This window comes from Talpa occidentalis, unplaced genomic scaffold, assembly GCF_014898055.3.
Source record: "Talpa occidentalis isolate TD23 unplaced genomic scaffold, MPIMG_talOcc4v2.1 talOcc4.7, whole genome shotgun sequence".
Lineage (NCBI taxonomy): Eukaryota > Metazoa > Chordata > Mammalia > Eulipotyphla > Talpidae > Talpa > Talpa occidentalis.
In genome coordinates, this window is record NW_023605083.1 from 88,168,531 (window position 1) to 88,397,795 (window position 229,265).

Below are 229,265 nucleotides of genomic sequence, written 5' to 3' on the forward strand. Positions count from 1 at the left end.
CACAGGCCAGCCTTCCCCCTTCTGCTTGGCATCTTTTTTTTTTTTAAAGATTATTTATTATTTATACAAGCACTGGGGTACAGTCCAGAGGTGCAGGAGGGTGAGTGGATTCACCAGAGACAGAGCAGGGAGCAGAACAGGCAGAAGGATCGAAATACACTGCTGAGGGGAGCAGCAGGTGAGACAGGAGAGGTCTGCCACACCATATGGGAATCTCCCTGGCCGGTCGGGAATCAAACCGGTTATGCAGAGGCTGCAGACAGCTTCTCAGTGCTGCGCTCAACCCACTGTGCCACCAGGGAGGCCCCTGCTTGACATCTTTATGAGACTCTTCCCAGCCCCCTCCTCCATCCCTACAGTTTCCATAGAGCTGATTCCAACTCCTAGATTCAGGGATGAGTCTGTGACTGTCCCTAGTACTGCTTTTAGACACTGTGTCCTGTGCAACATAGGATGCAGTACATCCAAGCTTACAAACCTCTGGCTACAGAGATAGACTGGTTTAGGCGGAGCATATGACTAGAAGTCAGCCAATCGGAGTCATTGACTTAGATTTTTTTGTTTGGAATATTGGGGGAAATAGTCTTATTTGATGGCTAAAGTGTTGGTGAAATTGACCATAGTAAGTCTGGTGCTCCTGGCAGTCATCTTGCCATCATAAGGTTAGAATTTTGCTGCCAGTGAAGCCACCACCAAGAGAAGCAAGAGGAAGAAAGACAGATTTCTGAAGACAGCTACCTAAAATCAGCCCATCCCTGATTTTTTCAGTGTGAGTCACTAAAACACTTTTTATTTATTTTTTAATTTTATTTATCTTTGCATATAAGAACTGGGTTTTTTTGTAAACTGGGGTTTAATTTTGTTTATTTTGCATTCAAGAACAGGCCAAAGATGTAGAGGGTGAGAGGATTCACCAGAGACAGAGTGGGGAGCAGAACAGGCAGATCGACTGAAATACACTGCTGAGGGGAGCAGCAGGCGAGACAGGAGAGGTCAGCTGCGCCATGTGGGTTAGCTCCCTGGCCGGGGATCAAACTCAGACTATAGCAGTGATAGAAATGAACTTAACCCTTAGGCCACCAGGGAGGCCCAGTAAACCCCTTTGTAGTTAGGCATCTGCCTTTTGAAAATGCAAGAGCTGTTGTGGGAATGAACTGACCGGATGTTGGGAAAGCAGTGTGTAGAGTAGTACATGGTTTCTGGTTTCTTTTTACTAGGGTAGGGATGGGGCAGGAACCTGCAGAGGGGATTAAAAAGGAACATCCAGGGCCTCCCTGCTGGCACAGCGGTTGAGCGCTGGGTTGCGAAGCTGACCGCAGCCTCTGCAGCGCTGGTTCGATCCCCGGCTGCTCCCTGGCCACCCGAGGAGGGTCCCACATGGCGTGCAGACCTCTCCTGCCGCCCGCTGCTCCCCTCAGCAGTGTGCTTCGGTCCTTCTGCCAGTTCTGTTCCCTGCTCTGGCTCTGGTGAATTCTCTCACCCTCCAGCGCTTCTGACTGTACCCAGTGCTTGTATAAACAAAACAAACAAATAAATAAATAAACATGCCTTTAAAAAAAAATGACTACATATTAAAAAAAATAAAATAAAATAAAAAAAATAAAAAGGAACATCCAGCAAAGGGGTTGGGGCCCAGCGAGGAAGGTTTTCCATGTGTCCCTGCTCTGGGCTCACCTAGAGCTCCACTGGCTGGCAACAGGGCCAAGCCCCAGCACTCAGTCTGCCTCAGACCTGCCTACAGTGCTGTGGCCCTCCCCAGGGGCCAGGTCCATGGCCTTCCTGGGGACACAGCCTCTAAGCCATGTAATTAGGGCCATCTGAGTGGAACCCTCCTCAGGCTCCCGGCCCTGTGCCAAGTTCTTTTCATGCAACAGCTCATTTAATCCTCGCAACATCACTGGGACAAGCACTACTATCAGCCACCTGAAGGGCCGCCCTCCGGAGTATGCAGACCTGTAGTCCAAAGGGCCCTGCGCTTGGTTTAAAGACTTGTTCTCACTGTCATGGAAATTCTTAATCATTTTATCTCTGAACTTGTGCTTTGTAAGTGAAGATGGAGCTCATGTATGAGCCCAGCTGCTGTGGGTGCTGGGCCGTCCATTCACCTCCAGGCTCTGTGTCGCCCCATGAGTAGAGAATTCTGGTGGCTGCCTGACACTTGGGGCTTAAACAGAGTCTAAGCCCCCAGGTGTGTTATGTCTACAATCGGGAGTGCGGGGTGCTCACACCCTCAGAAGCCGTGCTTTCCTTCTGAATCAGAACTTGCTTCACATGCAGAAAGAAGACAGCAGTGTTCCAAGGAACTGAAAGTATCGGGGAACCCTGTTGCCTCCTTTCTTGCACACCTGATTCCCCTGCATTAGCCAGCTAAAGGGATGCCATAAACGCCAGGGGAAAGCCGGGAAGCCAGAGTGTCCTTGCTTTTCAGGCCTTCCTCGCTCAAGGAGGAGTGTGGGTATGTGTGTGCACATCAAGAGTGAAATTAGCCTGGTGAGTTGATATTCTCAGTAGCCCCACTGTTCTGGCCAAAACCAGGTATATTTGCATGTACAAGCTGTGAACCAGGTATATTTGCATGTACAAGCTGTGAAATACTAATTGTGTGATTTTAGTAATTACACATCTGAATTAAATGCTCTCAGTTTTCCATTTAAGACTGGCATTGCACAAAGTAAAAATGAATGGCAAAATCTAATGGGCAATGCTAATAATTAAAAATTTGAATTTTCCTTAACTTAGAGAATTAGATAGCAAATAAAACTCCCCACCATACCCGGTGGAGAGAGACACTGCAGAAAAAAGGGTTAGCCCGTACTATTTCGTAAGTGGGGGGGAACCCACATTTTCTTATCTTTTTTTATGTTGAACCTGTTAAACATTTTAACAAGTTTCATTCAATTGCAAGAGAAAACACTCTATGAGCTTATCTATTCAGAATGAATCTAAGGTATTAACAAGACATGCACATTTTAGATTCATTCCTATAAACATGGCCCCCCTCGTTTCCATTTCGCACTGGATCCTACAAATGATGGAGCCAGCCTTGTTGTGGTTTCATAGGTGAAGTAAGGTCCGAGGAGGTGACTTGCCCAAGGGCATTCAGTTGGGCTTCAACCCCAAGCCGGTCTGACTCAAACCCAGTCTCGGAAGCACCCCATGGGCCTAGCTGCGTGGGAGGCCCTCCCAAAGCACAAGGGCAGTGGAGCTTAGGTTGGACTGAGAAGGGCGTTCTCTGTGGACTCCATCCCCCCGCCCCTACCTTATGACTGTCTATCACTTATTACTCCTTACCACTCATTACCCGGCCGGCCCCACCTTCTCTCTCAAGCTGAGCCATTCCAACAGCCTCCTCCGTGCCTCCTGCCAGACTCAGCTCTGGGTATCAAGATGCCCTAACCCACCTGGCGCTTTCATGACTTCATTACTTCCGCCCGCTGCTCAAGAAGCTTCCTTGGCTCCCTGTCACTGTCAGAATAAAGTCCACACCCGTCAACACAGAATTCAAAACCTTTCACCCGTTGGCCCCTACTCTCCCATTCAGGCAAATCAGTCTCCTCAACATGCCCCAGATTGGCCTTGAACATTCCAGCTTCACCCTTTTGTTCATGCTGCCCTCTGGCTTTGAATGCTCTTCCAGCTTCTCCCGAAAGTTTCTCCCCATGTTGGAAACTCATTTTGTGGCTGCTCCCACCCTGTGTATTCATGCTCTTTGCCATACTTTTGGTTGATGCTGAGCAAGACCCCAGGGAGGGCCCTGAGAGGCATCCTCCCTTCCAAAACATTCAAGGGCCAGCATGTACCAGGTGCTGCAGCCCAGGCCCCGGAAGGGTGGTCCTGGTTCTCCTGGAACTCATGGTGGAGAAGGAACAAGTCATTAATCCCAAGGACCCACACAGAAATCGGCTGCAGAGTGTTCAGTGGTACCTGCAGAGCATGGGGGCAGGAGGGCTTGTGGGGGTGTGTGGTCAGGGGAGGTCTCCTGGCAAAAGCCACGCCTCCGCTGGAGTCTGAAGGAACATGGGAGGGAGAAGCCAAGGCAAAGTGGATTTGGCTGTAAGGCCTGGGGGTGCCTGTCCAATTTCTTTGGGCCTCAGTTTCCCAGGTGGCCAGTGGTGGCAGTGGGTGTGGCTGAGGCAGCAGCTGTCCCTGGGGAAGACTGAGAAGCTGGGGGTGCCCGGCCAAGGCCCCACTTTGGTTTGTAAATAGATTTGACTTGAAATGCAAACGGAAAATCTTGCTTCCCCTTCCTGAGGGTCACTGGAGCCCAGCAGGCAGCTATCCCAGGCTCTGAGACCTGCTGCCTAGTCCCCCTAAAACTCCCACTTTGACAGCCCCCCTCTGGAGTTGGGGAGGCAAGTCTGGCTCCTAGCTGCTCAGAGGGGGAGACGCTTCTGCCGCCACCTTCTCTGACCCACAATTCTTTACTTTCAGTCTTTGGGGCTTGGGGACCTTGTGTAAGTCCTGAGTCCCCACCAGTTCTCTGAGGTCAGGGCCCCACATGGCCTGACCCCCTCTTGCCACCCGCATGGCCAGCCTCTCCCTGCATTCTAAGCCGCCCCCCATCTTCCTTCAGTTCTGCCCCTCGGGGCTGTCCAACTTCCTCAGCCCAACAGGCCTCTCCAGGTCCCACCCTCTTTCCTCACCACTTCCTGCCTTCCATAGTTGCCACACTAGGGCCACACTCGTTCCCTGCACATAGTGGGAAGTTTCTTCTCTCTTGTTCTATGCTCATGCCGTCCCTCTGCTTGGAGTACCTCTCCAGCTTCCAGTTCTAAATCTTACTAGTGCTTCAGGTCCACGAGCCACCCCCCACTCCACCCCTGAGTCCAATAGGGGTTCTGTAGCCTGGTGAACCCCCAAGTGCATAGCGCCTGGCTGTTGTCTGTCTGCTCTGCTCCCCTCACTGTAGACACCCTTGAGGGCAGCACCAAGCCCACTCACCTGGGTCGCAGGAGGTGTCAGAGAGGGAGTTCAAATAACTGAGTTCAGGCAGGAAAACTCTGGAGCCTCTTCCCAGGAAACGGGACTCATCAGCAGTGGGACAGAGCAGGGACCCAGGGCCCCTTGTCAGCCCAGGACTCCTGGGCCTACGCACCTTGGCCCGAGGGGCCTGAAGGCCTCGCCCCTGGCATCCACCTCTACAGGAATGCCCGCACGGGGTGGGGGTGGGGGCCTTGGGCCAGTCTGCTCACTCCTCAGCTCCTTGAGGCAACTTCCTGTCCTTGTCCCCTTATCTCCGCGGCCAGGCCGAGGAAAGGAAGTTGTCCTCTCCCTCCCAATGGTGGACAGAGACCCCCCCTGGACCTCAGGAAGGGGGGAGTACATCATGTGAAGCTATGCTTGCTCCTTCTAGGCCTGCCTCCTATCGCTGCTGCCACCAGATTCCTCCTCCTAAAGCAGCCACGTTGCTACTCTCTTGCTCAAGCGTCTGCTATGGCTCCCTACGTATCCTCAGCTAAGACCAACTCCTCTGCTTGCCTGCCTTATCTTGTGCCCAGGCCCCTTGGCACCTTATACTTTAGTCACATTGACCTATGCTCTCCATCTCCACTCCAAGGGTTCCTCCCTCCCATGCTGTTATTTGCACTGGGGAACATGTTCTCTCGGCTTTATATGCCTAAACCCTTCTCACTTTTCAAAGCCAGCTTCGCCATTGCTTTCTCCAAGAATTCTCCTTGACCTCTCAGGAGGCAGTGACTTGGGCTTCCTGAGAGACCCAGCGTTTGTATGCTCTGCTTGATTTGCCTGGATTCTCATCTGCATATCCCTCTGAGGAGCTGTGTCTGGACCTTTGCAAGGTCTCTCCAGGGTGGACCGATGCATGGAGAGTTCTAGGTTGTGCTCTTGCTTGGGAATCTCCTGGGGTGGAAACTGTTGATGGCAGTCATCATCGGCCCTCAGTCCTAGTATCTGGCCTGGCACTTACTGGATTATCAGTTATCAGTTAAACGAATAGGTTCTAGCCAATGCAGTAAGATAAGAAAACTAAATGAGGCACAGATACTGGACAGTGAGCCAGTGAAGGAGCATATTCACATGCCTGAGCTGTGCCATTAGCAGTGGGGTATATCAGGCTTAGCTCTCCCACCCAATAGACAGGTGTGAAAGGCCCAGGAAGGGCTAAAATTTGCCCAGGACCATGCAGCAGCTTGGGCCTCCTTCTAACTCTACACTACTTTCTGTGCCACCATGTCCGGCACAAGGTACAGTCTCGCAGCTAATGTAGCTGTGGCTGTCACCACCAGGACCAATGAGGCAAGAGGCAGGAAAGGGGCTGCTGTAGTGCCAGGTCACACCAAACCAGGCTGCCCGAAGGGCCTCAGCTGGTGGTGGTTGTAAGAAGATAAAGCTCAAAACCCCTATTTGCCTTGTAAACTATTACACTTGACCAGGCTTGCAAGCCTGAGGCACAATTTGAAAGGAATTTGAGACCTAGGACTTGTTCCCTGGAATGGGGAAGAGGCCTTTGGCTGGGAGTATCTGAGGACAAGACTTGTCAGTCAGTGCCTGAGACTGGAGGGCCATCCCTGACCTCCATGTGCAAAGGGCAGGACCTACTGGTTCAGCCTTGCCCAGAGGGTGCCCAGGGCCCAAGGCTGGACAAGAGTGCCTAGTCAAGTCCTCAAGCAAGGCCGGTCCAGCCAGATACCACCCTAGCCTTAGAAGTCCACGAAAGCCCCCTCCCCTCTCTGCACAGTGGAGTGGGACAAGTGGTGTCTGGAGTGCTCAGGATCCCTGGGAGGAACCTACAACCACTGCCTGCCTGGCAGCAACGTCAGGACAAAGAGGCAGGAGACTGGGGCCAGCCCTTGGCTCCTACTCTAGGTGCAGAGGAAAAACTCAGGTCTCTATTTGTGGGCCCCTCATTGCCTGTGGTCATGGTTTCCATGACACCCCAGCCTGTTCCTTACCCTCTCAGGGCACAGCTGTCCTGACTTTCCCTCTTCACTGCCCTTTTGGGCCTCTATGCAGTGGTGCCAGGTCCCCGCCCCGGTGTTCCCTGCATGGCGGCCAGCCCAACTCCCTGGGGATATCCTGTCATTGTGGCCCAGAGCCTAGGCACTGCATCTTGCCAGGCAAGCCCCAGTGCTCTGGGTCCCTTCCAGGTCCCCAGGTGGGGCCCGGGAGCCCAGAGAGGTTAGGGAAGTTGGCAACGGCACCCAGATCCCCAGCGTGGAGGAGCTGGGCACTGTGCCCAAGACACCTGACGCCTGGGCCGTGGCCAGCCTCTGGGTGGACACACAGGCGGGGCCCAGTGGGTGACCTTGGCGTGTCCTCTACTCCTCTGGGTTCTGTCCCTGAGGGCAGACCCAGCGCAGGCCCAGCAAACGGAGGGACTCTGTAGGGTCACTCCCAGAGCGATGGGTGTGCTGGCTGTATTTACTGGCCCCCGTGGGGGCTGGTGGGGGCGGTGCCCCCCCTCCCCCGCAGGGAGCTTCACTTGGGCAACCACACTCCATGAAAATGCCCACATTTGCAAGTTGGGTTTCCATTTGCCTTTAGTCCCCTGGAGTCACACCTCCGTCATTTGCATACCCAAATCAACCCGAGCCTTCCGGGGTCAGCCAGCTGCTCCTGGAGAGAGGACAGACACTAAATCTGCCTTTGGCACCTCATAGCACTCTCTCCTCTGAGGGTACAAAACTCAACCGAGTGCTTGCTTTTGCCAGGCACTGGGCTGAACACTCTTGTTAATCTTCACAAGCAGCTTCTATTTGCCCTTAACTGTGGATTTGAACAGTGTGGTGAGGGCTGCACAACTGGTACCTGGGAGACAGGGCTCTAAACCCAGGCTGCCGGGTCTCAGAATCCAGATTTTTAACCACTGTGCTATGCACAGGAAGAAGTGAGTACTGCCTGCCCAGGTCCTTAGGCAGTGCAGGGCTGGGCTCTGACCTGACTCTGACCCAACAGCCCTGTTCCTGACCACTGAGTTATATGGCCTGGTGAAAGCAGGGTGGATGGCCGGGACCTCTGGTGTCCTTGTCTCCAAACATGCCCACAGCACATAGCTGTCACCCTTGCTTAGGGAAAAACCTTACCTGAGAAATCCATGGGCATTAGTTTTCAATCTTAGCTCAGCTGTGTGACCTTGGACAAGTGACTTACCTCTCTGAGCCCCTTTCTCAGCTATAAAGTGAGAGACATAGTACCCTGCCCTCACGGGTGGTTCTGAGTGCTGAGATGGTGTGTGTGGGGGGCCCAGGGTAAGACTACTGGGCTGCAGATGCTCAGGGCCACGGTTTTCTTGCATCCACTCACAAGGACCCAGCCTGGTTCTGCCTTCTGCTCCCCAGGACACTCCCATTTTGATCAGACTGTCTGCGATCTGACCAGGAAGCTGGCCAAGGCCAATACCCACCCAGATCCTGGAGGCAAGAGGCCAACAGGCGGGAACAAAGAATTTTCCATGGCTCCACACTTAATGAGGAACTGACACTCTTTGGGGCCTCAATTAGTCTTTCACCCTCCTCTCCTTCCCCCAAATTTCCATCATTGGTGGTATTTACATTGGAATTCTTCCCAGGACTTCAGGAACCTAGCATGGGTAAGTAGAAAAACAATACAAGAGAGGAGATAGGTGTATTTTTTTTAAAGGTAGCACTTTTTGGTTTTAAAACATATTGCAAAGCAGCAAGTATCAAAACCAAAGGATTTTATGTTTAAATCAATTCATTTGGGCTCCTGTCAATTGCAAGCCATTGCTGACACAAAGACGAAGATATACCCCATCTTTCAAGGGGTTCATGACTTGGGGTGGTGTATACCCCAGTGGCAGGTACATAGGGCAAACACAGGGCATGTGGTGGTGAAGAGCACATTCCTGGTTGTGTGATCTTGGGCAGGTTACTAAATGTCCATGAGTCTCAGTTTCACCATTTGCTAAATGGAAATAACAATAGGCCCACTTCAGTGGACTCCTGGGAGTTTACTTAAGAAAATACAGGCATACCTCAGAGACATTGTGGATCCAGACCACAGCAGTAGAGAGTCACACAAACTTTTTGGTTTCCCAATGTACAAAAAAGTTATATGTACATTGTTGCCTATTATGTGTGCAAGAGAATTATGCCTAAATAAACAATATTCAGGCCTAAATTAAATGTGAGACAGAGACATCAAGTGAGCATATGCTGTTGGAAAAATGACCTTGATAGACTTGCTCAACATAGGGCTGCCAGCAACCTTCAACTTGTAAAACAGTGATATCTGTGGAGCTCAATGCCTGTACATGGCTGGCTACCCAGCAGAGGGACCCCCTCTTTGCCAATAGAAACCAGACTTTGCTCCAGGTAGCAAAGCACCCAGGCCCAGTGCAAGGGTCACAAATGATTTAAGCCAGCGATGCCCTTCCACCTTACCTGATAGTCGCTTTTGCAGTTCTCTGGTGACTGAAGATGGCCCTGGGATCCCCTTAAGGCCAAGGAGGTGTAAGGGAAAGTCTGCTGGGGGCTTCCAGAGTGAAATGCAGAGGACAGAGCCTTTGCTTTCCCTGCTTCCTGGCTATGAAGAGTTAGGATGTTTGGAAACCCAGCAACTGTTTTGTAGCCATGAGGCACCCAGTGCGAGGATGCAAACCCCACATGCTGAGGATAGCAGAGGGAGGGAAGTTGGCAAGGAGAGGCATTGCTGAGTTGTAGCAGAGTTTATACCTAGAGGTCTTGTTCTGAGTGATGATTTCAAAAGCTTTTATCCAAATAGTCTGGGGGAGCCTGTTGTCTGCTCCTTTCACCGGGATACATCCTGCAATTCAGGCCCTGCGCGCCATGCTTCACACATAGTCACCTCTCAATGTGCAGAGAGGTCCCAGCACACTCCACATTCATCTACCCTGCTGACAGAGAGGGAAAGCGGACGGAAGAGGTATTGACAGATGGCGTGGGTGGCCCCACTTGCCTGTCCCCTCAGTGGGTGAGGGCATTGGGACCGTGGATCTTTTGTTCCTCAGCATCTCTCGGGACCTCAGGATGTCAAGATGGCCTTTGGCGTGGGCTCCACCACAGAAGCTAAGACCTGCACAGGCCTGCGGGAAAGCCAGCGGCTGGATGGACTGACTGACCTACAGGTGATGGCAGCTGGCTCCCTGCTCCTTTTTTTCCTCTCACCTTTGGTTTTTGCCTTATGCTCCAGCTTTGGAATGGGGGAGGAAACAAAGCCTGGTGCTGTTTGAATCAGAAATGTTGGAGGTACCCATTACCCCAGCTGGATGGGACTGCAGGAGGGAGGCCAGCTGATGGACAGAGGGACAGAGGGACTGCCCAGGCCCCCAAACCTCCCACCCCCGCCCCAGGTTTCCCGGGCAGAACAAAGAAAGGAAGAGGGAGAAACACAGCTCACTTACAACCTCAGTGATTAATTACGGCCTTAATTTATGAACGAACGCTGTTTCCTACAGGACTCCGGGCGAAGGCCTAGCCCACAGGGCGCAGGCTCTGGGGTGGAGCCACTGGACGTCTTGAGCTGCATTTCACACGCAGCAGCTCCAGGGCAGCAGGAGAGTGGGACTTGCGGCAAAGGCTCGTGTCCAAAAAGATGGATCCCTTTGGGATCTAGGCTGCTAAGGCTTTTTGTTCAGCTTCCTGCGTTGTTTTTTTTTTCTTAAACAGGAGGTGGTAAGGCATCTAAGAGCAGACTCTGCTCTCCATTTTGCTATGTGGAAAATGGGAGTAACGCGGGGAATCCCCCCCACCCCCCAATGGGTGTGGTACAGCCCTGCCAGGTGGAGGCCTCCACTCTGAGCCCAGGGCTGGCCAGGAAGGGGGGCTGGGGAGTCTGCAGCTTCAGCGGCCTTGTCTGCACCACACAGAGAAAAGCATCGGAGCCCCGAGGAAGAAGAGGGGTCTTGGAGCCCCGTGACCTCTCTGCAGGGTGCCAAGAGACCCAGCACCCAGCAGCACATGTCCTGAGACAGGAATTGACTCCCCAGGGGCTGTGGGGAAGACCACATAGCTCTGTCTCTCACCCCGAAAACAGCAGCAGAGTGGAACCTGGGGTATCTGAACCAGGATGAGCCCTCTCCTCTGACTGCACCCCCCAGCCCCTTGCAGGGTGGGAGACAAAGCCAAGGACACTCCTAAGGTGAGACAGCAAGGCCAGGAGGCGAGGAAAGGAGCTGGGTCCTGGCGAACAGGGACTGTCAGCAGCAGGATGAAAGCGGGCAAAGGAAGACAATACACGTCTGTGTGATGACATTTTCTGCCATAAACACCAAGAGAACAGCTGCAAAATGTGGGAACCACGTGGAATGAGGAGGCGGCGGCAGTGGCCAGATCCCAGCTCACGTCGGCCAGCGTGGGGACCTGGCACCTGCTCCATGGTTCCGTGCTGGAGGGACAAGCAGCACCCCCAGATGCACTCAAGGTTGGTGGGTGCTGAGGAAAGTGGAGCCTCTCCCTTGCAAAAAAGAAAAAAAGAAATGCATCAGCCTGAGGGCACCCCTGCTGCCTATTAAACTAAGAAAAAGTAAGTGAGAGTAATGAGACCCAGCGCTGGTGGGCCTGGAGGAATCCCGGACTCTGGTGGCTCTTGGCCATACTCATTACAAAGTGGTCTTGTCTCTTGAGAAACAAGGTCTGTATCCTGATCTTTCTAACCTGAGAGAACACAGATTCTTCCCATTCTTCCCCCACTCCCTGGTTAGCTGCCCAGGAAAATGGAACAATTTTCCCACCCCAGCCCCAGGCCGTATGCGTGTCCTCCTTTGGCCTCCTGAGCTGGGTCCAACCTGGATCGCTTCCTCTGACCAGGCAGTGCTCAGTAAATTTGGGTCGTGGGGCTCTGAACATCAGCCCCAGGGCTGAAGTAACCCCTGACTGGAGGCCTAGTGTGGACACTGTGGATCCTGGTCGAGGAACCACATACCTGTGAGCTCCAGCTAGCCCGACACAGGGCCCCACCCTAGAGACAGAGGCGCCCTCCTTAAGGCAAGGAAGCCACCAAGTGCTGCCTCGTCAGTAAACTCGGCCAGGTTGTTCACAAACCCGGAGAAACCCCAGAGGCACACTTCCCAGCCCAGGACTTTCTAGCCCTGCCCTCTCCGGGCTTCTGCTGGCAGGATGGGAGTGTGGCTTTCCAGAACACGGCCAGGCTCAGATGGGCAGGTGGGTTGGGAGCTTCTGCCCGTGGCTGGAGAAGGTGCCCGCCCTGCCCACAGAAGGTTCTGGCTGCGGTCCTAGCCAGGGACAGGGTGCCCTTGCCTTGCCCCAACAGCACGTACCCTGCAGGCCTGTGACCCGCCACCATGCCCTTACTCTGTGACCTTCCTTTAGAATGCTCCTTCTCCCAGGGTCCCCCTCAACAGGGCATGCAGGGACAGTATGAGAGGAGGAGTTGTGGGGGAGTTGTGGGGTGGAAGCCCCACAGGGCGCTGGCACCTCGGCCAGCAGAGCTGCTGGAATCCACTGCAGGGATTCAAGTCTCAGGCCAGCTTCCCTTGGGCTGTGTGAACTTAGCAAATCCTGCCTGTCTAGGGGTCTTTCCTTCTTTTTTAGGTGTCTCTTGCTCCAAGGACACGAGAATACATGTTTTAGAGTGTCCAGTCCCTCAGCGAAGCCAAGGACAGAAGCACAGACACTGACCAGACGGACAAAGTGCCCCTCACCCTCTCATCCTTAACTGACTGCCCTTCCCCCTCCCCCCCCCACCGCCCCAGGCCTGGGGAGTGGACACATCTGGCCTGGAAGCCAGGAGACACCTCCCCCTCCAGTCTGCACTCCAGACTATACCTGCTGTGCAAATTCCAGCAGACCCCAGTCCTCTCTGGACCTCAGTTTCCCCTCTTGCATAGTGACTGGGGTGGGGATGTATAGGTGGACCCGAGTGGTCCCTAAGACTCTCTCCTTCCAGTTCTAGGTGTGCAGTGTTTTCACACTATTTTAGGCAGAACCTTTTGCTCAAAGGGAACCCTCCACAGAAGGTCAGCTGAGGTGCTGCAGCGGGTGGGAGTGGGGTGGGGCAGAGCCTCGCTTGCTCCCTGCATAGACAGAGCCCTGCCTGCTGCCCCTCTGAGCTTGGTCATGCAGTCAGGGCAGGGGGCTGTACAGGCTGCTCTCAAAGGCCCTCTGAGTCTCACTCCAGGGCCTCTGGCTTCCTTCTGGCTGCGCCTGGGTCTTCTCACGGCCTTTCCCCTCGCCCCCACGCCTCCAGCGGCCCTCACCCACCATGACTCTGTCTCCTCCTCCTGCTCTGGGCTGTTCACCTCAGTCCCCTCAGGCACTTAGCCAGTGAGGTAAAGACTTCTGAGGAGTGAGTGATAGAAGATGAGCAGGAAGCCGGAGCTCCCAGAGAAAGGAAAGGCGCATCCAGGAGGTCCTTTGGGTCCAGCAGAGTTTCAGCTGTGGTGGACAAGCCAGGGCTTTTTCAACTGCAAAGGACAGGAGCCCAACAGAAACGGGCTGAAGCACAAAGAGGAAATTATTGGTTCCTTTCACTGGGCATGTGCTGGCTTCAGAAATGCTGAATCAAGGTTTCTCCATTTATATCTTTATTTTATTTATTTATTTATTTATTTATTTATTTATTTATTTATACAAGCACTGGGTACAGTCAGAAACGCGGGAGGGTGAGAGAATTCACCAGAGCCAGAGCAGGGAACAGAATAGGCAGACTGACGAAATACACTGCTGAGGGGAGCAGCGGGCGGCAGGAGAGGTCTGCGCGCCATGCGGGACCCTCCTCCGGTGGCCGGGGAGCAGCCGGGGATCGAACCGGCACCGCAGAGGCCACGGGCAGCTGCGCAACCCAGCGCTCACCCGCTGCGCCACCCGGGAGGCCCTCCATTTATATCTTTAGAAGTTGGTCTGCCTCTCAGCTCTTTCCTCTGCAGTGGCTGTGTTTTCAAGAGGTTTCTCTCCTTGTGGTGGCAAAATGGCTGCCAGCAGCTCCACCTAACATCCCTCTTACGTGGCCACCTCAGAGGAAGGAGCTTCACTATTCTCTGCCAGCAATTGCATCAGAAGGCCAGGATTTAAATCTCATATTAGGCTCCCATGGGACATAGGTCCTGTGCTTACTTCTGAACCAATCCTTGTAATGTTCCATTTAGTGCATAGCGCTAATGGGAGACCAACTTAAGGGCTGAGGGCAGGTTCTCAATGACAGCCGAGGTGCTGGAGGGAGGGTGCTCTGCAGGCAGCAACATGGGAGGCCACCACCGCTGGTCAGGAGCGTGCAGGCCAGGGACCTTCTCCCCAGCTCTGGAGGAGCTGCTGTGACTATGCTGGAGAGGCAGGGAGGAGGCCACCGACAGAGCCTGAGCTGCTGCACACGTGCTCGGGAGGAGGCCTAAGGAGCAGGGTGAGGGCTGAGCCCAGAGTTGCCCAGCCCAGGGCGGCAGCCTCAGGGGATGGCTCTCCCCGGGGAGGCTAGGAGACTCTTGAGGGATATGCCTTTGGACCCGCCTTAGACACAGGAAGTAGTAGCCTCCCAAGAGCAAAGAGACCTCATCCCAAGCCTTGAGATGGGCCCAGGAAATGGCTTCCAAATGCACATGGTTACAACTCACAGGGAAAGCGTGACTAGAAAAACCACCTCTTGTCTCTCTTTCCACTTTTCCACCTCCATTCTCAAAGCGACTCATCATTCATTTAAGTAAAGGTGCCCCGCCATGGGCACGCAGTGAGGGAGCACAGGTAAAGCCTCAGAAGCGTTTTCCATCCCACTGAGTCTTTCCTACTCTAACACCTTCCACGTGTGAATGCCCCCAAGTGCAAATAACACCCCTGTGAGCTCGTCCACTCTGTGTGCCAGAGTCTGCCAGGCATGGACATCTGCATGGGGACCGTGAAGGGTTTTCCCTGAGGTGCACAAAACTTGCAGCTACACCCAGTTTCCACCCGGGAATTGGTGGCTACTTGCTCTGGGCATAAGTCATGGTCAGGGTCTGGAATAAGAAGGATGGAGCTTGTCTCCAAAGTTTCCTTGAAATGATCCTTCAAAGAGTAATTCCTGCTGGTTCCTGACCAGCCTGTCTGACTGGGACAGCAGGGAGCAGAGGAACTAGAGGCCCAGGTGCTACCCTTGGCCCTGGCCCTGGCTTGCTGGCTGACCTTGGGGACTCCTTGGGCTTCAGACCTCCTGGGGCCACCCGTGAGGCCCTCCAGATCTTGGAAGATTCCTGGCCACAAGGAGCGCCGGGGTCGAGTCACAGCCTCCCCGCTCTGGCTTTACTGCCACCTCCACGGGGCGGTTCCCATGACGGCGCCCCTGGTTCTCTGTTTACTTGGTTCTCTGTGTGTGATTTTTCCACAACCGGCCATTGAAAACACAATGCCAGCTTCCCCCCAAGGAGGTGCGCGGAGCCCACACCCGAAGCCAAACAGCGGATGTGACTCTCCAGCCGGATTCGAAGCCCGTCTGACTTGGGGGGTTGCAAGAAATCAGGGTAGAAGGGGGGTCCATCCCCAGACACATGTGCGAAACCCTGAGCAAGCCCCCACCCCTCTGAGATGAGTCCTGGGCTGTAAAATCGGTCACTTGCTGGCCTGGTGGCAGCTGTGAGGCTCCGAGAGCCCATGCCAGAGAAAGGATCTGTCTGGCCTCCCCCCAGAGAGGGAAGCCCCTGCCCCCCAAGCCCCATACACAGAGGGTCCGGGATTCCCGGCAACAAATGCTTCCTGCCTCCTCCGGCGGGGAGCCAAGGACAGCCTGGCCATGCTCGGGTCAAATCAATAGTGTGGCCTTTGCACTCGGCCTCCTGTCCTGCCAGCAACAGGCCTGCATTAGGACTCCCAAGCACAAATCCGAAGCGTAGTTGTGTTCTGTGCTCCTCAGTGTATACACCCTCATTGTATGAAATCTAAATCTGGAAATAATTAGAAAGTAAGTATCATCAGATATCTTGGGTACCTGCCGCTACATCTTCCTGAGTGAGATGTGAACTGATGCTGGGCGTGCAGTGCGCAAGGCATGTTCTAAACGCTTTGAGTGACTGCTCACTCTCCGCCCCCATCCCCCACCCCAGGGTTTCCTCCTTTGACCCTTTATCTGGGGACTCAGAGAGGAGAAGCGACGACTCGCTAAGTTCACACACTTGTTTGGGGTGGGCCCAGGAATTGAACTCTGACAGTCGGGGCCCTGAATTCCAGAGCCTGGCCTCACTCTTGACAGGAAGTGCTAACACCTATTGTTTTGAAGTGAAGGGGGGGAGAGGATTACTTCCCATGAGCGGGGAACTGTAGGTCAGGCTCTCTAAGCCCGTCACACTGTCACCCTTAGAGGGTTCTTGTCTTCAGGGATGTCCAGGTGGGTGAATAAGGAACCCTAAGCTCCAGGCCACCTTCCGTCTCCTGTCTCAGCCTCACCCCCAGGCTCTGGGCCCTGGCTCAGCTCATCCTACCCTGCAGGTCAGTAGTGGGTTCCTGTACCTCCAGCCCACCTGTCCATCTGGGTCCCCTTGTTTCAGTGCCTTTCCACCCCCTTCTCCAGCTTATTTTCCCTTTTGCTTTGTTTTCCTGTCCACTCTTCACTTGTGATAGTCCTTTGTCCTAGTCTGTCCTTCCTCACCCTCCCAGGCCCAAGCCACCTTGGCCTGAACTGCATCTGGTATCTAGTAAGCCTGACTTTTCCAAAATGTTGGGTGTGCCTTCTCTTTAAGGTTCTTAGGGGACCTGAGAGATACCCACCCAGGGAGTCTGTGCCACAGGCACTGCTAGATGTCTGCAAGCAAATGAATGGTGTTGGACCCTTACCTCACACCACATACAAAAATTAGCTCAAAATAAATTCAAGAACCAAAACTACAAAATTCTTAGATGAAAACATAGGAGTTAACCTTTATCACCTTGACTTTGATGATGTTTCTTAGAGATGACACTTGAACAAAACAAAATAACAAAAATAGATAAATTGGACCTCATCAAAATTCAAAACTTGTGCATAAAGGAACTATTCGAGCAAAAGGACAACTCCTAGAAGGGGAGAAAATACTTGCCAGGCTTATATCTCATAAGAGCCTAGTTTCCAAAGGCAGAGGCAAAATGGTGTATCTTATTTTCACTTAAAGATATTGTTTTGGAGAAAACAGTCTTTGATTGTTAAGATATAATAGTAGAGAATGCAAAATTACACAAAAGTTTAAGCTACTAGTGGAAACAGTAAGAAATTTGGAACTTAAAGCCAGCAGTATGGGAGGAAAGTGAGTCCAACTTCTTGCTCCTCTACCAATGAGGGGTTTAGGTAGGAGGGTTCCCTGGAGGGTGACTTTGTAGATGAAAGGACCCCAGAGGGCTGGCTTACTGGCCAGTGAGTCGCTACCAGAAGGAAACCTCCTGTTGGGGCAGAGACCGGTCTCTGGGCAGGGCACGTGGCTCCTAGCTGAGTGGTTGTGCAGAAATAGATGCTCCTTGGTTCACATGACTAAAAAGTCCAGGACAGCTGGTCTCCTAGGGGACTCCACATCAGGATCTTTATTCTTAGACAGGCTCTTGATGGGGCAAACAGCAACTCCAGGCTTATGTTCCCTTCTCCCCACGGCCCCAGTAGAGAGAACCTCGCCTTCTCCATAGTGGGGACAGGGTTTCACTGGACTGCCTGGGGTCATGTGCCCAACCTTGCACCAGAACGGAAGGGTCTGATTGGCTGGACCTGGACCACAGACCTCTCCTGTGAGGTGAGAGATGAGGGTGGGAAGTGGCCAAAGCAGAGGCTCGTGTCTCAAGCTCACTCAGCTGTGGGTAGGATTCACTCACAGGCCTGGATGCTTTGCTCAGTGTGCAGTGGGGCTTGAGGCCTGGCCAGGCATGTGGGGTTCAGCATGCAGGGAGGTGTGGTGACCCAGGCCCAGGGGGTGCCCAGGGTCAGAGCTCCATGAGAAACGGGCAGCTCCTGTTTGTTCCAAACTCCCAGTGCCTCTCAGGCAACCTGGAAAAACACAATTCCCCAAGCAGGAAACCTGCCTCATATTCCAGCCTGAGCCCAGAAAGCCAAACCCTGTGACAAATTTAAAAACAAAACTTGAAAATGCCAACTCTCACAATAGAATGGTAAAAAAAAAAAAAAAAAAAAGACCTTTATTTTCCTCTTTTGTTATATAAGTACTACACATTTATTGTAAAAAAAAAATTCAAAATACAGATAAGCAAAAAGAGATAAAGTTTCCCATAACTTGACTACTGGTGAAGACCAGTGTTAATATTTTACTGCAAATTTTGTCAGATTTTTCTCTATATTTCTTTCCTATACAAATGGGATTGTTGGCATCGTTTTTGACTTGTTATTTTCACATAGTAATATGTTACAAACATTTTTGCTGGTCAATGTACACATGCGATATTCTTTCAGACACCAGCATAGTATTTAATCACATTTAGTAAAGTCTCTAACGTGGAGGTTTTCGAGATCTCCTGTGCCGTAAAAGATATCTTAGCGGGCTGGCGAATTATTCTGTGGGTGAATTTCTAGACGGGGACAGAAAGGGTGAAGGAGTCTCTCCTTTAAGTTTCAGGAGAGCAGCTGGGAGCCCCAGGTTCACCCTCTGCAAGCACCATGATGCCTGGGAATCCAACCCACCCTTGGGCCATGTTACCCATCTCTTTAATCATTGCAAATCTGGTAGGTGAACATCTGAATCGTGTGTGTGTGTGTGTGTGTGTGTGTCCAATTTTTTTACCACATGTGCAGGTAAACATTTGTCATTTGTTTCTTGGTCATTTGCATTTTCTCTTTGGGGAATTGTCCTGGCTCTTGCCCATTTTTTCCATTGACAGATTGAGCTTCATGCTATTGATTTGGAAGGATGCCTTGGTGATTACGAAGCCCCTTTGTTGGGTATGATATAGTGTTTTTCCAGTTTGTCTGCCTACATGACTCTCTTTCTGCCAGTATCCCACTGTCTTGAAATTCTGTTGCTCATAATAAGTTTTGAGATCGAGAGTGTGATTTCTCCAATGCTGTTCTATTTCAAGATTGTTTTGGTTGTTCAGGATCCCTTGTAGTTGCATGTGAATTTTAGAAAGAGCTTGCCAGTTCTTCAAAGAAGTGAGTGGAAAGCTGATAGGGATTTCACTGCATCTGCAGGTCAGTTTGGAGAACATTGTCATCTTTACATCAGTAGGTTTTCTGATCCATAGATACAGGATACCTTTTCTATTTATTTAGACTTCCTTTCATTGCTTTCAACAAACCTCAGTGGTTTTCAGATTTTATAATCTTTTTGCTAACTTTACTCCTAAGTGCTTTATTATTATTATTTTTTTAAAGATTTACTTATTGGGCCTCCCCTGGTGGCGCAGTGGTTGAGTGCTGGGCTGCGAGGCTGCGAGGCTCTGCAGCGCCGGTTCGTTCCCCGGCTGCCAGCGAGGGTCCCACCAAAAAAAAAAAAATAAAAATAATTAAAAAAAAAAAGATTTACTTATTTATGCATACAAGAGCTGGGGTGTAGGCTAGAGGTGTGGAGGGGAGGAGGGGGTGAGAGATTCACCAGAGACAGAGTGGGAAGCAGAACAGGCAGATCTATTGAGATACACTGCTGAAGGGAGCAGCAGGTGAGATAGGAAAGGTCTGCCACTCCATGTGGGTAGCTCCCTGGCCAGCCGAGAATCCAACCAACACTGCAGAGGCTGCAGACAGCTTCTCAGTGCTGCGCTCAACCTCTTGCTCCCTAGTATCATTCTTTTGCATGTGGCTGTCTAGTTTTCCAAATAGAGAAGAAGAGATTTTCCTCTCTCTATTGAATGGTTTGGCTCCTTTGTTGTAAATTAGTCGTCCATGTATGTGAGAGTTTATTTCTGGGCTGTCACTTCTGTTTCCTTGATCTTTGTATCTTTTCCAATACCATGCTGCTTTGATTACTATAGCTTTTAATATAGTTTGATATATCTTTCAATCCCTTTATTGTTGATCTATTTGTAGTTCTAAATCTAAAATATTTCTTCTATAGACATCATATAATTAGACCTTGCTTTTTTATCCAGTCAACAAGTCCCTTTCAATTGCATTGTTTGAGCCATTAATATTTAATGTTTTATGGATCTAGTTGAATTTATGGCTCCCATTTTACTTTTTGTTTTTCATGTCTTTTCATTTATTTTCCTTTATTTCTCCTTCATTGCTATATTTTGCATTATGTAAATATTTTTAATGCAGCATTTAAAACTTTAAAATAATTTTTTGCATTATTTCCTTAGTTGTTGCTATAGGACTTACTGCATATATCTTACTTAGAATCAGTTTCAGCTTTACACTAACTTCAAAAACAATGAAATATGTAACCATTACTCCTATATAATCACATTTCCTTTCCCACCTATTTGTGTCATTACCATTATACATATCACTTCTATAAATGTTAAAAACCCAACAATATATTATTATAATTATAAATTTTCATAATTTTATAACCTTCAAGGAAGTTGAAGGAAGATGGGAGGCCAAGTATATATTTATAGTTTTTGGGGTTTTTTTTTTGCATAGAAGAACTGGGGTGTGGGGGTGGTGAGAGGAGACAGAGGAGGGAGTAGAACAGGTGGACCTACTGAAATACACTAAGGGGAGCAGCAGGTGAGACAGGAGAGGTCTGCTGCACCCTGTGTGTTAACTCCCTAGCTGGGGATCGAACTCAGCCTTACTGGTAGTAAGTGCTGAGACTTAACCTTTAGGCCACCAGAGAGGCCCTATTTATAGTTTTTGTTACATTGTCTTTTATTTTAATTTCTGGTTTTCCTTTTCTGTTCCTATGGATTTAAGTTACCATCTAGAATTCCTCACCCAATACAATTTTGTTCCCACCCACCTCCTTTTCCTGTCAATGGTAAAAATACATTACATTTCTTTATGTAACAGACCCAACAATACCTCATTACATATTGTTTTATAGAATCGTTTTATACAAAAATATTTATGTTTTCTTCTATAATTATATTGACCATGTTTCTTGTCTTTTCATGTGGGTTTAAACTACTGTCTGAAGCCACTTGCTTCCAGCTTAGAGAATTTCCTTTAGTTTTTCTTGTAAGGAAGTTTTGCTAGCAACAAACTCAGTTTTATCTGGGAATTGTTTCATCTTCATTTTTTGAAAGTTAACGTTATTGCCCATAGGATTCTCAGTTGACAGTTTTTTCTTTGAATGCTTTGAAAGAATCAGTTTTGTCTATCTTGGGCTAGTTGTTCTTTCCGGGCCTGATTGACTGTGTGGCTATAAAGAATGATTACTTGCCTACCCCTGCAGCTAGAGATGGAGTGAGTTTCCTTTAAAAAGAATATATGGGGACTCCCTGGTGGCACAGGGGTTAGCGTCAGCATTGTCAAGCTGTCAGGGAGCCACTGCAGCATGAGTTTGATCCCCGGCCAGGGAGGTGACCCACATGGCGCAGCAGACCTCTCCTGTCTCACCCAGTGCTCCCCTTACTGTATCGGTGTAGCCCCACCTGTTCTGCTCCCCACTCTGTCTCCTTTCACCACCCCCACACCTCTGGCCTACACCACACCTTCACCTTTATGAAAACCCAAGAGAGCAGCAGAGCAGGGTGTGAGGAAGAGGGAGTGAGGACAGTGGGTGTGGAGAGACTGACTGACTTGACATCCTGAGCCGCTGGAATCTAGCTTTGCCTGGAGCCAGATGCACCTCTTGAGCTTTTCAGTTTTGTAAGCCGATAAATTCTCTTTTCAAAATTTAGTTTGCATCACTTTTAAGAAAGCTTACAACTGGACTCTGGACCATCACAGGTGCTCTGTAACTCCTCCTGAAGAACGATTTGTGCCATAATCATTAAAGAGTAGTTGAACGACCAGCATCGCCACTCTTTGCTGTGGCACAGGTTGTAAACGGAAGTGGAGTTTACTGGCAGCATCAAGTTTCGGCATAAAAAAATAACTGTGGGGCAAGTTACATGTTTAGTTCTAGAAAATCTGTGCAACGTGTTCAAAATGCCCTGGTAGTCACATACTGGCTGGTTTACATTCATACTCTGTTAACGATGTGGTGCAGATAGGAGGGCAAAGGTGTGCCCTAAAAGTAGGGGCTTTTTTTTTTTTTAAAGTTCATTTATTTATGCATACAAGAGCTGGGGTGTGGGCTGGGAGGGTGAGAGGATCCACCAGAGACAGAGTGGGGAGCAGAACAGGCAGATGTACTAAATACACTGCTGAGGGGAGCAGCGGGTGAGACAGGAGAGGTCTGCTGCGCCATGTGGGTCACCTCCCTGGCTGGGGATTGAACTTGTGCTGCAGATAGCTTTGTCATGCTGAGACTTAACCCCCTGTGCCACCAGGGAGGCCCTGAAGCGGGGGCTTTAGCTGCGGTACTTGGCAGAGCTGCTTTCTCCCCTGCCAGCTCAACAATTCAATGTTTTCATATACAATATGAAAAATTAAATCTGTTAAACAGCCTTACTCTGACTCAGCCTCTTCCGATACTCCTGGGCTGTGCGGCGGTGGCCGGGATGTGTACAGGAGAAAGCCTCCTACGCATCAGGTGTCCATTCCTTACTGTTTTAACAACTTTTTCATAGGGTTATAAAATCCACTTAAAATTTATTAAAGTCTCATTCTTACCATTGTGCGGATGTTTGATTAAATGAGTCTTGATAATTCAAATTCAAATTGCATAAATTCATCGGCACTTTAAATAACGGGTAGCCAAATGTGATGAAGAAGTTTCTGTTTTGTTGTGCTTTGGTTTTGCCGTCCGGCAAAGCCTATGACTGGATAAAACCAGGTTTGGGCCTTTGTCGGCTTGGGAGTAGGATCAGTTTATTCATGTTTGAGAGACATTTATTTTATAGGGCCTTACTCACACTTAATAAACTGTCTCAAGCACATTAAGCAACATTCCAATTTTGAAAAAGTTCAAGAGTTTTGAAAACTTGTGCAAAAAAGAAAAGTTTGAAGTGGATTTATTTGTAACAGAAGACGTCCCAATGAAACCAGGGCAGTGCCTCTAAAGTTAGAGTCTGGAACCTCGCTGAGCACAAGCAAAACCTGCAAGAACCCCTAGAAAGGAGAATAAGTGGGGGATGGCTGCAGCTTGGTGCCATCTGTGGCTTAACTGTATTTCAGAATTTTAACTTACTTGCCTATATACTGTTCATATTAACGTGATCAGACAGAGCTGTGCTATTCTTTCTATTCGAGCCAAAATGTTGCATAATGCAGAGTCTGGGTCAGAAATGCTGTTCAGCTGTAAGAGAGATCATCCAGTATCACCCCAGCACACATGGTCTGGAGGTTGGTAGTTGTTGGGCTCACGTCACTCTCCTTTCAATAGACTGTTTTCCCCCATTGAGACAAGATCATGGGGGACACATGCACTGTACTCTCATCAGTCAGATGGAGAGTGGAGGGCCTGAGGTACAGCCCCTTCCCTAAAGCCTCCCAGCAGATCTCTGCTGAACTCTAGCCAGAACTGGGTTACACAGGTGTGCTGACTGCTGGGAAAGTGAGCACTCACCAAACAGAAGTGAGACAACTGAGCAGGATTTAAACCAATTATCACTTTCCTCATGAGCAAGTAGAAGGTCCCACCTTTCTTGAGACGAAAGATCTCTGGTCGCCACCTGCGAAACACTGAATTCTGGCAGGGAAGGAGAGGGCAGTTAGCTAAGTGACCGGGCCTGCCTTAGGCATTTAGGGCCATGTTGAGATTTGGCCTCAGTCTGAAAGCTGGGTTAATGAAGCCCCCATCCCCAGCTTACTGTGGCATGAATGGGCAAGTGCGGGCTGAAGTGATGGCTCTGGGGCTGGGCGTCAGAACTATACTGGTCCGGCTCTGCAACCACTTCCTGTGTGATTCTAAGCAGGCCTCTCACAGCTTCTCATTCTTATCAAAGGAGGCTCCGCTGGTTGAATTGTGCTTCTCTTTCACTCTAAAAAAGCTTGAGTTCAAATTGCTTTTGATGCCTGAGGCCTTCTATCATTTACTTGTGGGCTAATCTGGGCACGTAACCCTAGCACCTCTGCTCCTGCTTCCTAGCCTAGCGAAGCAGCCAGCTACACCAACTGGCAGGGCTCAAACAAACAGCAAAACACAGTCAGGTGCTCCAGACCCGTTTTTCAGAGTAGAGGCCCAGAGCGCTCAAGTGACATGAGGGTGAGGCAGGGGAGGGTGAAATTAATACCAAAAGGTCCTACAGGGAGGCGCCGGCTGACGGGCAGGGCGGTGGGGGGGGCTGGAGGGAGTGGTGGAGGTGGCGCATGAGTGGGCTGCTCAGGTCGTGGGAGTACCCAGTTCTGCTGACTTCATGCTGAGCCAGTTTTCTCTCTGGTCTCAAAGTTGGTGAGGGCTGAGACTGGGTTCAGGGCCCTGCCCAGGATTCCCAGGAGGCAGTTTAGGAGTTTCAGGAACACGTTAGCCATTGTCAGATTAGAACAAATGGGCCTCAAAAATTAGTTAAGTTCAGTTCCCACCAAAAAGCCTCTCTTTTCTAGTTCACAAGTGACAGTGTGTTCAGCACCAGGAGTGTGGCCGAGGAGGAGATAAAGTGACCAACCAGAGATATAGAGGAAGAAGGACGAGCCCCAAACACAGGCCCACGGTAGCCAGTTTAGTCAGAAGCTGGGTCCAGAGGCAGGGAAGGAGGAAACCAGCCCTGGAGGAGCAGCAGGCCCGGTGGTCAGATTCCTGGCCTCCTCCTTGCTAGGGCTGCAGGCAGAATCCAGTGAGCAACAGGAGGTGAAGGAAGGGTGGGGTGGGGGAGGGGAGTCTGTCAGGAGCTGACTGGGGACAGCAAGTGTGTGCCAACCTCCCAACAGCTGTGCAGAAGGCAGGCCCAGGAAGCAGGGGGTGAACACAGGGTTCAGACTGGGGGTGGGGGGCTCTCTACAGGGCTATAGTCAAGGCTGTGAGAGGTGCTAGAGAAACTTTCTGATCCCTTTCAACCCTGAGGGATTCTAGAAATTCCAGCAGCTTGGGTTTGGTAGAAACCTCAAACATAATCTTTGTAAGAGACAGAGGAAGGGGAAGGAAAAAAAAAAAGCCCACACATGATTTTACCTTTTTTTATATAGAATTTGTACAATATATTTCTCTTCATTTGCATATTTTACCCACAACTTAACATCTTTTTTTTACAGGCTGAACTCACTCAGCTGATATAATCAAAATTCTTTCTTTCAACCAATAAGAAAAATTCAAAATCGTAAACCCGTAAGAAAACAAATTAAAAACGATGATGAAAATAAGTCACTCCTCTCATTAGGAACAGTGTCTGTCTGTACAATATATATGATTTGGAACAGAATTTCTTTATAGATTAGGCACATGTTTCCACAACACCTTTATTCCTGCCAGTTTTATCTCATTGTTGTTTGAGCCCTGCAGTCCCGACTCCTAAGAATTCAAAGGGATGGATGTTGGTCTCGATGGAAATCTGTTCTTGCCCAGGAGTGGAGGGAGCCTCGGGCCTCCCCGGGGTCATGGGAGCTGGGCCTGACTCGGCAGTGCCGCCCAGTGGCTGGAAGCAGAGGTGGGATGCAGGGATGCCAGGCCAGCGGGGGCCCTGCCAGGAGAGAGCAGCAGTTGTGTGTGAAGGGAAAACTTAGGCTTGTTCTACGCAAACTGAAGTACAGAGAGACCAGAATAGCAAGGGCGGTCTATGGACAGAAGATATGAGGAGTCCGGCGTTTATTTACAGTTTTTCTTCCTGATGGGAGGATGGGGAGCAAAGCTGATAGCAATGGCAGCGAGGGGTTTGCCTGCCCTGCCCATCTGTCCTGCCTTACTCAGTCAGTCCAAGGTCTGGAGGGGTGTCGATAGCATGGTGAGGGTCAGCAGTGGGCTGGACCGTCCCGTCATGTCTCTTGCAAGCAGTCTATTGGTGAGTCTGAGCCCACTTGTTCTCTGTGGCTTCCCTCTTCATTGCAAGACCTACTTGGTTCTGGGTGGTACGGAGTATGGGGCCTTCTCTGGGGATGCAGGCAGAGCAAAAGATGGGAAAAGGGTTCCTACCAAGCCAGCAATGCCTGTCTTCTTGTGTCCCCACACCATGGCAGATGAGGCCAGGCCCAGGCTTTGTGGTTATCAGGGTGGGTGTTGGGCCTTTAAGTCACCAAGTTTCAGGACCATGTTTTTCTCCTTTGCACTCTTCCTTCCATGACAGCTCCACAGCCAGCCTTGAGGCTTGGCTGAGAATCTAACTCTGGGGCCACAGAAGGTTGCTACTCCTTGGTCTCCCTCTCATGCAGGAAGGTCCTCCTGGGACCTGCAGTCTCAGGCCCTTCCACTCTAGAAGCCTGCAGACCCTGCACAGGGGGTTTCCATGGCAACGCCAACCTGCTCAACTTGGCCCCGACTATGATGAGCCTTCTGTGTGGCAAGACTAGCCTGGGTCCAAACACCCGCCTTTAAGTGGCAGCTGCTTCAGGCTTTCCTCATGCCAACGCATCCCACTGAGGCTTGAACACAGCCTGTGTGCCAACCCAGCTCCACACTCCAAAGCGGGGCTTTGGAAAGGGAATTCTAATCAGCACTTCGGGGCAAGGCTACAACCATAAAAAGAAAAATGGAAAACAGCATTCATTAGAACTAATGTAGTTATTGCTTGACAAGTGACAGCCGAAAAACCACGCAGCGTCCCAGAGGTGGATGGGATAGATTACTGTGACCATGGAGCAGAAATAAAACCATCATGTGTTTTTTTCTGTTTGTTTTTGACTTCTAAAATAAGAGCTCCTCTGAGACCATGTCAAGACTTTAGGTAGAGGAGCTAAAGAGCATTCCTCCCATCCTGCTACTCTGACACAAACCAGTTGTCCCCCAGAATGACCGTTCCGCTGGTCACTCCCTAGAGGCCCTCTCAAGGGAGTCAGTGTGGTTCTATTCTAAAAACATGAGGTGGGAACTGAACTATGTTAAAACAACTAAAATAAAGTGGATGTGCTGGGAGCCACTGCGTGAGCAGACACACTAGGTGGCCTGCTGGCTGTTCCCAAGGGCACTTGTTCTCACCGTGGATTTCTCTGGGACGGTGCCCGGTCCTGTACTCAGTGCTTGGGGACCAGGTAATGGCCAGGAGAGGCTCTCACCACTTTTGGTTTGGATTATCCAGTCTCAAGAAGCAAAAGCAAAAGAGGAGTCCCGAGCCAGGTCACTGCTGCTGAAAGTCTTGCTGAGAAAGGGACTCTGGACACACTTTGTCTCCAACTGAGGGGCAAACGCAGGCTGTTCTGGAGCAACTGAGATAGAAATCTTTCAGCGAGGCTAATTCCAGGTCCCCCCAGGGCTGCAGCTTCTGTAGGTGCAGACCCCGGAGAAGACTGCTGTCTAGAAACAACCTCCTCAAGGGCCTTCTGTCTGCCCTTTTTGAAGATGTCCGCATTGCTTTGCTTATTCTCACATGTATGTGGAGGTGTCTGGCCTGTGACACGGGAAGCTCTTGGAGACGTGACTGCTTGGCATTCTAATCAAAGTGGAAGTGGGAGCTCAAGGAGAGCGGGCACTGATGCCACAGGAACTTCAGCTATCTGCTCTAAAATCCCTGTGGACAGATTAAGATTAGCTAGTTCCATGCACGCCACGCCAGGGGCTAACACTCAACATTCCAGAGGCGGGTTGCCTTGTTGGGGTAGTCGATGGCCAGGCTGATAGCAGCGATGTTCTGCAGAGCCTGTGGAGGGAGAGTCGTCATCATTGTCAAGAACCACATCCTTGCGCATTCATGAAGTGCCTACAGAACAAGACCCTGAGCTGAGCACTTCAGGGGGCAGGGAGGCGACAGCTCAAGCTAGGGGTGGTTTCCCTCACCTGGAGGGCCACAGTCTAGAGTGAGAGACAAAAAGCTACTGAGACCATACAAAAACTTCACACATCAGACAGAAATCATCACTGCCCCAAGACAGGGGCAGGTGCAGTGCTAGGCTCAGGCAAAGTTCCTTAGGGAAAGGGGGTAGCACAAAGGTGCAGAGGGAAAAAATAAACAGGCAGTGCTGGGCCTAGGGTGTTGGGCTGAGGCTGGTCTTCAGGAGTGGCGGGTGCCTGGGGAGAAAGACGTGGCAGGCCGGGAGAAACTCAGAGCACTGGTCCAGCAAATGAACAGGCCCTGGGGAGGGCCAGAATGAGGGTGAGGAGACTGGACACGGGACAGGAAAGAGGGAGAAGCCACAGGAATGTGCAATATCGAACTTTTGATGTCCAAATGCTCAAATTTCACTGGAACTAGGGGTGCTGGAGTGTTGGCAGGCATCTGCTGGGAGGGGAGGGCGTTTCTGCCCTGACTGCAGGTCTCAAGAGAGTTCATACAACTCTTTTGTAGTTGCTGTGGGGGTCCCAGCTTCTAAGCAGCCATTTAGATGCTCTTGCAGGGGGACCCTGTGCTCACTGAGAAAACTGGCCAGCAACAGAGCGCAGGCTCTGGCTGGGAGTCCAGTCAGATGTGCACTCAAGTGCGACGCTGGCCCCTGAGCCATGGGCTGTGAGGGTCGGGCCACATGCTCTGTGACAGTTGACTCCTGTGAGGCTAAGGTTCTCAACATGTTTTCTGGGGCCTGGGGTTCCCAAGACCCTTTCAGGGGCGCCACATGGTAAAAAACTACTTTTATGATAGAATATTGCCTTTTCCCCTTTCATACTCTCATGAGCGGACTTTCCCAGAGGTTAGTGCACAATAATAAAATAACTGAAGGCAGATGCAGATATGCAGGCCCCACTGTCTTCTTTCAGCCAGCCAGTAAAGTAAAGAGCGCTATAAAAACGAACCACCCTTCACAGTAATCATTTTGCTTTGAAAAATATAGTTGCTTTTGATAAAACATGTTATTCATGTTAACATGAAATTGGTTTGTTGTTTTAAAAAATTAATTGATAAATGTTTAAAATCCTTATTTTAACTTAATTTCCAAGTTTAAAATGTAACTTAATTTCTAATGGTATGTGTCGATCTCTAATCACCTATATATTACAAACATAAACAAAAGCTTTTCTGGATCCTTGATAACTTAAAGGTAAAAGGAACCTTGGGACTGAACAGCTGTCAGATGAGTTCTTCTATCAGGGAAGCAAATCACAGCCCCAAACATCTAAAATCTAACTCTATGGAAACTTTACGGATGAGCCAAACTGTAAACTTAAGGCTTTGGTTGTTTTGTTTTAAAGACACAAATTCTTGCTAGTGTCTTCTGACCCTAGAGTTCAATATGAATGACACAGATGAATGGGGTCGCCTGCTCTCCCCGACACCAGGGACAAGTGGCTGAATTGGAACAAAGCTCATGTAAACCCTGGATGGGCTCTGCACACGTGCCATCTGTGTAGAGGCTCTCTGTCCTGGCCACAGAGAGTGGGGCTGACCGCCCCGGGGAGCCAGTGCAGGCAGGGGGCATACCTGTGCTGCGCAGCGGAGAAGGTGGTCGTCAGTGGTTAAGGCCAGCAGGTAATCCTGCAGCAAGCCGAGCTCCTGTGGAGAGAGCAAGGGTGAAACTTTAAACGACCACCACCCAGGGGACACCCACCCACAGCCACAGAGATCTCAAGTAGGTAATCAGGCCTCCCTCTGCTGGGCAGCTCATGGTACCACCCCACTCAAGATGCACAGAAGGAGTACAGACAGGGAGGAGGCTGGTGCCCGGGGGACTCTGCCCTGACTTACTCACAGGGTGCCCGGGCAGAGGACCCCCTTCTCCGGGCAGTTTCCTCATGTATAAAATGAGAGCATAAGCTAAAGAACTTTGAAAGGCCTTTTCATCTCTCATATTCAATAAGTCTATTTTGCTGAAGGGAGGAAAAAAACGAATGCATCTGTTTTATTTTCCAAAACTGGGCCTCCCTGGTGGCGCCAATACTCACTGTTGTCAAAGGCTGATAGTTTTCTCCCACTTTGGCTTTAGGCCTGACAAAATAAGAAATCTCGGTGCCAACCAGGGAGCTTCCTGAGGCTGGGGAGAGGTGAGGACCTTGAACTCTAGGCCAAGCTTGCCTCCCTGTGCAGATTTGCCAAGACTCAATGACACCCCAGGGCTTGGGAGGGGCAACAGAAGGAGCACTCTGTGCTCTCAAGCCCCTGGGTGAGAAGCAGGGCCCTCACCTGGGCGCGATTCTCGGTGACGAAGAAGAGCTCGGTGAGGGCACGGTGCAAGGGGAGGAGGATGCCAGGCTGAGTCACATCTTCAAATAGGCTGTACTCCATGTGGGTAAAGAGCTGCCACAGCGGCTTTAACAGCGCAAGGTCACAGAGGTCACTGTGGGAGGAAGGGTAGAGATGTCAGGTGGCTTGCGCTCCTCTTCATCTCCCACACTTAGTAGTTACGAGAGGATCCCACTGACCCTCCCCCCAAAACAGTCAGAAATATTCATTAACAGCAAGTAAAGGAAGGGACAGAACCCAAATTTCAAAACCAGACTCCAGGAAACAAGAGATTCTGAAGCATATTCACAAAGATCACCTGCACATCCTTAACAATGGTGGCTGTAAGAGCCTCCAATGACAGTGGAAAATCTCAAGATAAATCTTATGTGGGGAAGAAGCAAGATATAAAACTGCGTACACAAAATACAATTTGAAAAATGTGCATGTGCAGTATTGTGTGACCATACTAAAAATGACAGTAAAGAAACATATCTAAAATGTTATCAATACTTATCCCTGTCAGTTTTCCAGATTGTCTACAGCACTCACTGCTTTAATAAATGGGGGAAAAAATTAAAAGACAACAACAACCATTATTAAAATTTAAGGCTTACACAACACAAGAAATAAGCTTCCGCTCAGGGCAGAAATCCTTCTAAAAAACAGAATTCTTTTCAAATAGATAGACCCCTACTGTGACTGTATTGACATCTTTTTTACTTGCAGAGAGATTATACTTTAGTTCCAGTTCAACATCTTTCAGAGAAGAAAAATTATGAGATATACAATATTCGGGGACTTACCACAATTTTATACATTTATAACCTTCAGTTTTGCTTTTTTTTTTTTTTTTTTTTTAAGATTTGTTTATTTATTTATACAAGCACTGGGTACAGTCAGAAGCGTGGGAGGGTGAGAGAATTCACCAGAGCCAGAGCGGGGAGCAGAGCAGGCAGAGGGACCGAAGTACACTGCTGAGGGGAGCAGCAGGCAGCAGGAGAGGTCTGCGCGCCATGCGGGACCCTCCTTCTGTGGCTGGGGAGCAGCTGGGGATCGAACCAGCTTCACAACCCAGCGCTCAACCGCTGCGCCACCGGGGAGGCCCAAGTTTTGCTTTTTGTCTTTAGTGCATGACTTTAAAAAATAATTCCATATATTTAAGTGCAACCTTGAAGCCCAGCACTTTCTCCCAAATAAGTCTTCATAAAAGTAAACCAATGGTAGGGTCTCCCCGGTGGCGCAGCGGTTGAGCACTGGGTTGCGAAGCTGCCCACAGCCTCTGCAGCGCCGGTTCGATCACCGGCCACCGGGTGAGGGTCCCACATGGTGCGCAGACCTCTCCTGCCACCCGCTGCTCCCCTCAGCAGTGTACTTCGTCAGTCTGCCTGTTCTGTTCCCTGCTCTGGCTCTGGTGAATTCTCTCACCCTCCTGCGCTTCTGACTGTACCCAGTGCTTGTATAAATAAATAAATAAATCAAAAAAAAAAAAAAAAAAGTAAACCAATGGGAAAATTTGGTTTGAGTTAAAGAAATGGCTTTACACTGGGTTTTCAGGAAAGCACTTAGTATGAAATAAAACGCAACTCTATGGCCTGTGCCATGGCAGAGTCTCCTGTGGCAGTTCTTGTGCCTGTCATTCTTTTTCTGTGGGCTCTTTCCCCTCTGCTCATCAGTCTGGACTCTGGCAAAGTCCCCTATTCTGGCACTTGTCTAGGCTACCCAGGAAGAACGAGTGTGAAACCGTCAGTGGCAAGCCACGCTCGGCGCTTCCTCCAGCCTCTGGGACCCTGGGGTGCAAGAGTGTTCCTCCTGGAAGGGAGGCTGGGGATGGACAACAAACTGCAGGCATGCGTTCACAATGCAGGCAGGAAGAGCCCTCAGTCTGATGACAGTAGAAATGACATGTTTCATACACACCATATGACCAGACAGTTCTCAATGGAAACTGTTTTCAAAAGAATAGAGCTAAGAGTGAGACACCATCCCAATAAACATTCTGGATACAAAAAAGAGAGAGAGAGAACTAATTTTGACCACTGTACATCATATCATGCACGAACATTCATTCCATTTGAATTGCAGATCTAAATATGAAAGGAAGTTTTTAGAAGATAACAAAGGCAATACCTTCATGACCCCAAGGTCAAGTAAGGCAAAAAATTCTTTTTTTTTTTTTAAAGATTTCTGTTTATTTATTTATTTATTTAAAGATTTTTTTTTTTTTTTTTTTTTTTTTATTTATACAAGCACTGGGAACAGTCAGAAGCACGGGAGGGTGAGAGAATTCACCAGAGCCAGAGCAGGGAGCAGAACAGGCAGACCGACAAAGTACACTGCTGAGGGGAGCAGCAGGCATGGCAGGAGAGGTCTGCACACCATGTGGGACCCTTGCCACAGCCGGGGATTGAACCGGCACTGCAGAGGCTGTGGGCAGCTTCGCAGCCCAGCGCTCAACCGCTGCGCCACCGGGGAGGCCCTCAAGGCAAAAAATTCTTAAGCAGAACACCAAAAGCACTATTAAGGAAATGACTGATGCATTGGAAGACATCAAAATGAGAAACTTTTTTCCGTCAAAGACACCACTGACAGTTAAAAAGCAAGCCACAGAGTAGGAGGAGATATTCACAATAACCAGCAAAGGTTTCATAATCAGAAGCAGCTTACCTATGTGTGCAGCATCGTACAATCCTCAGAAGTAGATGGATAGCTTTTAATCTCTGATGACCAGTCTGGCGACAGGCCACACCCACCAGCCATTCCCAAATTTTGGCCAGTGGGAGGTGTGGCACAACTCTTTCTTCTAACAACATCTGCTTCAAAATCTCGAATCCTGGCCCACCCCCACAAAACACAGATCAGTTACTCCTTTTTTGTAAAATGCCCTGACAAATTCTAAGTGAACAACCACCTTTAGATCTTAACAGATCAATGAATGGCTCTTCTATCTGGCCATTTGAGTTGATAACCAGCCAACTACAGCATATTCAAGAATGACACATGTGGGGTTTGTGGCAGTCTTAGAGAAAAGCACTTGCTTTGATATTAACAAAGATCAAGTGACAGAGTGGCAACTACAGCACAGAGTGTCCCTGTCATGCAAAGGGAAAGTTCAGAGCACACACCTGTCTGGAATTGCCCCAGGTGTCCAGCTGTCACAGTGAATCTGTAGCCCCACTCAGTGTTGCTCATGTCAGAAGTGAAGCGGTAATACAGTGTGTCTCCTGGGTCATACAAGAATCAGAAACAGGTCAGGTCACTGCAGCAACAGGGAATGGCAAATGTGTTTCTGATGAGATATAGTAAACCCGTTTTTAATTCTCCACCAATTTCCCTTATCAGTACTAAGTTTAAATACTAACGTTAAGAGTTTATAACCAAGTATTTATTTAGTACCTGGAAGCTCAAAATCTTTCCATTTCTGTTGAGACCCACTGAAATTGTGTCGGTCCTGCTGGAAGTCACTACTGCTGGACATGGCTAATTCGTCACAGCCTTCCTCTGTATTGCACTGAGGATCAAATTTGATTGAGAGGTAGATTGCACCAGGAATGTGAACTTTATCCTAGGATGGGGAAACAGAGAACATATTTGTGATTACTGGTCAGTGAACAGTTAATGAGGGCTGCTTCGTGCCGAACCCTGTGATTAAAGCTGGTGATATAAGAACAACACATTTAGCCCTGCTCTCCAGCGCCTCCCGGAGCTGGGGTGCAGAGCTCACTCCTGTGCTGCAAACATGGTAGGGGACATACATGTATACTGGGGCAAAATTTACTTGCAGGAGGGTGTGAGGGCAGAAAAGGTTGTTGTGAAGAATTAAGATGAGAGGAGCCTGGAAGTGAGGGAGAACAGTACCACCAGAGGCAAGGAAACAGCAGGGAGTACATGGGGGGTGTACTCCAGGTAACAGGGGCAGCACCGCAATCTGATGTGCTCAGGGAATGGCAGGAGCTGGAGGTGTCTGGAGTAAAGGATGCACTCTGAGTGCATGTATGCTTGGCAGGTGGGGACAGGGATGACATGTGACCCTGGGGAGGAAGGCAAGGAGACAGTGAATGCCTCTGTGCTAAAATGAGGCATTTAGACTTTGGACAGCAGGGGAAGCCCAGAAAGGGTGTGAGTAGGAGAAAGCCTCACTAGGTCTGTGCTGTGCAAGGGTCACTCTGACAGCTGGTGTAGAGCAAGTGGGGAGTTGGAAGGGAGGAGCCACAGAGAAGTGGAGGAGATCTGGGATCAGAGGAGAAGATAAGGTGATCCTCTTTGGGGAAGAACTTGATAGCTGACTAGATGTGTCTAGTGGGGCCAGGGGAGCAGAGACAGAGCCCAGAAACATGAGGACAGAGGAGGCTTAGAGGGAAGAAAGGGAGGAGGTTCATACTTAAGCAAAATAAAATTTCAGCTTGGTGACAACCAAGTTCTAGACCAGTTTCTCTGTCATCCACCACTGTTGCTACTGGGTACTGTCCGCTCAGAAGCTTATGATAATCCTGCCAGCTCGAACACTTTGGAACAGGCTAAAGAAATGCAGTGGCATTAAGTTAATGAGAATAGAGCCTCCCCAGTGGTGCAGCAGGTTGAGCGCAGCACTGTGGAGCTGTCCTCAGCCTCTGCAGCGCCGGCTTGATTCCTGGCCAGCCAGGGAGATTCCCACACAGCGTGGCAGACCTCTCCTGTCTCTCCTTCTGCTCCCCTCAGCAGTGTATTTCAGTCGTCTGTCTGTTCTGCTCCCCACTCTGTCTCTGGTGAATCCTCTCACCCTCCTGTGCCTCTAGCCTGTACCCTAGTTCTTGTATAAAAATAAATAAATCTTTAAAAAAAATTAATGAGAATAAAGCCATTATTCTGAGGCCACCCAACTCCTGACTCATCCAAATTCCTACTTTTCTCTGTCCAGGTATAGAATTAAGGATGGAAAAGATGAGGCTTTTCCATTCTGGGAAATTAAAGGGGCTAGAGTCTCAAAAGCATGGCTAGGTTGTTAGAAGATGGATAAAGAGGGTTAAACCCAGATTCACTGCCAGAAGATACCAAGGATGTACTCCAAAGAGTGTGCTACAGATAAAGTAAAACTCTCCTCCAGGGCCCGGGGCCCATTTTTTTCTATTAAAACAAGAAAGGTTAGGAGAAGACCTGGTGGCACAAATGGCTGGCTTGGGGAGGCAGACTGCAGCTTGCTAAGGAACATTTTCTTGGTCAGCGCTGGCTGTCCAGGCGGGAAAGAGCTGCTGTAGGAGTTGATACGCTTCCCACTACTCAGCAGCCCTTGCAGGTGCTGCCAGCGCCTCGCCTGGAGGCTGGGTGAATCTGTCTGACCCTGGATCGTACCTCAAAGTTGGTGTTGTTGTTATATGGGTGTTTTGACTCCCGTACTTGCACCTCCATTCCGGGTTCCTCCATGAACTGGCAGGCAGCCAAGGCCATGGTCCCCAGCATGTTCTCTCGGCAGCCTCGGAGCACCTTCTGCAGGATCTGGCAGACACAAGGCAGGGAAGGTCAGGGCTTGCCAGTGGCAGGTCATAGAGCTTCCCCACCAGGAAGAAGAGGTTATTTCAACCCAAGGCTCACCCAAAGGGGCTGGTATGTCCTGGATCCTGACCCCAACCCCAACCTTCCATGGAAGGCCACAGCTGTGAATCAGAATGCTGTAGTCCTTTCAGGTCAATACTATTTCAAGGGGATCTGAAGGAACCCAAAGAACCACCCCTTAATGGTCCTGGCCCCTGAAGAGTTCTGAGGCTAGCAGGGACATGGACATACATATAAACAGCTGTAAAGCAATGGGATCAATTCCAAGAATGAGGAGCAGAATTGAGGGCTTCTTGGAGGGAAGAATGGAGAAAGGACATATTCAAAAGAAGAACTAGCAAGGATAAAAGTGTTCCTCTTTGCCATTCCAAATGAGAAATATGGCTACAGCAAACTTGCTAGCATCTCTCAGGTTGTGAGGCTGGGAGTGGATGTAGGAGACTTAGAAACTAGTGGTGTTCTTAAATGGAGAAATTAAGGATTAGGGGATAAAGTCACTTTTTAATGAATCCTCATGTGGATGAGGGTATCTGAGGGCAGAATGTGTGTGGAGGCGGCAAGGGGATAGGAATGAAGGAGGCAGCAAATGTGACTCAAGATTTCTGCCCTTGGAAACTGGGAAAACGGTGACAGAACATTCTGGTTCAGCTGTAAATACTGTCCATGGCTTCTGAGCTCTAGACCAGGCCATTTTCTGCTGTGAACCCTGCAGTCCTAGGCATCAAGAGTTGGAAGAGATATTCTAGCACCACGAAGGCTTGCTCACCCAGCACTATTTTAAAAAAAACAACTATCAAACTGAAACTTAAAATTAGAGAATTGGACTTAGGAAAATGGTACAAATCTAAGTCTGGCACTCAGAAGCTAGACGCTCTGGACAAGGCTCTAGGCTTGACTTCTTCAGATAAAAATCTCTCAGGTCACAGTGTAAGACAAGTAGGTGTATGTGCTGGCAGTGTATGACTGGGGCAGGCATTCTAGAAATGACAGGCTATAAAAGAAGACACAAATCTCCTTGGAAGGCTTCCTATATTATAGAAATAGACTCTCAGCAAAGAATATGCATTGGAGCAAAGAAAGTTTGTTCAATAAATGGTGCTGGGAAAACTGGGTCACTACATGCAAAAGAATGAAGCTTGACCACTACCTCACACCATACACAAAAACCAACTCAAAATGGATTAAAGAACTAGACAGAAGACCTGAAACAATAAAATACATAGAAGGAAATATAGGTGAAACACTACATGATATGCACATCAAAGACATCTTTACAGACACATTACCCAAAGCAGTGATAGTGAAGACAAAGATAAACAGCTGGGACTACATCAAATTAAAGAGCTTCTGCACAGCAAAAGAGACAATAACAAAAACAAAGAGAAACCCCACTGACTGGCAGAACATTTTTTTATAATAAATTTTATTTTTATATTCCCCATACAATTGCAACCCCCTTATTTTGACCCCAATCCCTCCCCTCCCGCCCCCCACACCCCAAAAAGTGTCTCTGGTTCATAGTTTTTTGTTGATTTTGATTTTTACTTTCTTATAGTTATTCATTTTCCTGGTCCCTTATTTAAGTTTTCTAGATTCCTGCTATGAGTGAGACCATCCAGTATTTTTCTTTTTCTTTCTGGCTTATTTCGCTGAGCATGATCCCTTCCAGAGCCATCCATGCTGCTGCAAATTGCATTTGTTTATCTTTTTTGAATGCCGAGTAATATTCCATGGTGTATATGTACCACATCTTTTTTTTTTTTAAAGATTTTTTTTTAATAGAGGCATGTTTTTATTTATTTATTTGTTTGTTTGTTTTGTTTATACATGCACTGGGTACAGTCAGAAGCGCGGAAGGGTGAGAGAATTCACCAGAGCCAGAGCGGGGAGCAGAGCAGGCAGAAGGACCGAAGTACACTGCTGAGGGGAGCAGCGGGCGGCAGGAGAGGTCTGCGCGCCATGTGGGACCCTCCTCTGGTGGCCGGGGAGCAGCCGGGGATTGAACCGGCGCCGCAGAGGCCGCGGGCAGCTTCGCAACCCAGCGCTCTACCGCTGCGCCACCGGGGAGGCCTGTACCACATCTTCTTGATCCAGTCATCTATTTTTGGGCATTTGGGTTGTTTCCAAAGCTTAGCTATTGTAAATAGTGCTGCTATAAACATAGGGGTTCAGGTGCTCTTTGGATTTGATGTTTCTGTGTCCTTTGGGTAAATACCGAGGAGTGGCATTGCTGGCTCATATGGAAGCTCTATGTTTAGTAGGTCCAGAAATCTCCACACAGCTCTCCATAGCGGTTGGACCAGTTTGCACTCCCACCAACAGTGCAGAAGAGTTCCTTTTTCTCCACAACCTCGCCAACATTTGTTGTTGCTAGTTTTTTTAATATGTGCCATTCTCACTGGTGTAAGATGGTATCTCATGGTAGTTTTGATTTGCATTTCCCTGATTACAAGTGATGTTGAACATTTTTTCATATGCCTGTTGGCCATTTGCATTTCCTCTTCAGAGAAGTCTCTTTTTAGCTCTTCTGCCCATTTTTTGACTGGATTATTTTCTTTGTTTTTGTTGAGTTTCATCAGCTCTTTGTAGATTTTTGTCATCAATCCTTTATCATTAGTGTTGTGTGCAAAAATACACTAATGATAAAGGACTGATGACAAAAATCTACAAAGAGCTGATGAAACTCAACAAAAACAAAGAAAATAATCCAGTCAAAAAATGGGCAGAAGAGCTAAAAAGAGACTTCTCTGAAGAGGAAATGCAAATGGCCAACAGGCATATGAAAAAATGTTCAACATCACTTGTAATCAGGGAAATGCAAATCAAAACTACCATGAGATACCATCTTACACCAGTGAGAATGGCACATATTAAAAAAACTAGCAACAACAAATGTTGGCGAGGTTGTGGAGAAAAAGGAACTCTCCTGCAAACTGGTCCAACCACTATGGAGAGCTGTGTGGAGATTTCTTGACCTACTAAACATAGAGCTTCCATATGAGCCAGCAATTCCACTCCTAGGTATTTACCCAAAGGACACAGAAACATCAATTCCAAAGAGCACCTGCACCCATATGTTTATAGCAGCACTATTTACAATAGCTAAGCTGTGGAAACAACCCAAATGCCCAAAAATAGATACTGGATCAAGAAGATGTGGTACATATACACCATGGAATATTACTCAGCACTCAAAAAAGATAAACACATGCAATTTGCAGCAACATGGATGGCGCTGGAAGGGATCATGCTCAGCGAAATAAGCCAGAAAGAAAAAGAAAAATACCGGATGCTCTCACTCATAGCAGGAATCTAGAAAACTTAAATAAGGGACCAGGAAAAAGAATAACTATAAGAAAGTAAAAATCAAAATCAACAAACAACTATGAACCAGAGACACTCTATGGGGGGTGGGGTTCGGGGAAAGGAGGAATTGGGGTCAAAATAAGGGGGTTGCAATTGTATGGGGAATATAAAAATAAAATTTATATTTAAAAAAAAAAAAAGAAATAGACTCTCAGTCATAATTAACCAGGTCCCCTGGACTTTTGCATTTTGTGAGACCCCGAGAATACATAGGCTAGCAAGGAAAGTGTGTTGGGGCGGGGGGCAACAGGGGAGGGGTGGGTAAAAGAAAAAAATCGGATGGTTTCACTTACAGGAGGAATATAGGGGAACCAAATAAGGGATCAGGAAAAAACATAACAACAACAACAACAATCGTAATAATAATAAACAAAATTAGCGGGCAACCATAAATCAGAGACAATCTGCGAGGGAGAGGAAGGAAAAGGGATCCAAATGGGAGAGAAGAGCACAAGGAACTATGGTGGTGGCTCTCACGCGAACTGGTGATGGGAATTTTTATGGGGAATACATAATGATGTAAAAGATATAAATTAAAAAAATAAATAATAAAAATTTAAAAACTTGAAAGAAAGATTGTGGGGAGGGGGAGGAAAACTGCAAAGGCGGGCTTCAGGTGATCATTATTTCCAATACTCTCTGAACAAACAAGTGTGTACTCGGCTCAGCTCTAGACCAACAGTGACCCTGTCCTGCTTTTGTTTCATTCACACCTATCTGGGAATGTAATCACACAGGTAACCTCCCTCTAGGAGGCACTCACTGGAGAAAGGCCCCTCAATTACCTGGGAGGAGGTTGAGAGAGAGAGGAGCAAGAAGATGAGTGCTCAGCTTGGCCTGATAAATTACCTTTTCCCATTGGTGCTTTTCCTCCAGCTGCATGAACATATCCAAAATGTAGGTCATGTGGGCAGGGCCACTCAGCTCCAGGATGTCCTCACTCATCGGCACATGCGCAGGCCATTCTGAGAGCAAGGATGCAAGCACGTGGCGGGCATATAGGACAGCTGTGGCCTCATTCACACGAAAAAGGTAGTCCCGGACAGCTTTCTTGATCTTGCAGTTCAGCTCCTTGTGCAGGAGGGCAGCGCTCTTGCTCCGCCGCTGCTTGGCATAGCTCTGCTGCAGTTCACTCTCCGTGCTGGAGATCAGCTTCTGGGTCACAGGGTTTGATTCAGCAGTGGCCTGCTCGCAGTGTGTGGGCCGGGACTGCAAACCCAAAGACCACCGTTACAGAAGTCTGGCCTTCTTGCCATGGGGGAAAGAGGGGTCTGGGGCAGATGTTTCTTTCCCAAGGTGGAGGAGACATACCAGGCATGGTAAGATAATCATGTCTGTGTCCACAGCTTTGGCACTCTGCTCATCCAGTCTCAGGCTCCGACTGGGCTGCCACCTCTGAGCCAGGGTTCGTATCTTTTCATCTGTGGTGAGTTCGTCTCCATCAAACCTGAAAGAAAAAGCATAAAGTTGGGTGCATAAGTTATAGAAGGGCAAGAGCATAACCTGCAATGAAACTTGTCAGAAGTACAGATCAGAGTTATTTTCCTGCTATTTTGTATTATATTATGACCTTCCACTTTTTGCAAACTAGATTCACAGTGTGCATTTACTCATGTACACAGATCGGCACATATGCCCTTCTGGTAGAGAATGCAAACTGTCCCTTAGGACCCTGTGCGCCTTTACATCTTTTTTTTTTTAGTGAAAGATTTATTTATTTATGTATACAAGAAGTGGGGTACAGGCCAGAGGTGTGGGGGTGAGAGGATTCACCAGAGTGAGGAGCAGAACAGGCAGATCGACTGAAATACACTGCTGAGGGGAGCAGCAGGCGAGTCAGGAGAGGTCTGCTGTGCCATGTGAATAGCTTCCTGGCCAAGGATCAAACTCATGCTCCAGTGGCTGCAGATAGCTTCATAGGTTGCATATTAACCCCTTGCGGCATTAGGGAGGCCCCACCTTTATATCTTTCGGAAACAAAGATCTCTGAAATTTTAGCAAGGGACACAGTTCCTAGCTCCCACTAGAGTTAGATGTATCAATGCAACTAGGTGCTTGCCAACCTTCCAGCAACTGAATTAAGGGTGCACTTTCTCTCTGTCTTCCTTTCCTCTGGGCTGGAACACAGAGGAGGAGTTAGTGAACCAGTTCTGACTACACAGATGAGAACAATGTGTATACTTTGGGGGGACTGGGAAGGTGGTCACGTTATGCCCACCTATCCTGGATACCACCTACCTCTAGACTGTTTCATAAGGGAAAAACAAATCTTCCGTGACTTGTGATATATGTGAGTTTTTCAGTTATAGTATCTTAAGACTGTCCTAACTGATGCAACTCTGCTTAATTTCACAAAAGGCTTGAGGCAATATGTAAGAAATATATATGGGAAAAAAGAAATATGAAATCAAAAGAATAAATGAAAAATTCAATTGGAATTTGATATAAATTAGAACTGGGAATCAAAATGATGATATGGGGGATGGAAAAGAGATTAGACTGAAGACAGGTGAAATTCTATACACACCTAAAAACTGGCCCTAAGAACTAGTTCCAAACTTCCTGACCAAGAGGAAGGGAATATTTGTTATTGTTTTTTTTTTGGGGGGAAATATGTTTTACAGTTATCTTTTTTTAATTTATATATATTTTATATCATTGTTCATTTTTAAACAATGTTTGCTTTTTTCTCCCCTCCCCAGGTGTAGTCCCCATAGAATTTCCCTCACCAATGCACCCGTGCACCATCACCGCAGTCCCCTGTGACCTCCCTTCCGCTCTCCCCAATCTCTCTCCCTCTTCCTCCCCTCCAGGATGTCTCTGGTTTATAATTGTCTGCTTATTTTTTGTTTTGTTGTGTTTCGTATTGTTATTATTTTTTCCCCCCGCTGTCTTATTTGGTTTCCCCACTTATATTCTTCCTATAAGTGAAACCATCCGATATTATTCTTTTTTAGGAAGGGAACATTATTAATTTTATAATAATTCTTGAGGGGAAAAAAATGAAAATAATGTACCATAGTGAAAAAAAAAACAAAATAGCACTTCTGACCCGAAGCATGCTCTGTGCTGTTTGAGCACTAGGATGACATAAAAAAAAACTTGGTGTCTGTCTCAATTTCTGCATCCAATAGTGAGTTTACTCTCAGATGCAGATTGCAAATAAAGTTTTCCCGAAAGGAACATACAACACAACTGAAAGGGACCCATGCAGTGTAGCACCGTCAGCTTTCATATCCTTTATGAAGAACTGAAAACCAGTCCTGTGTTTTCTTCTAGGCCCTTCAGAAGTATTATCCAGATTCCATCGACAGAAGATAAATGTCATCCTCCCCAACTTACTCTCTCACCACACTGCAGCAGTACCTAAGCAACCCTTACCTCTTCTGAACCTCCAAGAAGAAAGAATCAGTTCTTTTCATCTGCAGTTCATATATGGCCCGGAGAATGTGCAAGGGGGCATTGAGGGCATCATGGGCCATCTGTAGGCCATGGAAGGAAGCAGAAAAAGAGACAGTTTAAAGTCTTTTAGCACATTGATAATCTAAGCTCAAAGGTGATAAAAAACCATAAAATTAATACCATTAATACTATTATATGCTCTAAAACCCACCTCATAAAATCTGCATTATTATGCATTCAAAGAAAAATATAAATCATAGTAACACTAAAAGAAATATTACGCCAACAAAACACAATGCTAACAGTCAGCAATTACCACCACCACTGTATTCACTATAGCCTCTCTACTGTGGATGTCTTGCACTCAAGTTTGACAACTAGCACATAATCTAAGTATTACACTTCTGCATTTTAAAAACAGTTCTTACTCTTCTGATATCCATTCATATTGTCTGCTCTCTCTTCATATAGCTAGACCCTTTAAAGTCTAAGCCCTCTTCCTTTTTCACATTATTCAAGGGAGAGTATATTACCCAGAGAAAGTAAGAGAGTTCACCTAAGAAACTATGGGGACTACCATTTGGGGTTTTATGAATGGGTCTGGAAATTACATGTCAAATTGACATGTATATTTGAATGTATTTTATGGGAGAAAGGAAATAAAGCTTTTGGGTCCATGGCCTCAGTACATTAAAAAAAAAAAATACTATCCATTCTTTTGGATCGATTCTGCACAACAGAGAGGGAATCTTCAAGAAATAAATTCTCAGGATATCAGATTGAAGCATTTTCATGTGGAGCTTGAAACACAGTCCAAGTCCAAGAGAAAGCATTCCTGACAGTGCTTTTCCAAATCTAAACCATAACCCAAGAACATACCAAGAAACAGATTCTGGTGGGCTCATCCAGACTTTCGAGAGGGTCTAGCTTTTTCTGTTCCAGTTCACTGGGACTGCTGACTGACCGTTCCACCTCCTCCTCTGGATCCCCTCGCTCATCTAGCTCCAGGTCTCTGTGCTCAGCCAAAGCGTTAACACCCTTTTTTGAGGAGTACAGCATAATGGACAAAATCTGCACAGGAACAAAGGCAGGGTAGGAATGTCAGCATTTGGTGGATGAGAATTTCCTAAGACAAGAGATCAAATGCTCTATAGGTTATCCTTAAACACTTTAGCATATTTTCCTTAAACATAACCAGTCCTCTTATGGAGACTAAGAGTGTTTCCTAATTCAAGCCTCTGTGGCTGAGAATGGCTGGCTTACTACCTCCCATACAGCAGGGCCTTTCCAGGACCTGAAGTTAGCACTTGGCACTCCACAGGGAACCACAGTACTTCACTAAGAGAAATCTAAGGCCTGGGGGAATAGTAATAAAATAAAAATTGACTAAAATCTTACCTAAAATAAATATAAATGAAGATAAATTTAGAATGTGATTTTAGCTCAGAGGAACTTTAAAGGGAAATATTTCAAAGGCATGCTTTATTACCATGATATAATAGCCAACTATGTGTTTCCATAAAATACTTCTCTTTCAATGTTTCTAAACAAACATCAAATTCTCTTTTCTTGGGTGGAAAAGAGGCAAGTATCCACAATCCCTATTTCCAACAGGGAAAGCAGATATAAGGCAGTCTGAACAAGTGCACAGAGGGCACAGCAGAGCCAGCAGCAATGAACTGCTGCTGCCACTTGCAGGCAGTAAATCTGCACCAGGCTGGGCCTCCCTGGTGGCTCAAGGGGTTAAGCACAGCACTGTGAAGCTATCCACAGCGTGAGTTCAATCCCCGGCCAGCCAGGGAGCTACCCACATGGTGCAGCAGACCTCTCCTGTCTCACCTGCTGCTCCCCTCAGCAGTGTATTTCAGTAGATCTGCCTGTTCTGCTCCCCATTCTGTCTCTGGTGAATCCTCTCACCCCCCGCACCTCTGGCCTATACCTTAGTTCTTGTCTGCATAAATAAATAAATCTTAAAAAAAAAATCTGCACCAGGCAGCAGCAGTGGGAGCCACCCACATTCCTTACCTCCAGGTCCCGGAGTAGCCACGTTTTGCTGAAGCCAGTCCCTTTGCTGCACTTTTTCACTAGCAGCTTTAGCAAATCAGTCTGAAGGAAGGTAGCATGGGTCTCTTCAAAACCATGAGCCTGCCAAATGAAAAAGAATGATTTGCAACAGCCTCAGATTGAACAGGAAAGAGTTATTCAGGGAGAAGCAGGCTTCTTCAGAGCTCATCCTCAACTGGCAGCCCACACTCAATCCCACAGTCTGCAGGAAGAATGAAACTTTAACCTCAGCCATAATTTAAGTCTGTTCAGTCCTTCTCTAATTCATTCACTCAACCAATATTTCTAAAGCCTCGTGCATCTATCTACTAAGCATTATGTTAAAAATCGGGATTTTATGTCCCTCCTCTTGCTCACTACCTCCCAGAAGTTTCCCAATGCTCCTCAAACAAAAATCAAGGTCTCTAAGCATGGCTGATGAAGTCTTCCAGGCTCCCTGTCTGCTACCCTGGTCTCATCTCTCACTGGAAGTACTAACCTGAAGCCCTAGTACTTCCTGAAACCCTAGTGGAAGGTGTATTCCACTCCCTAAACAACAGTTCCTGGCCCGGAGTCTACACTTCTCTCTGCATGGAATGTTCTGCCCAATTTACTGAAGGCTAATTCCTTATCTACCACCTCAAATTTTCATATCTACCACCTCTGAAAGGCTTTTTCAGAATCATGGTAGTCTTCCTTGAAGGCTCTCTGTTGTCTCAATTGCAATTTTTTTCTCTTGCAATTTAGACGCCAGTTCTGGAAGTGCAGGACCTCTTTCTAGTTCAACACCAGATACTCAGTTCCATCTGATATTTGATGCTTAACATGTATTTACTGAATATAGGATTCAAAGACTGAAGTGGTCTCTGCTCACAGAAACTTTCTTTTCTCTTGTTTATTTTAACACAAATGACTAAATTAATAGTAGACTGTAATAAATGCTATGAAACTAATCAAGAGCAGATATTTAGCCTCAATTTTGAAACTATAGACTTTCCTCGTTGGACCAGAGCTGAAATGCCATCTAGTCCAGTCTCCCTGGGTACTTGAGACCCTCCAGGACCTCCATGCCAGTGCCAACAAAGTCAAGGTACTTAAAAACTTTTCCAGTGAAATCCTTCTTTTGTGACTAGTTCATTGAGAAGATCATCCTAAAAGAGATCCCTTCCTCCCCATCAATGCATCACTTATGTTCCCCATAAGCCGAGTCTTCTCATTTCCATGCCAATTATTTGTCCAGTTCTTTAACTTGTCTGCTTCCTCCCACCTTAATTGCTCAAAGATCCCATAGAAGGTAAGCCCCCCTGATTCTCTCCTTCATCATGTCCTAGGATGAACCAGAAGAGCCATGGTTCAGAGAGAGGTGAGAAACTTTTCAGTCCATTTTCCTTCTCATCTTTCAAGGTTATATGCCCATTAGAGGCAATAGAACCTGGCTCCATCAAACAGTACTGAAAAAATACAGAGAACCAACGATTGGGAAAATTCTGTTTGTTTCTTCTTTAAAGCTATCCTTGCACAAGGTGCCAAGCATTTCTAAATATAATCAAAATTCTATGGTTAGCCATCAACATCAGATCGCATTTCCTCCTAATTCCTTGCAGATGTTAAATCACAGCCAATTTCATTAACAAATAGAAGAAGCTCACCATCACCTTTAGTGTCTTATATAATCCTTTGAGAGCCAGGGATAGGACCCAAGTTGCTTCCACTGCTTCAGGACAATGGCTGTCCATGTTGGTTTGTAGAAGGTGACTGGCAATAAAGGCAAAGTGCTGGGAATACTGGCTTAGTTGGGCCTGAGAGTCACTATATTCCTGTCCTCCTTTCTGGATCAGCTGGTAGTCCTTCACTGATGGGTGATGTCAGACAAGAGAAAGTCACAGAAAGTCTAGTTAATGGCTTCCAGCAGTTAAGTTTCTTTCCCAGTAATATGTCTTATTGAAGCAAGAACTTTAGGCCTCAAAATATATATCTCTCTGGCTTCAATCTTAGTCATTAGATATAAGGCCAACTTGCAAGTAAGCCCAATACTGATACTGGGCCATATATTCACCAAGCAACTGAGAGAGGCAATTCACTTCCATACTACTGTACAGGAGCAGGCTGTCACCAAAGGTATTAAAGGAAGTTCTTAAATACAGAACTCATGAGAGATTTCCACTTCAAAAATAGAATGAGTTAGAGAGACTGGATTTTCTTGCCTACCATAAACAGCCAGAACACTGAGAAGAAAAATCTCATGAAACAATGATTTACATCATTGGGCAATAGGTAGTGCAAGACTATGATCCCTAAGAGAAGGGGTACTAACTGGGTGAGCCCTCCCAATCGCCCTAGCTACTTGGAGGCAATTTCCAGCCACAGAGTAGGGAGCAGAAACCCAAGCGTTATCCAGCAGTCTCCATGGGTTGAGGAGACAGAGATGAGGGAAGTCAAGGTAGCAAGAATTAATGGGGCAGAATATCACAGAAGGAGGACACCTAGAAAGAGAGAGGGGTACAGGAGCCCTTTTTACCTAGACAAAAACCATGAATCAAAGATCCACAGAGCTCAGTAAAGGCCCACACAGAAGAAACATAAAAAAAATCATGGCAAGGAAATCATAATCAAACTGCTAAAAACAGATAAGAGAAAAATCTTATCAGCAGCTTAAAAAAAAAAAAAAAAGACATAGTATGAAGAGTAATGAAGAATAACAGCATACTTCATGGCAAAAACTATGCATGCCAGAAGAGAATGGATCAATATCTTTAAAGTATTCAAAGAAAAAACTTTCAGTTTTTAATCCTAATAAAATTAGCTCTCAAAGAGGAAGTCAAAATAAACACTTCTTTCATTTGGCAAAACCAACCACAACAGAGCTTGTGCAGCAGACCTGCACTACAAAAAATGTTATGGGAAGTTTTTCAGGCCAAGGAAAAATGATACCAGATGGAAATCTGAATGTATACAAAGAAATGAAGAGCATCAGAGATGTTTAATTTGTGGCCAAATAAAAAAGATACTGTTTCATCATTTTAAAATTTACTTTAAAATATCTGACTTTTCAAAGTAAAAATAAATATTATAAGGCTTAAATCATGTAGAAGATATGTGAAAATAACAGCAAAATGGATAGCAAAATGGTATGTTATTATTATTTGAAGGTAGTTCAAAATATATACCTGTGTATTAAGGTATATATTCAAATACTATAGGAACCACTGAAAAATTATTTGAAGGTTACCCTAGAATAACCACTAAAAATATATAGAGAGATACAGTTTAAAAGTCAATAGTGGAGATAAAATGGAACCATTTTAAAAGAGTTATCATCCAAAAGAAGAAAAGGGCAAAAGGGAAGAAAAAACAGACAAAACAAATGAAAAACAAGAAGACAGATTTAAACTCAATCATCTTAATAACTGCACTAAATGTAAATGGTATAAACATCTCAATTAAAAGGCAAGAATTGTCAGATCAAATTAAAAATTATGACTAAATTACATGCTATCAACAAGAAATGTACTTTAAGTGAAAAGACACAGGCAAATTAAAATAAAAAGATAGAAAAAGATATACCATACAAATGTTAGTAATTAAAAAAACTACTAGAGGCAACATAAATATCAAAGATTTCAGAACATGGAATTATCGGGGATAAAAAGGGATATTTCATAATGAAATGAAAAACAGACAAACACATTTAGAGTTGGAGACATCAACATTTCTCTCAGTAATTATTAGAACAAGTACACAGAAAATCAGCACAAGCAGGACAGAAGATATAAACAACATTATCAACTGACTTGACCTAAGTGACATCTATGCAACACGCCACCAAGCAACTTAGTAAATGCACATTGTTTTAGAATGTGTCATGGAATCTTCATGAAAACAGACCAAATCTTGGGCCATTAAACAAGGTGCGATAATTTTAATAGGGTGAAAAACACTCCAAGTATGCTCTCTGACCATCAGGAAATTAAACTTGAAGTCAATAACAGAAAGACATCTGGGATATCCCTCAAATATTTGGAAATTAAACAACAAACTTATAAATAATTCACAAAATTAAAAAAATTGTTAAGATGTCATTTCTCTCCAAACGGATCTAAGATTCAATGCAGTGCTACTCAAAAAAGCCCAGAAGGTTCTTTAAGAGAAACTGACAAGCTGATTCTAAAGTTTATACAGAAAAGCAAAGGAATTAGAATAGCCAAAACAATTTTGAAAAAGAATAATAAAGTCAGAGAACATTTTAAAATGAATGAATAACAGCACACTGTTATTCAGTATCATTTCAAGGCAGTATAAATCTACTATAGTCAAGACTGTGTGATGTTTGAGTAAGAATAGATACATAGATTAATGGGACAGAATAGAATCAATATATAGGCACATACATATACGGGTCAATTAATTTTTAACAAATGTGCCAAGATAATTCAAAGAGAAAGAATTGTCTGTTCACCAAATAGTCCAGAAATAACTAGATATTGGTAGGCCTACTCCCCCAGATGAACCCTGACCTTTACCTCACACCATAAGCAAAAATAGCATAGTGCAAGTGCTAAAACTGAATGAGAAAGCAGACTGCTTCAGGAGCCAAACTGGGGACCTAATGTTTACATACTCCAGATTGTTTGGGATTTGACAAATTAAATCCAAAGGGGATTTACAATATGCTTTCAGTGTTCTATTGATAAAACAAAATGGAAAGTGACATGAATGCCAGTACAACTATTCAAAGTTGTTTTATATACAATTTTAAATTACCCATTAGGAAACAAACTTACATCAAAACAGACCAAACTTTGGACCATTACAAATGACACCAACAAATAAAGTAATCAAATGTTCAGAACCTAAACAGTTGACCAACTAAAATATACAGACAAAATAACAACATGGCAAGTGCTTTCAAATTATCACAATTAATCCACATCATTTCAGAGACGAGGAAAAAGAAGTTCAGGAAGCTATAACTTGTTTTTATACATAACTGCAGTCAGGGGTAAGAACTGAGGCATCTTGGTTGAATTCAAGGTATGCAGAGATTAGGTAACATTTTCCCATTCTTAGAAAAAATAATTATGATTGGGACCTGTTTTCCTCTTCCGGGTTTTGACATCGACAATCACAGCCCTGTTTTTCTCAGTAAAGTGCTTCAAGATGATCACATTATGTGGTTCATTGGCATTATCCATATAAACACAGCGGGTTCCCACACAAAGGACCTAGAACATAACAGAGATACAGAAAAGGCAACTCAATAGCACATTAAAACAGGGAAGTGCATTTAGGTAGATATAAGTCCAGTCTCTTTTGCTTGGGCCTCTGACTTCAACAAACACTGAAAGTTAGGTTTCTATAATCTCTAATTCTGCAGTCTGGTAAAGGTCTAATGTAGAACTGGTTTAAGTGTTCACTGGATAAAATCATTTTTCATAGTCCTCTGTCCCATCAGTTGAGAGATGACAAAATAAGAAAACAGATCAAGATGAATGCCAAAGTGGAAAACAATTGTACTTTAAGTTTCTTTGTAGCTTAATATTTAGTAGTTACCTATTACTCAAAGTCACCTACTAAAATAATTTAAAGACAATAATTAATAAAATGAGGCAAATAGCTAACTTATTAAAAACACAAGTTTTTAATAATCTTGGAAATATAACAGAATAGTCAAAGCAAAATATAACTGAAGAAAAAAACTTTGAAAGATATATGCTATAGAGTTGTTGATGTATGTAATAAAGATTAGAAGAGGTGACCAGGCCTTCAGAGTAATGTACCTGGGGGAAGCCAACCAGCACAAGCAGGGTGAAGATGTTGGTATGCTTCAGCTGGAAAGGCAGCTGCTTGATGCAGTGGTCTGTGAAGGCGGCAATGACGTCACGCCACAGTGGGGCACTGTTAAGTGACCGCAGGATCTCTGCCATGGAGCACGCCCAGTCCAAGCCCACCCGGCTGGAAGGCAAGAGCTCCATTAGACAGCAATGCACAGGTTCCAAACTCAACTCATCAGAGCTTACTACACAAGTTAGCCCCTGAGTCAAGCTGAAGAGCCATTCATTAATTAGCTTTAAAACTACAGGAATGTTTTTCATATAATGGTGAGTGGAAGGAAAAAAAAAAGATCCCTTACTTACATACTCAGTCTATAACTATGATTAAGTCACACACGTGTGTGTGCACTCATATTCACACAAAAAAGCTTGGAAGGATGTATATTATAATATCAGACGCATTAAGATGGTATAAGCCAGAGCGATTTTTTTTCCTTTGTTTCTGTTTTCCAAATCAGTATTTGATTAAGTCATTTTTATAATGAAAATAGACATATTTTTCTTCAGTCTTGAGACTTACATCTATTATTCTCAGGAAAAAACAAACATATATATATATATATATATGTGTATATATATCACCACTGACCACATATTATACTATCAGCTCAGACTGCACAGCTGTATCAATATGGGCTTTAAGCACAGTTGTAATGTTGCCTGACAGCATTGCTAATAAAACATTGTATTCTCACAGCAATTCCCAGACGATGGCATTGAAGCACAATGAAATTAATTAGCCAGACCTCTGATTCAAAGAAATGTACACCAAGGTGAGTAAAGTGGGGTCACTACCTGTCTAGACACACAGCTCCCAGGCTGAAGAGCAGATGGGTGGTCTTCCAGCCATCTGGCACGACGGAATTGTCCCCGGCAGCAAACAGGTTGTGTTTGGCTGAAAGGACCTTGATCACTGCAGCATCTACCTCTGCCGGCAAAAGGCGGATGATTAACTGGCCGAGAAGACCCAGGGTGAGGTGGTATGTTTCGTTCAGGTGGCCTGCATTTGAGATGACAACCTGAAACATGAGTGGGAGGACGCGCTCCAGGTCTTTCAGGGGGACTGTGGGATCCTGCCAACAGAGGGAGAAAGATCTGTTCAATACAAACTCAGGGAATCACACCAGGTAAACACTGTCTCCTTTATGTATTATTTACAAGTGACTAGTAGTGCCAAAGGAGTTATGCAGTGGCTTCCACAAATGCCATATGTACAATCAGTTGTAAATTAACATTCTCAGGCATCACCTCAAAAATCTTGAAAACTTTACCCTGAAAAATAAACTCATTTTTTTCTCCCAAGCTTTGCACTGAAAAAGAATTCAAATAATTTCGAATTACACAAAAGTTAAAGTTCTACCTTCTTTTAGTGCTCAGGAGATAACAAGTGTTAACAGTCTGACAAGCAATCTTTCAATCCGTTATACATATTTACATATAAAACATGTAAAATAAATTAAAAGTAATTTTTTTCTTTGAATACTGCCCTGCAACTTGCTTTTCCCCATTTGTATAACAGCTGCTTCCTAAGTCAATAAAAACAGAACTCTCGGCAACCAATGGAAGGCTGCACACAATCGCATTTTATAGTTAAAACGTAATTCATGCCCAGTGGTTGGATACTTCCTTTGTTTTCAATTGTCATTATTATAAACACTACTTAGGTAAATAGTCTAATAATATACCTTTTTATTCTTGAACATTTAGAATTTTTGAATTGTTATCTCTGTGATTCTCACAGGTATTAAATCTATAATATGAAAACCAGAAGTTCTTGAAGATAAAAATTGTCAAAAAGGCATCCCACTGGAGGGGCAGCTTGGCGTGGGATGCCAAAGTCCAACAAGAATGAGGAAAATGTCCATACAGAGGCCTGGTCCCATATGGTGTGTGAGAATCTGAGCAGGTGAGAAGCATTTCCATGCAGCACCGTGGAAAGAGAGCATGGGTGGGGTGAGGAAGGCACCCACACAGGTAAATGGTCAGGTACGGGGAGTCAGAACTTGCTTTGAGTGGGCTGAGGTGAGGGCATCTGAAATAATGTTCATTATCACTTCTTACTTGGGTAATGCAAATCAAACCCACAAAGAGCTATCATCTCACCCTGTGAGACTGGCTTACATCAAAAAGACTGCTATCAACAAGTGTTGGTGAGGATATGAAGAAAAAGGAACTCTTTTACACTGCTGGAGGGTATGTAAACTGGTGCAACCATTTGGAAAGCAGTATGAAACCTACTCAAAAAACTAAAAATAGAACTACCATATGACCCACAATCTTTTGGGTAACTATCTGAAGAATATGAACTTGTCAACTTGAACACCTATAAGCTCCTCCACAATGTTCACTGTAGCATTATTTACAATAGCTAAGAAGTGGAAGTAAAATAAGTACCCACTGACAGATGACTGGATAAATATTCTGTTATAAGGAAAGATGAAATTTTGTGATTTGCAGCAAAAAGGAAGGCGCTCAAGAGAATTTCATGCAAAGCAAAATTACAAAGAAAGACAAATATTGGATGATATCACCTACATATGCAATATAAGGAAACAAAGCAAATGAACAGGTAAAACAAAATAAAACTAAACCAGTGTACATTGATAACAGAACTGAGGTTACCAAAGTTTGTGAAGCAGGTTGTGGGTGGGAGCAAGGACAGAAGGAATATAATAGATGGTAATAGATGTTTTGTTTTAGTTGTTTTACCTTTTTCTTTAAAAAAAAAATAGTAACAATTTGTAATTTATAATCTATTCCCAGGGATACACAGATGACTTATTAACAGTTGGTTTCAGTATATGACTTTCTAAAACCAATTTTTTCCCTGGGCATAATACCACCCTTTCTTTTGAAAAGAAAATGCCATTTTTCTCTTACCAATTTTAAGGGAGGTAACATGGCTGCTAGTAACCCCAAAATCCTCTTCTGGGAACACTCAGCAAATAGCTGCTCAGGGCTTGGAATGACTGCCTTTTCCTTAATGAGCTTCTGGGAAGACGCTTCAGAATTTTCAGCATCTGAGTTAAAACACCAAACATTTAGGTTTTGTCAGACCTATTCATGTAAAAAGAGGCAAGTAAACCACTGTCCCTGTGCCACTGAAGAATAAGCTGAGATTTTGAAAGGTGATGCTAATCACGTCCCCTTCTCAAGGAGGCCTACCCCACCACCTCTCCCATTCCCTTTGTTCTCCCCATTCTTGACCCTGCTCTTAATGTACACTGTTATCGATACTTACTGTTTATTGTCTCGCCTCTAGATTTTTTATTTGATTTTATTTTTTTAGTGATGTATCCCAAGCATCTGGATACATAGCAGGTTCCAGATCAAGTAAATCAATAAATAATGAATAGACTGCATGTGAATCAGGATGCTAATCCACAGGGAAGTCAGAAGAGAGTAGATTTTGATGACTTAGACTGATGTGAAGGGTCAGACTGTCTTCTGGAACTTAAATTACACACATTGCAGAGACGGACATTAGAATATTTTGAAAGATGGACCCACGAATATGGCAGAATGGCAGGAGTACACCCCTGCTCCAGCACAGAATGGGCACATAGGAAAGATTCTGTCTCCCTGGGTTGCTAGAAGGAGGCAGCTGAGGTTTGCTGCCAGTGTCTTCAGCCCACAGCACCCCTATCTATCTCATGCTATCCCCACCAGTCTTCCTAAAACACAGCTCCAAATTTGCCCTGACATCTTCACCCAGGCATCTGAGGCCCTCCATGGTAGCACGCCATAGTACCTCTTCAGTTTCACCTTCCAGTGCTGAACCCCTACAAAGAAGTTCCCTATAAAGGGACTTCTCTGCATTCATTTGGGGGTTTCCCACTCTGGGGCCTAAATGGTCTTCCCCACAGCCAATCCTTGTTGCTTTTTCCACCATGGATGTCCTTCTGCATAGCAGATCCTTGCACATTTCCCTATAGCCCTTCCTTAAAAATCGATTATACAATTTGTTCCACATAACCCCACAGGATACCAATTGCCATTAACATCCACTTATACCTTTCTTCAGAACAGAATCACATTTCATCCCAAATTGCAGTTTGAGGTATACCTCTGTCTTAAACTCTCCCAGTCAGTGAGCTCCATGAAAGCTGAACCATGTGTCTATCAAACTGACTTGGGACCTGTTTCATCCCCACCCATTTCACCCCCAGGATTTAGCACAGTGCTTGACACATAAAAAGCACTCAGTGAAGGAGTGGCTAAATAAGATAGAAAAGCAGCCAAAGTGAAGAAAGATGACTTTGAAGTGTTATCAGCATCATCTGATATAGACTGGAAAACTATGAACTCTTGGCTGCTAGCCAGTTTTAAATTATGATTGGTGAAGGAAACTCTATGGGGACTACACCCAAGGGGGTGGGGGGAAGCAAATACTGTTTAAAGATGAACAATGATGTAAAAAAATAAAAAAATTAATATAAAAAAATACAAAATACAAAAAAAGATAACTAAATTATGTGCAACAGCCCATTGGGGATAGGTATTTGTGCATTTTTAAGATGAAAGAGATCAAGGCAATGGGGTTTAAGAGTCTTCACCTGGAAGTCCTGTGGGTGTGCTAGCATTTGCAGAGGAGTCTGAAGTTTGAGTCTGGCATGAAGGATCCTTTGTGAGCGATACACCTTCATCTGTCTTATTTTTCTGTTTGTGATCTAAAGGTCTGACTTCCTTATGAACATCACTCTTTCCCTAAAAAGTAAAAGAATTAGGGTATTACATAACAAATTTACTTATTAGTATAATAGTTTTTTTAATCGTTAGCTAATCAGTCTTCACAGATTAAAATCCATACTCTTAAGATAATAATCACCACATCTCATCCTTGCAACATCTTCCACCTACCTTTGTCAGCACCTGCAGTCATATAAGCAATGGCTCCATTACCACCTCCAATACATTCTATCAGCTTTCAGAAGCAAAGTATAAAAAGTTCTCTTGGGAGAAAGAGAAATACCAGGGTATGGATTTCCTTCTAGCAAACCAACCTGACTTACACTTTTGAGAATTTCATTTTGGCAAGGAGAGGGCCTTTCTGAAGTGAGGGGTGCATTGCCTGAGCTGAGAGAGTTCGCTGATCTCAAAAGTCTGGCCCAGCCTGTCAGTGTGACAGCTCACAGCCTGTATTTCCTATGGAGTCACTCAGTGCACCCAAAAGTCACCTGCAGTCCCTCAGCCCCCAGAGTGCTTCCCTCCTATTGTTATTCAGGCTTATATCTAGGATATAGGCATGTAGGGAAGTTTTCTGTGCATGATGGAGGTACCCAGCCCCTAGACACCTGGGAAGGCCAGGACATTGGGAGTCAAAGGTGGAATGTTGTACAACACCAAACATCCAGGAGAAGATCCTGACATCTTCTAGAGGCAGCTAACTTCTCCTCCTCTCTCTAGATACTGTGATTTCAGCATCAATCTTACCCTCAAATTCCTTCAAAGAAAAAAGTGATTGTAAGACCATCCTAAAAGGAGACTGCGACTGGGAGGGCTATTTGCCTTGTTAAACATCTACCTTCTGAAAAGACCTCTGACACCAAACTCTCTGTAACTAATGTGGTATTTTGTAAAGACAATTAGTTCTGCCTAATCACTTTAGTCTTGACTTTGCCCCTGTTATCACAGGACTCCAAAGCTTTTAACCATATAACTTGCAGTTGTATCCTACAGCACCTAAGGGACACTGATTACTGGTCTGAGGCCATGCTACACACAATCGATGTGCACCGATGGTGTCTCTGGCTAAGGCTGGTTACTCAGTTGTTTGAAACAAACAAACAAAAAAAAAAGTATCTCTAATACCTGGAGGAAAGGAAGGAGGGAAAATCTCTTAAAAGGGTCTGGCATTGGCTAGAAATATGTAAGAGTCAAAAACAAGTGATTCGTATTTAGGTCCCAAGTAGGAGATGATCCATAATGCCACACAGTGAGGGCATTATGGTTCTATTGTGTGACCAGTGGTGGAAACTGCAACTTTGCTAGAGGACTATGAGACAGACCCAGAAGCAGGATACCCTGGGTGAGACCAGCTGCTGATGGGAAGGGAATCCAAAAGGTGGGCACATTTCAGGAATAAAAATAATGCCCTATGAGCTATGTGTAAACTACATGTCTCCTTGGTAAATAGTAAACATTGTGTATCACCTATATGTTGGCTGAATATAAAAGTAGCCACATATATTAAGTGTTCACCATGGGCCAAGAATTAATCTTGTCCAATCCTTATATATATCACAAGGAGGCAGGTTAACAGGAGAAATTAACAAGGATATGGAACTTATTGTGAACACTTTTAAGTACTTTCCATATATTAACTCAATGTGTGTAATGTGCGTAACTTCTCACAACAACCCTACGGAACAGGTATTATAATTATCACCCCTGTTTTACAGATGAAAAAATTAAAACAAAGACACTGCAGTAATGTGCCCAAGGTCTGACAGGGCAGGGATCTAAACCCAGGTAATCGGGTCAAGTTTGTGCTCTTAACCTCTCTGCTCTGATCTCTCATGTGAGTGGCTCTCTGAAGGTCAACTTGTGATTCTGCACGTAAAGAATTGTTATTTACATTGCAGAGCACAAAAGGGCCTGTGTCTGACAGCGTCTCAGCAGGCCGGATGGCTTTCTTCTCTGGTTGCTCCTCTGATGTTCGGGTGGACACAGTGACAGGTGCAGCCTGCTTTTCTGGGGCAGAGTCACCATCTGGCAATATACCAAGAAGAGCAAGAGCTTTCAGACCTACATGGGAAACATGAGAATGGTTAAAAGCTTTGTAACAAGGGTTATTTCCTCTAAATCTCATCAATCTGCCACTGTATGGAAATATGGCTGAGTTTTCCCCAAACCAAATGGAAGAGTACTCAATACCAATCTTCCTTGCTTTCTACATCTCCTGATCTCAGACAGTGCAAGTTTGGATAGTGCGGGCTACCTGTACTTTATCAACAACAGAAGACAAAAGACACAACAGGATTGTCTATATAGAAAACGACAAACATTAAAATTTTGCAGTAGCCCCACATAATTAGATTTCTGACCTCTGTCGCAAAGTGATAACAAAATAGCTCTGATGCACAGGTATTATCCACCTGCTACCAAGTATAAGTCTCAAACTGTCTCAAAAGTTTAACATCCAAATTATTTCCTTTGTAGCATCCCTTAGTAAAGTCAAAATCATCTAGATATTTTGGTAGCCAAACTAATAACTAATAACTGTATTCTCATCTAGAATACAGTTGTGTGGCAGAAGGAGATTTGTATATTAGCTTTTTTTTTTTAAAGATTTATTTATTTTTGCATACAAGAGCTGGGGTACAGGCCAGAGAAGCAGGGGGTGAGAGGATTCACCAGAGACAGAGTGGGTAACAGAACAGGCAGATTGACTGAAATACACTGCTGAGAGGAGCATCGGTTGAGTCAGGAGAGGTTTGCTGCACCACAAGGGTTGCTCCCTGGCCGGTGGGGGATCGAACTCCTGCTGCAGAGGCTGTGGCTTGCTTCACAGTGTGGTGCTTAACCCCTTGCGCCACCAGGGAGGCCCTGTATATTAGCTTTTAAAAAGGGTTGGATTCCTCCAGCAAAATTAAGTCTGGTAGATTCAAATACTAAATACTCTATCCACAGACATCAAGAGTTTTAAAGATTTTATTTGCAACTCCTTGCAAATATTTTAGAGAAAACTAAGTGCTATTTTAGTGCCAACTTTTTTTTTTTTTTTTTTTTTTTGATGTATTGTGAACTTAAAATGAAAGAGGCCTGTAAGCTGAGCACAGTACTCTGCTTCTGTGGGAGTTTTTCCTTCACAAGCAGCTGACCAATGGTTTGGTTTCTGTACCTGAGGGCAAATTACCTTTTCCCTGGTGAGCCTTCATCAGACAGTCCCCAGCAAGCTGCATACACTGGCTCCGAAGGGCGGCGGCACTGCTACGGGCCTGGGGATCCAGCTTCTCACCATCCACTTCCTCTGAGCTGGCCAGGTGGGCACTGTAGAGAGCCAGGGCAGCAAAGAGCAGCCAGGCATAGTTATGGATGTAGGGCTGGATGAGGATCTGCTGGTCACTGAGGTGAATGGTCACCATCGGATGGGCCGTCATGCTGTGAGTAGGCAAATGCCTGCAAAAAGCAAGGCATTTTTAAGGGCTACAAGCCTTAGCAAGGTTCCAAAAAGGAGCATCTGTATGCTCACGACTTAGCATTCATTACCTCTAAGGCCGTGGTAATTGAAAATTTACATAGGTATGGGCCATCTCGCCAGAAAATTAAACAAACCCTGTACATACCATTTCCGGACTTCCCAACCCCCAGAAGATGCTCTATGAAAACTGGGCTTAGTAAAATTTCTTATTGTGAAATTTTGCAGGATGTGTAACAGCATTTTGATAATGTGAGAAAATGCCTATAATTTTTAGAGATAAATATGAGGTATTTAAGTAGAAAATGATTTAAAATACTTTAACAAATGAAAAAAGAAAAGGAAAAAATTAAAACTTTCCTAATTATAGAATGTGACTAACAGGTATAGGGGAATTCACTGTACTAATTTCTTTACTTGTGGGAATGTTTAAAATTGTTTTAATAAAAACTTTTTTTAAAGTAAGAAGACCCCTTTGAAAGGAAAGGAATACACGGAGAAAAGGCTCTAGGAATTGAGGTCTGAGACATACTCAAAGGAATACTTCTTTGCTGCATAGCATCCATAGCAGAGATCAAAGTCCTCACACACATTGCAATTTATCCTCCGACCTATGATGAAACCCTTGCAGTGACCACAGGTAAACTCCATGTTCACCAGCTCATGGTCATTCTCGTGGCCCTCAGGCTTTACCCCACCTAGGGGAGAAAATAGCAGTGTGAGGTGGATTGGACAAAGGGCTCTTGATTAGTTTCCAAACCCAAACTTATGCCAGCACCAAGTCTATTCCCAATTAATTGCTCAGGACCATCATCTTCTAGAGACCAGGTCCTTCTACCCTGATAGCTCTGGGCATATGAAGATAATCTTAGCACACAACTTCCTAGCAATGGTACCATGGACTGATCTTCCTTTTCCAATGTGATCAAACAGATAACCAATTCCCATCATGACCACTATCTGCAGAAACAAGTCTGCATGCAAATTTGCAGGCTGTCTCCCACGACCTCCTCTGACAAATGTTAAGCACTCATTTGGGTATTGCTGTCATTGAGGAGTGACTAGGTTTTTGCTTACTTTCTCATGCTACAGATAAAAACTGACTTCATAACCCCAGAAAGAATGTTAGACACACAAAAGACTGAGTGCTCCTTCTCATGCTAAACCCAGGGGCTCTGAGGCCTGTCAGAGACCCTACTAACCTCTCTTCATGTCTGACCTATTTCTATTCCCACTCCCACTAAAATAGTGCAGGTACTGCTCCCTCTGTCACAACTGTGACTGATGTCCTGGAGGAAACTCTTATACAGGCAGAATCATTTTTCCTCAGTATCTGACCATGTTGATACCATGCTTGGAAAGCCTTCTCCTCTGTCTACAAGGTCAAATTCTTCTGGGTCCTGCCTCCCTCAGTCCATCACAGCAGGCAGACACTAGAGCATCTGTTCCTCACTCCTCTGTCCCTGGACTTGATATATTCCCTGGATGGTGATGTATTCTCTACTATTTCCTTTGTATTACTCACTTCTAACTTTCTCCAAAGACCAATTCATATCCCACCTCTTCCACAAGTCTTTTCTGCAACAGCAACTGGTAATGTTTCTTAATTTTTTCAGACTAATCTGTACCAGTCACCTAAGCGTGTAGATTCTCATACTGGAATACACATTTTGTGGGTACATCCAGTCTCCTGTTAGACTATAAATACTTCAGGGGGTTTTATCTTTTATGATTGCACCATGTACTCAGAGAACAATCAACTGTCACTACTGTGGATCTGTTTCACTTCAGCATCTACAAGTCAAGAGTATTCAAGTATTTCTGAAATTCGTTTTGTATGTATATGTGTATTTTACTACTTGTAAACACCATATTCAGAGGGAAAAACAATTTCCTGAAAATTCAACTGAATATACATTCATGATTCTGAGTGTTTATCAAGCACCTAGAGCCAGCACAACAGAAGATGGCATCATGTCATAAACAGAGCTCTGTTATTTAGTTGGGGCAATAAGGTTCATATTTGCTATCAGGTCAGAGAATACCACTGGGCATTTCCATTTAGTAAAATACGAATTTAAGAAGGGACAAAGCACAGAAAATAAAAAGGATTTTTAGGTATGGCATACTAGACCATGAAATTTACCTAGGAAGCAAGTTCTGCAGAGATCCATGTCACTGCACTGCAGGCACCGGTAGCGATGCCAAGGGGCAATCTCATCACATCCATCACAAGAGATGTCCACATTTAACTGGTTACAGTAGCGAGCAATAAACATGTGCATCTGTAAGGTGAGACAGACACAATTAACCAACAGACTTTCTTGTGTAGCTACTATTCATTAATTAGTCCATTCTTTAATAGGTACTTGAGATATTCTAGGCATTGTACTAGATACTAGGGTGAGAAGATGAAGAAGCTGAGTCAGGAATTCCTTCAAACAGTTGACACCATATAGTATGATGACATGGGCTTTAACTAGCAAATTCAGGAGGCTTAGAGAACACAGAAGAGGTGGTGTTTACAGACCCAGGAAACACTGCAGAAGGAGCATTGTTTCCTGGTACTTTGAAAGAAAAGCTTTCTGGGAAGATAGAAAAGGCATTATTTCATGAGAATAAGTTGTATTACTTCATGTAGTACATGAAGACTACAGTACAATTTGTCTTTATGTCTGGAAATAAGGGAATAAATCACTAAGTCACAAAGCAGTAGATGAGTACAAATGTGCCAAGTCACCCTACCACTAAAGAATGGTTCCCAGTAAGATATTAACATACAAGAAAGAAAAATCTGCAAAGGCCGAGTTGGTGTGCTCCATCCAAGTCCCATAAAGTGCTGTATGAGCAAAGTAATTGGCACATAGTCAGCATGAAATGTTAAGAAAATTAATGACTCTTAAGAAGCAGATGCCTGGCACAACGTGGTGACAGATAAATACTAATGTGGAGATGGGCATGGCCAGCTATCTGAGCCTTGCCTTTACACATTTGAGTCAGGTGACTGATTCCGTGTATATATGGCTGCCTCCATGCTCGCCAGGCAACCTTCTAACTGAAATCTGTTTTCCTACAGTGGGACACTTGCAACCAGAGCCTTCAGCAATTCTATTTCTCATTGCAGGTTAATAAATTAACATCTAATGATATACTTCAACCTCACGAGTTCTTTTTTGTGAGTCTAGTTCTATAAGAGGGAGCCACACTCTGAGTGAGGTCAAGTCAGGACTCAGGATCCCTTGGGTTAAGGACTAGACTCAGTGACAGCCCTCTTGGAAGAGAGAGCTAGCCCCAAACTCCTAACAAATCACTTCAGATTATGCTAGTTGAGAGGTCTTACTTTCCTCTGCTTCTCTGGATCTTCCTGGGCTATTTTTTCATACCAGTCCTCAAACATGCCATCCTGACACTCATCCATCCATTCTGAATTCTGCTTGGCATCAGCAAGCTCATCTTCTTCACTCCATTGGCTGAAAGGACATAAAGGGAGAAAAAAGTATGCCTCTACAAATAATCAAAGAAAGCAGTGGTTAGCAGACTGTGTTCATGGGGCATATTTAAACTGAGTGGAAGAGGTCACTTTTGTTTTTAAAATACCAAGATTTGCCAGATGCTTGATAGATACATGTCAATAAAAAGAGAACAGTCCATTGAAAATAGCAAACCATGCTGGGTGAAGAATACAGCTTGAAAGGTTGTACCACAGCATAATTCCACTTGACAACCACTGGTGGTGAACCTACTGTGTGCCAGCACCAGGGCCAAATAAAATGGTTTTTTTAGAAGTCAGAATTGGAAATGCTCAGTACACCCTAGTGGAATCAGTATGAGAAGGGAGTCAGGAAACCCTGTGGCTTTGACTCTTATTAGATGCTATTAAGACCTCGACACAGTGCTCTGCCCTGGTCCTCCATTTCTGCATTTCAAATAAAGGGTTTTAGGTAGATAATTTCCTGGGCTCCTTTAATATACAAAATGATAAATTCCCATTATTTCAAAGTACAGCTTGTTTTAGCAAGCAGAATTACAAACAGAAAAGGATTTGCTCACCAGCAAATACAAATCTTTACCAACCAACAAATACACATTCATTCATACACTCCAATAAACTGATTTTAGGCCTATTCATACTCAGTTCTGAGTTGGGTGCCATGAGCGCCTGGTAATGAAGGGTGAGGCCCCATCCCCAAGGATGCCTGCACGTGCAGGCAAAGCTTAAAACAGCAAGCAGAATCATAACTGCAGAACCAGCACACTGAAGCCCCCACCCCTTATCCCCTGCTGTGGCTCTGCTCTGCCCAGAGTCCTCTGCCAGCAGGGCAATGGCTATGGGTTAGTAAATAAGTAGACAACTTTAATTCTATCTCTTTCTCCAGAATATTTCTTCTGGAGTTGATTCACTTATTTCCTAATTGTCTTCTCTTAACTTGTACTTTTCTTTTCCCATTCTCTTTTCCTTTCTTTGCTACATCCATGGGTGGGTAATGGGCCAGTTGAATCGCACAGGAAGGAGACACTAAAAAAAAAAACCTGCATAGTTTTTTTTTTCTTATACCTTAAGTTCTTATAATGTATAAGAGGTTATTTTGGCCTAAAGGCCAAAATCACACATACATGTAACAAAAACAGAAAAAGATTCTCCAATTCAACAAACTACACTAGTATATCCAAAAATACAAAGGATCCTCATCCTTCAAGTTTACAAAATCACCATCACCACACACCAGACATGGTAGCAATTTCAATATAGAACTCATCTATTCTTTACAAGAATCTTTTGAGGTAGGTACCATTACTATCTCCAGCTCTAAAAATGAGGAAACAGAGACACAGAGGGATTAAATAACTTGCCTGAGGCATCTAGTTAGTATGTGGCAAAGTCAGGCTATTACACTGAGAGGCCAGCTCCAGAACCCATGCCCTGACCCCACAAGCTGTATCTCTGTATCTTTTTTTTTTTAAGATTTATTTTTTATTTAAGTATACAAGATCTGGGGTATAGGCCAGAATGGGGGGAGGTGGTGAGTATACCTCTGTATCTTTTAGTGGACTTTAGGAAGTACAGAAATCAGGATTGTATTCTTACCTGATCACACTGTCATAGACACTTATATTCTCCTGTGACATTTTCATGAGGAGTTCTGGTAACTGAATGTCAACAAAGAAGGTGAGATCACTGGGTTCCCAGCCCATGTCCAAAAGATGTAGCACAGCAGTCTGAACACAGGACAGAGCAGGCAGCAAGGACCTAAAGAGGCAGAAGTTATCAAACCTGCCCATCACCAAGGGAGACAACAAAAACAAGTGGAAAGCAAAAGGGAACTCTAGACTGCTGGTTTGGGCTCGCTGCTATCTCCTTTTAAATCTCATACTCCATGGGCCTCCCCGGTGCGCAGCGGTTGAGCGCTGGGTTGCGAAGCTGCCCGCGGCCTCTGCGGTGCCGGTTCGATCCCCGGCTGCTCCCCGGCCACCAGAGGAGGGCCCCACATGGCGCGCAGACCTCTCCTGCCGCCCGCTGCTCCCCTCAGCAGTGTGCTTCAGTCCTTCTGCCTGCTCTGCTCCCTGCTCTGGCTCTGGTGAATTCTCTCACCCTCCCGCGCTTCTGACTGTACCCAGTGCATGTATAAACAAACAAATAAAATAAATAAATAAATAAAACATGCCTCTATTAAAAAAAAAAAAAAATCTCATACTCCAGACAGACCCTCTTCAAGGGACAGCTTAAGCAAAATAATCCTAAAAGCATGAAGTAAGGTTTCCTGGAGCAAAAATCACCTCCTGGTAAACAGCTATATCCAATTAGTGAAGGTCATGCCATTTAAGACTTACAGGAAGACCTTTTGATTTAAGGTTTATGTCTAAACCACTTACTAAAGAAGCAAATGGGGAATAGTTTTATACTCAAGTTTTAAAACTGCACATAATAATTCAAAAACGGAAGTTCACAAATCTTAGATAAACTATTACCCAGCCCCTTTACAAAAATGTACATACCCTATAGAAAAAGGGCTGGGGAAAATTATATTAATAAGTTAACATTAGCAATTAGTTCTAAATGGTAGATGAGAGATTATTTTTATTTTATTCTTTGTACTTTTCTATACTTGTATTGTTAAGCATGTATTTCTTTTATAATGAGAATAAACAAATTTTTTTCTAGGAATCACAGTTATTCAGTACCTGTCATTTATGCTACTAAATCCTTTGATTGCTTTGACCAAAAACAGAACCAGTTGATAGTAAGTATCTCGAATTTCCTTGTGTAGCTCTGCACCACAGCCTTCCAAGTGTCCAAAATAACTAGAAACAGAAAATCACCAACTCAATGCCAGAACATCATTCACTTAACAATCACCATTCCTTACCTGATAAAGAAGCAAGCTGCATGAAGTGACAAAGGAACTTATGTAAATACAAATATAATAATGTCAGAAAGTAACAAACAAAATAGCAGTGAATCCATCTGCCTGGGTCAAGTGGGTTGTCTATCAAGAGTACAGAGATGACATTTATCTTTCTTTGTTAGTGTAAGAACAGCCCCTCTCACCACTATTTGAGTGCCAGACATTTTGTTAAGTTATTTTTCACAAATTACCTCTTTTAATCTTCTCACACAGGCATGTCCTCTCAACCCTCTAACCCCCTCCATTGAAGACTTTAATACCAAGGTCACTGTCTTTTCTACCTTTATCCTTGTTGCTTTGGAGATTTCAAGATCCATAGAAATGAGACCCCACCCAGTTCTTCTGTCCCTGAATGCCCTCTGCCATCTGTACCATTCATGATTTTCTTCTCTATCCCCTTAGCCATCTCAGTCTGATTGTCACATTGTAATGACCCCATGTTGAGTATGAATATTCCTTTCTTTCATTTATTGTAATTGTCACAGGCAGTACCACTGAAATCCTGACTTCAGAGCATCTTACTCTGACCATGACCTCTCACCCATCTCACCTCCTCTAGGACTCCCGCAACAGCCTTTTCCATCTCAATGAGTCCCAACTCTTGTCACTGCCTCGTGTTCACTGTCTAGTACTCCCACCGTGCTTTCTCTTTGCTCCATGCTCAGCTCAGGCTCCAGGGCCCATCACCATAATCATACCTTAGCAAGCACCAATTCCCTTGCCACCATCTTCCTCCATGAACTTGCTTGAGAAATCTTATATCTATATCAAAATAGCTGAGTATTGCTGGAGGAAATACCATACAACCAACTTGACTAGCATTACTTTAAATCCAAAATCATAATTCTCAAATAGGCATGCAAAATTGTCAGGCAAGTTACCAGACTGGCTTTCTCAATTTTCACCACTTCACCATTTTAAGCCTTCCTGCCTCTCCTGAAACTGCTCACTACCCCTTCCTAAACCTTCATTTTTAGTTAATAGCAATCCTCATGTTTTATTTTTAAGACGTAGAAATGACCACACAGAATCCTTATCTTTGCCCTATCTCATCTACCATCCAACTTGTATCTCTACTCACCTGTGTCTCCTCCTGCTACTATAGATAGTCTCCCTGATTGTGTTTTGGCTTTTTTAATCCATCATCATGATATCATACAAAGTAGTTTCACTGCCCTAAAAACCCGCTCTGTCACTCTATTTCATCACCCTGATTTTTTTCAAAGGCCCAACTCTCCTGCTGCTACAATTGTTCCCTCTCTTCCTACATCAAGTTTTCCTCATCATTGACTCTTGCTACTGGCAGACAAACACGCTCAGTAGCTCTTAAAAACCCTCAGGATCCCACATCCCATTCCAATTACTGCCCTATTTCTCTGCTCCCCGCAAGGCCAAATTTCTTGAAGTAATTATAGTCTTTCTCTACATTTTATTATCACCCACCTCCCCCACACATACCATTCTCTTCTCAATTCAGCTGAATCAAGCTTTTGACCCCATGTCTAGTATGACTATTCCTTTCTTTCATTTATCCGCTACACCTGATCTATCAATGCTGACAATTCTGCCTCCAAAATATATCCTGAATCTCATCCTTTTCTTTTCATCTCTAATGCTCTTTATTCTCTGGTCCCCACCATCTCTGCCTAGATTACTCCAACAGCCTCCTAACTGCTTTTCTTGTTTCTACTCTTTCACAGAGCAGTCAGTGATCATCTATAAATGTAAATCATATGCTGCCAAGTTCTATATGATACGGGTCCTGCCCTATTTTCTGACTTTACCTCTTCCTGCACCCCCTCTTACTCAGACACACTTCTTTGGGTTAATCCTCCATCCAAGGACCTTCGTGCTGTTCCTTCTACCTTCAGTACTCTTCCCTGTGATCTTAGCTCTTCTTTTACCTGTCATCTCCTCAGCCTTTCTTGACTGACCACCCAAAATAGGTCACTCTGTATGAAATCATCACATAGCAATATCACTGTCTGATATTTTTAATTTATTTTTTATTGTCTGTCCGCAAAAGAATAAAACTCCAACAGATCGCAGATCCTGTCTGCCTTGTCTGCTATGTACACAACACCTAGAATAATGTCTGACATTGTCAACATTTGAAAAATATTTATTGAGTGGCTGTTAGAACAACCGTGAGGTACTTACATTAACAACATTATTGTAAATGAACGTTAAATTTAGCTCACAGCATCCAGAAACCAAATGATAACTGTGTTATGTAGAATATAATTCTCATTGTCTGGTATAACAGAGTTGGTAAGTTCATCAGAAAGAATAAACCATATGTTCTTGGTACTTACTGAAAGAACAGAACCCATTTTTCCTTTGGATAAAAGAATGAATTAACCAGAAATGTAAATTTGTATCTCACAGGGAAATGAGGGAGGTATTGATTAGAGACCATTAGATTTCTTTCAACAATCTCTTTCTGTCTTCCTTGCAGATTTGTAATCTGTACTTACTTAGTAAACTCTTTCTGGCAGGTCAGAAGTTCCAGCAGGAAAAGTATATAAGACGGGTGGAAGCAGTGAGGCTGTCCAAGGGATTCTGAACAATACTGAATTATTCTCAGGGCTTCAAGGATGCTCTGGGCTTGGGCTTTCTTCAGGGAAAGGACCTTTATAACACTGGAGACACAACTCAAGTCAGGAACACCCAGAAAACTCTTGAGCTCTGAGACAAAAAAAAAAATATACCCTCCACCCAAGTTCTGATGCCATGTAATATAAAAATGATATATATTGTTGTGAGGTATTCAAAATATCATTCGGAAAGGACAGCAGTGCCTGTCCTGAAAGTAGTAACTTTCAGTCATTGATCAGCAGTATTACCAATCAGTCCACACCACATACTCAGAAGCCCACTAACCAATATTAAAAATTAATTAATTAAAAAGGAATTCTGGGCCTCCCTGGTGGCGCAAAGGGTTAAGTCTCAGCACTATGAAGCTATCACAGCCACTGCAGCACAAGTTCGATCCCCAGCCAGGGAGGTGACACACGCCTCCCCACCCCACTCCACCCCACACCTCTGGTCTATACCTCAGCTCTTGTATGCATAAATAAAATAAATCTAAAAAAAAAAAAGGTATTCTTATATCTTTACCTCCTTATAGAGACAAAATCTTAATTCTTAGGACAATACCTCCATATATGTAGGCCCATTGACAAATAATTTTGTCAGAAAACATCAAATACTAAATTTCTCCCAGGGTTAAAATAAGACAAATTATTAAGGGGTATCTACCAACGGAAATTTTTCTTTTTTTTTAAATCTTAAAAGTACATTATAGGGCCTCCCTCATGGCTCAAGGGGTTGAGCACCACACTATGAAGCAATCCACAGCCTCTGTAGCACAAGTTCGATCCCAGGCCGGCCAGAGAGAAACCCACATGGCAAGGCAGAACTCTCCTGTCTCGCCCACTGCTCCCCTCAGCAGTGTATTTCCATCAGTCTGCCTGTTCTGTTCACCACTCTGTCTCTGGTGAATCCTCTCACCACCCCCCCCACATCTCTGGCTTGTACCCCAGCTCTTACACGCATAAATAAATAAATCTTTGCTTTAAAAAAAAAGTACATTATAGTGACATAATTTACATAATATAATGTACAAATATTAAATTTAAATATTTTCTTTTAAATCACAGATTTTTTTTCTTTAGACATTCTCAAATAAGTCTTGATTATCCTTCATGTACTGTTGCTCATTTTTATATGAACTTCGTCTTTGAACAGACTGTCTACCTAAAGTCTGAAAAAAGGAAATACTAGGAAAGTAATGCCTGTTAGGCTCACCTCTCATGCAAGAGTGACTGATCTTTAATGAATTCCATCACATCCTTTAGCACTGGGTATTTCTCTTTTACTGTGGGCACTGGTCTGGCTTCCTCCATGGATCGGAAGGAGAGAAGCCTGAGTCGCCCTCGGCTGAAGGGAGGCCGCCGAGTGGGTGTAGAAGGTGACGAGGGCTCTTCAGTGGTGGCAGAGGACACTTCCGTGGCAGGAGGGCTAAGGCTGGGTGGCAGATTTTGCTGGACATCCAAGCCAGGACTCCTGTTTCCAGAGGGATCTGCTTCTGTGGGAGATCCTGAGGCTTGGAAATGCTCTTCCACCACAGAGCTTGTCCTCTGGCGTTTGTCAAGTGGCTGCAGGTGATCAGTTTCATCTGTAGTCAATGACTTCTCACAGCTTTCTTTTGAACTTATACTTTTTTTCGGCAAAAATTTTAGTAATAGAAGACTTTTCTGAATACATTCTTTTGCTAAATTGAAAAAGCAAGAAAGATAATGGGGAAAATGTCAAAATTACACTTTAATGCCTACTTTCAGAGAGGAAAATAATTTACTTACATTTACAACTTAGGACGAGAAATAGTTCTACTAATATAGTGATATACACATATACCACAGAATCAAATTTTATTTCAATCCATAAACCAAGATTTCTTCAGCATAGTCAGCACACTTTAAAAAAGGTTTAACTGCTAGCATGATCCCTTCCAGCTCCATCCATGCTGCTGCAAATTGCATGAGTTTATCTTTTTTGATTGCTGAGTAATATTCCATTGTGTATATGTACCACATCATCTTCTTGATCCAGTCATCTATTTTTGGGCATTTGCATTGTTTCCATAGCTTAGCTATTGTAAATAGTGCTCCTATAAACATAGGGGTGCAGATGCCCTTTTAAATTAATGATTCTGTGTCCTTTGGGTAAATACCTAGGAGTGGAATTGCTCAGTGATTTCACTGAAAGAAAAAGAAAAATCCCATATGGTCTCACTCATAGCAGGAATTTAGAAAACCAAAATAAGGGACCAGGAAAAAGACTAATTATAATCAAGTAAAAATCAAAATGGACAAGCAACTATAAACCAGAGACACACTAAGGGGTGGGGGTAGAGGAGGAGGGATTTGGGTCAAAATAAGGGGGGGTGGGAATTGTATGGGGAACATAAATAAGATGAAAATGCACACATTGTGCAAAAATGAAAAATGATGTAAAAAATATATAAAGCAAAATAAAATAAAAAAGGTTTAACTGGGGTGATTTTCAAACATACAGTCCTCACTCAGCTTCGAGTTATCAAACCAAGGCCATCTTGTTTCATCCCCAACCATCCCCTAGATTATCTACATGCAGATCCCAGGAAACATGTTATTTCATCAGTTAAAACTTCAGCATATTTCTCTAAAAAAAAAAAGTTTTAAAAATAATATAACCATGATAGCATTTAAAAATTAACAGTAATTTCCTTAATTTCGTTGAATATTCAATGAGCACACTTTAAAAACAAAGACAGCTCAAAAATCACCTGATGGCCTCCTAAGAGAATTAGAAAGATGTCCCATCCGGATGAAGTCAATGAACAATTATTCCTCTCTGGAATTTTTTCTCTTTGTGATAGATAGTTAAAAACTACATTTGTTGCCTTTGTTACATTTCATAGAGCAGTACAGTTTTAACTAAAATAATCTAGAAGACGTTTTCTATGAAATGACACAAAAGGCCCAGGAATGACAGCTGAAGTCGGCACACTCACCCAGGATCTCAGGGTTCGCCTCTGATGCTTCCGACACGTGTTTTTCTTCTGCCTCATTCCCCAGGCTCACCAGGGACTTCTGCTTCATCTCTAGCTGGGGGGAGGATTTGAACCACATATTATATTGTCCATACAGTGCAGCAAGAACAGCCATAGCAAACTACTTCCAAAGCACACAGCGCTGAGATCATGGAGACCATTACATTATAGTTATTGCCCAGCTAGTGAGGACACAGGACTGAGCTGCTTTTTTTTGTCTTAGGCACAATCCAGGCTTTGAAGCTGTGAAAAACTAGCTTTCTTTTCAACTGTGTGTTATTTGGGAGGAGTCTGTACCCATGAACTAATTGTTTAAAAGATTCTTGAATATTGATACTGGAGGGGTTCTTATCTAAAGGTGACACACAGATAAAGAAGCTGAACTCTAGAAAAATAAAGGGTTTTGGGGCCTCCCTGGTGGCACAGGAGTTAAAGACAGCGCTATCAAGCTGTTGCCAGCCACTGTAGCACGAGTTTGATTCCCCAGACAAACAGGGAGGAGACCCACATGGCGCAGCAGACCTCTCCTGTCTCATCTGCTGCTCCCCTCAGCAGTGTATTTCAGTAGATCTGCCTGTTCTGCTCCCCACTCTGTCTCTGTTGAATTCTCTCACCACCCCTACCCCCGCCCCTCACACCTCTGGCCTACACCACGGCTCTTGTATGCATAAATAAATAAATCTGAAAAAAAAAGAAAAAGAAAGGGTTTTGTTAGGGTCACACACCTATTTGCTCCACAAACTGGACCAGAATTTGATTTTTTTTCTACCCTGAGAGGGACACTGAGCCTGCCAGGCAAAGAATGGTGCCTTTGTCCAGGCAATGACAATATCTTACTGAGATATCTTGCCTTTTCACTTAACTGTCTGTGGCAGCTGACTTTATTAGATATACTTTTTCTTAAACTGCTGCAACTGCCTTGGTTTCTCAGTCAATACTTTTCTGATTCTCCTTCTACCATTCTGATACTGATGTCTATCAGTTTCTTTTGAGAGATCTTATCTATTTTGGTTCCCATCTATCTACCCAAGGTATACTGGGCACTAACTGTACTCTAATCATTGTGGATTCTGTCCATGACTATCAGTTCCTGGACAAATTCAGACATTTTAGAAACACCATTACCAGTGATTTGAAGTGATCCTCATCTCTGCCTTGACATTTCCAGGAACTATCAGCCATTTAGATTCTTTTACATGTACTAAAATCTCCCCAGCTAATTGTCTCAGATAACCCAGATGTCCTCACACTCAATATGTCCCAAACTGAACTTACTTCCTGCTCCCAGATCCAAAACCATTTTTCCCTGTCCTGGTCAGTGCTTGTATGACCCAGCAAGTCACCCAACCAAAAACATGACAGCAGGTCTGAGCTCCACCCTCCTAGTTACACTCAAATCAACCATAAAGTCTAAATGTTTTGTCTCCTAGGTAGCAAAAGCCACCCTCATCGAATGACCACAATTCATTTCCTGCTTTCAATCTCCTTTTCCTCTCAGTTAAAGATTCTTTTCTCAATTATTATATGATATTTAAGATGCATGTGAATACATAAAAATAATACTAATATGTAAGTATTCATCTTCATGTCTAAGAAACAAAAATAATTCTCCTGAATTTGGCATTTATCACTTCCACATTTGTGTAATTTCACTACATGTTTATGTATGTAACAAATATTTGGCTCATGTTTAAACTTTGTATGAGCATCATATACATCACTCATTCTTCTGTAACTTGCTTTTTTTCCCTGCTAATCACCTTTGTGAGAACCATCTTCCCCATACACACACTGTTTCATTCATTTTCATTGTAAAATAGAATGATACTTATACTACACTGCAATATCCATAGCAATATAACAATCTTTTTGTTCTTTCTCCTACTGATGGACATACAGTTCTTCTAGTGCACTGCTGTCACAAACAGTGCTGCAAAACCACTTTTTTTTTTTTTAAAGATTTATTTAATTATACAAGCACTGGGTATAGTCAGAAGTGCGGGAGGATGAGAGAATTCACCAGAGCCAGAGCAGGGAACAGAAGAGGCAGACTGACGAAATACACTGCTGAGGGGAGCAGCAGGCGCAGCAGGAGAGGTCTGCGCGCCATGTGGGACCCTCGCTGGTGGCTGGGGATTGAACCGGTGCTGCAGAGGTTGCAGGCAGCTTCACAGCCCAGTGCTCAACCACTGCGCCACCAGGGGAGGCCTGCAAAACTACTTTTCTAAAGTTAGACCTCTCCCCTGATTAAAACCATCAATGGCTGCACAGGATATAAAGCAATGCTTTTCCTCCCAGTCTAAGAGAGTCCACAGAGTGGTTTTTGGGGATACTGAAGGATACATGGGAGGCTGAATTGAACCCTTCCTACACTGAACATTCTCAACAATCACCAAATTATGATTTCAAAAGTTTTAAATTATTTCATACCTATTCATGTCCCTAAACTTTAGTTTAAAAAAATTCATAGTTACAATCTTGGAAAAAGGGTACTTACCTTAATTCCATGATATAATGGTGGAAAAACTCAAAATACGCAAAAATCACATGCAAAGGAAAATCTTACCATCCATATTCGAATTCCATCTGCCAAGGAATACACCTGTGCAAACTCCTCACTCAAGGCTGTCTTGCCCCCACTGTATACTGGGGAAAAGAAATATGAACAGATTACATACAGTTAACACAATTCGCTACTGCAACACTAAGTACTAAGTAGCTTCTACATCTCTTAAAAGCACACACAAAAAAAGTCCTTCCCTGACACTCATACATTGTGTGTGGTAAAAGAAGCCTGGGAAAAATACCAATAGCCACAAACACCTACAATGGATTCTATGTAATATGTCAAACTAATCTTTTTTTCAAACTAACAATTTTTGAAATCAATATACTATTAAAGAGAGTAAAATATTAAAAGTATTAAAAGTGAGTGAAAAATAATTACTGATATGGAAAAAAGTTCAAGGCATATAGTAAGTAAAAAAGGCAGGTTATGAAACAGTATAAACAAAATTACCTTATTTTTAACAGGAGTATATATATTAAAACCATGAAGGAGATATCTATCTATGTGTGATGGAGATATAAATTTACCTAGGTAAAAGGCTAGGTAGATACATAGAAAAACATAAATAGAGGTGTTCTCTAAGTGGTGAGACAGTAGTTGATAATTATTTTAAGGTTTTCTGTACTTTTCAAGTTTCTACATGTCTAAAACAATGAGTAATTTTTTTAAATTAGAAAAATAACAAAAAAGTTGATTTTTTGGTTTTGTTTTTTTTTTTTTTAAAGAAAGACCTATGAGGCCTGGCCTTTCTCTTCATCTAAAAAAAGACAAAGGATAATATACTAGAACAGTGTGAAGCTTTCTGCTGAACCAATAATAAATACCATAAATACTTCCTGACCAGCTAGAATGTGCCAGGCTCTATATACTACACAATAGGAATACAATGCTGAGAAAAACAGACAAGGCCTGTGCCCTCAAGCAGCTCATAGTCTTAAATTTACACATTGCTCCTTCAAACTAGCCTCATTGAAAAACATTTCTAACCCAAAAGGGTGACCAATTTTAGACAAAGATGAGCAGATTATTCAGACAAAGATCACTCTCAAAGTGGCTCAGTCTTGAAGAATCCATGAACAATCTATTTAAAGACAGGGACAGATAGAACTGAGACAAACTACACCTTCTTCAAAGCAACAATGGCTGGTGATCTAGATACAATGTGCATTCGAGGACATATTTCTAGTTTTAGTTTGTGTGTTTTTCTACTGCAAATTATGGATGATATCTGAACATAACTTGGAAAGGATATGGAGAAACTCTTCACTCCCAGGGAACCATCCATTTCTCAGCTTTTAAATCACATGACTTATCCCTCTATTGCAAGTCCCCACATGTAACAAAGGCTGCCTAATCCTCTTACTATAATTTGATTACAAAATATTTACTTTTTCCCCCAAAGCCATACATGTCACCTTGTCCCCATAACTATAAAAGATACACTATTGCATATGACAGTTTTTTTCATAAATCATTCTTTCCTAAAATAATGTTTTATTTATTTGAGCAGCTTCTTAACAGAGATATTAAGATTTGAAGGAATCAAGACGTTTTAGAAACCAGAAAATAAACTCCGCAATATGAGATCTAAAGGACTCAGCAATAAAGGCAGTAGTGATAATAACATCAATAACAACAGGAGTGACAGTCAATTATCAACTGTAATGAAAGGAAGCCATTTGCTCATGATCACCATGAAAAGAACACCTACCCTGCGAAGTGCCTGAGAAAACCCACCCCTCATCTTTATGTAGGGTTTGAAATGTTTTGGCCCTGAGATATTATCAATGGAGAGAAACTCTCCCTCCTGTGGGTTCTGTTGGGCTTCAGGCCTCACACAGAGTAAACACACAGAGATGGTTTCCCTGGGGGCCCTGAGGAAAGAAATGGTGAGGAGCAGGCTGTTGACAAAGAAAGCTGAGCAGGGATGATGCTATACAGAAGCTGCAAGTTTAGAGACAGGAGTTAATACCTACATTTTCCTCCTTGATTATCAGCACATCCAATTACCTAAACATCTGTGGTTTTCACTGGAATTTCTTAGAATGTTAGACTTTACAGATAAGGAAACTAAGATGTGGAAAAGTTGTCTGATTAACCTGAAGCTGCACAACATCGTGCTACTGACTTGGGACTATAACCCAAGGTAAGGTTTCTTCCAATAAACTTTTTGGCAGTTTTCCCTAAGAAATTTGGATAGAGACAAATTACCTGCTTATTAGTAAACTTAAGGCTACTTGCCATATACCACTATCTGCTAACTATAAATCAGTCATCAATCTTCTGACTGGCAAGATAGGACTAACAAGATGAAGCCTACAGTTGTAGAAATATGTTTATGTTTCAAAGTATCTTAAAATTTTCACTTAAGATAGACTTTCTTAAAACTTAGCAATTGGCCTTCAGATCAAAAATATTCCCTGTAATATAAGTTACCATATTTTTGCAGCTTCTCATATAAGTCTGGAGTGCGATACACCAGAGCAGCAAAGGTGGCGTTCACAGCTTGATCAATAGTGGAACCAGCAACTATATCTGTCTTTGGGGCCTGCTTTCTACATGCCTGTATGAATCCTTTGAAAAGTTCTGAATATGGCCCACTGACGTTCTGGGCAGGATCTGATTGTGCAAAATCAAGAAGAAAATGGCGGCAGGGATCATCAGGGATGTTCTTAACCTGGGAACAACAACAAACCAACATGTTTAACACATTCATTCAGAAAATAAAGTTTACTGAGCAGCTACTAGGCCAAAGCAGAAGTATAAAACACGGTGCATACTCTCAGGAAGTTTAAATCTATTTTGGGGAGACCAAACAGATACGTGGGTTAAAAAAAAAAGGTAAACACAATAAAACATTAAAAGTAGAACTACGATAAAGCAAAAGATTACCAAGTGCCAAATGCCTAGAAGGGACACCCAGAGCTGAGAATTCACAGGAGAGAGTTCCTGGCAGGTTAAAATAATTAAGAAAAGCCTCCTGGAGGATATGGGCTTGGGACTGGACCCTAAAGATTGGGCAGGCTTGGCCCTGAGGAACAAAACCATTTGTAGAAGTTAAGAGTCAGTGGGGAGACTGACCTGGCCTGAAGTCTCAGCTGGGGAGTGGTGGGAACTAGAGTCAGATAGGTAAGGTGAAAGGAGACTGTAGAGAGCCTTGACTGTCACACTGAGGAGTTTAAACTTCACCCTGTGGGCAACGGGGAGTCATTAATGGTGCTTGGCAGTGGAATGACAAGATAATGCAGTGATTAAAAAAAAAAAACAACTTGGTAGGTACCAATGCTTTACAACACATGTGAAAAATGAGGGCCTGGATAAAGATGGAGACAGAGGAAATGGAAAGAGATGAACATCACAAGGAAGACGCCATAGGCTTGCTGCTGACTTGATAGATAGGATGAGAACAACGGGAGGACAAAGGTAATGCCAGGAAGCAGTGACTCAATGCCTCAGAAAACAACAATGACAATAACAGGAGTGAGCAGTCAAGAGAGACATTCTGGTTTTACACTTGAGTTAAAGGGAGTCAGAACACTGAAATGGGGATACCTAATAGGAATATGGAGGTATACGATTAGAAACTGGGAGAAGAACCAGGACTGGAAACTGGTATTTAGGAATTATTCATACAGATGTGACAGCAGAAGAGAGAGAGGGTGAAGTCTTGGTGGGCTGGGAGAAAGGGAAGAGGACCTAAAGCCTGCCCTTTAGAGAAGGGGGAATAAGAGAGGTCAATAACAGAAGCAGATGGACCAGTTAGATGTAAGAGAGTGGACTACCATGGAATCAAAAGAAGAGAGGGTGAAGGAACCAAATTTAACAGAAGTAGAGGAGAACAGCAACTGAGGAAGAGTCCCTAGATATAGCAATTAACTACTAAGGGAAGAGGAGAGAGAGAGGGAAGAAGGGAGGAAAAGTAGTAAAGTAGAGATAGAGCGAAACAGAGATGAAAAAGAAATAGTGGGCAAACTTGTTTAGTTTTTTTAAATATTATAAGCCTAAATAATGTGCTACAGTTCCATGGAGAACAAAAAGTATAGCATAAGTCATTTACTTCTCAGGAATTGGAAGTAGACTCAATTCATGTGTTTGATAACTCCGTTAGGAGAGATTTACTGAGCACCTACTATATTGCACTGAAGAGTCATTCATTCAATATTTTTCAACATCTGTTACATGCCAGCCCCTATGGTATACCAAATGAACAAGGGAGAGTTTTTGCCCTCCAGTAGCTGAGAACTGAGTGGGCGTGATAAGATATAAACACAACTGTTTATAATTTCATATAAAAAATATGAGAAAACATTTTCCATTCCAAATGAAAAACAATAGAAGACTTAATACCTCTTTACTATCCTGGTGTGGGTGAGTGGGCCAGCTTGCTTCCATTTCCAACTCTGGACATATTTGATGCCTGAAGACAGGTTTCCATAAAGGGGAGTTTAGGACTAAAGCCATTTTTGCCTGCGGTACTGCCATGTTACTTCCTAACTCTGGAAAGAGAAGAAGGTTTATGTGAGCTCTATTTTTCCCTTAATACAGTGAGAGCCTTTGAAATGATGCCCACTCCCCCCATCCAAGGTTATAAAAAACCTTGGGCACTATGAAAACTTGGGAGGAATTCACCCACATCTACCAGAATGTAACTCTGATACATAAACACATACCACAGATGAACCCAAACCATACAGGAGTCCTGAAACACTGCCATTCTGCCGAAGAGCTTCAGTATCAGTTACCTCTGAAATAACTAATCTATAAGGTCCATATGAAAGTAGATTATAAACCATCTCTACGTTGTAAGAGGAGGTCACTTAGGAATGCTTACTTAGGTGAAAATTTTCAGTTTGTAAATTAATGACTATTAACAAATAGTTAGATACCTACCATATATGTGCTTATGAACAGACATAGAAAAAATGATTAGGTGGAAATAAATCAAAACATTAATAGTAGTTATATCTAGGTGTTAGGATTAAGGATGGTTTTTCTCCTGTATTTTTCCATCATGCAATTTTCTGATATTTTACTTTCATGATGAAAAAAAAAGAAATTATATAAGAAATAAACTAGAAAGTTTAATTATATAATTCTTGCTTCTTGGATGAATTTAACAACTAAGTTGAATAAATCATTTTAAGACAAAATCCAAGTTCACATACTCATAAACATTTGGCTAAATCATAAAAAAGATATAAAATCAATTTATTCTACATTTCTGTCTTCTTGTCAGAGTATACCAAAATTCACATGCAAAAAATGGTGAAAAAAAGCTGCTGAAAACCAGCTCCCTTCCCTATTTGTCCTTGGACAGAGGGAAGCCACAGTATCCTATGTGATGAATTCTAAAATCTGGCTCAAGACTTTATGAAAATGGTATCAAGCTGACATTTTATTCTGGTTTAGTTTAAAAGAAACTGAAAGGGAATTTTATCAGTACCTTAGTATTGTAAAGATAACTTACAGAAAGCTCTTAAATATGGCTGTAGGGATAGGAAGGGACAGGTATGAGGACTTACGATGGACAGATTTGAGCGCCATGCACTGGGCAGCAAGGCGTCCCATCAGCCGGGTAACAAGGAGTTGTAAGTCCAGTCCCCAAGACACGGCAACATCAGGCAGGCCAAAGGCAGTGACAGTGAATTTGTAGCCCCACTCGTTTTTACTGCTGTCAGAGTGGAAGAGAAACTGCAGCCGAGGACCAGTCTTAAAGGTCACTTTCTAGAGACAAACAAAAGTCATGCAGTCAAAAGAGACTTAAGGAGGCAGCATCTCAGTAAGTAAACATGTTCAAGACTCAAAAGATCTAAATTTAAACTTGGCTTATAGTCTCACTATCGGTCCAAAACTACTAAAAGTAGAGTAGGGTGACTAAAACAGAAAGTTGACATCAGCACCTTATGAAGAAGCAAAGTTGACAGAAAACTAATTAGTTTCCTAAACCTCGATGCCCATCTGCCCACTACCTACTCAGTGATCACATTTGTCCATTCCTTTGTTCCCCACCAAGACCACTGACAACAGAATGAAGGTTAACAGTCTGAAGCAACCCCAGAGATCCTGCAGACCTGGTTGTGCGGGGTACTCTTGGCTCTCACCACCATGGTCTCCGCCCTCCTGGACCCACCAGCCCTTCTTGCTAAGGATTGCAACTCCCCATTTACTCTGGATGATTGATCAGAGATAAACCAGAGATTGGCAAACTTTCCTACGAAGAATCAGACAGTAAATTATTAGACTTTTTGGGTCATGCAGTCTCTGTTGCAATTACTCAACTCTACCATTGCAGTGCCAAGGCAGCTACAGAGGATATATAAACACAAGTGATATAAAATTGGGCATAGTGGGGTCCCAAAAAACTTTATTTACAAAGCAGGAGTTGTAGCTTGCTGACCTGTGATAAAGACCCTTCTTTTACAAAAATATTGTATCAACGCTTCCCTTCAAAATCCATACTGCCACTGCACAATGCGGGCTGACAAAAGGAGAGAAGAACTCTTTCTGTAGGCATTTCATCTCTTCCTGGGAAGACCACTCACCTTGGGCCATTTATCAGTGCCAACTTTTGTGTCATAGCGTGTTTTTCCACCTCTAGAGTCAGTAAATTCCAGATAATCATACCTGTGAAAGCATAATCGCTATTACTTTCTTTCTCCCCATTTTGATTCATTATTAACTTGGGGTGGGGGTGGGGGAGACATGTGAGTATTACCTTTTTTCAGTTTCACACCTCTCATCAAATTCCACCTCAAAATAGGTTGCCCCTGGGCTAACAAAGATAAATGCTTCATGGCAATTATTTTCATAGTTGTGGGCAGATTCCTTGGTCCATGTATGCAACACCACAGGTTCTTCCTGTTGCCAAGTCTCGACATCCAGCTACACAAACAAATCAAGAGAGAAAGGTTTTCATCATTCTACATCTAGCCTCTTGCAGTATAATGTTTCCACCGTGTTCCACACAGCCAGACTGTATCAGCCCTCCACAAATCCTTTTAAATGCCAACCCTTCTAATCTGCCTTGCATCATATTTTTCTCTTCTAGACTTCAATATGGTTATGTATTTATATAGTTTTTATATAACTTCACATGCTATCAAGTGATAACATTCATCTATGTCCAGCTTCTTCTCTGTGTCTCCAAGCCAAATCAAGTCATACTGGCTATTTATCCTTGTTGGATAAAATAAAGGGTATTTTCTGGAGGCAATTTATTTGTGTAGATCTGTACCCAGGGACACATGTTATTAAGTAGGGTCACATCACTCCTGAGAGGGAATACTAAGCAGGTGCAAACGATGACACTGAGTTACCTTGCTCAGCCCTCCTTCTGGGTCACTGCAGAGCTTCTTCAACAGTTCTGTTAGGGAGCTGAACTCTCTCAAGAGAGTGCAGTGTGAAATGTCTAAAGTGCAAAAGTCCAGCAGAAAGATTACCTAAAGGAAGATGAACAAAGCACTTAGCACATACTTCAGATTGCCCAGGGTTATAGGTCACCAACCTCCTCCAGCCCTTTACAAGCGGCCACCGCTATTGCTTACCAGTTGACGAGCTGCCATAGAAAACACTGAATTACATAATTTTTCTACAATGGTTTTTCCACTATACTGTGACAAAAGGGATTCCAAAATCACTCTCATGCTTGCCAGAAACTGTCCCACATCTACCAAAACATAAAAAAAAAATTAATATTTTACAAGGTAGAAATATCACTTGCTTGGTCAACATTAAGGTCAAAGGTAGAGAAGGTTACAGAAGTGGTGGAGAAAATTCCACATCAAAAAGACCAAGAAAGGGCCTCCCCGGTGGTGCAGCGGATTGAGCGCAGCGCTGTGAGCTGTCTGCAGCCTCTGCAGAGTGGGTTCGATTCTTGGCCAGCCAGGGAGAAACCCACATGGTGCGGCAGACCTCTCCTGTCTTGCCCGCTGCTCCCCTCAGCAGTGTATTTTGTCAGTCTGTCTGTTCTGTTCCCCACTCTGTCTCTGGTGAATCCTCTCACCCTCTTGTACCTCTGGCCTATACCCCAGTTCTTGTATAAAAATAAATAAATCTTAAAAAAAAAGAAAGAAATTTATAAAAAGAAAAAGAAAAAAAAAACATGGCATGGAAATAAAAATTGGTTTAAAAAAAAAAAAAGACCAAGAAAAACACTAATTGGAAGAGACATTGGTATTCCTATGTCTCCTATGTTCACTGTGGCATATTTACAATAGCCAAGCTACAGAAACAATGACTGCCCAATGACAAATGAGTGGATAAGGAAGATGTGGCATATAGAGACAACAGAATACTACTCATTTGGAAAAAAGACGAAATCTTGCCATTTGCTACAACATGGATGGAAGCACAGGGGATACTGCTAAGCAAAATAAATCAGAAGAAAAAAGACAAATATTGGATGATTTTACTCATTAAGTGAAATGCAAAGAAATTAAATAAAGGAACAGACAAAACTAAACCAAAACAAACCCGAGAAATCTGACTGTAGAACTGAGACTACCAGAGCGGGAGCATGGGAGTGAAAAGCAAAGAGGAGAAGCGGCCTGACTCTGGGGAGGATTTCGCCTACTCTGGAGATAGGAGTGGTGTTGCAACATACACCTGCAGGTGTGAACCTATACCCCAAATCATAGACAGGATCATAAAATGTAACCTCATAAAGAAAAAAAAATTAATAGAATCAGTAAGAAAAAATGGCCACAATAAAAAATTATCTTGGGGGTGAAAAAGACCATGAGACCACTAAGTGTCAAACAAATGTTATCCTCTAGGGAGGAAAAGTAGTGCAAATCTCAGTACTTTCATCTCACTTTACTTTTAAAGTGAGTGGGTTTTTGTTTGGCCTTTGGTCCTTTCTGATGAGCTGCAGATATCACTTTTATAAGTGAAGTCACATGGCTGACCCACCCAGCCCCAGCTTTCCTTTCCCTTTGTTTACAGTGGCCCTTCATTAGGTGGGCCATCCAATGGTTCCAGAGTTAGGTGGCAGGGATCAATGGTAGAATAAATGTTACTGTCACAGCTGCTGAGACCAAGTTTAATGGAACTGAAATATCTCAGAACCTGTTAAGTTTCCTAGTTTTCTGGGGCTTATAGGACATCAATCAGCATTTTCAAGAAGCAGCAAAGGTCACGGCAATGCTCATATGCCTTTGACTTTAAAAGTTTAAGGCTTCTTTTATTAGGGTGACTTGAATCAAACAAGGATGACAGACTCTACTGAAGAGTGGGGCATCATCTAAGAGTGCTACATGACTGCAGAGGTACTGGCTGTGAGATGACCCAAGCCCACAATAAAAATACTTAGGGCCATTACCACATTTGGACAGGAAATTTTGGACAAAAAGACATGTTACAGAGTTCTATTTTAAGAAGGAGAAAACAACTTGAAAACAGATCTGATTTGTAAAAAAGAAAGCCATATCCATATTTAATGAATGAGGTACTGAAGAAAACAGAGTCAAAGCCTAAATACCTATCTGCTTTCATGCATTTTGAACTAAAACTTACATTTTTCGATAAGGTCAACTGCAAGATCTTTGGCTCCGCTGTCAGTGCTCTTCAGCTGCAGGTAGCACCAGGAGAGCAGGCTGCCTTGGACAGACCAGAACAGGGAGAAGAGCACAGAGCCAATCTCCCCTTTGGCCCCATTGAGCATCAACAGCTCACACTACAAGGCAGGAGATAAACAAAAAGTATTTACAAGACCATTCACAGAACACAGCAGGACATTCTCTAAGAGAGCAGCTAGCACTCACTGGCAAAAACACTAAGAAAATGGGGAATAGTCATGAAAGAGCTTTCAACCCACAGGTGACCAAAAAAATGGTGTTATGAAAACTCCTTCCCTCTAGTTTTTCAAAAGCTTTGCAGATCATGTTTACTCCATATGTCACCTTTCTCTGCCCCTCAAGAACCTTACCCCAGAGGTAAGGTATGGTTCTCTCACACATCTTTAAATCCCATTTCTCCCTGGTTCTTTCCTCTAAGTCTTAAAAAAATCTCTTTCTCCTTAAAAAAATGATTCTTCATTCCTCTAAGGCTCTCTATTATCTTTAATCTCTGGAGTTTCTTTGAAGAGTTAACTGACCTCTAGGGATAAACTCTTATACATAAGAACCACAATAAAGGTTCATATGGGGGGGGGGGGCCCTCCCTGGTGGCGCAGCAGTTGAGCGTGGGGCTGCGAGGCTGCCCGCAGCTTCTGCAGCGCCGGTTCAATCCCTGGCCACCGGCAAGAGTCCCACATGGTGCGTAGACCTTTCCTGCCGTGCCCGCTGCTCCCCTCAGCAGTGTACTTTGTCAGTCTGCCTGTTCTGCTCCCTGCTCTGGTGGATTCTCTCACCCTCCCGTGCTTCTGACTGTACCCAGTGCTTGTATAAATAAATAAATCTTTTTTTTTTAAAAAAGGCTCATATTGTAACTGCTACATAATTGCCCCCAAACCAAAAACAACTATCTCTCCAAAGTAAATGGATCAACTGTGCTATATTCAGAGGGAATATTATGCACCAGTGAAAACAGGACTACAATTACAGTATGTACATCAAAATGCATGAATCTCAAAAATGCTGTTGAGTGAAAAACATGTCATAGAAGACTATGCACCATGTGAATGCACTAAAGGTGAACAGCAAGCAAAAAAAAAAAAAAAAAAAAAAAAAAAAACAAACATGTTGTGTAGGGACACCTAGACAGAAAAACAAGAAAATGATGACTATAACCCTCAGAATGGTGGTTATCTCTGATGAGGTGGGAGGGTAAGCCATGAAAGGGTATAGGTGGGTAAGGGGACTTCAACAATATAGGTAATGTTCTAATTCTCTAAATGGATAGATGTTGCTTTAAGTTGTCCATTAATACATACTCTTGTGTGTGTGTGTAGGGGGGTATTACATTTTAAAAAGCTGCCCTCACATGCTGTGTTGGCCTTTCTCCCCTCTGTCATTCCACTGCTTCTGTTTCTACCACTCACTGACACCATTCCTCAAAGGCATCAGTCATTTGTAGAGGGAAAAGCCTTTCCACTTAAGCTTTATCTTACTGGCTCTACTGCCCAATGTCTTTCTTGAAACTCATTGCTCCCTAAGTTTCTGCCTCCTTTGAATTTCTTCCTGCTACTGTTTACTCTCTGGCTGTACTTTCTATGGAGATGATCCTCAAGATGCCCATAGGTGATGTGATGACATCTACAGTCATGCCTTCAACTATCACCTGTTCATTAATGATTGCAAAGTCTCCATTTCCAGCACTGACTCAGTTCCTCAGCATCTAACCAACTCCAATCTTACCAGAACCATAAACTCAACATGTTCAAATTCTATCCATTATCATTCTCCTGGTCAAACACCTGCTCCTCACCAACTCGGCACTTGCCATTTGCCTATGCTATTTTCTACCAAGAACATCTCCTTCCTCTTTGCTTGATTAATGCCCATTCATGGCCTCATATGGAGCTCCAGCACCATTTCCCCCAACTAGCCTTTCACAATTACACTCCCTATCTTCAACACATAAAGTTAGGCGCACTGTACCCCATAAGACCCTATGCTCTTATGGTCTTTACTGATTGTTATGACTTGCTGATTACATGTTTGCCTGCTCCTCCAGGCAGTGCTCTTTTACCACTGTATCCTATGTGCAGGCAGTGGATATCTGTGGTATTAATAGACTTATGAGAAAAACTTCAGACTAGGCACATTTCTGACCACCTTTAAAAATTACTTTAATGGCCTCTCTGGTGGCCTGGGGGTTAAGTCTCAGTGCTAGTCTTAGGCCACTGAGGCCTAAGTTTGATCCCTGGTCATGGAGCTAACCTACATATGGCACAGCAGATCACTCCTTTCTTGCCCACTGCTCCCCTTAGCAATGTATTTCAGTCAATCCACCTGTTCGGCTCCCCACTCTGTCTCTGGTGAATCCTCTCACCCTAGCCCCAAGTCCCAGTTCTGGCCTACACCCCAGTTCTTCTACACAAAAATTTAAAAAAAAAATAATTATTTTAAATCTGTCTCTTCCTCTTTAGCAAAACCATAAATGTTTTTTACTAAAGATAATTTAAGGAAATAGCTCAATGGCTGCAGTGATCCCTGGCCTGGGAGGTTCAATGAAATCTATAACTTCCTTTGTAACACAAGGAAGTGAGTGGAAAGAAAGGTCAAATATTTGTCTTCAAATGATAAAGAATATGAGAAATTCTCTTGGACTAAATTTTCTACGTATATCTCACATTATGTCTGACCTAATGCAAAAAGAACAAGACTAAATCAAATGGCCTGGGTTTTAGTCCTTGTTCCACATCTACCAACTCATACAGGAGGCATTGATTGTTAACACGTAGGAAAACCTGGTGAGGACACACTGAAGTTTTCTGTCCAATGACACTGATGATGTGACTGAAGGGGCTCTGAAAAAGACTTGAAGGGTCTGAGATAAAGGCAGAATTCAGAAGAGCTCCAGGAGAAAGAGATGTGGGAAGAGGCACAAATGAAAACAGAGATTAAAGTGAATCAGGGCTAAAGAGGCAGAGAGGAAGCATTGATGAGTAGCAGGTTGCAGTGAAATTTTTAAGGATGACTCAAGAGATGGGTAGAAGAGTCTGGCAGTAAGACAGAAGGCAGAAAGTAACAAAAGAGAAAATTAATGTGAGTACAGAAAATAGAGCACTGATAGAAAACAGTTAAAGCTTATAAAGTCAATATGTACCTTAGAGAATACAAGGGTCACAGTGAGATAGAAGCAACCATGGATTTGAAGCAGCACTAAGTCTAATGTAACTGTAAATAGTGCTAGCCTCAGTGCCACCTTGGCAAATAACAACCTAGCATACCTTAAGCTTTCTAAGGTCCCCATGAGTGATCAGGGATAACTGCTGACCTGCCACTGCAGTCAGCCGGAAGTGAGTGAAGTCATGGCACTAACAGCAACCTGAAAACAGTACAGCACTAACAAAACTCTAAGAGATTTTAAAGACACTAGATTAGCCAGGAGATACACGAGTTATCTTGAAGTACTTGACATTAAATAGCTCCTGGGTGAAGGGAGTGGTTTGAACTATCCTACCATCAGATCTCCACTAACTCCCTGGTTTCCATATTTAATAGAAAGAAGCAATTCTTGGTCCTGCAGGACAGAGATTATATCACTTCAGGATCTATGGGAATGCTTGATAAAATGTAGATTTTTACATTCTATTCCTAGAGATTCTACATCAGTAGCTTGGGGTAGGACCTAGAAATGCAAATTTCTGTCAAAAAAGCCTAGTGATTCTGATCCAGTTGATACGTGGGCCATGATGTGAGAAACAAAATTCTTCATGTTAAAACAGCAAAAATTGTATGGTTAGCACAGGAAAGGAGTCCATCTTCAGATTTGATTGGTCTATGAATTCGTTAAGTAAGTAACCTATAAAAATTAAAGTCATAAAAACTTTATACCAGAAATGCATGAGTATGTGCTAGGCCCACTGACTGTCACTAAAAGAGACCTGGTAAAAGTCCATTCCTCTTTTCAAAGGAAGGCTTAAAGAGCACTTTCACATATCTTCTGCTTGTTGATTACCTCGGGGCTAGTCCCCTCACTCATCTGCAGAAGCTGGCTAATTAGTAGCCATCCCAGACTGGGAAACCCTCATACTCGATTGTAATGGCCACAGAAACAAACTTATATACATACTGTACACGAGGGCTAACAGGGAGGGCAAAGTGGCTGCTGTATCATGTGCTCCTAAAGGCATGAGGCAAAGAAAACAGGAAGGCAGCCAGCAGTTACCTCTCGGGCAGCAACAGAGAGGAGAGTGCTCATGACCGCCAATACTTCACTGATGTTCATGTCAGCCAGGTCGCCTTTCTCAGGTAAAAGTAGAAGGCCGCCTGGATCTTTATCACTGAAAGGACACAAATCAGTCATGACACCTGTTTCAGAAAGCAGATTTTCATGCTTTCTATCTTAAAAGGTTCCAAAAAAGAACCTAGAAAGTTTTCAGTGTCAATGCTATGTGAGGAGTTTGGGTCAGGAAAAAGATCATAGTCCCCGCTCGGTCTGTGCTACCAGGTGTCCTCATGTCCTTCTGGAAGCACAGGCCCATTTGTCCTCCAATCCTTAGAAGAGATTCCAAGGAACAATTCTGATAAATAAATCACCCTGACCACCAATAGGAATTATATACCTGCTAACTTGACGATCCAGGTTTAAGATTTCCTGTAACTTCAAAAGTTCTTCACAAGATAGGCCCAGGCCATTGCATCATTCCTGATGCTCAACTCTGAACACATTTTATAGAGCTCTCTAAGTCTGGCATCCATATAAGAAACAGCAGCTCAGACTACTACTTTCCTCTCTCCGTCAAAAGTGCATTCCTTCAAAAATACAACCTACAGACCCATAAGCTTCTTTGGTAGTTAAAGCATGTGAATATCTCCATATAAATCCCCTCCCAGCACACCTCTTTTGCTACAGTACAAGTATGTGCCTCTGCAATTGGTTTTTAATGTAGTTTGTTTTTTAAGACTTGGATACAGGGTCTTCCGTCTATCTTCAAAGTCACTTAGAAACATATTCACAGAGATCATCAATGGGTTCAACCTTAAAGTGTCTCTTAATGACCTTAATAAATAATAAATAATGTTATTTATTATTCTACTACTTAGTCACTCCTGTGACTGGTGATAACTCATTCCAGAACTCTGGCTGAGCAGAAGGAAGTACTTGGTTACTCCAGAAGCATGTGAAAGGAAGGGATAGCTAAAGAAAACAACTGAGCAAAGATCTGAAATATCTGACAATTGCAAAGAATTATAAACTTACCTAAAATACGTGCACAGAGAGCGGAAAGTAAGCTGCAAAGACTGCTTGTGTTCTTGCTCAATGACATTCTTCTACAAAACAAGAATTGCATATTCAGAAATCCATTCATAATCCAGAAACCTAGCTACTACCCACTGTGCCCGAGCATGAGGATAGCCAGGGTCAGAGGGCCACCTCACAGTGCCTACCTAGTGCCTGGTCTAGTGCTTAGAGGGAGCCACCCCAGACATGCAAATGTGCAGGGACATAACTTCCCAAGGTGAATGCCTTTTATCTCTGGCCATGCCATCACAAGAGGAAAGGACAGAGACAAAATACATTTCATATATGCTTTTGCTTGTTTTTCAACAGGATCTAAACTTCCTCTTTGTAAGCCAGAATGACCCATGGTGAGAACTATAGGAATCACACTTTCTAATTGAGCAACTGTGCTACAATTTTAATTTCTTAAATAAATGTATTTAGCACCTACTATAATTTTCTCAAGTCAATAAATTGATTTTATTTTCTGAATTCAATAAATGTATGTAAGATCTTCTGTTATGCAAGACACTGAGAGGGATTTTCAGTGTATTTAAGACTCAGGGCCCTGCCTGTCACAGGAAAGGTAAGATATGGTCACAAATGACAACAGTACTATTTAACGCTCTGCATGAGAATGAAAATATTTAACCCTGTCAGAAGGGTTGGGCAAAGGGAAAGTGTCTCTCAGTGGCTCTGCTAACTGTCAGCAATGTCATTCTACTTTTCTGTGTGGAACACATACTAGCAAAAAAAAAAAAATTACTTGCTAAGCAGCCTGGCTGGTAAACAAGTAGGACAGAGCCCTGCCCAGACTTCAGTGTCAGGTCTGTTGCTGCTGTCAAATATTATAATGAACAACATACAAACTGATCCCTCAAGTTGATATGCAGATTTGGAGACAGCTGAAATCTAACCAAACAGCCTTCTTCTCTATTTCTTTGTCAAAATGAATTTCCACTAAAGCCTATCACAGAAGGAGGCAGTTTTTGCTGTGGGGTATCCCCGACTGGGCCTTTGGTAACAGGGACCACATTTTACGCTTCTTTGATTGCTGCCATTATGTATCTCACAGAGCTTTTACTGCATTTGCTCATTGTTTCATAGTATACCTCTAAAAAGTGTTGTATTTCATTTTTTTCATCAAACACTGGTAATTTTACTAGTTGCTTGTCTTCGAAGACAATAAAAAATAATCTATAGCCATATCACTTATAAGTAACTATTACTTGTTTTATTCTTTCTAATTGTTTTCTTAAGATTTATTTTCCTTGGGCCTCCCTGGTGGCGCAGCAGTTGAGCATTGGGCTGCGAAGCTGCCCACAGCCTCTGCAGTGCTGGTTTGGTCCCACATGGTGCGCAGACCTCTCCTGCCGCGCCCGCTGCTCCCCTCAGTAGTGTACTTCTTTGTCAGTCTGCCTGTTCTGCTCTGGCTCTGGTGAATTCTCTCACCCTCCCTTGCTTCTGACTGTACCCAGTGCTTGTATAAATAAATAAATAAATAAATCTTTTAAAAAAAAAGATTTATTTTCCTTAATCTACGGCACTGACGAGGCCCTCTAATATAATACCAAAAAAGCAGTGACAGTAACCATCCTTGTCTTAGTCCTCATTTTGAAAGGAATGCTTCTGAAAGTGACTCATCATCTAGCGTATTGTTTATTGTAGGTTTGGATATATGCTCTACATCAGACTGAGTTTGCTAATGGTTTTGTAGTTTTAATCACCATCAGAATTTATAAGCAGATTAAAATTTGTCCCTGCATTTATAGATACGATTTTTTTTTCTCTCTGATTTCATTTATGTGTCAATAACATTTTGGTCAATGACAGACTGCCCATACACATAGTCTAGGTGCAGAGTAGGCTATACCACCAAGGTCTGTGTGACCCAACTCTGTAACTTCACATGATTAAAATCACCTAAGGCCTCCCTGGTGGTGCAAGGGGTTAAGACACAACCTATGAAGCTATCCACAGCCACTGCAGCAAGAGTTCAATCCTCAGCCAAGGAGCTACACATGGCACAGCAGACCTCTCCTGACTTGCCCGCTGCTCCCCTCAGCAATGTATTTCAGTCAATTTGCCTGTTCTGTTCCCCACTCTGTCTCTGGTGAATCCTCGCCCCCACCCCACACACTTGGGCTGTACCCCAGTTCTTATATGCATAAATGAATAAACCCTTAAAAAAAAATCACCCAATGACACAACTCTCAGGACTCAGCCCCATCATTAAACAACACACATTGTTTTAAATGCACTGATTTTTTAACGTTAAACCATCTTGCATTCCTAAGAAAATCCAACCCCGTCAAAATTCTGTTTATTTTTTGTTAGACTGGTTAACTATTATTTTGTTAGAATTTTTCTATCAGTATCTATAGGTCTCTACCATAGGTTTACAATTTTTCTTTCTTGTACATGCTTATCTGATTTACTCCCTTAGTTTACTTATGTTTCTCTGTATTTTACCATCAATGTAACATGAAGCTCTCTAATTCTTTTATCTAGATGTTTTTGGAATGGCTTAGAGGAGTTTTGTTTTTGCATTACCATGACATATTTTTTCATGTGTTATGCTCCCTTTCATAAAGAAATACTCTTCAGAATTAAAATTCTGAATATTGGTATATGATATTCCATTTGGTAACATAATACTTATAAATGCTAAAGCATTCTTCACCCCCATTATTAAAGTCTGAGTAACAAGGAGAAGGGGGCTGAGAGGGTGAAAAGAACCATGTGAGAATGAAAACCTGGCTATATTTTCTTTATAAACTAGATACCTATGAATAAACTGTCAGATGAAATACTACTGGGCAGGGGTAAAGTATATTACAGATGAAACAAGGTTAGCTGAGTTTTAAGTGTGAGTGGGTACATTTGGGGGATGTGGTAATTCATTATACGATTTGAAATATTTTTGTATTTGTTTTAGATTTTCCATAATTAAAACATTTAAAATATTAAAAGGGGGCCTCCCCGGTGGTGCAGCGGTTGAGCGCTGGGTTGCGAAGCTGCCCGCGGCGTTTGCAGTGCCAGTTCGATCCCCGGCTGCTCCCTGGCCACCGGAGGAGGGTCCCACATGGCACGCAGTCCTCCCTGCCGCCCGCTGCTCCCCTCAGCAGTGTACTTTGGCCCTTCTGCCTGCTCTGCTCCCCACTTGGGCTCCCCTCAGCAGTGTACTTTGGCCCTTCTGCCTGCTCTGCTCCCCACTTTGGCTCTGGTGAGTTCTCTCACCCTCCCCGCGCTTCTGACTGTACCCAGTGCTTGTATAAATAAATAAATAAATACATAAATAAATAAATAAATAAATCTTTAAAAAATAAAATAAAATATTAAAAGGAACAACTGGTAATAGTCAAGTCATAAAGATAAAGGAAACTATACTGTCCCTCTGTGAAACAACAGGCTATAAAATGAAGGTTGGGGTGATTATCATTTCCCCCTTGAGTACAGTGGTACCTAAGGCAGTCCTTAGGTATATGTCCCATACAAACCTTTGACAATAATAAGTATTAGACACACATTTGGGAAATGGAAACTAACAAGATACTCAGAGAAAACAAAGACTAATAAATATCATCACTTCAGGGCCATTCCTAATGTAAATAATTACCATCATGGAGAAGAGATGGTTCCGCCGGATCTGTCGATCAGGAAAGAAGACGGCAGCCCCATTGAGAAGGGTGTTCCTGACTTCTTGTTTTAATATCTCCATAGGCACAAAGTCTCCATCCACTCTATCCACCACTGATAAAAATGGATAATGGGATCAGTTTTAATACATGCCTTTTATTCCCTTACTATATATATGTACTTTAACAAGTCTAAACTCACTACTTTCCATTTTGTAGTTAATGCTAGAGCGATGAAATATTTCTGCACAAGTAGTGCAAGTAAATTATTTTTTTGTTGGTTTAACATTTAACTAAAGAAGACTATATATACTTGATTTTATTTCATTATTTCTGTCCCCTTGAGACACACTTGAAATAGCCTTAAAGTTAATTTCAGGGGGAGAGAGGGCCTAATGGTCTAAGTTAAAGCACTATTGAGTGTTTTGATGGTAACATACATCTGAGGAGGTAGGAACCTTTTGTCTTAAATCGTATACAGTATTATAAACCAATGTTAACACACATACACACACACAAAAAACAAAAAACAATAATTAAAGTAACTTCAGATGGTCACGTGTTTTATCCCCATTGTGATTACAATCTCTATTAATATATCAGCCTTATCTCAGTGTCATAGCTGAATCATGTGATAACAATTATTCTCAATACAACACAACTGTATATCTGAAACCAGGAGGAAGCTGTTGTTAAGAATTCCTAAACTCAAACTAATGAATTCAAAAAGGAATCAAAGGAAACATTTTCCAAAGAAGCTATCTCTTTCTGTGCATGCATGATAATGGGACCCCATTCTCTACAGCAAAGGCCTTGCTGACCACATTAAGGAAGAAAATCCCAACCCCTACCATCACATAAGTGTGTGTAGAGCTCCTTGGCAGCCTCCACCCGTCCAGGGCTCTGGCTGGGAGTCTTTGCCCCTTCAGAGGCAGCTGGCACGTCTCCTGGCAGCACCGAGAAACAGCTCTGGAGGAGCTGCAGAAGCAGAGTTTGAGCACAGACACATTCTTCTCTCGAGCTATAGAAAGAGATGAGAGAACAAAAAGACAAGTGGCTTTTACCCTACAAAGCCAAACAGCTGTCTATAAAGGATTATCCTATAGACAGTGGGTTTGATAAAAAGAAAACCCACTGAAAGGTAGAATGGAAAGAACATCGTACTAGGTAGAATCTGAAAATACAGTCCCCACCTGACTCTGCCACCGTGAGCAGGAATGCATTTCTGTTTCTATATCTGTAAATTGAAGATACTGCTATAATACTTGGCCCACTTATCTTACAAGGTTGTTTAAGACAATCAAATGAGAAAATAGTGACGAAGCACTGTCCAAATATTTTCAAGAAATAAAAGGTGTTATTTTTAATAATAACCAAATCTCTCAAATCAAAACAATATAAACTAGTGGGCAGTTTAAAAACTTAGGAGAAAAAAATTGTCAGTTTAGAATAGTAAGACTTAGTTTCTTTAGTTTTGTTTATATGATTTTCACCTTTCAACAAATTCTGACCTACTTTTGCTTTAATTTATTGTAAAAATTCCAGAAGATCTGCAAATCAAGACCCGCGAAGTCCAGAAAAGATTTATATCTTAAGTGACTTTCCTTCTGCTGCACCTAAAAATTATAAAACCAGAAAAAAAAAAAATTGAAAAATGCATTTCGAGAAACTTGTAATGGCTCATTTACTTGTCGTTGTTAAAGAAGGTAGCTCCATGTGGGCAAAATTGCCATATAAATGATGGTTACTCTTAACTACTAAAAAGTCTGTGAACAACTATTTGTGATGTAAAACTTCCTAAACTATGTGCAAGTATATGTGCAAAGGTATACACATAACGCATACATCCAAAAAGAATTCTGACTTCAGCAATACCACACCTGCAACATAAGTGGGTCTTTACTTGCTGATGACGACTGTCCAGGCCTATAATGAAGTATGTTTTGACTCTTCCCTACAAGTGGGTTGAAACAGCAAATCAACTATAAAATCCCCTGCTACTCATAAGTATCTCCACTTATTTTCTCTTTCTACTGTAATGGGAAAGACTGAATAACAAAGACCAAACCATCTATAAATTGAGTCACCAGATTCCACACGTGCCCTGAAGCAGAATTAAGGTCACAAGTGGACACTGTTTTATACACACCCGAGAGGGCGCCACCACATTCAGCCATGTTCTTTATGATGATGGCTGCAAGAACCTTCCTTTCAGTGAATTATCACTGTGTTTTTAATTGTGACTGTAGAAATCAGTATTAAAACCACAAATCTTTTCAAATCCTGACATTATTTTGGTACATTAAGTAGACAGAATTACACCTCAGTAATAATTCTCCTATGACTTACAGAAGGTGTAAATTCTATAAACTTGTTTTGTCTCCCTAGTTTACTGCCAGCAACCACAGCTAGTGTTAACAGATCTTTAAGATCTAACTATAGGTCTATTCTAAAAAACCTCATTACAATGGCCATAAGCAACTTAGACTTTCACTAACTGATACATAAATGCCAACGTAATACTCCCCTTAGCCTTTCAATATCATCACAGCAGCATGAAGCCTCCACACTCACTCATACTACATAGTTTCACTGGGTGGTATTCATTTCCCTGAACACTGTCATTTATTATTTACTGGTCCCAAAGGAACAAAGTCTAACAAATAAGGAAAACACTACCAGATCATGGGCAAGCTGCTGGATAAACTGAAGAGTTTTGAGGAGGAGCGTGGCCCCACAGACACTCTTTTCCGTGTCCTTTCTGCATGGAGCACAGGCAATGCTCTGTTCTGCTTCTGCTCTTGCAGGTCGGAGGTACCCACTGATGCTCAAGCCTTGAACTCCCAAGCGCTCTGCCGATTCTTGACGGGTGCAGAGGAACTTCACCATCAAATACTATAAAGGAAAAGATGGGTTAAAAGAAAGGTACTCAAGCCCTGGATGTTGCTGAAAGGGAGATAAAAATCTTTCCGGTAAGGTCCCCCTATGACTTCAATAATTTATTAGGTACCATTTGGCCTAGGGACAAAAAATTTTAAGTCCAACAAACAAAAAAGACAATACAAATGCTGAATGAAAGCTAAAGAATTGGCATCACTTCCCCTTCAAGGCAAAAACAGGATAGGAAAGGATGAGTAAGAGAAGTACATCTGCTTTGAGGCACAGTCATTCTGAAACAGAAATCAGATGTATTATGAAGACAGTCAATGTCCTAAAGAATCACTCAAAGCCCCCACATGATAAATGCTGTACCCATGCACATGATATCATGTGCTAAGAGCCCAGGACACAGCTGTGTCTGCTCAAAGACAAAGTCATTTTCAAAGGCAACTTCCATGCAAACTACCTACTTATTATAGTGAAATCTCCTTTGTCAAGGACCTTTCAGAATCCATTATTCTACTGTATAAATATTTACTGAGTACCTATTGAGTATAAGCCCTAAAGATAGTTCTTATTTTCTTACTTAAATTTCTTACTAAGATTTTCAATAGAGGTCAAAAAAATTTAAGTGGCAAAATAATCACTGTTTCTTTCATAGCTATGGAAACACATTTCTTACACATTTGTGCCATTCTCTCATTCTGAGATGCCTGCTCCACACCATCTGGGCCTGGTTAAAGGTGATGGCTGACTCAGTGTTCAACTCTGGGCACTGTCCCAGCAACAGGAAGCTCTCCCTAGCAAACTCCAGGTGTAGTGAGCTATCCTACCTCTGGGCTCCAAGAGCCCTGGGGAGTCCCTTTCTCACAGCCACATCAGTATCTTATACATCTGCCTCTCCTCTAGACTATGAACTTCTTGAGGGTCACAATCATGTCTGATTCACCTCCAGGATTCCAGTACTTTCACACAGTAGCTCCAAAAACAGAGAGTAAAAGGAGGGCAAATGTCTGAAGGCCATGATTCACTGATGCTTACTTTGGCAACTCTGCACTGTTGCAACTTGACATCCGCTTCATCCCACTCTTCTTCCAGCTCAAACCAGCCAATAGGATCATTCTCTCCAAGGTCATCAGATGAGCAACCAATCCTGCAAACAGAAGGATAATCACAAAAATGTTCCTATTTCTAAACTCTAGGATGTAACAAATCAGGCACTATTTAAAAGGCATTTACCTTATATATCTATGACCTATTAATTAACAATCTAAGACTGGGTGTTGCACTTGGTACCTCTTTAAACAGATAAGGTATTTTGTGATGATTTCCTCCCCACTTTTCAGCCTCCTCATCTATAAAATAGGGACTATTATCAGTTCTACATATAATCTGGGAACTAAGGAGAAAGTTTGCTTCTCTGGATAACTCTCCTACTGAAGAATGAGACATGATGTCAAGGCATCTTAGAGGATCTACCCATGAATGAGGTACAATATAACAATGTAAGCTAGTAGGTGCTACTGGAAAGATCCAAAGGAGAGGCAGGTTGAAAGTCAAAGTTTTCTTTCCCTAGGTCTGGTTAATGTATGTATGACCAGTCTGAGGTTTGGGCCACTTGCAACAACTAACGGGTAAAAGCTGGGAAGCTTTTAGATCCCAGAGCTCCAAAAAAGGAAAATGTCAGCCTTCATAGGTCTCAGTATTCTTTCCTAAGCCTTAAGTCCTTCCAGGAAAGCATTCCAGACTAGAGACTGAAGAAGCAAAACTGTGTGCCACCTCCTCCCCTTTTTTTTAATAGATACATGAACACAAAGTACTCCCTTTTCAGGAATTAAATAACAAAGGAGAAAAAAGCAGACTTTCAAGTAACATTCCTAAAACATTACACTGCTTAGTCTGTAATATAGCTAATAAGCTAGCAATACATGAGTATTCTGTATGGATAAGCAAACAGAGGGAATTGTGGCAAGAAAAGGAAATGACAAAGGACCCAGAGAAGGTGGTGTAATAGAGAGAAAGTTCTCTTCTTAAACATAAATGTTTCTTAGCATAATTCATTCATGATATAGTTAACCCTAAACCCAAAGGGACAGAGGTATTCGCTCCTAGCCCTAAATCATGTCAATGAGTTTCATCAACATTGCACATTTAAGGACTTTTAAGTTCATTCTTTGGGAAACATCAAGGAAATCTTTCATACAGGGAGCTGGCAGGATGTCAGAGAGCAGAGAGAAGCAACCTTGTTTACTAAACCACATGGAGACGGGGTGGAGAAAAGAAAGCTGAGTATTAGTCCTCTTAAATATGCACAGTCACCAATCAGCTGGTCGTGAAATCTGCTGACTGACCAGAGTATGACCAGAGAGAAATTGGAAGAAAAAAAAAAAAAATGGCAAAGCAATAGATCCATGCACATGAATTTTCTGGTTCCCAAACTGAAGAGGGACTGATAATATGTAGGCCAACTAAATCAGAATTGCAGAGTAATTCAGGCAGGAACCAGGAGCTAAAATCACCAGGAGAGTAGTAGGCCTGCAATTAGGTTTAAAAAAGAAAAATCATCCTATACAAGATGTGAAGGGGCTGTTTAATAACTGGGTTAGGAAAAGAGATCTATTTTAATATATCCTACAAGCGGGATTTAGCTGCTTAAAAACAAGTATAATATCTACCTATTGTTAAAATAGAAAAACATCTATAAATAAGTATACAAGCATACCTCATTCTGCTGCTTGTCGCCTTTTTTTTTTTAACAAATTGAAATGCCAGCAAAAGATTGCAACTAGCTGAAGGGTCAGATGATGTTAGCATTTTCAGCAATAAAATATTTTTTAATCAAGCTATGCACATTGCTTTTTTAGACATAATGCTATTGCACATTTAAAATGTGCATTGGGAAACCAAAAAATTGTGTGACTGGCTTTATTGTGGTGGTCTGGATCTGAGTCCACGATATCTCCAAGGTGTGCCTGTATGTTTTATTTGTGATGGGAGGGAGATTTTCAGGAGTGAGGGAAAGTTCTTCTAATTCATTTAGAGGGTTGAAGTTAAGACCACTGAGTCAAAATCACCAGGGTAGATTTCAATTCAACATATTCCAATTACTAAAGTGCCTCAAGATTCTCCATCATTAAAAGTATTGAAGATGCTGTATGTACACATAATATGTATATACTTTTAAAAATGTGTAGGTTACAGCTTGATAAAAACTAGATTAAAAAAAAGAAGGGAATGAAAAGTGAAAAAAAAAAATTACTAAGAAAGAGTTGAATGACCATTCCTCAGGGATGCTCCAAAACATAGTCCAGCAGAGAGTGGGAATTATACTAGAATAGACAGAATTGACAGAATCAGAGTGGCCTGGCAAGCTTGTTCTAGAAAAATCTTAGGCCCTACCCAATAAATCAGAATTTGTGATTTATATTTAAAGTTTATATCCAACCACTATGAATCAATTTTTGTATTTTTCTTTTTTGTTGAATCAATATTTATATAGATTTATATTTAAAGTTTAGTATTATAGTGCTGAATGATAGTTAAAGGCTTCTACTAATAGCAGCTCCCCACTACCTGTCATATACAGTAGCATATACCTCAAGTCTAGTAAGAAGGCATGTGATACTGTCCAAGATCAGCAATGTCCTCTGCAGCTAAATCCTACACCTGAGGGCCTCCTTGGTGGTGCAAGGGGTTAAGCACCACACTATGAAGCAATCCGCTGCCTCTGCAGCAAGAGTTTGATCCCCGGCAGGCCAGGGAGCAACACACATGGTGCAGCAGACCTCTTCTGTCTCGCCCTCTGCTCCCCTCAGCAGTGTTCTTTGGTTAATCTGCCTGTTCTGTTCCCCATTCTGTCTCTGGTTAATCCTCTCACTCCCCACACCTCTGGCCTGTACCCTAGCTCTTGTATGCATAAATAAATAAATCTTAAAAAAAAAAAATCTTATACCTGACACCCTTCACCCACCCAGCTCTCATACAAATCAAAACTCCCAGGATTCACTAACACCTAAGTTTTCTTCCTGCTCCTACAGTCACTCACCATGTCCCATTGCTCCCAACTTCTAGCTGTCTCTTAAATCACTCCCCATCTTTCCACTGCTATTGCTACTCTAGTTGAGGACACGCCCACCTCAGGTGTTTCCTAGATGAGAGTGACAGGCTCCTCACATTTCATTCAGTCTCCAAGCTTGCTCTCCTCTAGTCCATGCTCACATAGCACGATCCAGATAATAACAATAATAATACATCTCCTCCTACTTAAAACTCCACAACAACATGCTCCACCCCATTCCTGCCCACTCCCCAAGCCCTGCACTGCTTTAAGGATAAAGTCTAAACCCTGAAACAGAAAAAAACAAAACAAAAAACCTGTAACAATTGGGCCCTTTTTCCCTAAGTTGACAAGTTGTTATTCAGCACCTACTATGTATGCCTAGGGCTAGGCTTTATGCTTGTGAAAGAGCAACGGACAAGGATATTAGAGCAACCCGTGCCAAGAGTTTGCATTCTAGTGGGGGAAGAAGCAAATAAACAACTGTAATTCCAAAATCACAGAAATATGAAAATTACAGCACTTAGAAAATTGAAATCAGTAGTAAAAGGGGAAAAGATTGCTGACACTCATCAGCAATGAGTCACGTTAGCAACGACAGTGAGCCACTGCATCTCGTACCACTCCACCTCACATGCAGCTCTAGAACACGAGACTGGTCAGTTCCTCCAACACGCCACACTTCACCTCTGACTTCGCACAGCTGCTGTTCTCTGCTCAGGAGACTCCATTCACTTTTTTCATGTAGCAAATGAACCCTAACTCATTCTTAGTTTTCATGCTTTCTCCAGGAAGCCTTCCTGATCATGTGCTCCAGAACCCCACCTCTCTAGCATTCATAACACCATGACATGACAAGGCTCACTATCTGTCTTCTAAGCTAAACAATAAGCTCCGCTGAACAGAAACTGCCAATTTGCTCATTATGGTATCTTCAGTGCCAAGCATCAGGCTTGATAGACAGTTAATATTTATTAATATCTTTGATGAAAGCATGAATAAGAACAGAGAGGTAATTTCCCAGTGACTAGGTAAGACTGAAGACTAGGTAAGACCTCTAGTTGCCCATAACTCAGGTGTGTATCCTTACCCAGAGTTTAAACCTGTGGGTACCTGATCACAGAAGGGACTGAGAAAGAGTTTACGAACAGATTAAGATATAAAGATGCTGCTAGAAAGCAAGAATGCTCATGGTCAGTGAGGATGGGTTAGTGGCACTTTTTCTATATAGAACATATTTTACCAATAAGACAATTTATACAATTTTGCTAACTACAAGGATCTTTACTCTGCTCCTTTACCTGCTTTTTACAAATTGCCTGAACTCCTGAAGCTTCCATTTGTCATATTTTTCAAACCTTTTGAAGTGTTCTTCTGCATGGAATTTATCAGAAGATGAGTTATAAGCAAACACCAACCCACACTGGGCACCAATGCCCCCACGTCGAACCTAGAAACAGAGAACTAGATAAAGTACATCAAAGGAACAGAAGTTCTGTGGTTATTTTGTGTCCAAACGATATTATTAAACTCAAATAGCTTAAAGCACAATCAAACCAACAAAATGATATTTCAAATACACTATGTCCTGGAAAAGTATGAAAGCTGTTTCCCAAGAAATGATTCCTAACCTTTCTCAACCATTATACCAGACCATTCACAGACTTAACAATGGATTCATCTTTGTGTCCCTGCCCTCTGCTTACACAGAGTAAATAATCAATAACTGTTCAGTGAAAAGCATGGGCCTCTGAAATACAATCTTATTTTTAAAAACAATAGCATCACTGCTTAAAGAAGGTAGCATGAGAATTACCATGATTCTGATCTGTGTAACTTGAAAAGCAGATTCAGTTCCTGTAGAAAAAATAGTACTTGCTCTGGTTTTTCCTGTCTCTGTAAGAAAACCTGTAAAAAGGATAAACTAAGGTTATGATGATGCCCTTATTTGTTATAACCCTAAAAACTAAGATAAACAAAAGCAAACCATATCCTTTGAGGGAGTTACTATTATATCTAGGACTTTTGTGAAAATTAGAAAAAGGTTTCCCTTCTAGACACGTGCAACCCTACTAGTAAGCCCTGTGGTAACAGATCACTCACTGGTCAGGTTTACTCTCTTCAGGGCACAATCTTTGTAACTATATAAGCTTCCCTGCTCTGGCATAATAATAAATAAGTAAAAACTTTATAAAACTTGTGACCCTAACTCACAGACAAAAAACTAGACATCAATCATGTTTCTGAGCCATTCTTAAACCATGACTGATAAAGGCAAGCAGGTTTGGAGACTAAGGGAGAGATTAGCTTCCAGAATATTCTATCAGAGACGATTGTGAAAGACTTGAAATAAACAAAAAAAGATTACTGGGTGTTCTGTTTAGCATACTCTCTTGCTTACTTCCACCGTGCTTTGTCTCTGAGTTATTTTACAATTCTGGAAGTTGTAGAATAATGATATTAATGCAAATGATTTTCATCCACAGAAACAAAAATTATGTTCTATAGAAATATGGTTGATTATTCCTTATGAAACTGACCAATTTTTCTATCTGTAAATTACTGTCAGCATTCTTAGTGGTCTGTGTATTTTATGAATTCTCATTTGAACTGTTTGTAACATCTTACTGATTCCCTCTCTAATTAATAAATAAAATGTTTGACATGTGTTCATCTTGTTTGTATGATAGTCATGATTCACCTTTTTTGTTGTCACTATTTACCCTCTAATAATTCACAAAAACGTCCACTGCTAGATCTGAGGCTACCTTTTATCTTTCAAACCTCTGCAAATAATATCATTCATACATTTGTTCAAGTTAGCACTAACTAATCATTCTATCTAGGACCTGAATTGCTCTCAATTATTCTGCCCTAGATAAAAAAAATAAAAGCAAGTTCATGCTCTTTATTTCATTACACTGAGCTCAAAAGAACAAAAAGGTGTGAAGTTGAATCTTTGTAAGGTAATATAAAAAAGTTGTCATCAATCATTGTGACCAAGAAAATCAAATCCAAAGGAACCTTCACTAATTCAGAGAGAAGCTATTATATGATCTAGTTTTCTCAAACAATTCTGAAGACAATTTTAAGAAACTGTATACCCAGAAATATACACAATTCCACTAACAGTAATATTAAAAACTGCACCAGTTATTCAACCTTTCCCCACAGGTCTGGATATAATTCTATCATAAAAGTGAAATACTGCCTAGAAATGAACCAATTAGCACTATTAATTTGTCTCCAAGTATCAAAAGCAATAATTGTCACTAAGGAAAACAGCAATGGTTCAGGAAGCACAGCCAGCTAAAGGACACCTGAAGAATGTAGATCCTGAATACTTCAAAAATCTGTGTAATTTCACCGAGCTGTCTAGTAACACTCTGTGGTACTTTTCATTCAGTAAAAACAGATCCACCACTCACCATCCCTAGTCCATGGTTCAACAAGGAGGTTTTCAGGTCCTGACTTATCTTCTTTTCCTTTCACGTCACAGGCCTGAAGAGTTAACTGAAGAGGTTTACCTAGTCAAAGAAAGAGAGAGGCTTAAGCAAGCATTACCAAAAATGAAAACTAGCATGCACATCAGGGAGAATGGAGTGCCTGTGACCACCCATGCTGCTGACCAAAAATTCACCTGTTTAAGAACTAAAAATAGAGAAGGAGTATTATACAGAAGTTCACACGGTCCTTTTCTGTTTTCCTGAAGAGACAAAATAAAGCTTACAAGAAGTCTCTAAAACAACCACTTTTCAGAAAAAAGCACATTGTAAGATAGGGATTAAAACCATATATTCAATAAACTGGAGGAGAATTCCTAAGATACAGCTTTTAGAAACAATAATGAATTTCACTGTAATTGCATTTAATTATATGCATATATGTGTATATAGTTAGCTGTTAGCTAAAGGGCCACATATATTTAAGTACATCATAGGATTTTGGCCTAATTTGTTTAAAATACTTCTGGGCAGGGCCTCCCTAGTGGAGCAGCGGTTGAGCGCTTGGCTGCGAAGCTGCCCGCAGCCTCTGCAGCGCTGGTTCAATCCCCGGCCACTGGCGAGGGTCCCACATGGCGTGCAGACCTCTCCTGCCATGCCCGCTGCTCCCCTCAGCAGTGTGTTTCGTCAGTCTGCTTGTTCTGCTCCCCGCTCTGGCTCTGGTGAATTCTCTCTCACCCTCCCGTGCTTCTAACTGTACCCAGTGCTTGTATAAATAAATAAATAAATCTTTAAAAAAAAAAAATACTTCTGGGCAAATTTTGAAAGTCTTAAAAGTTATAAAAATCAACTTCTGCTATGATACCTGAAACTTTTCTATTTTCTTTTATTTTAATAATATAATGACTACTCATTAATCTACAGCTCAGCCCAGAACTAGAACATTATCAATGAACATTTCCCCTAAGCATCCCTCCCCTATTCAGTGCTCCCTGTCAAGTTATTGCTAATCTGAATTTAAAATTTATCTGGAGACTACTTTCCAGGCACCACACAGTCCTCCCACTGAGTCATGTCTGCTATGAGCCCTCCATCCCTCCAAAAAATTACCTTTCCCAAATTAGGGAGGAAATTCAATTTGTAAGACATCGGTTGTCTGACTTAAAAAATTAACCAGGGCCTCCCTGGTAGCACAGCACTATCAAGCTACTGCCAGCCACTGCAACAGGAGTTCGAACCCTGGCCAGGGAGCTAACCCACATGGTGCAGCAGACTTCTCCTGTCTCGCCCATTGCTCCCCTCAGCAGTGTATTTCTTTTTTTTTTTTTTTTTTTTAATTCATCTTTTTTTTTTTTAATTTTTTTTTATAGAGGCATGTTTTTATTTATTTATTTGTTTGTTTGTTCGTTCGTTTTGTTTATACATGCACTGGGTACAGTCAGAAGCGCGGGAGGGTGAGAGAATTCACCAGAGCCAGAGCAGGGAGCAGAGCAGGCAGAAGGACTGAAGTACACTGCTGAGGGGAGCAGCGGGCGGCAGGAGAGGTCTGCGCGCCATGTGGGACCCTCCTCCGGTGGCCGGGGAGCAGCCGGGGATCGAACCGGCGCCGCAGAGGTCGCCGGCAGCTTTGCAACCCAGCGCTCAACCGCTGCGCCACCGGGGAGGCCCAGCAGTGTATTTCAATGGATCTGCCTGTTCTGCTCCCCACTGTCTCTGGTGAATCCTCTCACCCCCTGCGCCTATGGCCTACACCCCAGTTCTTGTATGATTAAATAAATTTTAAAAACTTAAAAAAAAATTAACCAGAAAATAAATTATTAAGTCATATTAAGGCAAGGTACAAATATAACAGAAATATAGTAATGCCTCTATTACTTGGTACTTGGTATAGAGAAACTTTAGCACTGGAGACTGGAATGGCAGATAAGTCATTCCTCGCATGCCAAGTAACTGCAAGGGCTCTATGTAGAGAAGGATGAGGAGGCCCAGGCTGAACCAGTAGAAGGAATGCTGTTGGGCCAGGAGGGGAAGTAGTGCAGACTGAATTATGTCCATAAATGGCCTTCTCTATAACTATCATGGGGATGTCAGGGAACTAGGTTTTGCACTGTGTCTGGGCTAGTTCCTTCTTTCCTACAGATGAGAACCCAACCTCCTTGGCTAACACAATGAGATACTCTGCAGTTCACCAAAGATGTCTATAGCCAAATGGCCATCAAAGCTAAATGATTAGGCCAGTAAATTCTGGAAGTATATTCGAGTAGACACTCAGGAAATAACTGATATCTACCCTCTCCTAGCAATACCAGTCAAAGAGGGTATGTTCACCCAGGAATTATGGTATAATTATAACAACCTAGTCCGCAAACTTCCCTAAAAGACAAGATGCCAGAAGATGCCATGCTGATGGTGGCTTTAGGGTTTGTCCACATAAGTCATTTACCATATTTCAGGAGCAGGTTCTGCCTGACTGATGCCATGGATGAGATGAGGGATGAGGCATCATAGTGTGTGTCCAGGTGGTCAGTGATGGTGCACAAAGAGCTCAGCACTTTGGCAACACTTCCTCTTGCCAGCGCAAAAGCCAAAAGAGTCAGCTCTACCTCTGGGGTAGAACAGCAACTATAAACAAAAGAGCAAAAAACTTTTCACTTAAGAACATGCAAACCCCATGTAATGATCACCATTAAGTAAAAGTAACCTGCCAAATACTTTATATATGTTTATCAGAAATACTTTTTGAAGCTCCTCAAGACAACCTAAGAAAATCTAATTCAACCCAGGGAACTGGAAAACTATATCCTCATTTCTGCAAACTTACTTTATAAGTATTAAATAATAGTATCAATTTTAACAAGCCAGATTTAATAGGTACAAATAATTAAGCTGTTGCAAAAAACCCCTACTACCAAGAAGCCTTGGGTAATGAGCTAGCCAGAAAATTAAGGATTTATTCTAAAACGGTCCAGATGACTCAAAGCCTAGTTTTTGTTTTTGTTTTTTCCTAATACTGTAACATCCTCAGGACTCACCTAGACAGATACTCTCTGAGTAGCCCCACACCAACTGATTTTTTATCAAGTTATCAATGTGCCCTTTCCTAGTTCTAGAGACAACCAGCCTTGTTAGAGCTGAGCACAGGACAAGCAGGTCCTGAGTAAGGCCACAGGCTGGGGATATAAGTAAACTGAAAGATTTTACACTTTGAACTTTGAGATTTCTGTTCTACCTGAATTAGAGGACTACTCCCCTCTTGCCCTCAATTGCCAAGGCCAAGAGATAGTGCTAGATAATGGGAGTTAAGATGGGCAAATTAGCATTCACTTCCTCTTCAGCCATTTTTAGAGGTGATCTTTAAAAGATTAAGACTTAAAAAAAAGAAGAGAAAGATTAAAGAAAAAAAAGAGTTAGCAAGCATATATACCCTCCATTCCCCTCAAAGAGGTTACCTCATCAACCTTGATTTTTACCTAGTAATCCTTATAAGGAAGCTATCCACTTCCTCCAGAACATTGGGAGACAGGAAAGTTGAGAAATCTGTAGATCCTGGTGAGAGGGAGAGTGGAGGCATGTGCTGCAGTGCCTTCCTAGAAGTGCAAAATGCAAAATCAGAACAAACCCAGGCAGACAAGAATAAATTACTAGAAGCATGTTTTGATTAATGCCTCATAAACAAACAGATAGTGCTCCTACAGAGACCCTGATACACAACATAGAACAGACTTTCCCAGGAGTCATGGGACTAAGTACTTCAATAGGATTTCCTTATTTTTGTTCCCCTTTCATTTAAGTTTTATTTCCCTCTGTAAAAACTCAACTCCTTAGAATCAAGTATTCATTTCAGTTAATGTGAGCAAAAGACATACATACTCTACAGAAAAACCCTTAAATTCTCAGAAAACTTGACCTCAGAGGCAGAGCTGTTTAAAAATTTATCTTATATGTAGAACCTTATGGTCTAGGGTTTCTAAAATTGTGTCATGAGTTTTATTTTCTCCTAAGCAAATCAGTACCTACCAACTTCTGCTGCCTGTGTTTCTTGGTCTTTCTACCTTAATATCAACTGTGATGTTTTTCTTTTTTTGTCACTCTTAAGTTTATCTTCAGAACTACCAACAGTCTTACCACCTCTAAACTAGCAGTCATCTAACAAACTCATGCAACAAAAATTACTGTGTCCTACTCTGTGCCAGTAACTGTGCTATATGAAAATACCATGAACAACTTAGAGGTATGCATGAGTACAACAAAATATAATTCAAAATTCTTGCAAGAGAAGTAAGTCCTGGTAACATAATGTACAGCACAATGACTGCAGTTATTGTTGCATTGTATATGTGAAAGTTGCCAGTTGAGTAGAATTTAAAAGTTCTCATCACAAGAAAAAAATACATAACTATGTATAAAGATGGGTGTTAACTAAATTTATTGTGATGATCATTTTGCAATATATACATTTATCAAATCACTATGTTGCACATCTAAACCTGATGTATGTCAATTATATCTTGATTTTTAAAAAACACACAAAAATCTATAGTTGATAGCCATTTTATAACAGTAATAAGAATCCCTGAACAATTTTATTTCTACATTTCAAAATAGGAACAAAACAGCAAGGCTAACATTGTGCCAGCTTCCATTCTGCTTTAATTTCTTTTCCCTTCTATACAATGAAATGCATCAGCTCATAGCTGATAGGATGACTAAAACATTATTAATGGCATCTAATACACATGTCATGGTTTAATGAATTTATTTCCACTGATACAATAGTATTTCTTACTATTCTTCTTTATTGATCTTTTGTTCCATAATGTTTAATTTTTAGAACAGTTATAGAACACTGATCTTTCGGGCCTCCCCGGTGGCGCAGTGGTTGAGCACTGGGCTGCGAAGCTGCCCGCAGCCTCTGTAGCTCTGGTTCAATCCCCGACCGCCAGCGCAGGTCCCACATGGTGCACAGACCTCTCCTGCTGCACCTGCTGCACCCCTCAGCAGTGTATTTCATCAGTCTGCCTGTTCTGCTCCCCGGTCTGGCTCTGGTGAATTCTCTCACCCTCCCACGCTTCTGACTGTACCCAGTGCTTGTATAAATAAATAAATCTTTAAAAAAAAAATTAATATAAATCCAAAAGGACACTCTTCCAAATAACTGACCTGTAATCTTCAAAAGTGTTACAATCATAAAAGTCAAGGAAAGACTAAGGTATTTTTCTATATTGAAAGAAACTAAAGAGACATTGTAATAAAACACAAAGTACGATACTGGACTGGACCTTTGCTATACAGGCCATTATTGGGACAACTTGCCAAACTTGAATGGGCCCTGAAGATTAAATGGTAGCAATATATAACATTGTTAATTTACTGATTTTTGATGGTTGTAGCAGCATGTACATGTTCAGAGGAAATATACTCAGGTATTCAGGGATGATGGGGTATTAGGTGGGCAAATTACTCTCAAATGACTAAGGAAGAAACCAAAGGTCTTTGTATTTTCTAGCAATGTTTCTCTAAGTTTGAAATGGTTTGAAAAAATTTTTTAAACAGGAGGGAAGAAAGGGGTATGGCAAAATATTACCTTTCTGATCCAGCACTCCCAGCAATGTTATTTGCTGAAAAGTTTTATTTGATAGCAATAACAAATCCTGAAAGACATCTAGAGGACAAAACACTAGTCATCTCTTCTTATCTGATATTTTGATAGCTTACACTAATAATTACTATACTTACATAAAATACTAACACTGAATAACTAGTGAAGTTAGTTCTGTTTGCCTTTATGTTACTAATGGGTCTTTTCAGGAGGTTTTCAAGGGTGCTCTACATTGAAATAGTTTAATACCTCTGAAAAGATTTTGCTCATGAGTGAAAAGAACCCTCAACCTTGAGTTCAAACACCTACATTCAAACTGCTCCCTCACAGCCTGGTTAAGTATCATCTCAGGGAAGGTCATAATATTCTTGTCTATAAAATGGGGACTTTATACACATAGAGTCCACCACATAAGTAAATAACATGTAGCATCTGAAAGTGCTTTATCTGCTATAAAGTGCTGTATAAATGTTCCCCAATAGATAGACAGGGAGCAGGAAGAGCATGTGGACCTCCTCATAAGACTAGTGCACATAGTAAGTAGGTGAAGAAGGGGGCTACTGAAAGAACTATGTGAGGAGGAGCAGGGAGATGGAAGAGGCCTTTCTTTTTTAAAGATTTATTTTTTTATTTATTTATACAAGCACTGGGTACAGTCAGAAGCACGGGAGGGTGAGAGAATTCACCAGAGCCAGAGCGGGGAGCAGAACAGGCAGACTGACGAAACACACTGCTGAGGGAAGCAGCGGGCGGCAGGAGAGGTCTGCGCGCCATGTGAAACCCTCCTCCAGTGGCCGGGGAGCAGCCGGGGATTGAACCAGCGCTGCAGAGGCTGCTGGCAGCTTCACAACCCAGCGCTCAACCGCTGCGCCACTGGGGAGGCCCAAGAGGCATTTCTTTAAAACCTATGGAGTCAAAACATCACTGAAAGAAAGAAGCAGCTTGAGGCTGACGACATAAATAGGAAACACAAGGGCACCTATGAATAAGCTGTTGTCCAGTCTCTACAACCAATGATCAAAGATTGCTCAGAAACACACACAAAAGCGTTAGAGTGAGTGCACTTTGCCAGGACTGGAAAGCAAAAAGAAATACTTACTGAGTGTTGTGCAGCACTGTCTGGACAAAGGCGGAATTTGTCTCCATGGATGCCGTCACCAGAGATGTCAGCAGAGACCAATACCATATTGCAGAAGCATCTGAGACTGAGACCCCAATCTTTTTAACTCTCTGAAAGCCAACAGCTCTCAAGCCATGAATTCTAGTGTCACATCCATCGCTAAGACAACGCTTTATGTTAATCTGGACATCTGTCAAGTGCGAACAACAAATTCAGTATTAGATTGATTTTTCAGTTCAGCAAATGTTAGGCTCCCAAAACTAAAAGCAAAATAACGATTCACATCTCAAAAATAAAATTCTGAAGATATACTTTGATGACAAAAGTAAATAATGGGGTGCAATGGAGCTAGTACATAAAAAACATGTCAGAAAAGCATTGACCAATCTAAGAAATCGTAATAATAATGTATAAAATTAAGAGAAGATTATATCTTTACATCACAAATTTTCTTAGGAATTTATGAGTCTTGAAAATAAACACATGGGCCTCCCCTGGTGGCGCAGCGGTTGAGCGCTGGGCTGCAAAGCTGCCCGCAGCCTCTGCAGCGCCGGTTCAATCCCCGGCTGCCAGCAAGGGTCCTGCCGCGCCCGCTGCTCCCCTCAGCAGTGTATTTCTTCAGTCTGCCTGTTCTGTTCCCTGCTCTAGCTTTGGTGAATTCTCTCACCCTCCCGCACTTCTGACTGTACCCAATGCTTGTATAAATAAATAAATAAATCTTTAAAAATAAATAAATAAACACAAAGCATTTTCTAAACCTGTTTAAATACATGGTAAAAGAAACGTGTAGAATTTTTCCTAGAGTTCTGAAATTTTGATTGAGTTATAAAACAGTAGTTGACTAATAGCAGTTGTGAGAATTTCATTTTAATAATCAAGTTTAAAAAGATGACATAGGGCCTCCCCGGTGGCGCAGCGGTTGAGCGCTGGGTTGCGAAGCTGCGCGCGGCCTCTGCGGCGCCGGTTCGATCCCCGGCTGCTCCCCGGCCACCAGAGGAGGGTCCCACATGGCGCGCAGACCTCTCCTGCCGCCCGCTGCTCCCCTCAGCAGTGTACTTCGGTCCTTCTGCCTGCTCTGCTCCCCGCTCTGGCTCTGGTGAATTCTCTCGCCCTCCCGCGCTTCTGACTATACCCAGTGCATGTATAAACAAAACAAACAAAGAAACCAGCAAACAAATAAATAAAGCATGCCTCTATAAAAAAAAAAAAATAAAAAATAAAAAATAAAAAAAAAAATAAAAAGATGACATAGGCATGACTCACTTTTAAGAAAAGTCAAAAATTCTTATCTGGATTAGAGAGGAGGAGGTAAGAAGTTAAAAAGGACACATTTTAGAGAAAAAGCCACCAAACTGTGAGACAGCAAGGGTCTACTCCAAAAGCTTAACTACTTCTTTGCCTAGGGGTGAGACACAAAGACTATCCAGACTACCCCATAGGCCTCATTTCCTTTGAGCAAAGTAAGAACACTTCTTTTGGAAAGCATTAGCAGAAATCAGACCAAACATGAAGCTCCCTGATGAAATAAGCCTGGAAAGAAATCACAGAATTGTGATTATTTCCAAAATGCTACATGTGAAAGCAAGGCTATAACAGCATAAAAAAGGAAACATGCTAACTGTCCAAGAATAAAGGTCTGGTAAAAATTAAGGCACATTCTTGTAACACCAAATAAAAGTGTGTATGAATATATGATATGACAACATGTTAAAAATTTCAAAATAGGGCCTCCCCTGGTGGCGCAGCAGTTGAGCGCTGGGCTGCGAAGCTGCCCGCTGCCTCTGCAGTGCTGGTTCAATTCCTGCCACCAGCGAGGGTCCCACATGGCACAACAGTCCTCTCCTGCCATGCCCGCTGCTCCCCTCAGCAGTGTATTTAATCTGTCTGCCTGTTCTGTTCCCCGCTCTGGCTCTGGTGGATTCTCTGACCACCCCCCCCCCCCGCCCCGTGCTTCTGACTCTACCCAGTGCTTGTATAAATAAATAAATAAATCTTTTTTTAAAAAAAAATTTCAAAATATCGTAATTTTTATAAAAAGGACAAAAAGAGTGTGCGTGTATGTGTAGATGTGATACACACAAATACATAAACATAAGAACTGGTCTGGTAGAAATCACACCAAGTTATTCACAGTTACAATCTCTGGAAAGTGGGCTTTTGAGTAATTTTTGTTTACCTACATTTTTCTAGTTTTAAAATAAGAAAGAATAAATATTTTTTATAAAAAATGAGTTTTGGGCCTCCCCGGTGGTGCAGCAGGTTGAGCACAGTGCTGTGAAGCTGTCCGCAGCCTCTGCAGTGTGGATTCGATTCCTGGCTGGCCAGGGAGATGCCCACATGGCACGGCAGACCTCTCCTGTCATGCTTGCTGTTCCCTCTTCAGCAGTGCTTTCAGTCTGTCTCCCTGTTCTGCTGTCTCTGGTGAATCCTCTCACCCTCCCGTGCCACTGGCCTGTACCCCAGCTATTGTATAAATAATAAATCTTTAAAAATAAATATATAAAAATGTCTATTTTAAAAAATAAATAAAAATGAGTTTCACTGCCTTTCTATAATTTTTAAATGAAATAATAACCACTTTCACACATATCATAAGAAGCAAATTAAATCTCAAAAGAAAAGCTAACAGCTTTTCCACTGCAGAAGTGTTCCTGCTAAAAAATTTTACTTCCTTCCTCCCCTGATTATCCCCTTATTTGGAGGGGCAAGATGTATCTTGGTTACTCACAGAGCTGACTGATGTTGGCATTTTCCAGCAGGGTCACGTAGCCGGTAACGTTACTGGGAATGTGCACATCCCGGACTTCCTGAAGATCGCCAGCTCTTCTGCCCACAGCTACTGTCACCTGCTGTGGCATGTAGCTCTGGTCAGTGGAATCCACTGCAATGGATAGGTGCCTAAGCACAACATCTGGCTTCATTTTTAAACTGGAAAAAGACACAGAGAACAGAAACTACAAATGTTTATATAGGATGAGAACTGGCAAGATGCAAAAGTCCCATCCCTATGATCTTATATTTGATATACTCAAAGACTGATTTTCCTACTGGCAGCTCACTTGAAATGCTGGCTATAAAATTTCAAAGTCTTATGGCCTTTCCAAGTCTCAAAGAAAATTTTTCAGTTTAATATTTTTCTTCTTGAGCCTCCCCAGTGGCGCAGGGGTTGAGCGCTGGGCTGCGAAGCTGCCTGCAGTCTCTGCAGCTCCGGTTCCATCCCCAGCCACCGGCGAGGGTCCCACATGGCGTGCAGACCTCTCCTGCCGAGCCCGCTGCTCCCCTCGGTCCTTCTGCCTGTTCTACTCCCTGCTCTGGCTCTGGTGAATTCTCTCACCCTCCCGTGCTTCTGACTGTACCCACTGCTCGTATAAATAAATAAATAAATCTTAAAAAAAAACTTTTTTTCTTCTTTCCTTATGAGCTATTAGCTATTAGTCCGACAGGCAGGAAGTATAAAATGAACATTCTAACAAGTGTCCTTTAACTTGCAAAAAGCAAATTCTAAACTACACTCAAAGAATTAAGTATATTCTCTCATCTATAAATCAGATGGCTAAAGTTTATGAATATCCTCTATGAGAAATCAAGACAATCATTTCTGTTTTTATCAACTGAAGTTAGTCCATTCTCTGAAGGGATGGGAGAAAACTAAGATAGCCACTTCAGAATATCTGGAAATACTTGTACACTCTATCAATTTCCCTCCAAGAATCCTGACCATTCCATTCCTTCATCTAAACTCACCTACTCAATTGTGTACAGATTTTTTTTAATGCAGAGGAGACCTTAAAAAGTAAAATCACAACTGGTTGCCCCTTGCAATACTAATTTTCCTAAAAAAAAAAAAAAAAAAAAAAAGAAAGAAAACAATGAAAAAGATCTGAAATCTATATCATACTATTAGTCAAATGCTTATCTTCTCCTTAAAATAACAAATAAAGAAGTTTTCCGGGCCTCCCCTGGTGGCACAGCAGTTGAGCGCTGGGCTGCAAAGCTGCCCGCAGCCTCTGCAGTGCCGGTTCCATCCCTGGCCACCGGCGAGGGTCCCACATGGCGCGCAGACCTCTCCTGCCGAACCCGCTGCTCCCCTCAGCAGTGTACCTCGGTCCTTCTGCCTGTTCTGTTCCCCACTCTGGCTCTGGTGAATTCTCTCACCCTCTCGCACTTCTGACTGTACCCAGTGCTTGTATAAATAAATCTTTAAAAAAATAAAAAAGAAGTTTAAAATTAAAAAAAAAAGTTTTCCAAGTCTATGATCATATGAACCCATGATTTTATATGATTTCTTCTACTAAAAGCACCTTCACAAGTAGTCATTTACAAGAAAAAAAACTAAGTTCAGCAGAAAATATTCCAAAATTAAATGGGATAAGAGAAGGAAAACAGGTAATTTTCTTAGATTTTCACTCAAAAATTGATATTATACCACCCACCGGATCCAGTGTGAGCGGGCATTGCCATCTGACTGCCAGTAAGATGATGTTTCTCCATTTGTCATCTTATCAATGTCCGCAGGATTGGAAGAGGTTTCTATATAAGCATAGCACTTTGCTACTGACTTGAGTTTATCCATCTCTGGGCTTCTAGTTAGATCCCCAGGGCCTTCTGCAGAGAAAAACAGATTTTATTATATGACATCTCTTTCACAAAGGAAAAAAAAAATCATTTAAAATATCTAAGAGAAGGGGCCTCCCTGCTGGCAGAGGCATTAAAGTCTCAGTACTATCAAGCTATCGCCAGCTAATGCGACATGAGTTTCATCCTAAACCAAGGAACTAACCCACATGGCACAGCAGACCTCTCATCTCACCCACTGCTCCCCTCAGCAGTGTATTTCAGTGGATCCACCTGTTCTGCTCCCCACTCTGTCTCTGGTGAATCCTCTCACCCCCTGTACCTCTGGCCTACACCCCAGTTCTTGTGTGCATAAATAAATAAAATCTTTTAAAAATCTTTACTGAAGGTCTTTAAAATCTCTTTTTATAGGCTCCAAATAAAGCAGATATTGGCCAAGAATTGCTTTATTAGTTCATTACAGTGCAATACTTAAATCACTGATATATTTACAACTATACTGAGAGAAGAAAATGATGTCTTATAGTTTGAATTTACATTTCTTTAATTATGAGTGAGATTTTCTAAGCTATTTGTAAGTCACTTGTGCTTTTGAGTATGACTTGGTTCTACCCTCATCCATTTCCTACTGGGTCACTAGTTTTATTAATTTGTATACCTTATATGCACTATATAATGTATATGTACAGACATATAAAAGGTAATATTTACTGATGGCTTACTGTGAATCAGGCACTTCTCTATATCCTTTCTATGTATTAACTCATTAAGAGATGAGGAAACCAAGGCATCAAGATTTAAGATAGAATCAGAGATAGCAAAAAAGCTCAGGGAGTCATAATTACAGTTGACCCCTGAACAACATGAGGGTTAGGGGCTCCAATGCCTCCTCCCAGTTGAAAATCCAGATATAACTTTGACTCCCCTAAAACCCGACTAGTCAATCCTTGATATCCTCAGAGGGCTAGTTTCAGGACCACCGCAGACACCAAAGTCCTCGAATGTTCAAGTCCCTCTAATCACCCCTCCTGAATAAATGCTCCGGCATCTGTGGATTCAACCAACCCACAGCCACATATGGTTGAATCCCTGAACACACAATGGGCAGAGAGGAAAAGATCCACATGTAAGCTAACCCTCAAAGTTCAAACCCATGTTGTTCAAGAGTCAACTGTCTTTTTGTTCCCTATACTGTCATGTCTTTTGATTCCGTTTGTATCTTTTACTGTACAGAGCTTTAAATTTTCATACAGTCTAATTTATTTTTTTAATTTTTTTTATTTTTAAACAATATTTGCTTCCCCCCACCCCCTCAGATTGAGTCCCCATAGAATTTCCTTCCCCAAGGTACCCGTGTACCATCATCACAGTCCCCTGTGCTCCTCCCTTCCTCCCTCTGATACCTCTCCCTCCTCCTCCCCTGCAGGATGTCTCTGATTTATAATTGTCTTGTAAAGTCTAATTTATGATAGTTTCTGGGTTTTCTTTTCCATGTCTGGATTTTTATAAAGCAGAACTATTTTCTTCTTGCACTCTTCTTTTTAACAATCCTCTTTTTATTTGAACTTTTTGATCCAGCTGAAATTTATTTTAATGAATGGAAAGGGTTAATGGGTCATTTTACTTTTTTCTCCAAATGACTAACCACTTGTTGGCTAATTCACGTTTCCATCCTGATTTGTAATGTTGACTTTATCTGGTACTACATTCCCACATGTACTTGGGTCTGTTATGTTCAAGGCACTTGTCTATTCACATTATCCTGTTTGTTGCCATCACTAAACAAGTGGTTTCCTTTATTTATTCAACAAATACTCATAGTATATGTACTATGTGACAGGCCCAGTTGCAGGTGCTAATGATAAGGAAGCAAACAAGACAGACAAAATGCAAGTAAGTGATAATACTACTAACTTCAGATAATGTTAAGCGCTGTTTGGATCATTAAGCATGCAAAAGTGATAGTGACCAGAAGGTGGGGAAGGGTAGAGGTTAGAGCATTAATTCAACAGGGAGTATTGAAGAAAGGCCTCCATGAAATGTCATCTTCAGGTAGGGAGGGACAGAAGGAGGGATAGATCCCATTCTTATGCTACAAGTTGGTCACTATCATATTTTCAGAAATAAAGGCAAAAAGAAGGGTTGACTCATAGTGTAATTACTATGTTTAGGGAAAATGATATTTTCAGGAACCACCTTCCTTACCCACCACAAATATACATACCTTTTTCTTTTTGTACCAGTTGATCCAGAGATTCCTTTAGCACTGAAGCCCTCATAGTGCTCATGGTACTGCAGTGGTCCAACATGGGGTAGGGGATGGCCAGTCCAGAGGCCCGATTGCGGTGCAAGAAGCGTAGAATCCCTGACGAGTGCACATCCAGGCCTTCCTTTGACTCTGCAAATATGTCTATGAAACCTAAGCAGACAAATACCCATTTTAGTAGTTGAGGAACCCACCACAATAGTTTCCATATCCCCTGCCTGGTGTTCTATCTGAATGGCTGAATTAAAAGCAACCATTAAAAATCTTCCTTGAGGGCCTTCCTTGGTGGCACAGGCAGTTGAACGCAGCGCTGTGAAACTGTCCACAGCCTCTGCAGCACTGGTTGGATCCCCGCCTGCCGGCAAGAATCCCACATGACGCGGCAGACCTCTCCTTTCTCGCCCGCTGGTCCCCTCAGCAGTGTGTTTCAGTCAGTCTGCCTATTCTGTTCCCCGCTCTGTCTCTGGTGAATCCTCTAACCTTCCCGCGCATCTGGCCTGTACCCGGGTTCTTGTATGCATGAATCAATAAATCTTTATAAAAAAAAAAAAATCACACACACACAAAAAAATCTTCCTTGATAGTTCCAGCTTTAATCATTTAAAAATCTAAACAAAATATTAGAGGAAACAAATCACTGGTAAGCTCAATTTAATATCTAGTTTTATTTTAGAGTAATAAAATTTTAGAAGACTTAGGATAATGATTACCTTTTTTCAATCCAATCTTTAAAAAATGTGAAAGCACTAAAATATTAACTAGAAGTTTTAAAAGAAGTCTTACATATAGAATATGGACAGGGAATAAAATTTATTGCATTAGAGAGTAGAGCATAACTGCTTTTACACTAAGCTACAAAACAATGATGCTAATATGATCACTACCCTTACCACAATTTCCAATGATACAATGACATTTTATAGTTTATAAGGCACTTCCAATTATCATTCTCATTCGGTCCTCACAATAAAGGGGGTTAGGGTGGAGACCAGGTAGGCACCAAAGGTACTTGTATCTACCCCTTTTTCCAACTAAGGAAAATGAGGTTTAATAAACCAAGACAACAAAAATGGGGGGCTGGGAACCCTCTCCTTCCACCACTCCAGTTCTCTCTCTCTAGCATGACTCCCCTGTCTGTCCAGCCCTCTGGCCACTGTTCAGGCTCTGGCTTCAACATCTCCCACTCATTACCTATTTAGATTAAATGGTCCCTTGGAGGCCTGTGGTCTGCCATTAACCTGAGAATCTTACAAAAACACAAAACAGACCACTGTCTACCCCCATTTAAAACTCCTTCATGGTTCCTCCTAAACTAGTAGGTGTCCACAACTTAGAGGCATGTGGGGTCCAGTGAAGAGAAGATATACATGAGTCATTCCTGGAGTGCAGATACATTTGTAGGTTTGATGGGATTTTTTTTCCTTTCTAATGAATCATAAAATATAGAACAAAAGTATACACATACTACAACTGTACCACTTGATGAACTTTCACAAACTGAATACAACCATGTAAGCAGCACCTAGAGGAAGACTCCAGATGTCCCAAGGGAAACTGTTGTTAAGTGTAATCCAAACAGACTAATTAGAACAGAATGAAACTCTGCATTAATTTTTAAGATAAACCATGAAGCTGAGGAGAAATTTTGTACGTGAAGCAAGTTATTTTGACTATACCACAACACAAACCTGGAGACACAGGTATGATTTCCAAAGACACAAAAGTCTATCACCCTTTGCCCTCTTTTAACAGTTTTTTTTCCCTATAGCAGACTCCCACAGTAATACCCAAACCTTGCATTTTGACACTGCTAATGCCACACTGATTTACTCAGAACCCATGTGAGAAAAGACTGATTCCTATAAAGGAATTTTTTTTTCATATGTTGAAACAAGCAACAAATTCTATTTCAGTAAAGGCGTTGTTGTCTCTCTTTTAAACACTAAACACCAAAAGGAACAAGTTTCAGACTGGGTTAGAAAGAAGGTCTAGGAAACTGTGAAATCCCACCACAGAGGCAGTCTCATTTCATGTTTATCATAAGACTATGACAAAAACCATTCTTTCAAGTTTGATGTTGATAGAAAATTTTGAGTAGAAAGGCCTAGATCATAACCCTGCCATGTAAGCTTCTTGGAATCTGAAGCCTGAGGTTTCTAAACCTCATCTCCCACTCTCTCTGCATCTGTTGGTGGAATCCCTGGTCTTTATACCTTTGCCCTCCGACCAAAAAGTCTCTTTGACGTGTCCAAAAAGAGACTTCTGTAACCATCCACATGCTGGTAATGCAAAAGTGAGAATAATAAGTAAATGTCCAGACATAAATTAAAAATTCAGGGGCCTCCCTGGAGGTGCAAGTGGTTAAGACGCAGCACTATGAAACTATCCAAAGCCACTGCAGCATGAGTTCGATCCCCAGCCTGGGAGGTGACCCACATGGCGCAGCAGACCTCTCCTGTCCTGCCTGCTGCTCCCCAGAGTATTTCAGTAGATCTGCCTGTTTTGCTCCCCACTCTCTCTGCTAAATCCTCTTACCCCTACCCCGCCCTACATCTCTGGTCTGCACCCCAGCTCTTGTATGCATAAATAAATAAATCTTAAAAAAAAAAAGACTCAAAGCATCATTTTAACTACCGTGAGAGTTGGAAAAAGTTAATATGTACAAGCTATATTGTTCTACTAAAGTCACACAATTAAAGACAATTTGAGAAAGAGTAGAATTAACTGTATGTTCTTGATTCAGATACAGAAACCATTCTTCCCTAGCTCAGTACATTCTCAGTAATAAGCCAGAGGTCAAAGGTAATCAGATTTATATTTATCTATCTATCAAATGCATTTTGCCTCCATTGCTGCCCTAGTGAGGCACTATATTAAGTATTTAGACACCAAGTGCACAGCAGCAAAAGTTCTTAAGAAAAATAAAATAAGATTGAAAGAATTTTTTTAAGATTTATTTTATTTATTTATGTATACAAGAGCTGGGGTGTAGGCCGGGGGGTGGGGCGGTTTGAGAGGAGTCACCAAAGACAGAGTGGGGAGCAGCCACAGGCAGACTGACTGAAATACGCTGCTGAGAGGTACAGTGGGTGAGACAGGAAAGGTAGGGCCCTGAAAGCATTTTTTTCCTTTTCAAACTCGGTTTTTTTCTTGCAGGAAAATAAAGGGTAATTTCATTATGATTCTGTCTTCTGTGTCCCCAAAAGAGACCATACAAAAACATCACCAAAGTTTTTCCACAATATTAAAGAACTGTTTCGTAAATACAAGCTATTTTACTTTTACTTAAATTTCAGACTGAGAGCTTTCCAAAAAACCCAAAAATACACTGACTTGCATGCATCAAAAAATGTGCTATTATGAGGACAGAGAAGAAATAAAAGGTCCCTGGCCTCATGGAGCTGACAGTATAAGAATAGACATTTAACAAACATTTAAATAAACACCTAATTACCATTATAACACTTTAAAAAAGAAATGCAACATGATAAGAAACATCCAATAGGGGCTTGGGAAGGCTTCTTGAGAGAGTGAAATAAAGACAGTCACTAGGGGGGCCTCTGAGCGCTGGGTTGCGAAGCTGCCGGCGGCCTATGCAGCGCCGGTTCGATCCCCTGCTGCTCCCCGGCCACCGGAGGAGGGTCCCACATGGTGAGCAGACCTCTCCTGCAGCCCGCTGCTCCCCTCAGCAGTGTACTTCGGTCCTTCTGCCTGCTCTGCTCCCCGCTCTGGTGAATTCTCTCACCCTCCCACGCTTCTGACTGTACCCAGTGTATGTATAAACAAAACAAACAAACAAATAAATAAATTAAAAAAAATGCCTCTATTAAAAAAAAAAATTAAAAAAAAAAAAAAAGACAGTCACTAGGGAAAGTAATCTCATGACTAAGGTTCACAAAAATGGTGAACCTTTTCAACCATCACTGTATTGGAAAACAAAAAAAAATGATTACACTGAACACTAAATTCAGATCATGTGCCTAATGAAGACTGTTGGAGAAGGCCATTAATTTCAAGGTGCCCATCAGCTTGCCTAATTACAACCTGTGGAACAGCAAAGCTTATTTTGGCTCTAAGAGCACTCTTAACACTCAGCATTCAGGTGACAGCCTTACCTGGAACAAGCGAACAAGCCTGCAGCTGTCTCATGATGTAGCTCAGCTCCCCCTGGAGATTAGCTCCACTGGAATTCTTGAGGGCTTCCAACATGTTCTCAGCATCAACTGTACCATCTCCCTCAGCATCAAATTGGGCAAAGGCCTATAAGATAATAGATGCAAGAACATCAGATCTATTCCAAATCTTGAAAATATTAGATAGACAGAAAATGTATATATTTCAATATTGAAAAATACATATTCTTACAATTCTCAAGAGAGCAATTTGTTGTTGCTCTGGGAAAAGTTTATATATATATGTGTGTGTGTGTGTGTGTGTATATATATATATATATATATATATACAATTTATATATATATATTTCAAAGAAGAAATAAATTCAGGACAGTAACTCACTGTGCTCTTCAGAATGTATGTATACAAGAATTACTACATGTATACACAATTTTATTATCTCTTTCAAGAACATAATGCCCTCTCCTGTCTTGCCTGCTGCTCCTCTTAGCAATGTATGTCAGTAAATCTGCCTGTTCTGCTCCCCACTCTGTCTCTGGTGAATCCTTTCACCCCCTCCCCTGCACCTCTGGCCTACACCCAAGTTCTTCTACAAAGACACAAAAGATGTAGCAATTCCACTCCTAGGTATCCACCAGAAGAATACGAAAACACCAATTCAGAGGGATATAAGCACTCCCATGTTCACTGCAGCACTACTTTACAATAGCCAAGTTAAGGAAACTACCTAAATGCACAAGGAAGATGAGGGATTAACATGTGGTATACATACACAATGGAATGCTAACAAAAGATTAAAAAAAGATTAAATCTTCCCATTCCAAAAACAAGGATGGAACTGCAGGGGATAGTGCTAAGTGAAATAAGTCAGAAGGAGAAAGACAAATATCACATGATTTCACCTATATGTGAAATACAGAGAAACAAAAGAAAGGGTAGTCAAAATCAAGCCAATAACAAACCTTAGAAATATGTGGGTAAAATTAAGGATACCCAAGGGCTAGGAAATCACCATCAATATGACTCCAGTTAATGTCCCAAAACTGAAAGGCATGAATTTTGAAATTGAAGAGGCTGTATACCCTCCCTACACAAGGATAAAAGCATATCACCATGAAATTTCATAATACTAAGAGGAATAATAATTTTCAACTTCCACAGAGAAGATAGTTTCCACATGAAAGTTCAAGAATCAGAATAGGACTGATTCAGCAGCTACAATGGAAACCATAAGGCAAGTGGAACAGTGCCTTCCACATTACGGGGAGACTCTAACCTAGAAGTCAAAAGCCAAAATATCACCAACTGCAAGAGAGTTTAACAGAGTCATTCTTATACATGTAAGGTTATCAAATAATGAACAACTTAATGCTCCCTTTTTTTTTTAAAGATTTATTTATTTTATGCATACAACAGCTGGAGTAAAGGCCAGAGGTGTGTGGGGGTGAGAGGATTCACCAGAGACAGAGCAGGGAACAGAACAGGCAGACTGACAAAATACACTGCTGAGGGAAGCAGCGGGCATGACAGGAGAGGTCTCCTGAACCATGTGGGACCCTCACAGGTCGGCCGGGATTGAACTGGTGCTGCAGAGGATGCAGACAGCTTCACAGCGAGGCGCTCAACTGCCTGCACCACCAGGGGAGGTCCAATGCTCCCTTATTAAAAAAGCTACTAAAGATGTGGCTACCAGAATGAATATGCCAAAAGAGAGAGAGATCCAGATCAAACCAAGAAAGAAAATAATACTTAGGACAATGAAGTTCCCAAGAAGATACCTGCAGAGCCAACCTATAGAATACCATGCACATACTGAAGCAATGAGAAAACTCTGGGAAACAGGGCCTCCCCGGTGGCGCAGCGGTTGAGCACTGGGTTACAAAGCTGCCCGCAGCCTCTGCAGCGCGGGTTAGATACCTGGCTGATGGGCGAGGGTCCCACATGGCGCGCAGACCTCTCCTGCCACCCACTGCTCCCCTCAGCAGTGCACTTCGGTCCTTCTGCCTGTTCTGCTCCCCAGTCTGGCTCTGGTGAATTCTCTCACCCTCCCAGCTTCTGACTGTAACCCGGTGCTTGCATAAATAAATAAATCTTAAAAAAAAGAAAAAAAAGGAAACTCTGGGAAACAGCTAAGAGAAGAAGAAAGCAATAGAACACACATGTTTGAACATAATGAATGTCTGTATTAGAAGAGATTTAACTGGCAGAGAATCTGGGGTTAAATTAAAGACAAAAAGACAAAAAAGTTAAGCAAAAAGTACCAATTCAATCATTAACTCCAGAGAATATAAAAAGGTGCTTAAGAAATATAATTATGGGGCCTCCCCGGTGGTGCAGCGGTTGAGCGCTGGGTTGCGAAGCTGCCCGCAGCCTCTGCAGTGCTGGTTCGATCCCCGGCTGCTCCCCGGCCACCGGAGGAGGGTCCCACATGGCGCGCAGACCTCTCCTGCCGCCCGCTGCTCCCCTCAGCAGTGTACTTCGGTCCTTCTGCCTGCTCTGCTCCCTGCTGTGGCTCTGGTGAATTCTTACCCTCCCACGCTTCTGACTGTACCCAGCGCTTGTATAAATAAATAAATAAATAAATCTTTAAAAAAAAAAAAAAAAAGAAATATAATTATGGCAATCATGAAATAATATATGGCTCAGCTATGTATATAATTTGCATAATCATAACAATGCAAGCATCAAGAGTAAGTTAAACCAAATCGAAATAAGTACAGAGAGATCAAGAGATGTGTAGGTCTGGGCAAGGATAGGAGGATGAAATAAAAGTCTCATCTACGGTGGGAATAAAATGAATAAAACTGGAAACTCATAAAGAAGCAATATAAAGATGTTATTTGTTGATATACAGGTAAGTACTAAAGAATCAGAGTTGAAAAGAAATTACTCTTGGGAAGTGAGACAGTAGGATAGAAGACCAGGTGACTATTGTTTCGTTAATATCTCGTGACTTACATAAAAATAAAAATGAAAAATATTAAAGTGTGTACACCGGAAGCATAGGATGGACTAGACAAGTAGTTCTAAATTTTTTTTTTAAGTAGTCGAATACTTCCTCCTTCTACATAAAATTTTCTACATACTGGATATATCAACCATAAAAGATTTCTGGAACAACTGAGTAAATTTGAATATCAACTGGTTATTTTTTTTTTTAACTAGGTTTTTTTTTAAAGATTTATTTATTTATTCATTCATTCATTCATTCATTCATTCATTCATTCATTCATTTATTTATTTATGCAAGCACTGGGTACAGTCAGAAGCGCGGGAGGGTGAGAGAATTCGCCAGAGCGGGGAGCAGAGCAGGCAGAAGGACCGAAGTACACTGCTGAGGGGAGCAGCGGGCGGCAGGAGAGGTCTACGCGCCATGTGGGACCCTCCTCCGGTGGCCTGGCCGGGAGCAGCCGGGGATGGAACCGGCACTGCAGAGGCTTTGGGCAGCTTCGCAACCCAGCGCTCAACCGCTGCGCCACCAGGGAGGCCCTCAACTGGTTATTAAACAAAAATGAATTGACAAGGAAAAATGAAGTTCATTCACTGAAAAAAGTAGGATACAAAGAGCATTTTTTTAAAGATTTATTTATTTATGCATACAAGAACTGAGGTACAGGCCAAAGGTGCTGGGGGGTGAGATGATTTACCAGAGACAGAGTGGGGAGCAGAACAGGCAGACTGACTGAAATACACTGCTGAGGGGAGCAGCGGGCAAGACAGGAGAGGTCTGCTGCACCATGTGGATATCTCCCTGGCTGGTTGGGGATTGAACTTGTGCTATAGAGGTTGCAAATAGCTTCACAGTGTTGTGCTTAACCCCTTGCGCCACCAGGGAGGTCCACTATACAAAGAATATTAAAGAATAATCCCATGTCAGTTCTGGGTAAAAGGCAAATATGACTTTCCACATTAGTACAAAAAAATGCATAAAAAAGACGTAAAAGAATATTAAGAGGCTAATAGTGTTAATATGATTATCTACCTATGTTGCTTTTGTAATAATAAAGAGGAAGTTTTAAATATTAAAAAAATTAAATAGTAATCCTAATGTAAAAGTGTCACCCTTGAGGTCCTACAGTGTAAATACTATACTATCAGATAATAGCTACTTAGCAACTTTTTCATAGTGCAACTTATTGAGAAAATAACATTTGTATCACTCAAGGTCTGAGAGGATTAGTACAAACGAAATCCATTCGTTTAAGGACGACATGGTTTGGGCAGCTCTGAGTTAATATTTAAGTCCTAGCTAAATTATAAGCACTGTACATGTTATCATTTATTCCTCCTGACAGTAACCATACTTACTATTAACTGCTCCATTTTATAGTTGTACAGAGAGGTCAGATAACTTGCCTAAGGATGCACAGCTAGTATCTAAATCCAAAGCTCCAAAGTTCATATTCTGGAGACCTCTTTTAGCTCCATCTCTCTATCTCTTACCTCCATTTGTAAAAGTTGCTCTCAGCACCTTCTGCCCATTTTAACTCAATACTAACCTTAAAACTAAGGCTTTCTCTAATAGCAAGGTAGCAGTCAAGTCTTACTTCCTCCCAAATTTCCGCACTGCAGGTGCCATCTGCATCTCGAGTGTTTCCACACAACTCTGCAGCTTCTGCTGACAAAAATTCTATGTATGCAAGGCTATAATAAAGTCAATGACATTTTGCTATTTTTTTAAAGATTCATTTTTTTTTAATGCATACAAGAACTGGGGTACATGTCAGAGGTGTGGGGGGGGGTGAGAGGATTCACCAGAGACAGAGTGGGGAACAAAACAGGCAGATTGATCGAAGTACACTGCTGAGAGGAGCAGCAGGCGAGACTGGAGAGGTCTGCTGCGCCATGTGGGTAGCTCCCTGGCTGGGGATTGAACTTGTGCTGCAGTGGCTGGGGATAGCTTCATAGGTTGCGTCATAACCCCTTGCGCCACCAGAGAGGCCCCATTTTTGCTATTTTTAAACACTGTTAATCTATCAATAGTTAATGAATGAATACAATAATTTTCAAACAAAGACCTTTTTTGGAGAAGTGTTGCTGACAGTTTTCCCAAGTAAATATGTAACTTCCTAACACTCAGAAGTTTTCCTTGAAAAAAAAGGCTTTAAAATCTAACAATCAACATCGTTTTTTTTTTTCTCAAGACTTCACAGAACCCAATTTACTTGTTCATGGAATCTTTGGATCCTCACTTATTCGGTGTGCAAATATATGTTAAGCAGTCATGACACACCTAACCCTTTGCTTGGCTTGTGGATATTAAGATGAACAGGGCAGATCCCTTGCCTCAATAACCTAAGAGCCTAAAAGATCTGTAAACAACCAGATCTGATGGGTGTAATAATTGTGATAGTTAGAACAGAAGTAACAATATAGTAACTATGATGGCTAATATTTTGAGCATTTACCCTGTACCAGGCAGAGTTCTAAGCCCTTCACCTGAATCAACTCATAAACTTACAACAACCCTAAAGGTAGATAGTACACTTTTTATGGTGAGTGACAGAGTTTAAGCATTTTGTTCAAGCATCATTAGTGCTGGTAAATGAAGGAGCTTGGGTTTGAATTTTGGTATTATTTGGGACCCTACACTATCAAGCACCCTGCCATGAGATAACAGACACTTCTAGAAGCCAGTAGCCCAGGGGGAGGAGGGGTGTTTAGGAAAAACCGCCCTGAGAAAACCACCCTTGAACTGAGCTTTAATGACTAACTAGGAGCTCACAAGTATATGAAGAAGGGGAGGTCATCCTGGGTAGAAGAGACAGAGCATGGCAGAGTGTGAGAACTATAACCTGCTTGGTGTGGTGGAAGGGAGGCAGGGTGGGAAATGAAGAGATAGACAGAGGTCAGAATAGAGACTGCCAGGCCAAGAAGGCTGAGACGCTCAGATCTTACTATATGGGTGCCAAGGGCCACTGGAAAATATTAGAGGTGGAGAGGGCTCATCACCCCACTGGAATGGACCTACATGTCTTAAAGTACACACCCATGTACTTCTTGAACCCCTTCTTCTCCAGCATCTCTGTGACATACATTGGTGATAGCAAGCCCATGTATTCTGGCCAGTTCTGACAGCAATATCTTTCCTCTTGATGATGAACGGAAACCTGCTCCCCTGAAGTTACTGCCTGTGAGGCATTCAGAAGCCATTTGCACCCTCTGGTGCAGATCACTGGAAACAGCGATCAGGTCTTCTGAGTTTCCCCAAACTCTCCATTCCTTCCATCAGTTCTCTGTCTGGTATAGTTTCAGCCTCATTCCCATCCAGCTTGTCCCTCTGGGTCCCCTCTAGTTTGACAATAAACTTCAGAGCAGGCTTCTCAAGTTTTATTGGGTGATCCACTCTAAGAAATATATTATGTATCCTAAACGTAATTCAAATAAAGTGAAATAATGTAATGCATTCTGTTATCATTGTGCTCTGATTTTTTTTTTTTTTTTTTTTTTTTTTTTTGTGGGACCCTCGCCCGCAGCCGGGGAACAAACTGGCGCTGCAGAGGCTGCGGGCACCAGGGGAGGCCCCTCTGATATTTTCTATTCCATTTTATTGTTTCATTATTTAATACCTACTTTAAAAAGTTTGAACTCACTGCCTTGGAATGTGGTGGCCAAAATTCAACTCAAGACTCTACATCTAGTCTAAAAATGCAAAGTAAAGCAAGTCTACCTTCGCCTCTCTAAAAACAGAGCAACACCCCTTATTTCCATAAAGCCAACACCTACCTCTCTGCAGATGAGTGTACTCTCCCTCTTCTTCTCCTGACTCATATCTGGGTACAGCCTTTTCTGCTGCATGCTCTGCCTTCCACATGGTAACTATTCTGGCAGCATCCTAGTACAGGCACTGCACTAGATGGTGTGAGAGATTAAAAGTCCAATAATCAAACTGAAGGAGGAAATCAGGATTAGAGGGTGGTGCCGGACTCATTGCTTATTCTGTGAGACCTGGCACAATATTCCTGGCCTCTCTAAGTCTCCAATTCTCTTCCCAGCCAACCTTTCTTCATAACTTGTTGTGAGGATCCAAAGGTTTCATGAACAAGACTATACCTGGTAAAATTTAATATTTAAAAAAAAAAAAAAAAAAAAGACTATACCTGGTAAACTACAAAGAACTTAAAACCGTTATTACAATCTAGTTACAAGCTGATATTGACCCACCCTGTAGACAAGACACAGAAAAGCCCACTGAGTGACTGAAGATTTCCAGCCATTTGCGCTGGCCCGAGGACAGCTTAAGGTAAGACTCAGGCCATTCCTGCTCAAGTTCCTTAACCAGGAACTGGCATGCAATCTGTGGTCCATATATGAGAATGTGCCAAATTTATCACAGATCTATGGGAGCCCAGACTTGTGGGAGCACACTAGCAGAATACAATACAGCAGGCCTGCTATATGAAGGCTGCACACCATGGTTCAACTTGGAAGAAACATGTTCCAGAAATCAAAGATCTGGATCTGGTTCTGCTGCTTGTTAGCTGGGTGGGTCATCTGTCCATTTAAGGCCTTAGTTTACTCATGTGTAAAACTCACATTCCATGAGTAAGATAAGTACTAAAAGGGTTGTCAGGCAGAAGTAGGCATAAACAATCCAAGCGCAAGAGCTAGAACAACAGAGAAAAAGAATACCACTAAAAGCAACATTTGCTGAGCATGAAATGCATGCCTGGCACTGTTCTAGTGCCTTAAATTTACTGAATCCTCATATGCACTATATAAGGCAGATGTCAATACTATTCTCATGTTAAAGATAAGGTAAATGAGACACTATGTGGCCACATAAGTCAACCAAGGGCACACAGCCTTAGGATGGTAGAACCAGGATATGCCCCAAAGCAAGCTGGCTCCAGGGCTCAATTCTCAAGTTCAATAAAGAGCAGTGGAATGGATAGATAGATAAAGCAGCAAATATGCTGGTATGACTAACATGCTGATATCGCTAACTATCCATCTGTCCAGTATGTTTCAGAAGGAACTACTTTATGAGGGAAGGGAAGAAGGCAGGTTGCATGCCATGGTTACTAAGGTCTCAACCAACTCAGGTGCCACAAGAGTACATTCCCAAACTTGCCATGTTCTTTCTCACCTCAACATATTTGGACACATGGTGCCTTTCAACTAGAATATCCTTCCTCTGCCAGGCAAATTCTTGATTCTTGTCGTCTCTCAAGTTTTGGTTTGGTGAAGCCTTTCCCAAACTCTCTGCTCAATTAAATGCCCTATGTGGTCTTGGAACATAGGGAGGGCTTAGGATAGAGAAAAAGGTTGAAGTGGGGAGAAAAGGAGCACATGCATGGTGCTGCTAGTTAAAGAACATTGGGAATAAGAGTAGAGAGGTACAAAGACTAAATGTTAGACTAACATTAGATTTTGAAAGCAGCAGGGAGCCACTGAAGTTTTCTAAAGCAAGACAGTACCATGATGACATGGCATTTTGGAAATCAGGGAAAGGCAAAACAGAGCTATGACCTTTCCTCCCATAGCTGTCCTGGATCAGGACTTTCTCCAAAGGAAGCCAGTAATATCTTTATTTCCTTATAACAGGGTGGTCCCCAGGAAAAGGGGAGGTTCCAGGTTCCCTGGCCCACCCAAAGGAGGGTGGGGATGAGCAGGGAGAAGAAGCTGGAGACTCCAGAAGAAAGGAAGCAGGATGGAGAGCAAGAAGCAGATCTGGAGGAGGCACATGGAGCAGAGAAACATGTGAAGAAACTGTGCTTGCTTCTTGGTCCTGGACTGGCTAAAACAGATGTGGGTGAGAGACCCGTGGGGAGATTAAGAATGGCAGCTTTTATCTTGATTTTGATTCTGTCCTTTCCTACCAGACTTGTCTGGCTGTTTAAATCTTTAAAAAAAAAATTATAAAGGGGTAGCCTCCCCGGCGGTGCAGCAGGTTGAGCACAGCACTGTGAATCTCTCTGAAGCCTCTGCAGTGTGGATTCGATTCCCGGCCAGCCAGGGAGATTCCTACATGGCGCGGCAGACCTCTCCTGTTGCACCCACTGCTCCCCTCAGCAGTGCTTTCGATTCATCTGTCTGTTCTGCTCCCCACTCTGTCTCTGGTGAATCCTCTCACCCTCCCGTGTCTCTGGCCTGTACCCCAGCTATTGTATAAATAAAAAATAAATTTAAATATATATATATATAAGGAGGCCTCCCTGGTGGCACAAGGGGTTAAGACGCAACCTATGAAGCTATCTGCAGCCACTGCAGCACAAGTTCAATCCCCAGCTGGACAGGAGCAACCCACATGGTGCAGCAGACCTCTCCTGTCTCGCCCACTGCTCCCCTCAGCAGTGTACTTCAGTCAATCTGCCTGTTCTGTTCCCCACTCTGTCTCTGATGAATCCTCTCACCCCCCACACCTCTGGCCTATACCCCAGTTCTTGTATGCATAAATAAATAAATCTTTTTAAAAATTATAATAAAGTTCCTTTCCATTAAAGGTCTGATGTGTTTTGTCTTGATACAGTGGATGGCAGAACCTATTTAGAGCAGGCAGGTTTGGGGCTCTGGGGTGCCACTCTCCCTGCCCTGTAACATTCTCAATAGCAAAGCACACATGTCAAAACATCCTCCAGTTCACCCAGGACCTTTCTCTTCCTCATTGCCTCATTACCATCAAGGGCCATCACACACTTCAAATTTCTGGTGTGTAACAGCAGTGCAGGCAGGTGGTTGGGGGTGGGGGGTAGGGGGGAGGGCCCTCACAGCTGTAGAACAAGACCAGACAGTTTGCTCTAAGGGCCCAATGACCTGCACAAAACAGGAAACAAGGGCCACTATGGAGAAGTCATCTGAATCATGCCACAAAGCAGGCTTGGTCCTGACCAAGTGACAATGCCAAGGCAGGGAACACTGAAGAATTGAGAGAAATGAGGTCCCCACTCAGGACAAAGCAGACATGCCACTGGCTAAGGCACAAGGCTCGTGCAGGGAGAGATGAGATTAGACAGGAGAGAGATCAGACAATGGGCTCCAACCCATTCAAAGAAACATTCATTTTGATCTCTCAGGCACTGGGGAGACCCTGTGGGATGCAACTGAGGTTAAACAATGTTTGTGGCCTGCTTTATCTTTGTGGTACATACCCACATTTCTCACATTCTGTCTTGAAAAGGAAGAGAATTTTATCTGCACAGTTCTAATTGCATAGATCTTGGGTTCAAAGCCATTCCAAATTATTAATATTTTTGACATGGGGCCTCCCTGGTGGCACAGGTGGTTGAGTGCCACACTATGAAGCTGTCTGCAGGCTCTGCAGCGTGGGTTCAATCCCAGCCGGCCAGGAGAAACCCAATGGTGCAGCAGACCTCTCCTGTCTCGCTCGCTGCTCCCCTCAGGGGTGTATTTCAGTCAGTCTGTCTATTCTGTTCCCCACTCTGTCTCTGGTGAATCCTCTCACCCTCCCGCACATCTGGCCTGTACCCCGGTTCTTGTATAAATAAATAAATAAATCTTAAAAAAATATATTTTTGACATGATAATGCCAAGATGGTATTTTTCTCCAAATTTCTTCTAAACTCAACGGTGACTAAGAGTCTTTTTAAGTTTTCACTAGAACTATATTTAACTGTTTCCACCAACGTCAAGAAATATCTTATTAAAGGTTATAGATTGAACATAAAATACAAGGTTGGAGAATGAGGGCTGTACATTATTCAATATGTTAAATCAATCTTAGGACACTACAAGGGGAAACAATTGCTAAGCACTGGCGAGGAGCCAGGACTGTATTAAGACAATGAATAAGTGAACAAAGATGGCCCTTTCCTCAGAGCTTGCAACTCAATGAATTTTACAAAGCAGGTTCCAAAATTAACATGGCAAATTACTAAACCAAAACCTATCATAGGAAATTCTCACCTTAAAGTCTTCTGTTATAATCCTGTGTTCAACCCTCTTTCTGCCCTGAGTCTACATGCTTTTCTAAAAGCACACCATCTTAAGAGCACAAATAGCTAATCTCTAATCTGATTTCAAACAAGAATTTAATTTTAACTCTAGTCCTCTTCTACACAGGATTTGATTAAATATTGCTCTCTGTGATCAAACCAAAGTCCTTCTCCCTGGACCACACCTATTATGAAAAAAGGTGTGTTTGTACTATAAAACAATAATGTTTCAGACTTTGGTCCATGATACAACTCCAAGACTTTTAAGATATCACCACAAGTAATGTCACAGGTATATGAGGTAAGGTAGCTAAGTGGACATGAATGGCAATGCAAATCAGGAGCTTAAAGAACAAATGTGAAACTTGGACACTCTTAGCACTAAATAATAAGTAATGTACACTAATGATAGTAACCTACTCTACCATGCTTATTCTCAAAAAAAATGAATGGAAAAATAACTCATCATTTTAGATGCTACTATAAAGACATTTTATTATTATTGCACAAAATTCTTAAACCTGTATTAAAATATCACAACACATTTTCACAAGTGTATATGCAGACCTGAGACACAAAGATAGACTTACTCAGGTCCCAAGATAGTCTTATTTTTATTACTAATTTAATTACCCTTTATTGCCTATAGGCAGGACAACCACTGTAAGATTATCCCAATCCAGTTTTTAAACCTTGGCTAAGCCTTCACTTGTACCAACCCAAGTCCCAACTTCCCCAGCCCCAAATCTAATAAACATAAATAGGTTTATTTATTTATTTATTTATTTATTTTGTTTATTTATACAAGCACTGGATACAGTCAGAAGTACAGGAGGGTGAGCGAATTCACCAAAGCCAGAGCGGGGAACAGAACAGGCAGAGTGATGAAGTACACTGCTGAGGGGAGCAGCGGGCAGCAGGAGAGGTCTACGCGCCATGTGGGACCCTCGCCCAGCGGCCAGGGATCGAACCAGCGCTGCAGAGGCTGCGGGCAGCTTTGCAACCCAGTGCTCAACCACTGCGCCACCAGGGAGGTCCTAAATGTAAATAGGTTTAAAGGAGACTGCATGGTCCTTTTCTCCAAGTGGGATACAAAGGGAAAAATTAAAGAATTACATATTCTTGAGACTAAAGAACAATCACCAGCTCCTTACAGGAAAAAGGGTGCAGAATCTGGAGTCAGAGACCCACATTTGAGTGTTAGTATCAAAACTTAATTTCCAATCTAGCTTGAGTCCTGAATCCTGCAGAGTCCACAGCTTCCTCTTCTGTTTGTGACTGTCACATACCAGCCACACATGGCTGGCCTAAGTAGTCAGACACCATATTTTTGAACACCTTATAGAGAGTGAGGTAAGATTATTTTATAGGATGTGAAAGACTTTCAAGCACACCATGTGAGTGCTGTGTGTGGATACTTAATAAGTTGTGACAGTTCTAGATGTTCTAGGGATTTTTATAAAAATAAAATAAGAACTGACATTTTATAAATCACCAGTTCTTACTGTAGTGCATATGACTCTCTAACATTTATTTTGCTACATATGTGATTACTGATTTTGTGTTTTATAATAGGCAGGTACCACTATTCACAGCTTTATCGTCCCATATATTTTTTCAGTTATAGAGGTTGAATAGCCTCTGGATTTAACTCTGCTAGATAGTCCACGGGCCACCCCTAAGGGATTTAAGTTCCTACTGAGCACAACTGTACATTCTCAGTCATTGGAAAGAAAAAAAAAAATCCATATCGAAGTAACAGGACAGAATTGGCTATTTTCTCATAAAACCCAATGTGCAAACAGATGATGACTCCATAGCTCATGAAGTCTTCTCTAAGCTTCAGACTCATATACCCAGCCGTCTGAGAGATAGCTCCACTTAGTTGTCTCATGGACACCTTAAACCCAACATGGCCAAAATCAACTCATCTCCTCTCTCCAGAACTTCCCTTCCCAAAGATGTTTCCTTTCTCAATAAACGGCACTGTCATCTCTCCAATTGCTCAAGTCAGTAATGTCAAAATCATCCTTGACTCCTTTCTCCTTCTAATCCTCTACCCACATCTAAACCTCAAGAACTGCTTACTCTACTTCCTAAAAAGCTCTCAAAATTATCCACTTTGTGCCATTTAGTTGCTACCACCCTAGCCCGAGCCACCCAATAGCTTAGCTGGACTTTCACAATAGCCTACTAAATGACCTGCTTGGGTTCACTCTGGCCCTTCTCCGACTGGTTCTTCACAAAGCAGCAACAACCCTCATGGCACACTGCATACAAGTCCACTTTTTCAAAACTCCTGTTTAATAGAGGCTGTAAAGGACTCCTATGATCCGGACCCTGACTACTTCTCTAACCTTGTTCTCCTCCTGCATTCTATGATTTACTAAACTATAAGACCATAAATATAAAAATTAAATATGGGGCCTCCCTGGTGGCACGAGGGGCTATCCGCAGCCACTATGAAGCTATCTGCAGCCACTGCAGCAGGAGTTCAATCCCCAGCCAGGGCGCTACCCACATGGCCCAGCAGACCACTCCTGTGTCGCCCGCTGCTCCCCTCAGCAGTGTATTTCAGTCAGTCTGCCTTTCTGTTCCCTGCTCTGTCTCTGGTGAATCCTCTCACCCTCCCACACATCTGGTCTATACCCCAGTTCTTGTATGCATGAATAAATAAATCTTTTTAAAAAATTCTAAAAAATAAATAAATAAAAATTATATAATTACAAGTATTCATAGGAAAGTATTTGCCTCTCCAATTTTAGGTTCTAGGGCCTCCCTGGTGGTGCATGGGGTTAAGACACAACCTATGAAGCTGTCCATAGCCTCTGCAGCACATGTTCAATCCCCTGGCCAGCCAGGGAGCTACCCACATGACGCAGCAGACCTCTCCCGACTCACCCACTGCTCCCCTCAGCAGTGTACTTCGGTCAATCTGCCTGTTCTGCTCCTCATTGTCTCTGGTGACTCCTCTCATCCTCCACACCTCTGGCCTGTACTCCAGCTCTTGTATGCATAAATAAATAAATCTTTTTTTAAAATGTAGGTTCTATAGGGATTTAAACAAAATATGTTCTTCAAAGATTTTTTTTTATGTGTATTTTGGAAAAGCTAGTTTTTGCCTCATGAAAATGGCATTGAGAATGTAAGCTTTTGCAGTAAGCCATAGAATACAAACCATTAAAAAAAATATAAAACGTACAAACCACATGTCAGCTATATGAGTCAAAATTTGCTAAATGCAACATAATATCTGCCCTCCTCTTCCTCAGTAATTAAATCCTGATTTTTGGCAGAATATATGGGCTTGGAATCAAAATCTTCCCCAGCCTCCTTTGCAGCTAAGTGTGACCATATGACTAGGTTTGGGCTAATGAGATGTGAACCACACCCTAAAGTGAAAGGGTGTGGCCCTCTCCTTCCCTTTTTCCTTTTCTGATGGTTGGAATGTGAAAAATGACAGCTGAGCGAGTCACTTGGGTTAAGTGGAAGGGACCTGTGGAGGAGGATACCACAAGGATAGCACAAAATAGATGGAGAAAGGTCCTTGAAAATTGTAACTGCCTGGACTGACTACCTAGACTTTCACTCAAGAGGCTTGTTTGTTTAAGCCACTGATGCACTGAAGTTTCCATTCCTTGAAGAAGCTTTTCTAACCCTAATAACATCATACCATTCTTCCAGGCTCTCTATTCTCTGGACTTATGCATGCAAGTCTCTCAGCCTGAAACACTGCTGCTACCTTCTGCTCCTTGTCTGCTTTCATCCTTCAAATCAGAACTAAAATGTTACTTTCTCAGATGGGTCTTCCCTTTTACTTGCTCTTTCCCTTCATACTCCCCTTACTTGTAATTACTGACCTAATGGTCTCTTCCAGTGCTACATTTTCTTTAAGACCAAGTAATAGCTTCTTGACCCTTTGGCTAAGATCAAGTATAGTATCTTTAAGTCCAAGTATCTGTTTTGTCCAAGGTCAACCAAGTTCTTGGCACTCAGTACTTGCCCAACAAATATTTGCTCACTGAACACATAAACAGTGTCATACTTCTTGAGTGATTTCTGGAACACACCTGGAGAACGTCTTGGCCTTACCTTATATTACAGGACCTGTGACTCTGGATTTAACTCTGTTACACAGACACTCTCACAATGTAAACACTTTCTCCCCATTCTCTTTTGGACAATTCTGAAATATACCAACCCCTTCAACAGATCTGCACAGCTCTTTCTGGCATGGCTTCGTTTTCTTATAACACTCCTAGATTTGGAGGGGAAAGTATTATATGCACTCTTGGGATTTTTCTTTAAATGGAAATCCTTCACTAACTAATATTACCGACATTTGCAGGGGCTGGGATTCCTTACAGGTATTTTTAGAGGAAGATAAAAGGAACATACCAACCACATTATCTGAAGAATTACATTCTTAGAATATTTTAAAAGCCTCTGGGTGAAAAGTATACATCACTTGTTACTGGTATCACAAGTACCTGTTAGTTTACTGCTTTATGTAGCAAGAATCTACATGACTTACTCATTTTCACAAATAAAGTACCTTTCAAACATGTGAAATTAAAGAAGTGAAGTCCCAAGAAGGATTGGCACATAAAAAACAAACAAACAACAAAAATTAAGATATCTCAGAGATAGTCTCAATTTTGCCAATGATTCCCTGGCCGACCCTGGATCAGCCCTCCTCTTCACTCTGCAATGAAGTGTTTAGTATAGTTAATTCCTAAGGCCTCTTCCAATGAAAGTATTTTGTTGCCACATAATTTTTTTTTGTTAATGATTTAGAAAATCTGCCCCAAACTACATAATTACAAGTATTCACAGGCAACCTGGTATTTGCCTATCAGTTTTAAGTTTTACAGGGGTTTAAATGAATCCAAAATGTGGTTCTTCAAAGATTTTTAAAATGTTTGTTGGAAAAGTTAGCTTTTGAACGTTAAATTTCCCAGTATGTTATTCTCTTGCCACATCTTTTCTCATGCCACATTCAGGCACCTACACTAGATTCAGAAGGTGCTCTGCAAAAATCCACTGGCCAATAAAACAGAAAGGTTTTCACTGCCACTCCCTTGATTCCTCCACCTCCTTTCCCTTAAACCGTTCTGGAAAATCCAGCGTCAGGCAACGGCGCGAAAGTCTGTACCACAACCTGCCAGTTCTTCAGAGCAAGGACGGCCTGGTCTAGTCTTTCCACGCCGCTAATAAAGGTTACCAAGATTCGCAGCCATCTCCAGGAGTGAGCAGGCTGGAAACGCCCGGTTGGGACCCAGAACCTACACGCTTCCATTCTCCGAACCTGCGGACCCCATCAGTTCCCGCCGGGCCTCCCCCAACCACCGCCCACCTCCTCACGCCCTTGGGGGCTAGCGCTCTAACCCAGCCCCGCAATCGCCCATCGACCCTGACCTCCTCGAACTGCTCGCCGGAGCAGCCAGCGCCACGAGCCTCCAGCAGCTCCCGGAACTGCTCCAGGGTGACGGACTCTTCGCCGCGGCCCAGTTGCTCCTCCAGCCAGCGCAACAGCGCTCCGTGGTGCCTGGACACCAGGGACTCGCAGGTCGGCCCGGGTCGCAGCGCAGCCGCCGCCTCTCGCAGTCGGGCCGGCTCCAGCAGCGCCGCGGGAGGCGGCAGCGCCGGGGCCACTGGGCCCGCGCCGAGGGTCGTCCCCGAGTCGGCAGCCCAGTCCTGGTGCGGGCTCCAGCCCTCACCCCCGGCGGCTGCCGCTTCGTCTTCGCTGCTGTAACTCGTAGCGTTCCCCATAGGGTCTCGGTCTCGGGCGCTCGGCTTTCTGCCGCCGCCGCCGCCTCCCCGCCTCGACCTGTCAACCTCCGACGGCACCCGGCGGGCGGGGACGGGGAGGGGACGGCGGCGGCGGCGGCTTCCGGCTTCCTCGCCGTCAAGGAGAATGGCTGTCGCAAAGGTGCCGTTAAGTAAACTCTGTCAACTCACGACAGCCAGCTAAGGACAGCCGCTCAACAGTGGAGCCCAGATGCCTAAGCGGGGAGCGTTTGTCATACGTCTACGTCATCCCGCAGCCTCCTTTGCCACCATCTTTGTTGGGGGCACGCAACACGCACACTGAGGAGGCTTTTCGCGGCTTCCCTTTCACGGCCTCCTTTCAGATGCAAAAGCTATGCTGAAAGTATGAGGAAGGGTAGGCGTTATGGAGTTAATTTTGCGCCAAAGACTTTTTTTCCTTTTCGGAGCTCTGTTTTCCTGAGTGACAGGCGGAAGAGGGGGAGAGCGGAGCGTCGCGTCGGTGGCGTCACGGACGGCGGCTCCGCCATCTTAGTTGTGGATGGAGAGGCGGCAACTTCGGGAGCGGCCGTCTAGATGCTGAGGCTCGGCGGCCTTGGGCTCTGGCTGGGCCTGGCCGTAGCGGCGGCGGCGGTGTTAACAGCGCGGCTGTTGGGCTGGTGGAGTCCCCGTGCTGGTATTCGCCTTTTCATACCCGAGGAGCTGGCCCGCTACCGCGGCGGCCCGAGGGACCCGGGCCTCTATTTGGCGTTGCTCGGCCGCGTCTACGATGTGTCCTCTGGCCGGAGGCACTACGAGCCTGGGGCCCACTATAGCGGCTTCGCAGGTATTAGCAAAGGGGCGCACGCCTTTTCCTGCTCTGACGCCGGCCCCCAGCCGCCTCCGCGTCATTCATACATTTATTTATGTACTCCCCCACCCCCATTTCATCAGTCCTGCGTGGGAGCTGGGTTCAACCACCATCCTTGTCAAGCACCACCCTTGTCTGTCTGACACCAGCGGGACGGTGACCTACTCTTATCGGTCTCTACCCTCCCTATACGTTTCCCTTTGGTTCCCCACCATTCCGTGTGACTTAGGTTCGAGAAACACTTTTCCAGCTTCTTGTTACCCACTACCCACTGTTAAGAAGCTTTCCAGTACCACCGTGTGGCTCTCAAAGCAGAAAGAGTAATGCGATGCTGTTCCAGGAACAGCATCTACCTTCTTATTCCAATCAGCTCTTTTTTTTTAAAGAAAAAAAAAAAATGAGATTAGGGCACCAGGAAGGTATCTGATCACTTCTGAATTTCATAAGTACTTGGAACAAATCTATGCAGCATGTTAGGCCTCAGATAACATTTGCCAGTGTTTGTTCTGCTGTTCCAATTTCCATCTGAAGGGAATGAAGGTTGTGATTTGCTTAAAGTCTTCACACTTAAATACTGACAGGACTTAGACCTGAGAGGACCAACAAAAACAGTCTATAACGTTTAGAGATGTTGTCTTAATTCACAGGAGAATGACTATCTCCTAGATTTAAAAAAGAAAAAAAAAGCCAAGTAAGAGTGAGACTATGACTAAGGCTACTATTAAATATCCATTTTCCACTTGTCATTTTGTTAGGGAAATTGGGAAGTTGCCTCTGGCACTTAAATTCAAGTCACTTCCCTGTCTCAAGGAAGAACTTCATAAATAGAAACTTCAACAGAGAAAGAATTAAGTTCTGCAGTGTTGTCAGACACCTCACATAGTCCATCAGGGGAAAGGACTTACCCAGGGCTCTACAGTGAATTATCAATAGAAGTAGAACTAGACCTGGAATCAAAGGTTTGTGTTTGTTGGTTTTTTTAACCCACCAGGTGAACACACTTTTGGTGCACTGTCCTGCCATACTCTGATACAGCTGTCATCACTATATTCACTTGTGAATATAGTGTTCTTTGATGCACAAATTTTAAAAATTTTTAGTTAAGTTTAAGTGTATTTTTTTTTTTGGTTGCTTGTGTTTTTGGTGTCATATCTAAGAAATCATTGTCTAATCCAAGGTCACAAAGATTTGCACCTGTATTTCCTTATAAGAGTTCTGTCGTTTACCTCATACTTTCAGGTAGTTGATCTATTTTGAATAATTTTGCATGTGGCTCTTCAGTTATCAGAGCGCTATTTGTGGAAAAGACTCTTCTTTCCCTTATTGAATTGTCTTGGCACCCTTATTGAAAATTGACTGTAGGGCCTCCCTGGTGGTGCAGGGGTTAAAGTCTCAGAGCTATCAAGCTATCACCAGCCACTGCAACAAGAGTTCAATTCCCCTGGGGGGAGCTAACCCACATGGTGCAGCAGACCTCTCCTGTCTTGCCAGCTGCTCTCTCAGCAGTGTATTTAAGTAAATCCACCTGCCTGCTCCCTGTCTCTAGTGAATCCTCTCACCCCCAACACCTCTGGCCTACAGCCCAGTTATTATATGTATAAATAAATAAATCTTTTTTAAAAAGAAAATTAATTGACTGTAAATGTATGGGTTTCATTCAATCAATATTATTGAGAATTTACTAAAGATCAGACACTGTACCAGTGTCTGAAGAATCAACATTAAAGAGTTTGTTGTGTTTTCTTCCCTGGTAAAGCTCACAGATTAGTAAAAAGACAGACATTAAATAATTACACATTTAAAAAAAGAAAGAAAATAATATTATATAAATAATCATTTTTGTGCGAGTTTTAAAAGGAAAGTGCACTGCTATTCTAGGCCCTCATCTAGTTAGGGAGGAGGAAAGTGTAAGGGCGCAGCATAGTGGGAAGGTGAAGTTGGTGGTAGCTGGCAAAGGGCCCTGCAGGGCGTGTTAAGGAATTTGGACAGTAGTTACTATAGAGAAAAAAGAAACCACTGAGAATTTTTAAGCTAGGGAATGTCCTTATCAACTTGTGTTTAAAAATTCAGTTTGGGACCTCCCCTGGTGGCTCAGGTGGCTGAGCGCAGCGTTGTGAAGCTGTCCGCAGCCTCTGCAGTGCGGGTTCAATCCCAGCTAGCCAGCAAGAATCCCACATGGTGCAGCAGACCTCTCTTGTCTCACCAGCTGCTCCCCTCAGCAGTGTATTTTGTCAGTCTGCCTGTTCTGTTCCCCACTCTGTCTCTGGTGAATCCTCTCACTCTCCCACGCATCTGGCCTGTACCCTGGTTCTTGTATGTATAAATAAATAAATCTTTGAAAAAAAAATTCAGTCTGACTATTGTACAGAAAATCAACTAGTGTGGAGAGAATGGATGTAGGGAGACTTACTAGGGTCTACTTTAGTAATGAAAGATGAAAGATGATGACAGCCTGGCTTTCTAAGTGATAGAGAAAGGTAGACTGACATAAGAACTATTACTAAGAAACAAATTATAGCCCTAGGGAACTCTTTTTTTTTTTTAAAGATTATGCATACAAGAACTGGGGTACAGGCCAGAGGTGAGGGGGTGAGAGAATTCACCAGAGACAGTGGGGAACAGAACAGGCAGATTGACTAAAATACCCTGCTGAGGGGAGCAGCGGGCAAGTCAGGAGAGGTTTGCTGCCCATGTAGTTCACCCCCTGGCTACCTTTGGCCGGGGGGATCGTACTCCTACTGCAGTAGCTGTGGATTGCTTCACAGTGCTGTGCCTTAACCCCTTGCACCGTCAGGGAAGCCCTGGGAGACTCTTTGGATGTGAGGGATAAAAGTGTTGTCAAGAACTGCATTTCTGGATGGAACAACTGTTGATACTTAAAGAGAAGGGAGGGCCTCCCCTGGTGGCGCAGCGATTGAGCGCTGGGCTGCGAAGCTGCCCACAGCCTCTGCAGCGCAGGTTCGATCCCCGGCCACGGGCGAGGGTCCCACACGGCGCGCAGACCTCTCCTGCCGCCCGCTGCTCCACTCAGCAGTGTACTTTGTCGGTCTGCCTGTTCTGCTCCCCGCTCTGGCTCTGGTGAATTCACTCACCCTCTCGCACTTCTGACTGTACCCAGTGCTTATATAAATAAATAAATCTTTAAAAAAAAATAAAGAGAAGGGAATGCTGGAATAGATGCAGGTTTCCTGGGGCTGTGGGTGCTGCAGACCATTAGTTCAGGAGGGCATTTTAAACTTGGATGTCTGATATATCTAGGTGATGTTGAGTAGACAATTGGATATACAGGTCTGGAGCTCAAGAGAAGTCTCAGTTAAAGATAGAGATTTGGCAGTCTTTACCATGGTTGATACTGGAAATCATGGGAGTAGATGAAATTGTCAAATGAAGAGTGTGAACAGAGCAGAGGTGGCCAAGAATTGATCCCTGAGGCTGGTAGAAAATGAGCTAGACAGGTAGGAGACAAACCAGGACGGTGTCATCATGGGAGCTAAAGAAGGTGGCTCATTGTGTTAAATTCATTATTTACATAAAAGAATGTGATAAATGCTAAAGGTGTGTTTCCAGGATCCAGAAGTGTCTAGCACAGAAAGGATTATCTTTGCTTGGGAGTGGGGAGTAGGGTTTTCAGATGTTTCTCAGAAAACAGATCTTTGTGTTGGTACAGTGTGGATGATTTACAACTTAATCAATTCTAAATGTCTTTCCTGCAGGCCGGGATGCATCCAGAGCATTCGTGACTGGGGACTACTCTGAAGGAGGCCTTGTGGATGATGTTTCTGGCTTGTCATTTTCTGAGATGCTGACCCTTCAAAACTGGATTTCATTCTATGAAAAGAATTATGAATTTGTTGGTAGGTATTCCATAGGTTATTTCTACAGAGTTCATTTCAGTGTCTTGAATTTTCTTTTAAGGGGCTAGAATTCTTTGGGGGTTTGGACTCAAGGTTAATATCTGAAAAATAGCGAAGGATAGGGCCTCCCCGGTGGCGCAGCGGCTGAGCGCTGGGTTGCGAAGCTGCCCGCAGCCTCTGCAGCGCCGGTTTGATTCCCGGCTGCTCCCCGGCCACCAGAGGCGCGCAGACCTCTCCTGCCGCCCGCTGCTCCCCTCAGCGGTGTGCTTCAGTCCTTCTGCCTGCTCTGCTCACCGCTCTAGCGCTGGTGAATTCTCTCACCCTCCCGCGCTTCTGACTGTGCCCAGTGCTTGTATAAATAAATAAATAAATACATACATACATACATACATAAATACATACATAAATACATAAATAAATAAAAATCTTAAAAAAAAAAGCCAAGGATTTTTCACCTTAAACTCTGGTTATTTAGAGTGGCAGTGAGTCCCGGGAGGAAATGGCTGGGGCACTTGTTTCCCCTCACTCCTAACCTTGGGAGAGGAGTGCCTGGCCATTTATTTTGGCCTATGTTACCCCCAAAGCCAAGGGTTGCCTGTACTATCCTTGAATAACCAGCTTCAAGAAAGCAGCTTCCCGGGCCTCCCTGGTGGAGCAGCGGTTGAGCGCTGGGTTGTGAAGCTGCCCGCGGCCTCTTCGGCACCGGTTCAATCCCCGGCTGCTCCCCGGCCACTGGAGGAGGGTCCCACATGGCGTGCAGACCTCTCCTGCCGCCCGCTGCTCCCCTCAGCAGTGTACTTCGGTCCTTCTGCCTGCTCTGCTCCCCGCTCTGGCTCTGGTGAATTCTCTCACCCTCCTGCGCTTCTGACTGTACCCAGTGCATGTATAAACAAACAAACAAAAACTAACTAAATAAATAAAAACATGCCTCTATTAAAAAAATATATATTAAAAAAAAAAAGCAGCTTCCCTTTCTCACTGAGTTATAGGCATCTGGCTTCAGCACACACAGTTAGGAAGGCTTGAAGCATAAGTTTGTGCACAGTTTTGACAAATACCCTTTTATTTCACCTTTGAGGAGATAAACATTAGCCTGTGTCCAGCCTGAGAATTGTCTCCCAGGTGTAAGTAATGCTAATCAAACATTTATTGAAGCCAGTGGTATAGGGCACTGTACTTGCTATTTACTAGTTAGACACAAGGAAACTAACTTTTTATTTTTTTTAAAGATTATGCATACAAGAACTGGGGTATAGGCCAGAGGTGTGGGGTGTGAGAGGATTCACCAGAGACAGAGCTGGGAACAGAGCAGGCAGACTGATTGTAATATACTGCTGAGGGGAGTAGCGGGAGAGACAGGAAAAGTCTGCTGCGCCATGTGGGTAGCTCCCTGGCTGGGGATCGAAATTGTGCTGCAGTGGCTATGGACAGCTTCATAGGTTGAGTCTTAACCCCTTGGCCACCAGGGAGACCAGGAACTAACTTTTTAAATGGGAAGACACTGAATGGTATCCTAAGAAATGTTAGACATTAAACACTAGATTGCTTCACACACACTGCACACTGGGATGATTTGGGCTCTTTTTTTCCCCCTCTAGCTACATCTAACCTCTCACTAGAGCTCCATTTCGATACAACTAACTTCCTAAGGAATATCGGTGTCACTTCACCATTGACACAGGCCTAAATCGGAAGACTTTTCTCTGTCCCTAATGCCTATAAATGACTGTCCTGTCATTACCTTCGGCTACCCAGTCTTTTTACCCAGTCCACTTCAGGTCATTTCTGAGACCACAACCATGTCTGCCATTGAAGCAATTGGCAGCTGTCCATCTGCCCTGCAGAGGACCTGGTTCTCCCTTTTCACCATGAGCTTGATACTAAAGTTGAAACATCACCAGGTTAATAAGAAAACACAACACAGAAGAATAAGAAAGGAGTCCTGTGAATGTGCAAAGGATATCAGACCAAACATGTCATACTGGTATTTGGGGAGCAAACAGATGTGTTTGATGAGATGAGTAAACTAGTCTTGTTTGAACAGTGTAAATATGTCAGGACATATTTGAATATCTACTATAGAGAAACAATGGTTCTGGTTCTCTTGGGAACCAGGGATAAGTTTAATGCATTTCCTGTGTTCGGTTAGCATGTTCTGGGTGGGAGGAGGGAGGCTGTGTTGGGCTCTTTCAGGACACCAGAATAGGTGTCCTGACACCTCAAGACACATCAGAGGATGAAGGTCTATATATGGATGCACACTGAAGTGGCGACAACCAGGAAGCCATCTTGGCAGCCACGTGGGCAGGCTGCCAATTCCGAGGGAAAATGAGATGTTGTCTGTTATGCTCTGGATATAGCATTTGCTTGGCCCCCCCAGCCAGTGGTGGCCACTATTCTAATTACACAGCTTCTAGAATTATATTCCTGTTGCCTCTACTACCATCGTCCTCTTTTTTGGGGTGATACATCTAAAACACAAAGACAGGCTTGTCACCATGCAAGACAGAGACCTGTATAGGTAGACTGTATGGGATTAGGATCCAGACCCTTCATTTAGTTTTGACAAGCATTTAAAACAAAAGTGACATAATTAGAATTAGAACAGTCAGGATAGGGAGTTGGCACTGAGAGGATATACTGAATCTTGGACCCACTGAACATAAGTACCACCTGGAATCTAAGTTCTCCGACCCTGACTTGGACCGACATAGCTGGGGCACTGCGACCCCTTCCCCCTATTCTAGCAAACCTAGAAGTGCTTTCTGCTGTCTCTCTTGCTCTGTGACAGGTGCTGCCTATGAAGGCTACTCGCTCCTCATGTCTTGGAGACAAAAGTCCCTGCACCTAAGTACTGAGCCCTCTGGCTCAGGCCTATAAGCTCACAGACCACTTGCTGGCTGCTGCCATAACTTAGAACTTCTGATGAATTTTAAATAAAGCCAATTTCTACTCACTCTGTCTGCTAAAGGACTATACCAGAAGAGAATAGTGGAGGGAGAACATGAAGGACATGAACTTGGAGTGAAACCCACTTACTAGCTTAATAGATTAGTTATTTTATCTCCCAGTCTCTCGCCTATGAATATAGAAATTAGAACACTAATTTCTCTCTCGTAGGATTGTTAGGAGGATTAGGAAAATATAGGAAAGGTGCTAGCATAGTGCCTGACACTGAGTAAATGCCCAATAAATTATTTATAGTTGTATAAAACAAAATAATTCAATGATAGGAAGAATATTACTAAGTATTCATGCATCAGGCATTTATTGAATATCCACTGTGTGCCTCCCAAGCACATTGGAGCATCAATAAATGCATCACACATGGTTACACTCTCAGGGAACTAATATCTAGAAAGAAGAAAGATTTTGTAATTTCTGTGCTAGAAAACTCTACAATTAGGGATGCTTCTATTTAGTGTCTTTTTTTTTTAAAGATTTATTTATTTATTTACACAAGAACCTGGGCACAGGCCAGATTTGCAGGAGGGTAAGAGGATTCACCAGAGACAGAGAGGGGAACAGAACAGGCAGATCGACCGAAGTACACTGCTGAGGGGCATGACAGGAGAGGTCTGCTGCACCATGTGGGACCCTCGATGGCCGGCCGGGACTGAACCAGCACTCAGAGGCTGCGGACAGTCTCACAGCGTGGCGCTCAACCACCTGCGACACCGGGGGAGGCCCTTCTATTCAGTGTCTTGTGAGATGTTGTGAGACTTCAAATTCCCTCCAATTTGAGTTATTAATAAATAAGCACCCAGTAGGCTCCTGGAGTGTCTTGAAGTCGGAACTTCAGGAACTTAATCCTTACTCCAGCTGCCTAAGAAGGGAAACATCTGGTCATGCCTCCCTCTCACTGTTACTCTGACATCAGCTTTCCTGTCACCACAGGGAAGGTGATAGGAAGGTTCTATGGAGAGGATGGACTACCTACCACAGAACTGGCCCAGGTAGAAGCCATGATCACCCAAGGCTTGGAAGCAAATAAGCAGGAACTGAAAGAAAAGAAGAAGTTTCCGCCATGCAATGTTGAGTGGAGCTCAGCCAGGGGCAGCCGGTTCTGGTGTTCCCAAAAGAGGTAAACAGCCTTTCCTTCTGCGCCTCTCCACCTCTCTCCCAAATCCAATTTCTAGGTCATTCCAGCTCTCTTATTCAATGAAGCCATAAACTGACTTTTAACTCAAGGGAACTTTTTCAAAATACATTCTCTGGGACAGTGATTTTCAACCATGGCTGTATGTTAGACCCTTCTGGGGAATCTTAACAATTACTGATGGTGGAACATCACTCTAGACAATTAGATGAGAACCTGCATATGTTTTTGTTTTGTTTTACAGTCATAACACTTTATTTTTACTTTGTGCATACAAAAATGCAAATCCAGAGAGCAGTAAGCAGTAGTGGCAGGTGCATTGCCCAGCCCAGCAGCAAACCTTGTCTAGCAAGATTTTAGTTTTTTAAACTTTTAGTGAATACATACATTATATAAAGCAACAACAATAAAAATATACCAAGTGGTTAGAAACTTAGCTATTTCTACCCCAAAAATAATGATTACTGTTATCAAGATTTCAGATGGGACAAAAAAAATAGAATTTAAAAGACCAATAACATGTTTCATGAAGAAGTAAAAACTACCATAAAATGCCTTTTTTTTCTGTCACATTGATTAAATTTCTGAAAAGCCACACATACAGACAAAATAAAAACTCTGTAACTGGACAGTTAACACTTAACAGTTGAGTTGTTAACCCAGGTAACTGCAGACTAGTTTAAAGACTCTTTTAGATATTTACCCCCCCACCCCCCAGGGTCCTCATCTTATTTTTTAATTTTTATTTTATATAGTTTTACATCATTTTTCATCTTTGTACAGTGTATGCATTTTCATCTTGGTTATAGTCCCCGTGTCCCATGTCTTTTAGATACTTTGAAGGCTTTTTATTTTTACTTTGAAGGCATTTTATGCATTTCTCAGCATAACGTTTCAGCCATCCTGCCCTTTTTGCTTTAACACACGCCAGAACAGAAATGCTTGCATCATTGAGTCTGTTTTAGTTCTGAAAAAGAAAGCAATGTTCAAAAATATTTAATAGAACTATAAAAACTACAGAAGGGAGTCTTCATAGCAAAGTGTCTTTGTTCTGCACAGTTTCTTTGTATACTCCTCAGGATTGGTTTATCTGCCCTTTGAATACAACAGGACCTGTCAGACTAAGTTGAATGAAAAATAGAAAAGGTCTGTCTACTATAAACCAGGAAAGTAAGACCTTGCCATTAAGATTGCAGATATTGCTGCTGAAGCTTTGGTTCCATCTTTGCTGACATCAATTTTTTTTTTGGTAAAATTAAATTTATTTTCTTACATCATTGTTTGGTTTCTCCCCTCAGGTGTAGTCCCCGTAGTTCTTCTGCCACCACAGCACCCATGCACTATCATTCTAGAGCAGATGGTAGAGAATGCTAACTCAGTTTTTGCTTTTTGCACCATGTGAGGAACATGAAGGTTTTCTGATCTTGTTATTTTTGCAAAATTAACCTTCGATGGATCAATCCTCTTGGCATACCAAGAACTTTTAGTGACGCCTTCAAGTGTAGGCTATAGCTGTGACCTTGGGCAAGAGGGCCTGCCCCCACTTGGATACCAGGGTGCCCAGCTGGCTGTCTGTGGTCTTGGTGCTGATGTGAGGGGTGATGGGCGGCAGTGGCAGGAGCTCTCAGTCTGCAGGTGATTAGCATGCCAATGCTTTCTCAGAGGTAGGGCAAATTGATGAAGTTGTATTAAACATCAGTGGGGGTGTTTATGGATCCTAAAGAACCAGAGACAGCTTCAGTGGTTCCTTGGTGACTTCTAGAAGTGGCATGACTGGTTGCTAATGAGCACTGTAGCTTCAGAGGGAAGAGGCAATTCAGTTTGAGAGTGTTCATTTCTAAAACACAGCTTATTTATAGGGATAAAGATAAGAGACAGTTCTTCCTTTCTTCCCTGGTAAAGAATTCTATTTCTTCAGTCAAAACATATCTTTTTCTTTCCTTTTTTTTTTTTTAAACAGAGAAATAGCCATACAAAGGTTTAATAATAACATGTGTACCTTCTGTGTCCATGGGAGAGACCCAGCTTGTCTGAGTCACTCCCTTTCTTTTTCTTTCTTTTTTTTTTTCTCAAATTCCCTAAAGACACTGCTAAAGAAATCCTGGCCTGGGAATGGGAAGACTTAACTACTAGTTCTTGTTCTTTTTGGCCTGTTCATTCTGTTTCCTGTTCATCAGCACAAATCATTCCTGCCCACGGGAGATGGGGATGGAGAGAGGAACTTGCAGCGAATTCCTGAGTGCTGTGTTAAAACTCTGTAAATTCTGTGCAATCTCAAGATGAACAGGCTAGAGGGAGAAATAGTTTCCTGTAAGAGTGAAGTAAGGAGAACCAGGTTAGAATAGAAGCCACAGGGATTATTCCAGGTTGCTTTAGGAAAGTTGGAGAGAATATATTGTTTCTGCTTCAGTCATCGCTCAGCCTGAACTCATAAGTGACTTGAGTCTCTCAAATCTCTTTTAGCTCTGCTGAGGGAAAAACTGAAGGCAGACACTGGACAAACCTGCTCACTCCCCTTACCTCCCACTCTCAAGGGACTCAAAGTAAAAGTCCAGCTCTCACTTAGGGGGGGCCGGGAGGTCTGCTGTCCCTAGCTAAGTTGAGGAGGGCCACCTCCCTAAATGCTAAGCTGCGGAGACCACCCTCTTCTAAGGCTAGAGGCCATCCCTTGTTGCTCTGCTGGAACTGATTCCTCTTATGGACAAGAGTAGACAACACAAACCAATAGCTTTCCCTAGGCCAAGCCACCGTATCCATCACTCACTTCTTCCACCTGACTCCGAGGGCACAGAAAGGAAAATCTTTTCTCTCCTGGCCATAAGTTTTCAAGAGACAGATTTTCCAATGTCATCATGCCTCCAGAAACCTGAGGCATGAGAACCTGGCCTGCCTACTTCCGGACAAAGATGGACATTGTAAGCACATAGCCTGCATGCAGGTGATTGCAGAGGGCATCGTCCTCCATGGAGGGTCCATTTAGATGCTTGACTTTGCTGCCTTGAAGAATCTTTCTCCCTTTTCCTCACCTCGTGTCTGTGTAATCCCACACCCGTGTCTGTATAATCCCTTCTTGTTCTCATGACTGGGTTGCTTAGGCTCTGCCTTTCACAAACTCTCCCACCCCAAGTGGGTTTGGCCCTGTCCTTATGCTTCAGCCTAATTTCTTGTTTCCTACTCCCATGTGTGCATCTTCTATTAGACTGGGAGAAATAAGCCCTGAAGGCAGGGACTGGGTGTGAAGCAACTAACACTGAGGGTGGGATGGCTGGCTGGAAGGAAGGAGGCAGGCGTTCCAGGGCCCTGTCAGCCTAGTTGTTGAGTGAGCTGCAAATGAGGTAGTTCTCACTGAGTTGCAGACTTTCTCTAGTCTGCTGGTATGTGAACCTCTACGGTGCTCACACAGTCTCTATGTGGGCATCAAGAATCTCATTTTCCTTTTGCAAGGCTTGTGAATCCATGGGAAATTGCATTCAGTCCACTAAGAGGTAGGTCCCTCAGCCCAGGATAGAAGGTTGCTTCAGATTATGATGGGCCAGAACTTGATCCTCTGACTCTGCAGCCTGGCAATTTCAAGGACTCGGTCTGGCCAAGGCTGTGACTACAACCTATGCCAAGGGCCTCCCAGGGGAGGCCGGCCCATCAGGCCCTGGGTTGTTGCCTCAGCTGCCTATCCCCAGTAAGTGCCTCATATCCTAAGATCTAGAGCCTGCACTAGGATGTAGTAGGGAAGGGAGAAGAGAATCAGATACAGACATTGCATTTAAGTTCACAGTAAGGGAAAGCCTGCCACCGCCATGCAGGGAAATGACGCTGCCCCTTAGAAGGGACAGGGCTGGGGCAGGGCAGCCCACTGAAAGGACACTGGACTCTGCCCCAAAGCGGGAGCTGGAGTGTTAGGAGAGAACATGAAGGTTCAGGGACTGAACATTGCGGACCACCACCTTGGAAGAATGCCAAGATAGCAAGTGGAATGACCCCTACTTCTCACAAAGTCTGACTCACTGCTCCCTCATTCCCCCTTCCCACAGAGACTTAGGAGTTTGTGCTTTTAAGAAGTTCTCTTTCCTTCTCTCCACAGTGGAGGTGTGAGCAGAGACTGGATTGGCGTCCCCAGGAAGCTGTATAAGCCAGGTACCAAGGAGTCCCACTGCGTGTGTGTGAAAACCACTGGTCCCCCTAGTGACAAGAAACCTGACAACCCTACACACAGGAACCGTGGAGACTTGGACCACCCCAACCTGGAGGAATATGTAGGCTGCCCACCCCAAGCCATCACATGTTTCCTCCCACTGTAAGCTGGTGCCCTGCTTGGAGAACCCTGCCTGGAACCCTGACAGGCCCTCGACTCATGCCCTAGGATGGCTCCTGACCTGAAACAAGAGAACATGGAAGGACATTGGCCACACCCTGCAAGCGTGACTCGTGTCTCCTTATTGTGGGCTCCCCGTTCTAATGACTACGGCCAGGACTTGGCAACCTGACAGTTTTTGCCACTTCCTCCTCCATTCACTCTGGCCAGTTTTTGCCATGTTCCCCCCTAGATCCATTTGCCAGCCTCCTTCCAAGCCCTCAGATATTAATGGCACAAATATGTCCAACTGAAAATTAGCTAAACCAAAGGGCTTCCTTCCCATGGACTCCCAGGCTGTCCAGATCAACTGAGGGCTGGGCCCTGCCTCTAATTAATTCCCAAGCCTGTCAGAACATCAGGGGCACTGTCAGCAAGGAACTACAGCATTTCCTTACAACCCAGAAACAAGCAGACCTGCAGAAAGCCATATAAATAAAGTGTTAACAGTGTTCAGGCTCCCCATGGCTAAATTTGTGACCCCTGACTTTTAGTACCTTTCTTAGAAGTAACAGCCCCACCCTAAGGCAAACTTGAATTTACAGCAAAAGCAACATTGAGTTGATTGAGCTTGGCCAATACAATGAGAGGTGACAATAAGCAAGATAGGTGAATTCTGGAAACGGGAAAGGCTTTTTGCCCATATGGATGCAGCAAATCCAAATGCCTCTGAATAAGCAACAGTTTAAAGCCAAAGATGCTGTTTCTTTCTTTTTTTTATATATTCATTTTTTTATTTACATACAGAAGAGCTGGGGTGCCGGTCAGGCGGATCTGCTGAAGTACACCGCTGAGGGGAGCAGCAGGAGAGACAGGAGAGGTCTGCTGAGCCATGTGGGTAGTTCCCTGGCCGGGGATCAAACTCAGGCCACAGTGGTGACAGCACTGAGACTTAACCCCTAAGCTGCCAGGGAGGCCCAATGCTGTTTCTTGTTGAAACACCTAGAATCAGGTGTGATGTGTTTTCAAAGGAGAAGTCTAAATTTTCAGCAAAAACTGTTTCACAGCTCTAACAAGGCAAACTGGCTGGCTCAGCATCAAAGTTTGTGCAAGGCAGCAAATGCCAGCACAACCAGTGGCAGGGCTGTGGGTTGTATGCCCAGGGTCATCGGTATCTACAGTTGACAAATGTCATACCCTTTACTCCCTCGGATTCTTAAATAAATGGAGGCAGGGAGACTGCACAGAGAAGGAGGTGTAGACTGGCGTAGTTGCAGGTTCATGGGCTCCTCATCTGAGCTGTTGTCTTTGTAACCTCCCGACCCCTCCACTCTTACCCTAAACTCTCATCCTGCTTCCTTTGATTTTTTTCCTCTCTCTTTTACCATTAACCACACAAAGTAGCCGCTCAGATCCACTGACTGGAAATGAAGGCTGCCCCTCTCACTGGCACTCGTGGCTCTGACCTGTGGCCACAGCTGTTCCTAAAACCTGGACTCTGCTCTGGACTCCTCTTGCCTCCCGGGAGCTTTCTTACCTGCCTTTGCTTGTACTTTCAGCTTCTTCCTGCCTGCTGGCTCTTTCCCCTAAGTACACATTAAACAGTTCGCACTTTCCCACATCACAACTAAAACCCTCTCCTCCGTGCCACAATCTTCTGGAGCACCGTATCTACTTCCTGTGACAGTTAAAAACTTTTTGAAAAAAGCTGCATGTACAGTCTTTCCTTCTCGCTCCCCATTCGCTGCACAACACGGTTGCCTGGCTTCTGCCCTTCTCAGCTAGCAGAAGGATAAATTCCATGTTGGCAAATCCCGTGGTCACATCCATTCTTAGTTACCTGGACTTCGTCACATTTGCGGCCTCCATGAAACCTTCCCTTGACTTTCTGATTTCCCACTTCGCCCTCTGGACATTCCTTCTCAGCCTCCTCCTTCTATGACCTGCTCCCCATTGGCTCTCACTCTACTTCAGCTGCCACTTACACGGCCAAACCTGTAATCCGGTCCAGGTGGCCTTCCTGAGCTCTGTTAAGCCACCTCAAATGCCACATTTCTGGCATTCAATTTTTATCTTCTTCCTCCTTGTTCTTTTCCCCAGTGGCAATTCCACCGCCACCATCTGTATTCTCGCACCTCAAGAAAGAATCCTGCAACTACCACAACTCCTTCCTCTTCATGCCCCCTCCTGCCAACCAGTCCCCAAGTCCTGGCAATGCTACCTGCTCACTTACCTCTCTTTCCAGCTGTTCTCTGGCGGAGGCTTGTCATTTCTCACCAGAGTCCTACAGGCATCAAGCGGCATGGCCTCCTTTAGCTGATCCGTCCCGCTGCCGCACCTCATTTTTCTTGATGATTCGGCATTCTCCATCTAAACCTCCTCAGCGGCTCCCCCTATCTATGAGGATCAAGGGCTATTCTTCAGTCTTTTGGCTATTCTTCAGTCTTTCTTTGGTTCATCTCCCCTTAGCCTCTATATATTTCTCACCAACTCTCCCAACGTGACATCTCTTCCTCTGCTCTTTGTGTTAGGGGAAAGGATGTCAACCCGTTTCATATTGGGGTTGCTCTATAACATTTGTAATTATCTTTTCAAACCTCAGCTCAGTCAGCACCTCTTGGGAGGCTTCTTTAACCAGTGATCCACCATTCTCATTTAGATGCATTTCCTTGAGGTTCCCACGGCACATTCACTTCTAAAATAATCATGTATCCGTGTTTGTTCTGTAACCAACACTTTCCTATCCGCTTCTTACACTGAACTGCAAACTCCTTGACTCGGCTTTGTACCCCCATAGCCATAGGACCAACGTGTGGTAGTTTCAGAGTTTGCCCTAATTTTGGAGATGAGGCCCAAAGAACTTACTAAGCTTACCAAGCAATAAGCTGAGCCCACAACTTAAGGTTTCTATCCTCATTCAGTGCCATTTCCACTCCCCCATGGTTCAAGGAGAAGGAGCAAACCTTAAGTTGAAATCTGGGTTCTGAGTTCCACATAGCACTGAGGCATGTGTCCCTGCTTAATAGAAGCAACCCTCACCTCCTGGCTAACAGGGCATTTGTGCTACAGTTCTGGTCTTTCTTCCTCATTCAACAAATAGTTACAAAGCACCTCCATGCCCCCTGGGGCAGGGGGTGGGAGAGTAAAGTAAGGCTTCTGACCTCAAGGAGGCGTAGTATGGCAAAGGAGGCCCTGATTAGAGTATCCGGAGGCCATTCTTGGTCTACGAATGCAGGGAAAGTCTAAGAGTCAGATTTAGGGATCTTTAGACCCTTCCAAAACTAAGGCACAGGAAGAAAGTGAGCACACTTCAGGCATCCCACCCACCTGAGCTGAGGCGAGACTCCTGAAGTCAAGCTACAGGGCACGTTCCAGCAGGCCGCTCAGTTCCTGGCTCAGTGAGAATTCATTTCCTTTTTGATACTCACTACTTGTTTTAGAGTAACTGTCTTCCTCATGTCCGGACAGTGGGTGAATCTTCAAAGGATTCAGCAGTGGTTACACTGTCATTTAATGGTCCAAAGGGCTCAGTCATGAGAAGACAGTGGTTACTGGAGAAGTGCTTCTCCTTCCTCTAGTAGAGGTGGCCCTGGGAAAAAAACATGGAGGAAGCCATAGAAAGTTCAGCTTGAATAGTGAAGAAAAGTAATGTGTTGGGCAAGTAGGTTGGGTGGGAAATTTTATCTGTTCTCATTAACCTTCATGCCTTTCTTGAGAGGGGCCCATTTTGTGGTCCAAAAAGGGGGCAAGAACAGCCACCACCTCAGCTTCTAATAGTGACCATGGCCATCACAGAAAGAGCTGAACTTTCTACGCCTGTTCTCTCTGCTATACTAATGAGCAGTGTTAAAGCAGAGGCTGGTTAGCTGTCCTCTGACAAGAGGAAGGAAATGGTAACATCTGCCTTTTTTTTTTTTTTAATAAACCTTATTTTTCTATTGCTAATTTTGGCAACTGAAACATCTGCGTTTTGAGATTCCAGTTTTCTATTAACACAGAGCTAAATGTCGAGTCCAGGGTCTACCATGACTGTGTAACAATGGGAATCATCATAGACCATCACCCCCATCCCTTGCTTGCTTAGCTCTAGGACAAGCTAGCAAGAACCCACAGACAGCTGGGGTGTCCAGAATTCTGCATTGCCCCTCAGTTGACAGTGACAACCCCAGGCTGACGCCCCACCCGAGAGCACTTCCTATTGCTGGGGCCCCTAGACATTGGTCCTGTCAGCACTCATGGGAGGGGCCTCTTCATGGCACACTGATGTGTACTTGTTTGAGGGGAAGAATATATACTGATCGTCTTCCTCAAGGTAACCCTGTAAGCTAGGGAGGACCATGGTCACTTCCACTCTATAGATACAGAAACTAAGGCACAGGAATTATGAAACTTGCCCAATACTGTCAGCTTTATCAGTGACCATAGAACTAAAATTCAGTGCTCTCCCCTGGTTGGGCAAAAATATGTGGAAGTTACTGTGTGCCTGATTTCTGTTTGCACTCACATATTATGACCAGTGTTCACCTCAAAGTTGGCAACTAGGACTACCTGGAATCATGTAGAAGCACTTAATAGTGCCTGTCCACTATGTGAGGAAAGCTACAAGAGGAGGAGATAAATCACATTAGCTGGTCTGAACTTGGGGTAAACAAAATTGGAAGACAAGTAAATAAAAGACTATATTAGTTTAAGAAAGTGTGAGGGCCCAAAAACATTAATCCAACAGGACACCTATACCCCTATGTTTTTTGCAGCTTTGTTTACAATAGCTGAGCTATGGAAACAACCCAAATGCCCAAAAATAGATGACGGGATCAAGAAGATATGGTACAGGTACACAATGGAATATTACTCAGCAATCAAAAAAGACAAACTCATGCCACTTGCAGCAACGTGGATAGAGCTGGAAGGGATCATGCTCAGTGAAATAAGCCAGAAAGAAAAAGAAAAATACCGGATGGTCTCACTTACAGGAGGAATGTAGAGGATCCAAATAAGGGATCAGGGGGAAAAAAGTAATTATAATAAAGTAAAAATCAAAATCACACGCAACTATGAACCAGAGATATTCTGCAGGTGGGGAGAAGGGAGTAGGATCAAAACAAGGGTGGGAAGAGCACAAGGGACTATGGCGACAGTTCACAGGTGAATGGGTGGTGGGAATTTCATGGGGACTATATCCAAGGTGAAAATGCATACACTGTACAAAAATGAAAAATGGCGTAAAAAATATATTTAAAAAAAAAGAAAGTGTGAGGTCCGTGGAAGCTAGCAGTTTTGTACAGGGGCTTTAGGAATCACTAGATTTTAATCTGCAAGGCCCTAGACCTTCCTTAGCATTCTCTGAAACCCAGTGCCAGTCCTCCCTTTAGATTCTGACCAGCAGAAAACTCACCAGGGGTGGATCCTCTGGGATTACATGTAGTTAGAGAGGGAATTTCCAGGCTGAGTGCTTCAGTGGTCAGGTGGGTGACAGTACAGCTGGACCACACAGCTGATCACGCCATGAGCTGAAGCCTGGGCCAAAAGCACAGTAAATCCAGGCAGCTGGTCATTATGCCTAAAATAGCTGCTTTTTGATTGCTACCAGCAATGTGTTTCTGAAGAGTGTTAGACATTCAAACATTCCTAGATGGTGGCTGTTAAAGAAATTTATTCACATGTCAGGAGTTTCTAAAATTTGTTTTTAATGCTTATTGGTAGTTCTGCATTAAAAGTAACTACAAATGTCTTATTAAAGTTTCCACTTTAAATGCACAATTTCACCTTTTTATTATAAGGAATTGTTACACAAAATGCAAATATCAATATTTGAAAAATACATTCCATTACACGGATTCCAAAGAAACGATGCTGATAAGCGCCATGGTCCTATTCAATGCCAGCACCCCACACTCAGCACCACCCCGAATGGCTTGGAAGCCAAAGTCATCAACCCAAACGTGTGCCTGCGGTCTCTACCCAGCTACTGCCATTCCCCCTCTTAGGTCATGGTAACAGCCAACTCCACACATCTGCCAAAAAAGGACAAGTCACTCAGTCGCGCAGTCTGCCAACTCAAGACTCCCGAGCTTCAGAAGACCAGTGTTGCCAATTGTAACAGGTTAATATATTATTATGCCACACAAAAAAGGAACTGTACAGTGATCTTCCAGAGAAAGTCTTTAAGGCATCTATGATAACTTCTGGGAATTTAATTGTTAGTTTACATCTTGTCAAAGAACCAGCTCTTCACTAAATTCCTTCCACAAAATAAGAATGTAGCTTCCATATCCCTTTAGAAAGTTGTTTTCCTTGTTTCCCATCCTGCAGGGTGGAGGGCAGCTCTGGTGCTTCAGATGACAAGGGGCTGGGCAGGCCAGCTCCCTACTCAGTTCTTCCAGGGCTTGTGCCCAAGGGGAGCACCCCCAGGTCCTGAAAGAAAGCTTGGCTCAGGAGTTCCTTCACAGTCTCAAACCGGAGGCTCCAGTGGGTCTGTCAGGGGAGCATTACATTTACTTGCTCACGCTACCATCCCCTGGGGAGTTAGTTTGCCTCTCGGGTCTAAGCATTCTACAGTTTAACAGTGCTTCTTCCCCCAATGAAAAGAAAAACCTAGATAGAGATCAAGGCTCTCTCCCACTCCAAGACTTTCCACCCACTCATGCCTACAGACAAGACGAGCACAATACCCTTGGATACCACAGGTGTGGGACGTGAGTCGGGAAGACTGAACCCACAGCACGCTGAGCTACATGCAGGGACCCATTCAGGGAGAAGAGTGAGGAGTCTGAATGGGGAGATCAGAAATGACTCAGGGCTCTGAGGTAGAGGACTAATGGTCACATGGACCATACTCCTGGAGAGAAAATGGCAGATGAGCTGAGCGATCGAATCCAGTCTCAACTAGTTGCTAATTTGGGGTTGACAGTGCACAGGCAACAAACTCCAAATGGTACACAAGTTCCAGGACATCATTCAGTGGAGACACCACCAAAAAGATAACTGAAAATAACAAAGTCCTAAGCGTAGGCACTTAAGTTTGTGGGAAATTCCTGTTTTAGAGGATCATAGTGATTTAGTTTTAGGTCTTCAATTTATATATAGCACATGGTTTGTAACTTCATCTTAAAAAAAAAGTGTTTAGAATACACTGAAGAGTAATAAATGTGGTGATGAGCAAGAGGCAGTTAAAAAGCTAATTCAGCATTAACAATGTTGACTGATGCAGCAAATGATATTTCAGTAAAGTTTATTCTTCCTGGTCTACTCATTCACAATTGGCAACTTTTTGAATGAATAAAATTAAAATTTTAATACTAATATTTGCGCTATGGATTAAAATGTAACAATAACAGCGAGGCAGTGCCACAGTCAATCTCACCAGCTTGGAGCGAGGACAAAGGGGACTGAGAGCCAGGGCAGTGGACAGGGAAACCCTGCCAGGGCAGCCGCCACTCTGAAATGTGCCGTGTGCAGCCCCGTGAGCATCAGCACGGGCAGCCAGGCTTCCTAAGACTCCGGAAAGGTGCTTTTTCTAGATTTACAAGAATAGACCGTGAAGTCAATGCAGAACTCAAAGTGTTCCCCCATTCCACGCTGATCAGTACCATAGCTCTCCCTGACTCTGGGAAGAAATAAAAGCTTGACTTGATGTACTTCAGACATGATTTTAAGTGCAATTAGAGGCAAGACTATTAGTGAAATTGGAATGGCAGGGCAGGGGCAGGGCAATCAGCCTCATCACTGATTGAATTCCCGTCCTCCGCTCTCTACCATGAATGTTAAAAGAGCAAGTATTCAAGTACCAACCAATCAATTCACAGCAGAAGCATCATTATCTTACTCTCCAACGAAAGAATTGAGCCGCCGCAACCTAAGCCCTACTTCCCTGTGGCCCTGTTCAGACAGGGCATGGAAAGTGACCACATGCCTCACATGGTCATATGTTTGCCAAGACTAGGTATTTTCCATAAAAATTCTAGATGAAATTTTTCACAGACTTTAGGTACAGGGGAACTCTTCTAATTAATGTTTTCTTTTAGACATTGTACCCAAGCTCATATTAACATAGAAAGCATATATATCTTATAAATCACAGAAATATTTAAAAAAAAAGAACTCTGGTTTATCAGCTCATTTTACACACATATTTAGGCAATATAATATATAAATCTACAGCAACATAGAGGACATACCACTATCCAAAAACAAACAACAAAACAGGCTGTTGCAAAAAAAGTATTTAGTCCCCTTTACATATACAGTCATACTTTATTAATGCAAAAACTGTAGTGGTTATTAAATGTCTGAGAAAATCATATGTATGATTGAGATTATTCTTCTCTGAGGGTAACACTACAACACTACTATTCATCTCAGAGGGGTTTTTTTGTTTGTTTGTTTTTTAAGTAGTGGTAGAAGTTTCTCTTTAAATGTGCATTTTAAAAACTGGCCAAACCTTCAAAAGAAAAGTTTAACACCTCAGGGTTAATATATGTACTAGCAGCGACTAAGGCCCAACAAGCTCTGGGGGCCTTATTCAGCACACAAGCCAGAGCCTTCCAAAATGGGGTCACACATACTTGGCGAGGGCCTTCGGCAGTTGGCTCTTGTGGGGCAGGGCAAGCTACGCAGAACTGGGGCCTGGGACCAACAGCACTCACAGTATTAACTAGAGAAGGTTTCAGCAAGGAGCGTTCACGTCAAGATGGAGCCTGCCAGTTTGATGTCGGAGATCCTCCTCCTCATTACCTGGCCTGTGTGACTTTCTTGCCCCAAATGACACTTTGCAGGAGTTTTTTTTTTTTTAAGACTAATTGTGAGCTGAGGTCCAGTCAAAGCTGATCATTAGAGTCACTGATGTATGAATGTGTGAGGGATTTTTAAATTGGAATAACCAATAATGCAGCTCTATAAAAAGTGCAGCACAATAAAAGTGCATTTCCTCCACCACTCTCTAGTGGCAGAGTGACAGAGGACGCCACAGACAGGACAAAGCAAGATGAGAGAATGAGACGGCTGCTCGAAGGTGTCAACTGCCAAACCGCACTCCTGACACCTGAGCAGCATAAATACTGGTAAAGCTTTCAGTTGTTAAGGCCACGATTTTCAGCTCTCATCTTTGAACCCTGTTTAGAAAGATTCCACCTTTTTTAAAGGGGTAGCTCACTAGAAATACAGCTTAGTTTTTCAAAAAAACAAACAAAAAAAAAAAAAACCACACCAAGAAAACAAAACTCCCAAAACCAAACTTCAGGGCAAGAGGATCCTATTCTCTCTATGAAAACGCTGTGTAGAGAAGCCCACAGCCACTTACCCTAGAGCAAAGGCAGCTCTCATCAAGCAGCCAGATGCCGGCTTCCTACCACTAGGCTCTGCCCAGTAAGTCAGCCCAGATGGAAGACTTCATGAATGTTCTGAGATGGACACTAAGCTACTGGAAGGGAAAATGGTTTCTGAAGTGTCCTTGTTATGTTACTAGCAGAATGGGCTCTAATTCTTATCACATTTACCACTTAGGCTAAATGGCCTGGTCCAATGCATGAGACAGCTAGTGAACTCGATCGCAGTCTGACACACCGACAATCATACAGAATCATTTGCAATGGGATCTATCACACCATGGTCCTTAATTCCAGTCGTTTGCTGCAGGAAGACGACTGCCAGCTCCTGCTCTGGGTGGGGTCAGGCTGGTGAGCAGAGCAGCTGCTGGGAGGTGACCTGGGAAGTGGCCTGGACCCTCCTGGGGGCTCACTAAGAGACCCCGCCCAGAGTCAGTACATCAAAGCAAATGTTGCAAACTCGCACAGGCTTGTTCAGATCAAACTTTATAATAGGAATCTCCTTGGTCGAGCATTTATGGCAAAGAAGACGTCCGCAGTGACGACTGTGGAGGCAAAGAAAGGAAATGTGAGAAGGGAACTGAAGAGCGGACGGCTTCCCAGCACGAGGACGCCCCTGCTGCTCTCAGCAGACAAGGCAGGCCCACCACTGGTGCCTGGGGTCAGCCTTCTGCCAGGCAAGTTATAGCAACTCTTGCACAATGTCAGTTCATGGACACAAAAGCCTAGCCAAAAATTCAGTTCACGTGCTGCTGGAGAAGGCTCTTTCTTTAAAGATAAAGAGCAGCTCAGCAACGCCGAAAGAACTGTCTCATTTTAATGGGAACAGCTCTGTTCTCCATGGACTTAGGTTAGAAGCACACTTCCTAGGAGGGCAGCAACTCAGCCAGCTTCCCCCCACCCTCCGTCAGTATCTCTCAGTACAACCATGGGATGTGCACAGTCCTGTCAGCGCATCACTACATTTGGTCAAGTTTTGCCAGAAGAAGAGAGTCCTGGCAAGTTCATGGCTTGTCACTGAAAAGGGAAAAAGCCCTGCCGTTAACAGAAGTCCCCTGACGCCTCTGGTAAGCGATGATGGGCTGGGCTTACCAATGATGTTTTCGAGTCGTGACTCCAAACTTGGCAGTGCACTCATAGCAGTTGGAGCCGTCACACCATGGAGGCTCCTTGGACAGCATGTCTGTAATGCAGGAGAGAGGAAACTAGTTCCTGTTAGAGAGTGACTGTGCCAGGCAAGACTCAGAGCTCAAAGGGAATAGAGAAACAGACAGGAAATAGAGCAACACAGCAGAGAGATATGAGGGGCGAAAGAACAATATTCTCTAACTGGGACGTGGAAAGATTTGGAGAACGCGCATTTGCCAGGAGACCGGGAGAGAAGAAAACGGAGTTCAGGTAGTGACGTGGCACAGCGTCTGGAGGGAAATATAAGCCGTTAGGATGGCTGGAGCAAAAGGCATGGGGAAGAGAGCAGAGACCAACAGCTATTTCTAGGAGCCAAATGGTAACAGGATCAAGGAAGGGACCAAGACAAGGAAAAGTGAGGAGGCAGAATCTGTAAGATTTGGTGAGCAAATAAAAGTAGGGCTGTAAGCGGAAAGCAGGGAAGGTGACTCCCAGGTTTCTGGAGGGCGTGACGGAGTCTATGGTGGGGCCTCCAGCAGAGACAGAAGACGAGGCGTTCAGTTTTGAGTCTGCAGAAGCTGTGGGGCATTTATGTTGGACGTTATCGGTGTAGTAACAGCAGCAACCACTAGCATTTATTCACTGAGTGCTGACGACATGCCAGGCACTGTTCTAAGTGTTCTGCACATGGCAGACTGAGCTCCCCAGAAAGGAGCAGCCCATGGATCACTCACTCCTGGCTAGCTTCTGCCTGCCAGCACTGTGATGGGCTCCTATTCTGAGCTCTTAAAAGTGCACAGCAAAGAGTAAACTAGATGTGATGCAAACACTGTGCTCTAGTGCTGGCTCTTCATGAAACCAGCTTTGTGACCTTGAGCAAGATCCCACAGCTTCTAAATATTCATTTTCTGATCTCATTTCTCTGCCCATACCTTCAGGCAAATAACCCTGTTTAGTCTATGCTGTAGGTGATGGCAGCACAATGCAGGCACCCAAGGCATTCTGACTCTTTCTGTAACCTCAACTGGGAGGAGTAGAGCCTTGCAAATACGAAGAGTGAAGGTCTCACCACAAGAGGAACACAGACAAGGAAGAGTCAGTGGGGGCTGAGGCGGAAGGCCACTGTGAAGGCTGCAGAGAATCTGAGTCAGCTGAAGGAAGAAATGTATGCAGATAAGCAGTCAGAGACCCTGGAAGAACGACCTACCTGTTGGCTGGTGACAGATTTCTAGCAGGAGCCCGGGGGAGAGAAATTTACAGGGGCACCAAAATGCAGCACTCTCAAAAGAGACTGCCAACATCCACCCTCCCCGCACCCCTTGGTCTCAAAGGCCCCTTATCACATTCACAGAAAAAGACCTAGATGATGCCTGGAAAACTCCCGGTTCTGATCTTGGAGCAAGACATCATGAGATTTAAAGATCACCAACACACCCAGATAATCAGTGCTTGCAACGAAAGAGCAGAAAATAGGTCACTCACCTAAGAGTCTAAACAGAAGTTGCTTGGTGGCAACCTGGTAGTTGAAAATGTTGACTCCTTGGTTATTATTCACCCCAAGGCGGGCCCCAGATCGGACAATGGCACGGCACAAGTTGGCATTCCCTTTCATGTATGCTAAGAGCAGCACTGGAAAAGAAAACCACAGGTAGGGCTATTTCACACCTGGCTCCAATATGGCACTGCCAAAGGGCTGGCAGAGGATAGCTGAGAGCAGGGCAGGTCCCTGGCTGGGCATTCGCTAGGGAAGTCCCCATTGACACACAGATCCTGCAGCTCTGATGAGACCTCCAGAGGATGTGCAGTGCCTTCCAGTCAAGGACCCTGGCTTCAGGCCAGGGGGCTGCAGAGTAGCTCCAGTTCCACAGAAGTATTCTTTTTTTTTTTTTTTTTTAAAGATTTATTTATTTATGCACACAAAAACTGGGTTATAGGCCAGAGTGTGTGGGGGTAAGAGGATTCACCAGAGACAAAAGTGGGGAACAGAACAGGCAGACTGACTGAAATACACTGCTGAGGGGAGCAGCGGGTGAGTCAGGAGAAGTCTGCTGCGCCAGGTGGGTCACCTCCCTGGCCGGGGATCGAACTTATGCTGCAGTGGCTGTGGGTAGTTCCATATTGCTATGTCCTAACCCCTTGCGCTACCAGGGAGGCCCCTCCACAGAAATACTCTTTACAAGAGAAGTGAAAAGGGATTAGATGCTAAAGGGGAAATACGCCACTGTTAGCTGCCTTCCTCTGACATTAAACCATTGAGCTTACCCCAAAGGACAAAGCTCTTTTCACACAATGTAACTAAATCTAAAGACCTATGAGTTGTGTACAGACTAAGGAAAAAAATCAGCATGGGGAGCATGCGTTCACCCCTTGGGGCCTCTCTCCTATGAAGGCACAGGCCTGGTGGGAAACCAGGCTTCAGCCAGGCCATTCTGCTGCCACTGTCCAGCAACCCAGGTTAACAGCGGCTCCCATTTGCTTATCTTCACCTTTAATTCTTTCATTCAATTCTCTGAATGACCCAGTAGATTGAGGGTTATTATTTCCATTACCAAATGAGGCAACAGGCATACAGAGGTTACAAAATTTAGGTAGGGTCACCCCACTAGATGGCAGAGCTAGTATTTGAAACTCAGTCTTTGTAACATGAAGCACCTGCTTGCCTAGCACCTGCTCCCAGGATTGGTGCTCAATGGCATACACTCTGGGTCCAGCAGCTCCCTCACTCCCAGCGGCTGACTGCTCTGAAGCTCAAGCTCATCACTGCCAGATTAAAAACATGTTCATGTGTTATGGCCAAGAACCAGTAACAGCATATGTGGTCCCACATTAAGGTTCAGGAAGCCCCCTGGGACTGCATTTCTACCAAAGGTCCAGGAGGCACAATCTAGCGTGGGATAAACAGGTGGGAATGTAACAGCAGCAACATGCAAAGTGTGCCCCGGGCTAGAAGAAAGAGATTTGGGTTTCATCTTGTTGAGTGTGTGTTTCCTTTTTAAACGACTGGCACACATACAGTTTACCTTACAAGGCTGTTGTAAGTATTCAACAAGTAAATGAATGCAAATGTGTATCATTAAAAAAAACCTATGAAAATTACCAAATGTATTAGTGATTGTGGATAGGAAGAATAACGCCACAAGAAAGGCTGATTTAGTAACATCTCAATAAGACATCAGCTCTTCTACCTGTATATCATTTGCCATTTTTTCAAATCATGTCAAGCATCTGTGAGATGGTTATATTTTCTCTCTCTTAAGATTTGGGAGTTGGACAGGGACCTGGCTAACCAGACAAGAGACTGATGAGGGCAATAAAAACAACTGAGCAGGTGTGTCTGGACCTGGGGATGGCCCTGGAGCACTAGACACATTTCAAATGTGGTTGTGCATAAGTCAGACACTTCAAATTCTAGCTCAGGCATCTATGACACATGCTCAGTGAGCCCCATCAACATGCACTGGGCTAACTACCTTAAATAATGACGTGTATCTGGGCTCTGGTTTTTCCAGGAAGCAAGGAGCACATTAAGACAAGAGAGACAATTTATTACAGACCTGTGTTTCCTTCTGCATCTGGTTTATCCAGAGGATACTCAGGCATGCACTCTAGGAAGAGCTCGAAGATGGCTGCTGCATTCTCTTTGCCATATTGTCCCAAAATGTGTAGTGGCGACTGACCTCTGAGAAAATAAACCAGGAAAGTTAGTTATGTATTTGCCACACTCATCATACATAAAAGAAATGAACATTTCTATGAGCAGTATAATCTAAAGGACACATATTAAGCCATAAAAGTCTTTCTAAAAAGTATTTTTCAAAAAGAAAAATGCCAGGGCACCAAAGACTGGTCTAGTGTCCTAGTGGCCAGTCTGCAATATGCATCTGGGGCTGATGTAAGGCACCAGTGACCACCAGCTCTGAGGGGCAGCCCTGGCCTCTGTCCTGGGCCAGACACTCACCTCAGATTAAAGGCTTCAGCATCCACAGTGCACTCTGTCAGGAGGACCCGGATGTTGTTGAGCCGCCCATGCATGACAGCAAGATGCAGAGCTGGGGAGTAAATCCTCTAATTGTATAAACCCAAAAGCACACACAGATTGTCCCACCCCTCCTTACCCTCTCAAATCTCCCTCTAAATGAGATTCAGTCAAAGCAGCCACTGACCACTCAGTCTCCACTCCCTTCCCCTACCAATAATCAATCATAAGTGGAACCTTATGTGCCTTTGCTGTCTACTCCTGCAGTTATCTGAAGATGAGATTTAATGATTTCTTAAGAAGCCACTTCAGGTTTCTAGGATTATCATTCAGAGCAGGAGGTTGTCCAGGGCTCAGTTCAGAGCATTTCCTGTCAGCTTGCTCCTATAGAAAAGCCAACCTCCTGAAGGGAAGCAGACCCCAGGGTACTACGAGCCTCACTTCTAGAATGGAGGAGTTGCTAATGGCACTCAGCACTGGAAACAGAGGAATGACTGAGGATTACCATTATTTCCATTCTCATCCACAGCAGCAAAGTCCACTCCATTCTCCAAGAGGACTGAGCAGATGGTGGGAAGGTCCTGCTGGGCAGCGAGATGAAGGGCAGTCTGACGATGCTTGGTTAATTCATTCACTTTGGCTCCTGCAAGAAGCTGTCAGGTGTTGATTACATGAGTAGCCTCTCTACCATGTACATCAAGGTCCCACTTAGGGGGCCAAGCCTGCCTGTCCTCTGGCAAAGCTGGAGGCATAAGAGTCTCACACACATTCCTAAAGAGGCATAAACCAGCAAAACCTATCCCAAAGGCATCCTGGCAATTACCGAAATGTCAAAAAACCATTCCTTGGAACACTGAATTCTCTTTAGCACATTAAGTCCTCACTTAGCAGTGTTGATGGGTTCTTGGAAACTGCAACTTCAAGTAAAAAGAAATATATTCAAAGCAGGTCCTCAAGTTACGTCTTTCAATATTGGCTGGGATTGTTTTTCTCATCAACATTATAGTGAAATGTTATTCAAGGGCACAGTGCACAGGCCTCACTGTACTAGATAAGGATGTCCACTTGTAACAGTAAAACCTGACTGCAAGAAGACTGTGAAAATTATCATACATAAAAAACAGAAGAGTTATTAAGATGAAAAAACAGCATGGCTGGATAAGAGGATTCACCAGAATGGGGAGCAGAACAGGTGGATCTACTGAGATACACTGCTGAGGGGAGCAGCTGGCGAGACCAGAGAGGTCTGCTGTGCCGTGTGGGTCAGCTCCCTGGCTGGGGATCAAACTCATGTTGTGCTGCAGTGGCTGCAGGTAGCTTCATAGTGCTGCCTCTTAACCCCTTGCGCCACCAGGGAAGCCTCTCTATTAGCTTTATACTCTTGTGTTTTTAAGTTTTTCTACAATAAGCATGTATAATTTTTACATTCTAGTTTTAAAATAAAGAAAATAACCAAGAATTATAGAATCAAAGGCAAGAAAGGACTTTCAAATAACATCCTGTCTCTTTAGTATTTGAGATTCATTCATCATCCACTTTCTGCAAAGTTCCAGAGACAGTTGCTAGTTGCTGTTAATAGAAAATAATTTATAGCCAGAACCCAATTTCTCTCTTCCATGGCCTGAGGCTACCCTGATTTCTCTATGTGTCCCAGGAAAAACCAGGCTCTGGTGTGCTCCTCTGCCTCTGACCCTGACTTCCAAGTCCCAGCCTCCTCAAGCCTCCAGGACTTCCGGGCACCCAGTCAAATCACTCATCGTTCCAGACAAGGCAGACTGCAGAGGGGTAACGATACTGTGTGAAGGACCATAGCTAACCCCACAGTGGGTTAATTGGGGGAAGGGGGAGAGGTTTGGGTAAAAGACATTGTTTTCAATGCAAACAGCTTTCAACATTAAGCTGCCCCAATTCACAGAGGAAAGACCACATGGCCACTGCTTGGAAGATGAGCTGTTTCCAGGAACCTGTGACCTGTTAGGTCACACTTAAGTAAGGCAGGGGACATGACCTTGGTGAAGAAGCCATGATCTTGAAACTTCTCTAGGTCTCAATTAGAGTGGGAGGCACACTGATGACTATGTGGCTCGATTCCCCAAAATTTCAAGGCCTACCTTGTCTCCCCTCATCCAGTGTGTGCCTGGTTTCCATCAGATCCACCTCCAAATTATTCCTCAGTTCCATCCCTCAGTGCCACTGCCTCCCCTCGGCCTCTTCACTGTGACCCTGTCCTCACTTAAGCCCCATGCTCCCAGGTAAATCTTCTTTTATATCCAACACATATCAAATCATAGATTTTTTTCCAAAAAGTACTTTTCAAAAAGCAAACATCCTGGGGCACCACAGGCTGGTCAGGTGCTCCAAGGGCCAGTTCAGTAGAGTGCACTGGGGGCTGATTGCAGACACCAGCAGCTGTCAGCTCTTAGGGTCAACCAGGTGACATGGAACCCTGGTCTTGGCTGTGGCCATGCACCCAGCTCGAGCACATACAATAGTTTCTCCACTGCTGAAAGTATAAGGTTGCTCACAGCTGTGGGTCTGAAATGCCATATTGTACAACCCGGTCTCTATCTGCCTCTCCAACTGCATCTTCTACTCTCTACTCAAATTTCAACCAAACTTTTCTACTTTTCACATACACTTTCCAGTCTCCACATCTTTGCTCAAATTTCTCCTCTGGCATTATGTTAGACTGGAAAAGGCAGGCCCCTGGCTACATTGCTGATTAGATAATCATCTTAGAGGGGAAAATTCTGGATTTAAATTTTTTCCTTTGTAAAATGTAAATAATGCCCTATACTCCTCTGGTTTTGAGAATTAAGGGAGAAAGCTCACTGGAAAGCACCAGTTGAAGGCCTGTCACAGAGCACACAGACCCTGAAGTAGATTGCTCTGCCCCTGCTGTTCCCACCCTGCCTCTGCTATCCAAACCCTGCTTTCCCTCAAGGCCTCACTCCAGTCTCTGCCTGCCCAAGCAGCCTGCAGGGGACTTAGGACATGCTGCTCACTGACACCCCTGTTTACCCAAGTGTATTGGCTTAGCTCCCCTTTCATAACACCTGGCAAAACCCCAGTGATGATAGATTACAGACAGCTCTGCAGCAAGCTCTGCCCACATGTTACACACAGCATGTTTCAGTGACACTTACCAAATTGCGGACAATAATCTCTGAACCTGCTTGGACAGAAAGGTGCAAAGGGGTCAGCTTGGAAGCATCCTGGACTCTGGAATTCACATTAGCCTGGACGCTGATCAGGAACAAGACGCTTTCAATATCAGAGTTCTGAACGGCCACGTGAAGAAAATTCCGGCCCTTGTTGTCCACCTAAGGCAGTAAAGCAGGAGCCAAAATATTAGTGGGCTCCCTTGCGAGTGCATCCTGAGCTCCTGCCAGCTGGGCTGACCACTGGAGAGGTCACAGTGTTGTCCTTCCCTTGGTTCCAGGATGTTTCCCCCCAGTACTAATACTAAATGCTTCCTGCATGCCCCTCCCTCCTCAATCTATAGACATAGTTTGTGCACTTGACCACACATGTGGTCTCATTCATGTGGTCAGGGGAAGTGAGCCACTATTCTGATAGAAACTGGCCTGGCATCCTCCAAGAGCTGGGCTTGGAAAGTCAAGAAAGACAATCTGAGGAACAGGGAAACACAGGCACCATGATATTAGCATGCTTGGAAAAAGGCAAAGATGGAAAGTCACTTTGGGAGTCTCCTGCTTTGGGTAAAGTAAGCGTCCTAACACCACCACCACCACACCACCTGAATGCTGAGCAGTCAAAAAAGTCTTCAGTAAGTTTCCTCTTTCGCTGAGTGAGAGGAAAATAATACACAACAGGGAGGTAGGCAGCCAACTGCATGTCAAACTTTGCTCCACTGATGTAAAGCAGGCAAAAGCTCACTCAAATCAAACCACGGAGGAGAGTGTAATTCTAAGAGCTGTCATGTACACTGTGCTCAGCGAGGGGTGAGGGAGACACCAACATGGCACAGACACACCGCACTCCCTCACACATAAACATCCGGAGTGTCACTGTCTCTGCGAAAGATTCTGATCAACAGTAGCAATCTGAAAAACACAAAGACTAAAGCAGTACCAGTTTTGGACTAGATGGAGAGGGAAGTGAGGTGACTATCTTCAATCGTGAACATTTTACACCATCTGGACAAGGGTTAAGATTAACACCTACACTCAGTCCAAAAAATGATAAAGGAAAGTCAAACTCTGAAATACCAAGTTAGGATTTCATTTTGCTCAGGTCCCAAGTTTCCATTTTTGCCTTCATAAATCTTGGGCACTATGCTAATAGCTGAGATTCAAGTGTCTGCAGGACTAATTAAACTAACTCACCCCAGTTGCTACAGATCAACAATTCACCATTCAGTGGCTGGTGAAGAACCACAAAGAACAAGGAGAATGAATGGAAGAAAGCTGCTAAACTGAATGGTAACAATTCCTCTAAAACAAAGTTGCCCCAACATTATACCATAAGCTTTTGAAGTGCAACTTAAATCTTTTTTTGTTGGTTTTTTTTTAAAAAGATTTATTTATTTATTTATACAAGAACTGGGGTACAGACCAGATGTGCAGGAGGGTGAGAGGATTCACCAGACAGAGCAGGGAATAGAACAGGCAGACTGATGAAATACACTGCTGAGGGGAGCAGTGGGCATGACAGGAGAGGGCTGCTGCGCCATGTGGGTCCCTCGCCAGCTGGCCGGGATCAAACCCATGCTGCAGAGGCTGTGGACAGCTTCAGAGCGCTGCGCTCAACCGCCTGCGCCACCAGGGGAGGCCCACAATTTAAATCTTTGAAGACATTTATTACTAGTCAGTTAAACAACCAAGCAAAAGCAAACAATGAGCTCCACTGTACATGCTACACAGTTCCTATTTCCAGGCCTGGCCACTCCCACTTCCTTCTTCATGTGGCACCACCAATGGTTGACAAGAAGGCCAGTCAAATCTCATCTGGCACTGACAGATATCTGAATGGCCACATTTTAATATAAGGGTAGTATGATATTTCAAAATGAATGTCTTTATATAAAAGAGGCCTATTTAGTTGGTGACATTTGTTTAGTCTCTTAATAGGTTCTGTCGTGCTCAGGGCACCATGTAAATTGTTAGGTGTTGGTCACTCACCTGCTCAGCAGCCCCAGATTCTCGTTTTAGAATGGCCTCGGCTGCCTTGTTGTTCTTGTAAGTCATAGCGCAGGCAAAAGGGGTCAGCCCTTGTCTGTCTCGTACATTCAAGTGGATGTCAGGGTGAGAAATCAGCAACTGAATGATGACACTGTGTTGGTTGCTGATAGCCACGTGGACAGGTGTTCTTCCTTCTGCATCCTGTGGGGACAAGGTGCAGGTTTCAATGTCCAAGTGAAATAAAGTTCAGGAAAATTATAAAGAGGGATAATTTTTAAATCACATTTGGTTCTGAGAATCAATACTACCACAGTGTTTGAAAGTGGCTTGTAAAGAGGCCAAACACAGAAATGACAGAAAACCACCCCTCACTATACAACACTCCAGTAATCCTGCAAACACACATTTGGTTTAGAAGATTGGCAATAACCTCACCTCCACATTATACCATTCCTTATCTGGCTACAGGGCAGCATATGTATATATAAATCTTCACAGGCTAGAATGTTGAAAAACAGCAAGGAACAAAAACCCAGGAGTGCTCAACTGAGCTAATGGAACATTTTCCCAAACAGTACTCAGCTTAGGACTAGAACAAGCCGTAAGTGGAAATCTGTAACTAACAGAAATAGAAGGCAAAAAGAACAAAACAAATTTTCCTCATGCTGTAGAAAGGACAAATGCACAAAGAAAAAAATGTCTTAACCTGAAATCATTAAAATTTCTAGGCAGGCTGTATGACTCAGAGAAAGTCAATCTGTCTGTACTGCAGCCCCATTCATGGTAAAAGTGAAGTCTGGGACCGGAAAATTTACAAGGGTTGTTCAATTAGAGATTTCCCTAATTCTTGGATTATCATCTAGCTCCCCAGGAAAGAGACACTTTGCACACCTGTGAGTTTACATTGGCACCAAACTCCAGAAGACACTGTACCGTCTCTTCTAGGCCCCAGGAGGCTGCCAAATGCAAGGGAGTCTGCCCATCTCTGGCCTCTTCCTCTCCTTCTCCATTAGTACCTGGCTGTCTGGGACTATTCACATCGCAGCCACTGAAAAGATGAAAGCAACACAAAGGCAGATTTAACAGTTATGCGACTACCTAGTCTACTGGCATGCTGACAAATGTACAGCAGCAGCTTCACCCAACCCAATAAAAAGTTGCTGCCACTTCCAGGGATAACTGACCTTGGTCTCTCCTCTAATATGGCTGATTAGTCCCCCCACCCCCACCTCGCCATGGTTCCCAACAGATTTTTCTACATTTATCCCAGCCCCACCTCGCCATGGCTCCCAACAAATTTTTCTACATTTATTCTTGAAGGCAACTTAGGGTGACAGGGAATGTTCATGCATTGAAAGTTTCAGAACCACTGCTCTAAAAGTTTCCTGAATAGCCTTGCCTCTCATACACCCTGCACTCTGGGAGCCTATGGAGCCTTTCAGAAGTCAAGCATCTTGGTGGGACTCTACAGAAGCCATCTGGTCTCCACCCCAGCCTCCTGGCTTCACAGTATGAACTGGCCTAATAGGACTTACAGGAGCCCAAATGGCTCCCAAAGCAAGAAAATGGCTTAGTTTTCAGTTTCTCTGAACTAGCACACTAGTCCCCCTCCCCACAAGTGAGTCTGGCCCTTGGCTGTCTTGACTTGACAGAACAGTGATCCTCTGATAATCTGAATAATGAAAGTTATAGGTATGTCAAGGCTGTAGGTAGGTTAAAATTTAGAGCTAGTTTGCAGTAAGTTGAATAAGACTTGAAGAGCTAGGGCCTCCCTGGTGGTGCAAGGTTAAGCACCGCACAATGAAGCTATCCATAGCCTCTGCAGCACGAGTTCGATCCCCGGCCGGCCAGAGAGCAACCCACATGGCGAAGCAGACCTCTCCTGTCTCGCCCACTGCTCCCCTCAGTAGTGTATTTCAGTCTGTCTGCCTGTTCTGTTTCCCACTCTGTCTCTGGTGAATCCTCACCACCCCATCTCTGGCCTGTACCCCAGCTCTTGTATGCATAAATAAATAAATCTTTTTTAAAAAAGTTAAAAAAAAAAGGATTTGAAGAGATACATAGCTTCTTCTTACCTGCGAATAAGAAAGCAGGCGGTGGACTCATTGTTTTCATCAACGGCCCTGTGCAGGAGTGTCTGGAGGCATCCACTAGGTCCGGGACCCCAGCAAGTAGCATCACAACCATGTCTGACCTGAGAGAAAACACAGATTGACACAGAGTACTCACAAATACTGCTAGTGAAGACAAAAATTTTCATTACCATCTCTGAGCTTTATGTACAATTTTTAGATCTATTTTTTCAGGCAAGATGCAACTGATAATTAACTAGTGCCATTTAGCTTTACAAACACTGATTAAAACCTGCTTGGTACGGTCTTCTAAAAGGTCCTATAGGATGGATTTGAGAAATCTAAGTCAGATATGTTCCGTCACTGCCCTCTAAAGCTGTGTTGGAGAAGGCACAGAAAACACGCACATGTACATGCATACGCATGGACTAAGAAGATCTCAATAAATTATACCTGTTATAAACAGGAAATCTCAATAACAACTGAATAAAGTTCCCAGTGCAAAATGCCATAACATGACATTACAGGACATCCAGAAAGCTAATTATCTCCACTTTTGGGTCTGTCTTCTGAACAAAAGACACAAACCTAAGATTTGGGAATTTATCAGTAGAGTAATAATGAGGGCAGTCCACATTAAATTAATCCACCTCATGATAAGCTACCTAAGGAAATGCTCTCTTGCTTCTTGGTAATTTTCTGCCATCATTGTGTTGAACTGCAAGTTTATTAAACATGACTCTGAACTGCCCATTCTTGAACCTATTTGTTACTTGGCAGATCTCTTGCTCCATAAGATTGTTATATAGGACCAAATTCATCTCTGACACATAATATCTCAAAAAGTTGAGCTTGTCTTACCAGAGTTGATGCAATGTCCTCCAGATTATTTGCCAGCGCAAGCCACAGTGGGGGGTTCCCTGACTCATCAGGCACGGACATGTCAGCTCCTCGTGTGCATATGGCATCCACCACAAGCGGAAGCTGATTTCTGATGGCCAGTTGAAGGGCTGTCTCCCCATCCTGAGTCCTGCTAGGACAATTATGCCAAAACCAATGTTTGTAGCTTGAACCAAATGATAAGGAGGCCAGAATTCACTACATCTTTTAAAAAAACTTCATTCACACTCATTAATATTCTTTTGGAGAAGCTTAACCTGTCAACAGCATATGTCCCCTGCCTTTTAGATAGTCAGGGCCTCCATGGTGGTGCAGGGATTAAAGTCTCAGAGCTTTCAAGCTATTGCCAGCCACTGCAGCACGAGTTCAATCCCCGGCCAGGAAGGTGACCCACATGGCGCAGCAGACCTCTCCTGTCTTGTCTGCTGCTCCCCTCAGCCAAGTATCTCATAGATCCACCTGTTCTGCTCCCCACTCTGCCTCTGATGAATCCTCTCATCCCCCGCACCTCTGGCCTACACCCAATACTATGCATAAATTAAAAAAAAAAAAAACCTTAAAAAGGATCATATCAATATATAGTAAAAAAGACAGCAACCAAAACCAAGGGACACCCTACTGAATGGGAGAAAATATTTGCACACATGCAACTGATAAGGGACTGATATCAAAGAGCTTACACAATGCAACAAATACAAAGAACTAGGGGGACTGCACCTGAAGGGAAAAATCAAATAGTGTCCAAAAATAAATGATGGTAAGAAAATTAAAAAAAAAGATTGAAAAGAATAATTCAAAAATACATATACATCCCTGTGTTCACTGCAGCATTATTCACGATAGCCAAGACATGGAAACAACCTAAATGCCCATTAACAGAATACTAGATAAAGGAGTCGTTATATATTTATATATATATATATATGCGCAATGGAATACTACTTAGATATTAAAAGATGAAATTATGACTTCTGCAACAACATGGACAGAATTTAATGGTAAACAAAATGTCAGAAAGTGAAAGACAATTACCAGATGATTTTGCTCACATGTGAAATATAAACAAATAAAGCAAAAGAACTAACAAAACACAACAAAAGTACCTTTTAAACTCTGTGAAAAATATGGTGGCTATCAAAGGGTAAGGGAAAAGGTTTAAAAGGAAAGGGCACAGGGTGTTAATGTGATAGTGTGATGGCGCTAGAACTTTGGTTTTGGTGCAATCAGGCATATACACATATCAAGGTGTGAAGTTGTACTCCCAAAATTTATGTAGTATTGTAAACCAATGGTAAATCAATAAAATTTTACTTAAAAAAGTTGGTCTTAAAATTGTCCTTTTTTTAATGAGATTTGTTGATTATTGAGCACTGGTTTTGAAAGGTTCCATTAAGAGCAAATTATAATTCCCCTTTGGAGCCAATGCTTGTAATCAATTACAACACTGTATTTGTATTTTTTCAGCTATTGTTGCCCTTCCTTTATTTAACAAGCAACAAAAATATCTTTATGAGCAAGGCTATGCTTTTGAACCATCTCAATTAAATGTGGCATGGCTAAAATTTGGATGGTTTCATTTCTAAGTGGAACACAGAGAAGCCGAACAAAGGAAAAGGAGAAAGATAACACTTGCAAGCTGACCACAGTTTTGAGGATACTGCAGGGAAGGGGGATAAAGAGGGGACAAAACAGGGGAGGGAAGAGCACAAGGGACTACGGAGTTAGATCACGGGTGCAATGGTGGTAGAAGAACTACAGAGAACATACCCGAGGAGAGAAAGCAAATACTGTACAGAAGTGAACACAATGTAAGAAAACAAATTTAATAAAAATAAATAAATGTGGCATGGTGCTGCAGCAGAGTGCTGTTTCAGTTTACCTGACATTTATATCCGCCTGGTGCTCCAGGAGAAATAGTGCACTCTTGCTATCCTGCCGCTGCATGGCCATGTGCAGCAAGGTCTGCCCATCAGACATGGTGTCATTGATGCAAGCCCCAGAGCCCAGCAGTTGGGCTGCAATTGTATGCATGCCTAGGAAGCAAACATACTGATTAATGCATGCACAGTATTTCCCATTTCCTCAGCATCTAACTACAACAAATATAGCCTCTCACCTTCTCAGATTTCTGCTGGATATTAAAGACTTAACCCAAACAAAAAGGCTATATACAACTAAATATTTAGCTCCAACCTCTTCACACGTCCCTATCTCACCCCCTCACCCACCGTTGTGATGTCTGCCTGTCTTCGAATGTCAACAGTCTCTGACACAGCCTTACCAGTCCATAATGCAAGGCCCAACACAGTCTGGTCTCGTGAATCCTTGAGGCTGAAGTCCGGAATGATTTGCAAATTATTGGTGGCATGAAGAGCATTAGCTAAATGTTTGAAAAGGAAAAGAACACTTATTTTACCATCCCATGGATCACACTTAAGTGTGACGAGTAAAAACCCATACATCTAATATTTTGGAGCAAAAGTTATGGAGATGAATTTTTTTAAAGCTTAAAATAATCATCACAAAAGGAAAAGAACTCTACAATGAAAACACATTACCTGATTACTGAAAAGAGGATTAAAACAATGTCCTGGCAAATTTTCCCAATACATAACTCCTACCAACATAAAACTCCTGTGAGCAAGAAAAAGGCACAATCCATCTAAAACCCCACTTCCTTCTGCAAGCAGTGCCAAAATAAACACATAAATAAATAAATAATCCAAAGGCTGGCCTAACAAGGATGCAGGAAGTGGAAACCCAAGGGTAACTTTCTGAGGGACAAAGTCTCCCCCACTACTCTCCCTGCCCTCTTTTTTCTAGCTCCTCTTTCCTGGCCCACCTGCTAGGAAGGCTCAGAGGCAGATGAGGAGTGGTGAGTGTGTGAGGACCTGCCACAGTGGCGTTCTCAAAGAAATCAAGGCAAAACTTTGCATGGCTTGGAAAATATCCCAAAGAAAGAAAGAAGTAGAGCCAAAGGTTCTAGCATCTTAACTAATAGGTGAAACGAGCAGGACTCTTTCAGAAAATGAACACAGGGAAACACAGAAGCCAGGAGCCAGAGTAGATACAGATCTAGTTTGTTTTGAAAGAGGATGTTGGTTTAGAAAATTCACCAAAGGAAGAAATATCAACTCTGTAATTTACTACTCAAAACCACTGTACACAAGTGAAGTGATGAGCTATGATTCCCAATCACATACCTTTCTGCTCCAGGATGACAGACACCACATCTGGATGATTATAGGCAATTGCCATGTGCAGCGGTGTCTGCAGGTAAACGCTGTCCATCGAGCTTGTCAGGGACGTAGCCTCCTTTGGCAAGGGTAGAGCTTCCTCTGTCTGCAGGTTTGGGTTGGCACCTTGCTGCAGGAGTTCTGCAGTGAGGTTGGCCAAACCATGCCGACAGGCCGTGTGCAGTGGGGTTTCTCCCTGAACAGAAACAAATGGCCCAAATTGGAGCAGTTTCAGACTGGGGATCCCTTCACGAAGGTATGATCACAGCCAACGTGCTGAAACACAAGTCCCCAGTGCCAGTCACAGCATGTGGCTCTTCCATCACCAGCAGACCTCCGTGACTTCTGTGCTACCCCTTCCAGTCTCCTCTCCTTCCCTTCCCCTGCACATTTTTGATTTCTTCTCTCTTTCCAAACACCCAGGCTTCTCATCCACTTCATTTCCAGTGACCTTCTTTATCACCTTTTTATAATTATTTTGCTAATTATAAAAATTTTATTATTAAATGATAACAATCAACAACGTCCAAAATACACCCATGAAACAGGGAAGAGTGTCACAATCACAGCCTCAGAGCGACGCAGTGCTCAGTTTGGCCCCACTTCTCTTCAATACCCACCAACACACCTGTGCCCTGTTTCATCTCAACCTCACCTTGAACTCTGATCAAATCTTCTCCTACTTTTTCAAATTAATATTATTTTAAATTTTATTACTGGTACTTTTGATCCAATATTCAAAGTACACAAGAATATACATTAAAGAGAAGTACCCTCTCATGCTTTGTCCCTAACACCCAATTCTCTTCCCCATAAAGAAACTATTACTGGTTTCGTGTTTCCAGTGACAGAACAATCACAGGAATCATTGTGTGTCCAAATGTGTCCCACATGATCGTTTCACCCAAACCAATGGGAACAGACTGAACATACTGTTTTGCATCTTTTTTTTCAATTTTACATACTTGTTTATTTTTTCACAATATAGGATTTCTCACCACCAAAGCACCCATAGTCCTCCAGAATAATCCACTGTGCTCTCCTATTTTTCCCCCTCCTCCTCCTCTCCTGAATGCCTTAGACCCTTGGTATGCTTTCTTGCTCTTATCAAAGTTATACATCATCATTTAAAGAACCAAAGAACTCTACAAGGCTTGTTGTGAAAAATAACAAGATCCTGCTACCTATCACCAAAAAAAAAAAAAACAAAACTCCTTTCCCAACTGAGTTTTTATAATCTTCTTATTTCTAAGTAACATGCTTTTATTGCCACCTCTAAATATTCCCTTTTCAGGCATCTCTGAGACCTGCCACAGTGGAAGATAAGGATTTAGCTCTTTCACTCCTCTCTTCCCTCTGTCCCCTCCCCACTGAGCTGTATCAGCATGGTGAGACCCTCACAGGGGTCCTCTTCTGCTCCAGCCCTTCTCCCCACAAATCGTCACTGTGTGCACTTATCTCATCTGTTCCTTTGACTTCCACCTGCAACTCAAAGCAGCAGACCCTCAAATCCATATCTTCATACAGTTTTTGCATCCAATTATCCTATTGCCTGCTAGATACTCCTGCCTGAATGTTTAAAAAGGAATTCAACAATAACAAAATTGAATCTATTCCCCCCATACCAGCTTTTCCTCCTGGTCAGGTTTTCTCTTCATGGACACATCACAACAGTTTTAAAACCTCTCTCATCCTTGCTTTTGGGGACACACTACATATAAGCAGGTATGTCCTACTAATTGTAATTCTGCAATTCCTCTGAAACATGTCCCTCTGGATCCAAATCCAAAATCAGAAGTCAGGCCAAGTCCCTGCTTATCTAGATGATTCCTAACTGGCTCCAACCTGGCCCTCAATGGTATAGCCACCATACCAGCTACTCAAGGCAGAGTTCTCAATTCTAAAATAACTGTACACAGTCAGCTCAAAACCCTTCTATGGAATTCTCTTCCCACGATAAGCCCAAAGACCTTAAACCAGCTTTCTAGACCTTTCTCCAGTATCAATCACACTTCTCATCTTACTTTCAAGTCAGGTCTTCTCTGTATGTCTCTACATTTAGGTTTCACATAGTTTTGCTACGAAGGGTTAAAAGAGACAGAAAAGCTGATAGAAACTGTGTGTTCAAGAGAGAATGTTTTAAGTTGGGAGATAATAAAGCATGTCTGCTTGTAATTAGAAATAAATATTGGGTAAAATTAATGATGCAGGAGAGACAGAAAGGAGGTAGTGGCATACTAAGATGATAAGAGGAATGAGATGCAGAGCCCAGAAAAAGAAGTGTCCTAGTACCTGGATCTTATCATTTGCTATATTATTTATGAGCCACTTAAGCTCTGGAACCTCAAAGTCCTTTACCATGCTGTAAGATATTCAAAGATGTCAAAAATATCTTTTCAACATAGGTCTATCACGAGAATTAAAAGAGAAAATATTCTTAAGGCTCCTAGCATAAAAGTTATAATATAAATATGATCTCAAAGATATGTACATCTTCCCTGTCTAAAAATAAAATAAAAACAATTATCATCTCATATCTAATATCCCAGATATTATAGTTTAAGTACATAAATATATAATTTCTTTTCATCTTAATCACACTCAATGAAATCAATACGAATCCCATTTTAGAGATGAGGAAACTGAAGCTCCAAAAGGTTAAGTAATTTGCCTAAGATCATAAAGGGAAATGAGAATTTGGTGAACCCAAGGCATGTTCAACCCATCTGTGCTTTTAACCATAACACAATACAGTTCAGTTTGTTATCTTGGTGTACAGACTAAATGAGGATGCTCATGGGCTCAGCAAATGTTGAAATGTTATAAAAATTAAGATGCTAGGAGGAGGGCCTCCTTGGTGGTGCAAGGGATAAGACACAACCTATGAAGCTATTCACAGCCACTGCAACACAAGTTCAATCACAGGGAGCTACCCACTTGGCGCATACCAGCAGACCTCTCCTGACTCGCCCGCTGCTCCCCTCAGCAGTGTATTTCAGTCAGTCTGCCTGTTCTGTTCCCCACTTTGTCTCTGGTGAATCCTCTCACCTCCCCCCACACCTCTGGCCTGTACCCCAGTTCTTGTATGCATAAATAATTAAATCTTTAAAAAAAAAAGATGCCTAGGAGGTATTTGTGTACATGTTTACTAGTATTTAATAGATCATGAAGTCCATGGTATATATTTTATTAGGTCCTAACATACAAATACTTAGGAAATGGTTGCTGAATGAACCAATCAATCAATATTTAAGGTTTAAAAAATCTGCTTCACTGATTTTTTTTTTAACCATGTGCATCTATTATTTTTACAAAAATTGAAGAATCTTCTAAACATCACCATCATCTCTTCCCACAGACCAAGACCATTTCCTCCAGCGTCCTGTCTCACTTACCCACTTGTTTCTGTGGTTGACGTGGGCACCATTGGTTGCCAGGAAAAGAGCTGCTGCTTCATTTCCTGTTCCAGCTGCCCTCTGTAGTAAGCAATTTTCTAGGAGGAAATGGGCATATTCACTCTCCATTTGCATAAAAATGAGGTCAAGTTCCACATGGTACCACACCCAACCTTCCCCATCCCCTCCAAGCCCTCACGAAAAGTTGGTACCATTTAAATCACAGACACTCTTTGAATGTGGACAGAGTCTAAGGATGAGCCTGGGCAGAGCAAAAACATTTGGATGTCAGGAGACACTCAGTTTTCTCTGGGTTTGCCACTTGCCGCTGCCCAGGATCAGAGGTAACTCTTATTAGAACTGGCTTAAAACAGTTTCTCAACAGTGGTGCTACTGATGTTATAAGCAAGACAGTCCTTTGTTATGAAGTATCTGTGCTGTACACCTTCCAATATTTAGCAGGACTTTCCCACTAGATGCCAGTAGTACCCCAACCTTGTTATGACAGCCAAAAAATATCTATAATATGTTGGAAATGTCAGGGGTGGAGGTGCCGGGTTTTGCCTTGTTTGAATACCACATGGCTAAGTGACTATTTTGAAACACTGTGACCAGAAGTTCTGTGACCAGACAATGTCCTTAAATACTTCAGCTTTTACTGCTAGGACCTTAAATATATTTGTTCTTTCCTTACAAGTGTTTTGCTTGTAATTACTCTTTTCCAGATGAAAAGCCAACACAGGGGGAAATAAAACAAACACAATTTTTTTTTCTTTTTCTTTCTAAATGGTTTTAGACATAGAGCAGTGTTTCTCCTATTACAGTCCATTTCCTTTTTGTATAAACACAAAATCTCATGACAGCTAAGCTATTTGATAACTCAAACCAAATTAAGCATCAGGACTAAAAACAAAGTAAAGAAATGGGACAAAGTGCTGTATTGTTTTCATACCATTTTTTCCTTTCCCCTCAGAGAAAGTAATTCCTTCTACCCCTTGTTGGGAGTCATTCTATTTGAGAAACTAATAATGTGAGTCCTATTTCACTTTTATGGTCATTCTATTGTGCACAAGACCTAAATTATATAGACCTAAAGATAATTATATTATCTTTTTAAAACAAAGATAATGGGTAACTGCTAAGAGATTAGGAATATGCTGAAAAAACAGCCGACTAAGGTTATTACATGTATAATAAAAAATGGAAAAAGGAAAAGATAATAATCCTGAACTTGTATAAAACTTAAAATATACAAAGTAAGACTGACAGAACAAGAAAAATGGATGAATCTATAATCTCAGAGAAAATTCTAGTATCACTCAGAAACTGACAGGTCAAATAATCTAAAAGTAAGTTAATGAGTACAATTTGAACAGCATAATGAACAAGTTTGATTTAATGGATGTGAACAGAAAATGCTGCATCCCACAATTAAAAAATGCATACTTTCATGCATACACGTCAATCTTTTATAAAAACTGGATCTAACATTCAAATACTAAATAGCAAAGAATGAAAGAACCAATCTCTTAAATGCTATAAGTTTATACGTGATTAAATTATAAATTGGTAAAATTATGGCCAATAACCAATATACGCTTGTAAATTAAAAACAATTTAATAACAATTTCATTTCTAGGGGGTCTCAGTTTAAAAACTTTTAAGAATTCTTCCTGTACTCCCTACAGTATACCACTGTATTTAGATTTAAAGCCACTAGAGGGGTGAATTCATCTGACCTTCATTAAAAGAAGCTTCTTTCATGGAAAAGGCTCTTTCAAGGCTACTTCCCCTAATTAGTGGGCATCTACCCATTACCAGCACTTAATTTATATGGAATTCCTGTCCTTAAAATGTTCCTATATTTTATCTAGTCAGATCAAGGAAATAACCACATTAAATAGTAGTTGTCAAAGTATGATATATGAATTCCAGGGGAAGATTCCTGAGTATTTTTCAGTGGCTCCATGGAGTCAAACTGTTTTCAAAATCATAACAATACTTGATGGTATTTGTTTTTCCACACTGTGTTGACATTTGAACTGGAGAGTCTTAATACCCAGTCAAAAAAAGAGCCAGATTCATGCAAGGCAGTTCTTGATAAGGCAGTAAAAATTACTATTGTCATTAAATCTCAACATTGAGCACATGTATCATTAAAATTCAGTGCAACAAAATAAGAAGTATGCACAAAGCCACATTTTCCAAGAAACAAAGCGCAATAGTTCTCTGGAGAAATAGCACGTGTGCCATAGTGTAAGTTGCAAGTTGAAGCAGTGTTTTTCAAGGAACACCATTTTTACTTAAAAGGAAGGTCAAATAGCAAACTATATTGTAATTCAAATGTATGTGGCAGTTTTTTGAAGATGCATAAATATGTTTCTTTAAGAAAAACAGTATTTTTACCCAATGATAAATTTTGATATTGCAAGTGAAATTTATAATTTTGGAAGACTTATACACAAACTTAAGTTTGACAGCTTTTCAATACTAAAAGACTTTCTGCTATGGTCAGTTGTGATAGAAACAAAAGTAATTCTAAAATAAACAAACATTTGGAAGATTTACAAGGGAATTTTGAGTTTGAAAAGTCTGAAGCTCACTGCATTAAATAAATGGAAGTGTTTTAATTTAAAGAATTTAGCTTGGAGTCTGCATAAATTTTTTGAAGCATAAGAGTAAAAAAATAAGTAGGCCTTTCATTGTCAAAATTAGGTACAAAGTAATTCTTATAATAGTAGGACACTTATTTCTAAATTTTTGGTAAAAGCATTGACATAGTATTTCAATAACCTGTGGACTTGAGCATTATCTCTTAGGGATCTGTGTTTTACCTGTTACTGTATCAGGTGCATTCGTGTTGCTGCCACGCTGAATAAGTCTGGCTGCAAAGCTATTTTCATCAAATGAAGTCCCATTTACCACAGGGAGGTCTTCAAAAGGGTTTACCGACTGGTCGGAAGACACAGTAATGTACTGCACTGCAAGCCACAGAGCAGTGCTGCCCTCATGGTCTTTCAGTTCTAAATCTAATCTGAAATAAGGAAGCAGTGTGAGTAACAAATATAATCACCTTCGGACACTCAGCCATAAACAGTCTCATTCTTTCTCTTTGTACTTTTTGAATGACAATTTTTTAAGTTTAATTATTAAAAATTATAACACCAAAAGACATTTAAAAAAATTACTTTTCACTCACAATCCCACCCTCACAACTGCTTTTTCATTTCTCCATGTCTCTCTACGTACTGTTTACACTGCAACAACTGATTGAACACGTATTCATTCCTGGCCGTAATGGACAAGTGTAAGGGAGTCCTGTAAGATGAAAAAAAAAAAAAAAAAAGAGATGTCAATTCAGGACAGGCCCAATTCAGGACTATTCATAGCAGGAGGCCTCCAGACCCCTAGGCAGAAGATCACGTAAAAGAAAAGTCTACAATTGTACAACAGTATCCTTTTCTACTAAGGCACACAGTTTTCTAAATCCATTACCAAGTAACAAAGAATGAAAATGGATTTGCTTACGTATTAGCATTTGTTTAGTGGCCAAAAGGACAGGAATCAGTGAAGAAATGTAAAATGCTCTCCAGTTAAATACTCTCCCTTAATGAATGTGTACATATTATTTTTAAAACAAGTTTCTACCACAGATACTCATATTTCCCCTGCTTATCCTCCACAACTCTGAAAATAATTTTTTTCCTTCTTCAATAATTCTCTGCATTAACCTGTCTTCAGTAGTTTTTTTTTTTTTTTAAGATTTATTTATTTATGCATCCACGTACTGGGGTATAGGCCAGGGATGCCTGTGAGAGATGCCTGGTGAGAGAATTCACCAGAGACAGAGTGGGGAGCAGTACAGGCAGACTGACTGAAATACAATGCTGCGGGGAGCAGACGGCAAGATAGGAAAGGTTTGCTGTGCCATGTGGGTAGCTCCCTGGCCAGGCAGGGATCAAACTTATGCTCATGCTGCAGAGGCTGTAGGTAGCTTTACAGTGCTGTGCTTAACCCCTTGCACCATCAGGCAGGCCCCCTTCACTGGTTATTTAGCTCTCAAGTTCTCAAGTACCCTACTGCCACTTCAGCCCCGCTCCCCCACACCCCCTTGCAGATGAGGTGGATACCTTTTTTAAACAAAAGAAAAAAACAAGGATGCAGTTACTTCTGGGAATTAAGGTAATTACTATATGATATTGAGAGTTCATGGAGATCCATTGTATTAAAGTACTCTATCCATCACACAGTTCTGACAACTTCACAGACCTCTTAGTTTTTGAGAACTTTCAAAGGTTTAAAATATTGTGTTGAGGTGCTATGATGAAATGTGGGTTCCACCTGTTACTGATTCAGGTGATTTAACTCCCCTTTATTACCTCCCACACTCTATCCCCAAACAAGTGACCCTATCTTACATTCCTAACCAATTGGAATCTTCAATTAAAAATTTCTGGGAAGGGCAAAAGGAACACAATAACCACTGACAAATACACAAAAGGTGTTGCTATGGAATAAGATGCCAAGCTCTGCACATAGAGTTGTCTTTTAAAGTGCGAATATTTATAAGAAGGTAGAATTGGTAATACAGAGAGCTTTCCAACACCTTTCCAGACCTCACAGAAATAAAAGATTGCCTTGAGATAGTGTTCTTGTCTTCAAAATTTCTAAGTAACTTTAATAAAGGTGCTAGAAGATTTGTTTGGAAGAGTTGAACCAGACAACTACTCCGAAGATAAAAATCCAAAGACCTCCATTACCCAAGATGGAAATGGCTTTCCTAAATGCCTTTTAGGTAAAAACCTTTGCATAACAGATCAGCTTATGACTTAAAAAATCAGACTGAATAATGTCACACAAAAGGAAATGAAGTCCCTGTCTGCCAGTTATGTGCCACCATAAAATAACCTTCTGGATTATTCTGCACTCCAACTTACCTGCCTTTGCTGTCCTGCATGTTGGGGTTGGCACCAGCCTGCAGGAGGGCCTCTGCAATTTGTGCCATCTCAGACATCACATCTGCTGAGTGTTTCTTTGAACTGTACAATGCCACAAGGTGCAACGGTGTCTCCTGGGCACCCACAGTGGCAGCATTGACAAGGGCCCCATTCTTGATGAGGAAAGTGGAAGAGAAGAGATCTCCTTGAAAAGAAATAGAAGAATGTGGTCACAGATGGCAAAACCCAGGGCAAACTATTCAGGTCTATGATTAATCACAAAGGCACTGGTCAATAACTGCAGACAAACAATGAGGGATAAGTAAATGTGTTTGAAGTGGAACCTCTTGGGACTTCTATAAGTGAAAACTCACCACTGAAATCATGGAGTTACATATCTAATTCAAAAGACGTCATTCAATTTCTAGTTACCTGTCATCTGTCCTGTTCTCTCACCTCACTATCACTTCACAACTTAATACCAGACTTCTAGTCTTCAAAGGTTTCTTCTAGTCAACTCTCAAAAAGGGTTACAAGATTCCTTCTAAGCACAATTTCCCTCTTTCATTTCTTTTCTTTCTTTCTTTTTAATATTTAAAGAGCAGGTTTATTGGGGAAAGGGACAGAAGAGTAAAAAAGACACTTGCATAGACACAAGCGGACAGGAAGAGCTGCCCTGAAAGGGACAGATTTGCTGAGAAAGGCCTGCATGGTTGCAGGGGGAGGCCCTGAGGAGAGCTGCCTCTGCTGAGGGAGGTCAGTGAAGAGAAGTCCCGACATAGTACAGGTCATGGGCAGGCAGGAAGGCCACTGCCCTGTGGAGGGAGAGAATGGTGAAAGGAAGCATCTGCAGTCACAGATGGGCAGAAAGATTGCTGCCCGCTTTCTCATTTCTTGACCAACGTCTGCATCTAACTCTTACCTCATATCTACTATACCTGAATATAATTTCCTGTTCAGAGTAAGATCATGTCTGATTTGTTCTTTTCATTTTCTCAATCTCACTACATATAAACACAACAGTCTTAGTAAAAAGTTTGGAAGAGAATATTTGAACAAAAATCTGTATCTGCTACTATTTACAAAAAATTCACATGGTAGGGCCTCCCTGGTGATACAAGGATTAAGACACAACCTATAAAGCTATCCGCAGCCAATGCAGCATGAGTTCGATTTCCAGCCAGCCAGGGAGCAACCCACATGGCGCAGCAGACCTCTCCTGACTCGCCCGCTGCTCCCCTCAGCAGTGTATTTCAGTCAATCTGCCTGTAATGTCCCCCACTCTGTCTCTGGTGAATCCCTTCAACCCCCACACACCTCTGGCTTGTACCCCAGCTTTTGTATTCATAAATAAATCTTTAAAAAAAATTCACATGGTAAATTAACTGTCAAAAAAAAGAAAATCTTCTAAGTCCCTTCTGTTGCCTTATACTAATTAGAATATTACATTAGAATGTTATAGATAGAAGCGTCTACCTAGGACTATTTACAAATACCAAACTAAGACTGAATAATGTACATAAAATCTAACAATTTCAATAGTTCAATCTACCATCTTTGACTATTCAGTACTCCTTATGAGGGGGAAAAAACCCTCCCTGGACATCATCACAAAAAGTCAAGAATTAAGTTTATGAACAAATATTAAAGGTATACAATTCCGAAAATACTTCGTCAAATAACGGTTAAAAAAAAAAAAAAAAAGGTGACTCTAGATTGTTTCTGTGAATACATGGCTAAATTCAGAAGCCAGCAATCTTATAAGAGGCAATTTACATTTAAAACACTTAGGGGGGGCCTCCCCGGTGGCGCAGCGGTTGAGCGCTGGGTTGCGAAGCTGCCCGCGGCCTCTGCGGCGCCGGTTCGATCCCCGGCTGCTCCCCGGCCACCGGAGGAGGATCCCACATGGTGCGCAGACCTCTCCTGCCACCCGCTGCTCCCCTCAGAAGTGTACTTCAGCCCTTCTGCCTGCTCTGCTCCCCGCTCTGGCTCTGGTGAATTCTCTCACCCTCCCACGCTTCTGACTGTACCCAGTGCATGTATAAACAAAAACAAACAAATATAATAAATAAATAAATAAAAACATGCCTCTATTTAAAAAAAAAAAAATAAATAAATAAAACACTTGGGGGGCCTCCCCGGTGGCTCAGCGGTTGAGCGCTGGGTTGCAAAGCTGCCCGCAGCCTCTGCAGCGCCGGTTCGATCCCCGGCTGCTCCCTGGCCACTGGAGAAGGGTCCCACATGGTGCGCAGACCTCCCCTGCCACATCCGCTGCTCCCCTCAGCAGTGTACTTCGTCAGTCTGCCTGTTCTGCTCCCCACTCTGGCTCTGGTGAATTCTCTCTCACTCCCGTGCTTCTAACTGTACCCAGTACTTGTATAAATAAATAAATCTTTAAAACAAAAACCAAAGTAACATAAGATAATAAATTATTTTTTAAAGATTTATTTTTATTTATGCATAGATGAACTGGGTTGTAGGCCAGAGGTGCAGGGGGTGAGAGGAATCACCAGAGACAGAGTGAGGAGCAGAACAGGCAAATCTACAGAAATACACTGCTAAGGGACACAGCGTGCAAGACAGGAGAGGTCTGCTATACCATATATGGGTGAGCTCCCTGGCCAGGGATCTAACTCAGGCCAAAGTGGTGACAGCGTGATAGTGCTGAGACTTAACCCATATGACACCAGGGAAGCCCCCTAGATAATAAATTATGAACAGAGAAATCATCCAGACATAAATGCACAGAGTATGCTGTGAGTGGGAGCAGTTGCTTCTTTCAGTGGCCTCCAGGTGGCACCACATTAGTTGACACCAGGAAGTTGTAAATCAAACTCAGGCCGCAAGTGTAACTTTGGTGAGTGTGCCAAAGAACATATCCAAGCTATCCCTAGAGCTCATGTAGTTTCTAAAGGTACTTTTGCAAATCTGGTCTCCATTTCACCAAGGTCCATAGGAAAAATTTCTTACAAGTTACATCATTCCTCAGTTGGAAAACTCTCAGCTGATTTTTCCCTTTCTTACATAGTTATTTATAAAAGGTGGTTTTCTTTTATATCTTGCAATGTCATTTCATCTTCAAGTATACTTCTATATCTGAACATCTAGAATGAAGATAACTTCAGGAATTATTATCTATAATCCTATACTCATTTTCATCTTCAGTAAAACTTCAGAATTACCTGGTTTTCAATGCTTCTCCTCTACTCTAACTTTCTTACCAAGGGAAGATCTTGCTAAAGATGTGAGTTCTGGAAATGAGGTGGCTAGGCAACCATAGGCTCCTTAAATGCTGACTGGTCCATGTCTGATTTACTTTTGTATTCACCACTGTCTTTTTTTTTTTTTTTTTTTAAGATTTATGTATGTATGCATTTATTTACTTGTTTATTTGTTTATTTATTTATGCAAAGAAGCAATGGGGTATAGGCCAGAGGTGTGGGGCAGGGGATGAAAAAGATCCACCAGAGAGAGAGAGTGGGGAGCAGAACAGGCAGATCTAATGAAATACACTGCTGAAGGGAGCAGCGGGCGAGACAGGAGAGGTCTGCTATGCTGTGTGAGTTAGCTGCCTGGCCGGGATGGAATTCAGGCAGCAGTGGTGATAGTGCTAAGACTTAACCCCTACGCCACTAGGGAGACCCTCACCACTGTCTTAATTAAAAAAACACCAAAGAAATGTTTGGGAAGAAAATAGATTGACTGATTGAGGTTCCCTTTTAGCAGAATGGTTCTAATTCCAGTCAATTATATCTTTAGGTGACTTAAGACTTCTCCAACAGGTCTCCTGTGAGATATTTCATTCTTCTGTCCCAAATTTTTTCTTGGGGGGAGGCAAGAGGAAGAAAGGTGCAATTATTACCAACACCATGTGCAAAGAACCAAAACTTGGATTTCTTTACAATAAAAAAAAGAGGTAGAGAGTTCTGTAAGCCACAAGTAACATGGGGATAGCAGGGGTCTAGGCTGGGTCAGGCCTTTGCTACCCATATAAGTAGTATACCCATATACATAGGGATTCTCAGTAGGATTCTTAAGAGTAGTATGAACAAACCCCTCTGTGATTCAGCAGAAGAAAGAATATGTAAAAGTAATACAGTCACAAAAGAATAAAATACCCTAGAGAAAGCCACAATCTGGAAATGAAAGGGAATTTTATAATTATTAGGGCAAAATGAAAAGTCTGATATATGTGTTTTTACTACTGTTAAGTCTAACATCTATTCCAAATTAATAAACAGACAATAAAGTTAAAACAAGGTAATGAAAAATGTATGATATACTACACATGTGGAAACTAAATTGGGCAATAATGGATACAGAAATAACGATACAGGAAAACCTATCAATAGTTGGGTTCAACAGAAGGCCTAATAAAAATTTTCTTTATATCTTAAGCCCTTTTATAAGAATTACAGCTTTTAGATTAGATTTATTTTACTAATAAGAGCCAGATTTATACACATGTATGTATATACATATATACTCTACATAGTTATTTAAGAATTATTAGAAATTGAAAATTGATGTTTTACACTAAAAGAAAGGGAACCCTGGTACATGATCTAGAGGAAAAATAATTGATACCAAAAGAGCAGAACAAAGGATAATAGAAAATGCCCAAAAAGCTCCATTCAGTTTCTGTCAATTAAAAAAAAAAACAGGGGGCCTCCTCCCTGGTGGCACAAGGGTTAAGACGCAACCTATGAAGCTATCCAAGGCCACTGCAGCAGGAGTTCGATTCCCGGCCATGAAGCAACCCCCACGGTGCAGCAGACGTCTCCTGACTCACCCGCTGCTCCCCTCAGGAGTGTATTTCAGTCAATCTGCCTATTCTATCCCCCACTCTGTCTCTGGTGAATCCTCTCACACATACCCCCCACACCTGTACCCCAGCTCTTGTATGAATAAATAATCTTTAAAAACACAACAACAACAACTTTGAATACATTTTAGAAAAGTTTCCATCAAAACCAGTTAAAATAAAAACTATCTGGGGCTTAAAAATTTCAGTAACTGGGGCCTCCCTGGTGGCACAGGGGTTAAAGTCTCAGAGTTACCAAGCTGTCTCCAGCCACTGTGGCCTGAGTTTGATTTCCAGCCAGCGAGTGAATCCACATGGCAAAGCAGATCTCTCCTATCTCATCCGCTGCTCCCCTCAGCAATGTATTTCAGTCAATCTGCCTGTTCTGCTCCCCACTCTGTCTCTAGTGAATCCTCTTACCCCCAACACCTCTGGCCTATACCCCAGGTTCTTGTATGCATAAATAATAAAATAAAAAAAATTTTCAGTAACTTCTGCACCTCATTCACTGACACATGTAAATGAGGTATTATTATATATAATAGTGCCCACATAAAAATATTCCTAACACAACAGTTAACAGAGAAAAAATACACATGTAATTTTTCTTTCAATGCAGTTTCCTTACAAAAGCTTTATTCAAACCACCACCAATAACATTATTATTTAATTAATACAAACTATCTCATGCTGTTCCAGTTGGTGGCATCATTTGCAAATTTACTATAAATAATTAGACAGGAACATCTTATTTAAGAAATCCACTCACTGATGTTATTAACAAAAACAAGAACCAGATTTTTTTATAAAAGCAGGTATTCATTCTTGTCCAGATTCAGATCATCAGAGTTGGCACCCCTATGGCCATAAAATACACTACCTGTGGACTTGCTCATACACACTGGCTGCCTACTTCACTTTTCCTACATTGATTAGTACATCATTACTAGGATGATCACTATTTACCAAGATTCTAACATGTGTCCAGAACCAGACCTAAATCTCATAAAGATCTTCACTCCTATTATAAGTTTAGTTGTTAAATTTTAAATATATTATAAATCATTTGGTCAGGCCAACAGATTGACAGTTTAAGTTGGAGAAGGAAAAATGAAAACAATTCTTGAGAAATTGGAACTGGTAATGACATTCCAACTCAGGAATAAGAGCAGAGCCTTGGCCGACCCTAACTCTTAGATCTCACAGTATTAAGAATGCTACTAACTTTGTTTCTCATTCTCCCAACAACCAGTAGCAGAAGTGATTCCCACTTTACAGATGAGACTTGGAGTAATTAAGTAACTCGCCAAAGGTCACAGACTATGTGGCTGAGCCAGGATTTAGACCTCAGTAGATCCCAGCTCCCATGCCAGTGCTCTGTCCACTACCCCATGCTACATTCTCCTAAGTTAACAACAATCAAGTTTATCAGATCCACAATGTAATCCATAGGCTTGCAGGCATCTGGTAACTCAAGAGTGGAAGATTAAATCGTCTGGAAATAAGCATCAAAAATGCAAAAAAGTTCTTGGCAATTCTTGTAACTAAGCAATCACCAAAATATTTAATAACTTGTCAAAGATGTTTGTTCATCAAATACAAGAATTTAACTCCCTACGAAGAAGGAAACATAATTCTGAGATTGTTTTTTTTTTTTTTAGTAACAAGTGTATTTGTTTCCAAAATAAACACTGCAGACACTAAACAGTATGGGAAAGAATAATTCCCTACGTGGTGGAAACTTTCCCCACTCAACACACACCCAGTGCTAAGTACCCAGCAGCTTTGCGCAGTGCAAAGTGGTACTTGGGAAAAATGCATCTGCTATTGACACTGACATCTCTAAGGGTTTCCCACCCAATGATGAACAAAATTTTCCTCTCCATCAGCCAGCAAGCTTAACACTCTAACACATGGCTCAGAAGGATATCTATATTAAAACTTTTGCCCAAAAAGGACAAAGCCACAGCTATAAGAGGATCACATTTGAAATAACTACACCCTACCAAGTAAGAGCAACCCTATGAATAGCGAAGTGTAGCAGAGACAATAAAAATACTTAAGTGAGGGTAAATATACATAATTAAGATGTGAGGAAACCAGTATATTCTTTGATATCCACATGTGAACAACAAAGTAGTCATGGCCAAGTACTTTGAGTAAGCCATCTATCTCTCTATAAAATTAAGGTTTTGACATTTCTGAGAGCTTCATTCCATACTAGAGCTCTACCTCTATGTAGATTTTCAGTCAAAATGACAACTGCAAAGCAGAATCAGGAAGGATCCATTTGGGACTTAAAAATTAATAGGGCCGTGGGAAAAACAAAAGACATACTTTTTCCCTTGAAAATTTAATCCATTAAGATAAAAGTATCTTGATCTTTATTCTATCACTTCCATATTCTTCCCACCATTGGTGACAGTAGCTACAATTTCAAGTAACTTTTCCAGAACAAAATGGAATGTACAGGTTTGCCATGATAGATGTATGCTCTGACTTCTCCAAGACTATGTTGAAACAGTGGTGGTTTGATACTTTCCCTCTTATAGTAATTGATACAAGTCTTCCTAGCACAATTTCTGAAGAAAATCATATTGAATAAGCAAACACATCAATTGCTTACAAGAAAAAGATACTTCTTCTGAAAGTATCATCTTTCTAGTTTTTCATTTTCTTTTTTTTTTTTAATGATTTATTTATTTGTGCATACAAGAGCTGGAGTGTAGGTCAGAGGTGCAGGGCATGACAGGATTCACCAGAGACAGTGGGGAGCAGAACAGTCAGATCTGCTGAAATACACTGCTGAGGGGAGTAGCGGGCAAGCCAGGAGAGGTCTGCTGCGCCATATCGGTTGCTCCTGCTGACAGGGGATCAAACTTGTGCTACAGTGGCTGGCGATAGCTTGATAGTGCTGTCTTTAACCCCTGTGTCACCAGGTAGGCCCTTTTCTTGTTTTTCCTCTTGGGCTCTGTTGATTCTCTGAAGTTTACTGATATGGTGTAGGCAACAGCTCTTCAGTTCCTCCTCTGACCCAATGATCACAAATTCTCAATCATGTAGCCCATGAATACAGGCTCAAGAAGTCTTTGAAAATGTGTGGAACAGGGTCAGAAAGTCCTTAAAACTTACTTGGGCAAAAGTAAAACTGCCTGCAAAGAAAAATATAAAACATACTTTTTCCTACCTCTCTGGATTCCTTTATGTAACAAGCTCCAGCCATTCTTGTCTACCATATCCACATCAGCTCTGTGACTAACCAATGTGGAGGCAATACTCTCTAGTCGTCGTGAAAGGGCTAGATCTAAAGCAAGATCTCCATTATGATCCACTTCATTCAGCTTCCCAGGGAGCTGTACAGATAAGTTTGTAAATTAGCACCCAGCATAAAGAAAATATGACTCATTATAATATTTCCCATGTTGGCCTTTAAATACCACCTCTTATACAAATGACAAATTTTAATGCTATAACACTGTACCCCATATTCAACTGAATTCACAAACATCCCTTAGGCCTCTTCAGGGCACATGCCTTTCAGGGAGCACAGATATGACAAGAAGCACAGAGCAAAAAATACCATGGAAGACAATGCCAGGACCAAGGGGAAAGTGCTGCTGGAAAACAAGGGCCAGAGCAGAGGTTCAGAGAGTCTGAGGAGAAATAGCTAACATTATTGTGAAAGACCATGGCTGAACTACACTATTTCTCCTAGCAATTAATTATCTCCCCCACATATGGGACACCAAGGATATAACATACTACACTCCTGTGTGTTAGAGCAACTGCATTTCTTAAGGCAGTGTGGTAGGCAAAGTAACAGCCCCCAAAGATGTCCACCTTGATTTTAGAATGGTGTTGCCCACAGTCAACTACAAAACTGTAAGAGAACAAAATTTTTTGTTGTTTTAAGTTAGTAATTCTGTGGCAATTTTTCACAACAGCAAAAGAAATTTAAAACAGATTTTGGTTCCTGGAAATTGGGTACTGCTGTAACAACTACCTAAAAATGTGGAAGGAGCTTTAGAATGGGGCAAATGGGCAGAGGCTGGAAGCATTCTGAGGAACATGACAGATAAAGCCCAGATTGCCTCAAACAAACTGTTAGTGGAATAAATGTACAATTAAAGACTGCCAGTGATGGTTCAGAAGGAAGTGAAGAACACTACAGAGAAAATCAAGCAAGACAAAGCTTTGGAAAAAGATATGAAAAATGGAAATAACAACAGACAGTACCTGTGAATCCATTTCAATTAGATAAAGGAAGACCACATCTTCTCTCTCCACTTTGATAGCTTTATGCAGTGGGTACTCAGTCTTAGATTTGATCATTTTATATAGCAACTGAGCACTCATGCTGCTGAAGTCCTCCTTTCGTAAATCATCCTAAGGATAAAGTGGAAGGCAAAACAGATTCAACATAACAATAACAACAACTGATATTTATTAAGCACTTACAATGTGTCAGGTCCTACTTTAACATTTCCCAACTCATTTAGTCCTCATGAAAACCCTATAAAGGAGATACTAAATACATTATGATCTTCACTTTAGAGATGAAAAAAGTATAGTATAAAGAGGTAAAATAACTGGGCCAAGAGGTCTATCTTCTTACCCTCTGTTCTTTTTTTTTCACCCTCTGCTCTTAACCACAGACCACTGTGCCTTCAGTGAGAAAAACACAAGCAAAACCAACACCCAGCAAGGTCATCCCATGCTCTGTGAGGAGCCATTCACATGAGAAGAGAATTCTTTACCCCCCAACCTTACAAAATGACTATTATAGGTTAATAGAAACTTCTACAAAAAATTCAACTGATTCACAGTTGGTCTCTACTATTGCAGCTCTCTCTATGTATTTTTACCTATTTTAGAAAGGTTACCTATTTTAGAAAGGTTACCATTCTTTATGAATGTTTCAATTTTTAAAAGTTCTATTTTAAAATTTAGTTCTTGAGGCCTCCCTGGTGGCATAAAGGGTTGAAATGCAGCACTGTGAGGCTATCCAGCAGCCACTGCAGGTGACCCACATTGCTCAGCAGACCTCTGCTGTTAAGTGTGCTGCTTCCCTCAGCAGTCCATTTCAGTTGGTCTGCCTGTTCTGCTCCCCACTGTCTCTGATGAGTCTTTCCCCGCCCCCCACCCCGCATCTCAGGCCTGCACCCTAGCTCTTGTATGCATAAATAAATCTTTAAAAATAATAATAAAATTTAGTTCTTTTAGATGATTTTTCATCACTCTGTTGTAGAAGCTTATTTATAAAACAGCACTCATCATGATTTAAAATGAGAAAGAAATGCAAAAACTACTTTGTTAGGAAGAAAACTACCTCAGAAGAGCAAATCTAAATTTAATAACAGTTTCTTCACTGATGGAGAAAGCAAGGAAAGCCATGATGGTGTTGCCAAGTATTATGGGCCTCCTGGCCCTACAGTAGCACCTGCCCCCATGGCTCACTCATAGCTTCTGCAGAGGGAGGGTGAAGGCAGGTGTGCCTTCACTCGATGTCTGTTTCTTGAGCTGAGCGACCTTCTGCTCCTCCACTTAGAAATCATGATACTCTGGAACTTTTAGGGTCAGAAAGAATCTCATAGATCTAAAATGAACTGCTAGCCTTCAGTTTTGTAATATGAGGTAACTAGGGGCCACAGAGAAAATTGGTATGATGAAAGCAAATTCCCAACCCTCAGGTCTTCTGACTTCCAACGAAGATTTTTGTCCACACCCCTCAATCTCTGACTCACCCAATGACTTGCAATAATTTCTGCACAGTAGTTCATCAGTGTGCTGGCATTCAGTTCCTCTGCAGTCTGATAGAAGCGAATACAGTTCCTGACATTCACCAGGGACATCACACCCTTCTCACATCTACAACAGAATATTAATGATGAACAGTATTATTAGAACAAATATATCTAAATGAATAAGCCAAATCAGTAATCTATGTACTGGCTGGCTATGTCCAATAACAGTAAATAAGGTTAAATAAAGTAATTATGAACAAATTATAGCTGAGTTCCCACATTTTAAAAGTACTAGATATTATATTGCTCATTTGGGTCAGAATCAAAATAACATGTTACTAAGCATAATCCCCAACTGCTTTAAAAAGTAATCACATGAAGCTTATTGATCATATACATAGGCAATTGGTAAAATCAAATACACATGGATCAAATTCAGTCCTTTGATATCTACTTATATGGGGCACATTTGTAGTTCCCACAGCATAACTCTATCATGCAACCAACATGGCTCAGAAATAGCTTCAAATATGAGGTTCGATGCTTCAACAAATTAAGCTCCTTAAATGTCCTCCCAAAGGATGAACTATATGGTATGTGAATTATAACTGAATAGAGCTATCTAACAAAAGACCACATTACAACAAAAAAAATCTATCAAGTATAATTGAGTCAGAGGGGAGATGACTGTCAAGTGGTCCTTCCATATTCCTAACAAATCAATTCCACCTCCAAGGGCAGCAAAGAAGAATGGTGTCAGGGGTATTTCACAACACACCATCATTGCTTCTTCTGGCCTGTGGCCCCCCAGAAAGGGCAGAATGTAGTACTTAGAGCAAAATGAACTGTGAGGCAAGAACTGAGTTGCAATCAACTGGACTTCAGAGGCCAAATTACTTGAGATGTCTGCTCCTGTCTCCTCCTTTGTAAAATAATAATGCTCAAGTTCAGAGGTTTGGAGGATCTGTGTATTTTTCAAGATAAAGTAAAACTACATATACTTTGCATAGTACAAGGTACATTAAAATGTTTTTATGTTTGAGGTGCTCTCCTTCTCTAAGGTCTAAAATTCCTTCACTAAGTGACAAGCATAAAAGGAAAAGGCATAATTTAATACTTAATTAAGAATGAGTTTCAGGGGCTTCCCCGATGGCGCAGCGGTTGAGCGCTACTCTCAGCCTCTGCAACACCAGTTCGATCCCCAGCTGCTCCCCGGCCACCGGAGGAGGGTCCCACATGGTGCGCAGACCTCTCCTGCCGCCCGCTGCTCCCCTCAGCAGTGTACTTCGGTCCTTCTGCCTGCTCTGCTCCCTGCTCTGGCTCTGGTGAATTCTCTCACCCTCTCTCGCTTCTGACTGTACCCAGTGCTTGCATAAATAAATAAATAAATAAATAAATAAATCTTAAAGGGGGGGAAAAAAAAAAGAATGAGTTTCAGTACTATTATCAGTAAGAATAACTGACTGGTGCCTCCCTGGTGGTGCAGCGGTTAAAATCTCAGCGCTATCAAGCTATCCTCAGCCACTGCAGCATGAGTTCGATCCCCAGCCAGGGAGCTGACCCACATGGCCCAGCAGACCTCTCCTGTTTCACCCGCTGCTCCCCTCAGCAGTGTATTTCAGTCGATCTGCCTGTTTTGCTCCAACTCTGTCTTTGGTGAATCCTCTCACTACCACCACCTCGTCCCTCCCCCCAACCCCCCTCCCCCCTCCCCAGCTTAGACCCCAGTTCTTGTTTGTATAAATAAAATAAATCTTTAAAAAAAAAAAAAGAGGGCCTCCCTGATGGAGCAAGGGGTTAAGACGTAACCTATGAAGCTATCTGCAGCCACTGTAGCATGAGTTTGATCCCCGGCCAGGGAGCTACCCACATGGCATAGCAGACCTCTCCTGTCTTGCCCGCTACTCCCCTAAGTAGTGTATTTCAATCTGTCTGTTCTGCTCCCCACTCTGTCTCTGGTGAATTCTCTCACCCCCCACACCTCTGGCCTGTACCCCAGTTCTTGTATGCATAAATAAATAAATCTTTTTTAAAAAAAAAGGAATAACTGATAGGCTAGCAGTTAATTGCCTGTTTTAAGCAGGGAGATTTACGTAACAGAAGTGGAAAAGAGCCATGGGAAAACTGGGGGAAGACAGGAATCATGAGAAAGACCTGGGAAGAATGAGGAACACTCAAAACCTCAAAATGAGACTTTAGGCTAAACAGAAGAAAGAATAATCATGGAGCCATTTCTCCATCTAGTGGTAAATATAGGCACCTATTTTATTCCAAGATCTATGCTTAAGTGCTTTGTTTTTAAGTAACATAGCTGGCTTAGTTTAAAGGAGCACCTCCCCAGGAAACTTTTAAATCAAATTGTTATAATAACTAAGTAAGTTACCTTAATATGAAATCAGAACTTAAATATCTTTGATCCTATAGCACCAGTCTCACCACACTCATACCATACCACAGTTTGACTAAGTCCTCTTCTCTTTACATATATATGAAACTTTTACCACGACAAAAACTTTTATCATGGCATGTGCTTGCTATCCAATATCTTAACACAAGCTATGCTCTCAGGAAGTATTAACTCACATTTGTAGAGCACTTTACATAGCACTTTTATAGGCAAAAACCAAGAATCTGAAAATTCCATTCTGCTTTCTACTGACACAGAACATTGCATCTAGCGTCTCAACTATGTTTCCTGATGATTTGTTATAAGTGGGAGTCTTGTAGTTAAACTCTGGGATCCCCAGAGTGCCATTCATTATTTGGATACTCTGTAAACATAACTGACATGATTTATACAAGTGACGAACATGTAATCTTATTTTCAAATTCAGATTCTCAGTTCATAGCTTCTCTCTGAAGAGTAGCAAGACAGACTAACTTACCTCTAGAGGGAATGCTTTTGTTGGTTATACATTTTTTTTTAATTTTAGAGCCCAAAAATGTTAGATGCCAAAAACCAATATTTTAAATTTATTTTTAAAATACAAAATCAAGCAGATATGTAAGCATACTACAAACTCCTGTCTAGTTTTGGTATCAATTCCTTGTGTACAAATATGAGAGACAGAAAAATTATTCAAAGGATAAAAAACAGAAGGTTAACACTGATTGAGTTACAAATAGCTTAGTTTTTCAAAGAGAAACCCTACCGACTGGGAGAAAATTTTTGCACCCAACACCAATGATAAAGGACTGATCACAAAAATCTACAAAATGCTGATGAGACTCAACAAAAACAAAGAAAATAATCCAGTCAAAAAATGGGCAGAAGAGCTAAAAAGAAACTTCTCTGAAGAGGAAATACAAATGGCCACCAGGCATATGAAAAAATGTTCAACATCACTTGTAATCAGGGAAATGCAAATCAAAACTACAATGAGATACCATCTCACACCAGTGAGAATGGCACATATTTAAAAAACTAGCAACAACAAATGTTGGCGAGGTTGTGGAGAAAAAGGAACTCTCCTGCACTGTTGGTAGGAGTGCAAACTGGTCCAACCACTATGGAGAGCTGTGTGGAGATTTCTGGACCTACTAAACATAGAGCTTCCATATGATCCAGCAATTCCACTCCTGGGTATTTACCCAAATGACACAGAAACATCAATTCCAAAGAGCACCTGTACCCCTATGTTTACAGCAGCACTATTTACAATAGCTAAGCTGTGGAAACAACCCAAATGCCCAAAAATAGATGACTGGATCAAGAAGATGTGGTACATATACACCATGGAATATTACTCAGCATTCAAAAAAGATAAACACATGCAATTTGCAGCAACATGGATGGAGCTGGAAGAGATCATGCTCCGCGAAATAAGCCAGAAAGAAAAAGAAAAATACCGGATGGTCTCACTCATAGCAGGAATCTAGAAAACTTAAATAAGGGACCAGGAAAAAGAATAACTACAAGAAAGAAAATATCAAAATCAACAAACAACTATGAACCAGAGACACTCTATGGGGGGGTGAGGGGGGGGAAGGAGGGGTTGGGGTCAAAATAAGGGGGTTGTAATTGTATGGGGAATATAAAAATAAAATTTAAAGGGCCTCCCCGGTGGCGCAGCGGTTGAGCGCTGGGTTGCGAAGCTGCCTGCGGCCTCTGCAGCTGGTTCGATCCCCGGCTGCTCCCCGGCCACCGGAGGAGGGTCCCACATGGCGAGCGGACCTCTCCTGCCGCCCGCTGCTCCCCTCAGCAGTGTACTTCGGTCCTTCTGCCTGCTCTGCTCCCCGCTCTGGCTCTGGTGAATTCTCTCACCCTCCCGCGCTTCTGACTGTACCCAGTGCATGTATAAACCAAACAAACAAACAAATAATAAATAAATAAATAAATAAGACATGCCTCTAGAAAATTTAAAAAAAAAAAAAATTTTAAATAAATAAAAAAAATTATTAAAAAAAATTTAAAAAAGAACATTTTCCTGTTAATACCGAAAACCTCCTTTTCATCAGACTGGTAGAGAGCATGCCAAATCATCAAATGTGAGCAACGCCTGCATCCTATTTAATGACACATGTTTGTGGCAGAGCCTGTTCACTTTTTATCACAAATATAACTTCTACTGACAGCAGTGGGCACTGTGCAACCTTTTCAAAGCCAACATTTGAATCCACTCCTGGGTCTCTTCCATCCCAGCTCTCAACAAAGCAATGACAGATAACAACGTAATGCCCCAACCAACACACAAAATAGAGCATCTGGTAATGTTGGTAGTTATAGAGCCTAATCAGTCACTAAACAACCACATTTTAATTAAGGAATCTATTACACAGATTACAATCATTTAAAGTACCCCAACCCCAAAACATATTTATCAAAGCAATTTAATTTACAAGCAAGTCTGAAAAGGTCAATGGCAGAAAACAAGCTCAGGCAATCTGGAAAAAAAAAAGATAAATTACACTCTATCTAATTAAAATCAACCTCATCTCACTCTCAGATGGTTCAAAAACTCACCCAAACAAACAAATCAAAGAATAAAGAGAATTTAGCTTGCTGACCTAATATCACATATGCCTATAAACTTTAGATCTTATTTGTTTTAGCTATTGGATTTAGGGATTAAAATGTGCTCAAACCCATATCGATTATAGATAGACAGAAGTAACCTGCATACTGACTCACGTGGGGCTTAGTGGGCCACCCCATGGGAAAAGCAGCCTCACAGTGAAAACAGAGCAGGCAGCTCTAAGTAACAAGTCTCTCTTGGCAACACAGCAACAGGTGGAGTGCCTCTTGAAGGCTGAAACCTTCTTTTCACCCACCCAGGAGAAAAGCCATTCCTTCATACACCCGGGAGAATACAAAAGATCACTAAATGATATAAAAACACAACCCATCCACCAAGCTGACTAGCAAGGGCTACATTTCTAACAGAAACCAAAGGACATTTTGCCTGACATCATTTGGTGACCATTTTCTTTTCTACTATTCTAAAGACCAACTTGGGAAAGCAACAGAAAATGCAATACACAAAGCATAGCAGGCTATCTCCTTGGGAAACTAGAAAGCAGTAACTTAAATAAAATGAGATCTCAGAAACATTGGGTATGAACTTACAGAAGCATACACTTATACTTTAATTTAGGCACTAATGTGTTTCCAACAAGGAGAATATGACCAAAGACTTCATCTGAGTATATACATCACAAAGTAAAATAAAATGTTAAAGGAAACGGTACAGGGGGAAAGTTTAGGGTTTCAACACCAGACTACATTATTTCATATTCAGTTTATCAATTCACACAATTATATAATCTCAGATAATAAACAAGTAAAAGAAAAGATACCTAAAAGTATCAGTAAAATTTAGCTTACAGGATAGTACAAAGCAAGGGAGATTAAATACTCTCCCCACTATCACCTTTAAAAGAACACCTTGCAAAAGTTATTTACATTAGCAGAAGAAGCTGTTTTCCCAGAGCTTGGCATAATTAAAGCTCAGCCACCACCATCTGAGGTGCTTGAATATATCTGCTGTGACTTGCCTCTCCCTAAGGAGCTGTAGTTGAAACCGATTAGCTAGTTTCATCAACTCAGTCAGGAACACATCATCTTCTCTGAACTCCAACTCATCCGTATAGATCCAGCGAAGCATTGTCATTGTCACCTCAGGATTAGCATCTGTTTAAAGAAAGACAGCAGAGAAGCTGAAAACAAAGTACTGATGACATACTTAGGCCTTCCGGAGGATTCCTGAATTTGAGATTAATGAAGTAAATTATAATAGAACCAACTCAAAGAAATATTAGTCATTAAAAATAGGGGTTAAGCTGTCTGGGTAGCACAGACTCCAGATAAGTGTTAGTTCTCCAAGGGTAGTAGGCAGGGAAATTAACCTACTAAAGATATAAGCCTAATAAACTGGAGGAAAATATTTTAACCATATGATAATCAGTTCACATTGTAATGGAAAGCTCTTACAAATGAAAACGAAAAGATGGACACCCAAAGGAAAAATGGGTAATAGGCATTTCACAAAGATACATAATAATGGCCAATAAGCCTTCCCAATATAAATTTAAACTAAAATATTTATTTTTGATCTTCGGATTAGCAAAGACTCTTGAAAGTGCATAACTTTTCACACAGCAATTACACATGTAGATTATCCTAAGAAAACTGGGCAAATATAGAGAAATACTAAGAAAGTCAATACAGTTTTATTTTTAATAATGAAAAAGTAGAACAAAAATCTTAAGAATCCAGGGCCTCCCCTGGTGGCGCAGCAGTTGAGCGCTGGGCTGCGAGCGCAGCCTCTGCGACGCCGGTTCATTCCCCGGCCACCAGCGAGGGTCCCGCAAAAAAAAAAAAAAAAAATCTTAAGAATCCAATAATCCAATTTTGCATCATTTAAAAATATTTAGACCTATATTAAACATAGAAAGATACTTATAGTAGGTTACAGAAAGCAGGTTTTAAAAAGTAGGCTAAAAACACACGTATCATATGATTCATTCTCTGTTAGATATATTTGTGTATGTGTGTATTCATACATAATACTCTCTCTCCCATACTAGTACTAACCAAGTCTGGCTCTACTTAGTATATGACACCAGATGAGATTGGGCACACTCAGGGTGGGGTGTCTAGAGTGACTGAACTGTCTAGAATAACAGTGTGTTAAGTCTATCTACATAGAAAAGAAAAGTCACAGTATTAAACATACCAGAAAAATAAAAGATAAATTAATCAACTCAAAAGGAACAAAAAAAAAAAAACAAAGGAATTCCAAAGAAAGATTTATAGAGGTTTTAAAAAAAGACTGAATTGACAAAAGACTAATTCTTCTATTAATTTTTACTTACCAACCCAAACCAAATCTAGAATAAACTAACACCAAACTTAGCATGACCAAAGATCAGAGTGAAAAACACCAAAAAAGCAATACTTTAGGGTCTCCCTGGTGGCGCAAGGGGTTAAGACGCAACCTATGAAGCTTCTGCAGCCACTGCAACATGAGTTCAATCCCCGAGCAGGGAGCTACCCACATGACGGAGCAGACCTCTCCTGATTCACCCGCTGCTCTCCTCAGCAGTGTATTTCAGTCAATCTGCCTGTTCTGTGCCCCACTCTGTCTCTGGTGAATCCTCTCACCCCCCCATGCCTCTGGCCTGTACCCCAGTTCTTGTATACATAAATATTTTTTCAAAAAAGCAATACTTTATAAGATAAAATAGAACTTTTAAAGCACTACTTGAATCGTTTTTAAGTATTAGCTTTGAGCGTTAGCTGTTAGCAGGAGCCCAAAGGCTATTTGAGTGTCCTCTGACATAGCAGCTAACTTCTCCTCAAGTAGCAATAAAATAGAGAAAGAAAGGAAGAAGTCACAAGGCCTTCTATGACCCTATCTTGAAAGTAACATGACTTCTATCACCATTCATTCATTCGAGGTCAGTCAGCCTATACTAAGAGGAAGGAAATTCGACAGCTTTGAAGGAAGGAATACAAATATATATGGATATATTTCAAAACTATTATGGGTATCAAAAAAAAAAAGTTAATGTGATCTGATACTGAAACTGAACAACCCTGAGCTAGTAGCTCACATGTTTCCCAACAGATATTGTCTTGCTGTTCCTCTTGAAAATTTAAAATATCATGCAGATGTCTTGTAAGTTTGCTATAGTACCTTAGTGTGCCTCAGCAAAATATCTGGGAACCTATGCTCTTTCCACTGCACTGTGCAACCACCCCAAGTTGCTTCAATGGATAACTTTTCTAACCAGACTGAACAAAAGGGAAGAAGGAAGTTTTTGGGTTTTGGAACGCCTAAAAAGAACCCAAGACACACTCCAAGACAGCTGAATGACTCGCCATAAACTTATGCCAGGGAACCATAAAGAGAAAGCAAACAAGAAATTAGCTTCAAACAGGCCATTCTAACATATTGGAACATCTCATAGTGTCTGCTGATCTGACTAAAGTAGAATAGAGGGCTATAGTACAAATCACTTTGCCCGAAACAAACTTCATGTTATCTGTTCTCTATCGGTATCTGCCTCAGTGCCCAAATTTCCCCTTCTTGCAAGATACTATTCACATAAGACTAGAGCTCCAACATGACCTCACTTTACCTCTGTAAAGACCCTATCTTGAAACAAAGTCACATTTTGAGGTACTGGGGATTGGGATTTCAACATATGAATTTGGAGTCAGACGCGCTACCGTTGCGCCACGAGGTCCTTCAACATATGAATTTGGAGGTTGGGGCACATACTTTTTTTTTTTTTAAGATTTATTTATTTATACAAGCACTGGGTACAGTCAGAAGCGCGGGAGGGTGAGAGAATTCACCAGAGCCAGAGCAGGGAGCAGAACAGGCAGACTGACGAAATACACTGCTGAGGGGAACAGCAGGTGCGGCAGGAAAGGTCTGTGTGCCATGTGAGACCCTCGCCAGCGGCTGGGGATCGAACCAGCGCTGCAGAGGCTGTGGGCAGCTTTGCAGGCCAGCGCTCAACTGCTGCGCCACCAGGGGAGGCCCTGGGCACAAAATTTTTTAAGATTTATTTATTTATACAAGAGCTGGGGTACAAGACAGAGGCGCGGGAGGGTGAGAGGACTCACCAGAGACAGAGCGGGGAGCAGAACAGGCAGAGACTGAAAACATTGCTGACAGGAGCAACAGGAGAGACAGGAGAGGTCTGCCGCACCATGTGGGTATCTCCCTGGCTGGCCGGGAATTGAACCCACACTGCAGAGGCTGCGGACAGCTTCACAAAGCCGTGCTCAACTCACTGCGCCACCAGGGAGGCCCTAGGTACATAATTTAACCAGTAACTAACTCTCTGGTGGGTATGTACTGTTTCCTCTGGCTGATGGGAAGATGAGGTCTTATTATTTATTGAGCCCAGCTAACTTTCACTTTCTAACCTTATCCCCAAGGAATTTCCCTTGAAATTATCTCCTTTTCTCCCAATGTGGTTAGAATCCTGAGGGTAGTGGAAGCATCCTACAGCAGGTGGCCATGATGGCAGCTGGAGATGGGAATGTGATTACAGGATAACAGGCAGCAACTTGAGTCCAGGCCAAAGGGACCCAAAGTCCAGTGCCACTCTCAGGATCTCTATGGCAGGCCTGCTGCTCTGTTTCTCCAAGGAAGTATAGAACCTTTAAGCAGAAAAAAAAAAACATTGTTTCACTCAGCCTCTTTTTTTCTGCTTGTGGACTTCTAATTCCAGGTTCATATTGTTGCCTTTGGAGAAATAGAAAACTGAGGGTCTAAAAAAGAATAAGCTGTGAACCTCCATTGGTCTTCTATAACAAACACCATGACTGAATAGCTTAAACAACAGAAATTAATTTTCTCACATTTCTAGAAGATATAAGTCTAAGATCTAGGTTCCCTCAAAGTTGTTTGCTGGTGTGTATCTTCTTGGTTTGTAGATGGCTGCTTTCTTGCTATGTTCTTGCATGGCCAAGACCAGTCAAAGGAAGAGATATATGACGGGTGGTCTGAGAAGGTCCCAGATACACAGTTTCTGTGTCCTCACCCTCCAGCACATCAATGGGCTCTCTAACATGGGATGTTCCTCTGAACTTCAGCATCCACAGTTTTCACTGGATTCTATTACATAGGCACGACTAATTGAATCACATTGATTAAACTTCATTCCCAGCCCTTTCTAACACTCCAGGTCGGGCTGATTGTCACCTGGCTCAAAGCCCCAATCCTCTAATTACATGCTTGATCTTAATTCATGGCCAAAAGTCATCTATTTAAGAATATAAATTTCATGCAAACAGGAATTTAATTTTACTCACTGATCTATCTCCAGAACCTTGAAAAATGCCTGTGACTCAAATTGTTTTATATATGAAATAATTTTGAAGAAAACATCACTTAGTGATTTAAATGATTTTATCAAGTGTATTAGTGTGGAAAAAGTCAAACCATTGAAAACATACCTTTTATGCTATTTATACATTTGTTTACAAGAGTCTATTTCCAATATCCCTCAAACTCCTGGGCCAGCCACAGTGTTATACATAAAACTATGCTGTCTGGATTACCTGACAGAAGTTAGATAATGAGGTTTAAAAAAAAAAAAAAAGTAAGACTATTTTATAGTTCAGCTGCCTAACTGCTTTCTAAAACTGTTATGCTCATTTATGTGACTAACAATAAGATTACCGGTTTCATGAACCTTACAACTACTGGGATCATGAATTTTTGATAATGTAGATATCGAAAGATGGTACATTGTTCTAAACATTTTTCTAACACAGCTGAATATTTTCCTTCATTTATAATATCTCTCCTAGCCTTTGCAAACTATCTGCTCATATAATTAGCACTGGCGCTCATATAATTAGTATGGTGAAGACACCATACAATCTGATGAGTTTTAAAAGTTATCCATTGTTCTGGTATCAAAGATATATGACTTCAGAAAAAAGTTCTGCCCAGATTTCAACAGACAGACAGGCACCCTTCTAGAAACACTGTTTACCAAGTAGATGTCTTAGTAATAGGAATGAAAGCATATGTGCATGTGTATGAATGTGCATGCTTACATGCTTACAACTCTGAATTATAAACCTCAAATTAAATTCTAGAAATGCTTATAAAGGGACAGAGTTCACTCACAGTAGCAAATCATTAGACATCTGCTTCCCTAAATCCATGAGAAAAATGCCTACTTAACCTTTGCAACACTGCTCAGGTGGTAACTACTGTTGACATTTTTCTTATTAGCCTAATTTAGTCTCCTCCATACCTCCTACATATGTATTAGACCTATTAGGCTATTTTTTCCAACAGAGTATGAGCTCTGTGTGGCAAGAACTATGTTATCACCATTTCAGTATTCCTACACTGCATGTGGCAAATAGAACAGTACCTTTAGAATTGGCAAGCCTTTTGAACAAAGACAACTCAGCAAAATTTTCACACAGCCTATCAGTAGTCTTCTTATTACATGTTATATATAATTCATGACCATTAACAAAATTAAGTTTAAAGTTTGTTTTTCTAAAAAACAGTAGTTCAGCAAGTACTAAATGAAAATGCAACTTTGAAGCCAATTTTGAAAATGTTTCTTAAATCTACTTACCACCACTTATTCCCAAACTCTACATAACATATTGTGACATAAATAATAACATTAAATAATTCAATGCCCCTATTCAAATTCTGAATACTGATGATCATTCTTTATATTCAAGAAATAATATTCTTAGTCTTTGGAGTAACTTACTTCTGAATTCAGTTCTTACAGACCAGGCAGTTCTAAGTTTTTGTTTTTGTTTTTTCAAGATTGATTTATTTATTTATACAAGCACTGGGTACAGTCAGAAGCGAGGGAGGGTGAGAGGATTCACCAGAGCCAGAGCGGGGAACAGAACAGGCAGATTGACGAAATACAATGCTGAGGGGAGCAGTGGGAGAGGCAGGAGAGGTCTGTGCACCATGTGGGACCGTCGCTGGCGGCCGGGGATTGAACTGGCGCTGCAGAGGCTGCGGACAGCTTCGCAGCCCAGCGCTTAACTGTTGCACCACCAGGGGAGGCCCAGTTCTAAGTACTTTTAAGAGGACATTTTTTTGGAGTGGAAAAAATTATTTTCTATACATATTCCATATTTACAACATATTATTATATTCCTAGACAGAAATATATTTACTTATAAGGTTAAAAACATTGTAAATACTGAAATAATTATGATTTATTAGCCAGGTATTAAACAGAAGTATCCACAAAATACAACCTACTAATGCATTCATTATTTAATCAATGATGACCATCAACTGATAAGAAAAGTACCCTATTTTCATTAAGCCACAAAAATTTCGTAATAACACACCATAACCTTTGCCAAGAATTTTTTGCTGGCAGTTTTGAGTCCCAACTGGTCAGAGGCTCACCTGACAGGTCCAGCTCCTCAGTGGAAGACAAACTGGCCAGACTCCAGCTGTCACTGCGGGCTGCCAGGACAAACTTGTGAGCACTGATGTATTTGCTCCCAACCTTTATCTTCAGATCACTGATAAAGAAAAATATTCACAAATGTAAAAAGGAAAATATTATAACTACATCATAACTAGGTATCGCTAGGATTCACGGCTGATCAATACATGGATACTGATTGAACATGCATCAGCAAAAGAAAAAGCAAAATCATTTCTCTATTCTAGCACTGAATTCTGATAGGTAATGTTTATGAGATATTGTTAGAAATGTTTTCTATTCTCATCTTCTGCCTGTAGTTCAAATGGGATGGTCTGCTTCCAAAGACATCTCCTAATGGGATTCTTATGGTAATGAACCTACAAGTTAAATAGGATTAATATTCCTATAAAAAGTAGAAGTTTCATGCTGAATAAATCATCAAGAGAAGAAGATAGCTTAAAGATTATGATGACAATTCTACAACTACTATACTCTTATGTTCCACACCATATAAATTTTTTTTAAAGATTTTATTTATTTATGTATACAGAACTGGGGTATAGGCCAGAGGCATGGGGGCATGAAAGTATTCACCAGAGACAGACTGGGGAGCAGAAGAGGCAGAATGACTGAAATACACTGCTGAGGGGAGCAGTGGGTGAGTCAGGAGAGGTCTGCTGTGCATGTGGGTCACGTCCCTGGCCGGGGATTGAACTTGTGCTGTAGGGGCTGCAGATAGCTTCATAGGCTGCGTCTTAACCCCTTGCGCCACCAGGGAGGCCCCCACATCATATAAATTTTGAAGCAAAGTTACTCAGAAAAATTATGAACAGATTAACTTTGCAAAGCAATCAAGAAAATGAAATCCAAGATAACAGACACCTGTTCTCACCGGAAACATTGAGAGCTACTACTGGCCATCTTTTTACTCAGCCATTCATAAAGAAATGGTATAGGAAAAATCTTTCCTCTTCCCCAAACATGTCCATTTTTATGACATACCATTATTTGAAGAGTTTTCCAAATAGTTATTTATGTTAACTCTTAAATTTCAATGCTACAGGAGAAAAGCATCTGGAGAGATGCCAAAATTCTAAGGATAACCCACCAGCATGATATAACCCATGTACCATATGGCTATAGGTTGGCAGCAATCCAAAGTCATTATTTATTAGTACCCTACCTGTACTTATGCTTTTTTCTCATTCCCCCCTTTAAAATAATTTGTACGGTTAGAATGTCTTTAAAAATTAAATGCACAAAAACTATTACATGAAGGAAATAAAAGAAACTACAAAATGAATTAACTTATCCACTAAAAAATAGACTTAAACAGAATACTGCTTTTATGTAATGTGTGATACACATTCTAGCCATAAGAGCATTATCTAGGGCCTCCCAGGTGGCGCAGCGGTTGAGCGCTGGGTTGCGAAGCTGCCCGCAGCCTCTGCAGCGCTGGTTCGATCCCGTCCAGCTGGCGAGGGTCCCACATGGCACAGCAAACCTCTCCTGCCTCACCCGCTGCTCCCCTCAGCAGTGTATTTCTTCAGTCTGCCTGTTCTGTTCCCTGCTCTGTCTCTGGTGTATCCTCTCACCCTCCCACGCATCTGGCCTGTACCCCGGTTCTTGTATAAAATGAATGGATAAATCTTCAAAAAAAAAAAAAGTCACAAATCTTATCATATGATAAAGTTTAAAAATTTTAATGACATCAGGAAGTTGGCTATTTAGAAAGCACAAATGATTTTTGAACTCTAAGTTTACTTAGGAAGAGTGAAATTCTTATAAATGAATTTTCCCCAGTCACAAATCTGACTTTTAACCACAAAATGATAAAAATGAATGTTTCTATAAAAGTACTACTATTCATAAATGTCAGGTCAAAAATTTTTCTCTTTTGTAGTTTAACATAGCAAATAGAAGATGAGAATTTTATTAAGAATTTCTAATAATAGACATAAAAAATGTTATTCAATACTGAAAAATTAGACAAGTCAAATCTATGACGACTCTGGAAACAAGAAGCTAGTAATATTTCCAAAATTTCATTCTAGTCATTTAAAGAATATTTCCTTTTAAAATACAGATACCAGAATGTTGTTATTAGAGAAGAAACATTGTTTCTTGCTAGTTTCTTTTTTTTTTTTTTTTAAAGATTTATTTATACATACAAGAACTTGGGCACAGGCCAGAGCTGTGACGGGTGAGAGGATTCACCAGAGACAGAGAGGGGAACAGAACAGGCAGACTGACTGAAATACACTGCTGAGGGGAGCAGCAGGTGAGTCAGGAGAGGTCTGCAACACCATGTGGGCAGCTCTCTGGCCAGGGATGGAACTCATGCTGCAGTGGCTGTAGCTAGCTTCATAGGTTGCATCTAAACCCTTTGCACCACCAGGGAGGTCCTCTTGCTAGTTTCTTAATCAAACACTTTAAAAGGAAAAATTATAAGCTTGTATGCTAAAAGAAGGAATGTAGTAGATAACTATATATAACTATTTTTAACTATCTTGTGGGACAAAAGCCTTCTGAAATGTACAAAAATCTTCCGCATTTCGTTTCTCAATTTGAGTATCTGAACACCAGCTTATCAGTTATGGCAATCACTGAGAAGTACATACAAATGTTATTTAAGTTCTTTTTTTTAAACTGTTTTTTTTTTTTTTTAAATTTATTCATACATACATTTATTCATAGAAGAACAGGGTACAGGCCAAATGTGTGGGAGGGTGAGAGGATTCACCAGAGATAGAACAGGGAATAGAACAGGTAGACTGACTGAAATACACTGCCGACAGGAGCAGCGGGTGCGACAGGAGAGGTCTGCTGCACCATGTGGGATTCTCGCCGGCCGGCCGGGATCAAACCTGCACTGCAGAGGCTGCGGACAGCTTCACAGCGCTGTGCTCAACCGCCTGTGCCACCAGGGAGGCCCTTAAGTTCTTTAATAAAATGTATGTTTATGGGGCAAAGGTAATATTTTCCCTCATCTTGGCAAAAGAGCATTTGCTTTAGGAAATGACTTTCAGTTTCAGTTATTCCATCTCAAAAGCTCAGTCCTCTAAGAAGGCACCGATCTCAGGCGTGCCCCACCTGATACTCAATTGTAGATAACACAGGTATTTACTCACCCTTAAAGGACAGGTTTTAGAAGATGAAGAGAGAACTAGTAGAACCATGAGGTCATAGGACAGCTGACTAGGTAAAAGGGCCAGAAGGGGAAAATGCCCAATCTCACTCCCATTGTTTCCTAGAAGGACTGCAGTATAATAAGTAATTGAAAAAGTAAAAGATGGCAGTTCTAATGGGGAAGAGCCTGGGGGAGTGGGAGAGATGGATCTATAACATGTCAGGTTTCCCTGGCTAATACAAACAAAATTTTCACTTGTCCATACAAAAAAAAAAAAGAGAAAAGAACTATACTTCACATATAGCTACAGGTATTTAATTAAAAGTTACCCTTTACTCCTATTTTTTAGGTATTAAAATTGTCTAGTCTTTAGATATTAAGATGATCATTCTGATTTTGATCTATTTTAAACATTAAAATTTATCCTGAAATTTTTAAAAGTTTTATCTAGTCCAATCATTCATCTCCTGAGTAGTCAAGTCCTTCATTCTAAGAATATTCATGTCCATGTTTCTTTTCCACATGTGCTACAATCACAGCAATTCAGTTTTTTATCATTTCTGGTCTGGACTGTTTACAACAAAATCACAGCAGTTCTTCTACTCTCTTCTTTTTATAATTTCACAGATATGTTAACTAGTTAATCTTCCTTTAAAAACACCACTTTGATGATGACAATTCAAAACACTAAACTCAAAACCATTCTGGTCCATATTTCCTAGAGGATCAAGTCCATCCTAACTTTCCCACCATGCCTAACTTTCCCTACATGGCCATGAATCTAAAATGGTCCCTTCACTGTCCTCTAAATCCTCTGCATGGTTCGTTTCAGCCTGTTCTCAGCCACTCCCCCTTCTAGTAACATCAGTGTCTTTGTTAAATCCTACCCAGCCTTTATACTTACCTCAAAATTTACTTACTAACAACAGCTAATAACTAAGCACTTACTATGTGCCAGATACTGTTCTAACTGCTTAAAACATGTATTTATTAATTTAATTCCCACATTAGCCCTAAGGAAAGTAGTAGTACTATGACTCCTGTTTTATAGATTAGGAATTAAAAGAGTTACCCTTTACTCAGTACTGTTTCCTATTCTGTAGGTATTAAAGGGAGGGAGATCATGTAACTCCAGGTCATAGAGCCCGTAAGTAACCAACTGAGCTTCAAATACTGGCTGTGTGGCTCCAAAGTCCAAGATTAATCATTACGTTGTACTGCCCACAAGTTCTAAGATCCCTTTGACTATCCCAAAGGAAAATAATCTCTCACCTCTGAATTACTGCACATATAAACTAATTCCTGTCTACAAAAGCTATGTATCATCATGATATACACATTCTGTGTTGAAGAAAAGCAAGAACATGAGATGAGATCTTGCCTCAAGAAGCACATACTTTAGAGACTAACGGTTTGCTAATATACGGATTAATAAGAAACAAACCTGGAAAAAGAGTCAGTAAGAGAAGAGGCAATGTGGCCTGCGAATAAAGAAAAATGATTTGCTTCTCAAACCGGTTGTACCTAGAAGCTCACCTATACTGCTCCTGCTCATAGAGGTCAGCCACAATCGTCAGCAGGCGGCTGATGAAGGACTCGTTGCTGTTTTCCTTGTTTGCTTGTGCAGCCAAAAGAGTGCATCTCTTCTCTGTCTCCGCCAATTTCTTCTGCAGCTTGACATACTCTTGTCGGAGAAGCATCAAGTGCTTCTCCAATTTGGCCACCTCCTCTGCAAGGAAAACAGAGAGAATCAAGTTTACCATGGCAGGTGGAAAGCGGACAGCATTCACTATTCTCTCACCCCGCAGACAGGATGGCAACCAAAATGACTAGTCACATGACTAATTCTATTTCCTAGTTATACTCTCATAGAACCAAGAATGGTTTTGCTGATTTTGGCATCTGGGATGCCACTAGGTCACTAGGCCAAAAAGATCAATATGGTCCAGGCTTCCTTGAAGCTTAATAGTCAACATGACAATGAACAGATGTACATAAACTGCTGACAGGACTTGTCCTGCAAATCCTTTACTGTAAAGGCAGGAGGTCTCAAAGAAAGAAGAATATCAGAATACCTCCTAAGAGGCTTTTTGAAACCACTAGTAGTACTATATTTCATATGCCACCTGCTGTCCTTAAAGTTTTACATGAAATCTCTCATGCATTCTTCATGACAACCCATGAAATGGGTACTATACTACATACTTTACAGATGAGGACAATGGGACAGAAAGATTAAGAATTTGCCCAAAGTTATGCTGCTGGTAAGAGATGCAGCTTGAAAATAAAACAACAGGCAGGGCCTCCTTGGTGGCACAGGGGTTAAGTCTCAGCACTATCAAGCTACTGGCAGCCACTGCAGCCTGAGTTCAATTCCGGCCAGAGGGCTAACCTAGGGCACAGCAGACCTCTCCTGTCTGGCCCACTGCTCCCCTCAGCAGTGTATTTCAGTAGATCTGCCTGTTCTGCTCCCCACTTTGTCACTGGTGAATCCTCACCCCGCCCCCATCTCTGGCCTGCACCCCAGCTCTTGTATGCATAAATTAAACTAAAAAAACAGCAGGCAGTCTCATTTTCAAGTCTGTGATCTTAAACCACTACCCAACACTCCTGCAGAAAAGGGACAAGGCAGTAGAAGGAAGCAAGTCATAACCACAGATGTGCTGGGGCAGATTAAATAGGTTGAGAATCACTGAATTTGATTCACTAAATTTAACAAACATTTACCTAATGTTTTTAGGTGCCAGACACTGCACTTTTTTCTCCTCTTCTAGAGGATCTATATTAAATAAGTGCCGGGAGTCAAAAAACTGTCTCAGGTGTAAATCTGTATTACTGAGAAAATTAAGTAGAAAAGTACTTGACAAGATGAAAATTTGCTTACAGCTGCCAAACTGATGGCTGTGCTTATGAGTTACACATCTGATGAGAATTGCTATAATCAGTGTTTTTCAAAATATTACAATTATTGTTTCACTGATATTTAAACCAAATAATGCTTTAAAAAAATTGGTTAAAGGAAAAAAGTATTAAAAAGTAATAATACCTGATATTATTAAAACCTCATAATTTTTTTACTATTTTAAAAATCCCACGAGTAGCATCTACAATTTATAGCTCTGTGCTTTTATTCTAGTGTGACACATTTACAGAGGCCAATGGTTTGAGAGTTCTTCACAGTGATACAATAATATACCTTGATGGGAAAATATTTAACACAAAAAAATAAGTTCATACGATGCACAAAAATTTTTTTTTTTTTTTCTGTAGAGAAAGAAATGAAAGAGCCTCATTAAAGAAAAATTGGCACTAAATTCTAGGTATGGTAACAAAAGATGTAAGTGGACATACAAGTAATAGTATCAAATTTTGTTCAAAAACTGCCATCAATTGTAACAAAAATTAATCTAGGATGTCAGAAGTCATTATAATGGTTATCTTTGGAGGAATGACAATAATCTTTATTTAATTTAGTTATGCATTTGGTTTTGATGATTTGAATTCTACACATATTTGCTTTTTTCTGCATGTATCTTATACTTCAGTTTTAAAGTTTTTAAAAATTGATATATACTGTTAGTGGGTTCTAGAGTCAAAATGAGCTACTTGTAATACTGAGTCACATCGTAATGCAAATCTGCATTGACAGTTCCCCCAAAGCAAAAGGCAAAGCTAAACAAGCTTTCAAAATCACTATTATTCATTTGGAAGAGGTAAAAGTAAGGCTATCCTTTAAAAAAAATGTTAAAGAGGTCTCCAAATCCACCATAGTAAAAAGACTTTTAGTTAAAGTGTACAGTAATCAATGTAGAAATGGTAGTATAAGCATTATCACACAGAAGTAGAAAACAATAAAAAGTAGTCTAGGGAATGGGATTGAGGGATTGCAAAATTAATTTTTGTTACAGTAGTAGTAGTAGTAGTAGTAGTAGTAGTAGTAGTAGTAGTAGTGTTTAAATCTTAAATCTATGTGCACTTATAAGGCAAATACCTGAACATTTGAACTGCAGTTCTGGGTTCACTTAAGTGCAGATTTTTTTCAATAAATTTATTGGGAAAAATTTTGGAGACAAATTGAAAAAACTTGCAAATGAACCATATATGTGTGTGTGTGTATATATATATATATATATAAATATATATATGTGTGTGTATATATATAAGGTTAGGTATATCATGAATGCATAAAACATGTAGAAAATAGTCTAATTTCTCATTTGCTATCTTATAAAAGTACATAAAATTCTATTATCAAAAGTTAAAATTTATATTTGCACGCACTCAAGAGTCAAGACAAATGTAAAGATTCAATTTAAATCATAACTGCATAAAATAACCATTGCATACTGTACTATTGCAGTAATCTTCTAGCCAGCTCCTTTTGCAATTGCAGTGAGCCAAGTATTGCAAGTATCAGCTTAAAACACTGTGACACTAATGGCAAAGAGCAGTTCCTCACTTTCTTACAAAATTTTCATCATGTTTGGCATATTTATAAAAAATACATACAACATACAAAATGTGTACTAATTAACTCTTATTATCAGGCTACCAGTAAAGTTGTAAGCAAATCAGAAGCTATACATGGATTTTTGATTGTATAGGCGATCAGTGTCCTTAACTTGGCATTTTTTAAAGGTCAAGTGTATGTTATTCTATATAAACTTTAAAGATATGGAAAACATTTAGAATTGTGTGGAAAATAATTTTATAATATCTAAATATAAGGTGTTTTTTTTTTTTTTAACACAAAACTTTGAGGAAGGGAAAGAGCCCAAAAGACCGTCTCTAGTAGCTCAACAATGAACCTGAGGAGCAAAAATAGGACAAGCACAGGCTGGCAGTCTGTCCAACTCACCTTTCAAACCATGCTCACCAGCTGAGGATGACATTATTCCCCAAGTGGCAGCATAAAAATCATTTAGGCAATAAACTACAGAGAGAAAACCAAGTCTGAACAGATCTGTGGTGGGGTCAGGAAAAGTATACTTTTAAAACAACCTGTTTACTTTCAAGAACAGGTATGGGAATGACCATCCTAGAGAAAAAGTCCTCATACATAGACTATTCTGGGAATAGTACTGTTTAGACAGAAGACCAAGTGAACTGAAATTTTTTTTCATTGATTTGACCAAAGATTTTTATCTTATCAGTAGATAATTGCACAATCTAGACACTCATTAAAAATGTATTAAGCACTTATGCAGTGCCAGTGTAAAAGTAAAGAAAACCATCTTGGCACATGTTTTCACAAAGTTACAAGGTAATAGAGAAGTCAAGCACTTAAACCAATTCAATAAAATCTGATAGGCTCTGACAGGAGATACAAACAGAACATGAAAGTAGACCACCTGGCTTAGGCTAGCACAAAACAGACATACCAGGAAAGGGTTTTACTTCCAAAGATTTAAATAAAACCTGTGTTTGTAGCATACTGAGCCCACAAAATAGAAGGAAAATGCTTCAGTCTTTTAAGCTCTGGGTCAGCAGTTTTATAGAACAGATATAGTACTTGGCTCTATGAGAAATACAAACAATTTAAAGGCTAAGCCTATCCTAGTACTCCTGATTAAAAAGCCCTGCCACTCACCAGCTCAAATCAACTGAAAAGGAAGACGAGAAGATGGCCTCATCTTCCTAAATTCAACCTGCTGGTTACTGATACATTCCACTGGCACAAGACAGCTTCCAAGTCTTCATTGGGGAGTATGTGGCTGTAGATTGTAGAGATTATCCGTCCACAAGACCAACTTTAATCTTTTTTTTTAAAGATTTATTTATTTATGCATACAAGAGCAGGGGTACAGGCCAAAGGTGTGGGGGGAAGGGGTTGAGAGGATTCACTAGAGACAGAGTGAGGAACAGAACAGGCAGATTGACAGAAGTACAATGCTGAGGGGGGCAGCGGGCATGGGTTGCTCTGTGGCTGGCCAGGGATCAAACTCATGCTTCAGAGGCTGCCAAAAGCTTCACAGGCTGCGTCTTAACCCCTTGCGCCACCAGGGAGGCCCCCAACTTTAATCTTCAACCTTGGTTTTAATCACAGCATATTCTAGTCAACCTAGTATTTTTGCTCCTTGAGAATTCAACCCACCAAGATAAGAGGTCAGTAAATAATTCCATGTTTTCATTTCACTTAAGCTGTCTATCTGTAAGCACATATGAAGTACCTACTATGCATCTAAGCATTTTGGAAAGTTAGGAGTTGCCACTATGAGTTTTATTTAAAAAGCAGTCTAACTTACTTGCATTTCTTCCAAAGTATATAATGTAGCACTAAAGCAACATCAAATGTAGACCGAGAATTGTATCTCCATGGAATGCACATTTAAAATAAAGCTAATGGTCACAAAGAATCTGGATACTGATTTTCGTGACAAAATTATGAGGACATTAGCCATCAACTCTCTCTTTAGTAAAGAATTGCTGATTTTTTTTTTTAATCTAACCCTTAAAATAAGGGAAAGTATACTCTTAAAATAGCCCTAGTTATGGGAATGACTGCTCTGAAGTAAAGCCCAGCCCTAAATCACACACTGAAAGTTCTGTTCAATTACATTCTCAAGTAAATTTCCATAGATATCAGTTGAACACTCATAATTCTAAAATCTATAGCAATGGCCCAATCTCTCCATAATGCCAAACACAAATTTTTAGCTATAGCCTGGACAATGACACATGACATAAACCACAAAGGTTATGATCCAAGAAAAGGTAAGAGAAAAAAGCAGGGCTTTAGGATGATTTAGGGCTTTTATTTGTAAAACTACAGAAGCTCCTCTGCCAGCACCTTTTATAGGGACAAATCCAGTTCAAAAGTGTACTCAAGCTCTTTATAAGCATCTATCAGTGGTCTTGCAATTGTAATATCCCATTTCATAGTATAATGGGGAGAGTATCCATGACAGAGATTATGATGTTGGGAATATTGTCCGTGTGCAAACAGCAATGCAAATATGTTCTTGAAGCATCACCGAGTAGTAAAGTTCTTACAGGAATAAGTATAAAATATCATTCTGAGCAGTAAATAATGGAGAGAAAATCTACAGCACAGTACAATGGGGAAGGGCAGAACCTCTTAAGCTAGACTGACTGGGATCAAATCCTTACCACTTCAGAGTTGCGACACCCTAGACAAGTGTCTCATTCTCCTCATCTGTAAGTTGGCTGTAAACATGAAGCATGCAAACACACCTAAAGACATTAGGTTACCTTCCATGGGCCTCCCTGGTGGCACAGTGGATTGAGTGTCACACTGTGAAGCAGCCCACAACCTCTGCAACGCGGGTTCGATTCCCACCAGCCAGGGAGAAACCCACATGGCGCGCAGACCTCTCCTGTCTCGCCCACTGCTCCCCTCAGCAGTGTCTTCGGTCTGTCTGCCTGTTCTGCTCCCCGCTCTGTCTCTGGTGAATTCTCTCTCCCTCCTGCACCTATGACCTGTACCCCAGTTCTTGTATAAATAAATAAATCTTAAAAATAAAAAAAAAGGAAAAAAAAAAGATTACCTTCCCTGCAGTATATAGTCAATAAATGGCAGCTATTACTGTAATTCATAGAAAGGCAACTTTTTTTTTTAAAGATTTATTTTTGCATACAAGAGCTGGGGTGTAGGCCAGAGGTGTGGGGATTCACCAGATACAGAATGGGGAGCACAACAGGCAGATTGACTGAAATACACTGCTGAGGGGAGCAGCAGGTGAGGCAGGAGAGGTCTGCTGCGCCATGTGGGTTAGCTTCCTTGCCAGGAATTGAACTTGTGCTGCAGTGGCTATGGATAGCTTCATAGTGCTGAGACTTAACATCTTATGCCACCAGGGAGGCCCAAAAGGCAACATTTTATAGTCCTTAAGAACATGTACTATGGAGTCTCACTGATGAGTTGGAATCCAGCTTACCCGTTTACTATATAGTTGTCACCTTGAGCAAGGTACTCATCTTTGTGCTTCACTTTATCATGAGGAAAATGGGGATAAAAATAGTATCTCAGAGTGTTGTTGAGGAATAATTGAGTCAAGATAAGTTAGATCATTTAAAACAGTGTCTGTTTTAAAGGTTTACCACTACTGGGCCTCCCCAGTGGCGCAGCAGTTGAGAGCTGGGTTGCGAAGATGCCCACAGCCTCTGCAGCGCTGGCTCGATCCCCTGCCACCGGGCAAGGATCCCACATGGCACACAGACCTCTCCTGCCGCCCGCTGCTCCCCTCAGCGGTGTACTTCATCAGTCTGCCTGTTCTGCTCCCCACTCTGGCTCTGGTGAGTTCTCTCACCCTCCCGCGCTTCTGACTGTACCCAGTGCTTGCACAAATAAATAAATAAATAAATAAATAAATAAATAAATAAATCTTTAAAATAAATAAATAAATAAAAGGTTTGCCACTACTACTTTATTAAGTGGTTGCTTTTCAGCTATGGTTTCTTCTTTCTTCCAACTTTCCTTTTGAAAATAAGCCTATACCCTCTGCCCTAGGATCCCCTCCTTCACCCCACCCCACAAATGAATGAGTGGCTCAAGAAAGGACACCTTATTCACACCTTATTCAAGTACTGTGAAATTGGCCAGGATATGCTTTTCACTTGTCATTTATTTAATATCTTCCTTCCTCCCTCCCTTCTCTCACCTCCCCCCATCCATCCATCCATCCATCCATCCATCCATCCATCCATCCATCCATCCATCCATCGTGGCTGCCTGCTGACCTGCCTGGGTTAAAATATAAAAATGATTATTATCCCATGGGGAAAAAAAAAGCCTCTTACTCCAGTCACAAATACTCATTGCTCCGTACTTCTTAGGTCGGAAAGATAAGTACAAATATGTGTGTGTGTATAATTTAAATATATATTTGAAAATATATTGGGATATCTTGATCTTCCTTAAAAATAAGTGATGCAGGGCCTCTCTGGTGGCGCAGAGGGTAGAACACAGCACTGTGAAGCTGTCCACAGCCTCTGCAGCACAGGTTTGATTCCCGGCCAGCCAGGGAGAAACCCACATGGCACAGCAGACCTCTCCTGTCTCGCCCGCTGCTCCCCTCAGCAGTTCTTTTGGTCCGTCTGCCTGTTCTGCTCCCCACTGTCTCTGGTGAATCCTCTCACCCTCCTGTACCTCTGGCCTGTACCCCATTTCTTGTATAAATAAAAATAAATCTTAAAAAAAAAAAGTGACGCAGGCAGCAATCCCACTGCCCACCTGTGACTATGCAGGTGCTTATCACCAACTCTCTCTCCCTCTGCAGGACAGCAGCTTCCTGCCTGCCCGTGACCTGTACCATGCCAAGACTTCTCTTCACTGACCTCCCTCAGCGGAGGTCGCTCTCCTCAAGGCCACCGCCGGCAACCATGCAGGCCTCTCTCAGAAAACCTGTCCCTTTTGGGGCAGCTCTTCCTGCCCGCTGGTGTCTATGCAAGTGTTTTTTACTGTTCTATCCCTTTTTTAATAAACCTGCCCTTTAAATATAAAAAAATAAAATAAGTGATGTACAAATCTGGTTTTCTTTAAAGCTCCCAGGTGATTATAACGTTAAGGTTCTCCAGGTTGAGAACCACTTGACAAGAGAGAGGAAAGAACAAATGAGAGTTATGGGGCCCACAGGATTCAATGACTGACTGCAGGGTCAGGGGAAGTCAGGGATGACGTCTAGATAACTGAGTTGAGAGTCTGAATGGAATGTTCATCAATGCACAAGAGAACACTCAGTAAACTACAAAGCACAACAGGTATGCTTATTTGAAAAACTGTCTTCCCCACTGTTCCACAAGTTCCATTAAGGATGAGGCTGTGTCTTGCTCACTTCTCATCCCAAACATAACAGCCTGCACCTAACAGAAATGAAATACAACCTTCCAAAATGGAATTTAACTCTGTTAAATCTTATCTCCCTGTCTTTTTTTTTTTTTTTTTTTAAAGATTTATTTATTTATTTATACAAGCACTGGGTACAGTCAGAAGTGCGGGAGGGACCAGAGCCAGAGCGGGGAGCAGAGCAGGCAGAAGGACCGAAGTACACTGCTGAGGGGAGCAGCGGGCGGCAGGAGAGGTCTGTGCACCATGTGGGACCCTCCTCTGGTGGCCGGGGAGCAGCCGGGGATTGAACAGGCGCCGCAGAGGCTGCTGCAGAGGCTGCGGGCAGCTTCGCAACCCAGTGCTCAACCGCTGCGCCACCATTATCTCCCTATGTCTTAAAGTTAGTGATATGATTTTTAAAACTTCACTTAGTATAGAGCACATTGATCATAGTGTTGACCTCAGAGGAAATGTTTGACAAATACCAGCTAGCTAATTTTTTCTCAAGTACCAAACTCACTGGAAATGCTTCCTACTGCCTATTAAGATACAACCTTCTAAAGGTATCATGGGGGCCTCCCTGGTGGCACAAAGGGTTAAGCACCGCGCTATGAAGCAATCCACAGCCTCTGCAGCACAAATTTGATCCCCGGCCCACCAGGGAATAACCCACATGGCGCAGCAGACCTCTCCTGTCTTGCCTGCTGCTCCCCTCAGCAGTGTATTTCCATCAATCTGCCTGTTCTGTTCCCCACTCTGTCTCTGGTGAATTCTCTCACCCCCCGCATCTCTGGCCTGTACCCTAGCTCTTGTATGCATAAATAAATAAATCTTAAAAAAATAAAGGTATAATGGGCACAGCATTGTCCAAAACTGAAGTGAAGATATTTGTTTCCAAATTTCTTTCTCGTCTTCCTGTTAATAGCCTAGCCATTCTCTGAGTCATCCAGGCCTAAAATCCTTGAGTCATTTTGATACTTCTTGTCAATATGCAGATTCGGAAGTCTTGTCTTTTATAGCTTCTAGCCTCCCTTATAGCAGTCCTTACCAGGCCCAATGCCTCTCACCAAAGGACTCATCCTCAACTGCTAGTCTCTTCTCCAGCCTTTCTTTCTCCCAAGTGCATCCTCTACACTGTACCCATTTTAACATGTCTCAGGCATTTCTACTCAAGTCACTACCTAGACTAATACCTTTTAGTAGCCTCACAGAATAAAATCCAAATGCTTACACACTTCATAATATAGCCCTTACCATACCTTCCCAATCTCATATCCCAAAACTTCTTCCAGTTAGAATAGTGACTTCTTCCCATTCCTTCTCATGTCCAAAAGAGGCCTATTTTTCACAGACCAGCTCAAACACTATTACCATAAAGGCCTTCCCTGACCACCCAAAACACACTCTCCATCAATTCCCTAAAAAAAAAGGCTAAATTTTCAATTAAATTGCAGAGCTTTATTCACCTTCTACCTTATAATCGCCTCTTATATACATGCTTTTCATCTCCCCTCCTTGACTGCTGACTTCCAGGTGAACAGGCTCTAGGTCTGGCCAGTCTTTTTTTAACCATCCACTACTTCTCTCCAACCCCACTCAATGCTCCTTCCTACAGTGCCTTACTAGGTGGAGTTTAATAACTATGTTAAGTACTTGCTCTACTCAGATCAGCAAAAGAGACTAAAAACAAAACAATTTTGTTGGGCATGACAGTAAATCATGGTAATATTTCAATCAACTATAACAACTTGCCTTGCTAGTCACTGGACCCTGCATGTTTCACTCAGCATGATTCAGTAGCTCTGTTCTCAAACATTCAGTCACTGCAGTGAATGGATAAACTTTGTTTCTTGGTGGAAAACGTCCCAAGGAAAAGACACTGTTGGTAACAGAAGTGAAAGAAGATAGTGAAAAATAAGGAATGGTATAGAATAGTGCTTAAGAGGTCTCCAGACTATATATAATTATCAATAGCCTGAAACCTCTGTTGAATGGGTAAAAAAAATATATGAAGAGACAGGGGGACTCCCTGGTAGTGCAAGGGGTTAAGCCGCAACCTATGAAGCAATCCGCAGCCACTGCAGCATGAGTTTGATCCCCAGGCAATGAGCTACCCACATGGTGCAGCAGACCTCTCCTGACTTGCCTGCTGCTCCCCTCAGCAGTGTACTTCAGTCGATCTGCCTATTCTGTTCCCCACTCTTTCTCTGGTGAATCCTCTCCCACACCCCCCACATACCTCTGGCCTGTTCCCCAGTTCTTGTATAAATAAATAATCTTTTTAAAAAAAATATGAAAAGATAAACTTCAAAACTGAAAAGAGAGCAAAGTTTCCTCTTTCCCTGTTTCTATCAGCCTATACTGATGAAGCGTTTTCTGGAACTGTGCTGTTCAACAGCACTTTCTGGAATGACACAAGTGTTCTATTATCTGCAACATCTACTACTAAGGGAGTCACTAACCACATGGCTATCTCGCATTTGGAATGGGTTGGAAAGGGGTTAGTGTGACTAAGGAACTGAATATTAAACATCTGAATATTAAAGTAAACTAAGGAACTGAATATTAAAATAAACAGCTACTGACTGACCAGAAATCCAGAATATGGAATGCCTTCACCTTGTTACTTTTGTTATCAAAATTATTTTTCTACAAATCCCAGTAAGGTAATAAAAGCCCATCATCAATTTTTCTGTTTAATAAATCATTTATAGTTTTTCCACTTTTCACTTTTACTTTACTAATGAAGGAAAGGAAGAATGATTTAAGAGGAGACTAAGAAAAAGACTGCATATCAAGGTCAAAAGGCGAGGCACCATGCTAAAAGCATTCTCTGTGTACTATTTCTTATTATCTTCAGTTACCTGGGAGCTAGACATTACTCTTCTTTTAAAGGAAAAACCCGAGAGATAGTAATTGGCTTGCCTATGATCACTGGTTAGTAAACTAGGATTCAAATCCATATTGAACTCCAGAGACTTAAAATGAGACAAAAATGGGCTGGATGAAAAGTAGGTTAGGTAACTCTTGACAGATTGGTATTATTCAGAGCACATTAAAAGCTGGGCCAGGCACCAACAAGAGACTAAGGATATGCTCAGTCAACTTTTCTTGACATCTGGTAAATTCATTTATCCCTTAAACCACCGGCATAATTCTAAGTTGAAAGATACAGCTGTGAAGAAAAGAGAAAAAGTCTCTACCCTGGTGGGTTTATAGTCAAGTGAAGAAATTAAAAAAATAGTAGGGAAAATCTTTACAGGTTGAGAACTGAACTGATACCTGAGTAAATGTCACCTAGCTATATGGAGAAATTGAGGAAGACTGTGCCAAGTCAAGGGAATTTCAAGGACAAAAACACAGAGGAAATGTACAGAGGACGGAGTTAGTGAGGAAAAGGCATAATGAATGAGAAGTAGGAAATATGGCTGCAATGTTAACTAGGGGCCAGATCGTGTTGGGAGATAAAAGGTCACTGGAAGGTTTTTAAATATATCCTAAGATCATGGTGTATCATGGAAATTGAGAGTTGGGGATCAGAACGTTAGGTTTATCAAAAAGAGTGTGAAAAACCTAACCTGATTTATGTTTTAAAGGGAACACTGAAAGTATAGGGAAGCAAAACCAAGAAGAAAAAAGTAAAAGCAGGAAAACCACATAGGAGGGGTTTTTTGTTGTTGCATGGTAAAGAAGTTGAGATTAGTAGGACAGCTAGAGATGTGGAGTAGAAACAAAAACTAACTTTAGGACAGACTTAAGCTAAATATATATGGTCAAAGCACTAGCCATATTCTTCTTTTTAAAGAACAAACATTGATTTCTCATAGTTCTGGAGTTGGGATATCCAAAACCAAGGTGCTGGCAGATTCAGTGTCTGGGGAAAGCCTAGATCCTAGTTCCATATGCTTATACCACCAGACAAAACCTCCACCATGGAAGTTCTCAGAGTGTGCTTACAGATAATCCAGTTGTTACATGTCAAAAATTTTTGCTATTTGTTTTTATTTAAATGAGTATCTCAAAACAAGTGTAGCCAGTCCTAAACATTATTATTAATATTCAAGCAGCATCAACAAGTTAACACCCCCGCAAAATACTTCCTAGCTACTCTTGCCTTCCTTTGCATACAAGCATTTTCAGTTTAATGAGCTAACTGGACTAAAATGTCCCAATCGATTTTTCCTAGTCAAAGTTTGTATCATCATTTCCAAAAAGCTTAAACCAGAGCACAGGAAATAGGGACACAGAAAAAGTAAATGAAAGACTGTCAAGTCAGACCCATAGGACTGTGCTTGCCTGTCTATCCTCCTGTGCCAATTTAAGCTGAAAAGCATGTTTATTTGTTTACGGTGCATATTGCATTGGCTGGATTTCTCTCAAGGCCACTCTGACATTATCTAAGGGCATTTGCAGGATAATGACCAGTATACTGACTTCAGCCTATGTGGGCTCCAGATGGCTAGAACCTGGACTTCAAAGTACAGCAGGTGCTTAGTAAAACTGCCTAATGAAAAAGCAGCTGCCTTCCACAATCCCAACCTGAGTAATGTATCCCCCAAACACTCCTCAACTTCTCTTAGTATAAAAGTGCTAGACCACTCATTACCTTCCCCATAAGGACCTAGAGTATTTCTACCCTACCTCACTGCTCTGAGCAACAAGCTCCATTTCACTGACTGCCTGCTGTGATTTAGTCCAATACTAGCTTTAAGGGATGCCTTAGTTTTCTCTTTGATCTTATTCCTCTGCTTTTATACAATATTCATCTGATGTTTCTCCCTCCATGGGCGGGTGAAGAGAGGTGGAGGGGGGCAGGGGGCATCATTATATTATATTATAGAGTAGAAAAACCAAAGGAAAAACCTGGGTGCCAGTCCCAGTAACCCTTTAACTTTGTCGTCAATTCCTTTTCTATAAACGCAAATCACACACATGCTGGTTCCTTCACAAGGTGGTTCTGAAGTCTAATCTAAATGAGAAAAGGCTGCAAACTGTTAGGTGCTTCCCATATCTAAGATCCAAGTAAAGATGGGTTCAGACAAAACCAACAGACCAAGTCGAATCAACACAATGAAGTCACTCAACAAACATTAAATCAAACAATTATTTCCTCCAATAATGGGGAGAGAAGTGGTAGCAAACTGGCCAGGTGAGCCAGTTTGACTGTAGGGTCTTTGGGACCCTGTACAGTCTCTGGGATTTCTTTCCTCCTACCTGTAAAAATAAGGCTTTGACAATGGAGGGCTCTAATATTGCTACGTTCAAGGGTGAGGAATCAGAGAGGCCAAATTGCCTTTACCTGCAGTGTCACAAAGCCAACAGAAAAGAGTGTAAGGAATGAACTGAGAGGCAAAGGACTCGAGGTCTACTTTAGCTCATTTCTCACGAGCAGTGTGACCTTGGTCAAATACCTTAAAAAAGCAAACTCCCTCCTCCCGTCCACATCTGTCACCTGGGGAAAGCATCCCAGCCGGCCCGAATCCCGGGTTTGCTGGGGAGTGCAGAGACGACAGCGCGCGCCCCTATGGGGTACCCGCTAGCTACAACCCTAGCTGTCTCCCACCCCTCGCCCCGGGAAGCGTCCCAAGCTCTTCCGCAGGCGAGGGATGTGCCCCTTCCGGATGCAGGACGAGCCAGGACAGCAGTTTCGATTTCCTAAAGAGCAGGGCTACTTCCCCCCTCGTCCCAGCAGCGCGGCAATCAAAGGAGCTCCCTCGCCGCCCGCGGGATCCCCACGGCTGCACGGAGTCCCGGCTCCAGACCTAAGCAGGCTCCACCCGCAGCGGGGGTCCCGGGAGGGCAGAAACTGCCGGAGGGGCGTTGCCATAGGAATCGCGCTCTAGACCAGGGCCCCAGGCGCCCCGGGAAAGCAGAAGAGGAAGGCTCGCGAGACCCGCTGTGCTCCATACGACCACGCCCGGTCAATCCCTCTCAGGGCTGCCTAGCCCAGCCAGCAGCGCCCCCACGGCTCCGCGCCTTCCCGCGCGGCTCCACAAAAACCCTACCTTCCGCCATGTCGGGCCCGGCCCTGCCAGCAGCCTCGCGAGAAGTGCGCCCCTCAGCTAGGACGGTGGTAACGGAGAACCCAAGTCTCGCGAGAGTTGTGGGACGCCAGGCCAGGGAGGAGTCGACGTCGGGAAGGAGCCGTGAATGAAAGGGGAAGGGACGCGGGACGCCGGAAGGGCTGAGACTGCCCTTACCTCACACTTGGAAGGCGCGGGACTTCTTCAAGAACTGACTGGGCTCTAACATAACCCACGGCTTTGGAAGGACACTGGAGTGTAGACTTCTCTTTGGAAAAAACTAACTGTGAGAGGGTCAAGAAAGGGGTTTTGCAGGTCTCTAGATTTACTTGGGAAGATGTGAGCGGCTGAAAGAGCCACCTTGCGAGGTGGGATCCCCTCCAAGGGGATGCAAAAGTAATTCAGGAGAAGGGATTCATTACAGTCGAGGCAGGTCACGTGTTATTCTAGTAAAACGTTAGGAAACAAGAACATGCTTGCAGATAGAAATGACAGGGGGAAAGTGACAGATCGCTTGATGATATCAATTTATGGTTTAATTTCATAGCCAGAGAGAATTTAAAAATTGGGGAGAGGTAGGCCTGGTTTCAAGTGTCCTCCTATATGTGTGAATAGGTTACTTTTTTATAAAGAACTCAGCCACCTGACTGTAAAAGCAGAAATTACATGCACATGCCTTAAGTGGGACTTACTGCTAACAAGAAATGGAGTGTGTGAGAATAAAGCTCAGGTGTAGATTGGGTAGAAGTTGATGTAGGAATGAAACTACAAGCCACTGTGTTATGATAGAGAAGACTAGTTTAGTGGGGATAAGGTGAGAGCTCTGTGGTCAGAATGACAAACTGAAGTTGCTATGTTCACTAGCATAGGAGATGATAAAGTCTAGGATAGAGCCATGGAATAGAGTAGAAGTGGAAGTCAGAAGCCAGGAAAATTGAGCTGGGAATTTAGATGTAGCAATGGAGGGAGACCATTAGCCTGGTGCTAATATCTTTAGTGAATGTTGGGATGACTTTGACCAACAAAGAGGAATAAATTTAACTGAATGCCATGAGGCCTTTCAAAAAGGATTTTTACTCAAAGGAGAATCAAAGGAATGCTGACTGTACCCATTCCTAGAAGCACCAGTAATTAAGAACTGCAGGGGAAGTGGTGGCTTTGGAGAACAGCCAAGAGTAAGAAACTGAGTACAGGATGAGGGTATAGAGCAGAAAATGGGAAGAATTTAAAGTAAGAGTTTTAGATGCTATGCTTAATCATTAGTGGGTGGTGAGGTGGAATAGAGAAGGAATTTGGGGTTTAGATCATGGAAACATAGGGTCATGGACTTAACATTTTGAGGAAGATATATTCTGGCTGAGGAACTCCTGGGAGAGGGAAAAGTGGTTACTGAAATGTGTAGGTACAATGGTATGCTTAAGATGTGCAGGTGTCCGTAGGGAGGTGCTTTACAGGGCTGCACTGATAAAGAAGCACTTAAAGAAGGGCAGTGGGGTGCTTATCAATGAAGGTACCATACCTCAAAAGTTCGCTGTCTATCCAGAATGGTTTATAGGTGTCCCAAATGGTGAGCCCTTGGGGCCTTCAGGGCTCGTCTCCTCTGGCCACAGATAGCCTCCTCTATTTATCTTAAGGGCACCCTTACAAATATTTCCTGCCATAACATTAAAAATGACATAAAAGTGGTTGGAAAGTAGTCACACATGATGCCTGGTCTTGCATCATGTGACTTGGCTTTCCTGCATCAGCATCAGCCTACGGTCTGGTAGACATCAGATACTCAAAACATTTGATGAGTTCTTACCACTGTTAACTATACTACGAGTCAGGAGAACTAAGTTCAAGCTTGGCTCTACAACTGATTTGCTGTATTGATCACGGGCAAGTTCCCGTACTGTAAACTTAACTGCGTTTCAGAGTCTCCATCAAATTCAAGAGTTGGACTAGAATCTGTGGTTCTTCACGATTGAAAGGTCATGACCCTCAGAGAAGTTGATGGAAGGCAGGAATGGTTTTCTTTCTCACAGCACCACATGCACAGGAATGCACAAATTTGTGCTCTTTTAGTCTGCTTGGACTTAACTCTAGGGGTTGGCTATATCTTCATCACAACCTACCTTCAATAAACCTCTATCAGAGATGAAAGAAAACCTTTACTATAACCCTATCTCTTGTGCCCTTGTCTTCTGAGGGGAGTCTTACTGGCTTTAAACCCCTGAGCTAGAGAACTTCTTAATAAAGCCTGTAAAATAAACCATTTATAGTACTCAGTGAACTATAGCACCCAACAGGGTTGGATGGAGCTACATTAACTAGGACCTGAATACATTTTTAAAAATCTGAGCACTAGAATATGGTTTTAGACCTAGTTCAGGCTTTGCTGTCAGATTAAGAGGAACTTAGTACAGAGGCAAGAAACAGTGCAAGAAGAAACAAATGCTGACTGCCTTAAAAACATGGGGGAAGACATTTTGGGGAAGTATTACCACACCATGGTAGCAGGGGGAATGGAGGAAATGACTATATTAGTAGTCCAATCAATCAGGTTCAGGTACCAGCTTCAACACATCCACTGTCTTATGTGACACTAAAGAAATGTTCTTAGGCTCTGGTTTCCTCTTCTATAAAGTGTAACAGTACACTGTGTATAGGGAAGAGTATAGAAACTAATACCCAGCAGCAAAACTGATTTTGCTCTACAATCTTGACAAACTAATCTGAACCTGTTTCTTCTTCATGACAATTAGTCACATAATTTTTAGAACTTGAATAAATCTTTTATCAAACATCTAGCAGACTTCCCATAAAGTAGAGGCTCAATAAATAGGAACCTGATTTCTACTGCTTGTTAGTAATGAGTATCACTGAATACACAAGTGCTATATTCCTAATAGATTGAACTCGTGCTGCAGAGGCTGCGGTTAGCTTCATAGTGCAGTGCTTAACCCCTTGTGCCACCAGGGAGGCCCAGATGCGCCTTTTGAAAAGTTTTTCCTTCTGCAGTTTATTCCTATGTGAAGAGGATTCAAATTTCTTCAATAACTTCACTACAACAGTACAGTGTCGGATGCTGACTCAACAAACCAAAAGCCCAAATCTACCCTTGCAGTCAGGTTCTACACATCGGAAATAGAGCAGTCAAAAATACCTTATCCTGGAAAAGATTTGCTGTGTAAATCTAAACCAGTTGAGATTTGCATTCCTCCAGAAAATGAAAATTTTAAATTTGATAAAATTATATATATATAAATATATATATAGATATTATCTGCCTTGAGATGTTTTTCACTATATACTTTTAGCATAAGACCGATACTGAAAGTTCAGGGACATCACCTACACCTTCTACAATGGTTCTATTTCAAATATATTTATCAGGGAAATTAACTTCTGATCCCCATTACTTCTTGCTTCTAAAAATTTCCTTCTTGTTTCTATTTCAGCTCTGATTAAAAGGTCTGACTCCATGCTGTTATCTCATTTGTTTTTTTAAAGATTTATTTGATTACAAGAGCTGGGGTACAGCCCAGAGGTGTGAGGATTCACCAGAGACAAAGCAAGGAACAGAACAGGCAGATTGATTGAAGCACACTGCTTAGGAGAGCAGCGGGTGAGTCAGGAGAGGTCTGCAGCACCATATGGTTACTCCCTGGCCGGGGATCGAACTCACACCGCAGAGGCTGCAGGCAGCTTCACAGCGCTGCGCTCAACCCCTTGAGCCACCAGGGAGGTCTTCTCTCAGAATTTTTAAGGAAGAATAAATAGACACTAACAACTTAAATCAAGATAAACTTTTGACACCCAACACTGTAAATTCATATGCTCTATAAGGAAGCATGAACTTTCAGTAAGGATGGACACTGACATTCCATTTTTTAAAAGTGTATTTCATCTTTCCCACTAACTGTAAGGATTCCTAAGCAGATATTCGGGCCAAATTTGCCCATATGTTTAGGAGAGGGGAGATGGTGATTGAGAGGGTACCTGCAGTTTCTTGCAGCTTTTATTTGGGCTATGCTCTTCACTTCTAACTTATCTCCATGGCAGAGCCAGTTTACGGCAAAGACAGGATCCCCAACAATGCTCTAAATGTGCATATTTTAT

The 229,265-nt window shown here is 42.6% G+C and overlaps 3 protein-coding genes across 8 annotated transcripts; 1 reads left to right on the plus strand and 2 right to left on the minus strand.

The window, feature by feature from the left end:
• Positions 1 to 24,920: 24,920 nt before the first annotated feature.
• ZZEF1 (zinc finger ZZ-type and EF-hand domain containing 1) lies at positions 24,921 to 136,190 on the minus strand. Of its 4 annotated transcripts, none has more exons than XM_037494384.2 (55): positions 135,722 to 136,190; positions 119,390 to 119,534; positions 115,233 to 115,427; positions 112,867 to 113,038; positions 111,162 to 111,361; positions 108,413 to 108,623; positions 105,185 to 105,301; positions 104,158 to 104,336; positions 101,700 to 101,798; positions 100,088 to 100,179; positions 99,573 to 99,721; positions 95,256 to 95,367; positions 94,014 to 94,229; positions 92,850 to 92,950; positions 92,186 to 92,355; positions 91,316 to 91,449; positions 87,676 to 87,746; positions 86,641 to 86,755; positions 82,381 to 82,540; positions 80,412 to 80,533; positions 80,184 to 80,306; positions 79,583 to 79,749; positions 79,410 to 79,491; positions 78,390 to 78,591; positions 77,215 to 77,363; positions 75,304 to 75,544; positions 72,865 to 72,944; positions 70,260 to 70,353; positions 68,513 to 68,978; positions 67,180 to 67,344; positions 64,479 to 64,598; positions 63,385 to 63,546; positions 61,639 to 61,768; positions 60,445 to 60,583; positions 58,831 to 58,996; positions 58,017 to 58,279; positions 56,736 to 56,905; positions 54,715 to 54,865; positions 53,039 to 53,178; positions 50,954 to 51,231; positions 50,105 to 50,279; positions 49,417 to 49,549; positions 45,977 to 46,179; positions 44,310 to 44,429; positions 43,164 to 43,355; positions 42,264 to 42,364; positions 40,194 to 40,329; positions 39,732 to 40,091; positions 35,316 to 35,459; positions 33,384 to 33,552; positions 33,113 to 33,211; positions 32,655 to 32,820; positions 29,949 to 30,102; positions 29,250 to 29,321; positions 24,921 to 27,536 (listed from the first exon to the last, which is right to left on the minus strand). In XM_037494384.2, exons 1-55 carry the CDS (start codon positions 136,073 to 136,075, stop codon positions 27,456 to 27,458), a joined length of 8,907 nt encoding a protein of 2,968 aa, XP_037350281.1. In that variant the 5' UTR covers positions 136,076 to 136,190; the 3' UTR covers positions 24,921 to 27,455. The 4 variants fall into 4 exon arrangements, with proteins under 4 accessions (XP_037350281.1, XP_037350283.1, XP_037350282.1 ...); XM_037494386.2 differs by having other exon boundaries at positions 56,736 to 56,869; positions 135,722 to 136,168; XM_037494385.2 differs by having other exon boundaries at positions 45,983 to 46,179; positions 135,722 to 136,168.
• Positions 136,191 to 136,339: 149 nt separating this feature from the next.
• On the plus strand, positions 136,340 to 149,949 carry LOC119232379 (neuferricin). Of its 2 annotated transcripts, none has more exons than XM_037494389.2 (4): positions 136,340 to 136,469; positions 140,636 to 140,776; positions 144,674 to 144,860; positions 148,954 to 149,935. In XM_037494389.2, the coding sequence occupies exons 1-4, from the start codon at positions 136,460 to 136,462 to the stop codon at positions 149,168 to 149,170; spliced, it is 555 nt and encodes a 184-aa protein (XP_037350286.1). In that variant the 5' UTR covers positions 136,340 to 136,459; the 3' UTR covers positions 149,171 to 149,935. The 2 variants fall into 2 exon arrangements, with proteins under 2 accessions (XP_037350286.1, XP_037350285.1); XM_037494388.2 differs by lacking the exon at positions 136,340 to 136,469 and adding an exon at positions 136,476 to 136,898 and having other exon boundaries at positions 148,954 to 149,949.
• Positions 149,950 to 153,140: 3,191 nt separating this feature from the next.
• Positions 153,141 to 225,186, minus strand: ANKFY1 (ankyrin repeat and FYVE domain containing 1). Of its 2 annotated transcripts, XM_037495150.2 has the most exons (25): positions 225,144 to 225,186; positions 210,888 to 211,080; positions 206,197 to 206,315; positions 199,817 to 199,952; positions 193,823 to 193,946; positions 192,315 to 192,464; positions 191,266 to 191,431; positions 183,275 to 183,479; positions 181,587 to 181,655; positions 181,172 to 181,371; positions 178,338 to 178,435; positions 174,910 to 175,138; positions 173,988 to 174,086; positions 173,586 to 173,739; positions 171,668 to 171,836; positions 170,810 to 170,928; positions 169,626 to 169,782; positions 168,735 to 168,935; positions 166,737 to 166,913; positions 164,096 to 164,243; positions 163,573 to 163,663; positions 163,169 to 163,293; positions 161,097 to 161,243; positions 159,579 to 159,669; positions 153,144 to 159,031 (listed from the first exon to the last, which is right to left on the minus strand). In XM_037495150.2, exons 1-25 carry the CDS (start codon positions 225,151 to 225,153, stop codon positions 158,899 to 158,901), a joined length of 3,510 nt encoding a protein of 1,169 aa, XP_037351047.1. In that variant the 5' UTR covers positions 225,154 to 225,186; the 3' UTR covers positions 153,144 to 158,898. The 2 variants fall into 2 exon arrangements, with proteins under 2 accessions (XP_037351048.1, XP_037351047.1); XM_037495151.2 differs by lacking the exons at positions 199,817 to 199,952; positions 206,197 to 206,315; positions 210,888 to 211,080; positions 225,144 to 225,186 and adding an exon at positions 199,725 to 199,810 and having other exon boundaries at positions 153,141 to 159,031.
• Positions 225,187 to 229,265: the final 4,079 nt, after the last annotated feature.

Coding starts and splice junctions, on each gene's coding strand:
- ZZEF1 (XM_037494384.2), bottom strand. CDS start 136,075: ATGGGGAACGCTACGAGTTACAGCAGCGAAGACGAAGCGGCAGCCGCC. Junction 94,230..95,255: donor AACAGTGCAGAGTTGCCAAA/GTAAGCATCAGT, acceptor TTTCCTTTATAG/TATTTGATGGTGAAGTTCCT. Junction 82,541..86,640: donor TCTCTGTTGCTGCCCGAGAG/GTAACTGCTGGC, acceptor CCTGCCTTGTAG/TGTGAGCTGTTGATGCTCAA.
- LOC119232379 (XM_037494388.2), top strand. CDS start 136,649: ATGCTGAGGCTCGGCGGCCTTGGGCTCTGGCTGGGCCTGGCCGTAGCG. Junction 140,777..144,673: donor AAAGAATTATGAATTTGTTG/GTAGGTATTCCA, acceptor CTGTCACCACAG/GGAAGGTGATAGGAAGGTTC. Junction 144,861..148,953: donor TTCTGGTGTTCCCAAAAGAG/GTAAACAGCCTT, acceptor TTCTCTCCACAG/TGGAGGTGTGAGCAGAGACT.
- ANKFY1 (XM_037495150.2), bottom strand. Junction 181,656..183,274: donor ATGCAGGACAGCAAAGGCAG/GTAAGTTGGAGT, acceptor TTCATCTTACAG/GACTCCCTTACACTTGTCCA. Junction 164,244..166,736: donor AGATTATTGTCCGCAATTTG/GTAAGTGTCACT, acceptor AACACCTGACAG/CTTCTTGCAGGAGCCAAAGT.